The 274042-nt window shown below is 49.8% G+C and overlaps 3 protein-coding genes across 5 annotated transcripts; 2 read left to right on the forward strand and 1 right to left on the reverse strand.

Moving 5' to 3' along the window:
- The first annotated feature begins 16378 nt into the window (after positions 1-16378).
- Positions 16379-26293, forward strand: LOC125623096 (uncharacterized). Its single transcript, XM_075120172.1, has 4 exons — positions 16379-17031; positions 18188-18314; positions 19116-19223; positions 21484-26293. Exons 1-4 carry the CDS (start codon positions 17008-17010, stop codon positions 23556-23558), a joined length of 2334 nt encoding a protein of 777 aa, XP_074976273.1. The 5' UTR covers positions 16379-17007; the 3' UTR covers positions 23559-26293.
- Positions 26294-72584: 46291 nt separating this feature from the next.
- On the forward strand, positions 72585-74071 carry LOC125622757 (apelin receptor B-like). Its single transcript, XM_048821071.2, has one exon. The coding sequence runs from the start codon at positions 72624-72626 to the stop codon at positions 73737-73739; it is 1116 nt and encodes a 371-aa protein (XP_048677028.1). The 5' UTR covers positions 72585-72623; the 3' UTR covers positions 73740-74071.
- Positions 74072-94424: 20353 nt separating this feature from the next.
- On the reverse strand, positions 94425-210548 carry MORC2 (MORC family CW-type zinc finger 2). 3 transcript variants are annotated; one of them, XM_048821068.2, is made up of 26 exons: positions 210322-210548; positions 201395-201448; positions 200285-200319; positions 198771-198839; positions 184983-185073; positions 174908-175016; positions 174346-174505; positions 174130-174241; positions 172534-172659; positions 152731-152810; positions 143453-143535; positions 142319-142404; positions 127889-128029; positions 126752-126906; positions 126473-126601; positions 125531-125636; positions 115898-116030; positions 114959-115033; positions 114453-114836; positions 113742-113885; positions 113590-113644; positions 112421-112562; positions 111903-112091; positions 111707-111800; positions 110509-110697; positions 94425-95525 (listed from the first exon to the last, which is right to left on the reverse strand). In XM_048821068.2, exons 1-26 carry the CDS (start codon positions 210387-210389, stop codon positions 95457-95459), a joined length of 3078 nt encoding a protein of 1025 aa, XP_048677025.2. In that variant the 5' UTR covers positions 210390-210548; the 3' UTR covers positions 94425-95456. The 3 variants fall into 3 exon arrangements, with proteins under 3 accessions (XP_048677025.2, XP_048677024.2, XP_048677026.2); XM_048821067.2 differs by having other exon boundaries at positions 113742-113888; XM_048821069.2 differs by lacking the exons at positions 94425-95525; positions 110509-110697; positions 111707-111800 and having other exon boundaries at positions 111934-112041; positions 113742-113888.
- Positions 210549-274042: the final 63494 nt, after the last annotated feature.

Here is a 274042-nt window from a genome sequence, read left to right on the forward strand (position 1 = left end):
CTAAAATAACCTTGTGTCCCCCACGCAACTCCCTTTTGGGTCAGAATCCCCAATTTGAGAAACACTGGTTTCCCCTGTGAAATCTGTATAGTACAGGGTAAAAGCCCACAGAAGACCAGACTTCATGGTCCATGAAGCGTTTTTCATGGCCATGAATTTGGTAGAGCCCCACCTATAAGTCTCAGCCCTACGCTCAAGTCTCCACAGCTGAGGCCAGTGTAATGCAGCAGCAACTGGCACTGAAGTCCATTGTGTTACACTGACATAAAACAGATGGCCTGATATTAGGGGCAACTATACCCCCCCCCCACAAAAAAAAACGTGTCCTGATTTTTCACACTTGCTGGCTGGTCACCGGCACAAATCAGAGCGGACTTAGGCCCTTTCTCTGGGGTCCCTGAGGGTCCCATCTAACTCTAAGATTCTGACAGCCCCTCTGAGGGAATTGCTTCTGACACTGACGAGTTAACATGTCATAATCCGATTGCACTATCCCACAAACCTAGCTAGTGGTGGCGACTACAGATCAGACGTGTGGGCAGGGGGCACTTTACGCTGACGTACCAGCGTTATTTTATATTTATTCCACCGTAACTATGCAACCCACAGCCAGGGCTTCTCCAATATATTTACTCACTCCGTGCCTTGTGCTAGTACGGCTTCCCAGATAGACAAGCCCTAAACCTGAAAATGTTTCGGTCTCTGCCTCTCGTATTGTCTCATTGGCTCCTGGTGTCCCACATCTGTCATGCTGTGTATCCTGGAAGCTGTGTGGGGCAGGGACTGTCGCTTTGTACGGTGCCTGGCGGAGGGGGGTCCATGACAAGGGCTCTGGGCACGACCACAATACAAATAAATAATAATGTTTTGATTGATCATTAGACACAAGCAGGTGCTTGCCTGGAAATTCCAGCTGCCTCTGAGGTGTTAACAAAACCACCTGATCAAACCCAATAGCCTCCAGGAAAACCCCCAACCCCCAGCATCCCTGCTTAGCTAAAAAGCACCCCACTCTCGGGTCCCAGTTCAGCATTGCCTGCAACTTGCAGAGTTATTTGCAGTGAGAGCTCCAGGAGGAAAAATTCTCACTGACTCATTTATTGCTGTAGAAATACTCTCCTCCATAAAACTCTCTTAGCATTTAGGGTGCTCCAGATTATGACTGACTTGAGACCAGTTTAAGGGAACCAGACAGCCCAGTTTGTGGGGCTGTCCTCTTTCAGCCAATGCTTATATGGAGCCGTGCTCTGGAGCCCATTCTGTAACTGGCTAATCAGCCAACTCCGCCCATCCCCCAGAACGGTCTCTGTGCTGAGCCCCACTGCAAACTGGTGCCAGGGCTGCTCCAGGAACTGGAATTTGGAATCCACTGCATGCTAATGACTGCAACGGGGAGCCCTGTGCTCAGCAAGAACGACCAGATCTTGCACCATTGCAGTGAATGGAGTGTGTTATTGACGTTACCAGGAGCCACATCCATGCCTGAGGTGGGCAGTGGCAGGTTTGTATAATTTTTGGTGGACTGGAAACAGTAAGCATTTAACAGTTTCCCTATATTTTGCACAATGTGGGGGAATGGGAGCTCTGGCTGGGGGTGCAGGCTCTGGGGTGGAGCTGGGGATGAGGGGTTTGGGGTGTTGGAGGGGAAGGGAGGCAGTGGGTTGGGGTGGGGGATAAGGCCTCTGGCTGGGGATGAGGGGTCTGGGGTGTGGGAGGGACTCAGGGCTAGGGCAGAGGGTTGGGAATGAGGGCTGTGGGGTGCGCCAGGGATGATGGGCTCACCGTGCAGGAGGGGGCTCAGGGCTGGGGCAGAGCATTGGGGTGCAGGATCTGGCTGGGGGGCAGGCTCTGGGGTGGGGCAGGGGGTGAGGAGTTTGGGGTGCAGGCATGCTGCCCCGGGGCTGAGGCCAGGGAGGAGGACTCCACAGTCCCCCCAGCCCTCTCTCCCCCGGCAGCAGCGAGCTCCAGCGGAGGGGCCCCCTCTCTCCCCCGGCAGCACACTCACCTGGCACCATCACCCCACATGCTCCTAGGGGCCGGGTCCCTCTCAGGTCCAGGAAGCCCCCTCGCCTCCACTGTGGTGGGTGCCATGGGGGAGGGGGCTGCCATCACATGTGGCCTCCTCCCCTGCTGCAGCCTGCTGCCCCTCACCATAGCCTCACGGCGGATGGGGCTGCCCCTTGCCCAGCGTGGAGCAGGAGTGGTGGCTGTGGGCAGGTGAGGGATGGGGCGCTGATCACACGGTCAGACACTCACCCAAGCCCCAGCAGCTGCTCAGGTGAGGTCCAGACTCCGACTCCCAGAAGCCCCTCGGCGTCGCCTCCTGGTGGGTGCCAGGGGAGGGGAGGGCTGCCAGTCATGTGTGCGCCTCCTCCCCTCTGCAGGTGCAGCAGCCGTCAGAGGCCGGTGGCGGCGAGGGAGCGCAGCGCGGAGTGGCAGGGCAGCTGCCCGCTTGTGGCAGGGACGCTCCAGGGCCAGGGGGAGGTGCACTGGGGCAGCAGGCAGGGGCTGGGGGAGGCATGTGGGGGCGGCTGGCAGGGCCGGGGGAGAGACCTGGCTCCAAACATTGGTAGAGCTGGGCCCCCGGGCCCTGAATATTCCTGGAGCCTGGGCACCATGGGCCCATACAACTCGCCACCCCTGGGCAGTGGCAGGAGTGGGAGGCTGGGAGTGGGAATACAGAGGCCACTGGTGGAATGGGCAGCCACCCTGATGATGTGACCCTGTTGGGACAGCTTTGGGTCTCTGGGTTTGGTTCCCACTGTACAATGACTTGGGGTTTTAAATAATTACCAAAAAAAAAAATGTCTGGCAAGATCTACATGAAATAAAAAAACTGAGCAAGCCACTATGCCCAGAGGTACTCAGTAGCGCACCCGTTATTGGAAGCTCCAAAGCCTGGCATCAGTCCTGGGCTAGCCTGGTCAAAGGGTGCTTGCTGCAAAGCTCCGAGCTGAACTGCACCTTTCTTAGAGTCTGAGTCTGTTCCCATCTGGGGGATTGGTTGAAGAATCTCTCTAGGGCCCCGCTATGGCCAAACACTTTAGCATTTGCTTACTTTTAAGCACAAGAGTAGGGCAATTGACTGCCGTATTGCCAATCCTAAATGTTCAAAAATCACGAGATTGGCTTTAAAATCTTGAGATTATGTAAAATACTAGATTTGGGGTTCTTGTTATTGGTCTTCTGCTTTTTTGGGCCTTTAGGGTGCCCTGGGGTCACATCTGGAAGCTTTCTCCTCAGTCACGATGGGTAGAAACTTAGTTTTTATTGAAGAATGAAGGCTGAAATCATCACATCTCCACCTGACTCCAGGAGCTGGGGCTTTAAGGAATGCTCATGAAAGCTTATGCTCAAATAAATTGGTTAGTCTCTAAGGTGCCACAAGTCCTCCTGTTCTTTTTGCAAATAATTATCCTGAGACTCATGACAAAAATCATGAGAGTTGGCAACACTGTGACTGGACCGAAGCTACTCCCAGCATGCTTCAAATTAATAATATTTCTCTTTTACAGAGCGAGCACTTTTCACTGAGCAGATGCTGAAGTGCTTTGCTGGATGGGGAGGTGTCTCAGTTTTAACTGGCACCGTTTGTTCCGGGAATGAAGGGGTTACAGTCTGTTCTCCCCAGGAGACATTTTGTTGGGTTTTTGCCTCTGAATTGCTGTCAGTTTAACAGAGGTTTCCTGGATTTGTTTTTCCTTTTGTGCTTTCAGATCCAGCTGCTCTCTGGGGCTGGAACCAGACCGTTAAACACATCGAGCTGTGAAGTGGTCTGTGCTCTGCTAAAGAGGGTGCATGGTATAACTGCATCTGCTTTCTTTGAAAGGGATACGCTCCCGCGGATTTGCTTGAACAAAAACATGCTGCATCACAAACAGCTAAAATGCCAAATCTGGCTGGGACCTTGCAACGGGACCTGCACGGGTGAATCCCAGTGGGGCTCTGCAGGAGCACAGGGGTCCAGCTGCATGACTGGGGTCTCTGTGTAGTTAGGTTTTGCTGCTAGCTGAGACGTATGCATGTAAGACAAGGTATATTCTGCCCTCACCTGGGGCGGAATGGAACTTGTCCGTTGATGCTTGTAGAATTCACACAATATTATAGTGAATGAAAAGTACAATGATAAAAAAAATGGATTGGGGGCAGTGACATTTTCAGCTTGTCAATGAAACTTTCATCAAAGCCTGAGCATTTTGGGGGGCATCAACGTGAGCTGGGTTTAAAAGATTAAATGCTGGGTTAGCATGGTTAGGAAATCAGCAGATTTTCCAGAGGCATTGGAAATTTACTGCCAGATACACTAGATACCATAGAGCCTCAGCTGGTGTAAATCGGCATGGGGTCACTGACGTGAATGGAGCTACCCTGACTTACATCAGCTAAGGCGGTGGCCCTGTATGGTGGATTTCTTTACTCCTTTGAAATTTTTTTTCCCTTTGCTTTGTGGAAAGATTGCAGATAAATGTACAAGTCTCTCATTACAACAGTGAGCTGCCAGTCGCTCCTGATGACAGCGTGCAGTGAAAATTAAGTGTTGCTCCCATATAGCATCTCTGTAAATGTTTCTAATATTGACCCAAACCCACCCAACTACCCTGGAGTTATTTTCTCTTGTTGGTGTTTGTACAGATCGGGGTTGGATAATCTCCCCGCTTACGCTGCGCGCCACTTTTTTCTCCCGGACAGCGGGAGTTGCAGTCACTCCCTGGTCCCTTTGTGCCTGTCTCCATCGAAAAGCAGCTCCCTGGAGGAAGGGGAACGTGCAGCCTGGATTCATCCCCACTGCCGAGCTGCAGCTGAGAAACCAAACCTTCCTCTGCCTCACTCGGGAGAAATCCCGCAGGGGAATGGCTAGACCGGGCCCTGCTCAGGTAGGGCTTTGTCACCGCACTTCCTGGACACTGCTATATCTTTGACAGGCTCAGCTTTTCCAGGGGTGCTGACTAAGCATATCAACCAATGCACCACGTCCCTACTGTCTTGTGCTTAGTGGCTAGAGCACTGGCCAGAGACTCAGGCATCCTGGATTCTGTTCCCAGCTAGGCCACTAGCCAGCTGGGTGACCTCGGAAAAATCACTTCCCCACCCTGCGACTCAGTTTCCCCAAGTGTATTATTTTTTATTATTTGTAGTATTATAGCGCCCGAGGCGCCAGTCATGCCCCAGGTCTCCATGGTGATAGGTGTTGTACAAACACAGAACAAAAAGAACCCCAGGGAGGTTACAAACTAGGTGTAATGACACTGACCTTTGTAAAGCGCTTTGAGAGCAGCTGATGAAAAGTGCTAGGTAAGAGCAAGGGATTCTGATTATTATTTTGTTCCCCCTGTAGAGACTCCATCACCTCTCTCCTTCCCCATTCACCCATCAGCCCACTCTCTCGTTCTCGGGGAATAACAAGAGCTGCTAGGTGCTCGTATGAAAATGTGACTCTATTTTGCCCATATTTGAGCTTGGGTTGATTTTGTTGATTTTGTGTTTTAATTCCCTCACTGTCTGGGCCTAGTGCCGTAGCTCAGGTCTCCTGTACAAACTCTCTGAAGACTGGGGGAGGGCACTGGTGTCAGTACTGTGGGAAATCCCTACTGCTCAGAGGCCAGGCTGCTACTCACCACCCCATGGGGGTCACAAGGATGACCCCCATGTCCGTCCAATGGAGCCCTGCAGTCACAGGTGTGAGCTGAGGGGTGGGGGTCGCACCGCCAGTGTGAGTCACCGTTTGTGGGCAGCCCATAGGTGAGAACTGGTTGTCCAAATGATTCCGTTTAAGAATAATGAATAGACTTGCAGGGAATCGCAGAAGGTTGGGGGACGACTTAGCAGAAAAGGCTAAATTGACAACAAATCATGTTCTCAGCAAATAACTCCACCAGGAGTTTACAGGCAGGGAAGAGGGATATCACTTCCCTCTATCACTTCCCTCTATCACTTCCCGCTATCGGGGGGGAGGGATAGCTCAGTGGTTTGAGCATTGGCCTGCTAAACCCAGGGTTATGAGCTCAATCCTTGAGGGGGCCATTTAGGGATCTGGGGCAAAAATTGGGGATTGGTCCTGCTTTGAGCAGGGGGTTGGACTAGATGACCTCCTGAGGTCCCTTCCAACCCTGATTCTATGAAGAGAACCCCATCCTGTGACACATGGGCCAGAGCTCACACTAATAACGACAGGCCACGTTCTCGGCTGGTGTTAACTCCATTGGCTTCAACCGGCGCCCTAGAGCTACAACTGAGCCTCCAAAGGGGATGTCATTTAAGACATGGTGTGAAACTCATTTCAGTGCTTAGAAGTGAAAAGAACCTGTTGTGACTGATATTGCCACACTTGGAGGAGAATCCCTACAATCAGCCTTGCAAACTACACTGCATGGACGAGGAGCCTTTGACAGCTGAGATGGGGATAGGAGGTTTGCACAATAGGAAAAAACCCAGCACTGCAAAGCTCAATTTGCCTTTCATTGGATAAAGGCCTGTCACCGGCTGGTCTGTACAGAGTGTTCCAGGCTGCGATATGCAAAATAACGGTGAGTGCACAGCCTGCAGCCGTATGGATGCCCCAGGCCAGCAAAGCACTTAAGCACGTGCTTAGCTTTAAGCACGAGTCGTTGTGATGGGACTGCGCCAATGTGTAAAAGTTAGGCATGTCCTTAAGTGCTGCACTGGATTGGGGTCTGAGCCGGAGAGTCTGCTAATTAGTAGAGCCCTGCAAATTGTAGTAAGAGGAGGCCCTGATACATAAATTCTTGTATCAGAGGCCCAGTCTGAGGCCTGAAGCCTGAACCAAAGTACTTCCAGACAGTGTTCAGCAAAGCTGGGCTGCGAGCCACAGGCAGGTCCCACCCACAGAAGTTGGCAAGAAAAGGTTGTCAGAAGCACGTGCACACACACATAAGGGCTAATGAGAGGGACTTGCGCCAAGACGGCATCAGAACACTCCACAGACATAACGAGGAACAGGCAGGTGCATCTCAAAGAGAGGGTCAAAAGGACAACATGATGGATGGATTCGTTTGAAGTATGATGAGTAATCTGTCCTGCAACGGTATAAACGTAGGCCCGGGAGCGCACATCTCCGTCCAGCCTAGGGGGCAGTGGAGTGTCCCACCACCGACTGAGCTGTGTCCATTGCCAGGGAGCACAAATTTGTAGTATGCCCTGTAGAGTCTATAGGGAACTATCACTGTGCTTCGTTTGACAATAAACCTGGCTCGGGTTCCTTCATACCTTACTAGAGTCTGTGGTTTTGGGGGGTTCTCTCAGGGTCTGCTGTGTCAGTGATCTGCGCAGAGCCGGGGGAGCACACAGAGGGAACACGCACGCAGCCGACTGTTATCGTCATCGCACAAGAGCAGAGCACCACACCGGTAGCTACCGACAACACAAATCTGCGGATATCTGCCTTACATCCACAGACCATGTTTGCGGATCGGATGGGCTCTACGAATAAGGAGTATTTATTTGGGCAGGCGCTGAGAGATTTCACTACTAAACCAGTGAGTTGGTCCTGAAGAATAAGGACAAAAAAGGAGGGTGGAGGATATGTTTGACTGGAAACATGCCACGACGCCAGCCCCAGAGTATCTGCGATAGCTGCCAGAGAATAAGGGTCAATGGGAGTGCTAATAACAGCAACAGCTGGGTAGATAATGGCAGAAAATTTTCACAGACACCCTCCCATCTACAGAGAGAGACGTTTATCCCGAGAAAAACGTCATTAACATTTGGAATTTTCAACTGTCAGCCAGTTGTAATAATGAGAGTGTATCGCACTTGTGCAGTGCTTTTCTGGTCAAGAGTGCCTTGTGTGTATGAAATAATTCACCTCTTTCCCATGGAAGGTTTTTTGTTCTCTGTTTTTATTTGGGAATTTAGAAATGCAGGTCTCCCCTACCCTGCACTCGAGGATGGCTGGAGAGTGAAGGAAACTACAAGAGGCAAGAGAGCAAAGATGAGCGGTTAAGAGGGGGGAGAGGATTTTTAGTCAGACTGTTTCAAATTGTCAACATCTGTTTAATCCTGACTCCAATGACCATCTGGGAGAAAGGTAGTCTCTGTTCAGTTTTCAACAGCATATCTTAACTGAAGAAGCGGGAGCCACAGTCAACATTTGAGACCTCCAAAAAGGTCTTCTGGCAAAATCAGGAGAAGACAGGTTTGTACAGTGCTTTGTAGAATAGGGTCTTGGTCTGAGACTGGGGCTCCTAGAGGTTACGCCAAATAATAAGCAACATTATAATCAAAAAGAAAAGGAGGACTTGTGGCACCTTAGAGACTAACCAATTTATTTGAGCATAAGCTCAAATGCATCCGATGAAGTGAGCTGTAGCTCACGAAAGCTTATGCTCAAATAAATTGGTTAGTCTCTAAGGTGCCACAAGTACTCCTTTTCTTTTTGTGAATACAGACTAACACGGCTGTTACTCTGAAACCTGTCATTATAATCAAAATTAGGGGAAGCAAAAGTGGATGGGAACCTGGGAGGCAGTGACCATGAGATGGTCAAGTTCAGGATCCTGACACAAGGAAGAAAGGAAAGCAGCAGAATACGGACCCTGGACTTCAGAAAAGCAGACTTTGACTCCCTCAGGGAACTGATGGGCAAGATCCCCTGAGAGAATAACATGAGGGGGAAAGGAGTCCAGGAGAGCTGGCTGTATTTTAAAGAATCATTATTGCGGTTACAGGGACAAACCATCCCAACATGTAGAAAGAATAGTAAATATGGCAGGCGACCAGCTTGGCTTAACAGTGAAATCCTTGCTGATCTTAAACAAAAAAAAGAGGCTTACAAGAAGTGGAAGATTGGACAAATGACCAGGGATGAGTATATAAATATTGCTCGGGCATGTAGGAATGGAATCAGGAAGGCTAAATCACACCTGGAGTTGCAGCTAGCGAGGGATGTTAAGAGTAACAAGAAGGGTTTGTTCAGGTATGTTGGCAATAAGAAGAAAGCCAAGGAAAGTGTGGGCCCCTTACTAAATGAGGGAGGCAACCTAGTGCCAGAGGATATGGAAAAAGCTAAAGTACTCAATGCTTTTTTTGCCTCTGTCTTCACGAACAAGGTCAGCTCCCAGACTGCTGCACTGGGCAGCACAGCATGGGGAGGAGGTGACCACCCTTTGTGGAGAAAGAAGTGGTTTGGGACTATTTAGAAAAGCTGGACGTGCACAAGTCCATGGGGCCGGAGGCGCTGCATCCGAGAGTGCTAAAGGAGTTGGCGGATGTGATTGCAGAGCCATTGGCCGTTATCTTTGAAAACTCATGGCGATCGGGGGAAGTCCCGGAAGATTGGAAAAAGGCTAATGTAGTGCCCATCTTTAAAAAAGGGAAGAAGGAGGATCCTGGGAACTACAGGCCAGTCAGCCTCACCTCAGTCCCTGGAAAAATCATGGAGCATGTCCTCAAGGAATCAATTCTGAAGCACTTAGACGAGAGGAAAGTGATCAGAAACAGTCAGCATGGATTCACCAAGGGAAAGTCATGCCTGACTAATCTAATTGCCTTCTATGATAACTGGTTCTGTGGATGAAGGGAAAGCAGTGGACATGTTATTCCTCGACTTTAGCAAAGCTTTTGACACGGTCTCCCACAGTATTCTTGTCAGCAAGTTAAAGAAGTATGGGCTGGATGGATGCACTACAAGGTGGGTAGAAAGTTGGCTAGATTGTCGGGCTCAACGGGTAGTGATCAATGGCTCCATGTCTAGTTGGCAGCCGGTATCTAGCGGAGTGCCCCTAGGGTCGGTCCTGGGGCCGGTTTTGTTCAATAGCTTCATTAATGATCTGAAGGATGCTGTGGATTGCACCCTCAGCAAGTCTGCGGATGACACTAAACTGGGAGGAGTGGTAGATACGCTGGAGGGTAGGGATAGGATACAGAGGGACCTAGACAAATTGGAGGATTGGGCCAAAAGAAATCTGATGAGGTTCAACAAGGACAAGTGCAGAGTCCTGCACTTAGGACGGAAGAATCCAATGCACCGCTACAGACTAGGGACCGAATGGCTAGGCAGCAGTTCTGCAGAGAAGGACCTAGGGGTGACAGTGGACGAGAAGCTGGATATGAGTCAACAGTGTGCCCTTGTTGCCAAGAAGGCCAATGGCATTTTGGGGTGTATAAGTAGGGGCATTGCCAGAAGATCGAGGGACGTGATTGTTCCCCTCTATTCGACATTGGTGAGGCCTCATCTGGAGTACTGTGTCCAGTTTTGGGCCCCACACTACAAGAAGGATGTGGATAAATTGGAGAGAGTCCAGCGAAGGGCAACAAAAATGATTAGGGGACTGGAACACATGAGTTATGAGGAGAGGCTGAGGGAACTGGGATTGTTTAGTCTGCGGAAGAGAAGAATGAGGGGGGATTTGATAGCTGCTTTTAACTACCTGAAAGGTGGATCCAAAGAGGATGGATCTAGATTATTCTCAGTGATAGCAGATGACAGGACAAGGAGTAATGGTCTCAAGTTGCAGTGGGGGAGGTTTAGATTGGATATTAGGAAAAACTTTTTCACTAGGAGGGTGGTGAAACACTGGAATGCGTTACCTAGGGAGGTGGTGGAATGCCCTTTCTTAGAAGTTTTTAAGGTCAGGCTTGACAAAGCCCTGGCTGGGATGATTTAGTTGGGATTGGTCCTGCTCTGGGCAGGGGGTTGGACTAGATGGCCTCCAGAGGTCCCTTCCAACTCTGTTATTCTATGATTCTATGAAAATTGTCACAGCGTGGCTGGCCCCTTTAAGTGAAGTGGCATCAGCCCCCCTATACCAGCACAAGGTGACCTCATTAAGAGGGGAGGTGACATCTGGGACTAATAAATGAGAGGAAGACTATGGTGATCAGGCAGGAGGTCTCTGGAGGAAGTCCCAGGGAAAAGGGCTAGGAGACCAGCCAAAGGATTAGGTTGCTGACCTTTTCCAGCCAGAGGCTTGGGAACCAGGAAGAAACTTGGGAAGGACTCCAGCCAGGAGGGCTAGGGTGGCTGTTTAATGGAACAAGTGGTCTCCAAAGGAAAGCTGAGGTGTGTCATTTGATTGCATTTCCGAACTTTTATGAACTATATGCCCTGTGTGTGAGATAAATGGTCTGTGTCTTGGGCCTTTTGAGGATTGTTTTCACTGTCAGCATAATAAACCAGCCCTGGGCAGGGGTAATGTCAAACCCAGGAGATGCTGTGGTGAGTCCTTAAGGGGCCTGAGAGGGAAAACTGAGGTGGCAATCCTTGTGTTACTACGCCCACCCACAAGGGGGTGCTTGGGGTTGAGGGGGAATAATGACAATCAGCCTGCCACTTCAAAACAAAAAAGAAGTAAAGAAAAAAACCTCAGGTTATTTGCAGGCCTCTTTCTCCATCAGGAAGAAGCAAAGCCCGGTTTTCACTAATGCAGTCTGGGGCAGGGGGAGTGGAGCTGGCATTCTTTCCCAAATGTTCTGGGAACTGTACATGCAAAACCATCAGAAAACATAAGCACAATCCTAAGTTAAAGCAAATTTAAAATTAAAATGCCTACAGCGCTTAATAAACGAGAAAACAATAGTCATTACCCAGCGAGAGCAAAGCCTCGTGGTTGTTCTTCTTCACGTCCTTGTACAGCTCCTTCTGCCATTCCACTAGCTCCTCCCACTCCTCTGTGGAGAAATAAATGGTGATGTAATTGTACATGACCGGGGCCTGAAATGACAAATAAACCATGATCAGCAACGTCTCTTCAGTCTCACCCTGACAGCGGGCAGCTTTGGATCCCAGCAGGGCAAGCAAGAGTGTTTCCTGCGCATGTAGCCCACACCCAGTCCAGCTGGTGCATCCCCTGTGGAAATCCCATCCTGACAGCTCACCCCTGCCACCACAAAGCAAATGTAATTTGGGATGTCCCTGGAGATTTTCCACCAAGGTGACATCAGTCCCCTCCCCAATGTCTAAGTGGTTTGAATATTGTCCGAAAGGTGTGGAGTCCCAGCCATTGAGCAGGACTTCACTATGCAAGGTGCTGTACAAACACAGAGCAAAGAGATCAGTCCCTGCCCCAAGGGGCTTACAGTCTAGGTCAGTTCCTATATGTACACCCATTCGTGCCCTGATCCAGGCCTTAATACAAGAGTATATGTTTACTACCACCATGACACAGCTCTGAGAGAGACCTGCTTTCTACTGCTGTTCAATCATCATCAGTAGAATTGTTAAGTAAGTCCCAAGTGCATTACCCGGGATCATGTAGGACCCATAAAGAGCCCACCTGATGCTCAGCTCCCAGGCAGCGTCTGCAGGCAGGAACACAACGTCTTTGTTCCATGTAAGCTGGGGGGGGCACGTTATGGGCCAACACAGATGGACACTCCGATGCACCATTGCAGAGAGGAATGGACCTTGAACAGCATTTTTGTGAGAGAGGAAAGCTTTGCTTAAAGGCCCCAGAAAGGACCCATTCCTTCCCCCTCCTGCTCCTCATCAGTAGGACCCGGCCTCTCTCTCTACTCCTGATTCCCCCACCTGCAGCATCATAGGACCCCTCTCATCTCCCAGGACCAGCTCCCTGTCATCCAGGTGGTCTGATGGTCCCTGTCCTCCAGACCTGCCTCCTTCTGGCTGATGTTGCTTGTTTGCTATGCCCAGGCTGGGCTCCCCTGCCCCTGCTGGTTCCCAGTCTGAAGGCAATATGGGTGGGGAAGCAAGACTGGGGAGTGAGGCAGGAGGGGAGCACAGACTAGCAGAGGAGTGGAACATCCCTGTGAGGGAGAAGGGCTGTTGTCATCCCAATTGGTCCCACCTCCAAGGGGCGAGAAACCCTCCCTCTTGCCCATCACAGCGTGCTCTGCCAGTGACCTAGGAGCACATTATTCCCAGGGTGACACTGCTGAGATCAGGGAATTACAACAGGGGTCAGTGTGTCCCTTGGGGATGAGCTGGTGTCTTACAGGTTAATGAAGGCGGGCTCTGGGCTGAGAATATGTTACGCTCCCTGGAGAAGTCTGGCGAAGTTAAACTGTTATTTGTAACTGTGTTGCCAACACCCAGGGGGTCAGAAATCATGAGACAGACCCCCCCAAGATCCTGAGACCAGCTTACAGATCCTGAATTTTTTTAAAAAAATTAATTTTGGTTCCCTTTTATCATAGAATCATAGAATCATAGAATATAAGGGTTGGAAGGGACCCCAGAAGGTCATCTAGTCCAACCCCCTGCTCAAAGCAGGACCAATTCCCAGTTAAATCATCCCAGCCAGGGCTTTGTCAAGCCTGACCTTAAAAACCTCTAAGGAAGGAGATTCTACCACCTCCCTAGGTAACGCATTCCAGTGTTTCACCACCCTCATAGTGAAAAAGTTTTTCCTAATATCCAATCTAAACCTCCCCCACTGTAACTTGAGACCATTACTCCTCGTTCTGTCATCTGATACCATTGAGAACAGTCTAGAGCCATCCTCTTTGGAACCCCCTTTCAGGTAGTTGAAAACAGCTATCAAATCCCCCCTCATACTTCTCTTCTGCAGGCTAAACAATCCCAGCTCCCTCAGCCTCTCCTCATAACTCATATGTTCCAGACCCCTAATCATTTTTGTTGCCCTTCGCTGGACTCTCTCCAATTTATCCACATCCTTCTTGAAGTGTGGGGCCCAAAACTGGACACAGTACTCCAGATGAGGCCTCACCAATGTCGAATAGAGGGGAACGATCACGTCCCTCGATCTGCTCGCTATGCCCCTACTTATACATCCCAAAATGCCATTGGCCTTCTTGGCAACAAGGGCACACTGCTGACTCATATCCAGCTTCTCGTCCACTGTCACCCCTAGGTCCTTTTCCGCAGAACTGCTGCCTAGCCATTCGGTCCCTAGTCTGTAGCTGTGCATTGGGTTCTTCCGTCCTAAGTGCAGGACCCTGCACTTATCCTTATTGAACCTCATCAGATTTCTTTTGGCCCAATCCTCCAATTTGTCTAGGTCCTTCTGTATCCTATCCCTCCCCTCCAGTGTATCTACCACTCCTCCCAGTTTAGTATCATCCGCAAAGTTGCTGAGAGTGCAATCCACACCATCCTCCAGATCATTTATGAAGATATTGAACAAAACCGGCCCCAGGACCGACCCTTGGGGCACTCCACTTGATACCGGCTGCCAACTAGACATGGAGCCATTGATCACTACCCGTTGAGCCCGACAATCTAGCCAGCTTTCTACCCACCTTGTAGTGCATTCATCCAGCCCATACTTCCTTAACTTGCTGACAAGAATACTGTGGGAGACCGTGTCAAAAGCTTTGCTAAAGTCAAGAAACTTTAGTCATTTAATTAATTATCATAGGGTCTAGGAGTCCCAGTTATTAACCCATACCCCATTGTGCCAGGTGCTGTACAATTTTATTCATCTTGTTTCTGAATCTTTAGAGGACACTGGGGTCATGTTTTCAGCCTGTTCTCTGCAACCACAAAGGCTAGAAACTTAAAATGCTAGCTGAGAGTCTCACATGATGACCTGACTCCAAGAGCTGGGGCTTTGTGGAAAACCCAACTATCTTGAGGCTGACGATCAAATCACGAGCATTGGCAACATTGATTTGAGGCAAGGTGGGATTTGTACATGTGAAAGACTATTGCTGTATAGCTCCTGATAAACAGGCCAGGCTATTCAGTCTACCCACAGGCAAAAGCCTAAGAAATTCAGAGGCAAAACCCTATCTGAGCAGAGCCCGCTCCAGCATCGCCTTCTGCGATTCTCCTCTGAATGAGTCAGATGGAGGGCTTGTTCCTCAGCTGTAGCTCAATAGCCATGGAGGAATCCATGCCTCTTGCTGGGACTGTTTTCACACTGGTTTCACACTGGTGTATCCATTTCTCCTCTAACTGATAAAGCACTAACTGTCCTAAATCTCACACACCTACACCCTACCATTTGCACCAAGAGATTTGTCCACAAGGGGGAAGTAAATAACCCCCTCTGGTGCTAATGCCAGCCGAGTGTTCGCAGTGGGGCAGAGTGGGGGTCATCATGGCTCGCCTCGCCAGCCCTATTCTTGCCTCCCAGGTGACTGGACTTGTTTGCAGCAGGTTTAACTAAGAAAGTGGTAAAAATGGAGCCTCAGCTCCACCAAGGCCCCCTCCGGTGCTAATCCTGCTTTAGCTGAACCTACGATAGACCACTTTGTAAATTCCTTAGTGTAGACAGGCCCTAAGTGAATATTTAAACTGGCACACAACATATGTTCAACGTGTGTGTCACAAGAACAGGTCAGATCCCAGCAGGAATATGAACCCAGAAGCTCAAATGACATTTAAAATAATGTTTGCCCAATTTCTATCCCAAGCAGCATGTGCCTGTGCCTCAGTTTCCCCATCTAACAAAAGGGAATAATGGCACTGACCTCCGTTATAAAGCACTTGGGGATCCACTGATGAACAGTGCTATGAAACAAGTGGGTATTATTATTAAGTGACTGACACCCCCAATCCAGTCTCCTTGTACTCCAGGTGGCTTAGACCTGATTTGGATTGGAAGGACCATTTTATGATCCTCCAGTCAAGATGCTACAGACAGTGACAAACTGAGGTATAGGAAGACAGTAGGTATTTATGGTTCAGCTGACAAAATTCCCTATTCAGAGGGGAGAATTCCTGAGCCCAGTGGGACTTTATTCAGCATCTCACAGAAGCTTGCTCTCCCTAGATTGCTGGTTGGAGACTCTTACACTCTCTACAGCTGGATGTCTTGTTTGGATGGTGGCCCAGTGCTGCCCTGCTGCATTAAACTCTGCTCCTCTCCCTCGCCAGCATCACTAGGCCATGGGCTGCCCTTCCAAGTGCCCCTTGTCCCAGAGACCCATGCGAGGCCAGCTGAGCTGCTGGGGTTGGAATGCCCCCTACCGCTCACTAGCCAGAGCACCGTGAGCGAGGAAGGCGGGGGCTCCAGGGGGCTCTGAGCTCAGCATCAACTCCTGGGCATCAGAAGGGCTGGAAGGTCCAGTGCTTAAAGTGGTCTGAAGAAAGCAGGAGATCTCTCATAATCTGTGCAGGGCAGCTCTACTGGGAGGGAACTGACAGTTCTGCCCTCAGTGACCCAGTTCAGAATTTGGGTGTTTGTTTATTTACTTATTGCCAGGTTTCCAACCCCTTGGGCACCACCCTTCCCCCACCAACCTCTTCAAGCACTGAGAAAGCCCCTGAGCAGAGCTATGCTAGGTGGAATGAGCGACCCCCCCCCCTCCCCGCAAGCTCCACTAGACATGTGCCCCCAGCCCTCTTCTCAGCTAGCAGCTCTCCGGTACCCAGACCAAAGCTCCCCAGCCCCCTCTCCACCGCTGCCCAAACCCCTGTGCACCCCGTGAGCAAAGCCCCCTTGCTCCCCGGAGCCACTGGACTGTCCCTGACTTGCCCCCAGGCCAGATTCGATTCCAATACACCCGGCCAGCAGCTGCCCCCGGCCCAGCTTCCCGCTGCGGCTGGGCCCCCCGGAACCGGAGCCAGCTCAGGGGAGGCGCATCCCAGCGTGGGGGGCTCAGGCCGGGCCGCCCTCGAGGGCACGGAGGCGGCGGCAGGTTTGTCTCCTGGCCCCAGGCTGCGATCCGTGCCCCAGAGGCTGCAGCCGGCTGGGGGCCGCTCCCGGGCCGCCGGCGCGCAGGGGCTGGCTGGAGAGGGCCGGGCAGCGGCTCTGCGCAGCGCTGGGAGCGGCGCTAAGACGCTGCGTTTGCGGGCTCGGGCCGCGCTCGGCTGCCGGCGGAGGGGCCCCGGCGCGGCTCGGAGGGGCAGGCTGGGTCCCGGGGAGACGCGCAGCGGCTGAGCTCCCGCCTCGGGAAACGGGTCTCGCTGGCTACGACCCCGAGCCCCGGGGAAACTGCTGCCTTTGTGCGTTTGCAGCGGGCTCGGCTCTTCCCTCCTGCCCGGCGAGTGCGCGGCGGCCGGGTCGGGCTCCGCGGCGTGGGGCCCGGTCAGCGGGGAAGCTGCGATTCCGCCTCCACTGCCGAGCTGCAGCCGAGAGACCGAACCTGCCGCTGCCCAAGGAGAGGAGGCTCTGGCTGCCGGGGATGGCAGGGGCGCGCCCCGCTCAGGTAGGGCTTTGCCGTCGGGCCTCCAGGGGGGCCTGGGCTGTGGGTATCGCACTGGCTCTGGGGGCTGCTGCCGCTAGCCCAGGGGGTAATTTCCTGACCTGCCACAGACTTTCCGGGTGACCTTGGGCCGAGTCAGTGCCTCTGTGGGCCTCAGTTGCCATCTGTACAATGGCCTCATCCCCCGCCCCGCCAGCGGGGTAAGGGGGCGGGGCTGGCTTGTCAGGGTAATAAACTAACGGTTGTGAAGCGCTTGGAGATCTCCTTTCGAAAAGTGCTGTACAGGAGCAAGGTCTTGTTGGTTATTATTACTGTGCCTCTTCTTATGTTCCCTGTGTAGCAAAGGCCCCTGTGCCAATGTTCCTTCAGTAGGTGGCCTCTGATCCCCACCCTAGTCTTCCCCATCCCACCCCAGCTCATTCAAGGCATTATTCGGTGCTGTCTAAAATGCTCCCCCTTCCTCTCCCTCCCCCCCAAATACAGGAGGGTGTTTTGCAAATGACAGAAAATGCACTGAAGACTGAATTATAATGCAGCCCCCATGTATCAGAAATGTCCTACACCCGCATTAATGAATCGCAGCATCTGTCATGTGAACAGCTCCGCCTGGTGGCTGCGAGGAGGTGTTCATGGGTGTTTCCTAGCCAGATCTTATCCCCCGAGTCACAGTGAAATGTTCCAGTTTGGCCCTGACAAATGATGATGGGACAAACCCAGCCGTATGCAGCTTGCATTTGCCATGGGAGTCTCTGGGACAAGACCAGGAGTGATGTAAACCCTGGTGTGAGTTACAGGTTGGATTTGCTAGTCAGCGGGGTCTAATAAACAGCTGACGTCTCAAATGCAAACATGTGGCTACTGCAGCTAGGCAGGGAGGCCCCAGGTGCTGCTTCAGCAGGAAATCGCCACCGAGACAAAGGCCAGGCTTCTGCTCCCCATCCCTGCATCCACTGCACACTGTTTCCAGGAGAGCGCTCCGGTGACAGGTGTGAGCTGCCCCGGGGGATTCCCATCCTGGGTACACCAGCAGCGACGTGTGTGGTCAGCATGTGTTACACACGCAGGAAACGCTCTCCCTGCCCTGCCAGGACCCTGAGCTGCTGCTCTCAGGGTGTGACTGAAGCAGAGGCTGCCGATCACGGTTTATTTGCTGTTTCAGGCCCCAGTCACGTTTGACGATGTCGCTGTCTATTTCTCCGCGGAGGAGTGGGAGGAGCTAGCAGAATGGCAGAAGGAGCTGTACAAGGACGTGATGAGGGACAACTACGAGGCTTTGAACTCCCTGGGTAACAATTAGTGGTCACTCGTTCATTGGAAGCTGCAGCCCCCAAATAGGAGAGCTTCAAGTCATCCTCTGTAGTGTGATTACATGAAACAAAGAGCCCTGCCTTAAGCACCAGCCAGAGAACTTGCTGACTGGGAAGTCCTTCCATTTATTAAATTCCCCCTGTAACACATCCTGGTCCTCTCTGGTGATGGTGAAGGATCAGGAAGCCTATAACCACTGCACACGGTGTACAAGAGAGCGCTCCCTGCATGCTGTGTGGTACCATTTGTGGGAGTAGAATGGAGACATTTCCTGTGTCTAGGGAGAAGTTCGGATGTAAGTGGGCCGGTGGCTGAGGCCATGGGACACACCAAATATCATTCATCCTGTACAGTAAGTGTAGGTACCTGAGTCTCCCGTGAGCTGTTCAGCTCATTTCAATCCATAAGGCTTTTTTGCCTCTGGATCTTCACTCTCTTCCCATGTAATTCATACACTGGGCTGGGATTAAATCAGGAGTGTCATTTGAAAATGGTGACAGAACAGTGAGTAATTGCTGAGCTACACATTAGGTGGGATGGATGGTCCAGTGGTTAGAGTGCTTGTTTAGAACTTGAGAGTCTTGAGTTCAGTTTCCTGCTCCACCACAGACTGTCTGGGCAAGTCACATGGTTCTCTGGGCCTCAGTTCCCCATCTGTAAAATGGGGATAACTGCCTTGCCCTGCTGCACAGGGGCTTGTGAGGATAAACACATTAATGATTGTGAGGGGCCTGCTAAGTACCTAGGATCAATAGATAATTCTCTTCTCTCATCACCAGGACATGCTGCCGCTAAACCCGACATTATCCGGCTGCTTGAATGTGGGGAAGAGCCATGTGTCAAGGGTCACAAGGACTCTGGGAATGGAAAAGCTTTTAACTTTATCTGTGAGTAATGATTGACAAACTGTTCAGAAACAATGAGTGTGCGGAACCCAGCCGCCCCTTCCTGCATGCTGGCAATTACCTCTTTGCTCCCAGTAACAAATGCAGTAACCCTTGTTACTGGCGCATCATTTTGGCAGGTGTCAGCTGTGTATCCCCATCGATATATTTCCACTCCCATTGGAAATAGCAACAGAGCTCTTAATTTTCCCTTGCTAGTGGGTGAATGGCTCTGGAGAGCAAAGTGGAGCAAAGCAGAGGCTGCTAACGTGGAATTTGAAGTGGAGTGGAGAGGGCATGTTCTTGCTTGGAGCAAAAGAAGGTCACAGAGAACAGCCACTCCTTCTTTCCCAAACTGATCTAGAACTGACCGAATTGCCAAATTGGTACAGTTTGAGAGCTCCTCCCCTTCCTAGCAAAGGACAGAGGCTGTCAATCAATGCCTGTCGGTAATGCTGATCCTATTTATTCACTGGAAGCAAATGGAAACCTTTTAACAAACCTCTGTCTGTCTCTCTCCACTTTGTTACACTGTATTAACTGTCTGGTTAGCTATGAGATAACATCAGAGGAATCCAATTAACAGGTCAGAAATGATATCTAGGATGAAATTCTGGCCTCTCTGCAGTCATTAGCAAAGCTCCTATTGACTTCCAAAGGGCCAGGACTTCACCCTTAAAGCTTAGTGAGCGATTTCAGAAACATTTGTGAGACATATTGACCCAAGAAGGGCAAAGGCAGACCTTGTGTAAGCAGCTGGAGCTGCATTAATGTTAATGAAGTTGACCCACGTCCGGTAGATCTGATTTGGGCCCTCTGCATGCAGATCATAGAATCATAGAAGGTTAGGGTTGGAAGGGACCTCAGGAGGTCATCTAGTCTAACCCCTTGCTTGAAGCAGGACCAATCCCCAATTTTTGCCCCAGATCCCTAAATGGCCCCCTCAAGGATTTAACTCACAACCCTGGGTTTAGCCGGCCAATGCTCAAACCACTGAGCTATCCCTCCCCCCTAATTGCCAAGTAGGATGTAGTTCTGGGGTGAGATTCTGACCCCACTGAAGTCAATGGCAAAATTGACTTTAATAGAACCAGGATTTCACTCCTAATTTCTACATAAATCTGGGCGGAGTTTTCCAGCTGGTGCAAGGCTGAAAGTCCAACCTCATGGGAATGCTATAGAAATAAAATGTTAATGTCATTGAAATAAACTAGGGCTGTCAAGTGATTAAAAAAATTAATCAGGATAAATAGCACGATTAAAAAAAATTAATTGTGATTAATCACACTGTAAAACAATAAGAAAATACCATTTATTTAAATATTTTGGATGTTTTCTACATTTTTAATTATATTGATTTCAATTATAACACAGAATACAATGCGTATAGTGCTCGCTTTATATTTATTTTTATTACAAATATTTGTACTGTAAAAACCAAAAGAAATAGTATTTTTCAATTCACCTAATACAGGTACTGTAGTGCAATCTCTTTATCGTGAAAGTTAAACTTACAAATGTAGAATTATGTACAAAAAATTCATTCAAAAATAAAACAATATAAAACTTTACAGCTTACAAGTCCACTCAGTCCTACTTCTTGTTCAGACAATCGCTCAGACAAACAAGTTCATTTACATTTGCAGGAGAGAATGCTGCCCGCTTCTTGTTCACAATGTCACCAGAAAGTGAGAACAGATGTTTGCATGGCACTGTTGTAGCCGGTGTCGCAAGATATTTACGTGCCAGATGCACTAAAGATTCATATGACCCTTCATGATTCAACCACCATTCCAGAGGACTTGTAGGACTTGTAGACTCTAAAGTCTTGCATTGTTTTATTTTTGAGTGCAGTTATGTAACATCTACATTTGTAAGTTGCACTTTCACGATAAAGAGATTGCACTATAGTACCTGTATGAGTTGAATTGAAAAATATAAAGTGAGCAGTGTACACTTTGTATTCTGTGTGGTAATTGAAATGAATATATTTGAAAATGTAGAAAAACATCCAAAATATTTAATACATTTCAATTGGTATTCTATTCTTGAACAGTGTGATTAAAATGGCGATTAATTGTGATTAATTTTTTTGAGTTAATTGTGGGAGTGATTAATTGACAGCCCTAAATAAACCCATGATGTCATTGACTGCTGCTCTATAATTATGTTAACTGAACTATCGGCTGAGCGTATTCACAGGAGCTTTCCATTCTCTCCAGCCTATGCGATAAATAACATCTGGATTCTCTCTCCATTGCAGCAGATGCTGAGATCAGGGGGAAGAAGGAGACTCATCTGCAGAAGACTCTCAGGGGATTGGAAGTGCCCAGGCTGTTAGCAGGGGGACCTGCAGAAGGTGGCCTCCAGAGCTCGGACAGGGAATTAGTCTGTCAGGCTCAGTCCAACTCAGAAGATCATCAGGGAAACTCTCCTGGAAGTGGAGTGGAGCCACCCACTCCTTGGCAAAGCAGGCTCACTGCAGCCACCTGGCAATGCTGCTCCCTGGGATGTAAGCAGGTGGCTCCCTTTGAACTCCCTGTGGGACTCCCGCATGTGCTTGAGGGCAGGGTCTGGCCCTTGGATGTCCTTGCTCCCCAGCCATTCACTCCTGCTGAGACTCTGTGTAAACGCATCCAGTGTGAGAAATGGTTCACTCCGCTGCCAGCTGCTGGTGGTCACGGCGGGACGCCCATGGGAGCAGAGACCTCCATGTGCCCCAAGTGCAAGGGGAGCCGTGGGGAGAGCTCTTATCTTAGTGCATGTCAGAGAATCCCCCCAGGAGAGAACCTCTGTCTGTGCGCTTGCTGTGAGCCAAGCCCAGCCCAGCCTGTGCCCCAGAGACTCCCCCCGGGAGAGAACCCCTGTCTGTGCGCTCGCCGTGAGCCAAGCCCAGCCCAGCCTGTGCCCCAGAGACTCCCCCCGGGAGAGAACCCCTGTCTGTGTGCTCGCCGTGAGCCAAGCCCAGCCCAGCCTGTGCCCCAGAGACTCCCCCCAGGAGAGAACCTCTGTATGTGCGCTTGCTGTGAGCCAAGCCCAGCCCAGCCTGTGCCCCAGAGACTCCCCCCGGGAGAGAACCCCTGTCTGTGCGCTCACCGTGAGCCAAGCCCAGCCCAGCTTGTGACCCACAGACTCCCCCCGGGAGAGAACCCCTCTCTGTGCGCTCGCCGTGAGCCAAGCCCAGCCCAGCCTGTGCCCCAGAGACTCCCCCCGGGAGAGAACCCCTGTCTGTGCGCTCGCTGTGAGCCAAGCCCAGCCCAGCCTGTGCCCCAGAGACTCCCCCCGGGAGAGAACCCCTGTCTGTGCGCTCGCCGTGAGCCAAGCTCAGCCCAGCCTGTGCCCCAGAGACTCCCCCCGGGAGAGAACCCCTGTCTGTGCGCTCGCCGTGAGCCAAGGCCAGCCCAGCTTGTGACCCAGAGGCTCCCCCCGGGAGAGAAACCCTGTCTGTGCGCTCGCCGTGAGCCAAGCCCAGCCCAGCCTGTGCCCCAGAGACTTCCCCCGGGAGAGAACCCCTCTCTGTGCGCTCGCCGTGAGCCAAGCCCAGCCCAGCCTGTGCCCCAGAGACTCCCCCCAGGAGAACGACTGTATAGATGCCCCAAGTGCGAGAAGAGCTTCTGCTACAGGCAGGAATACACGTGGCACCAGAGAGCCCACCTAGGCGACAGGCTCTATAAATGCAACGGGTGTGAGAAAAGTTTCCGCTCCAAGCAGGAGCTGGTCTGGCACCAGCGGGCCCACGCAGCAGAGAGGCCGTACAAGTGCAGAGAGTGCGAGAAGAGCTTCCGCTACAAGCAGGAATTCACATGGCACCAGAGAGCCCACGTGGGCGACAGGCCATATAAATGCCCCACCTGCGATAAGCACTTTCGCTACCAGCAAGAGCTCACGTGGCACCAACGGAGCCACACCGGGGAGAGGAGCTACAGGTGCCTGGGCTGTGAGAAGAGCTTCCGCTACAAACAGGAATTCACGTGGCACCAGAGGGTCCATGTGGGAGAGAACCCCTACCGATGCCCCACGTGTCAGAGGACCTTCCGCTGCAAGCAGCAGTATGCAAGCCACCAGAGGGCCCACAGCGGGGAGAGGCCCCATAGATGCTCTGAGTGTGGTAAGGGCTTCAGCCGGAACTCAGCCCTTCTTAAACACCAGCGACTCCACACCGGGGAGGGACCTTACTGCTGTCCTGCCTGTGAGAAAAGCTTCCACCAGTGCGCACACCTTCTCAAACACCAGAGATCCCACACACGCAAGAGAGACCGGCCGGATGGGCAGAAGCCTTCTGAGCGGAGGCAGCCCCAGCAAGGCCCGAGCAAGGCTGCAGGCAGAGAGACCCTGTAAACCCCCAGAGCCTGCAGAACGTTTCAGGGGGAACGCTCGCTTTCCTGAGCATCCGGGAGGCCGAAGCAGGAGAGGAGCTCGGCTGATGAACCCAGCATGTGAGAGCCTCAAGCACAAGCTGAAGTTGCACAGTGCCACATGGGAAAGAGCCTGGAAAGGGGCTGAACAGGTGGAAAGCTCAGTGGTTTGAGCATTGGCCTGCTAAACCCAGGGTTGTGAGTTCAATCCTTGAGGGGGCCATTTGGGATCTGGGGCAAAAATTGGGGATTGGTCCTGCTTTGAGCAGGGGGTTGGACTAGATGACCTCCTGAGGTCCCTTCCAACTCTGATATTCTATGATTCTATGAAAGGGCTGTAGAGTCAGAGTCCCTCGGGGACCCCGTGGAAGACACACACATGGCAACAAGTTATATATAGGTCAGTAGGACTTCTCTTCCTGGAGGTGCTCAGATACTTCGGTGATGGGCAGCAGGGTAGAACCCTGGAATCCAGGGCCCCGTCTGGCTGCTGACTCTGTGCCTTATTGTTACTAAATGAGTAGCTGCTCCTGTGCCCCTGAGGCTAAGGTGTTCACCTGCTCCAGTCCTGCTCCCCACACACTGCATCGTCAGCCTTAAATATGCCAGGAGATCTCCATTGCTGCGGGGCAAACCAACATGTTAATGCAATATTGTGCATTTGGAGGAGGATGTCAATGCCAAGGAGTCAGGACGGTTGAAGTGCCGGGACTCGCAGCCACTCTTGGCTGAGCCCTCTGGATAGCCATAACTCACAGCTGTAGGCAGGGTACTGGAGCGATGATGCTCTTCGGGCTCTCTTCTGGCTTCCACCCCTGCCCCAGATACTCAGATCAAACCGTTTTGCTGCCACCCTGCATCACACGTCAGCGTAAAGGAGCAGCTATGTGAGTGCCTTGCTCACTGTTACTTTGCTCAAATGTTGCACACGCAAGGTAACCGCGCCACCTCTAGAGGGCGATCTCATACTAACATAATGGGGCATTTCTGGTACTTGCCGTTATTTGAAAATCAAGGTTGCTGGGCCGTGACCCACCTGTACCCTGCTGCAAAGATCCCTCTGTGGGGAGGTCCTGAGCATTGCAGGGGCTGTGAGGGCTCAAAGCACAGCTTCCCATGTTCCTCCAAGTACAATCGCCTTTCTCACCAGCTCTCTTTCTGCAGCTACGGCCCTGCATTACTGTGCAGACTGCGATATGGGAGCTGTAATTCTCTGAGCGCCCCCCCTTTCAGAGGGTGCTGCATGCGCACATCGGGCACCTCTGTAAGCTGACGGGGGCTCGGCTGTGATCCCTCCTTGGCCCAGCCCCCTTTGGGGAGTCGAATGCTGGAGCTAGATTCACACAGTCCATCAGCTCCTTCCTGGAAGGGCAGCTGGTGCTGTGCGGAGGCGTTTTGGCTCCCTCTCACCGCGCAAAGCTGGCCCCATTGGGCGTTTTCTTGACAGCATCTCAAACCCTCTTTTCATGCCATAGTCAGAACTTTTCCTGGGGCTAAATTCTGTTACACTGATGTAATTCCAGAGCAACTCCACTGACTTCAGTGGTGTTTACGCTGCTGTAACTCCGAGCAGAATCTGGCCCTTGCCCTAAGATCTTGTTCCTCCCTGGTGTTGCTCCGGGGCAGTGTGGTCAGTAGGAGCGGTAGCCGCCTCTACTCTTTGTCCTGTCTCCACCATCTTGTGAAGCAGGAGAGGTACCACAGGTGACTGTAGGAAATGGGATCTGCCACATGTGGGGGGTCTGGACTGTCCCTTGTCCTGATATGGGCTGAAATCCACTGGATGCATCCAAATCACTGACCCAGAGGCTGTAGCTGGCCCATTGCGTGTTTCCGCCACACCCAGGCTCTAGAAGAGTGCTCCTCTCTCCGGCTTTATTAATTAGAGGGTAGTGGGAAGGTGAGGAGTAGGCACTGGCTTGAGACCCAGGAGACCTGGACTCAAGACTCTGTGTGCGCCCTTGGCCCAGTCTCTCTGGCTGTTGGTCCCAGCTGCATAGTGGGGATAAGAGCAGGGCCCTGCTGCGTGGGATGGCTGCGCGCTGTTCTGAGGTACTTGGATTCTGCAGGGATGGGAGCAGGTCAGTACCTAGCCAGATATTCTCCACAGCTTGCTAGGCTATTCCACTGTGCTCGCTGACTCCATAGCATTTCACCTCCCCATGCCCGGTAGGGTCTGCTGAATGGGGTCGCTCAGTGCAAATGCCAATCCACTGGGGTTACCGCAGCTATAAATACATGCGACAAGCTTCCCTAATGCCACTTCTCTCATTAAAAGCATTGTTCCATTCTTAATGGCTCCTCCGTGCTGCTCCTCTTGGCGCTGGGCGTGTCTGTCCTCCCCACCTCCCCAAAAAAAGACAGCTGGACTTCAGGAGTGCTTCACCCTGCTCCGTCGCACCCACCAGCTGCCTGCGCCATGCCGTTGCTGGTGCCATGAGTTACTGGGGGCCTCCCGCTTAGGTATCATAGCAACTCGTAATGAACGAGTGCCGCACAGCCTTGTGTGCCTGCCCCAGTGACAGGCAGAGTAGGGTTATGTACAGGCCTTTCCCCAAGCGTCGCGTACTGCGGCCTCTTCTCAGTGGTGGAGCTGCGGCCTCTGCTGTGCATTCGATTGAACGCTCGTGGGAGCAGGGGCCTCACCTTCCTGTTTGCCTGTAAATTGCCTAGCACAGTGTGGAAGCTACAAAAATAAATAGTAATAGATAAAAAATATGCCCATGGTACGAAATGCACTTGGGCACAAAGCTACTTATCTCTGTCTCTGTAGCTAGCTCGCTGTCGCGTCAGGAGGAGTGATCGGTGGGTTTCCCTCGTATGCAGCATTGGTGAGGCCATTGCGGGGTACTGTGTCCAGTGCTGGTACCCGCACTTGCCCAAAGATGTTGGGTTGAGAGATGAGGCACTAGAATGATCCGAAGTCTGGAAATCCTGCCGTATGGCGAGAGACTTAAGGAGCTTGAGCAATGTAGTTTATTACTGAAGAGATTATTATTAAAATTGATTGTGGTCAGTAGGCAGAGTCGTCCCTAAGGGGGACGGGGCGGGGAGAAAGTGACGAATCTGTCACTTCCGGGACCGATCATGCCAGCCAATTGGTCCAGCCTGCAGGACCCCCCAAAGCGGGGGGCCCAGAGCGGTTGCTCCAATTCACCGTGCCCAAGGGATGGCTCTGTCAGTAGCTACCTACGTGGGGAGCAGATATCATATTTTAGGGGGCTCTTTATTCTAGCAAGCAAAGGCAGAACGAGATCCACTGGCTGGAAGTTGTAGTTAGAAAACTTCAAATTGGAACTAAGATGCAACGTTTTGACAGTGAGGGGAATTAACCTTTGGAACTGCTTAACCCGGAAGGTGGTAAAATTCTCTCTCACTTGGAGACTTTAAATCAAGACTGTATGGCTCTAAGAGACATGCTGTGGTTTGACCACGAGTCATTGGGTGCAATCTGGCCACTTTCAGAGTAAGGAAAAATAATTGCCTTCGGTAAGAGTCTCCGGCCTGTGTATACAGAAGGTCAGACTAGATGATCATGGTGCCTTCTGGCCTTAAAATCTATCTAATCTATCTCCCCCCCCCCTCCCCCCCGCCCCCTAGCCAGTGACGGTGGTGCTTAGGTGCTAAGCACAGGAATGTTAACTCCAGTTTAGTTTTGGCAGGGTTGTAGACTGTGCTCTCCTCTATGTGAGGTTGCATTTCATAAGCTGACTTTCTTCATTAGAATGTTTCGGGGAAGATTCAAGGGGGAAGGAGGGCTCTGAAGCCAAAATATCGCTGACTTCATTGAGGCAAAGAGATGCTCTTAAGAAGGCAAGACATGGTTTCCTCCTGATTTCATGTGGTAAGGAGTTCTACAGCCAGAAATACTCACATTGGGAGAAGTAATGGCACTCACTTTATCGACACAATTTCCTTTAATCTCATAAGTACAAGATACTTACAGAACTGTTCTCTTGGAACAAGATAGATCCATCATGAATACATTGTTTCGCTGCTGGAATTCAGACACCTACCATTATCATGTTTTACCTGATCCAGAATTTTTCCCTGGTGGCCAGCTCCAACTTCTCTTTAAGTCAGTTACAAGCTGCTCATCAATTCCAGCACAGATGAGATCAGGCCTTGTATAAATACAGCAGTAAGAGTGTAGAGGAGGGGCGGGCAAACTTTTTGGCCTGAGGGCCACATCGGGTTTCTGAAACTGACCCCACCCTGCTTCTCACCCCTTGATGGGCCCCCCGGGACCCCTGCCCCATCCACCCCTCCCTGTCCCCTGACCGCCCTGGACTCCCGGCCCTGACTGCCCCCTGCCACCCTATCCAATCCCCCTCTCCTTCCTGACTGCCCCCAGGACTCCTGCGCCCATTCAAAACCCCTGTTCCCTGCCCTCTGACTGCCCCAACCCCTATCCACACTACCGCCCCCTGACCACCACCCCGAATTCCCCTGCCCTCTATCCAACCCCCTCACCTGCTCCCTGCCCCCTTGTCGCGCTGCCTGCCTGCTACAGCCACACCGCCCAGAGCACCAGGACAGACAGCCGCGCCCCCCTGGCTGGAGCCGCCCGCCCGCCGCGCCGTCCAGAGACCGGGTCCAGCCGGGCTCTGCAGCTGCGCTGCCCCAGGAGCTCGCAGCCCCCTGCCCAGAGCATCACACCGGTGGCGCAGTGAGCTGAGGCTGCAAGGGAGGGAGACAGCAGGGGAGGGGCTGGGGACAAGCCTCTCTGGCCAGGAGCTCAGGGGCCGGGCAGGAGGGTACTGCCGGCCGGATGTGGCCCACGGGCCTTAGTTTGCCCACCTCTGGTGTAGAGTGAGTGATCGGAAAAGCCAGATCAAAGAGAGACCTTAAAAAGAAAGAGAGAGGGAAATTATTGCCCAAACTGTAACTAGGAAGTTGAAGCAGCAAAGAAAGAACTTGGAAAAGTCCAGCAGGACAACTCTTCACACGCCATTTCCAGCCATTTCCCAGAAAAAAAACGAAGCAAAATCAGTTGGCAAAGTTCCAGGGACTTTGGTCAAGTGGAAGTTTCAAATGCTACAATGGGGTAAAAAGATGCACATCTATGTATGATGCTTGGTATGATACATATTGGAAGGGATTGTCACAAGAACCTCAGGAAGTTAGCTGCCCAAACGCCCATTGAATTGCTCTGACCCTAAACGAGAGCTGAGGGTTGAGATTTATTTGTTCATTTCACTTCATAGCGGTCCATCTGCTCAGTGCTCTGGACACGTTCGTATAAAAAATGCATAAACCAAACTACAGCAACATGCCTGCAGTGTTCAAAAAACAACCCTAGAACGCTCCCAACCCTTCCGGCTTTCCAGGAAAACTCTTCAATGCTGGTTATCTACTGGTCTGTTTAACTCCTTTTATCCCTCCATCCCTATGTGAGGGAGAAATATGGGCCTCGTAGCACATCGCTGTGACCTTGGTGGGTAAGAAGAACAGGAGGACTTGTGGCGCCTTAGAGACTAACAAATTTATTTGGGCATAAGCTTTCGTGGGCTAAAACCCACTTTATCGGATGCATTCAGTAGAAAATACAGTAGGAAGATATATATATACACAGAGAACATGAAACAATGGGTGTTATCATATGCACTGTAATGCATCCGATGAAGTGAGCTGTAGCTCACGAAAGCTCATGCTCAAATAAATTGGTTAGTCTCTAAGGTGCCACAAGTACTCCTTTTCTTTTTGCGAATACAGACTAACACGGCTGTTACTCTGAAAACTGTAATGAGAGTGATCAGGTAAGGTGAGCTATTACCAGCAGGCGAAAAAAACCCCAACCTTTTGTAGTGATAATCAAGATGGGCCATTTCCAGCAGTTGACAAGAACGTGTGAGGAACAGTAGGGGGGAAAAATAAACAAGGGGAAATAGGTTTCAGAGGAACAGCCGTGTTAGTCTGTATTCGCAAAAAGAAAAGGAGTACTTGTGGCACCTTAGAGACTAACCAATTTATTTGAGCATGAGCTTTCGTGAGCTACAGCTCACTTCAGATGAAGTGAGCTGTAGCTCACGAAAGCTCATGCTCAAATAAATTGGTTAGTCTCTAAGGTGCCACAAGTACTCCTTTTCTTTAAGGGGAAATAGTTTTACTTTGTGTAACGACACAGCCACTCCCAGTCTTTATTCAAGCCTAATTTAATGGTGTCCCGTTTGCAAATTAATTCCAATTCAGCAGTCTCTTGTTGGAGTCTGTTTTTGAAGTTTTTTTGTTGTAATATTGAGACTTTTAGGTCTGTAATTGAGTGACCAGGGAGATTGAAGTGTTCTCCGTGACGGAAGGTTTGGCGCTAGATAAGATTTAATTGTTGTTCAGGACTTTTCAAAATTGTATTTCAGTGCCTAAATATGGACTTAGGAGCCTAGCTTTAGGACTCCATTTTTCTTGCATTCTGAGCATATATGTGTGTATCTGCACATCTAGTAGATTAATACAACCAGTTGGGTGAAATCAGCTACACACATTTGCATGCACCAGTATAATTGGAATTTAATTTCCAGCAGCTCTCAGGTCCCACCAGCAGATGGTGGCCAAACACTCTCGGACTGAACCATCGGCTTCCTCCTTCCCATATCTGCTTCTTCACAAATTAACAACAAGGCCTTGGCGTCAACATCCAAAGCAGCAGCAGCAGCTGCTGCCTGGGGGACCGGGAAAGCCTCTCCCCACAGCTTGCAAGGCCCTTTCATCTCCTCCGTTCCCAGAGGAAGAGAGCAGCCAAAAGCTGAAAGAGCACAGCTGTCCTTGGTTTGTGCTCTAAAGGCTCATGGGCTTCTCAGGGCTAGCTGGTGGCTAAACGTGAAGCTAATAAACTACATGGCACCTTCCCCTCGTTTGTGTCACCTTGTGGGGCTCCAGTGGAGGCTGGAGGATATTAGCTGGGAGATGGCGATTGATCTCTTTGCCAGTGGGTGGCCACACTTGGTCTCCCCATCTGGGGGCCTCACTGAGATGAGCTGCGACTACAGACCTGCAGCCACCACAGCGCAAAGCATGGGTTGAACCCAGGCCGTCCAGCACCAAACCACAGCCCTCCACTGCCTGAGCTAAAGGCCCAACTCTCCCTCGTGTGGACAAGCAGCAGGGCTGTTAGTTATTTGGTGGATGCAATCTGGTCAAGCCAAGCCACAGCGTTGTTCGTATCAACAATGCTCAAGACACAAAGACCTCCTGGAAGTTGTCATTTTGCCACAGCCAGCCACTGGGGGGAGCCCTAGCCACATGTACGAAGCCAAGGTCTTCTCTCCACAGCCACCCATTACTCCACTAGGTCCAGGTAGTTCCAAGCAAAGCTCTGTGATTGCCACAGTAACTTGGACCTAACTGCTGTTGTTTGGGCCCTGGCTTCGGCCGCACTCCCTGTGGGGAGTCTGGCCAGTCTGCTTAAAATTCTATCCAAAACGTGAGGTTTGTATTGAATTAAAATGATAATGAATACTCCAAACTGTAGCGTGGTCCCCGGGACTGAGGGGTTCGAAGCACAGTCACTGGATTTGTTTTTTGCTGGATAGTGGAAACAGTTCTCAGTGTTGCCACTGAAATTAGGTTTCAGAGTTGACTACCCATTGAGATGAATGGGCAGGTCCCAGCTCTTAGCTGTTGTCTCCGCTGGCCGCAGACTCATGTAGACACCGCTTTATCCATTAGCAGTCAGTCCCATTTTGAAAGCTCTCTTTGCTACCGTAAGGGCTAGGAACATCAGGTTTTTCCAGGGACTAATTAGCTCCTAGAGCACACTTTACCTGCAAAGGGGTTAACTCCCCAGACCCACAATTGCTGAATACACAGGGTCCCAATCCCAGGCCCCATGGGCAGGGGCAGCTCCCGGTGCATGCAGTGTTGAGTGCCTGGCTGGCACTTAACTAATCATAACACATTTGCGCGGAGGCAGCTGCAGTGGCTATTGGCGGAGGGGGGTTGCCTCATGCTGAAGAAAATGTGTTAATCAAAAAGAAAATACAACAGCTGTTCCCAGGATTGTTTATTTTCCCAATTAACTAGCAACATTATCAGTGCTATTAAAACCCTGGGGCAGGACCCAGAGCATTTCCTTTTTGGTCTTGCATTTTGCTGCTACCGCTGGCCTCCGGGCTCTGCTGACAGCAGCTGACCTGCCAGCATTAAGAATGGTCCTTAGCCAGGCCGGCTCAAGGTAACGCAAGCTAACGACATTGTTACGCAGGCGTTTGGTTCTAATCAGAAAAGAGATGCCTTCATAAACAAGCCCATCTCACTCAAACCCTGTGTATCTTATTGTTACTGCAGTTGCTTCAGCCAGGACCCTATTGTAGTAGCTCTTGTACAGTATTGATTAGGTTCATTACGGTAGTGCCGGGGTGCCCCAGTCATGGTCCACAACCCCCTTGTGGTAGGTGCTGTACAAACAGAACAAAGATAGTCCCTGCCCCAGTGTAAATAAATACAGTGTTGTCAACTTTCTTGTCATGATTGCAAGACTCACAATATTTGGAGTTTCTCTTCAAGCCCCCAGCTCCTGGAGTCATGTGAATAGCTGAGAATCTCAGCTTTTGTTAAGGAAATACATTTCTAGCCCTCATAATTATGGAGAAAAGCCTGAAAATATGACCTTTAATGACTCAGAAACCAGAAGCACATTACATTGATCATGGTTTTAAAATCTCATGATTTTAAAGCCAATCTCATGATTTGGGGCAGGGATGCTGACTCATGGTTTCTGAACACTTGGCTTTAGCCAACTGCAAATCTAGTTGTTTGTGGTATTGACAAACCCAAATTTTTATTCTTTCTGCCCTGGAGCATCAATACAGTGATGGGAAAGGGAGCAGAAATCTGTTCTTCTCGGCCCAGTAGCAATGAAATTGTTCACTGGATCCTGTTTGCAGACTCTGCGCCTGGAGATGGCGTAGTGAGCCCGGCTGGATTTGCAGATCCCAGGTTAGCTTGTGGGGCTGGGATTTCAAAGTCCCTTTTAGTTTCTAACTGAACCAGTCTGACTTGCAGTGGATAACATCACTTGCAGATGGTTTTCATTGTGGAATCTATGAGGCCCTGAGATGTACCATCTCATAGATGCTAAGGCAGGAAGGGACTGGCATGATCAGCCAGTCTGACAAGACACAGGACACAAGCTAAATTTAATGCCAACAAATGCAAAGCAATGCACATTGGAAGGGGAGGGAAAGCTGTCAACTGCTTGTGCACCGTACAGGGTTCTAAATTGTACACAGCTCCAGGCAAACCTCTGCTCAATGCGCAGCTCCTGTTGAAAAGGCTAACAAGCTGCTTGGACGTACAAGGAATGGGATGGAGAATATTGCCATGTCTTAGTAAAAAACACTGCTGTGGCCACTTCTGGATGCTTTGTGCAGTACTAGTCACCCCAGCTCGAGAAGGGTAGCGCAGGTCTGGAGAGAGTTCAGAGAACAGTGATGAAAATTATCAAAGGCCTGGAAAAACTCTCCTCTGAAGAGAGATTGCCAAGATTGGGATTGTTTACTCTGGAGAGGAGACAGATAAGAAGGGATGTGATGAAAAATTTATGAAGTAAGGAATTGAATAGAGATGATAGATTGGGAGCGTCTGTTTTCCCTGTCTCATAACACAAGAACAAGGGGACATTCAATTAAGGTGAACTGCGTAAAATTCAAACTAGATAAAGGAAATACTTTGTCACACAATGGGTAATTAGCCCATGGAACTCATTGCCACAGGAAGTCATTGAGACCAAGAGCAGAACAAGATTCACAGAGGGACTGAACATTTATATAAACAACAAGGAGTCCCATCTGAAGAAGTGGTGTTTTACCCACAAAAGCTTATGCCCAAATAAATCTGTTAGTTTTTAAGGTGCCACCAGACTCCTCGTTGTTTTTGTGGCTACAGACTAACACGGCTACCCCCTGATACCTGAACATTTATATGGCTATCAAGAATAGTCAAAGTTGCCATAATTATAACACATTTCAGAAGGGATATTAACCCTCCTGTTTCAGGGCTTCAGCCAATCTCTGGCTAATCAAGGTCAGGGTGAGAACTAAGATGGGGGCAGATTGTCCCACATCTGTTCCGCAGGGTTCTCACCCCTTCCTTGGAACCATCCGGCACAGGCGCTGGCTTTGGCTCTGCCTGGCAATTCCCATGTTCGTGCCAGAGGCATTCACTCAGCAAACCCTGCACCATGCCTGTGCGTCTGCTTGAGCTGGCTGATGGACTGTCTCATTAGCCCTGTTTTACAGATATGGAAATTGAGACACACGGGGATGAAGCATCTCGCCCAAGGTGGCACAGCAGAGCAATGAGTAAACCAGGGACAGCTCTCAGCTGTCCCCACAACTGGCCACATGCCGTACCCACAGGGCCACACTGCCTTCCTCCAGCTTTCACAAGTGCACTGAGGGCTTGGGCGGGATTTGAACCTGGGTCTGCGCCTTCCTGAAGTGGGATCCATACCTGTAGGCCTACACGAATGCCAGCAGCATCACCGACTCTGTGGCCAGAGGAGCTGTATTTTGCCCATGTGTTTGCTAAGTCCCGGTAACTAACGCAGGTTAAACTCCTCGTGGAGATGTTATTGTTTTAACACATGAACTAGCAGCGGTATAAACCCCAGTGGGGAACCTCAGGTTCACCTTGGTCAGCTCACACTTGCTTAAACTACAGTTAGTGTCGTCCACACTAGGATTTTAACACCTGCTAGTTACCTGTAAACGTCCCGGTTTATTACTTAGAGGCTCTTGCTTTAAATCCCTTTATTATTTTTTATTTTCTTGATTGACGTCCCCCCCCTCCTCCCCCCCCGCCCCCTTCAGTTTCATCGCAAAATGAATTTCCTTCGGCGTGTGACCCTTGAAGGCTGGGCAACCCACAGAACAATGGGGCCATTTATAACACAGACACTTCACTGACCTTAGAAATCATTTGTTACAAAATAAAACACGAAGTCAGGTCAACAGCAAGTTCTGGGCCAGAGAGCGGCTCTGATAAGACGCTTCGCTGACTATTAACAGCTTGAAATGCCAAGATCCACAGAATTATAGGGCCCCATCCTGAGACATACTGAGCACCCCTCCGCTCCCATTGAGGCACTTGGAAGTGAGGGACACTCACAGCAGCAGGCCCATAGGCTTCATATAGGGCTGATCCAAACCCCACTGGAGTCAATGGGATGTCAAATCAGCCCCAGAGGGTGGCAGGCTTATGTCAGAAGGAAGGGCTAGTGTTTGAGGCTGGCAGGAAATCCTTTGCGTTTGGGGTCAGGGAGCAGCAATGATCATGCATTAACATTGGATATGTACATCCTGTGTGCCAAAGGGTTCCAGGCTGGTTAAGGGACATCCCCCAGTGCAAAGCCTATAAAACAAGAAAATACCAAGTGATGGGACTCCCCGCACTGGCGAGGCCCTTCCCTCTGCTGCCAGCTGATAAGGAAACACAAGGTACACAGCAGCTGAATCTCCCACATGGCATAACACAACCCCGCTTCCCCCGCAGCTACCTGGCACCCACCCACCAGGGTCTGTCCGGCCTACTCGCTGGGGCTGAGGTTGTTTTCCATTGTGCTGGGTGGGAGAGCAGCCTGGCCTGGGGACTGTGCAGCTTTCTCGCTAGCAGGGAATCCCCCCTTCCCTTGGGATTATCCCCGGGACCAGGGGGTGGTGCTGACATGCAGGAGGGGCAGGGGCCCCAGCTGGGGAGGGCACCTCTTCACCTGAGCAGCCTCCCATCTGCAGTATAAGCTGCAAGGCAGCAGACAGGAGGTGGGAAGCGAGGGGGGAAAGCGAGAAGAAGCGAGGGGCGCAGAGAAGAACCACAACAGTGTAGGGAGGAACATGAGCCCCTTGGCCTGCTTTGGGGCTAGCCCCTTTGAGTGACATGCAGTAGGCCAGTGCCCAGTGCATAGGGCTCTGGCATTCCATATACCTGTATTCTCCTCCAGCTCAGCTGATGGCCTTCCACTCTCTTCTCTTTGCACTGCAAGCTCCCTGGTGTAGTTCCCAGCTCAGGCAGCCAGACACAGGCTAGCTCTGCCTGGACTAACAGGCTAAAAATAGTGTGACTGTGGCATCACAGGTGGCAGCTCTGGCTAGCTCCCCGGGGGCCAACTTCCCCCCCCCCCCCCCCGGGGGGGGGTTCTCAGACATTAGCCACCTGCTGCCTGCCCCACCATGGCCACACGACTAGTTTTAACACGCTAGCTTGAGCAGAGCTCGTGCATGTCTGTCTGCCTGAGCTGGGAACCACACCTCCCAGCTGCCGTGTAGACAAACTGGAAGGATCACTGTACATCTACGCAGCACCCAGCACAATGGGGCCCTGGTCTGAACCGATGCTGCTAAATGCTACTGTACTCCAGATAATAATTTTCCAGCTGCCATGCTGCTGCCCTGGTACATGTGGTATCCACACATTGAGCGAGTAGGTTAGGCATTTTCCCATGTAATTAAGAACGTTACCACTCCTCTGTGGCCTGCATGTGCTGGGGTCTGTCTGTATTTCCGCTGGAAGCAACGCTGAGAAGATGTGATCACAACTCGGGATTCAGCTGGCGTCACTGGCGATGGGATGGGGGAGGCAAGCTCCGCTGTGCGGGCTCGGGGCACGTCCCTTGGGCATGTTGCTGCCCGGGTAGGTCTGGAGGCACAGACGGTGCTCTTCAGAGGTATTTTTACAAGCCCCGGGGATAGGTCATCTCTGGCAGGCATGAAATAGCAAGCTCCAGAGACAGGGTAGGGATGGTTATCAGGGAATTCCCCTTCCCCTGTCCTCCTCCCTAATTTGGCAGTGCAATGTAGCCATCTCCCCCAGCAGTGGGCTGAAGGACGCTGGGTGACACTGTAACAAGCTCTCTGTGGTTTTGGCTCTTTGTGGTAAGCTGAAGCCGTGGGCTTTGCAGAGGCACAAGTGGGTGTCAGGATCCAGCCAGCCCCAGCAGCCACCCGGCCCAGCGCTCACACCTCTCCAAAGGCATGTTCCCACCCAAATGGGCTCTGCACTGACAAGCCAAGACCCTCCCCTGGGAATCCCAGGAATGTGCGGCTCTGCTCCTTAATCTGCTGGAGTGGGCTCAGCTCGGCCACTTCGGAATGCGGCCCCGGCCCCGGGGAGGGGCTCTTCCCCCTTTGCAATGGGAGGGGTCCCCTGTGGCTTACATGTCTCCCAAGACCCAGGGTCTCCCTGAAGAACAATACTCCTCCCCGATCCCAAAGCGCTTTACAGAGCACCATCCACAGGTTCCAGCTGGGGGAACTGAGGCACAGGGATTTACCCACACAGCAGGAAGGTGCTCCCATTACAGAATCCTCCTTCTCCCCAGGGGCTAACTGGGAGCCTCAGCAGAGAAACCACAGACTGTCTGAGCCATAGGGCCCAGATTTCTCTCTGAGCCCTGAGGGCGTCCCTTCCACCAGGGCTGAGACACGTGGGCAGGGGGTGGGAAGCTTGTACTGCGCTGTACCTGCTCTGTACCTCCATCTCCAGGGCCCCACCCCCCAGCACTAGGTTAACTTGAAAGCCCAGAAAATAGAAACATCGGGGGAGCTGCTTTCCCAGGGACTCTGGCTGGGTGCTGCTGGCCTGTATCGTTCTAGCTCCTGGGCTCATTGCATGTGGCAGCTCCCTGGCCTGGCTGAGCAGAGCCCACAGGCCAGATCCCTCTAAGCCCCCTGCCGGGGGATGGCCTGGGAGGCAGCGATGCCTTAGTTTATCTTCAGTAAATAAACCTTCTCTTCCTGGAATTGTTTTTTGCGAGCCCCCTCATGCTCCCCATCCCAGCGCCAAGGCTCCTCCAGCCCCTGTTTATAAACAGTCAGCTTCCCAGCCCCCACTCTCCCTGAGCTGAGCAGGGGAAAGCTTTCTTTCTGGCTCCCTTAAATAGCTACAGTGGACCTGGGAGCCAGGATTATTCCTCCTCATCGTCTGTTTAACTGAGACTTTCCTCCTTCTGCTCCACCAGGAACGTGCACCCGCCAGGCAGTCATCAAGCTGGCCAACTCCATAGGCCTGGGAGAGTGGGTGGAGCACACGGGGATGGGGGCTGAATAAGGGAGCAGGCATGGGGGGTTTAAGGAGCTGGGGAGTGCTGAGAATGGGGGACCTGGAGAAGGCTGAAGAGGACTGAGGCTGGGGGGTAGTACAGGGATGTTAAACCACAAAGACCCCAGCATGGCTAGTGGTGTTAAATACAGGGGCCCTGGCACCGCAAGCCACATGTCACGGACATTCAACCAAGGAAGGCGTGGCACTGCCAAAAAATTAACCCGGGGCACTGACAGGGGTAGGGCCATGATACTGACAGACACACCAGCACCTTTAGAGATGAAAATCAACAATCAGTTGGGCTGCAATTTCCTTGATTTAGCAAAGCCAGATAAGATAATTGCAGAGCACACACCGACCGCCATCTGCATGTGCTTATCAGAAAAGCATATGGTCCCTCCCCACCCCTGAGCCTTGTCCTCAATTCACAGATATACTAGTAACCTCCCTCCGCTGGGGATGCAACTTTCTTCCCTTTGTGCTGTGTCCTTGCGGCACAGCTCTACACCTAGAGGCGATAAAACACTTGCAGAAGCTGGTTTCAGAGTAACAGCCGTGTTAGTCTGTATTCGCAAAAAGAAAAGGAGGACTTGTGGCACCTTAGAGACTAACCAATTTATTTGAGCATAAGCTTTCGTGAGCTACAGCTCACTTCATCGGACGCATAAGCTCACGAAAGCTCATGCTCAAATAAATTGGTTAGTCTCTAAGGTGCCACAAGTACTCCTTTTCTTTTTGCAGAAGCTGGTTACTCCAGTCACTGAATCAACCTAGGGCCTCACCCTGGGTTGTTCCGTGTGTAACTATCTGGAAACTCTTCTGGTCACTCCATCTCAAAGAGGATGTGGTGGAACTGGAAAAGGTTCTGAGAAGTACAAAGATAATCAAGGGTCTGGAACAGCTTCTATAGGAGGAGAGACTAAAAAGATTTGGATTGATCAGCTTAGAAAAGAGACGACTACAGGGGGATCTGATAGAGGGCTATGAAATCAGGAACGGTGTGGAAAACATGACTAGAGATGTGTTATTTGCCTGTTCCCACAATACAAAAACCAGGGGTCACCCGATGAAAGTAGTAGGCAGCAGGTTTAATGCAAACAAGAGGAAGTACATTTTCATACAACACATAGTCAACCTGTAGAACTTATTGTCATGGGATGTTGTGATGGCCAAAAGTACTATAGGGTTCAAAAAAGAGCCAGATAAGCTAATAGAAGATAGGTCTTTCCCATATCAGGACCAGGCTAGTCCATTTCCATCCAGCCACAGAAGCTTAGGGATCCAGTGGGTTTCTGTAACCTTCTTGTGCATTCTGAGCTGCACTTGGCTTCCCCGTGCAGCCAGGCTGCTGCCCACCACACTAGCAGCTTGTAGGAGCTCGTAGAGGGGACTCTCATTCTCCTTGCCTTAACCTGGCCATGTCTTGTGCCCCCAGATCATCTTTGCTTAATGAAGATCCTTAAGAGTCAGGACAGCTGGCAGTGGAGACTGGAGATGTCAAGGGAGTCTCCTGAACTCTCATTGTCTTCTGCACAAGGTCTCCAGGCAGCCTGAGAGCTTTGTTTCTATATGATCTAACTGCCTGTTATCCATCCATCCATCCCAGATCTATCTATCTAATCACCAAAACATCCAGGGGCAGATACAACAGTGAAGTCTCAGCATTGCCCCAGTAGGACCATCTTCTCCAGTCCCCCTTGGTGGGGGTTCTTATGGGGTCCTTCTGTGAGGGGAGGTGTTTATAGGAGGAAGAAAGCTCCCCAGCTGACATGCTGCTATGCCACCACTGTGGGACAAGGTATATCTTACATTATGTTCTAAAAGACATGAGCTCATCCTGCTCTTCTGAGGCAGGGAGTTCCACAGCTAGGAACCTTCCCCTGGGAATGCTTTGTGCACAAGCCCATGGGTTTTGTCGCTGGGATGATGTTACCCTTGGAGATGTGCAGAGGGAAAGAGGCCACAGAAACTGTCCAGCGGAACTCATCAGGGTAGTGTCCAATCTGATTAGCATGGACTGACTCGCTACATTGGTAGTTCCTTCAAATGAGTGGCTCTGGCCTGGTCTTTCCAGTCTTTTACATGTGAGAATGGACTCCTGGCTGGACTCAATGCCATTTCTCAAAATGATGCCCATAGGCTTCTGGATTCCCTAGTGCCTCCCAGCTGGAGAGAAACAGTGGCATGACATTTGGGCCATTATTGGCAGGCATTAGCAGTGCTTTGCTTTTCGAGGGAAGGTTGCCAACCATTCTCTCACATGCTGAGGTCTGCTCACTCCTGGGTGCCGGAGTGCCTGCCATGAACCCACCCATCAGCTTCTAGGGGAAGGGGTGGCTTTGCAGCTTCAAAGCACATGGGCACTAAGCATAGCCTGGAAGCTCCACTCTGGATTTGGATTTTCTTCTGGGTTGGGGCCTGCGGTGGGACAGCACCAGGTATTCTTAGAGGGCATCCGCTGGCCATGCTCCGCATCTCAGCAGGGCTTGTGGTTTTGACAACCAGTGTGCTGTCTCTGGAAATACCTGCCCGTGGCTCCATGCATGCCTAGAAGACAGGATTTAATTTGAAGTGATGGGCAATTGGGCACCCTCACTGTGGGACAGGAAAGCCAGCAGCCCTGCGGGACAGAGCCTATCAGCCCTATTGGTCAAGGGATGGGTGTGGCATAGCGTATCATCACGGTGCTGATGGGATATAATTGGACAGGTCTGGCCAGCAAACCCTGCTAGCTCACTCTTTTCCCTGGAGGGTGCTTGCATGAGATGGCTGTCGAGAGGCATCTGCACGGTCTCGTCCTAGCACTGGGGACGCAGACGTGGAGTAGGCCTCTCCCCACTCACTGGCAGGGCACATTTAGAAGGAGCGAGCCAGGCTAAGAACCGTAGCGTTGTTTCTGATCCCCTGGATCAAGACAATATTTTCAGCCAGGCAATTTGCGCACCCTGGGCAGAGATACCACAACTCAACAGCAACATGGGCCCTCCCAGCCGTAACCATCCATGGCCATCCCCTACCAGTGGGGCTATCAGCATGCTGCTCCGTTGCTGGCTGCATTCAGAACACTGCATGTTTGTTCCCAGGATGGAGCAGCCGCCGCTATGGTCACATTGTGCATGCCCTGCCTTTAACGTTGTGGATCGATTTTAAGCACGCCCCATGTGTTGGTATTAATTATTAATTATTATTATATGCATGTCATTGTGTTAGACTTTAAGTTGTTGCAGAACACTCTGTGTGTGTGTGGATGTGTGTGTGTATTTTAATTAAAATAAACGCTTATTAATGGTTGCACAAGGCCCTCGAGTGCCCACAGCCACAGCCCCAGGGCAGCACACTGTGCCCTGGTCTACACTAGGACTTTAGGTTGAATTTAGCAGCGTTAAATCGATGTAAACCTGCACCCGTCCACACGATGAAGCCCTTTATTTCAACTTCAAGGGCTCTTAAAATCGATTTCCTTACTCCACCCCTGACAAGTGGATTAGCACTTAAATTGGCTTTGCCGGCTCGAATTTGGGGTACTGTGGACACAATTCGACGGTATTGGCCTCCGGGAGCTATCCCAGAGTGCTCCATTGTGACCGCTCTGGACAGCACTCTCAACTCAGATGCACTGGCCAGGTAGACAGGAAAAGAACCGCGAACTTTTGAATCTCATTTCCTGTTTGGCCAGCGTGGCAAGCTGCAGGTGACCATGCAGAGCTCATCAGCAGAGGTGACCATGATGGAGTCCCAGAATCGCAAAAGAGCTCCAGCATGGACCGAACGGGAGATACGGGATCTGATCGCTGTATGGGGAGAGGAATCCGTGCTATCAGAACTCCGTTCCAGTTTTCGAAATGCCAAAACCTTTGTCAAAATCTCCCAGGGCATGAAGGACAGAGGCCATAACAGGGACCCGAAGCCTAGTGCCGTATGAAACTTAAGGAGCTGAGGCAAGCCTACCAGAAAACCAGAGAGGCGAACGGCCGCTCCGGGTCAGAGCCCCAAACATGCCGTTTCTATGATGAGCTGCATGCCATTTTAGGGGGTTCAGCCACCACTACCCCAGCCGTGTTGTTTGACTCCTTCAATGGAGATGGAGGCAATACGGAGGCAGGTTTTGGGGATGAAGAAGATGATGATGATGATGAGGTTGTAGATAGCTCACAGCAAGCAAGCGGAGAAACCGGTTTTTCCGAAAGCCAGGAACTGTTTCTCACCCTGGACCTGGAGCCAGTACCCCCCGAACCCCCCAAGGCTGCCTACTGGACCCGGCAGGCGGAGAAGGGACCTCCGGTGAGTGTACCTTTTAAAATACTATACATGGTTTAAAAGCAAGCATGTGAAAGGATTACTATGCCCTGGCATTTGCGGCTCTCCTGGATGTACTCCCAAAGCCTTTGCAAAAGGTTTCTGGGGAGGGCAGCCTTATTGCGTCCTTCATGGTAGGACACTTTACCACTCCAGGACAGTAACATGTACTCGGGAATCATTGTACAACAAAGCATTGCAGTGTATGTTTGCTGGCGTTCAAACAACATCCGTTCTTTATCTCTCTGTGTTATCCTCAGGAGAGTGAGATATAATTCATGGTCACCTGGTTGAAACAGAGTGCTTTTCTTCAGGGGACACTCAGAGGAGCCCGTTCCTGCTGGGCTGTTTGCCTGTGGCTAAACAGAAATGTTCCCCGCTGTTAGCCACGGGGAGGGGGAGGCTTGAGGGGGTAGCCACGCGGTGGGGAGAGGCAAAATGCGACCTTGTAACGAAAGCACATGTGCTATGTATGTAATGTTAACAGCAAGGTTTACCCTGAAAGAGTATAGCCACTGTTTTATAAAATGTGTCTTTTTAAATACCGCTGTCCCTTTTTTTTTCTCCATCAGCTGCATGTGTTTCAATGATCACAGGATCTTCTCCTTCCCAGAGGCTAGTGAAGATTAGAAAGAAAAAAAAACGCACTCGAGATGAAATGTTCTCCGAGCTCATGCTGTCCTCCCGCACTGACAGAGCACAGACGAATGTGTGGAGGCAAATAATGTCAGAGTGCAGGAAAGCACAAAATGACCGGGAGGAGAGGTGGCGGGCTGAAGAGAGTAAGTGGCGGGCTGAAGAGAGTAAGTGGCGGGCTGAAGACAGGGCTGAAGCTCAAATGTGGCGGCAGCGTGATGAGAGGAGGCAGGATTCAATGCTGAGGCTGCTGGAGGATCAAACCAGTATGCTCCAGTGTATGGTTGAGCTGCAGCAAAGGCAGCTGGAGCACACACTGCTGCTACAGCCCCTCTGTAACCAACCGCCCTCCTCCCCAAGTTCCATAGCCTCCACACCCAGACACCCAAGAACGCGGTGAGGGGGGCACCGGCCAACCAGCCACTCCGCCACAGAGGATTGCCCAAAAAAAAGAAGGCTGGCATTCAATAAATTTTAAAGTTGTAAACTTTTAAAGTGCTGTGTGGCATTTTCCTACCCTCCTCCACCACCCCTCCTGGGCTACCTTGGTAGTCATCCCCCTATTTGTGTGATGAATGAATAAAGAATGCATGAATGCGAAGCAACAATGACTTTATTGCCCCTGCAAGTGGTGATCGAAGGGAGGAGGGGAGGGTGGTTAGCTTACAGGGAAGTAGAGTGAACCAAGGGGCGGGGGGTTTCATCAAGGAGAAACAAACAGAACTTTCACACCGTAGCCTGGCCAGTCATGAAACTGGTTTTCAAAGCTTCTCTGATGCGTACCGCGCCCTCCTGTGCTCTTCTAACCGCCCTGGTATCTGGCTGCGCGTAACCAGCAGCCAGGCGATTTGCCTCAACCTCCCACCCCGCCATAAGCGTCTCCCCCTTACTCTCACAGATATTGTGGAGCACACAGCAAGCAGTAATAACAGTGGGAATATTGGTTTTGCTGAGGTCTAAGCGAGTCAGTAAACTGCGCCAGCGCGCCTTTAAACATCCAAATGCACATTCTACCACCATTCTGCACTTGCTCAGCCTGTAGTTGAACAGCTCCTGACTACTGTCCAGGCTGCCTGTGTACGGCTTCATGAGCCATGGCATTAAGGGGTAGGCTGGGTCCCCAAGGATACATATGGGCATTTCAACATCCCCAACAGTTATTTTCTGGTCTGGGAATAAAGTCCCTTCCTGCAGCTTTTGAAACAGACCAGAGTTCCTGAAGATGCGAGCATCATGTACCTTTCCCGGCCATCCCACGTTGATGTTGGTGAAATGTCCCTTGTGATCCACCAGAGCTTGCAGCACTATCGAAAAGTACCCCTTGCGGTTTATGTACTCGGCGGCTTGGTGCTCCGGTGCCAAGATAGGGATATGGGTTCCGTCTACGGCCCCACCACAGTTAGGGAATCCCATTGCAGCAAAGCCATCCACTATGACCTGCACATTTCCCAGGGTCACTACCCTTGATATCAGCAGATCTTTGATTGCGTGGGCTACTTGCATCACAGCAGCCCCAACAGTAGATTTGCCCACTCCAAATTGATTCCCAACTGACCGGTAGCTGTCTGGCGTTGCAAGCTTCCACAGGGCTATCGCCACTCGCTTCTCAGCTGTGAGGGCTGCTCTCATCTTGGTATTCATGTGCTTCAGGGCAGGAGAAAGCAAGTCACAAAGTTCCATAAAAGTGCCCTTACGCATGCGAAAGTTTCGCAGCCACTGGGAATCGTCCCAGACCTGCAACACTATGCGGTCCCACCAGTCTGTGCTTGTTTCCCAAGCCCAGAATCGGCGTTCCACAGAATGAACCTGCCCCATTAGCACCATGATGCATGCATTGGCAGGGCCCATGCTTTCAGAGAAATCTGTGTCCATGTCCTGATCACTCACGTGACCGCGCTGACGTCGCCTCCTCGCCCGGTATCGCTTTGCAGGTTCTGGTGCTGCATATACTGCTGGATAATGTGTGTGGTGTTTAATGTGCTCCTAATTGCCAAAGTGAGCTGAGCGGCCTCCATGCTTGCCTTGGTATGGCGTCCGCTCAGAAAAAAGGCGCGGAACGATTGTCTGCCGTTGCCCTGATGGAGGGAGGGGCGACTGACGACATGGCTTACAGGGTTGGCTTCAGGGAGCTAAAATCAACAAAGGGGGTGGCTTTACATCAAGGAGTATTTCAGGCAGGACTTCACGGAGGATTCCAATAAGAAATGGTGCACCTAAGTTATTGTTCTTATTGGACCAAGGAGGTTAGTCTGGCCTCTGATTGATACATGGCTAGATTTACCTTGCTGCACCTTCTCTGTGAGTGACTGCAGTGTGACATAGAGGAATGAGTCCCCTAGACGGGGAAGGAGGCAAATGAGTACAAAACAAATCTGGTCTATTTCTTGTTTTGATCCACTCCATCTATCTTTTACATCTTTGGCTGGCAGCAGACGGTGCAGAAGGACTGCATGCCATCCACATCTCAGGGTTGCTCGTCAGAAGATGGTACAGTACGACTGCTAGCCATCCTCATTTCTTGCCTGCCCGGCAGAAGATGGTACAGTACGACTGCTAGCAATCTGCATCGCCTGCCTGCTCACCATAAGACGGTTCAATAGGACTGACTGCAGGACTAAAGAGAATGACCTGGTCAAGTCACTCCAAATTTAGTCCCTGCGCCCATGTCTGCCCAGGCGCTCCCAGCCGACGTGGCCAGGAGCACCTCGGACACGACGATGACGGCTACCAGTCCTATTGCACCGTCTGCTGCCACAAGGCAACAGGTTGCTGCTTCTGTGTAGCAATGCAGTACCACGTCTGCCAGCACCCAGGAGACATTATGGTGACGGTTACCTGAGCGGGCTCCATGCTTGCCGTGGTATGGCGACTGCACAGGTAACTCAGGAAAAAAGGCGCGAAACGATTGTCTGCCCTTGCTTTCACGGAGGGAGGGAAGGAACGGGGGCCTGACGATATGTACCCAGAACCACCCGCAACAATGTTTTAGCCCCATCAGGCATTGGGATCTCAACCCAGAATTCCAATGGGCAGCGGAGACTGCGGGAACTGTGGGATAGCTACCCACAGTGCAACGCTCCGGAAGTCGACTCTAGCCTCGGTACTGTGGAAGCACTCCGCCGAGTTAATGCACTTAGAGCATTTTCTGTGGGGAGACACACACTCGAATATATAAAACCGATTTCTAAAAAAACGACTTCTATAAATTCGACCTTATTCCATAGTGTAGACATACCCTGTGTCTCTGAGCTCAGGCAGTGTGAAAGCTAGCGAGAGAAGCGGGTAACCCTGGGGCCCAGCTGAGCTGCAGAGCCGCTGATGGGAGAAGAGCATTCTGCAAAGAGCCATATGGGTTATCACATGGTCCCTCCTGATTGGGCCACGGTTAGAGGTGTTGTTCTTCAAAGCCATTTACAATGGGAAAGCATCTGACAAAAAACAGGCCAACACCAGAGCGAGCCTGTGTCAATCAGAAACCAGCTGCATCTCCCACTGAGGGATCGTATGCTGCTCTAAGCAAGGGGTGGATCCTTATCCTTGAAGGTAGCTAACCTTTCCTATCTCATACTATTGTGATCCAGCAGCCTCCACAACACTAGCAGAGAGAGAACTGTCTATTGGCTAAAGCACTGGTTTTAGATGGTGCTTAGTTATCCCAGAAACCACGAGAATAAATTAAATTATGTTTGATTCCAGCATAGAGAACTGGGGGTCCAGAGGTCTGAGTCCTGTCCCATCTCTGACACAGACTTGCTGTGATCATGTCATTGGGAAACTAATGTCACTGTTCCGTGCCTCAGTTTACCCATCTGCCAAAAACAATCACAAAGAGCAGGGATGTGATGCCAGTGTATTGTTGTTTGTCAAGTTAGCATCTGTAGGCTTTATAGGAAGGGAAACTGAGGCACAAAGAGGGGTGGAGCTGCACAAAGCCACACCACAAGGAAGCCAGGTCCCCATGACTCCCTGCTCTGTGCGGCCCTAGGAGGCACTCTGCCCATCCATGAACTAGCCAGAGAGGGTGTGCTGGGCTGGGCTGAGCCTTTCTGAAATGCCCAGTGACACAGGGCATACACGCCTCTCCTGTTTGTCCAGCTCCAGCAGGCCTGCAATGCCAGAACAGTTCCTTTTCTGTGCCTGCCTTGGACTCACTGCCCTGCTGCGACTGGATTTCAGTTCCCAGTGGAGCACTGTCCACACCCTGCCCCATCTCCCAAAGCAACATGGAGACTGACCCTGGGGAACCTGAGAAACAGGCCTGCTGCATGTTGACCAGAGCAGCAGAATGGCTACCCAACAGCTCAATGTCAGGCCAGTTGGGGGATCAGCAAGGTCAGAGGTTGCGAGTCCATCCCTCCCTCCTCCCTGGCTTTCCCCTGAGCATGCAGCATATCCTGCTGATTTGCTGGCTCTTGGATCCTCTGGGCCAGAGATAATACACTGTTGCTTTCCTCGGAAAAGTCAACTTCCCCTTCTCCTCCCTCTAGCATTTTGCTAAGACTCCGGTTCCAAGAACAATGTCAGCAAAATATTGGCAATCCGAGTGGGGCTAGCGATGGAGAGATCCAGGCAAATTACGTTGAACTCTATGGCGCAGTAAAGTTAGGGTGATGCCCCAAACCATCCCCACCACATCTCTAAGGTGATGAAGGATCACACTACTGGGGTGGCCAAAATGAGGGGTTGTTTTCCATTAAGCATTAGCAGAGGGCCGCTCTGCCCCGCCTGGCTGGGGACTCACTGAGGTCCACATTACTGAGCCAAGAATCCCACCAGGCCAGGAGTGGCACCTCCAGCTGCTGAGCTGAACGTGATACTCAGCCTGGCTGACCTAGTAGGAGCTTGACGAAGATGCTCCCTCCCTGCTAGGAGCCTCTTTCTCTCCGTCATGGCTTGGACCTCAAGAAGCCTGCGACCCATGGTGCTGTGTTTTATTCCAGCAGCTGGGCCTCAAGCTCCTGCCCTTCCCAGCATTCCACGTGCTGGAGGCCTCCACAGCCCAGGGGCAACATGGGCAGCTAATGCATCTCTGGATCTGGACAGCCTGGACAGGGCGTCTTTAGGGGCAAGAGAGACGGCTCTGCCTCCAGGGCCCACTCACTCTCCAGCCTCGCTGCTGAGATGGCCCCCAGGGGCATCAGTTGCAATGGTGGGTTTCGGAAGTCATCGCCTTCCTCTCTGAGACCCATGAACTCTGTTCATGGAGGCCACAGTTTCTCTTGTCCCTAGATCTCTACACACAGAGCAAGAAATACTGGCAATGGAGCCGTTAGATGCTGAGCACCATCAAACATGAAAGCTACAGATCTCAGTCCATCCCCATCACACAGATCTCTCACCCTCCTGTCTTTTCAAACATGTAACTGACATCACGGAGAACTCTCAGACCCAGCACTAACCTACCCTGGGACCCTGGGTCCCAAGACACTCCTCATATGGGCCTTACCAGTTAGGGAACTAGTCTCCCTAGGCCTGGACTCTGCATAGGCCCCCTGCCCAGGATCCAACCTTCCCTCTCTAGTGCGCAACACAAGTTGCCTGCTCAACCTTCACCCATGGAGTCTGGCCCAGTGCAAGTCTGGGCTTGCATTCTCTGCTGCCTTATTACCTTGTCCATAATGCTCATTGCCCCATCGAGTGCCATTCACACCAGCGGACTGTCCATTCTCAGCTGCCTGCTAGGCACACAGAGCAATTAGCATGATAGCGATCTCCCAGGGCTGAGGGTTACCAGGTGTGAAACCTCTTCTGCTGCCTTTGAAATGGTCTGTTTACATCTGGGATGGGTCCCTTTGAAGCCTGGGGTCTCTCCAGAATACCTGCATGTTGTTTAGCTCTCCCTGCACTGTCAGCGAAGACAGGGGTTTTAATTAAAACAAGGCCACAGGAAGGCAGTGATTTTGCCATTTCCCCTGCTGGAGCACTGCTGATGGGTCTCTCAGGCCAAGATGAGGATCCATCAGCTTCAGGGGACAGGGAAGTTGTTTCTTGCTGCAAGGGGCACGCAGGTGTCTGCAGGATGACGTGAACTCCAGCCACACAGTTAGACAGTGACCTCAACACAGCAATGGGGCTATAAATCACACGGGAAAAACACTCGGAGCTGATCCACTGCTGTGCTACTCCAGATTCACACTGGTGTGACTCCAGTGGAGCGCCCAGTGCCTGGCACGTTCATGGCAGCTAGCATGAGTAGCCCAGAATTGTGGAGAGGACTCTCTTACACTGACTTGGGGGCCCTCTGCCCCATGTCTGCTAGCCATGGAGATGCCAGGCGCCACCCTATGCCAGAACCCTGCACACCTGTCCGTGTCTCAAAGCCAATAAGGGGATAATCCATGCCAAGTGAGATGCACTTGTTTCAAAGTGGGCTGTTGCTCAGTGGGAATTATACAGAGTGCCCCAATTCCTTGCACAGGGACCATGCATGTCTAACGCTGACAGACGCCAGTCGTCATTGGGCAGGATCGAACCGGGGACCTCTAGAGCTTAGTGCATGAGCCTCTACCACAAGAGCTAAAGGCCAACTGGCTCTTAGCTAAGGCTGGAGAGCAGACTCATTTCACTCTCTCTTGGTGGTCTCGGTGCCACTAGATGGGACAGAAACCACACCCAGGCGGTGTGTGGGTTACACGTGGACACCAGATGGCAGCTACTAGAGCTGGACAGAGGAAAATTGACAGGCATTTAAAACCTGTCCTGATGTTCTGGTACAAACATGAAATTTCACTGGAATTAGAAACATTGTGACCAACTCCACAACATTCACCCGCCCCTGACAGAGATGGGCAGACCCCCATCCACCCAGTGTGGGTAGCAGCGGTCCCAGCTCTGAGTATAACAGGGTCAGCCCACCGTGTACGGCCAGGCACGACATGAAGTGAGATGGGGAGCCAGAGCCCAGCTTCCCACCTGCCTCATGGAGATGGGAAAAGCCACAGTGCTGCCCGCAGGTCACATCATGCAGGCGATATGTTGCCTTGGTCACCGTGGGCCAGATCCTGACCAGACGTAAGGGGTGGAGGGGCAGACCCAGTGAAGCCGACTCCATAGATGCTGCACCCGGAACAGCAAACCCAGGCACTGATGAACGGGCCCTAGGGCTTGCATCTCACACACGAGGCAGTTCTGCTGCAGGCCTGCAGACTCCCAATGGCCCCGAGATCGCAGGGAGTGCCTGCTGGAGGCATCATCAGCCCATATTTCTCACGCTGGAAACAGCCCACAGTCTGGCAGATTAACCCTCTGATGCCTGAGGACTCATCCCAGATCTCCCAGTAATGACCATGTGGCTTTTCCCCGAAAGTGAGGGCCTAGTGTATTGCAGTGTATTAGCTACGCATGGGATCTGAACTCACAACTGAGGAGCTGGGTATTCAAATACTTGGGTTTTAAAAAAAAAAAAAAAAAAGCGGGAGACAGAGCCCACCCATAACTGCTTAACAACAACATCGATCTAAGAGCAACTGTTAGTCCAGACAGGGGGGTCCAGTGCCCAGCGGGACGCACAGGCATTTAGGAGCCCTGACTTCTATGCCTGGCTGTGCTGTGTCCCCTTTGTCTGCCTTATTTGTTTAGACTGAAAGCTCTCCGGGATAGGGACTGTCTCCTTCTGGGTCTGTGCAGGGCCCTGATTTCACTGATCTAATGCAAACAAGAATTGTATGACCAGTAAAGCTAGAATGGAAACATGTTTGAAAAATCTCTTAAGCAAGTTGAGATCTGCTCTGGGAATGAAACTGTCCCATCTTCACAAAGCCCTCATGAAAGGGCCTGGCCTCTTGTTTGGGACCTGCCTGGCAACGTTATGTTAGTAATGATTTTTGGGAATGTATCACCCCTTTTTCCTCCTGATTAACTGAAACTCAGGTTTAAAATTAGGACGGAAACATGATTGAATAAGAAGGATCTAAGTGTTTACCAAAAGGAAGCAGACATTGTCTCCTCTGGAGACAAGACAGAAATAGAGTGTGACAGACAGACGGACAAAGAAAGGGGGACAAACAGAAAGGCCAATTTTTTTAAGAAGGTGGAAACAAGACAGAGCGGTGTCTGCTGGACCCTTTTCCGAGGCTGGCCCAGGCACTGGGCAAAAAGCTGCTGGATTTCAGTTTCGCAGGAGGAGGAAGGGAGATTTGGCCTGATGTTTTCCCTTAAAAGGCATCTCCAGTTGGGCTGTCTTTGAAGTGGGATCCACACACATTCGGGAAGTTTGCTTGACAGGGAAGAGACCTGCAGACAATTTGTTTTTGTTACAGGATCTAATTCCAAACAGAGCCTGCCACGGCCGCCCATCTCTGGCTGGCATCCCTTCCTGCCTCTGGCCTGGGAGCTGTTCCTGGGACACAGCCCAAAGGTGGAGTTGTGGTGGGGTTAGGAGCAGGGGCCTTCCTTGAATGCAGGGGTGGGTTTAGGGAACTGCAGGCCATCGGCTAAAGGAGTCAGGGACAGGAGAGGTGTATTCAGCTGGGGTAAATTGGGATTAGAGCCAGCCATGGAAGGGAAATCCCCAGCTCATGTGGATTTGCCATTATAATGGGATTTGGGTTAGGGAAGCCAGCATGAAAGCAAAGCAGGAATGCTGCACCCCAGGAGAGGGAGGTGCCCTTCTAAAGGACGTGTGAGTTCTCCAAGGGGCTAAAACATAAGCCAGCGGCAGCAGCTGGGCAGTGTCAGTCAGTGGGAGCAGAGTGTCCCAGGGGAGGAGGGCTGCAGATCAAAGGGGGCTCAGATTGATCTGGTGCTGACTGGTGTTACACAGGTGGGAATGGGAGCAGGGGGTCATTAGGCCCAGGCTGCCCTGCAACTGGAGCTGTGTTGAAACAGCCCCTCATTTGGGATCTAATCAGAGGTGCGAGATGAGCCTGGCAGGCCCTTCCCCTCCCCTGCAGGGCTCTGCAGGAGAGCATCCCGCACTGCCGGGACCAGGGCAGCTTTGAGCCAGCCAGCCCACACACGGGAGAACTCTGGGGCTGCAATGGCTAGCGGGCCAGATTCTGATCTCAGTCTGGTGTAAATCCAGTGTGACACCACTGGAGGCAATAGCTTTAGATGGTGTCAATCCAGGGTGAGCGAGATCACAGTCAGACTCAGGGCCTTGCCCACACAGGGGATCTGCCTGTCTACATTATGGATATCATTGATAAGCGATTACTGGAGCACCCAGGAGCCCCAGGCCTGGACCAGACCCCCACTGCGCTAGGTGCTGTACAAACACAGAACAAAGTGACCGTGCCTGCCCCAGAAAGCGCTTGAGGGCTCTAGCCAGGCTGCTACTCTGCTGGGCTGAGGGCAAAGGCACCATTACAACAATGACAGGCAAGACCCTGGGGAATGCAGACTGGGAGGATGGGCCCAGCGCTGCTCTTTAAGCCTCAAAATAAAGCAGCCCCAGGCCCTCCAGAGGCTGAAGGTCACACACATGCTGTGTTTTCCCAGTAGCTGGGGTCAGTTTATAGTCTGCGTTTCCTCCTCCACCTCCACAGAGAGTACAGTAATCTCCGAGTCTTCCTCTGACTGAGCACTCCCCTTTCCTACCCTGATTGCTCCTTTATGAGGGCGTCTTCCTGAAGACAGCCTGCGGAAGGCAAGGTAATGTAGAGCTGGTTCCTGTTTGCTGACTGCAGCCGTGACCTCTGTGCTCCGGGACTCTGGGCAGCCCCTGGGACACCACAACCACCAAAACAGTCCCCTGCGGCGCAAAACAGCCACAGCAAACTGGAGATTCTTTCCCCCGAATAACAGTGTCCTGCCCTGACACCGACTGGGCTTTGTGCCAGGAGAATGAGCTCTTACCAGCTATCTATGGCACCTATCTGGCCCCTGTCTCTGGGGCACCGAGGGTATGTCCACACAGCAACTAGACCCCCATGACTGGCCCAGGCCGGCCGACTCAGGCTGAGCTGTGGGGCTGGTTCACTGCTGTGTAGTTGTCTGGGCTTGGGCTGGGGCCCAGTTTGTAGGACCCTGTGAGGTGTGGGGGGTCCCAGAGCCCAGAAGTCTACACAGCAGTGAAACAGCCCCACAGCCTGAGCCCTGCGAGTCCAAGGCAGCGGGCATGGGCCAGCCAGGGGTTTTTGTTTGCTATGAAGATAGACCCTGAATGCCTCACAATCTTTAGCATATCTAGCCTCAGTCAGAACACCCTTGTGAGGCAGAGCAGTGCTCTTCTACCCGTTGTACAGACAGAGAGCCCTGGCACAGAGAAGCTGTCAGTGAGGGTGGGGAGGTGGGGAGGAGCAAACCCGGGTTTGCCAACCCCAGGCTAGTGCCTTAACCACAGGGTCATCCTTCCATCTCCGCCCCGGCTGGCTTTTTCCATCCATCTGCCGCCATTCACCCAGTGCCGCTGCTCATGGAGTGAAGTGAATATTGTGTAACAATATTATGTAACAAAGCTCCAGGTTGGGTCGTCTGCAGGGATTCAACTTGGGAGCCTCTGGAGCTAGAAACTCCTGGAATCTGGTGCTGCTTGGGCCACAGGACGGTGTCCGCTAGCACACAGGCAACAGCCGCCTCAGAAACCTCCCTGGGCTGGGCTGGGCTGCAAAGTGACCTTTGGTCTAGCTCAGACCCCGGCCACGCGGAAAAAGCCCTCCTCCGGGTGCAGTGGTGATCGTAACACAAGTCAGCTGGGGATGGAGGCCAAGGCCCAAACGAGAGGGACAGCTGCCATCTTGGCCGACACAGTAGGGATTGAACAGGAAACCTCCAGAGCTAAAGCGTGAGCTGCTAAAGCTGTCTAGTTAGCCACAGTAACAAGCTGAATCCGCTGTGGATCAGGTACAGAGGGGAGCGTAACACACTCACCAGTGGGTTCCATGAGCACAACGTGTCAGCTGCCAACATTACCATCCTGCCGTGGGGGTGCAGCCGATGGCCACGTCACAGGCCTCAAGAGCTGTTAGTCCTCCCGTGCCTTCCCTCAGCTCCCCAGAGGCCATCCCACCTTGCCATCTACCCACCAGCTGCTTCTGGAGCAGAAGTCACCTACCAATTCATAGAGGCCAGTTCGGCATTTGAACCCCAGGTTCTGGTGGATCTCTATTGTGAGGCCAGCAGGGATCATAGACTCAGACTTTTAGGCCAGAAGGGACCATCATGATCATCTAGTCTGACCTCGTGCACATGGCAGGCCACAGAACCTCACCCACCCACTCCTGGAATAGACCCCTAAGCGCTGGCTGAGTTACCAAAGTCCTCACATCATGGTTTAAAAACCTGAAGTTACAGAGAATTCATTTACATAGTGTAAACCTGCAAGTGACCCATGCCCCATGCTACAGAGCAGGGCCATTCTTACCCATACGCAAAGCATGCGCCTGCGTAGGGCACCAGGAAGTTTGGGCAAATTTCCTGGTGCCCTGCGCAGCTGCGTGCTGCTCCAGTTCTTCCCCAGCTCCCTCCTCTTCTCCTGGGCCCCCGCCGCCCCAGCACTCACCCGCTCCCCTGAGCTCTGCAGCCGGGCTGGGCCTGCACACACCGGCCTCAGCCGTGCCACTGGTGAGTGCTGAGGGGTGGTTCCCCCCGGCCCCCCAAGCCAGCCCCCTCCCCGCCACGGAGGCCTGGGGCCCGTCCCCCTGCTTCTCCCCCACAGATGCCCCCCTCACAGGGGGGCTACATAGGGCCCCAGAATTGATAGTGACGGCCCTGCTACAGAGGAAGGCAAAAAAACCTCCAGGGTCTCTGCCAATCTGACCCAGCGGAAAATTCCTTCCCAAGCCCTAAAATGGTGATCAGTTAGACCCTGAGCATGTGGGCAAGACCTGCCAGCCAGACACCTGGGAGAGAATTCTCTGTCGTAACTAAGAGCCCGCCCCATCTAGAGTCTCGTCTCTGGTCATTGGAGCTATTTGCTGCGAGCCAATATGACTGATCTGGGGACAAACAGCCCCATGCTGGGAGTCTGGGCCAGCATTACACTGCATAGATGGCGGCTGTTGCGTGATGCGAAAGACGGCACTGGGCCTAGACACCCACAGGGCGTAAGGGGGATGAAGTGATGCCTGGGCCTTGTGAAAGTGCCCCCTATAAACTGGATCTGAATTGTACCCGGAGGGTGAGACCCCAGGGCTAGGGGTCACTGAGAAGGCAGTTTACCCCCCACCCCCCACCCCACCCTCGGTGCCCAAGGGCTCACAGGCTTTTTAACCAGCGGCTTCCCCCTCCTTTGCCATTCAGGGTGTTCCATTCAGCTTTGGTTTCCTGGCTCAGGTGGGCTCCTGACGCCAGGCAATGGCAGGAGACAGAGCTCACTGACACACGAGTGCTGTTGCCAGAGTGAGGGAGTAGCAGAGAGGCCTGTAGATTTTATCCCCCCAAAAAGGACCTTGGGGTGCAATTGCCCCCTGTGCAGAGGGACAGCACAAGGCCTTTGCACCACTGGATTATTATTCCTCTGTAGTGTGGTTGTGGGCCAGGACCCGATGGCACTAGGTGCCAACCCACAACAGAACGATAGGTCCTGCCCCAAAGAGCTGGCGCGCTAAGTGTCACTAAAGCCATTAGGAGGCCATAGGACGTGTGTGATCCCTCGGACCAGGGGTGAAACCCACACACTGTAAGTCTCTTCCCACCCATGTCCTAGCACTGTCAGGCTCACATCTTCTACTCAGCGACACTTTCTTCCTGTACCCTTCACAGATTTTAAGCCCACAAGGGATCATGGGACCATCCAATCTGGACCCTCATGGGGTCCCAGAGCCCAGGCTCTGGCCCGGGGCCGAACGTCTACACTGTGGTATTATAGGCCCACGAGCCCGAATCTGCTGACACTGGCTGGCTGCAAGTGTTTTATTGCAGTTAGACATCCCTGGAGCCCCACTCCCCAGGATCAGTCTCCAAAGGGGTTTTCACCACCAGCCATTTCAGAAACATTTGGCCCTAATTCATGTGTTGAAAACGGACTCAGAACATGGCCTGTTTCAGGTCTGGGCTCTCTCCTCCAAGGGCTCTAAGAAAATCAGGGCTCCCATTGTCTTCAGTCCCAGCCATCAGAGAACCTGGGTGCCAGGGTGATTGTTGCCTAACCTTCCATTTTGTAATGAAATGCTTTATTGCCCTTCATCACGCCCCCTATTGTCTTAGCTGTGCCCTGCCCCGCCTCTGAGATCTCCGCTGTCTACCCCTTCTCACATGGCCCCATGGCAGCCACACAGGCAACTCTTTCCTCCGCTTTATTACCCCGTGCCCCCATTGTTGTAGCAAGTTGGAGGACTTCTTAATCTGATCTGGGAGTCACAATGTGCTACGTGCTCCAGTGAATCACGCTGGGGCTCAGACAAGGGGCACTGGCGTCTGCCTGCCAAATGCTCCTGTTTCAGATAATATGCAGAAATGCAGTTATCAGGGGCACCCATGAAGGCAACCAGCTGCCAAAGAGACACCTTCTTTCAGAGCCCTTCCCCTCTTAAGTTACCTGATCCTAAGGTCAGGTGAGGGGCTTCAGTGAAAACATACCTAAACTGTCCTGATATGATTAAAAAGAACCACGTCAGTTAAAGAACTAACAGAATAAGGGAACAATACAGACACCATAGCCAGACCATCAGAATTAGGGTTAGCTAGCAATTAGTATTTATGGCTAACAGCACTGTCTGCTCAATACCACCCGTCAGCTCAGACACAAGATACCTTAGGCCCCATGCAAGCACCAATAGAGAAAAGAGATAATGAGATCGCTACAGAGCGCCAGAAACGGAGCAATTCGGTTTCCAGTCAGTACTACAGCTGAAGCCAAGTGGAGTGGAAAATAGCTAGAACAGGATTCACTAAAGTGGAATTTATCATCACCTAAAATTACTACTGTTGGTCACTTGTACACTCCATTGCTTGACAACACTTTGGTTCATTATGAAATATAGTCAAGAGACCAACTAACCAGCGTCAGTCGGGTTGATTGATCTAAGCCACTAACGCTGTCGTACAGGACACAGGTTCTATCCAATAGCAGGGGAGCCGGGAAGCCGTCTCATGCAGCGTTGTCACGTTCACCTTACGCAGAAGCTGTGTCCCTAAGCTCCACCCCTGAAGCCATCTTTTTATACCCTACCTGTTTACAAGTACCAGGCACTGTGTACGTCATCTTAACCACTCAGCCTTCTACCGTGTATTTCTGGTATCATGGTGTATCCCTCTTAGCTCTTTGCTCTGAACATGCACATTCCAGGGTCCAAAGGGCATGATGGCACCTCCTAGGTTTGCCCTAGGATAGAACAATCCTATGTCTTGTCATTTTCCTTTGGGACATTCCAGTTCTGGCCTGTGACAGTAGCTCCCTTCTGCTGCTAGCTCTCCTCTGGCCTGATCATGACAGCTTCCCTATTTGCTCAAGCCAAAACTTACATCAGTGAATGCAAGGGGGTATGAGAAACTTAGCACAAGTGAGCAGGGTTATATAAAAATCATAAAAAGAAGAGGAGGACTTGTGGTACCTCAGAGACTAACCAATTTATTTGAGCATGAGCTCTCGTGAGCTACAGCTCGCGTCATCAGATAGGCCTTTTAACTGCTCTACTATTTGTGCCTAGTGTTTGCCACAGGGTGCTGTACTCACCACAGAAGCACCTCCTTGTGGCAGCATCTGGGGATTAGCTCTGCAAGTCTGACACCTTTTCCTGCGTGTCTCCTGACTAGCTCACTCTAGTTTTCCCCTTCCAGGGGTGGGGTCTGTGTGTGTACAAAAGTCTCTCCGTACCAACTCTTCCAGGCAGCCTTCCAATGCGCTGCCCCGCAGTGCTGCCGCCTCCCCAGTGGCTGGTAGGGGAACCCAGGCCTGCCCTCTACTCCGGTTCCAGCCCAGGGACCCTATAACCAGCAGCTAAGGTCTGCACCGTCCCTGCCTTTTCCCTGGGCTGCTTCCTATGTTGCCTCTATCCGGCTCCTTCTCCACCCTCCTCCGGGCATGCCCTTCCCTCTGGGCCAGCTCCGGTCTCTCCGTAGCCTTGGAGAGAGGGACCATGGACCTCCTCACTGCAGCACCCTTCTGCTCTCAGGTTTCAGAGTGGCAGCCATGTTAGTCTGTATCAGCAAAAACAACAAGGAGTCCTTGTGGCACCTTAGAGACGAACAAATGTATTTGGGCATAAGCTTTCGTGGGCTAAAATCCAGTGGGTTAGAAAGCTTATGCCCAAATACATTTGTTCGTCTCTAAGGTGTCACAAGGCCTCCTCATTGTTTCTTCTGCTCTCACCTACTTGACTTTAGACAAGCCTCACCTGTTCCTGTCCAGGTGAACCTCATCCCCTCATTAGTCCTCACTGCTCCTGGCCTCTCCTCCAGGCGCAGCCTAGGCAGTTAATTGGCCAACCTAGCTACCTTAACCCCTGCTTAATGCATGCTAATATCTATCTGGGTGAATCATACATAGTATTAATATGATATGTGCAAATACTAGCCAGCAAATATTAGTCAACAACTACCCAACTTTGTGCAGATTTTTCCTTACCAGTTCTCACAACAAAATGCAAAACTGCCCTTTGCAGCCTCCCAGCAGCTGCTGGCACATCCCTTCCTTCCCCACACACTGCTCCCCACGGTGGATCAGGGACACTCTTCATAGCACAAGAAGCTCGTTATTTTTACAAACCATACCTTTTCTTTGACCTCCAGTAACCGCGTTGTGTGCATTTTCCCTCTGTCCCCCACGCAGTGCTGCTGGACAGAATGGCATTTACCTCTGTGCGTCAGTCATGGAGACATTATTACAAACAACAGGCAAACAAGAGTAACATTTAAAAATGGATTTTTTGAAATATGTTGATTGCTCCCCCCCCCCCCCCCCCGTATCCATGGGTGCCTGCTGCTGCAATGCCCATGCTCAGCATGCCTGTAGGCAGGGAGCCAGCCCAGGGAGTGTTCGAAAAGAAAGCAAAACATCACTTTCGGGGAGCTACCCAGTTATCCATGCTCAGAGAAGGGGCATGACCCTGAGATGCTGGGATCCCCCCATTTCCTGCTGGAGTCACAGCAGGCAAAGAGTTCTCAGCATCTCATGAAGTGGGTGGAGGGCAGCAGCCAGTATGCAGCACACTAGTGTGGGGGAGGAGAAATTCCAGCCAAGGACACTGGAGCAAACCCCACTCTTAAATGCCATGAGCTCTTTAGAGGCACAGAGAGCAAGCGGGAGCCGGCTTTTTAAGAGGTCGTCCTGCCTGGAACACAATTTATTTCCCTTGGGAGGATGGGGGCTCCCTACACCAGCAGTGCTGGGGGCTCTAGGTGTGTCATGCCTGGTGCTTAGATCACTGGATCGCCCTGTGGCTAGAGGGACTGGGCAGAGATGAAGCTGGCCAGAAAAGCCCCTTCGTGCACCACTTGACAACAGTGCCTGGGACATGGGGCCTCCTGGGTGGTGGGGGAGTGCACCATTGATGGATGCTTGTGATGCCTTTTGGGGTGCATTGGGCTGGATGGGGGGATAGAAACCAATGTCCACTCGGTGCCCCACACTCACCCAGCAAGGGCGGCTCCTGACCTGCAGGGCTGAGCCCAGCTCCCGGCCCTGGTATTGCAATGCTGCTCAGATTTAGCCCAGCCACCCCTCTGCCATCTTACTCGCTAGACGTCTAGCTGAGGAGAAGTGCTTTTATCAGGAGACACTGCCCTAATCTGGCCTAAAAGAGAAGTCACCTATTTTGTTCATTAATTTTCAACCCCTTCTACAATCAGGCAGTAGGGAATCGTTAAACTAGGGACTTCTATAGCAAGAATGAATGTTGGGTCACATTATTATAATGTATGAATTGCAGTAGGGCCTAGGAGCCCCCATCATGGCCCTGGACCCTACAGTGCTAGGGGCTGTACAAATTCTGTACATTGAATGGAAATGATCCCAAGCCACGGCACTTGGATCCAGAGCTGGGTGGGAAATGTTCCCAAAATTCAAAGGGTGTTTGGATCAGGGGGTGTTGGGCCATTTATAAAGAATAATCTATTCAGCTGAATCTGCGACGTCATTAGTTGAGTGAGTTTGTTTTGCAGAGGCTATTTTTACTGATAATACTTTGTGCAGCTCTGTTGCCCCTTACCCCCAAGTGCATTGGGCTGGGGAGCAGATGTGAGCAGGAACGCGGGTCTGAGAACAGAGCCGTGCTGGATGACCCACAAAAAGTTCAGTGATTCTGTCTGAATAAGGACCCAGAAGTCTGGCTGTTTATCTGGATCTTAGTCAAGCTCCTTGGGTCGGCAGGAATGTCGTGAGAACAGGTTAAGAGCTGCAGTTCTTGGCTGCCACTAGCTGGGACCGAAGCTCCATGAGAATGTCCTTTCTCATGGTATTTTGGCTTTTCCTCTCCCAGTGGAACAGAACAGGGGGAAAACAAGAGAAAGTGAACTGAACTATTCAGAACTGAAATGTTCAGAACTCAGGTAAGGGTCAGTTTGGGGGTCATAGGAAGGTTTGGGGTTGGGTGATGCTTATTTTATCCAAACCTGTTTTCCCACCGGTAGCAGCTGCTAGCCTTACTGGGAATGATAATGGTACATTTCCAGGCTGAGATTTTCAGGCGGACTAAGGGATTTAAATGCCTAGTTGCCATTAAAATGAATGGGGACCAGGAATCCAAATCCCTAAGCAACTTTGAAAACCTCACCCTTAAAGGCATTATTTCCAAAGAAGACCACCCAAGACACTTCAAAAGCCCCACAGCTCAATGGACAAGCAATATGCAGGGGATGCTTCATTCAGCACTGAAATGCAGCCACCTCTGGAGTGAATCATGGCAGCTGGTCAAAGAGAGCAGTCCCAGATCAGTTTGGGAAAATGAGTGAAGAGCGTGTTAGAGGAATTCACTTTCCACAGATTTATGTCAGAGCCAGCATTTTCCCACTTTTAGCAGGTGATACACAATGGAGCTCTGAATTCCAGCTTTCTCCTAAACAGGCCCTGTGCATTCCCTTTGGTGAGTTAGCACATGTCCATTCACCCCCACCCCAGCAAAGATCTGGTTGAGGTTATGAAGGGGAAGGGAACAAAGTTCCTTATTTTGGAGCATCCTCTCTTAACTGCATTAACTCTGCTATTGAACGGTCACCCAGGATGTTCTCTGACAGGTGCCTTAGAAATCATAAATACTACTGCGTCCAGTTGAAACAGCTGGGAAGGTACAAGGTAATTTCCCAAGTTAACACATGGCCAGGGTTAATACTGCTACACCTGTGAAAAGTGCAACAACCATGGGGGCAAGGCCTTGGATTTACTCACATTCTGAAAGACTCTGGAGGATCTTTCCCCTTTGGTGGAACCATCAGCAAAGAGAGCCAGCTTTCCCCTCTTCACAAGAGACATCCCCAGCCTTCAGCAGGCACCAATGTGCCTCCAGCCAGGTCTGGGTTTGGAGTGATGCAAGCATGTGCAAGATACGTGGTGGTGTGCATGGCCGCATGTGCCTTTGGGCAGGGGTGCGTTTGAGTCCATCCAAACTGACTCAGACTCTGCTCCTGCAATGAGACCTGCTAGCATGGCCCCTCGGCACAAATGCAGAACAGCTCCCTGGGAAGGTGTCAGGTTGGAGGAGACCTTGGGGTGATCTGGGTCAACAAAGCAGGTACAGTGTGAGCTGGGAAAGCGGATGTGGTTTGGGGCCACAGAGGCATCAGATTCCAGGGTAGGGGGTGGAGTATCGCTCTCTATGCAGCTCTGACGAAGCCGAAGCAAAGACAGCGCAGCGCAAGGGGTGCCCGAGTGCAGTCGCTGGAAGCGGGGGAGCATCGAAGAAGAGCAGCATGTGTGAAAGAAGGGTTGATGGGACTGACTGATGAGGAAGTTTAAACAATGGCTGAAGCAGGGCATGAAAACCATTGATGCCTGTCTGCGGCCATCAGTGCCAAGGAGGGAGAGGAGCTGCATAGGGTGGCCTTAGGGACCAGGAACAATGGGCTGAAGCTAGGGATGGGGATCATAGAATATCAGGGTTGGGACCTCAGGAGATCATCTAGTCCAACCCCCTACTCAAAGCAGGACCAATCCCCAACTAAATCATCCCAGCCAGGGCTTTGTCAAGACTGACCTTAAAAACCTCTAAGGAAGGAGATTCTACCACCTCCTTAGGTAACGCATTCCAGTGCTTCACCACCCTCCTAGTAAAAAAGTTTTTCCTAATATCCAACCTAAACCTCCCCCACTGCAACTTGAGACCATTAGTCCTTGTTCTGTCATCTGCTACCACTGAGAACCGTCTAATTCCAACCTCTTTGGAACCCCCTTTCAGGTAGCTGAAAGCAGCTATCAAATCCCCTCTCATTCTTCTCTTCCGCAAACTAAATAATCCCAACTCAGCCTCTCCTCATAAGTCATGTGTTCCAGTCCCCTAATCATTTTTGTTGCCCTCCGCTGGACTCTTTCCAATTTTTCCACATCCTTCTTGCAGTGTGGGGCCCAAAACTGGACACAGTACTCCAGATGAGGCCTCACCAATGTCAAATAGAGGGAAAACAATCACGTCCCTCGATCTGCTGGCAATGCTCCTACTTATACAGCCCAAAATGTCATTAGCCTTCTTGGCAACAAGTTTCAGAGTAACAGCCGTGTTAGTCTGTATTCGCAAAAAGAAAAGGAGTACTTGTGGCACCTTAGAGACTAACCAATTTATTTGAGCATGAGCTTTCGTGAGCTACAGCTCACTTCATCGGATGGCAACAAGGGCACACTTTTGACTCATATTCAGTTCTCATCCATTGTAACCCCTAGGTCTTTTTCTGCAGAACTGCTGCCATGCCACTCGGTCCCTAGTCTGTAGCAGTGCATGGGATTCTTCTGTCCTAAGTGCAGGACTCTGCACTTGTCCTTGTTGATCCTCATCAGATTTCTTTTGGCCCAGTCCTCCAATTTGTCTAGGTCCCTCTGTATCCTATCCCTACCCTCCAGCGTATCTACCACTCCTCCCAGTTTAGTGTCATCTGCAAACTTGCTGAGGGTGCAATCCACGCCATCCTTCAGATCATTAATGGAGGAGGATGACTCTCAGGCAATGCTCTGGCAGCCAGATCTACTAGGCTCCAAGCAGTCTCCAAGAGAAGAACCCTCATGTGGGATATTTGGACAAAGCCCTGGAGACAAGATGTCAGCCCCTGGTGCGTGTTTGTGACAGGTCCTCTCTGGGCTGGATCTGCCCAGAATGTGAGTCTGTTACAGACCCTGCTGCAGGGCTTTAGCTCGAGCCATGCCACTCACACTTCCGGCTCTGGAGCTGCCCAGGTCAGTCACTGGTGTGGAAACAAGATGGTGGCCGTCACATACACACCAGAGAACAGTCCTGCACGGGCCAGCCAGGGGAGCTAACGGGGCTTCTCTTAGGTACTTAGCATGGGGCTGCCACCTGTCTGGGTTTTCCCAGGACCGTCCCTTGTTCGAGGCGGCTGTCCTGGGAACTCTGTAAGGCTGCTCAGTGTACACGTCTGATGTTACGGGCACAGGATCAGCCCAGCTGTCGCAGGGTTTTGTACCTGGGTGGTGGCATCGCTTATGTGGCTCCCGTCACGGCACTATCTGAGCAGCTTTCATTTCTGTCCCCAGACAAGCGCCATTGCTACTGGACAGAGAAGGGGCTGATTCCCCTTGGACCTCCCTTCAGCAGTGTTACTTCCGTGCCGAGACTTGCTCCCATGTCTGCTGTGCACACGGGCTGATTTTTCAAGACCCCTTTAAAGATCCAGGCTTTACCTGTCACCCCGTTTCCACTTTGTAACCTCAAAGCTGACATCACAGGTAGGCAGGTTTTGTCATGCAAACAAACCTTACTGGTCACCATTGCAACCTTACTGGTCACTTAACCCAGTTATTTGTCCGGGAACGTCCTCATCTTTTACAAATGAGCAGCGTTCTACGGTGGGTGCGGACGGTGACTATGCTGTAGACTAGACTGTGTCCTGCCCCTGGGCAGGTGTATAAGGGAACATAATGCAGGTCTCTCTCCCTCCTTTGCTTTCCCTATTCGGAGGTCAGGTACAGCCACAGTCCTTGCACTGGGCTGAGCACCAGGGTTGTGATGTTAGGACTGCGAGTGGCACTCGCCACCTAAAGGAGGCAGGGAGAGATGGAGCCCAAAATGGGACCATGGCTCTGCCCTAACACACACACCTCAATCATGGGCTCGCAAAGTGATTCATCTGCAGCCAAAGGGTGGGGTATGAACCCTGCTTCCCCTGCTGAGCTGTTGGAAGTATTGCACTGGTGTGAGTTACTCTGGCTGTGCACAAGCCCTAGTGTGGAGCAATGCCTAGAGCCCCCCTTGCTTTAACGGAAAAACTAGGGAGGAACCTTTAATGATGGACACCCGCCCCCACCACCAGTACTGCCCCAGAGGCAGGACCCTGTGTTTCTACACACACCTGGGGCAGGTCTCCATGCTCAGCAACAGCCTGGGCCCAGAATGGCTGCTTTGCCCATGTAAAGCCAATCAGCGCTTCTCTTCCCATGAATGCCCTTTCCTCCCACCTGGCCCTTCCTGGTCCAGGCATTAGTAGGAAGGCCTTGTAAGCCCATGGCCAGGGCCGTCCCAGCTAATGGACTTTGAGAACAGAGCCAACAGCCATTGCTGCCCATGGGCGGGGGTGGGAATTATAGTGACATCTAATTGCAAAAACTTCAGTGGAGGGAAAGGGATGTAATTAAAACCCAAAAAAGGGCAAGACACAGATTAGATACAAAAAATAACTTGAGGAAAACATCCCATCTGGAGTTCAGGGCTTCCTGCCATTGTGCTGCGGGAGGGGCGGGAGAGGCAAGCGCTGCACAAACACACGGGCGCGCCCTTCACCCCAGCCAACACCAGCGTCTTTTATAGACTCCAGAAGGGAGGTTTGCTCCCAGGAGCCGGCTTGCAGCTTCCTTGGTGAGTAACCATCCCTCTTCCTCCATTGCCCTACTCTCCAGAGGCAGACGCTGACCTGGCCCCAGCAGTGAGCCCAGTGCAGTTGCACCCCGTTGGGACTGGGCTTTTCTTTCAAGGACAGTCTCAGACCTTCTTGGGGAGCCCCAGAGGCCCCCTGCCTGGGTGCGGCAGTTTGGAGAAGCTGACAGGCCACTGGCCCAGGTGCGCCTGAGTCTAGTCCCATGTCTGCCCCTCGCTCAGCGTGCGGCCTTGGCTACATCATGGTCTTCCGCTGGGAAAGGGGGCGATGCACCTCCAAGGGCTGGAAGGGAAGGCCTACCGTGCCTCACAGAGGTGCTGACTTTTATTTTTCCCTGTGGGTGCTCCCCCCCGCCTCTGTCCTGAGGCCCCGCCCCCTCCCCAGGCCCTGCCCCGACCCCACCTCCTCCCGCCTCTGCTTCGCCCCTCCCCCAAGACCTCCCCCACCTGCCGCTTGCTGTTCTCCACCCTCCCCCATGTGGCTCCCACCAACGGCCAAACAGCTGAGGCTGATGGGTGCTAAACACCCACCTTTTTTTTTTTCTGTGGGTGCTTGAGCCCCGGAGCACCCACGGAGTCAGCGCCTGTGGTGCCTTGTGTTGTTAGGAGTGATCCCTGAGCTCTCCTGCACTGGGCAGGAGGGACTTCCCCAGGCGAGTGCTTCCCGACCCAAACGGGCTGGGACTGTACTGTCAGGGCGAGAGGAGGGAAAGTGCCTTTGGCGGCTGACTCGGGTTGATGTCGTTCTCCTTCTGCAGAGCATCCCCTGGCACAAACATCGTGCCCTCCTTGCTCCTGGGCTGACTGCCCTGTGTGCCGGGTGACTGTGGGTGATCTCCCTGCAGCCTGTATTCTGGATTTAAACATAGCTGTTCTGTTACTCTTTCCCCTTCCCGGAAGCATGGCTGCTTGGCTCCCCGGCCTGTATCTGGGGTCTTTATTTCTTCTTCCTGGACCTTGTATTAAGATAGACTTTCCCCTTTGGCCTGCAGAGCCCTTTGCTCCGCCCGCTTCAGCTCAGCCCCTGGGCAGTTCCTATGCCACCACCAGCTTTGGTGTCCTCATTTGCTCATGGTTGAGTTTACACCAATGAAGCACCCATTAGAGAAAGGGCACGTTACCAGACTTTATCCCTGGTGCAGCAGTCCAGAGTCACGTCAGCACACGAGGGAGCTCTGCCTGGAGACTGACATGTGCACCATTTCTAGGACGGCCAGACAGCGAACCCCCGTTTGTTGCAATGCTCCTTCTTTCTCTTTGGCTAAAAGCTGCGCCACGGCCCATTCCACCCTTGGCCCATTGAGATACACTGTGCTCATTGCCAGCATGTCCAGCCCAGCCCGTGAGCCTGAGCCTGCTTCAGGGAACAACAGAAGAACTTCTGATGCCACAGCACGGGGCCTATTTACCATGGTTGTTACTGAGCAGCTGACATTTCAAGGCAAACCTTCCATTTTACACCATGACTCTTGACGTCACTGCAGTGCAGTTACTCCTGGTGTACACCAGCGTGAGTAGAGAATCAGGCCCTCTGTTTAGATAAATACCAAAACCTCCTTATTTACCGTGTTTCCCACCCGTTCACTCCATGTGCTTCATTGCTAAGTCACATTCACATGTAAAAATAGCGTCACTGGCCATTAAGAGTTTCCGATACTCCTCTGCTTGCTCCCTGCTTGGCATTACGTTGCATTAACATCATCCTGTCCTGGAGATGTCCCAGCAAGTTGCTGTGTAGATGACTACACTACCGCCAGCCAAGGACTCTCACATGAGATGGGGAACAAGCCCTTAGCAGCAGATGACCCCCCCGACAGATACATGGATGGTGAGGGAGGGGGAAAAGGGCTGAAATTGAACAATGAGCTGTAGTGCTCTCTTGACACCCCCATCTCTGAGTCCCTTGCCCAAAAGACGGCCAGGCCCTGCAGCCTGCGTATGGGAACAAATCCTCAGGCAACTGGGGAGACGTGTCCCCTCCCTACAACCTGGGGTGGTCTGCGGAGCCAACACAATGGAATAGACTCTGCAAAGAGCCCACACCTTCCCCTCTGGGCACGAAAGGATAGGAAAGGACCAGGTAGTGTCCTGCAGACAGTGAGGAACGCCGGGCCTGATCCTGCTGCCCAGGAACCTCAAAAAGCAGGATCAGTCTCTCCCTCCTCTTCTCCCCCTCCCTGCCCCGCCCACAGGGTTGGGAGGTCACTGTTCCAGCCAGCCACAGGCTTCCATGGGGAGTTGCCACTGGCCTGCAGCCCAGCATCCCTGATCCATATCATGGTCTCATGGGGAAGCCAGAGGGCATGGCCCCAGGAGTGACAGCTGGATCCAGGGGGGCACAGTTCACTGTGGGTCCTGCTGACTCGGGAGAGCCAGGGCTGTGATTGATTCGGAGACCGGGTTATCTTTCCCCTTCAGACATGGATAAAAAGGGCAGACTCAGCACCGTGCCCCACGGCAGGGCTTCCTCCAAAGGGCAGCACATGGTAAAATAAACAAGGAAGAGGAGCCGCTCCCAGTGATGAGAGCAGGGAACATCTCAGCTAATAGCTAGCATCCTGCCAAGACCCCGGCCCTCTCCCCCAGGCCCAGACTGAGGAGCTGCAGCTGGGGAAGCGCCACCTGGGGACTCCGGAAGGGAAGCATCTTTTGCAGGGCTTTCCTTGAACAAGCCTGTTTTTGTTGGGTGTATGGGAAAACAGCCACTGAGCCCATCATGTGTGCCAAACAAGCCCAAGGGAGGGAGACACTGCTTCCGGAGGCCTCCGAGATCCCGCTGGCTTTGGGGTCCCAGACTATAATGCCAGGGACTTCATGTCCATCAGAATCATTCTGGCTACAAGGATCAGGACTCAGCAGCCATTGCTGGGTGGGGGGCAGGTTTTCTAAAGAGCTCAGCTCCCACGTGGGCATGTCAATAAGTGGCCTGTGCTGCCTATCCAAGAGCTCAGGGCCTCCACTGGATAGAGGAGGACAGATGGGTATTAAGGAAAGAGAGAGAAACTACAAGGAATTAAGCATGTCGGGTGCTGAGCTCTGCTCCCATAGCTAGGATGTGCAGGGCGCTGCACGGACACAGAAAGACCTGCCCCCAGGAACCCCTAATCTGGGACAGACGGCAAACCACCCTGAGATGCCAGTGATGGGCAGGGGCCCAGGAGGGAGGGAAGGGGCTCCCAGCCCTTCAGGGCAAATGCATGAGTTAAGTCAACTTGTTTAGAGAAGGTTAGCAAAGCTCCACTGAGCAGGAATAAAGGGGGCATAATAACCCCATGCTGTTCCTGTCGTTCAAAGGCAGCAGGGGCACATGGCTTTCATTCCGGGCTTGCTGCAGGCCTGGGCTGGAGTCTGGATTTTAATTGCTCCCTACAGCCAGGGTCTGCTTTTACGCAGCAATGCATTTACTGAATTACGGAATACATGTGAACTGGTCCCCCAGGGCCAAGAAATAACCAGAGAGTGAGAGCCGCACCGCGCTGTCCCGCGGAGGAGGGAGCGGGATGCTAACAATGGCTATGCATCACTTTACGGCTTTGGGGGCCTGATTTTCAAAGAGGGGGGCAGTGATAACCCTAAATGACCAGGCACAATGGACTCCAGCCAGTGCCCTGTTCTCAGACAAGGTGGCACATACAGGTCCCGGTCCTGCCACCAGAGACATGGGGCTGGCAGGATCATCCCCGGTGAATCCGATCGCAGGACCGGGGCTGTGCACGCTATTGGCCTGAGTTTCAGAGGGGCTGAGCTCCAGCGGCTTCCCTTGGAGGGCATGAAAGCCAGCGGTGCTGCGCATCAGGCCACAGTTTGCACGAGTGCCTTCGAGGACCTGCTGCAATCCCCACAATTTAAAATTCGTGACTAATCAAATCTTGAGGCAAAAGCAATTAAGTCCAAAGCCAGGTCAAACACCAACACGCCTCCTGCCCCTCCCCCCACCGTACCAAGCCAACCTAGCCATTAAAACTCCAGTAGCCAGGCACTAGGAATAACAGACTCCTCAGATCTGGGGCCACGCCTTGTAGAGCGCCCCCTAGGAGTGCTTAGCATATTAACAAGGAGAAGGCTCCACCCAGCTTTCACTAACCATTTGCTCTAATCCTTAGGATAAAGGCTTCAGAAACAGATTTATCTTCTTACCAGCCACCTTCCCCTTATCACCCGGATCCGGGGGCTGGCAGCCCTTAGCAAAACACTGACCAAGGAAAGAAAAAACCCATGTGCTTCTCCCAGCGTTGAGAAAACACATTAAGGCCTCAGGTCCCCTGGGACGGAAAGGGAACAGCAACCCTTTCCTCCCTGCAACAGCCGGTCGAGGAGGGGCTGGACCAGCATGCACTTGGAAGGCAAGCAGTCCTTCTGCATGTGGGTGTGATGAGTGTATGGGAAAGGGCAGGACACAGGTTGTGTGTGGCTAGTTGTGTGTTGGACGCACTAAGATGCGGGCGTGCTGTATGTGCAGGGTTATGGCCTTGCCCACGCCAACCTTTTCCCTCTCAAACCCCTTAGCACTGCTGCCTCGGTTCAGATGGGAGCAGGCTTGGTCAGAAAAGTGGTTGGAACCACAGCCCTGTCTGCAGTAATTCTCCCCAGCGCTGCTCCTGGCAGAGCTGAAAGAGCAGTGCCGAAGAGGGGAAACTGTAGGGCAAAAGGCTAGTTTAGATACAGTCTCTGTGTGTGTGATCGGGGGAATGTATATGTGGAGCAGAATGGGGGGGGGTGTATCTGGGTGTCCGTGCCGTATGTACATATGTAGTGTGTGTGTGAGACAAGGGGTGTTGGAGCCCATGTGGCGTGGTTTGGGTGGTTGTACACTGTATGTGTGCCTGTGGGGAGCTGGAGAGTGTGTGTGTGGCAGCTACCTGCTGTGTGGGGGGATCAAGAGCGGGAATGAAAACGTGTGTGGGAGGGGGTTGAATGCACCTGTGTGATGCGGGGGGGCGAGTGTATGTGTTGTGGGAGAGGGGAGAATGGGTGCGCCTTGGAGTGGGTGTGCGGGAATGAGTGGGTGTGCTGTGAAGGGTGGATTTGTCTGGTTGTGTTGGGAGATGAATGTGTGTGTTATGATCTGTCTGTGTGTGTGTTATATTGTGCGGAGATATCAGGGTATGTGCTGTGTGTGGGTATGTGGGGGAGGATATGAGGGTATGTGTTGTGTGTGGGTGTGTTATGAGCATTTGTGTCGTGTGTAGTTGTGTGATTTCTCAAGGTTATATATGTAAGACTTCCCCATGGCAGAATGTGTGTGTGTGTATGTGTGTGTGTGTAAGAGAGAGAGAGAGTCAGTCTAAAGGACAGTATGTGTGTGTATGTGTGTCTCCCGTGGCATGTGTGTGACTCCCGTGGCAGTGTGTGAGTGTGTGACTCCCGTGGCATGTGTGTGACTCCCGTGGCAGTGTGTGTGTGTGTGACTCCCGTGGCATGTGTGTGACTCCCGTGGCAGTGTGTGTGTGTGTGACTCCCGTGGCAGTGTGTGTGTGTGTGTGTGTGTGCATTCACACAAGAGGGATCCTCCCCTGCGGCGTGTGTGCATTCCAAAGGCACCATGTTATCATAAGACTCAGAGACAAAGGCTCCCCACCCCCCGCATCCCCACAGCAGGGGTGGCTGGGCCCACAAGGTGGCTCCTACCAATGCCAACAGATCACCCCAAAGCTCCCCTCCTCTGCGGGTGGAATTTTAACTCAGCCCCTCCAGCACCTCACTGGTGTCTAGGGGATCCGGTACGTGGGGTGTCTATGCCCAGGGAGTAAGGTGGGGGGGTGACCTTGTGTTGAGGGTGAGTGCATGTGGCTGTGTGTTGCCTGTGGAGGGAAGGAGTGTGTGTGTTGTTGCTTGTGTGCGTGTGCGCTGTTGACACTGGGGCACGTGTACCTGCGAGCTGTTGTTGCTGGGGGTGTGTAGGTGTACACTATTGTGTGTGCAGCACGCTATTATCGCTGGTGTGGGTATGCGCACTGGTGTCCGTGTGTGTGCACGCTCTGTGGGTGTGTACTCCTGTTGCTGCTGTGTGTGTCTGTGAACCTGGGCTGGTATTCAGTTCCATCAGCACTGAATGGGGCTGGCTGGAGCCACCGCACTCGCCTCTCAACCCAAGCGAACAGGAGCCCACCGTGTTCCCTTCTGTCTCTCCTCAAGCTTCGCTCTGTGATGGGAGGCAGGGGGTGGGGGGGACACGCTGGAAGGGGGGGAGAAGCGATGTGCGGGGGGGGGGCTGGGATTCTGGACGGGGGCAGGGGTGTGCGGGGGGGGCAGGGGCTGGGAGTCTGGACCGGGGTGTGCCTGGGGCGGGGGGGGGGGGGGGGGCTGGGATTCTGGACGGGGGCAGGGGTGTGCGGGGGGTGGGCAGGGGCTGGGAGTCTGGACCGGGGTGTGCCTGGGGCGGGGGGGGGGCTGGGATTCTGGACGGGGGCAGGGGTGTGCGGGGGGGGGGGCAGGGGCTGGGAGTCTGGACCGGGGTGTGCCTGGGGCGGGGGGGGGCTGGGATTCTGGACGGGGGCAGGGGTGTGCGGGGGGGGCAGGGGCTGGGAGTCTGGACCGGGGTGTGCCTGGGGCGGGGGGGGGGGGCTGGGATTCTGGACGGGGGCAGGGGTGTGCGGGGGGGGGCAGGGGCTGGGAGTTTGGACCGGGGTGTGCCTGGGGCGGGGGGGGGCTGGGATTCTGGACGGGGGCAGGGGTGTGCGGGGGGGGGCAGGGGCTGGGAGTCTGGACCGGGGTGTGCCTGGGGCGGGGGGGGCTGGGATTCTGGACGGGGGCAGGGGTGTGCGGGGGGGGGCAGGGGCTGGGAGTCTGGACCGGGGTGTGCCTGGGGCGGGGGGGGGCTGGGATTCTGGACGGGGGCAGGGGTGTGCGGGGGGGGGCAGGGGCTGGGAGTCTGGACCGGGGTGTGCCTGGGGCGGGGGGGGCTGGGATTCTGGACGGGGGCAGGGGTGTGCGGGGGGGGGCAGGGGCTGGGAGTCTGGACCGGGGTGTGCCTGGGGCGGGGGGGGGCTGGGATTCTGGACGGGGGCAGGGGTGTGCGGGGGGGGCAGGGGCTGGGAGTCTGGACCGGGGTGTGCCTGGGGCGGGGGGGGCTGGGATTCTGGACGGGGGCAGGGGTGTGCGGGGGGGGGCAGGGGCTGGGAGTCTGGACCGGGGTGTGCCTGGGGCGGGGGGGGCTGGGATTCTGGACGGGGGCAGGGGTGTGCGGGGGGGGGCAGGGGCTGGGAGTCTGGACCGGGGTGTGCCTGGGGCGGGGGGGGGCTGGGATTCTGGACGGGGGCAGGGGTGTGCGGGGGGGGGCAGGGGCTGGGAGTCTGGACCGGGGTGTGCCTGGGGCGGGGGGGGGGGGCTGGGATTCTGGACGGGGGCAGGGGTGTGCGGGGGGGGGCAGGGGCTGGGAGTTTGGACCGGGGTGTGCCTGGGGCGGGGGGGGGGGGGGCTGGGATTCTGGACGGGGGCAGGGGTGTGCGGGGGGGGGCAGGGGCTGGCAGTCTGGACCGGGGTGTGCCTGGGGCGGGGGGGGGGGGGCTGGGATTCTGGACGGGGGCACGGGTGTGCGGGGGGGGCAGGGGCTGGGAGTCTGGACCGGGGTGTGCCTGGGGCGGGGGGGGGGCTGGGATTCTGGACGGGGGCAGGGGTGTGCGGGGGGGGGCAGGGGCTGGGAGTCTGGACCGGGGTGTGCCTGGGGCGGGGGGGGGGGCTGGGATTCTGGACGGGGGCAGGGGTGTGCGGGGGGGGGCAGGGGCTGGGAGTCTGGACCGGGGTGTGCCTGGGGCGGGGGGGGGGGGCTGGGATTCTGGACGGGGGCAGGGGTGTGCGGGGGGGGGCAGGGGCTGGGAGTCTGGACCGGGGTGTGCCTGGGGCGGGGGGGGCTGGGATTCTGGACGGGGGCAGGGGTGTGCGGGGGGGGGGCAGGGGCTGGGAGTTTGGACCGGGGTGTGCCTGGGGCGGGGGGGGGGGGCTGGGATTCTGGACGGGGGCACGGGTGTGCGGGGGGGGGCAGGGGCTGGGAGTTTGGACCGGGGTGTGCCTGGGGCGGGGGGGGGGCTGGGATTCTGGACGGGGGCAGGGGTGTGCGGGGGGGGGGCAGGGGCTGGCAGTCTGGACCGGGGTGTGCCTGGGGCGCGGGGCAGGGCGCTGGCCCAGGACAGCCCGGCCCCCGGGGGTGGGTCTCCGGCCCCGCCGCAGCGGGAGGGCAGTGGCGGGAGCCCCCTTTATAGGCGGCGGGCGGCGGCGGCGGGGCGCAGTGCGGGGCCATGGAGGAGGCGGCCGCGGACGCGCTGGGCGGCGAGCCCTACTATTACTACGGGGAGGCGAACGAGAGCGGGCCGGGCGCGCAGTGCGAGTGGCCGGCGGACTGGGAGGTCTCCTTCTCGCTGCTGCCCGTGCTCTACATGCTGGTCTTCGTGCTGGGGCTGTCGGGCAACGGGCTGGTGATCTTCACCGTGTGGCGGGGCCCGCGGGCCAAGCGCCGCTCCGCCGACACCTACATCGGCCACCTGGCGCTGGCCGACCTGGCCTTCGTGGTGACCCTGCCGCTGTGGGCCGCCTACACGGCGCTGCGCTTCCACTGGCCCTTCGGCTCGGCGCTGTGCAAGCTCAGCAGCTACCTGGTGCTGCTCAACATGTTCGCCTCCGCCTTCTGCCTGGGCTGCCTGAGCTTCCAGCGCTACCTGGCCGTCGTGCGCCCGCTGCCGCGCCCGCGGCCCCCGCGCCCCCGCGCCGCCGCGCGGCTCCCGCTGGCCGCGCTCTGGCTGCTGGCCGGCCTGCTGGCCCTGCCCGCCCTGCTGCTGCGCGACACGCAGCCCAGCGCGCCCGGCAACCTCACCGTCTGCGACATGGACTTCAGCGGCGTGGCCAGCCCGCAGGCCGAGCGCTACTGGCGGGGCGCGCTGGGCCTGGGCACCACGGCGCTGGGCTTCCTGCTGCCGCTGCTGCTCATGACCCTCTTCTACTGCTGCATCGGCGCCACCGTCAGCCGCCACTTCCAGCATCTCCGCAAGCAGCAGGAGAAGCGGCGGCTGCTGCGCACCATCGCCACGCTGGTGGTGGTGTTCGCCCTCTGCTGGCTGCCCTTCCACCTGCTCAAGGGCCTCTACGTGCTGAGCGAGCTGGAGCTGCTGGACCTGCCCTGCGCCTTCCTCGGCCTCATCGTGCTGCTGCACCCCTACGCCACCTGCCTGGCCTACATCAACAGCTGCCTCAACCCCTTCCTCTACGCCTTCTTCGACCTGCGCTTCCGCGCGCAGTGCCGCCTGCTGCTGGGGCTGCGCCCGGCGCTGCGCGGCCCGGCCGGCTCCGGCTCCGGCTCCTCCACGCTCAGCGCCCAGACGCAGAAATCCGAGCTCCACTCCCTGGCCACCAAGGTGTAGCGCCCGCGGGCGGGCGGCGCACGGGGAGCCCCGCGCCCCAGACTGACGCACTGCCGGGCTCGCAGCCCGCCCACGCTGGGTGAGGCGCCGCCGGGAGCTCGGCGCGGTTCGGCCGCGCTGGGCCGCTCCTGCTCCGAGGCGGCGGGATCCGCAGCAGCAGCCCCGGCTCTGGCCGCTGCACCCGCTTGGTCCCAGCCGCTGCTCGGGGGGTCCGGGTTCCCCGCCCGCCCGGCGCTCCCTGCCGGTTCGATTAGGGCCGGGAGCCCCCGGAGCTGGGCTGGTCCCTGCGGGAGGCTCCGTCCCTGTAAACCAATAAAATAGTTTTTCAGGAACTCTGCAGCGCTGGTCGGATTCTTGGTGGAGGCAGCGCTGGGGGGGTCCGGTTTGGGCTGTACAGGATCCGGTTTGGGAGCGGGGCTGTGCTGGGTCCGCACGCAATAACCGGGCAGCCCCTGGCAGAGAATTCCCCATCCTTGGGGCGCAGCGAGGGGAGGCTCCGGGACTGGGGGAAAGCCCCGGGCTGATCCCTTTCACCTCCCAGGCGAGGGAAGGGTGCGGGGTCCAGTCCCGGGCTGGTCAAGGGTGGGTGCGGGCCGAACTGCCCTTGCCACTTCAGCTGACGATGGAAAGAGCTTCCCTGCCAGGGCACCCCCCCCAGCCCCCCGCAACCTGCCCGCTATTTGCCGGGCAGCCCCTCTCCCTCACCTCTGCGGGGCCGCTCCCCTCTGCCGCAGGATGTGCCTGGGACCGGTCCCGCCATGGGGAGCTTTAGGCGCAGGCAGCCTGGCTGGCCCCTGGGGTGCCCCTCTTTTGGGGTGACTCAATCCCCCCAGGCACCCTCTCTCCCCGGGCCAAGTCTCTGCCCCTCCCCTCCAGCCCCCGGGCAGTTCTGCTGATCCCACTCATACAGATCGTGTAAGAGAAGGGGGAAGCCCAGGGGACACCAGGGTTGATCAGAGAGCAGGTCCACTAGGGGAGAGGGGGTGGCTGGCCTGAGCAGAGGACACAAAGCCAAGGTGGGGTAGGTCTGGCAGGGCTATTCTCCTGATCCAGGGTGGAGGCAGAAATGGAAAGGGAGCCAACAGCAGCACAGCTAACCTGGGGAACTCACTGCCACAAGGTGTAACTGAGGCCAAGGACTTCGCTGGAGTCCTAACAGGAGTGGGCATTTAAATGGTAATAACTGTTATCACCTGCACTTACACCAGAACATACCCCCCACCAGTAGAGGCATGAGCCAACTCCCGCCTGCCTGGAGCTGGAAGAATAAGTTGTGACATGAACCATCCGCAGAAGCAGGAGGTGCCGGGTCTGAAGGGGTCTAGCTGTCCCTGTGTGGTGTGCTGCCTGCCAGAGGTGCCATTAAAACACTGCCAGCTCCAGGCTCCAGCGTGCACCGGCGCTGTGACCTTCGCCATGGTCCCTGTTCCTAGACTGGGAACCACCACAAATCCTGGGCCCAATCTAAGGGCTGCTGGTGACAGATGCCTGGGTTATAACTGCACCCACGCTGTGTGTCACTGTGCCCCCCACTAGAGAGGCTGCTCTGCCGAGCTGTTGCGGGAGGGGGTAGCGCTCTAGTGGTAAATGAGATAAGCTCAAACTCATGGCCAGATGCTACCCTTAGCAGCACTGGTGTAAATCCAGAGTAACTCTGCTGATGGTGGTAACTGCATTTACATGTGTGATTGTGCCCCTGCTAATGTGTACACTCACACACACCATACACACACACAAACCACACATCTGCACGCACACACAACCACACACACACCTAGTATGAAAAATTGGGACAGGGTAGGGGGGTAATAGGAGCCTATATAAGAAAAAGCCCCAAATATTGGGACTGTCCCTATAAAATCGGGACATCTGGTCACCCTACACACACACACACCCCACACAGGCACAAACACATTACACCCCTCCCCCCGAATTCTGGCCCTCTCTGACAGTAGTGCCAGGATTCACCGTAAACCAGATTCCTTTGTATGCCACCATATTCCCATTGGAGGAGGAGTTGGGGATGGAGGGCAGGGGGAGGCAGCAGGCTCCATGCTTACCACAAACCCATTTTGAGGGTGGGAGAGGGGCCCTGCCCTGCATTTGCTCGGAGCCCATCCTCAGGGACAAGGGCAGCAGCACTGGCCACTGGCAGGGCTGAGCATGCCTGTGCTCGCTGGGGGACCAGGGCCGGGCAGAGGGCTGAGCTTGGGGGAAGGGGGCTGGGGGAAGGGTGGGGAGCAGTGATGGGAAAAGGCGGTGAGTTTGGGAAGGGATCAAGGTAAGGCGAGAGAGAAGCCTGGGAGTTGGTGGTTCTGGAAAGGGGGTGGGGAGGTGTGTCGGAGAAAGACGGGGCAGAGCACCTGGGGATGGAGGGAGTTCTAGAGGGCGACCCAAAGGTGGGAACAGTGGGTGTGCTTCTGACATTGATGGATGTAATCGCAGCTCTAGGGTTGAGAAGAGCTGGGTGGGGGATGGAGCACATGCTACCCGCCCCTGCCCCAGGACGTATTACATTACGATTCATTTTTTGCAGCACATCAGGAGCGAGCTCCCCGCTACAAATCAGAGGGCGTCCTTGCCAGCCAACCTGCAGCTGAGAGCACTGAGCTGGTCAGAGCAGTGCAGAGGCTGGGGGGGATTCAACAGGGCTGCCTCTCACTGCCCCTCGCCAGTCAGGTGGGGCTGGGAGGGGCCAGGTTCAGGCCAAAGCACACACCTGGGTGTACAGGGCAGCAATTCTTTCCCATAACCAACACCCCTCCTCCAGCAGGACCCTACAAACTCGCTCGGTGCCGGTGCCCACGCATGGCTGGCACTAGAACCATCTCCGCAGCTTGCAGCGCCCTGGCAGTACCCGTCACCGAGCCCAGCTTTACCCTTCTCTTCTGGGCGGCTCGGCCTGGCACGAGTGGCAACACAAGCGGGGGGCCCGCAGCCCAGCAGCAGGGGTCCCTGTCATGAAGGGACTCACTCCTCGCCTGCATTTCCCCAGCGGAAGGCCAGGCGGCTGCCACACACCAGCAGTGTGACTGCTCTTCCAGAGGGCTGGGGCTGCTATCCCAGTGCGTGACGCCAAGGCCAGTTCCCAGCCTGATCGCTGACTCTGACGGGGCTGAACTGGGCATCAGGACCCAGCCTTTCAGAACCACGGGATTTGTTTTTGAGGCTGGATTGAACCTGTAGGAGCAGTGAGCTCAGGGTGTCTGCAGGGAGGGGGGACAGAGAAGGGGGCTAGTAGGTTATAGGTCAGATCTGCTAGCTCCTCCTCCCCTGCACTGTCTGTAAGCTGTAAACGTAAAGAGCTCATGTTAGCCATCTCCCAGGAAGATCATGAGAGCTCAGGTTTCAGAGTAGCAGCCGTGTTAGTCTCTAAGATGCCACAAGGACTCCTCATTATTTCTGCTGATACAGACTAACACATTTATTTGGGCATCAGCTTTCGTGGGTTAGAACCCACTTCATCAGATGCATGGAGTGAAAATACAGGAGCAGGTATAAATGCATGAAAGGATGGGGGTTGCTTTACCAAGTGTGAGGTCAGTCTAACGAGATAAATCAATTAACAGCAGGATACCAAGGGAGGAAGTGGTAAGCGACTGGCCCATTACAGACAGTTGACAAGCTCCCTTCCTGCCAGAGGGAGCTCACTGCAATCCTCACCTCAGCCACCATAGTAGGATGTCTGTGAGCCAGGACGCCTGGTTTCCACCCTGACCCTAGGAGGGGAGTGGGATGTAAGGGGTTAAAGCAGGGAGAGTTGGGAGTGGGACTCCTGAGGTGTCCGGCAGTGACCCTCTGCAGCTTGGGCCCAGTGCGCTGTGCGATCCCACTGCCTAAAGCTGCTGCCAGAGAGCCCAGCCTGTGCATCCCACATCTTCAGTCCAGCCCATGCTTCCCAGCTGTGCCTTGTGTCTCGTTAAAAAACCTCCCTTCCCCTTGGGGGCTCATCCCTCCCCCGGACCTGCAGACTCCTGCCCCCTACCCCCACTCCCATACGCATCGCTCAGCCAGGCTGCTCATTGCCTCTCTGCTTGCTGCCAGTCTTGCCCTGAGACCCAGCAGACAGTGAGCCAAAGAAAGGCTAGCAAACCGTATTATTATTTGTGGGTGTATTCTCAGCCCAGTCGCTCCCGTGCCCGCTCCCTGCGCTGCCTGGTTACTGGACTATTACCTCGCAGCCCTTCGGCTTTTCACACATGGAAGCGAAAGCACCAGGCACCTCCAAGGCAGAGTGCCCCTCGCACCTCCCTGCTTGCCTCACAGGGGAGGCAGCCTGGGAACGGCTGGAGCAGGCCAACAGGAGCAATTTGTGACCATTTAACAGAGCATTGGAACACCATTAGCAGGGGACTTCAAAGGGGAATTGAAGGAGCCGCTGGGAGCCGGCAGGCATCCCCACAGCTTGGCCTTTCACAGTCTCCTTCCAGCATACTGGGCAAAGCCAATGAAGCCAAGGTGGGGGAACTCTGTGATCAGGGCCGCAGAGCAGAGAAAAATCCTGGGGCTCCATTGCATTGTGGAAAGCCCAAGAGGAAGGAAGGAGGAGGGGCCAGGCTCTCCCATCTAATCCCCTGCCCCTCAGGGGCACTCCAGCCCCAGGGCCTGGCTGAGGCTTTTCAAGGGAGCAGAGATTTTAGGGCCTGGTTTTGAGGAAGAGCTCGGCATCAGCCCCCTGGATCTCAAGCCCCCTTCGAGGCATCTCCAGTTGAGCACCCAACATCACAAGCGTCTGCAGGAAATCCTGGCCCAGAGTGTATGGCCGGCGGTTGGTGCGGCCTGACTCACCAGCCAGCTGTACAGAAGGTTACTCCAAGCCTGGAAGCTTTCACTGTCACTCTTGACAGTCTCTCCCCCTCCCCTGGCCTTGGATCAGCATCTGCCTCCAGCATCTGCCCAGTCAGCAGGGCCTCCCCCTCCATTTGTCATACCTCTGCCCTTCTCGAGGGCCCAAAGGACTTCTGCGTATGTCAGAGGAATTGTGCCCAGGCCTAGCAGAGCACCTTTGATCCCAGCTGCTCCTCACACTCGTCCTTCTCTCGGTCTCCACCCAGTGCTTCGGGACACCAGTGGCAGCTATGCCTTTCTGACCCGCAGGGAATGAGATATAAGATAAACTCACCACCCCCACCCCGCGTGGGAAAAGAGTGCCAGCACTCAGTGCCATTGCCCTGTACCCGCACCCACGGAAAGAGGGGCTGAAATGTTACTGTTTTACTCAGCCGAACAATCCCCTCTTCCCCCATCGACCCCACTGGCCCTTACTCACCATGGCTGCGGCTGGACAGTGGTGCTGTTCAAAGGTGCTCCAAAGCCAAAGTGTCAATAAGCATGTCTGGGAAGGGAGTTCTGAAACGCAGCTTTCGCTTTCCTCTGACACTGTCAATGCAAAGGTCTGTTTTAGCTGGAGCTGCTGCCCTTGGGCCTTGAGGGGTGCGGGTGTCCCCTCCACACCTGCAGATCGCCTGGCCCCGATGAGAAGGAGAAGAAAGCAGATTAGGGAAGAATTGTTCAGTGAGACCCTGCAAGCCAGGGCTGCATCGGACTGAGGGGTGAAAAGAGCAGACAGCCTGGAGAAGGAAGGAGCAGACAGGAGAAAGGCCCTGGAGTCCCAGTAGGAAAAGGGAAAGGGAGATGCACCAGGACATAATGGGGCTTCTCAGGCAGAAAACACAAATGCTGCAGACTCTTGTTGACCAGTCCCAGGCCTGGATTACCCAATAGGCAGACTAAGCACGTGTTTAGGGCAGCAAAGCAGGGGGCACCAAAAAAACATGAGATTTTTTTTTGGAAAAAAATTGATATTTGATATTTCAAAAAAAGCATCGAAGAAGTCATCATGGGAAAAATCAGAACTTTGTTAGACTTCCTTACACTCCACTACACACTCAGAGACTGACCCTTCTTCTATTGGTGAAACAAACACCATTCCAGAACATGGGGATGTGTCAGAGACTGTAACTGATCGTCCTACTCCTGGTGGTAAAACAGACATTGTTCTAGAAGGTGTGGATGTGTCAGAGACTGAAACTGCTCATGCTGTACATAATAGGAAAAAGATCCTGGTAAGTGGGTTGATTTCAGTACCGAGGATGTAGCTTACTGGATAGGTCGTGGACCAAATGACTGTCAACACCACACTGGGCCATTTGAGAAATCACCTCGGACTTTTACCAATGGCAAACAAACAAGATATTGTCCACAAAAAATATTTTTTGGCATGAAAGCGAATGGTGAGAAATACACTCGAGAATGGCTACTGTATTCACCGTCAACAGGGTCTGTGTACTGTTTTGTTTGCAAGCTTTCTGCATATAAACCTTCAACATCCCAGTTTGCTGCAGATGGATTTAGTGACTGGCGGAATACTGTTTTAATTGAACAACATGAAAATAGCACTACTCCCAGAGAGTCAATGTTGACATATTTAAATCGAAGACAGGGCTTTGGATTGACACAAAAATGGGAAGAATAAATTAAAGGGGAGCGTGAATACTGGCAACGTCTTGCAGCGTGTTATAGCTGTTATTCAAACATGAGCTGAATGTGGTCTCCCTTTCCGGGGATCAAATGACACATTTGGATCATTGCAGAATGGAAATTTCTTGGGATTGTTGGAGCTTGTGGCTCAGTTTGACCCATTTTTAGCAGGCCATATCTCAAAATATGGGAATGCTGGCAAAGGTAACCCATCATACTTATCCAAGACAATATGTGACGAACTCATTGGTCTAATGAGTGACAAAGTTCGTTCAGCTATTGTGGATGAAATAAGTACTGCTGGGTACTTCAGTTTATCTGTCGACTCTACACCTGATCTTTCACATATTGATCAATTGCGTATTGTACTAAGAGTGTCTGCCACAGATGGAAATTTATAACATTCCTCAATTTGAAAAGCCACACTGGTGAAGAAATGGCAAATCAAGTACTGCATTATCTGTGCCAACTTTGCAAAATAGAGTTCTCAAAGTGCAGAGATCAATCTTATGACAACGCTGCAAACAATGTCAGGGCGTTATCAAGGAATGCAGAAAAAGCTTTTAGAACAGAACAAATATGCCATATTCACACCATGTGCTGCCCACTCTCTCAATCTTGTTGGCCGCGGCGCTGTCGATTGTTGTCTGGTGGCAGTAAGTTTTTTCTCAACAGTCCAGTTACTTTATACATTGTGACAAAGTTCCTCCTCTACCTTGGTGGGTCTTGGGCTTATTGGTGGATTTGCTCGCCTTGGAGCTTCACAGCAGCCCTCAATTTGGCCATTTTTGTGAACCCACAGTCCAGGTAAACTCCTCCTGGGTCTGACCAGGAGTTGGGAGGATTTGAGCGGAACCTGGGCCCGCCCTCTACTCCGGGTTCCAGCCCAGGGCCCTGTGGAATGCAGCTGTCTAGAGTGCCTCCTGGAACAGCTGTGTGACAGCTACAATTCCCTGGGCTACTTCCCCATGGCCTCCTCCCAACACCTTCTTTATCCTCACCATAGGACCTTCCTCCTGGTGTCTGACAATGCTTGTACTCTTCAGTCCTCCAACAGTCCGCGTTCTCACTCTCAGCTCCTAGCGCCTCTTGCTTCCTGCTCCTTACACGCACACCACAAACTGAAGTGAGCCCCTTTTTAAACCCAGGTGCCCTGATTAGCCTGCCTTAATTGATTCTAACAGCTTCTTGATTGGCTGAAGGTGTTCGAATCAGCCTGTCTGTCATAATTGTCTCCAGAAGGTTCCTGATTGCTCTGGAACCTTCCCTGTTACCTTACCCAGGGAAAAGGGACCTACTTAATCTGGGGCTAATATATATGCCTTCTATTACTCTGCTGTAGCCATCTGGCCTGACCCTGTCACATATCCCCGACCCCCTCTGCTCAGCACTACGGGGTTGGGCAACTTGGGATGTCAGGTAGAGTACTCGTGACAAGCCATCTGCATTGCCATGGTGGCTTCCAGCCTGGTGTTGTATGGTGAATTGGAAAGGTTGTAGGGACAGGAACCATCTGGTCATCCTTGCATTGTTCTCTTTATTTCGCTGCATCCATTGGAGGGATGCATGGTCGGTCACAAGGGTAAATTGTCATCCCAGAAGGTAATAACATAGTGTTTCCATGGCCTATTTCACAGCTAGGCACTCTCTTTCAACCACAGCATACTTCTGCTCTCTCGGGAGGAGTTTCCTGCTGAGGTAGAGGACTGGGTGTTCTTCATCTACGACCATCTGCGACAGGACAGCTCCCAATCCTACTTCAGATGCATCTGTGGTAAAATGAATTCTTTGTTGAAGCACGGGGTTACTGCAGAGGGCTGTCCGTAGATCCATGAATGCTTTCTCTGCGGCATCTGTCCACTTCACCATGTCTGGACCCCAGGCTTTTATCAGGTCAGGGGACTCGCTCCGTTAGCAAAATGAGGAATAAATTGTCGGTAGTACCCCACACACCCAGGAATGCCTGGACTTGCTTTTTCCGATTCGGCCGGGGACAATTTTGGATAGCCTCTAGTTTGTTTAGTTGGGGCTTGACCATGCTCCTTCCTACAATGTAGCCAAGGTATTTAGCCTCGGCTAGCCCTATAGCACATTTGGCTGGGTTGGCTGTGAGGCCAGCCTGTCTTAGCATGTCCAGAACCGCTTCCACCTTTCCTAAGTGGGTTTCCCAATCGGGGGTGTGAATAATCACATCATCCAGGTTTGCCGCTGCATAACTGGTATGGGCCCGTAGGAGTTTGTCCATAAGACGCTGGAAGGTGGCAGGTGCCCCATGCAGTCCAAAAGGAAGAACAGTATACTGAAACAGACCCTCTTGTGTTGAGAATGCCGTCTTTTCTTTCGCATCTTTGGCAAGGGGAATCTGCCAGTATCCCTTTGTTAAATCAAGGGTGGTCAAAAATCGGGCATTGCCCAGGCAGTCAACTAACTCATCGATACGGGGTATGGGGTATGCATCGAATTTGGATATTTCATTCAGCCGGCAAAAGTCATTACAAAACCTAGTGGTGCCATCGGGTTTGGGCACCAACACAATCGGGCTTGACCTCTGACTGTGGGACTCTTCGATGACTCCCAGCTCCAACATCCTTTTTACCTCTGCCTTGATCTCATCCCTTTTTGCTGCTGGGACCTGATAGGGCCTTAAAGTTACCTTTGCCCCAGGGTCTGTGATAATGTGGTGATATGCTTCAGTGGTCTGACCTGGTTTGGTTGAAAACACATCCTGGTATAGGTTGATCATCTCAGTTACATCTTTCTTCTGGTTTGGTGTCAGATCAGTGGATATCCTGATCTGCTCATTTAGGTTATTTCCCTGGAGCGGGGTCTCTTGGGCCACTACACACGTCTCTCGTTGGTGCCAAGGCTTTAAGAGGTTAATGTGATAAATTTATTCTTGTTTCTGGCATCCTGACTGCTGCACCTTGTAGGTAACTTCCCCCACGGGTTCAACCACCTCATAGGGCCCCTGCCACTGGGCCACAAGCTTGCTTTCTGCCGTGGGTACCAACACCAACACCCGATCCCCTGGTTGGAACTGTCAGACTTTTGCCTGGCGATTGTAATGGGTTCGCTGGGCCTCCTGCGCCTTTTCCAAATGTTCCAGTACAATAGGAGTGACCCAGGCTATCTGTTCTCACATCTGCAACACATGGTCAGTTATATTTCTCCCCTCATTGGGTTCCTCTTCCCAGATTTCTATTGCGATATCTAGTATGCCACGGGGGTGGCGTCCGTATAATAATTCAAAGGGGGAAAACCCAGTTGAAGCCTGAGGTACCTCCCGGATTGCAAACATAAGGTAGTGTACCCCCAAATGCCCCCCCAAAAGATGAGAATGGGCCAGACTTAATACGGCATTCTCGTGTTTTTGTGGTACTAGGATCTGCTGTACCTTCTGCCCCTGTACTGGTGCAACACGGTATAAGAGATTCTTCCTCATTATGAAGTAGGGTCCTGGTCCCTGGCTTTTCCCTTCCACGGGGACCCCATCTATTTCAGACACCTCCTTCCTAATGTTGTCGTACCTTGGGTCTTCAGCCTGGTCCCGTCCAAAATTTCCTCTCCCGGGGCTAATCTGCCCAAGATCTAGGGGTCCAGTCTCTGTTGCCTCTACTGGTTCAGAGGCGTTTGGGTGTGGGTCAGACTTGGGTGCTTCTCTCTCTTGGGTGGCCTCCTTTTCAGCTGCTCGGGTCCGCCTACCTACGAGAGCAACCCTCTGGCTTTGGGCTAGTATTCGGGTTCCCAAGGCCTTATCTGCCCTGCTTTCCCTTTTCGTATTTCTACGCTGTCTGGGAGCGGAGAACAAATCTGGGGATATTTCAGAGAAGGTTGGGGGTTGACAGTCTACTGTGGATGCCTCACTACTTTCAGGGCTTCCCCTCCTTTTCCAATTCCCCTACCGGGAGTAAGTCTTTGAACCCTGGGAAGTCCCTCCCTATGAGCACCGGGTATGGGAGCTTAGGGACTACACCTGCTACTACCTCAGTAGTGTTCCCCTGAATCTCGATTTTTACTTGGATGGTGGGGTAATAACCAACTGTCCCATGGACGCATGTTATCCCCGTAAGCTTAGCCCACAGCAGCTGACTACACTTCACGAGCTTCCCCGAGACAAGCGTGATAGCACTCCCCAAATCAACCAGTGCTGTGGTCTACCCCATTTAGCTTCACTGGTCTAGTGTACATATGTGGGGTTAGTGAGACCCCCACAAGGTGGATTAGGAAGCATGGGTCTGCCCAGTTCCCCAGGTTGCACTGCATAGGCTCCTTGGTACTGGGACACTGTGCAGCTGTGTCCCCCCACTCCCCACAGGCGTAACGTCTGTATGGAGCCCTAGGCGTTCCCCCGGTCTCTTGGTTTGGGTAGTCTAACATCACATCCTCTTCCCCGTCAGTGCTCCGACTCTTTGTGACTTCTGGTGGGCCTTCAGCCCCTCTCTTTTTCCACCTGGGTTCTCCTGGTGGCCCAGTCACCCGAGCTCTAAGGCTTGGTGCTGCTGGTTTAACCCGGGGTGCTTCTTCCTTAACTGGTCGGGTCAGCTCCCTCGCCATCCTTCGCCTTTCTACCAGCACGACAACCTCGTCGTAGGTGGAGGGTTCGTTCTGGCTTACCCAGGTGCGAAGGTCTGGCGGTAGTCCTCTCATGTACCGGTCGACGACCAGAACCTCTAGTATCTCCTCCGGACTCCGGGACTCAGTTCATAATCACTTTTGTGCGAGATGGATGAGATCATATAATTGGAACTGTGAGGTTTTGTTTTCCTGGTACCTCATATAATTGGGCCCGCACTGCGGTCGTTACCCCAGATCTGGCCAAGATCTCTGCTTTCAGCTGGGGGTAGTCTGCCGCAGCCTCTTCAGGAAAATCATAGTAGGCCTTCTGGGCCTCCCCACACAGGAATGGAGCGAGGATGCCAGACCACTGTTCTCAGGGCCAAGCCTCCCGCAGGGCTGTCCTCTCAAAGACCAGGAGGTATGCCTCTACATCATCCTCCCGCGTCATTTTCTGCAACCAATTGCTGGCCCGCATGATCTGCGTCCCATCATGGCCGCGGTTCAGCTCTGTAAGGGCCTTTACCTGGTTTACCAGTTCCCGCAACATAGCCCGGTCTTGAGCGGCCTGGTCCATCAGCAGGCGATTAGTCTCTTGCTGCAGCTGCACTGCCTCCTGTTGGGCGGCTGCCTGGAAACGGGTAGCCTCCTGCTGGGCAGCCGTGGCTTGTATCAGTGCCCGCACTATATACTCCCTTGTGGTGAAAAAAAAACAAACCCTCTTCCTTCCCCCCCCAAACACCCTCCTTCTTCTGCCACGCTGTGAACACCAGATCCCACTTCTCACACCAGTTGTGACAAAGTTCCTCCTCTACCTTGGTGGGTCTTACGCTTATTGGTGGATTTGCTCACCTTGGAGCTTCACGGAAGCCCTCAGTTTGGCCGTTTTCGTGAACCCACAGTCCAGGTAAACTCCTCCTGGGTCTGACCAGGAGTTGGGAGGTTTGGGGGGAACCCGGGCCCGCCCTCTACTCCGGGTTCGAGCCCGGGGCCCTGTGGAATGCAGCTGTCTAGAGTGTCTCCTGGAACAGCTGTGTGACAGCTACAATTCCCTGGGCTACTTCCCCATGGCCTCCTCCCAACACCTTCTTTATCCTTACTATCGGATCTTCCTCCTGGTGTTTGATAATGCTTGTACTCCTCAGTCCTCCAACAGTCCACGGTCTCACTCTCAGCTCCTAGTGCCTCTTGCTCCCGGCTCCTTATACACACACCACAAACTGAAGTGAACCCCTTTTTAAACCCAGGTGCCCTGATTAGCCTGCCTTAATTGATTCTAGCAGTTTCTTAATTGGCTGAAGGTGTTCTAATCAGCCTGTCTGTCTTAATTGTCTCCAGAAGGTCCTGATTGTTCTGGAACCTTCCCTGTTACCTTACCCAGGGAAAAGGGACCTACTTAGCCTGTGGCTAATATATCTGCCTTCTATTACTCTCCTGTAGCCATCTGGCCCGACCCTGTCACAACATTTTTCTCTGCCTCAACACACCGATGGGCAGTTCTTAAAACATATTTGGGCAATGATTGTGTGTTGAAATCTCTTTCTAATACTCGCTGGGACGCACATGCAGTGGCAACAAGTGCAATTCTGGAGTCCTACTCAAAGACTGTGGATGCATTAGAAAGTATAGCTGAAGACCAATCACAAAAGGGAGAAACTATATGAGAGGCAGAAAAGATTGCAAACAAGATGCAAGAACTAGAGTTTGTATTCATGTTGACCATGTGGAATGAAATTTTACGACACTTTTACCACACAAGTGAAGCTCTCCAAGAAAAAGAATTGGATTTGAAAACATGTGCAGACCTCTGTCAATCATTAGCAGACAACTTACACACTTTGAGGAATGATTTTGAAAGATTTGAAGACATATCAAAAGATATCTTGCCTGATACTAACTACAAAGAAGCCCAGTCCCGCAAGCGAATCAGGAAAAAACAAGCAAATGATAGCAGTGCAACAGAAACAGCATTGAATCCTAGAGGCAAATTTCACATATCTACTTACTACGCTATAATTGATACACTTGAAGCTCATATGAAGAGGAGAGCTGAAGTGTACAAAGAAGTATCAAGTAGATTTTCTTTTCTAAACGATATGGACTTATCTGACGAACAATATTCACAAGGTTCCCAAAAGCTAGTTGACTCATACCCTGTTGACTTGAACATGAATCTCTGTGGAGAAGTGCGGCAGTTCCACTGTTATATGCGCGCAAAGTTTAATGAAACAGGAAAAATGAAATTAAGTCACATTGATCTTCACGACACAATACTGAAAGACGGAATACAATGCGTATTTCCAAATGTAGAGATCGCACAACGTATTTTTCTAACAGTGATGATTACTAACTGCTCCGCAGAATGCTCTTTTTCTCAGCTTAAAAGAATAAGAAACCCTCAGAGAACAACAATGTGTCAGCACAGACTTGATTCACTTTCCCTAGTGTGTATGGAAGTGGACATGCTTCGTTGAGTCAGCTTCCATGAACTTATCCAGAATTTTGCAATCAGAGAATCTGGAAAGAAGCTATTTTAATTTCAGCATACATGTAAGTTTTGTGTCATTTCGAAAAATAAAATTTTATTTTACGGTATAGTATTGTTTTTATTTTGAATTACATATAGGGGGGCATCATAATCTTTTCAGTGCCTAGGGCCTCTAAAGGTCTTAATCCAGCCCTGACCAGTCCACCAGTCCTGGGCCGGCCTCCCTTTGCAGTCAATGAAGAACTCAATTTCAGCAGCTCCCTACACCCCCCAACATTCCCCGTAGCGTCAGGGGCCACATCCCTGCCCCTGCCGGACTGTGCCAGGGGACAGTAAGAAAAACTACAGCGTCATGTGCACTGACCTGAGAGAGCCGTGGCTGGTGTATGTTTGGCAGAAATGGACAGAAATGGGAACAAATATTTTCTAGTGTGCTCATGTTAAAGTTCTGTTAATTTATAAATTTTCATCATACTGGGTTTTAATTTCACATGAATGTTTTGTGCTGTTTCTGGTATGCAATACAGTTTTACATTTTGGAAATAAATTCCTCTTTATTACTTCATAACATATTCAACAGAATGTCTCATGCCACCAAAAGCACGTATTGCTTGTAATGGAGTAGGACCACAGAACTCTCAGGTTCAGTTACAAACACACTGTGCAGTAATTATAAATGCACAAGAAGCACTGCATAATTCCTAGGTTCATTAAAAGTCAATGTGACATTCATAAACATACACCAAGCACTACACAATTCCTAACAACCCTCAATGCTTCAGGGCCAGGTATGTCCAACACTCTGGCTGACGGTTAAAGTGGCCTTCCAATGCTTCCCTCAGCTGCATAGCTCCATGTTGAGCTCTTCTAATGGCCCCTGCGTCTGGCTGTTCAAAGTCAGCAGACAGCTGCTTTACCACTGCCCTCCAATCCAGCAGCAACTTTGCCTCACAGATTTTGTGCAGGACACAACAGGCAGCTGTAACCATTGGGAAATTTAAATCCAATCTAGTGAGTGAACAACACTAGCGCCCCTTCAGTCTGCCGAAAGCACATTCAGCTGGCATTCAGCATCTGCTGAGCTGGCAGGTGAGTCTTTTCTTGGTGCTGTCAAGGTGGCCAGTGTATGGCTTCATAAGCCAGCGGAGCAAGGGGTGAGATGGGCCCCCCAAGATCATTATTTGCATTTCAGTATCACCAATGGTAATCTGCAAATCAGGAAAGAAAGTCCCTGTTGTCTGCTTCCTGAACAGTCCTGTGTTCTTAAAGATATGCACATCATGCATCTTCCCTGACCAGGAACACCCAACAGGACCATCTGTGACTCTGGGGTAAGGCTGTTACAGTGCTCTGGGAGTTCATACTTGTTAGTGCGCTGGTGAAAGCTAACTATAGAACATACAGCCAGTTTGGGGTGTCTGCCTTGCTTCTTGACAGTCTGCCCCAAGGTTGGCACACACAGTCGTGAACCACCCCAGGCAGCGTGACACAAAGTTCAGCCCTAAACTGCTCATCTGGCTCTAGCTAAGGTCCAATAACCAGCAATGACACCACTTATTATAGGTTTTCTAGGGATTTCTTTGTCAGAGCTTTTCCTTTCCCCACTGGAGTCAAACCATAGTGAGAAGGTACCTCCCGGACCTGATCCTGGCATAAATATTTTGGCCAATGCTTATAGCTGTATTGTTACTACGACATAGAATCAAAGAGTGTATAGGCTTATGGTGGGATTCTGGATGTGACCAGCACTATGGGGCCTTGGGACTACTAAAGGAATGCTTGTGGGGAAATTGAGACATTGTTCACCTTCAGAAACTTCTCAGGAAAAAATATTTCCAGCTTTATGGCTGGAGAACATAGGCCATGTTAACGTGAGTACACCCCCTGCCCTCCAGCTACCCGCTGTGTCAGGTTGGCGCTGTGCCCCACATTTGGCATCTTCAAAGGTCAGTCACAGGTTTATGACGGTTCCTCACACACTGGCCCAGGACCGGTGGGGGGGGGGGCAGTGATGAGGGGCAATGGGGGACAGGAGGAGTGCCTCACACACTGGCCTGGGATCAGGGAGGGCTGTGATGGGAGGGTGATGGGGGGACAGGAGGAGCTCCTCAAACACTGGCCCAGAGCTGAGGGGGGCTGTGATGGGGGGCAGGTGACCCCAGTCGGTCGGGTAGGTGGGCCAGGGAGATACTCTCTGGGCTGGGCAGGTGACTGCCCAGAATGGAGAAGAGCTCTCTGATCTCAGCCCTCAGATAGAGCCTCCGATAGGGGCTCACTCCTCTTCCCCCAGTGCTGGCCCCCCAGGCAGGGGCCCTGCGAGTGGAGAGAGGATGCCAGCAGCTCACAGCATAAGACAAGGGCCCAGTGTGTGTGGCTTGGCTGCGCCCGTCCTGCTGCACCTTGGGATGTGTGCTGGGCCTGGCTCGCTCCCTTCTGGGTGGAGGGGGAGGCACCAGCTGACCCTTTTCATTGCAGGGGAAGCGGGTGCTTCCAGACAGCTGCAGCAGGGAGCTGGCGGCTGGCAGGAAGAGGAAGAGGCTCTGCTTATCTCCCCAAACAAACCCAGTGGAGCCAACAAAGGCAGGGTCAGCACCAGGGTGCCCTGGCAGGGGCTGGGGATGCCTCTCCCTCTGCAGGAGGTTTCCCCGGTGATGGGGCAGCACGTGGGGATTAACATCTCCACCCACATGGCTGACGGTCCCACCACCGGGACAATGGGGTGCTTCATTGGCCTGCTCCCCGGCTGCTCCTTCAGAGGGGGCTTCTCTGCTCTGCTTAGCCCTGATCCTAGCAGCTGAACTGCACCTCGTTCCCCTCCCTTCACAGCGGTAGCAGCAGTCACATACCAGGGCACAGAGGAGGCAGAATGGGGACAGTGATGGTGACAAGGTTAGGACAGTTTCCAAAGCCACTGGCTGGTTCAGGGGGAGGGAGAGGGAGAGATTTTGGGCTGGACTCTCCATCCTCCTGTGCCTTGTCCCATCATTTCCCTAGTACAAAGAGCCCTGATCAGGAAGTAGGGCCTTTAACCTCTAGGGCACCGTGTCAAACATGGTGCAGGTCAGCAATAGCCAGCCATGGTCACCAGCTGCTGGAGGCTCAGTGTCCTGTGTCACTGTGCAATGAGTTTACTTGGTCTCAGCGCAGCTCCCAGCAGGGAGGTGTTTGCTGTACACGAGCCCCAGCTGTCACTATTTACCTCCACTGCAAGAACTGAATGGGCCATCGAGAGTGCACTGCCCCTCAGCCCGATTGCTTGTGATGGTGGGGAGCAGGGCTCAGCAGCCCTGGGGCTCAGTCGCAGTTTATGATTTATGATCCTAAAAGCTCATGCTTCAGATCACCTACAGGGGCCAGGAAGGGATTCCCACCCCAGTGTAGTCTTCGGCTGCATCAGGGATGGCGGGTGGGCCAGGGCGCTGACAGGGTATGAGCATTCTCTCTCTCTCGGCTGCCTGGTTCTTCCTCCCATGCTCAGGGGCTAACTGATCACCATATGTGGGGTCAGGCAGGAATTTTCCCCCAGCTCAGCTTTTTCTCCTTCCTCCTGCAGTGTGTGGGTCACTTGCCAGGATTAACTGGGTATTCCTCACTGAATCGTTTCCTGGCCAGCGTGGGGGCCTCAGGCACTGGTGCACCTCGGACCCCTCTAGTCTCAGCTTGTGGCACCTACCAAGTCTCCTGTGGGCTGTAATACCTTGTCTCGATTCGGCTGCTGGGTTAGTGTGTGGGTGCTGGCTGAGGCTAGTGGCCTCTGCTATACAGGTCAGACTGGATGGTTCGTTTGTCTCCTCTCCTCTTAAACTCTCTGACGCTTGAGGGGAGGGTGGGGAAAACTCGCAGCACTGCTGCTTCCCAGAATGGTTCCTGTGGCTAGGCACCCAGTCTCCAGGGCTGAAATTTCCTCAGCACTATATTCACTTGAAAACTACCACACCCAGCCAGAGGCATTGGATCCTCACCCACCCGCCAGTCCCTCCCTTCTGCTGTGCCTTCTGGACCATGTCTTGCCTATATGCTCAGGGTTTAATTGATGTGAATATTTCGGGTCAGGAAGGTCAGACTGGCAGAGACATTGGGTTTTTTTGCCTTCCTCTGCAGTATGGGGCCCAGGTCACTTGCAGGTTTCGCGTAAATGGCAGATTCTCTGTAACATGAAGTCTTTAAATCAGGATTTGAGGCCTTTAGTACCTCAGCCAGAGCTCAGGGGTCTAGTATAGGAGTGGGTGGGCGAGGTTCTGGGGCCTGCAACGTGCAGGAAGTCAGACTAGATGATGGCAATAGTCCCTTCTGGCCTTAGGAAAATCTGAGTCTGTGTGAAAACGGCTGGTGCAGAAGCGCTCTGGGTAAGAGAGCAGTCCTGCACCCTCAGTAAATTCCTGGCCAAGGGGCTGTGTCATGCTTCTTGCCTTGGGCGCCACCTGCGGGCTGTTTTCTCACAACAGCTGCTTGGTGTTTTGGTACAGTAGAACCTCAGAGTTACAAACCCCACGGGAACGGTGGTTGTTTGTAACTGAACAAAATACGCTTTCAAAAGTTTACAGCTGAAAAATGACTTAATACAGCTTTGAAACTTTAATATACGGAAGAAAAATGCTGCTTTTAATCATCTTAATTTAAATGAAACAAGCACAGACAGTTTCCTCACCTTGTCAAATCCTTTTTATAATGTTCCCTTTATTTTTTAGTAATTTACACTTAACACAGTCCTGTTCTGTATTTGTTTTCTTTGGCTCTGCTGCTGCCTGATTGTGTACTTCTGGTTCCAAATGAGGTGTGTGGTGGACCAGTCAGTTCATAACTCTGATGTTCTACTGTAATGTTAGGTCCTCAGTAAGCCAGGTGGCTCAGTGCGTTGCCAGTACGTCCAGGAGCTGAGAGGACAGTGACCAGAGAGCAGATTGTGTGCGAGTTCCCTTTGCGAGGGAGGGAGCAAACCGGACAGATGTCAGTCACCACTGGAAGGAGCTGGGACACAAGGCTGAAGGCGGTATAAGAACCTGGATAGGAGGGAGGCTGGAGGTTACAGTGCAGGGAGCCGAAATGCCCATGGGAACTCACCCACCCTTGCAGACATAGTGCAGAATGTCCAGGGTGAGTACTTGTCTAGCACATGCCCAGGGTTAGTAGAGACCCCACACTATTGACTGCTCTCGAAGAGCCGCCAGCGTTTTGAAGCCTCCCCTGTCTTTGCCAGGAGCAGCACTAGTTTCCCCTCCCCACAGAACTGCCCGGCTAGCCAGCGTGCAGCACTCACTCAGCTTTGACTTCTGAGCTAGTTTTTAACCTACCTGAAGGGCAGAGGATACAGGCCACCAACTGTGAAAGCAATGGCTATGGACCCAGGAGACCAAAGCAGCACACAGATGCTTCTTCCTTTCACCATTGGTCATCGGTTTACATGAGTTTAACTCTTTACACCTCTTCACAAATGGGCTGGTGAGGATTCAGATTTTAGAGGGGTTTAAATAGCTGACCCTATATAATGAAGATGGATCTCTTGTTCCCTTTCTAGTTTGGCGTCAGTTTGGCAGAACCTCCTCTACGCCAGAGGAAAACATTTTTCCTAGTATTTGCTTGAACATTTCTTACAGCTGTGGGGTCAGAGGGCTCTGCACCTCTCGGACATTTCTTTGTGCATTCCTCAGCAATCCAGGCTGTGTTTGGTTGTGTGTACAAATCCTCCCCCGCAACAAAAGCTTTAATTTTCCCTAATGCAAAGGATCCCTCAGCTTCACAGAGCGACAGTGTTGGCCTCATATTATTTACAGGCCTTGTTAATATCTGCTGGATTTAAGTACTTTCCCTGGAGAGGTTTCTGTTGCTGACATCTTTTAGTGTTGTCCAGCTGTTGGATGAGGGGCCTGTAGGCTTTATTACTGGAATCACAGTGAAGAGTCTGAGCAGGGCAGTATATCCTGCTCCTGTTTGCTACACGGCATGAGGCCATTAGAACAGTAGTTTGCCCAGCAGGAAGTAGCTGTTAGCTAGGAAAATGATGGCCGTCCAATTATTCGTATTGCAGCAGTGCGTACTGAGGCCAAACAAGCTTTTGGAGACTGGGCACTTAATCTAACCCTTTGGAAACCAGCCGCCCTCTGGTTAACTGGGGGAGGCACAAAGTAGCATCCCTCCAATGAGACGGACACCATCCAGGGAATGGCCCAGGGACAGGAGTCTACTGGCGACACTGTGCTAAGGAAGAGGAAGGGTTTCTGGCCAAGGGAGGCAGCAGCAGTTCAGAGGCAGACACGCAAGTCAGCTGGGAGGCTGGGCAGGGCAGCTGAAGCTTTTGGAGTAAGGTGAGGGTGCAGGAGAGGAAGGGAGGCTGAATGTGCTGGGAGTTAACACACTTCTCAGTGCCCTAAGGGTTATAACATAAGCTCCCCTCTTGAGCTTTTGCTTGTGGGAAGAGGTCACCGTGAGCATGCCGCTCTTGCTAGAATGCCAGTGCCTATACCAAGAGCTTTTTCGGTTAACACGATCTGCATTTCCCAGAGCAGTTTTGGCACAGAGAGAAGGGGAGTGATGAGGCTTAGTCAGCCCCCTTGGTGAACATGGATGGCTACTGCATAAACACACCACCAGCCTGCCTGGGGTGCCCCATGTCTGTGACAGACCCTGGCCCCTAGCACAGGGGTTCTCCACCTGTTCCTTTCTGAGGCTCCCGGAACATGCTATAAAAACTCCATGGCCCACCTGTGCCACAACAGCTTTTTCCACATAGAAAAGCCAGGGCCAGCCTTAGGGGCGAGTAAGCAGAGCAACCATCTGGGGCTACGTACCACAGAGGGCCCCATGAAGCTAAGTTGCTCAGGCTTCATCTTCCGCCCCAAGTGGCAGGGCTCCAGCCCTATGAGGTGGGGCTGGGGCTTTCTGTCCCAAGCTTCAACACGTCTAACACTGGCCCTGCTTTGCAGACCCTCTGAAGCCTTCATGTGATCCCCCACGGGGCACTAGACCCCTGGTTGAGAGCCACTGCCCTACCAGTTTTAAATACAGCCTCCAACCCCCACATTAGAGAGGACAGGGCTCATCCTTCCTGCTGAGCTGGGGCTGGGTGCAATCCAATGACTAAAAGGGGGAACAGCTCCATTTCCAGTGCTCTAGTTAAAACAACTGGAAGAGACCAAGTGGAGCAAAGCAAGAAAGAGCAGAGGGAGTGGCACTTAGAACACAGGGTCAGCTTTATTTTGAGCTAGTCAGGGAGTCCATCTGCCCCTCACAATTCACATCTCAAACAATGGCAGCACTGGTGAAGAACGTGCAATATGGGGCTGTAGAAGTAGTAGAAACCTTGCACTCTAACCCTTGCACTTCCCTGCCCTGAGAAATCACAAGGTACCAGGACCCCAGCAGGCTCAGTCCCAGCACTGAGAGCCTCTCCCCCCACCCACCCCCCATTAAAGCATCAGTAGGTCTAAGCTTCCTAGGCCTGCTAACAGAGCCCCATTCCCCCTGTTTGATCCTATGGCTGTGTAATGAGGGCTCTGAAGACCCCACCATCCATGCTCAGTTACAGTGTCCTTAAGGTTCACACCCCATCCCATCAATGAAGAATGTGTGCACTGATCTCCTTGTGTAGTTAGAATCCCTAGCTCTGAGCCTCCTATGACCCAGTTACCATAGCCCTGAGGGTCCAAGCCCCATCCAGCTTCTGCTCAGTCACTCAAGGCCTCAGAGTAGGTGTTTCCATTAAGTTGTTGCTAGATTTTTCCTTTCTTTATCTGAAGAGGCATCAGGTACAAGGTGCTGGAGAGGATGTTCTGGTGCCAAGAACTAGGCACAGATTACCAGCATACCGCCAAAGGAAAAAGGTTCTTGCACTTTTACTGCACTGAAGGGGGAAAAAAAAAAAAAAACCACAAAACACAAACAAAACAAAACACAAACACAGATACCCTCCTGTCATACCAGGCACAGTTCCTGTTTCTTTTAAAAAATAAATATTTATAAACAAAGGGAAGAGATTTGAAGAACTACAATGTTAAAAACTGTCCTGCCAACAGCACCAATGTCTTTTGCATGTAAAATCACAAGAACAGGTTGTACATCGACACACCAATATGATACACAGTCTAATGGCCCTCCCCTTTCATGCGCTGCTTGGGTCCCCTCCACTGCAGGAATCCACATCTCAGAGATCACAGGGACCAACTCCTCCATGCTGCTTGCCAGTGCGGGGTCTAGACTGCTCAGTCTCCCTTGGTGATCAGATCCTCAATATATGCATCCAGCTCATCATCAGTATTAATATCGATGTCCTGAAACCAAAGGCGCAAGAGGAGGTTACTTACGTGGATGGGAGGCCCTTCGAGATGTATGGTCTCTTATCTGTATTCCACTGAGGGTTTAAGCGCGTGCCCAGAGCCAAGAATTTGAAAGTAGTAATGTTTGCTGGTAGGCTCATGGGCCCTTGCTTCACCTCATCGTTTTGTCCAAGGCAATAAAAGGCAGGGTGGACTGACCCTGAAACACCGGAATGCGTTAACTAGGGAGGTGGTAGAATCTCCTTCCTTAGAGGTTTTTAAGGTCAGGCTTGACAAAGCCCTGGCTGGGATGATTTAACTGGGAATTGGTCCTGCTTCGAGCAGGGGGTTGGACTAGATGACCTTCTGGGGTCCCTTCCAACCCTGATATTCTATGATTCTATGACCCTGGCCTCAGTTCCTTCACCACAAACTGAACAGATGCACAGCGGAGGGAAAAGAGGGTAGGAAGTGGAATACAGATAGGGACCACACATCTCCAACAACCTCCAGTTGCATGTAAGTAATCGCCTCCTCTTCTTTGAGTGATGGTCCCTACTGTATTCCACTGAGGGTGATTAACAAGCTGTACCTAATTTGGAGGCGGGTGCAAGGAAGAGAATGGAATGGTGGTCCAGAAGACAGCTGTGCCGAACAAGGCATCCATCCCAGAGTTTTGCACCAAGGTGTAATGAGCAACAAACGTTCATACTGAACTCCACGTGGATGCCCTGCATATGTCTGGAAGCAGTACATTGTGAAGGGAGAGCATAGTAGATGCTTGAGCTCTTGTGGAATGGGCTCTCCCCCCAAGGAGTGGAGGCTGACCCAATAACCAACAGCAGAGTATATGCACCCTGAAATTCACTTAGACATCTTCTGTGTGGAGATTGCCTGCCCCTTAATCCTTTCAACAAACAGTCTAGAGGACTTCCTGAATGGTCTCGTCCTCTGCAGGTAGAAGGCCAAGGCCCTACAGAGATCAAGGGAGTGAAGGCGCCACTCCTCTGCTGAGGCATGAGGCTTCGGCAAGAAAGCAGGTAAGTGCATTGGTTGGGTGAGATGAAAGCAAGAAACAACCTTTGCAGAAACTTGGGGTACTGGCCCAGGGCAACTTTGTCACTATGGAACTTGGTGAAAGGGGGGTCCGCCCTCATTGCCCTCAGTTCACTTATCCTTCTCATGGGAAGTAATAACCCCAGGAAGGCAACCTTCATGGAAAGGAGGGACAGGGACATGAAGCCAGTGGCTCAAAGGGCAATTTCATTAAATGTCAAGAGAACAAAGTAGAGGTCCCACTGGGGATCAATAAGTTGAATGGGCAGGAAGGTTCTGAGGAGACGCTTTCAAAACCTGGTAGCCAATGGATACGTAAATAGGGAGTGCCCTTCCATGGGGGGGAAGTCCACAGGGACAAGGCCCCTCTGTTGGGACAGGAGGCAAAGCGCTTCCATTTGGCCCACTAGCTTGAGCTTTGTGGACTCTTTCCTGCTGCTTGAGAGGATGTTTTAGAATTATAGGACAGGAAGGGACCTCAAGAGATTATGTAGTCCAGTCCCCAGTCACAGCAGGACTAAGTATTATCTAGACCATCTCTGACAGGTGTTTGTCTAATCTGCTCTTAGAAATCTCAAATGATGTACTGCCAACGAACATTCTCATTCTAGCGAAGATGCCCATCCAAAAACCAAGCTCTGAGGTGAAGCATCTGTGGATCAGGATGCCTGATCCTGCTGCCATGTTGGGTGAGCAGCTCCAGGAAAGTTGGCAGAGGAAGCGAGGGAGAAGCTGACAGGAGAAGAAGGTGGGGAAACCAGAACGGGCCTGGCCAGAAAGGGGTGATCAGAATAATCATGACCCTCTCCTATCTAATCTTGTGGGGGACTTGTGGCAGCAGAGGTAGAGGGGGAAAGGAGTAATTGATCTGGTCTGACCAGTGGAGGACAAGGGCATCGCCTCGGGAATGGGTGCAGAGCCCCCCCCCCCGCCCCCGAGCAGTATGTGCTGCACTTGTTGTAGGTGCGGGAGGCAAGAAGGTCCCTGCTTGGAGTCCTCCATAGGCTGAAAATGTCGTTAACTATGGTGTCGTGAAGCTCCCAATCGTGATCGACTATGTATTTGTTGCTGAGAGAGTCTGAAATCATGTTCTGAGTCCCCAGAAGATAGGCTGCTGACAACAGGATCTTGTGGGCAGTGCACCAATCCCACAGATGAACTGCTTCCACACAGAGTGTAGTTGATCTCGTGCCCCCATGTTTGATAATGTAACAAACACTGGTGGTGTTGTCAGAAATGATGAGAACATGATGGGAGCAAATGGATGGAAGAAATGCGAGACGCTCTCCATACTACCTGAAGCTCCAGGATATTGATGTGCATTCTGGATTCCCGAGGGGTCCAAGACCTTTGTGTCATGCGCTCGCCCATGTGGGCGCCCCACCTGGCGAGCCATGTGTTTGTGATGATTGTTGTGTCAAGGAATGATGGGAGAAAAAGCATCCCAGTGCAGACCTAGCTCAGGTCCATCCACCAGAGGAGGGAGGAAAGCACCTCTCGGGGGACTGTTACAAAAAGCCAGTCAGCTGCGAACCAGCTGAGCGGCAAACAGCAGAGAGGCTAACAGAAGGAGTTTGCCTGGGATCTGTTTGAGAGGAGGTACACTAAGGGCTGCATTAGGGAGGCTAAAAGAAAAGGAGTACTTGTGGCACCTTAGAGACTAACCAATTTATTTGAGCATGAGCTTTCGTGAGCTACAGCTCACTTCATCAGATGTTTACCGTGGAAACTGCAGCAGACTTTATATACACACAGAGAATATGAAACAATACCTCCTCCCACCCCACTGTCCTGCTGGTAATAGCTTATCTAAAATGATCAACAGGTGGGCCATTTCCAGCACAAATCCAGGTTTTCTCACCCTCCACCCCCCCACACAGATTCACGCTCCTGCTGGTGCTAGCCCATCCAAAGTGACAACTCTTTACAAAATCAAGTCGGGCTATTTCCTGCATAGATCCAGGTTTTCTCACATCCCCCCCACCCCCATACACACACAAACTCACTCTCCTGCTGGTAATAGCTCATCTAAACTGACCACTCTCCAAGTTTAAATCCAAGTTAAACCAGAACATCTAGGGGGGGGGGGGTTAGGAAAAAACAAGAGGAAACAGGCTACCTTGCATAATGACTTAGCCACTCCCAGTCTCTATTTAAGCCTAAATTAATAGTATCCAATTTGCAAATGAATTCCAATTCAGCAGTTTCTCGCTGGAGTCTGGATTTGAAGTTTTTTTGTTTTAAGATAGCAACCTTCATGTCTGTGATTGCGTGACCAGAGAGATTGAAGTGTTCTCCGACTGGTTTATGAATGTTATAATTCTTGACATCTGATTTGTGTCCATTTATTCTTTTACGTAGAGACTGTCCAGTTTGACCAATGTACATGGCAGAGGGGCATTGCTGGCACATGATGGCATATATCACATTGGTGGATGTGCAGGTGAACGAGCCTCTGATAGTGTGGCTGATGTTATTAGGCCCTGTGATGGTGTCCCCTGAATAGATATGTGGGCACAATTGGCAACGGGCTTTGTTGCAAGGATAAGTTCCTGGGTTAGTGGTTCTGTTGTGTGGTATGTGGTTGTTGGTGAGTATTTGCTTCAGGTTGCGGGGCTGTCTGTAGGCAAGGACTGGCCTGTCTCCCAAGACTTGTGAGAGTGTTGGGTCATCCTTTAGGATAGGTTGTAGATCCTTAATAATGCGTTGGAGGGGTTTTAGTTGGGGGCTGAAGGTGACCGCTAGTGGCGTTCTGTTATTTTCTTTGTTAGGCCTGTCCTGTAGTAGGTAACTTCTGGGAACTCTTCTGGCTCTATCAATCTGTTTCTTTACTTCTGCAGGTGGGTATTGTAGTTGTAAGAAAGCTTGACAGAGATCTTGTAGGTGTTTGTCTCTGTCTGAGGGGTTGGAGCAAATGCGGTTGTATCGCAGAGCTTGGCTGTAGACGATGGATCGTGTGGTGTGGTCAGGGTGAAAGCTGGAGGCATGCAGGTAGGAATAGCGGTCAGTAGGTTTCCGGTATAGGGTGGTGTTTATGTGGCCATTGTTTATTAGCACTGTAGTGTCCAGGAAGTGGATCTCTTGTGTGGACTGGACCACCTCAGCCTGGTCCAGTCCACACAAGAGATCCACTTCCTGGACACTACAGTGCTAATAAACAATGGCCACATAAACACCACCCTATACCGGAAACCTACTGACCGCTATTCCTACCTGCATGCCTCCAGCTTTCACCCTGACCACACCACACGATCCATCGTCTACAGCCAAGCTCTGCGATACAACCGCATTTGCTCCAACCCCTCAGACAGAGACAAACACCTACAAGATCTCTGTCAAGCTTTCTTACAACTACAATACCCACCTGCAGAAGTAAAGAAACAGATTGATAGAGCCAGAAGAGTTCCCAGAAGTTACCTACTACAGGACAGGCCTAACAAAGAAAATAACAGAACGCCACTAGCAGTCACCTTCAGCCCCCAACTAAAACCCCTCCAACGCATTATTAAGGATCTACAACCTATCCTAAAGGATGACCCAACACTCTCACAAGTCTTGGGAGACAGGCCAGTCCTTGCCTACAGACAGCCCCGCAACCTGAAGCAAATACTCACCAACAACCACATACCACACAACAGAACCACTAACCCAGGAACTTATCCTTGCAACAAAGCCCGTTGCCAATTGTGCCCACATATCTATTCAGGGGACACCATCACAGGGCCTAATAACATCAGCCACACTATCAGAGGCTCGTTCACCTGCACATCCACCAATGTGATATATGCCATCATGTGCCAGCAATGCCCCTCTGCCATGTACATTGGTCAAACTGGACAGTCTCTACGTAAAAGAATAAATGGACACAAATCAGATGTCAAGAATTATAACATTCATAAACCAGTCGGAGAACACTTCAATCTCTCTGGTCACGCAATCACAGACATGAAGGTCGCTATCTTAAAACAAAAAAACTTCAAATCCAGACTCCAGCGAGAAACTGCTGAATTGGAATTCATTTGCAAATTGGATACTATTAATTTAGGCTTAAATAGAGACTGGGAGTGGCTAAGTCATTATGCAAGGTAGCCTGTTTCCTCTTGTTTTTTCCTACCCCCCCCCCCCAGATGTTCTGGTTTAACTTGGATTTAAACTTGGAGAGTGGTCAGTTTAGATGAGCTATTACCAGCAGGAGAGTGAGTTTGTGTGTGTATGGGGGTGGGGGGGATGTGAGAAAACCTGGATCTATGCAGGAAATAGCCCGACTTGATTTTGTAAAGAGTTGTCACTTTGGATGGGCTAGCACCAGCAGGAGAGTGAATCTGTGTGGGGGGGTGGAGGGTGAGAAAACCTGGATTTGTGCTGGAAATGGCCCACCTGTTGATCATTTTAGATAAGCTATTACCAGCAGGACAGTGGGGTGGGAGGAGGTATTGTTTCATATTCTCTGTGTGTATATAAAGTCTGCTGCAGTTTCCACGGTAAACATCTGATGAAGTGAGCTGTAGCTCACGAAAGCTCATGCTCAAATAAATTGGTTAGTCTCTAAGGTGCCACAAGTACTCCTTTTCTTTTTGCGAATACAGACTAACACGGCTGTTCCTCTGAAACCTGTCATTAGGGAGGCTGTGTTGGTGAGTATCTTGCGTGTCTGTTGTGGGGACAGTTTGACCGTGTGCTTGATTGGTTGTTTGAAAAGCGTGAATTGGGAGTGCTTTGTTCCAGGTGAGCCTTGAGTAGGCCTGACTGTTATAAAAAGCCAGCCAGCTGTGAATCAGCTGAGCGGCGAACAGCAGACAGGCTAACAGAGGGAGTTTGCCTGGGGAGAGCCCACTGAGGCGTACATCTTGCCAGCTTTTCTGAGTAGTTACTACAACTCCTGTGGAAGCTCGTAGAAGGACGATAATATGGATGGAGAGTGTTCAGCTGTTGTGACCTGCACTGGATGTGCCATGTTTGTCTTTCTTCCACAGGACAGAAGCTACTTTGTCTGTACAAAGTGCAAGCTGGTCTCCATATTGGAAGAGAAGGTTCAAGGTTACTTACTTACTCGGCAGCTCGCAGAAGCTACTAGATCGCACGCCCTGGTTCTCATGGGTGACTTTAATTTTCCTGATATCTGCTGGGAGAGCAATACAGCGGTGCATAGACAATCCAGGAAGTTTTTGGGAAGCGTAGGGGACAATTTCCTGGTGCAAGTGCTAGAGGAGCCAACTAGGGGGGGAGCTTTTCTTGACCTGCTGCTCACAAACCGGGAAGAATTAGTGGGGGAAGCAAAAGTGGATGGGAATCTGGGAGGCAGTGACCATGAGTTGGTTGAGTTCAGGATCCTGACACAGGGAAGAAAGGTAAGCAGCACGATACGGACCCTGGACTTCAGGAAAGCAGACTTCGACTCCCTCATGGAACAGATGGGTAGGATCCCCTGGGGGACTAACATGAAGGGGAAAGGAGTCCAGGAGAGCTGGCTGTATTTCAAGGAATCCCTGTTGAGGTTACAGGGACAAACCATCCCGATGTGTCGAAAGAATAGTAAATATGGCAGGCGACCAGCTTGGCTTAACGGTGAAATCCTAGCGGATCTTAAACATAAAAAAGAAGCTTACAAGAAGTGGAAGGTTGGACAAATGACCAGGGAAGAGTATAAAAATATTGCTCAGGCATGTAGGAATGAAATCAGGAGGGCCAAATCGCACCTGGAGCTGCAGCTAGCGAGAGATGTCAAGAGTAACAAGAAGGGTTTCTTCAGGTATATTGGCAAAAAGAAGAAAGCCAAGGAAAGTGTGGGCCCCTTAATGAATGAGGGAGGCAAGATACTCTTAGTGACAGAGGATGTGGAAAAAGCTAATGTACTCAATGCTTTTTTTGCCTCTGTCTTCACTAACAAGGTCAGCTCCCAGACTGCTGTGCTGGGCATCACAACATGGGGAATAGATGGCCAGCCCTCTGTGGAGAAAGAGGTGGTTAGGGACTATTTAGAAAAGCTGGACGTGCACAAGTCCATGGGGCCGGACGAGTTGCATCCGAGAGTGCTAAAGGAATTGGGGGCTGTGATTGCAGAGCCATTGGCCATTATCTTTGAAAACTCGTGGCGAACGGGGGAAGTCCCGGATGACTGGAAAAAGGCTAATGTAGTGCCAATCTTTAAAAAAGGGAAGAAGGGGGACCCTGGGAACTACAGGCCAGTCAGCCTCACCTCAGTCCCTGGAAAAATCATGGAGCAGCTCCTCAAAGAATCAATCCTGAAGCACTTACATGAGAGGAAAGTGATCAGGAACAGTCAGCATGGATTCACCAAGGGAAGGGAAAGCAGTGGATGTATTGTTTCTTGACTTTAGCAAAGCTTTTGACACGGTCTCCCACAGTATTCTTGTCAGCAAGTTAAAGAAGTATGGGCTGGATGAATGCACTATAAGGTGGGTAGAAAGTTGGCTAGATTGTCGGGCTCAACGGGTAGTGATCAATGGCTCCATGTCTAGTTGGCAGCTGGTGTCAAGTGGAGTGCCCCAGGGGTTGGTCCTGGGGCCGGTTTTATTCAATATCTTCATAAATGATCTGGAGGATGGTGTGGATTGCACTCTCAGCAAATTTGCGGATGATACTAAACTGGGAGGAGTGGTAGATATGCTGGAGGGCAGGGATAGGATAAAGAGGGACCTAGACAAATTGGAGTATTGCACCAAAAGAAATCTCATGAGGTTCAATAAGAATAAGTGCAGGGTCCTGCACTTAGGACGGAAGAACCCAATGCACAGCTACAGACTAGGGACTGAATGGCTAGGCAGCAGTTCTGCGGAAAAGGACCTAGGGGTGACAGTGGACGAGAAGCTGGATATGAGTCAACAGTGTGCCCTGGTTGCCAGGAAGGCCAATGGCATTTTGGGGTGTATAAGTAGGGGCATTGCCAGCAGATCGAGGGACGTGATCGTTCCCCTCTATTCGACACTGGTGAGGCCTCATCTGGAGTACTGTGTCCAGTTTTGGGCCCCACACTACAAGAAGGATGTGGAAAAATTGGAAAGCGTCCAGCGGAGAACAACAAAAATGATTAGGGGACTGGAACACATGACTTATGAGGACAGGCTGAGGGAACTGGGATTATTTAGTCTGCAGAAGAGAAGAATGAGGGGGGATTTGATAGTTGCTTTCAACTACCTGAAAGGGGGTTCCAAAGAGGATGGATCTAGACTGTTCTAGTGGTAGCAGATGACAGAACAAGGAATCTCAAGTTGCAGTGGGGAAGGTTTAGATTGGATGTTAGGAAAAACTTTTTCACTGGGAGGGTAGTGAAGCACTGGAATGCATTACCTAGGGAGGTGGTGGAATCCCCTTTCTTAGAAGTTTTTAAAGGTCAGGCTTGACAAAGCCCTGGCTGCGATGATTTAGTTGGAGATTGGTCCTGCTTTGAGCAGAAGGTTGGACTAAATGACCTCCTGAGGGCCCTTCCAACCCTGATATTCTATTATTCTATGACCGACAGTGGAAAGTACATGGTACGTCGCGTGGGTGAACAGACTCTTTGGAGCCACAGTTAAAGACAGCCAAGTCGGAGGTGAGCGAAGGTGATAACATATGTGCAAGCTGCCATGTGGCCAAGGAGGGATAGGCAATTCCTGTCCGGAACAGAAGGACCGTTTACTCAGACAACGAGTTCCTGCACAGTCTGGAACCTGTCCCTCGGTAAGAAGGGCCATGCTGAGACCATGCTGATGGAGGCCCCTATGAAATCCAGGGACTGTGTTGGAACCAGAGTTTATTTTTCGACATTTACACTCACCCCCAGGGGAGGAAAGGAGTCTGAGTGTCATGGCGGTTGAGGCTCAAGGCTTGACCCTGTATTGCTCTGCTAGCAGCCATTCAGTCATCGGGACGCAAATATCAGGACCCCCTGATGCCAGAGGTGGGTCGCTATGACAGAAAAATCTTTGGTGAAGACCCGTGGAGTAGTGGTGGATCCGAACAGTAGGCCCCTGCATTGGAAGAGCTGAGGGCCCACCGTGAATCTCAAGAACCTTCTGTTGGTTGGTTGGATGTCTGTGTGAAAATAGGCATCTTGCATACCAAGTGCTGTAAGTCACATGCCTCTTTTTAGTGACAGTATGATGGCTGCTAAGGTGACCATACCAAACTTCGGCTTGCATATGAAACAATTGAACCATTGGAGGTCCAGGATTGGTCTCCACCCATCCTTCTTCTTGGATACTAGAAAATACATGGAATAGAATGCGGTGCCCTGATAGTCCGGCAAAATGTGTTTTATTGCCCCCCTTTGCAGTAGGGAGTATACCTCTAGAGCGTGGATGCTGTCATGAGACTGGTCCCTGAGGAGGGATTGGGGCGAGGGATGCGTAGGAGGTAGTGTTGTGAACTTGATTGTATAGCCATGTTGAATGACATCCAGGATTCACTTGTCTGCTGTTATTGCACTGCAAGTTGTTAAAAAGAGCGCTAGACAACCCCCAAAGGGGGTGGGCTGAGTGCATGGCAGGAGGAGGCAAAGCAGTTGGTGGCTCTCTAAGTACACTCAGAGAAATCGCTTCTGGGAGGACTGATCATGTGATGCTGAAGGCTGTGAAGGCAGTCACGTAGGACGGGATTGCTGGGTCTTCTGTCGCTTGTGAGGTGGTTCATAGGGTTGTTGTTGGAAGAACTGGGGAGTCCTGAACTGCTCTGCAGGTGGCAGAATTTTTGCTTGGGTGCAGGTGTGTAGTTACCCAGAGATCGTAACATGGGTCTGGAATCCTTGAAGGAGTGGAGGGAATTGTCGGTCTTCTAGTTAATCAGGCGAGACTAATTGAAAGGTATTCTGTACCTCCCTGGGGAAATCTATGGTATTCTGTACCTCCCTGGGGAAACCAGATGAATGTAGTTGTGATTTCCTCTGCATTAGGATTCCCATAGCCATCACATGCAAAGAGGTATCCACCGTGTCCACAGCGCCATTCTCATGACCAGTTTGCACTCCTCCAGGATAGCCTGGAAACGGGCTTGACCTTGCTGGGGGAGTTTGTCAGTAAAGTCTTCCAATTTACTATAGTTGAGAGTCATATTTGTAGTTTGAGATCTGAAATTGGAGGCTAGCTGATGAGAAGACCTTGCGACCCAGAAGGTCCAGTCGCTTCCCTCGTCTGCCAGGGTGCAGTGTGAGTGCTGCTGCCTGGCCTATTCCATTGCCACTTGGATCACAATGGAATTGGGTGAGGAGTGGGACAATAGAAACTCAGACCCCTTAGCTGTAGGTACAGTAACTCCTCGCTTAACGTTGTAGTTATGTTCCTGAATAATGCTACTTTAGGTGAAACAATGTTAAGGAAATCTAATTTCCCCATAAGAATTAATGTAAGCGGGGGGGGGGGGGGGGGAGATTAGGTTCCAGTGTTACATACACACACAGTATTAGTTTTAAACAATTTAATACTGTACACAGTAATGAGGATTGTGACGCTTGGTTGAGGTGGAGGAGTCAGAGGATGGGATATTTCCCAGGAAATGCCTTGTGGCTAAAATGATGAACTAGCACTCGGCTGAGCTGTCAAGGGTTAACACGTTGTTAATGTAGTCTCACACTCTACAAGGCAGCGTGAATAGAGGGAGGAGACACAAACGCATGACAGTGGCTGCATCCCAATGGAGCGCACCATTCCCTCCACTTTCCACAGTGCCGGAGGGAGGGAGGGAGGGGGGGGGGAGAGAGGAGAGAGAGAGAGAGAGAGAGAGAGAGAGATGCGTATTGCCCCTTTAAGTACTCTGACCCCACTCTAAGTACACTGCCTTTTTAAATAGATCAGCAAGTTGAGACAGCAGCTGCTGCCAGCAAGCTCCCTCTGTCCTGAGCCCTGTTGTGTGTCCCCCATGCTCTGTGGAGATGGGGTACAGGAGCAGGGGGAGAGGGACACCCTCACATCAGCATCCCTCTTCTCCCCATCCCCTGCACAGCAAGCAGGAGGCTCCCGGGAACAGCACATGGCAATGGGAGGGGGGACACCTGAACTGCCCGGCAATTGATAGCCTGCTGAGCGGCTGCCACACAGGGAACTTAGGGGAGCCAATGGGGGGCTGCCAGACCACCCTGGTTCCAAGCCCCCACCAGCTCGCTGCAACAGGCTGCTCTTCCTGCAAGCAGTGGACAGAGCAGGTGGCTGCCAAACAAGGGAGCATTGCACAACTTTAAACGAGCATGTTCTCTAATAGATCAGCAACGTAACAGCGAAACATTAACCGGGACGGCGTTAAGCGAGGAGTTACTGTAGTACTGCTTTTCCGCCCCCTTGGAGGCAGGTGCACAAGTGGCTGGGGTGTGCCAAACAGTTCCAGCCAGCTGAAGAATGGCATTGTTGATTGGTAGAGCCACCCTGGTTGGTGCTGAGGCCTGAAGGATGCCCAGAAACTGGCGCTGTTTGTCCTGTACTTCCTCTAGTGGAATATGAAGGTCCTCACCCCCCCCACCTAGGAGGTCTTAGAACTGGCGAAAGTCACCTGGAGGTGAGGGGGAGCCAAGATCACTGCTGTGTTTGGAGGAGAGGACGGAAATAGTCCCTGCTGTGGAATCAGCACCAGTGGAATCAGACGGAGAGGTTCATCCTGCAAAACCAGTTCTGACCACCTACTCAAGGATGTCTGAAGCGGGGATGGGGCAAACCCTCTCTTGCTGAATGGGAAGATACTGAAGGTGGATAATATTGAGGCCAGGACCCATAGTGTGGCCAACGGGATGGATCCAGCAGATGCTGCAGAGGGTCCCATGGAGTGGGTTACCAGTGGCTTCTCTGCTGGGGGAGAGGAGGGTACTGCCAGGAGGCCCCTTCGTGTAACTCGTAGTGGCAGCAGTGGATGGGTGGCCGTTGTGCTCCATCCATATCCTCTGATGATGAAAACTAGGATTCCGGTTCCAAAGCTGGTATTGTTGGAACCCTATAAACTAGTGGTTCTCAACCAGGGTCTGGGGCTCCTGTGGGGTGGGGGTGGGGGGGACGGGACACGGGGGGACGACGACACACGACCCGCATGCTGGTTTGAGGGGGTCCACTAAGTATGGCTGGCGTTAGACTTGTTAGGGCCCAGGGCAGAAAGCTGAAGCCCCACCATGAAGGACTGCAGCCTGGGGCCCTGAGTTCCAGCACCTGGGGCTGAAGCTGAAGCCTAAGCAACTTAGTTTTGCAATTGCTTGTGGCATGGGCCACCGGGCAATGGCCCTGCTTCCTCCCCCTTAATGCCAGCTGTAGATTTTATATGGAGGAAAACAGCTGTGGCACAAGCGGGCCGTGGAGATTTTGCAGCATGTTGTGGGGGCCTCAGAAAGAAAATGGTTGAGAACCCCTGCTATAAACTACAGGGGAAAGGACAGAAGCACGATCTGACTGAGGTAAGTCCTGGGTTGGAAATTGTACCTCCCTAGGCACAGACTGTAGAGGAAGGCTTAGGATCTTGCTTCCCCTAGAGCAAAGAGTTCATGAGGCCCAGACACCATCTCCAACCTCTCCAGAGTCAGTGGCATGTGCTCTGTAGCTGGAAGGGGAGCTGGAGCGGAGGACAGTTTCAAAGCCGCCAGTTCCCTTGACTTAGGGCGGGCTGACTCAGAAGGCGTGTGCATCTCGGTGCTCGGTACTGGCCAATCTGCTAGCCTGTGTGATTTCTTGTCAAGCTTGTGAGCCTTGGAACGCACTGCTTCTCCGTGGCTGGAACTTGTGGAGGGTGCATCCTCCTCCTTGGGCCTGGAGGAAAACTTACTGCGTGCATATGGCGTATGCTTTCTTGCCTCTTGAGTAGGCCCCAGCACGGGGTCCGTAGTACTGGCAGAACTGGACTATCTCGGTGGTGAGAGACGCGTTCTTGGGTTTCTCAGGCTGATGTACAGCGGGGGTGCCCTGGCCTGGATCTCACTGCAGCCACATGGAGACCTCCATGAGGTGCTTCTTGAGGCAGAGATCCCGGCCTTCCTGGTTACTGCTTGGGAAGGACAAGCAGATGCTACACCTGGATGAAAAGTAGGCTTCTCCCAAGCAGTAGAGGCAGCGTTGTTGCTCGTCGCTGACTGAGAACAAGCGTGGGCAGGAGGTGCAGACCTTAAACCCTGGCGTCTTTGGTATAATCCAGTATAGGTATGGGTGCTGGGTTGGGGTGGAGGGACAGGTAAATGGATTCCCCAGTCTCTTATCTCCTAAAAACTACTACTAGACACTAAACTACAGTAAAAACTAGGCTAAAACCAACTATGTACAGTTCTAATTTTTTCTTTTCTTTTTTTAGTAGGTATGACTCAGACCAAGTGGCAGTGAAAAGGAACTGGAGATGCGGTCAGTCTGCCTCGCCCTTTGTCACCTCAGACAAACCGTAAGGCAAAGCAAGGGCGTATGCATGGGCCAACTGACACTACTTTCAAATTCTCCAGCTCCGGACGCATAGCACATACATAAACCCTCAGTGGAATACAATAGGGACCATCACTTGAAGAAGAAGAGATGTTACAGCAGATACATCAGGAGCAGGGGACGGGAAGCAGGGAGAGAAATGTTGTGATCTCTCTCTTCGGAAATCTCTGCAGCAACCCTTGCCATAACACTCCTGCCAATCCCCCTCAAGCCCGGCCTGCAGGATTCATTGCTATTCCAGGAGCTAAGAACTTCACATGTTTACACTGCAGATGTACATGTGATGTGTACATGTGCAGATGTGATGTACACTGCAGATGTTTACACTGTAGCTGGCAGTGCTACTTACCGGTAGCACTGCCAGCTTTCCTATCTGTGGCCTTATTAATAGCCAGCCATCCCCCAAACCCTATTGGAGCCCTGAGGCTCCGCTCCCACCGTACAACCCTACGCTCAAGTTTCCACAGCAGACACCATCCTGCTTTAGAACTGGGCAGATATTCCCTCCAGAGCACATCACCACTTCTTAACCAGCCCCAAGGATTGCTACTGAGAGACATGAAGTACTCCCTTTCCCCAGGAGTGGTGCACAGAGCTTCTTCTACACACGTGGTCTCTGGTGGCACAGAAAGCCAAAGCCAAGGGATGTTTCTCCTCTGCCTAGCTGTTGGTATAGTCATTGACACCGGAGGACAGTGGGGTGTAAATCAGAACTCCCCAATCACTCACACAAGGGGCAGCATCACGCACCCACACACAAGGTATAAAGCAGTGAAGAATCAGGCTCTGGGAATTTAACCCCACCTGCAACATAGAACACTGAGGGCTTGGCTACACTTGCGAGTTAGAGCGCATTAAAGCAGCCCCAGGTGCCCTAGCTCACTACCCGTCCACACTGGCAAGGCACGTAGAGCGCTCTGACTCCACAACCTGGTACTCCCCCTTGGCGAGAAGGTTAACGCTTGTTGCGCCTTGGCTGAAATACCCGGGGGTCAGCGTGAATGAGGTGTTGCATTACTGCGCTTTGATCAGCCTCTGGAAACGCCCCATAATCTCCTTAAGTCAAGTGGCTACTCTTTTCACGGTTTTGGAATCGCTGCAGGAATGCGGATATTCCCTTTGAAAGCTCTGTTTCTGACAGCCAGCATGCTTATCTGCTCCAGGACAATGCAACCATTACTGTGGAATGCTGTGTGTGAGAGAGAGGGGGGTGGGGTGGGCAAGGTGTGTGTGTGATGCTGTCTGAACTTACAAGACAGTGTGCTGACATGCTCTCAGCCCCTCAAAAAAACTCACTCTCTCCCCTCACATACACTTGTAGCCACGCCAGTACGCTTGTAGCTGTCAGTGTTGGACCAATTGCAGTGCTTTCCCTATTGCACTCTGCGAAGGCTCGTTTAACTCAAAGTGCTCGACATCTGCAAGTGTAGCCATGCCCTGAGTTACTGAGGACCAAAGACAAAGCTGGAAGTCAAGTCATGGGCAAAGTGAAGTCCTAACTTTCCTCAGTGTCTCAGCTGGCCCCAATCCAGCGGCACTCAGTAATTTTAATCTGCACCTGGGATCTCACCCACCTCCTGCACTTTCTGCAGAAGTGCCACAATATTAGTCCTCAGCTTCTGCAGTTTCTCCTCTGTCTCCTTAAGTTTTCTCTCTGAGCTGCGGAGGTTTTCCTCACAGGCTTTGGCGCGGGCGTCAGCACGAGTCTGATAGGAATTACACAAGTTCTGCAGACCCATCTCGTACTGTTTGAAATATTCTTTCTGTGGGCAGACGAAAAAGTGAGTCAATACCCTGTGACAAGGGGCAAGATCAAGAAACACCAAAGGCCCACCCCCAGCAGCATTCCCCCAACAGCTGCAATCTGCCAATAGTAATGAAGGGAACTCCAGATGCCAACCTCTGATACTGACAGGAAAACAACAGAAAGTCACCAATTAGACTGTTCATTTCTGGCTTTTACCACAAAACGTTAGACAGACAGGCTGCCCTGTCCCCCAAGAGCAGAGCCCAAAGCTCAGAGATGGACTCTAACGTGTACCCTCCCTCTGTCTGCGGCCACAGAGTCCCATACACCCTGCTCCCACCACTCCATTATGGTTTCCTCCCTGATTTACTGGTAGAAGTATCTAGGCAGAGCTAAAATGAAGTTGATTTGCCTCTCAAAGGACACCACTCCTTTTATTTTAGCATCTGTTCACCATCCATCCCATTTGTTTGCATTATAAAAACTGTGCCTTCATTTGCCTGATTTAAAAAAAAAAAAAGAAAAAAGATGGGTGGAAAAACCCTGAGCAAATCCAGTAATAAAACCGAAAACTTTGTTTCACAGGCTAGTTAAGGTTGCCTTGTGACAACAACGTCCTAGCATTTCTAAACTTGAGCAGCATGACCCTCAGTGGATCATAAGAGGCACTTGCTGGCTCACACTCCATCCATTGACAGAGGGATGAGGAGAGGAAGAAATCAGCAGAACTCCATGATCGTTCACCATTTGGCATCCCAACAGATCTCTGAAGAGCTATGATTTGATAAAATAAACATTGTGTCCACATTTCCTCAAGAGGATGAACACTCCTGGGGATTGGTTCTGCTTTGAGCAGGGGGTTGGACTAGATGACCTCCTGAGATCCCTTCCAGCCCTGATATTCTACGATTCCAGAAACATCCATTTGATCCCTCTACTCCCAAAGCAGAGAAACCCAGGACCTGAAAATTTTCCATTTGTAGACCCAGCACAAGTTTAGTGTAAAAGAGAAGCACTGAACTCACCAGAGGAAAAGCCATCAATTCTTCTGAACTCATGGAACTCAGCTCTTTCTTGGAGATGGGAAAATTTGGAGGTAAGAAGTACCGCAAACAATTCCTACCCAAGAGAAAACAAGCAGCCACAAATAGAGTTTAAAGTCTTGTTTGGAGACTGAAATACTCAGAAATCATAACTGCTGTGAGCACCAAATAAACCCACCGGAGTGTCTGGACTAGCAAATCCACAGTCTCCTGGTTGCTGCTGGGACCGGTGGTGTCTGGCTCAATTCGGGCGCAGTCTGAGGTAGAAGGCTCAGCTGCAACCTCCTCTTCCTGCTGTGTATCTGGACTCTGATACTCTGGAGAGGGAGGCTTCATCAACCGTACATCCTCACTGCCCTTCTCTACCCTAGGGGGGTAGCAGGGAGTCACATACAGCCTTCTCCAGACTACCCAGACCCTGTTAGTAGCCCCTGCCGCAGATCCCCCGTCACTCTGACAACAGCTCCTAGATTACACTGCTTCTTCCAGAGCCACCCCCTACATACAGATGCCTGTTCCCTTCACAATCACAGAGCAGCCTTCTCCAAACATTCCCGTGTACACAACCTTCCCAACGTAAGAATGGATTATTCCTCTCCTCAGCACCTGTGAAAAGCTAACAGGGTCCCACCTCTCCTCCCTGTTGAAGGGGGAGCATCTCCAGAGCCCCCGCAGCCAAAGATAATGGTTAATTACCAGCGATCTCTTGGTGTGGTGTCTGTAGGTACGTAATCGAATTTCACCTTCCAGCGTATGGCATGCTTGCCCATCTCCACAGCTGTGACACGGCCTGTGAACCATTCCTTGTTCACTCGTACCTCCACATGCAGCCCTTTGTCTGAGACACAGAAGGGCAGGTGTTAGGGGGTTTGGACTGACGCTGAAAGCACATTTCACTCAGCTTTTTCCGGAGGGAAGCTCATGCTTCCTCAGTACTCTGCTGGGAATGAACCTAAATTTACGGAGGCTAAGCTCCCGAGCTTCCCAGGTGTGGGGCAGGAAAGACTTACAGATGGAGCAATAAAGGCATCTCTGATGCTTGTCGCTCACAGAGAATGAGCACGGCCAGGAAACACAGTTCTTAAACCCCAGAATGCAGGGCATAGTCCCAGCGGAAGAAAGGTCCCCAGAGAGAAACTAATGCTAACTAACTTACTAATTAATCTATAATAACTATATACCCTAGCAACAACTACATACACCTACCTACACAAACGGACAAGGTCACACTCTTAGTCAAGCTCAAAGTGCTAAGGAACAGGGATTCCTATTCAGGCCACGCAGCGGTAAGAGGGAATTGGAGAAGCACCAACCTGCACAACTTATTATCCCCTCAGCAGCGAGCACAAGGGGACACATGACGCATGTGCGGGTCAACGGACACTCCTAAGGAAAGCTTCCAGGCTCTGGCACATGGCACGCATGCACACCCACATATGGAATACATACAGTGACCATCACTCAAAGAAGAACCTAGAGTTGTCACCACCCTTCACGTGTCCTGGGAATGGGACATGAGTCACTCCCCTTTGTGGAAGTTTTTCTTGTAACCCACAACAGGGATGGGACTGCCTGGGAACAAGTGAGGGGGCTATACTCCACAGATAGCCCTGCTGACTCTCTGCTGCAGTACACCACAAACAAGGGAGACTCACGGATTCATGCAATGAGGCCCAAAGCCTCCTTCACCGTTAATATAAATGTGCAGCCCAGAGATTACAGGTCCCAGCATGCCATATTTCAGCACTATCAAAGCAACCTTGGCCACGATCAGTTAAACTGTATGTAAATTCCTTGGGGTTGGAAAAAACATGGTCACTTCTGGCACAAACATGGTAACTCGAGTTTAATGGGTTGCTCCTCACCTTTTTGGGCTCTTTTCAGATCTGCCAGCTCCTCCTCCCCTGCACTGTCTGTGAGCTGTAAGCATAAAGAGCTCGTGTTAGCCATCTCCCAGGAAGATCATGAGAGCTCACTAGCTCCCTTCCTGCCAGAGGGAACTCACTGCAATCCTCACCTCAACCACCACCTCGTTTGAGTCCTTCTTCTCCTCTTTCACTACCACTAATTTGCCCCGTTTCGTTCTCTCCTTCTTCTGCTCCGCTTCCTCCTCAGCTCCATCCTCCATGGTGTTAAATGTCCTCTTGCGGATGCTGGAGGCCTGCTGAGAGCAAGTGATTTCTGGCTGAATCTCAAGAATGCCACCAACCATCCATTTCAAGGGGGTAGGCTTTCAGACGAGCTCAGTGCCTCTACAGCCGCCTAAACAAAGGAGCCAGGGTTTCAAAAGAGCTCAGCACCCAACAGCTCCGGTTAAGAACAATGGGAGCAGCTGGATGCAGAGCCATTTTGAAAATCTGACCATAAGACTTTCTACAGAAGGTCCTAGCACATATATATCACACATATATCCATCCCATGCCACAAGGGATAGCCACAAATACCACCAGTATCCATCACCATGAACCTGTTGTCATGTTTCTACCCCATGCAGGGAAATCACTGGGGTCTCACACGAAGCAGCTGGGGCAAGTGATCCCTCTAAGGATAGATCGTTGAGCTCTCACCTAGCACAGTACAGTTCTTCCAACCTATGCAGTTACTATAGTGTGTGGGGGAGGGGTCTCTCACAGCTGAAGGTGAGGAAGATGCTGGGTAAACACTGGGTTTGTCCAGGTTGAGGGGTAGAGCTTTGATGATTTCCCGTCCTACCAAATAATGGACTCACCTGTGGAGGTTTGAGTGCTGCAGGTTTTTTCAGCACCGGTGTCTTTATAATTTTGGGGCTGGGAGTCTCACGCTGGCTCATGGAGTTCTGCAGAAGCATGGGGGGTGGCCTCCCAACATGGATCGGTTTGGCAGGAGTCCTGACAACTGTGCTGTTGGACTTTCCTGCAGTCACGATATGCTGCTGTGTCCTGGAAGTACTAGCTTCCTCCCTGGACAGCACACTTGCCAGTTTGGGGGCGCTGATGGCTGGCCGAGCCAGGGGGGCCTTTCGCAGTTGGCTGATGGACTTGGGGGGAGGCGGCGGCCTGCTGGGAGCATTTTTAATTACATCGGGTAAAGGAGGAGATCGCGGGCGTTGAGGTCTGCTCAGTGATTGGGAGTCCTGGGAGAAGAGAGAGAGCACAGGAGAGAGGAAGAATAAAGAGTCAGGAATTGCTCACAGAATAGTTCAGTATGGCACTGGAGCATACAGGTCTGCAGCAGTACAGGAGCTGTGGTACTTACCTCCACGACAGGCCGCGTGGTCACTTCCAGAGGTAATTTCTTCAGGTCAGCTTGGGACCGGATTGGAGTAGTTTTCTGAGGTAAAAACAGGAACACGGTCATTTTAAAAGCTGTCAGTGTTTCCCTAAAACCCAACATTAGCAGGTGGTGATCATGCTGGGGAATGTTAAACGGGTTCTGCTGGCTCACTAAGGCAGGTGGCTCACTCCCGCATCGAACCATAAAAAAAAAAGGGGGGGAGCAGCCCAATAAAGAGAGGACATAGGCTGTGGGCTGAGCAGTCCAAAGGGAGGAGTCCAAAAAGAAGTGAAGCCTGAAGTCTGAGCTAAACTTTGTTTTACTGCTGCTCATTTTTTTAACTAAAATAAACCCCAGGAGGTGTGAGGAACAGGATTTGGACTCTAGGCAGCATATGTTCTCCAGTTCGTCCATGATGCCTCCATCGTCCAATTATTAAATTTTCAAATAAGCACCTTCATGCTTTCTCCTGTGCTGACCCTCACACGTGGGAGGAACTCCCCATAAACATCCACAAAACAAATGCACTAACCTCCTTCAAAACACTCCTTAACATTCTCTTTTTCCATTATGCCTACAAAAAAATTTACAGTGGCTAGTCTGCTGGTATGCTGAGGCTACTGCCTATCATGCTGACGACTACTGTCGTTTCCTTGTACTCTCTAGTCTATCTGCATCTATCTGTTGTCTTGTCTTATACCTAGATGGGAATTTCCTTGGGGGAAGTGAATGTCTTTTTGTTTTGTTTGTACACAGCCTAGCACAAGGGGGCGAGACTATGACTAGGGCTCCTAAGCACTACAGTAATACAAATAAAATGAGAGAGGGTTGAGAAAGACATTTAACTCAGCAAAATTCATTTGCCCAAGGAGGCATCTCAGATTCTCTCCACCATGCTCAGCTCTAGGTCTCTAGATTCACCTGCAGAGCCTCCAGTTTCTCCTGCTGCTGGCGAATTTTCTCCGTCAGCTGCTTCTGCTTCTCCTCTTGTGATCTGATGTCTTTTTTCAGTGTTCCCAGGGGTACCTTCTGCTTCTGCTCTGAAGCTTCACACCTACAGTAGAGAAAATGATAATAGCCAAGCTCAGCAAGAGACCAAAACGTGAGTTACAACAAACTTTTACAGTTAGGGAGAGCAATATCGGCCTCAAGGAAACCTAGCTGTTTCACTATTACTGCAATACCCTAATCTCAAGGACAATCAGAAAGATTCACAGATTGTAGCCAGGCAGAAATGCATACACAGAAGCTTACTGGCTTTACAATTGAAGGGTTAAAAAAAGTCTTTAAAATAAACCTATTTACGCTGGGAGCCCACTGGCATGAGCCGCCCATTCAGAAAGCAGGAGCCACACAGGGAAATGCCACAGGCAACTATTCCAGCCAATGATGCCTCCAACTGTCAGTTCCTTCATTACTGCTCACAACTGAGGAGATCCCTCTGGCTACCATTACAGAGCCCCTTTTAACTGGTTTTCCATCTATTCCTGAATTTTAAAGCTGACTGGCACCAATTTTCTTGCCCATCAGTTCTACTGCAGAGGGTGATACTTTATGGGTTAATGATCTGGTATTTCTCTATTTTCCGTACAGAAACTTTGCCCTGGCTACCACAAACCCCATGAAAGGTCTCTGTGGTGCTTCTGCTTGGTAGCGTCTTGAGGCAGGTAGCCTTGCTCGCCTCAGACTGTCCTCAAACGTACTCTACACTGATAGTTTTAGACTCCACACTTGGCCTGTTGTGCATATGCCAGACTCCAGTGGCTTAATTCGTACTGCAACCTGACTGGTGTTGATGTGTGTGTCGTGGTTTGCGCTGGAGTTTACAAGCTGTGGAGACTGAGCTTCACCGAGAACACCTTAGAACAGCTGCCATGGGAGGACGGTGAGGACTCCTCTTCCCTATGCCAGTGCACTGAAGAAACAGCATTAAGGAAACACCTGTGCTGAGGCAGTCTCCCTTGAGGAGAGGGTAGCAGAAAGTGGTCAATGTGGTGGACAGATCAGTGTCCTCCCTCATGCTAACGAGCAAAGGGGAAGGGTGATGAGTAGCTTGAACCATACTATGGATGTTGTCCCATGGCCATAAATGCATTGGGAATACCCAACACATGCATTAGAAAAATCTCTTTGACCCTAGAGATCCTTGTGGAAGCAAGCAACACTGGGACGTCTGCAGGCGACTTCTAGGCCTCTCTGATAAACAGGCCAGTGTAAAGCTATTATAGCTTACTGGATCCTTCTCTTTCCTGAACTTCTGCTAGGGCCCTTCCTAGTTTAGGTACTGTATTTAAATCATATGGAAGTTGTCTTCCCCAGCAGATGCAAAAGGTGTTCCATCAGGCAGTCCAGGGAAAATATCCAATTAGGAATGGGTTTACAAACACTGCCCATCCAGATTACAGTGATCAGATGTGTTCACCTGTGCTGCAGAGCCCACACAGACATACGCTATACCCAGGGATCCTGGCAGCTTTGTTAATGAGAACACCCCAAATTTTGGAGAGGAGGGCAGTCCCCGGTGCTCTAAGGACTTTCAGACACTGGGTAATCCAGAGAACGATCCCCTCACTAACATGGACAATCAGCCCACTGCATTGTGTATAAGGGAAACATGGCTGCAGACAGTTGGAGTCCATTAATGATATAATCTCATGAATACTTTCTTAATCGGAAAGTATTGGATTAAATCTTTCTCCAGTGGGAATACAAGAGATGGATCTCCTAGGCTGCCTGTGCAGATTTCTATTCTTGGTTTTAGGAAGAGACTGTTTTAGCATGGAACACTTCTCTCCATTGGGGAAGGAGACTCCTCGCTGCTTTTCCATCCGTGATTAGGTTGCAATGGTCCTGGAAAGAATTCAGGAGGAACTGAAGGATCCGATAACCCAACAGCCTTCCGTGGGCCAAGGAGGTCTGGTTCCTAATTCTGTGGCAGATACCCAAAGACGAATTTATCAGGCAAAGAGTCTAGCCTCAGATCCTCAATCAAAGCCAGTGCACCTCGCTGCCCCCAGCTTAGCAGCTCCGTCCCTGAGAAAAGACAGTTACCTTTTCCATAACTGGTGTTCTTCAAGATGTGTTGCTCATGTCTATTCCACAATAGCTGTGCACGCTCGCCATGTGCACCGGTGCTGGAAGTTTTCCCCCAAACAGTACCAGAAGGGGAGCCACCATAGAGACCCCTGGAGGGGCGCCTCCATGGCATGGTATAAGGGGTGCTATGCGCGCCCCCCACCTTCAGTTCCTTCTTGCAGGACAACTCCGACAGAGGGGAAGGACAGTGGGATGTAGAATAGACATGAGCAACACATCTCGAACACCAGTTATGGAAAAGGTAACTGTCTTTTCTTCAAGTGATTGCTCATATGTATTCCACAATAGGGGATTCCAAGCTATATCTGTTGGAGGTGGGTAGGAGTTCATAAACTCTCGGGACGGAGCACGGCCGAACCCGGCATCCTCCCTGGTCTGGGAGACGATCGCATGATGTGAGGTGAACATGTGAACTGAAGACCATGTGGCAGCCCTACAAATGTCCTGAATGGGGACATGGGCCAAAAAGGCAGACGAGGCCTGAACCCTAATCGAGCGTAGCCTCACAATTGGTGGCGGAGGGATTCTCGCCAGGTCGTAACTGGTAAAAAGCCAGAGCCCTTCTCACATCCAGCATGTGGAGGCGGTAATCCTCACTGGACACATGGGGCTTGGGAAAGAGGACTGGCAGAAAGATGTCCTGACTCATCTGATAGGTGGAGACCACCTTCAGGAGGAACGAAGGGTGTGGCAGGAACTGGACCGTATCTTTATGAAACGCTGTGTACGGGTGCTCGGAGGTCAGTGCCCTGAGTTCCAAGACCCGCTTAGCCAACATGATTGCTACCAGGAAGACTACCCTCCATGAGAGGTGCGACCAGGAGCACATAGCTAGTGACTCAAATGGGGGGCCCGTAAGGCAGGTCAACACCAGGTTTAGGTCCCACTGTGGGACTGGGGGCCTAACATATGGGAAGAGACGATCCAATCCCTTAAGGAATCGGCCAGTCATAGCATGGGAGAATACTGTGTGGCCCTGCACCGGTGGGTGGAAGGCTGATATGGCCGCCAGGTGCGCCTTGACTCTAAGTGAAGGAGATAGTCCAGAATCAGCTGGATTGGGGTAGCCACCAGAGAAACACCCTGCTCATCCGCCCATCTGGAAAACTGAGTCCACTTTGCCAAGTAGGCTCGGCGCGTGGAGGGTCGCCTGCTTTCCAAGAGGACGTGCTGAACCCCTTCTGAGCACATCCTTATCTCCTGGCCTAACCATTGAGCAACCACACCATGAGGTGGAGTGCCGCTAGGTTGGGGTGGAGGAGGCAGCAATGGGAGAGTAGGTCTGGGCGGGACAGCAATGGCCACAGCAAGGTGACTGCCAGCCCCATGAGGATCCCGTACCAATCCTGCCTGGGCTGTGCCAGGGCAATCAGAAGGACCCGGGCCTTTTCTGTCTTTATCTTTTCCAGGACCTTGCCGATCAGCGGGATGGGGGAAAGGCATAGAGAAACTGGCCTGACCAGGACAGGAGGAAGGAATCTGAGATAGCGCCCCGTCCCAGCCCCCCTGGAGCAGAACCGGGGATAGCGACAGTTCTGCTGAGTCACGAACAGGTCCACCTGGGGAATTCCCCACACTTGGAAAAGTCCATGCACCACCTCTGGGTGAAGAGACCACTCATGTTGAGAGGAGAAGTCCCTGCTCAAGCGATCTGTCCGTGAGTTCCGGGCGCCTGGTAGGTGGTAGGCCAGTAAGCAGATGCTGTGGGCTATACAAAAGTCCCACAGCCTGAGGGCTTTGTGGCAGACGATCGGGCCCCGCCTTGCCTACTGATGTAAAACAGAGGCCGTGTTGTCTGTGAGAACCCTGACCACACGGCCCTCCAGGTGTGAGTGGAAGGCCATGCACACCAGCTGTACCACCCTGAGCTCCTTGACATTTATGTGGAGGGTCAGATCCTGAGCCGACCACAGACCCTGGGTCTGAACTTTCCTCATATGGGCCCCCATCCCAAGTTCGACGTGTCGGACACCAGTTTCAGCGACAGGGCCCTACTCCTGGGAAGGACCACCAACATAGGGGGGCAATCACTGGCTTGGGCACCATGGGGACCTTTTCCATCCTGTCCCTGGCCTGGGAGAACTCTGAGGCCAACCAGAGCTGGAGGGGCCTCATCCTCAGTCTGGCGTGACAGGCCACACATGTGCACGCCGACATGTGACCCAAGAGCTGGAGGCACGGTCTGAATGTGGTCTCCAGAAACCTTGTGACCGTGTTGGTAAGTCCCCTCAGGGTCTCGAACCTGTCTGGTGGGAGGAAGGCTCTGGCTGTCAAGGCATCCAGGACCGCCCCGATAAACTCTATGCATTGAACCGGGACTAATGTGGACTTGGTGTTGTTTACCAACAGGCCCAAAGTGGTGCACATGGACAGAAGGAGCGCCACATGATCCCGCACCTGCGACCAGGAGCTGCCCTTGACCAACCAGTTGTCCAGATACGGGAAGATCTGGACCCCCCGGCGCCTGAGGTAGGCCGCTACCACCAACATACATTTCGTGAATACCCTGGGGGCAGTGGACAGGCCAAATGGGAGGAGGACCGTAAATTGGTAGTGTTCCTGCCCCACCGTGAAATGGAGGAAGCATCTGTGCCCCTCGAATATATGAATGTGGAAGTACGCGTCCTGCAGATCGAGGGCGGCGTACCAGTCCCTGGGATCCAGGGAGCGGATGATGGAGGCCAGGGAGACCATGCGGAACTTGAGCTTCACCATGTACTGGTTCAGACCTTGCAGGTCCAAGATGGGCCTGAGCCCCCCTTTGGCGTAAGGAAAAAGCGGGAGTAGTACCCCTTGCATTTGAACTCCCCCAGCACCGCTTCCACCGCTCCTAGGCCCAGAAGCCACCCCACCTCCTACTCAAACAGAGCCTCGTGAGAGGGGTCCTCCAGGAGGGACGGGGGCAGAGGGTGGTTGGGAGGGGTGGAAGTAAACTGGAGGGTGTAGCCCCGGGAGATGGAGTTGAGGACCCATCAGTCTGAGGTCAGCTACGACCACTCTGGGAGGAAAACACACAACCGATTGGAGAAGGAAACTTTACTGAGGGTGGATCCCTGATGAGAACTTGCAGGGAGCCCCTGGGCGTCCCATCAAAACTGCCTTTTCTCCGCCTACTTGCCCTTGGAGGACCCAGGCTGGGGGGCAGGTCGAGACTGCCTCTGTAGGCGCTTCTTGTTGTCCTGTGACTTTTTTGCGGTCTTGTATTTTGAGCGGGTGGCCTGGGCAGGAGTCTGCTGCGGCTTGAACTTAGGTTTAGCCGGAGCCGGAATACAGAGACCCAGAGTCTGGAGCGGCGTGCGGGAGTCTTTCAGGCCACGCAGCTTTGTATCCGTTTCTTCCGCAAACAGAGCTTTGCCGTCAAAAGGAAGGTCCTGCAGGGAGGTCTGCGCCTTGCTGGACAGCCCATAAAGCAGGAGCCATGGTGCCCTTCTCATGGACACCACAGAGGCCATGTCCATTGCATCCGAAGCTGCCTGCAAGACTGCCCTGGCAGCCGCTGTACCCTCCTCCACCAGCGCTTTGAACTCCTTCCTGTCGCACTCCTGGAGAGAATCCTCGAACTTGGACAGGGAGCCCCATAGATTGAACTCATACTGGCCCAGGAGAGCCTGGTGGTTCGCCACCCGTAACTGGAAGCTCGAGGATGAATAAATTTTTCTTCCAAATGAATCCAGCCTCCTTGAATCTTTTTTTTTTGGGGTAGGGGCCGGTTGGCCCTGCCGTTCCCTGTGGTTGACCGACTCGACCACCACGGAGTTAGGAGCAGGGTGGGTGTACAAGTATTCATGACCCTTGGCGGGCACAAAATACTTGCGTTCCACTCTCTTAGAGATGGGGGCCAATCAGACTGGGGTTTGCCACAGGGCATTTGAAATTTTTGCCACCCCTTCATGGAAAAGTAAGACCACCCTGCCCAGTGCCGAGGTGGACAGTACATTAAACAGGGAGTCCAAGGGTTCCTCCACCTCCTCTGCCTGGAGGTTGAGGCTTGATGCCATTCTCTTAAAGAGTTCTTGGTGGGCCCAAAAGTCCTCCTACAGGACGGAGGGAGGAGGAGCCGTAATTGCCTCATCAGGAGAGGGCGAGGAGGCTGATGGGGTACTTTGTGTGTCCACCGGCACCGGAGGATCCACCACCTGCTCAGTCTCCGGGCATGGGGCCGAGGATGTATGTCCCACAGACTCCTTCCTCATAGGTCTGGAGAGGGAGGCCGATGGTCCTTCTGAGGCTCCGATCACCGAGTGAGTCCCCACCGGGGGCTGCATCGGGGGCCACGGTGCCCACTGGTACCACTGGGCCGGCCACGGGGCCCGGTGCCACTACACCTACTGTGGCAGCGGCGGAGCTGTCTGTTCGGCTTGGCCCATCAATAGAAAACTTTGAATGGAGGCCGGGCTGACATACGACCTGTCACTGTCCCTGGACGGGGAGGAGAGGCGGTGCCGGGAGCGATGTTGACCATGGGACCGCGATCCCAACGTGAAGGACCAGTACCGTTGGTAATAGCTGCTCTGCGATCGGCTCCGGCGGGCGGGCCGGCAATTGACGCCTGGGGCTGCGGGGGCAGTGCCATGGCGGGGTCCTGGAGCGGGATGACAAACGGGAACGGTGTCGACATTCGTGTCATGACTGGCTGCAATAGCCCCTCCAAGACGAGGACCTTTGGCGTCATCTGCCTCAGTCCCATCGGTGTTCGTTCCTCGAGGCGGAGCGGTGCTGGGAGTCTCTGACAAATGGAACCCAGCCAGACAACCTGGTTGGAGTTGAGGACAACCCATGTGGACTTTGCACAGAACGGTTGCTGGGCGGCAAACAGCGTCAGGAACATTCCCTTGACCGAGACCAGTACCGAGTCAGGGCAACTGCGGAGATCCCAGCGGTGGCTTGCCTCTGGAGTGTGGGGCCGACATCAGCGGTGCTCCTGGTACCGGCATGGACATGACATCCTAGGCCACTTGCAAGGCCTCCGGTGTGGAGGGCATCCGGACATCTGGGGAGGCCCGCTCCAAATGAGCCGGGCTACTTCGCTCGACTTGAGTCGGAGGCCTAGAGGCTGGTGGGGGATCGAGGACTGTCCAACATGGGTCTAGCCTCTGTCCCAGGTTTACTCCGGTGCTGCGGCGAAGGCGGCCTCTTCCTAGCCTTCTTGGCATGTCCCGCGGACAGGGAGCGGTGCCAACTAATTGATGGCTCCAAAGGGTCGCTGCACACCTACACCACGGAGCACAGTGCTGACTCGGAGCGGTCCTCCAGAACTGGGGTCAGCACCAACTCTATCAGAGTAGCCTGGAGCCTACTGTCCCTTTCTCTCTTGGTCCGAGGCTTAAACTACTTGCAAATCTTGCAGCTATCACTGAGATGGGTTTCCCCCAAACAGTACAAATAGTCTGCGTGCGGAGCACTTTACTGGCATACGTTGCCTACAAGTGTCGCACGACTTAAAACTCTTAAAACCCGGGCACTCTAGCCAAACTAAACTAATCAATTAACCAACTACAGGTACCACACACACTGAATGAACAAGCCGTTCTGGGGACGAGCTACAGCAAAGCTGGAGCAGAGCAGTTCCGGAGCACCTACACTGGGGGCAAGAAGGAACTGAGGGTGGGGGGAGCGCACAGCACCCCTTATACCGCGCCATGGAGGTGCCACTCCAGGGGTCGCTAGGGGCACTCCCCTATGGGTACTGCTAGGGGAAAAACTTCCAGCACCGGTGCATGTGGCGAGCACACACACCTCTGGTGGAATACACATGAGCAAACACTCGAAGAACTTGGCTCATGAAAAGGCAAAGACCTCCAAATAAGTGAGGCCAACCTGCAAGTCCCTCCACTGTGCATGTAAAGGTTTACAGCAGGGTACAAACAGATCTTATTCCTAGTAGCAGTGTCTTCAGCTCTAAGAGCTGCTAAGTTTCAGGTACTAATAACCAGCCTTAGAGGAGATTTTACAAGGATAAGTCTGATTCATCACAATGTCTAAGTTTTATCCACATGGTGGTGTTAGTGTTCTAACCTTAATAAACCTATCATACTGTCAACAAACTGTTCATGCCACAGGACTATCCCAGCGAGGCCCTCCTCCACACTGTCAGAAGCAGTTAAGTCTGAAGAGTTCTACTTGAAACAGATTAGAAGCACCACAGTTCACGCAACTCTTAGTTTACTAGATACCAGTTCTTAGTGTATGAAGACTTCTATCGCATTCCTCACTATTATGGCCTAACTCATGTTTCCCTCATATCATAAACATTTTTTCCTGCCAATCTCAGGGATGCTGCAGTGTACAGAGGTTTGCACTCTAGCGATGATTCACCCTACATAAAAGGAATGGGTCTCCATTTAAGTTTCCACAAAATAGGGGAGCACAAGTTCTCTCACCTCCTAAAGTTTTTATTTAATTCAGGAACTTTCTTATTCTGAGCTAGCTAAGGTGGCTATTTTGTTCAACTCATCCTCAAGTATTTCTGTATTTAGACTTCATGCTTGTCTGGAGGTTTCTCTCCTTCCCCCAAACAAATCACCAATAAAGCTAAATTCTGGCTTACTTAATATGGCCTTTTATCACTGCCTGTGTGGTTCTTTGTTTCCATTTGAAACACCCCTTGACCTACTTATTTTCCAAGACTGGGAATCCTATGATAATAGCATATTTAAGGAAACAGAATTACAGGTAAGTAATTTATCCTTCTTTAAAAGACATCTCAGAATTCTCTTATCCACCACCCCTCTAATAGGGATTCTGAATTTTCTTCCTCCCTGGAAAGTGAATCTACCATTGAGACTGTGTGTGTGTTAGTGTTTTTATGGAGGTGCTGACCAACTCCATAGCTAAGGCTAAGTTCCATTTTGCACTTAAAGCAGAGATTCAGACTTTGTTTTTATGAAAAAATACAACCCCCCCCCCCAAATTTGTGTGCTTACTTTGAGTACAGAATGAATTAATTGAAAACTAGTCCTTTAAGAAATTTAGCACCTACGTCAGGCTTTTATTTTCCTGGATGTTAACAGAATTACACAGACACTTCAAACTTTCCATGTAGTTAAAATTAATTGAATTTATCCAGCATTTTGCAACCCTTAACTTGTAGCCTCAGCTTTGTTCTGTGGATGTCCCCAGTCATTAGCCCAACACCACTCTTAGCTTCAGACATCCCAACTGAAATCAACAAAGTGTGTGTGTGGGGGGGGAAGCAGGAAGGTCCCCCCAGAGGAAGAAAGCGTCAAAGAAGATAATCCCTCATTTGCGTTGACTCAAACGAACAACAGCGTTGCCATTAGGGACATCAACTGGCTCACTGAGGCTCATTTTCAGTAGAAACATCCGGATTCACTGGGATTGTGAGCAGAATCTTCTGATGTAGGCAGAATGCCATTAGCTACCCAGTCAAGTGCCCAGAACAGCATGGCAAAGGCACATTAATGTCAATTCCCTACCATGGCCCGCATTCATACTCACCTATCCTGCTCAGGGTCAGGGTTCATGGAGCACACCCAAGTATCCGGGTATTCCTTCTCCACGGAGCTCAGCTGGAATGGGAGGGTCCGCCATTTCAAACACATATCTGTTACACAGAACACACTACACAGTCAGCACACAGATTCTAAGCCATCCACATAGCCTGTCCTCCGGGTCCACAGCAAGCACATTTGGCTGTTGAGGACCTCACGACTTCCCAGGGCATTAGTCTGGTGACAACAACCCTTTCCAGCTGCTGGAGCACTTGGCATCAGGGACCACCTTCCATCTCCCTCCAAGACACTCCACTGTGTTGCAAAGTTTTGTTTTCTTTTAAAAAACAAAACCATAAAAATAATTGAAATGGTGATCAAGAAGGCTGAGACCAGTTAATGCCCAGGGTCTCCTTTAGTGACAAGAAAGACAATTGTGTGGGATGTTCCCATTTGATACTCAGGCTATTCCCACTTATAGGGAGGGAACACTCCCAAAGGTCCTAGAAAATGTAGCACGGGGGGTGGGGGGGGAGGAGGAAGGCGAGAACTGAAGTGCAGTTCTGTCCTAGTGAGGGATTGTAAAAATGGCCCTGTGCAGCTTTATGTTCAGCCCCTCTGTGATGACTACTCCGTATTCCCAGCTTAAAGATAAGACTATTTAAAAAAAAAAAAAAATTTAAACTGCCAGCCTCAAAATCTCTCTGGGCTCTGAATGTCTAGCTTGTGCATCGTCACCAGGAAGATATCTGGTTATGAAGCATGAGTCAGAAAAGCATCCAGCTCCCAGAGCTGTATTGGCTTTGTTGGGTAGCAGAAAAACTAACTAGCTATCTCCTGCCCATGAGCTGCTTTGCCTTCTGAACAGTAGTTTCTATTCCCTAGCCCACATGGCAGAACAATCTCCTAATCCCAGCCACCCTGCTCCCTCTGCCTGGTAGAGACGCACCGCACTGAATTGTGGTGGGGATCTCCATGGCTCGTCGGCGTTTGTAGCGCAGATCACTTGAGGGAGGTTGGTTCCAGTTTGCTGATAAATAGCCAAATTCATCCCAAAACTTGATTATACCTCTCTGGGCTGAAGAAAAACAGAACAAGAACATTCATCATGCTGCCACTATCAGCAGCATGAATATGAAGTCCTCCTTCTCTGGTAAGCTCTACCCCCTGTCCCACCAGCCACCCAGAGTCCCCTCCCCATCCCTGTCAAGTTGTGAAGCCTCATTACCAATAGCAACATCCTTCCAGTACTGAGCCAAGTGGTCCCCCATCGCCCTCAGCAAGTGTCGATACTCTTTAGCATCTGCAAAGTCCTGTTTATTGTGGGTGGGCTCCAGAACCAAGTAGGGTATGTCCACAACTCCTACCACTCCACCACATGCCCTGGGGGTGAGAAACAACTGTAACACTGTACACTGTTAACACCCACCAAGATACTTGTCCAAGGCAGCAGCATTGAACCACCACCAGTACCAATCACCGACTGCAACCAGTTGGCTCACGGAGTACCTCCTGCAGCAATATGCGTTTCAGACAGTGAAACCCCGGTGCTGCTTTTTCCAATATTAATATAGTATCAACCCCTTAACACCACAGATTTAGGGCTGTATTCTGAAGAAAGTTTTCTAGTGTGAAATGTCCACACCTGGGGGAATTCTGTGCCAAAAAATTAAAAATTCTACACAATATTTTAAACTTCTGTATATTTTATTTGTCAAAAATAACACAATATAATCATCAGGAGTCCCAGTCACCGTGGGGCTAACAGCAGGAATATGGCTGGGCTGTCATTACTGTTCCCTGCACGCGTGGGTTGCCATTATTTTTTCCCCCACACAGAAATCAAATTCTGCAGGAAAAAATAAAATTCTGTGGGGAACATTAATTCTGCACAAATTCTGCATTGCGCAGAATTCCAGCAGGAGTAAATGTCTTTGTTTTCCTCACTGTGCACAAAAAGGGATCTTTGCTTTCAAGTACTGAATGTTCAACTAGCCCCAATAATCCTGCCTTGCCCTAAGGGTTAGTCTTCTTAGTGACAGAGAAGTGGTTAGTAAGTAGTGAGGAATTGTCAACTTTCATTTGGCACCTCTGGGAAGGGCTCAGTACCAAATGCTGGCAGAGCAGAAAAACCTTATGTCACTGCAGGGCAAACTCCTGTCTCTGCATGCAGAACTTCATTTTTACTGGGAAATCTGGGGCTTTAAATTACAAAATAAAACAAAACAGACTATGACTGTGGCTGATACTGAGTGACTGTACTGTATACGGAGGGAATGGTTCATGCTGCCTCCCTAGCTCTGTTGTATAAGCTAATTTCAGTCCTAAGCCAAGGGAACTCTGACGATTTCTGAAAGGAACTCACATGCCACCCTCCAGCTGTGGGCCAACCTTCTCATACATCTTAATCAGCCGACTGCAGTTATAGATGAACATGCCATCCAAATCCCGCTGTTCGATATTCACCCCGAAGATGAAGTTCAACTCTTTAGGCTCTTTCAGTGCCCTGGAACAAGAGGCAGCAAGAATCAGAAATCTCCATGGTATACAGAGAAGAAACCTCCCCCTACCCCCAGCCCAAGTGACCTAGACCAGCTCTTTGAAACATCCAGGGATGCTAAACCAACAGCCATAAAATGCCCACTACTTCTGTCCTTATGTATTTCCTGATGTCACTGTTTACATTTTTTAAAAATTATTTACTGAATTCAAATTACAGGTTACATTTTGCAACACTGACACGTACATTTGTTGAGCTAACTATAGAACTGGCACATCATACTTTTTGACGTTTTTTGAAGGGGTCATGGTTCTAGCTTCTGGTCCAAGTATTTTTCTTTTAAGGTATCAAGGCAAAGGAGTTAGATTTGATCAGAGTCTGTAACTTGTCTATATGTTTTGTAGCAGATTATGCCCTTTAATGGTAACACATTCATTGTTTCATGATTTGTGGCTTGCAGAACATGCTAACTGTGCTTTGAAGGCAAAACTGGACTCAAATGTTTCAGTACATACATAGCATTATACCCGACAATTTTAGTACATAGCCCTTGGATTTCCTGGGGATGAGGGCTTACATTATTATGGATACTTATTTTGGAATACCGTTCCAACAGATTTTAAGCTGCAGACATACCCACACAGCACACAGAGCAGAGCTCCTTTCTAGGCATTATGGGCCAAATTTTCAGGAGAATTCCACTTCCATATAGGTACTTAAATAAAATGCATAGATTTTCAGCAAGCAGCTTCAGTGAAAATCTGTCTCCAGTTGTAACTGCTGAGCACTTTTGAAAACGTGACCCCACATCTTTGACTACTGGGGATTATACCGATTGGCATGTAGAAAAAAACGGTTACTCACCTTCTCGTAACTGCTGTTCTTCGAGATGTGTTGTTCACGTCCATTCCAATCAGGTGTGTGCACACTAGCCGGAAGATTTTTCCTTTAGCAGCATCCGTAGGGTCAGCCGGTGCCTCCCGGAGTCACGCCTTCATGGCGCCTAATATGAGGCCCTACCGACCCACCTTAGTTCCTTCTTACCGGCTACTCCGACAGAGGGGTAGGAGGGTGGGTATTGGAATGAACATGAACACCACATCTTGAAGAACAACAGTTACAAGAGGGTGAGTAACTGTTTTTTCTTCTTCGAGTGCTTGTTCCCATCCATTCCAATCAGGTGACTCAAAAGCCCAAGTTTAGGAGGTGGGGTCGGAGTCATCCACTGATTGTAGCACCGCTCTCCCAAAGGCCGCATCGTCTCTGGCTTGCTGGGTGATTGCGTGGTGAAAGTGTGTATGGAGGACCACGTTGCTGCTCTGCAGATTTCCTGGGTGGGAACCTGCGTCAAGAATGCTGAAGAGGAGGCCAGAGCCCTGCAGGAGTGCGCGGTGATTGAAAGAACGGGCACCTTTGCCAAGCGGTAACACTCCCGTATCCATGACATGATCCATGAAGAGCTATGTTGAGCGGAGACAGGAAGACCTTTCATTCTGTCCGCCACTGCCACGAATAACTGCTCCAATTTTCTGAACAGCTTCATTCTCTCCATGTAGAATGCTAGCACTCTGCGGACATCCCTGGAGTGCAGCTTAGGGTAGAATACAGGGAGGAAGATGTCCTGGTTGATGTGAAATTGTGAGACAACCTTTGGGAGAAAAGCCGGGTGAGGCCTGAGCTGAACCTTGTCCTTATGGAATACAGCGTAAGGGGGCTCTGATCTTAGGGCCCTGAACTCAGACACCCTCCTAGCTGAGGTTATCGCTACCAGAAACGCCACCCTGTCTGAGAGATAGAATGGGGAGCATGTCACCAAGCGCTCAAATGGCGATGCCATAGTCTGGAAAGGACCAGATTGAGGTCCCAAGCTAGGACAGGCTGTCGGACCCGCTGATATAGCCTGTCGAGACCTTTAAGGAAACGGTTGACCATTGGGTTAGCAAAGACCGAGAAGCCCTCTGCGCCTGGGTGGAAAGTGGAGATGGCCACCAAATGAACCCTTATGGACGACATGGACAGCCCCTGCTGCTTGAGAGGGAGAATATAGTCCAGTATAAATTGCACCGAGGCGAGCGTCGGGGACGGAAGGTGCTGCACCAACCAGATTGAAAATCTCTTCCACTTGGCAAGGTAGATAGCTCTTGTGGAGGGTTTCCTGCTGCCAAGGAGAACTGGTCTGACCTGATCAGACCAAGAGAGCACCACTGTGTTCAGCCATGCAGCTTCCATGCTGTGAGGTGGAGCAACTCTAAGTTCAGATGTTGGAGGCAGGTGTGTTCCTGCATTATTAAGTCCGGGAACAGCGGCAGGGTGACCGGGGTTTCCATGGACATTTCCAGGAGTGATGTGTACCAGTGCTGGTGGGGCCAGCTTGGAGCTATCAATATCACCAAAGCTTGGTCCCTGCGAATCTTGAGGAGCACCTTGTGAACAAGAGGGACAGTTGGGAACGCATATAGGAGATGACCTCCCCATGGGAGGAGGAATGCGTCCGTGATTTAGCCCGGGCTGTGACTGAGGAAGGAGCAGAATCGCTGACACTTCCTATTGTGTCACTTATTAAACAGGTCTATTTGGGAAAAGCCCCATCGATGGAAGATTGAGTTTACTACGTCCAGGTGAAGGGACTACTCGTGGCCATGAAACGACCTGCTGAGACAGTCCGCCAGCTCGTTCTGTATTCCAGGGAGGTACAATGCTTGGAGGTGTATTGAGTGCTCTACACAGAAGTCCCACAGCACAAGTCTTCCTGACACACGGGAGAGGAGCGTGTACCCCGTTTGTTGGTGTAAAACATTGCCGTGGTGTTGTGTATCAGTCCTGACAGACACACATCTCCCTGCTAGGTGGGTTCTGAAAGTCTGGCATGCCAGGCACGCTGCTCTCAGTTCCCTGACATTCATGCGTAGAGCGAGTTCCGCCTGAGACCAGAGGCCTTGTGTTCTGAGGTCTCCCAAATGTGTCCCCCAGCCCAAGTCTGACACGTCTGTCACTAGCAAGAATGATGGGTCAGGGCTAGTGAAGGGGACTCTTGCACCTACCACCTGTGGGTTGAGCCAGCACAGGAGGGAGTCAAGTGCTGGGCGAGGCAGGGTTATAATCCTGTCCGGACTGGCCAATACACTGACACTAGCCACAACTGAAGTGGTAGAAATCTGAGTCTAGCACACTGTACTACAGAGATCAGAAACGTTTGGCATGCGGCCCGCCAGGGAAAGCCACTGGCGGGCAGGGCCGGTTTGTTTATCTGCAGCATCAGCAGGTTTGGCCGATCACAGCTGCCACTGGCCGCGGTTCACTGTCCCAGGCCAATGGTCAGCTCCCAGACTACTGCACTGGGCAGCACAGCATGGGGAAGAGGTGACCAGCCCTCTGTGGAAAAAGAAGTGGTTCAGGACTATTTAGAAAAGCTGGACGAGCACAAGTCCATGGGGCTGGATGCGCTGCATCCGAGAGTGCTAAAGGAGTTGGCGGATGTGATTGCAGAGCCATTGGCCATTATCTTTGAAAACTCATGGCGATCAGGGGAAGTCCCGGACGACTGGAAAAAGGATAATGTAGTGCCCATCTTTAAAAAAGGGAAGGAGGATGATCCTGGGAACTACAAGCCAGTCAGACTCACCTCAGTCTCTTGAAAAATCATGGAGCAGGTCCTCAAGGAATCAATTCTGAAGCACTTAGAGGAAAGGAAAGTGATCAGGAACAGTCAGCATGGATTCACCAAGGGCAAGTCATGCCTGACTAATTTAATTGCCTTCTATGACGAGATAACTGGCTCTGTGGATGAGGGGAAAGTGGGGGACATGTTGTTCCTTGACTTTAGAAAAGCTTTTGACACGGTCTCCCACAGTATTCTTGCCAGCAAGTTAAAGAAGTATGGGCTGGACGAATGGACTATCAGGTGGATAGAAAGTTGGCTAGATTTTCGGGCTCAACGGGTAGTGATCAATGGCTCCATGTCTAGCTGGCAGCCGGTATCAAGTGGAGTGCCCCAAGGATTGGTCCTGGGGCCGGTTTTGTTCAATATCTTCATAAATGATCTGGAGGATGGTGTGGATTGCACCCTCAGCAAATTTGCAGATGACACTAAACTGGGAGGAGAGGTAGATACGCTGGAGGGTAGGGATAGGATACAGAGGGACCTAGACAAATTAGAGGATTGGGCCAAAAGAAATCTGATGAGGTTCAACAAGGACAAATGCAGAGTCCTGCACTTAGGACGGAAGAATCCCATGCACCGCTACAGACTAGGGATCGAATGGCTTGGCAGCAGTTCGGCAGAAAAGGACCTAGGGGTTACAGTGGATGAGAAGCTGGATATGAGTCAACAGTGTGCCCTTGTTGCCAAGAAGGCCAATGGCATTTTGGGATGCATATGTAGGGGCATTGCCAGCAGATTGAGGGATGTGATCGTTCCCCTCTATTCAACATTGGTGAGACCTCCTCTGGAATACTGTGTCCAGTTTTGGGCGCCACACTACAAGAAGGATGTGGAAAAATTGGAAAACGTCCAGCGGAGGGCAACAAAAATGATTAGGGGTCTGGGGCAAATAAGTTATGAGGAGAGGCTGAGGGAACTGGGATTGTTTAGTCTGAGGAAGAGAAGAATGAGGGGGGATTTGATAGCTGCTATCAACTACCTGAAAGGGGGTTCCAAAGAGGATGGCTCTAGACGGTTCTCAGTGGTAGCAGATGACAGAACAAGGAGTAATGGTCTCAAGTTGCAGTGAGGGAGGTTTAGGTTGGATATTAGGAAAAACTTTTTCACTAGGAGGGTGGTGAAACACTGGAATGCGTTACCTAGGGAGGTGGTGGAATCTCCTTCCTTCGATATTTTTAAGGTCAGGCTTGACAAAGCCCTGGCTGGGATGATTTAGTTGGTGACTGGTCCTGCTTTGAGCAGGGGGTTGGACTAGACGACTTCCTGAGGTCCCTTCCAACCCTGATATTCTATGATTCTATGAATGAGAGCTGCGGAAAGGGCGGCCAACACATCCCTCGGCTCATGCTGGTTCCCGCAGCCCCCCATTGGCCTGGGATGGCGAACCGCATCCAGTGGGAGCTGTGATCAGCCGAACCTGCGGACTCTGCAGGTAAACAAACTGGCCCGGCCCACCAGCGGCTTTCCCTGGCGGGCCGCATGCCAAAGGTAGCTGCTGATCCCTGCTGTACTATGTAGGTAGAAGCCGCCACGTATCCCAGGAGCTTCAGGCAATTCCTTGGTGTAGTGGTGGGGAACTGCCTGAGACCTTGTATGTTGTCGCCCAGGGACCAAACCCTCGCTTCTGGGAGGTATGCCCTGGCTTGTGTCGAGTCCAGCACTGCCCCTATAAACTCTATCCTCTGAACGGGGGACAGCGCTAATTTCCCTTAGTTTTTAAGGTGCCACAAGTACTCCTTTTCAGTTTGCCAAACGTCATTCTTATGAAGCCGACCTGTGCCTCCACTTGAGACCTGGAGCAGCCCTTGAGCAGCCAGTCGTCGAGGTATGGGAACACCTGTACCTGCCATTTGTGCAGGAACGCTGCCACAACTGCCATGCAGGTGGTGAACACTCGAGGAGCTGCTGACAGGCAAAAAGGGAGGACTGCGAACTGATAGCGGTTGCTGTTCACCACAAACCTGAGGTATTTTCTGTGGGGTGGAATTATTGCTTTGTGGAAGTATACATCCTTCAAGTTGAGGGCAGCATACCAGCCCCCTGGATCCAATGAGGGGATAATGGAGGCCGAAGAGACCACACAGAACTTGAGCTTCTTCAAACTTGTTGAGTTCTCGCAGGTCTAAGATGGGCCTGAGCCCAGCCTTGGCTTTCGGTATTAGGAAATACTGAGAGTAGAAACCCTTGCCCCTTTGCTCCTGAGGAACCTCTTCCACTGCCCCTAGCGAGAGGAGCGAGTGAATCTCCTGTATAAAGATTTGCTTGTGAGAGGGGTTCCTGAAGAGGGATGGGGAAAGGGGCTGGAAGGGCAGGATGGAGAGTACCCACTGGTCCAAAGTGATACGGGACCATGCATGGTAGAAAGGGGATAGTCAGGATGAAAAGGTAAGGCTGGGTAGATCCAGTTCTTGCACTGGTGCGTCGCCCTCGACATCACCCTCAAAAGGCCGGTCTGGGGCCAGGACGTGGTTTGGACTGGCCAGAGCCCTGGCCTGAGGATGGGTGCTGTCTTTTCATGCCGCTCCTATTCCAACTCCGAGGAGAATCCTGACGGTTCTGCAGTTGGTAGAACCACGAGGGAGGCTGCGGCCAGAAGTGCCTGCACAGAGTGGCGGGCGTGTGGAGGCCCAAGGACTTGAGGGTGGCTCTTGAGTCCCTTAGACTGTGGAGTCTTTTGTCCGTTTTATCAGAAAAGAGGGTTGAATCCTCGAAGAGGAGGTCCTGGATGGTTTGTTGGACCTCACAGGGGAGACCCGAGACCTGCAACCAGGAACTCCTCCTCATTGCAACCCCTGTGATCATTGTGCGGGAAGCCATATCTGCCGGGTCCAATGCCACTTAGTTGAGGGTTGCCACTTCAGTGGCCACAGCGCCGGATAGGGCTGGTGGTCACGGTGGGACCTGGACCGTCTGTTCCTGGTCCTATCAGAGCAGTAGGATTCCACCTCCGACTCCAAGGTCTCCGAGAAGGAGGACCAGAGAGGAGCAATGTTCCGCTGTGCTGACGAACAGTGCCGAGAAACTGTTCCAAGTGTGGCCCCCCCATGTGGGTGGACCGTGCCGGGGAGAGGTGTGCTGGAGATGGGAATCAATGCACCATCATTGCCAGCTTGCCCCTTGATGGGAACGGGGGCCGGGGAGTCAGCGGCAACTTGTTTTTCCTCTGCAGGGAGGACAGTGCCATGAGATGCATAAAGTCCTGAGCTGCACTGAATGCCTCTGACATTGAGGGGTGCTGTAGCTGCCTGCCCTGTCAGTCCGGAAAGCGATGAGGCTTCAGACTCAACTGGACCCAGAGGAGGGCAGGAGTCGATGAGACCCTAGGAGGTAGAGGAGCTGAGGTGATGTTGCCCGAATCAGGTCTCCCTGCTGCAGGCTCCTTGGGCTTGGATGGGGGAGGCTCTCCAGGCTTTTCTTTTTCTGGGGCACTGAGGATTGAGACCGTTGCCTCACAGAAGACTGTCTATGGGCAGAGCTGTGACTCCTTGGGGTCCTTCCTCGGTACTGGATTGTACACCGACGAGGAGGTGCTGGGCGTGGATTCTGCCGACCCCGGATCGCGGCCAGAGTGCCGGTTCCATTAGAAGGATCGTAAGTCTTTGATCTTGGTCCTTTAAGGTCCTAGGATGGTATCCTTTGCAAATTCTGCATTTCTCCTTCTGGTGGCTCTCCCCGAGACACCACAGACAGGAAGAGTGCGGGTCACTCTTAGGCACAGTCCTCACAGAGCTTGAACCCTGGGGACTGGAGCATACCCCGGTACTGGGGAAGAGTTGTTGGGGGTGAGGGGGAGGCCAAAAGGAAACTTCAGAATTACTAATACTATTAACTAACTAACAAACACTAGAAACTACTACAAACTATGAACACGAAGAGTGGACACTGCCCAAACGCACTTGCAAAGCAAAAACAACAGTTTGTTCCAGCTAGACGTCACCGGTGGTAAGAAGGAACTCAGGGGGTGGTGGGTCAGCAGGGCCCTATATTGGGCACCATGAAGGTGCGACTCCAGGGCGGCGCCCAGGCCGACCCTACAGGTGCTGCTAAGGGAAAAATCTTCCAACTGGCGTGCACGCAGCACGCACACACAGCTGATTGGAATGGATTCTAAGAACCACCATGGTTGCACTGATGTACATTTGGTGCAAAATATTTAAAAGTACTTGTCTACATTTTACATAAACTATGGTTCTCTAAATTAAATTGTAAATTACTGCCCAATGATGCAGAGTGATGAGCCATCTGTGCAATCCATACTTAGCACCTTGTAGAATTTAGACTGGTAGATCCAGGATCAGACTGAGTGTTCCTTTGGGTCTTGTACAGCACTGATTGCTATATCAGCACTTGCATCAGTAATAGTTATAGAGCATAATGTATCCAATTTTTGTTTCCCAGTTTACATCAAGATTTGTAGCTCTCATGTGCTTCACCCAGATTAATCATTTCATGCCTAATCTGGTGAAAAGCTGGAAGCCTTTTTTGGAGCTATTCAACTATCTGTTCATAATCTTAATTCACGTTCTCTTGTTTTCTTTAAGGGCTTGTCTACATTACTTGCTGGATCGACGGGCAGTGATCGATCCAGAGAGAGTCAATCGTGTACACACCATAAATCGACTGCCGAGTGCTCTCATATCGACTCTGGTACTCCACCAGAGCAAGAGGTGCAGGCAGAGTGGACCGGGAAGCATCAGCAGTCGACTCACCGCAGTGAAGACGCCGCGGTGAGTAGATCTATGTACGTCGACTTCAGCGGTGCTATTCACATAGTTGAAGTTGCGTAACTTAGATCAATCCCCCCCCAACTAGTGTAGACCAGACCTAAGAGTATGAAATGTGCCATGTATGTGTCAGTTCTGATGATTTGCAGTTGTTAGATGGAAGGTTATCCTATGCTGCTGAAATATTTTAGAATAAATGCCTGACAAGTTGATCTAGTCAATGTCCATTCTCTTATTATTTGTATTAATGTGATTCTATGCTCCTAGGTGTAGCCAGACTAGGAGATACAGAGATATTTTTAACTGCAGGGCTCTGCTTCATGGCCCGATAGATCAAAGGCACAAAATATCTCCTAACAAAACCGATCCATTAAATCCTTTTTAAGTTCACTTTCTGGAGGTTTTGGGTTGTCCTAGAATCAAGATATCACAGTTGGGAGGCTAAGGACACATCTACACAACAACAAAACCTGCGGCAGTAAGTCTCAGAGCTTGGATCTACTGACTTGGACTCATGAGGCTTGTGCTACAGTGCTAAAAATAGCCATGAAGACGCTCTGGTTCAGGCTGGAGCTAGGGCTCTGAAACACCGCCTCCCTGGGCTTCAGAACCCAAGCTCCAGGCTAAGATGCAGCAACTACACACCTACGTTTAGCACTGTAGCACAAGCCCGGCGAACCTAAATCTGTAGACCTGGACTCTGAGATTTGCTGCAGAGGGTTTGGGGTTTTTTTGCTGTGTAGATGTACCCTAAGTAATAAAGGCAGAAGCTAGGGACAGCAATCTCTTCCTTCCTGTGTTGTAGTCATTACTTGGGACTCTGCTGGCCCAGAGCAAAGCTGGTATGGCAGCCTTTTAAAGAAATTCTTTGTTAATGAGACAGCAACATTTTCAAAGAGAAGTGCACATTACTAAGATGAACATTTTTATGAACGTTAACTTTGGAGATAAGGAATATCGGAAGAAGTGCCCACTTGGCTAGCAGTTGACAGACTTTATCTAGTGTTAAGTGATCATTCATTTTGTAAATTGGATCGATCTCATTGTCACATTCATGCCCAGATATTTAAGAGACAGAACATTCTTTAGTGGGGTAAGTTTTGATTGAACCAATTGTTGGGAGACTACCTGGAATATCTGTGTCCCAATTGTTTTTAAATCCTGAACATTTATTGAAGGGAGCCAACATTTTGAATACTGCAGGCAGAGATGTCAGGGTTAGGACAACACAGAAACAGGTAATTCACACAAAGAGTTTTGGTGTTAAAACTTTGCCAGTTGGACTCCTGTGACTTGAGAATTTATGCAGATGTGAGCTTCTGTGACAAAAGGAAGGGGGACAGCGCACCTCCATTGCCTGGTTCCCCTCTGGAGCTCAAAGGCAGGAGAGTTATTTCCAGTTTCTAAAAGGCTTCTGGACGGGGTATGCAGTAGTTGTCTCACTGTACCAATTTAAGAGAAAGTTTCATTTTTCACTGGGTAGTAAGCAGGTTAATGGAAGCCTCTTTCAATGTGAGCTCCCAACAGAACTCCTCCTCCTTCCCTGTTACAAGGGGCCAGAGTAGGTTGACTTACCTTGCCAGACAGACAGTGGACTTCATCATACAAAGCCTGTTATTGTTGGTAATATCAATTCTGTCCCATTTGCTATATTTTTGTTGACATTTCATAAGACTATCAGGGCTTGTGCTAGAGAAGGTGCATCGGGTTTAGTATATTAACGAAATCAGAACCAAAGCAAGTTAACAGTAGGAAGATTATCTAGCAGGAGTTCAGAAGTCACCTATAATTCCATTTTTTTAAGGGAAGAGTTTGTTGGGAGTCTGGGAAAGGTGTTGTTTTGTACAATAGGGCTCCCTTTACATCCTGGGACCTTGCTCAGGATCTCGCTTTCTAGACTTGTATAGTTCTTCAGTTAGGGAGAGTCCTGCCCTGTCTAAAAAGTCTTTGCTTACCTGGGGACTTGGGGGAAGGAGAGAGAGAAACAGCACATAGGGTTTTATGCTCTATTATTTGCAGACCTGAAGTTACTTGACAATTCACTAATTCTAGCTCAGAAATAAATTTGGCCAAATCGTTGTGTCTGGTTAATCAGGCTGGGAGTTTTCATTTTGTCTCACATATTCATTTCCCCACCCTCTGAAACTTTTCAGACATGTTTAGCCAGGGTTAGGCTATCTACTAGAGCTAAGTTTGTTTTTGCAGTTGAGAGCTTTAATGTCTGCTTAGATTTTACAGCCAAGGTATTTATTTTTGATTTCTGAAGTTGATTTCAATATTTCTTTAAAACTTTTTTATGTAGGGAAGTATAATCATGTATGTTAGCTTTAAAGGTTTCCCAGCTACACTCGGGGGTAAGTGCAATGTTGCTGTTCCTAAAGATTTCTTGAATTTTAGTTCTTATAGTTTCACATTTGCTGTTTAATAGTGGGATGATGCATTTCCAAGAGGAGGAGTTTGCTGGAATTCACTAGGTGTTTTATGTCTATTAATAAGGGAGAGTAGAACATCCCCTTGGGCCCCATTCATAGGATTCTATTTTATGCAGCACTTCCATCAGAATGAAGAAATAATTAATAAGGAAAAGACGTTATGTACATGGGAATAGGAGGAAAACTGTCTCCCACATGGATTTCTGCATCCCTGAAGTCAACTCTTCTAAGATCAATTTTAAATTCAAACTATTTTCTCTCCTCCTGCTGTCTATGGGAGAGTCTATCTAGGTCCAAATCTAGCAAAGATTTTCGGTCAGTGCTTCCCAAAGTGCAGTACCCTGGGGGCGTACAAGAGAATTTGTGTGGGAGGAGGGGCAGGCAGACAGACCTCTCAATTGTTCTCAGTCTCAGCTTTCATTCTAAATTGCTGAGTCTCTAGCTATTATGGTTATGAAAAAAACCTTCAAAATGTGAAGTGAGTATAACCAATTCATAGACATCTGCCTGAGTTTGCAGAAAGCCTGAATCAACAGATCCTAGCACAGCCTATTCCGGTCATTTTATATGGATGCTTACTCAATGACAATGATGTCCATTAACAACGATATTTAAAAGTATTTCACTGCTTATGAAAGCGTGTAAGAAAGGTATATTAAGATCTATACCTGCATTTCCCAAAGTGGAAGGGAATTTATCAGGATGTGTGAGCACAGAAGGTATGCACATTAAGCAAGTCGGTTAAGTCTAACACCACCTTGTGGAGTCGCAGGGGGAATCCATTTTCTTGAAGGAATCTCAGCTTTTGATCTCGTCATATGAATTTGCAGTGGCAAAAAGGTCAACAAAGCTCCCACCGGCATACTACTGTTTTCTTCTCTGGGCTCATCTACAGTAGTGAAACTACCAAGATTAATCAGGTTATAAGACTAAAAGGAGTACTAGTGGCACCTTAGAGACTAACCAATTTATTTGAGCATAAGCTTTCGCGAGCTACAGCTCACTTCATCGGATGCATTCAGTGGAAAATACAGTGAGGAGATTTATATACACACAGAACATGAAAAAATGGGTGTTACACACACTGTAAGGAGAGTGATCACTTAAGATGAGCTATTACCAGCAGGAGAGCGGGGGGGGGGGGGGGAGGGAGGGAGAAAACCTTTTGTAGTGATAATCAAGGTGGGCCATTTCCAGCAGTTAACAGGAATGTCCAAGGAGCAGAGGGGGAAATAAACAAGGGGAAATAGTTTTACTTTATGTAATGACACATCCATTCCCAGTCTCTATTCAAGCCCAAGTTAATTGTATCCAGTTCGCAAATTAATTCCAATTCAGCAGTCTCTCGTTGGAGTCTGTTTTTGAAGTCTTTTTGTTTTAATATTGCGACCTTTAGGTCTGAGATCGAGTGACCAGAGAGATTTAAGTGTGCTCCGACTGGTTTATGAACGTTATAATTTTTGACGTCTGATTTGCGTCCATTTATTCTTTACGTAGAGACTGTCCAGTTTGACCAATGTACATGGCAGAGGGGCACTGCTCGCACATGATGGCATATGTGCAGGTGAACAAGCCTCTGACAGTGTGGCTGATGTGATTAGGCCCTATGATGGTGTCCTCTGAATAGATATGTGGACACAGTTGGCAATGGGCTTTGTTGCAAAGATAGGTTCCTGGGTTAGTGGTTCTGTTGTGTGGTTGCTGGTGAGAATTTGCTTCAGGTTGGGGGGCTGTCTGTAGGCAAGGACTGGCCTGTCTCCCAAGATTTGTGAGAGTGATTAGTCGTCCTTCAGGATAGGTTGTAGATCCTTGATGATGCGTTGGAGAGGTTTTAGTTGGGGGCTGAAGGTGACGGCTAGTGGCGTTCTGTTATTATCTTTGTTGGGCCTGTCCTGTAGTAGGTGAATTCTGGGTACCCTTCTGGCTCTGTCAATTTGTTTCTTCACTTCAGCGGGTGGGTATTGTAGTTGTAAGAATGCTTGATAGAGATCTTGTAGGTGTTTGTCTCTGTCTGAGGGGTTGGAGCAAATGCGGTTATATCGTAGAGCTTGGCTGTAGACGATGGATCGTGTGGTGTGGTCTGGATGAAAGCTGGAGGCAAGTAGGTAAGTATAGCGGTCAGTAGGTTTCCGGTATAGGGTGGTGTTTATGTGACCGTAGCTTATTAGCACCGTAGTGTCCAGGAGGTGGATCTGTTGTATGGACTGGTCCAGGCTGAGGTTGATGTTGGGATGGAAATTGTTGAAATCATGGTGGAATTCCTCAAAGGCTTCTTTTCCATGGGTCCAGATGATGAAGATGTTATCAATGTAGCGCAAGTAGAGTAGGGGCATTAGGGGATGAGAGCTGAGGAAGCGTTGTTCTAAGTCAGCCATAAGTCAGGTTATAGGACAACAGTCACCCAATCCTGCTGTGACATGTTATTGAGGCCATGTCTACACCTGTGAATTAAGACTGACATAGCTATATCGCTCATGGCTGTGAAAAATTTCATGTCCCGTACACCGTAGTTAGGTCGATTAACTCCCACTGTAGATTCTATTAGTTCAACAAAAGAATTCTTCAGTCAACCGCCCACAGAAATGGATAAACTACATTGATGGAAAAATGCCTTTGGTCAAAGCAGGAACCTTCTACACAATGGAGCTACGACGGCATAGCTGCAGTGCCATAGCTGTGCCTGAGTCCTATTACAGACCTAGTGCCACCACTGGGTAGCCTGGTCATAGTATGATTTGGTCCCATCCACTCAGGCAAAGCCAAGTCATGCTGGAGTAGCTATTGCATTACACCGCAACCCCCTGATCATGCTAGTGCAGCCCTAACCTCATCTTCTGGTAGTAAAGGAAGCCTTCAGGACATAATAGAAGTATCACCAAGAGAGCAGGGAACCCCCCATTCACCTCAACGGGAGGTGAACTTAATTATGAACACTTAGGATGACCTCTGCGGTATCATCATACTGAAAACGCCCAGCTTACATGCTTATCCAGAATGGCTTCATGGACTCCGCAGGTCCTGACTTTGCATTCATTTGAAAGGATGCCAGTGTTGTCTAAACAAATAGTCCACTATTCCTTTCACTGCTGGACAATTAAGTTGCTTGGTATCAACATCAAAATCGCCCATCCCAATTGATTACTATATGGATTACAAAACAGTGTGGGTTTCTAGAAAACCAGGCTCGCAAGCCACAACAAATACATTTTAGCAAGTTCAGTAAGGAAGAGGGGCCTGGAGAGCCCCAAGCTATCAGAACAGCAAACTCCTCTCAAGGTCACCTTGCAAGGTCAAAGGTGCAAAGCTCTGAATAGCCTCACCTACATGGGCTTCAGAGTAGAACTGGCTATGTTCCTCCAACAAGGTCAACTGGGTGGTCCCTGGGGGTGAGCCAAGATAACAGACACCTGCTCAAGCCTGAGAGGGCTACAGAGCAACAGCTCGGGACAACTGAAGCCCCAAGCGGCCTTGTACTCACCGCTGCTTTGCCTCCTTGATCCGCCGCTTGACATCAGCCTCTCTACGCATGGTTATGGCTGTGTTCTGGACTTGCCGTAGAGTCACCTGCAGACACAAAGCACCTCACAGTAAAACCAAAATTAAACATTTCTGTAGCACCTCTCCTTCCAAAGGATCCCAAAGCATTTTACAGACTTAGACACAGAAATCTTCTCACTAGCCACAGTAAATCAATGAAAACAGCTACCTCTGGGGTGAAGCACAACAATTGTTTAACCACCCTCAGCAACATTACACGACAGATTAGAAGAGGAAACAAAGAATCCTGTATCCAACTGAAACAGTAGGGGAATTTAGGAAGACAAAATGGAATTTGGGTAAGACACTGGGACTAATACGCCAACTCATACAAATAGTGCTGTGGGTTAAGGAATGTGGTTTTACAGTACTTCTCATGAAAAAATCAAAGCAACATCTAGCAGTAGGTTGATGCATTTTTAATACTGAGTGCCACCTTACTTATCACCTGGTATTTCCCTGAAGGTCTCCCATCCAAGTACTGACTGGCCTAGCCTTGCTTAGCTTAGCTTTCAGAGCTGGCATGAAAGCTGCACAAGGTGTGGCTTCGGAGGAATACCGCTTGTGAGAAAAGAAAAAAAAATTCTAGCTACGAAGAGGGCAAATTTAGGACCAAACCGTAAGCCCAACAGGAGTGGTAGCCACAAAAACATCTGGAAATTTACTACTATCCAGGCTCTCTTCTTTAGAGCAATGGCATTGAACAAAGGACCTTTACAATCAAGCTCACCAGGACCCTATACTGACACTTTGCCAGAGTCTCGCCTGCCCACTGCACATACATCCTGGGGTACTTCACCCCAGGCAGAAGCAATGCTCACATGGCTCCCTCAACTGAGTAGAAACAAGCCGCTGTCAAACCTTGCAAAATGTAAGCACATCAGTTGAAGAAAACAGACATTAAGGATGCCTGGGAAGACTGAACACAGAATCAGCACAATAGCATCTCCAGCAGGAATGGCCACCTGTCCACACTGAAACACTGGTTAGTACTTGGTATTGCCAACTCCACTTAGCTTAGGGAGGGGTGGCTCTGAACCCTCAGCAAACAGACAGAGAAATGCAGAAATCTCACCCTGGAGTCTCGTGTGAGATCCCCGCCCAGGCGAAGTTCTAGTGCACGGGCTTTACTCTCTGCCTCTCGAGCCTTCTCCTCCGCTGGAAGACATACAAAGAAGTAATATTAATACTGAATACTCAAGAACGCACCACAAGCATGCATGGCACTTCCCAGAAATATAGACCCCAGAGAGCTTACAGTCTACATCTCACTAATACAGGCAAGGGAGAGATGACAAGCTGACATAAGAAGGTACAAAATAAAATCTTGGACATGAGAGGTCAGACTACCAAATGTGAGCCTAAGGCTGGGCAAATGAGGAGAAGCTAGTGCTAGAACCAAGGAGAGTGGAGGAAAGCCAGCCACCAGTGAGTCAGAAGGAGGGATCTCTAATCAGACAAGGGTGTTTGGGGCACTGGGAGTGAGGGCAAGAAGTAGAAAGAATAAGAGGCACAACAGCACAAGTAGGAGACAAAGGGAACATCAAAGTGTGAAGGATGGCAGAGAGCAGGGAAAGAGAAGGACTGAGAGGCAGAACTGTGCAATGTTGTGAAAGCGAAGAGTTTAAACTTGACGTGGAAAGAGGCAAGAAGTTAGCGAAGAGACCTGAGTTGTGTGTGTGTGGAGGGGGGACATGGTGGGGTGGGAAAATGTTACTGTAACAGTAATTTCTTAGAAAGACTGAAGAGGGGAGAATCTTAGAGGAATTAAGGGGATTTTGCCTGGAAAGGCTCAAATTTGTGTTATGTACAAAGCACAAGGAACCCAAAAGCATGAAGTTTAATCTAAAATAGCAATCAGAGCGTTTTGGTCCTTCATTGTCCATGAAGAAGCTGACACTCACATCTACTCAAAGCCCATTTTGTAGCCTTAGAGACTGAATTGTGAGAGACAGGACAGTTCCAGACTCTAGCTCGTGGTATCAAAATTCAGACCATCTATTGGTCTATCTACTTGACACTCCAATCAAAGCCACAGCTGTCTCTATGCATACCTCAGTTAGAAAAATAAGTACAATAAGAGGAGATCTTCAAGATGTGCGGTCCATATGCATATTCCACTAATGGGTACACGTGCACTTCGTGTGCTGCAGTTTGTAGTTTTTTGGCCAGCAGTGTCTGTAAAATGCAAATGTGCCAAGAGTCCTCACGCTCCAGGTCAAAGGCATACGAGGGCAGTGCAAGCCAACTGCCACTTAATTTCCTCTCAACTTCAGAATCCAAGGTGTAAGGACTCTGAGGTAGAGTGAAAGGAGGACAGGCAGTGGAACATGCATACAGTCAAAACATCTTGAAGAACTCAAATTACTACAAGGTAGGTAACTTGTCATTCTCAGGTTCTTGTCCTTATACACAGGCCACTAATGGGGACTCCCAAGCAGGGACCCTGTGCAATGGAGCTTGGAGTCTTCAATAAAACAAGGACTGCAGCACCACTTCACCAAAGGCAACATCGGACCTGGAAGGCTTCAGGCCAGATAGAACATTTTGTGAATGTGTGAACCAACATCCAGGTTGCCCATGCAGATGTCAGAGGTAAGCACATTCCTTAGTGATGCTTCTTGAGCCCTAGTTGAGAGAGCCTTGAGTGTAGTAAGCTAGTTTACTTTGGCCACCTTGTAGCAGGCATTGACACAGAGATCCAGTTTGACAATCTTTGCATTGATATAATTGAGACATTCATTCTCTGCCATGCAGATGAACAGTCTAGGTGAGGATCTGAATAGTTTTGTCCTCTGGAAGTAGAAGGTCAAAGCCTTTCTTATTTCCAAGGTGTCAAGTGTCACCTCCACCCTTTTTGTGCGAGGATTAGGAAAGAACACCAGTAGTTGATTTGCTGGTTTAAGCAGAATTTCATGGCCACCTTAGGTAGAAATCTGGGATGTGTTCTCAGAGATACCTTGTCCAGATAATGGAGAGGGAGAACGTGTGAGGTTGGGGTTGAGCCATCAGTGCCTAGATCTCACACCGACCCTTCTCACCAAAATAATGGCAATCAGAAATGTCGTCCTCATAGACAAGCGTAATAGAGAGCAGGTTGCCACTGGTTTGAAGGATGTACCCATGAGAGCTCAAAGTTCTGGATTAATATCCCATGAGGAAACAGGTTCCGGTGGAAATACCTTAATCAGAAACTTTAAAAACTTATTTAGTCGGATAGGAAGAGACGCTGGTTTTCTGTCAGAGTGATTGGTTGAAACCGCTAAGAAATGTACCCTCACTGAGTTCAAGGACAGGCTGTTCTGTTTCAGCTCCAGAAGATAATCCAGGATTTGAGTGTGATAAGACTGCCCGTCCTAAGGTGCCCTCTAGCAGCAGGTTGAGGCAGAACAGGCACGTCTGCCTCAGTTTCCCTCCTTCAGAGTCCCCAGTGACTCCACTCAAGCTTTCTTGACTTGGTAATACCCTCCTTAGGGGATAGTTTATTACAAAAACAGTTCAAATGACCCATAACAAAAATCCCAAACAATCAATTTCTCTCACACAGAGCATACAGTCCTTAAAACCCCACTCTTTCAGGAAGAAGCTCCTACTGGGAGTGCTTCCTTGCCATTCTCCAGCATCTTCCACTATACACCAGCTCTTTTATTGCTCTTCTCCTTTACCAGGATAGCCACCCCAGCCCTTCCAGTTGGAGTGTCACACCATTCTTCCCAGCAGAAACTACCCCCTCGGCTAGGAGAGCTTCAGTATTCTCTGGTCCTCTGGCTCCAGCCCCTCCACTGCTCTCCTGCCTTCAGCCCTCTTTTGCCCTTGGCTCTCACTCTCCAGTTTAAAAGCCAGCAGCAAGCAACTCCCTCTGCTACTCTCCTGACTTCAGCCCTCACTCTCTGGCTTCAGGATCAGTCGTCAAACCACTCTTTGCTACTTTCCTGCTTTCAGATACCCTCTGCTTCTTTCAGGGACCTTCTGCAATCTCCTGGTCTCAGGCAGCAATCACCTGCCAAAACTCTCACTCCCATACAGCGCTCACCTGGGCTTTTCCTGATTGACTCCACTGGCGTGCTAAGGTCTCTTCCCCCTCTGGGGCCCAGTTACCTCTTTTACACCCCAACTGGAGTGAGCAGATGAATCAGAGGTGCACTGGACTTGTTTCCTCTCAAAATGAACAGTCACCCTGTAACACAGGCACAGAAGAGTGATGAGAAATGATGTTTTCTCACTGATGCCAGTGAAAATCTATCATCCTTTTCGCCAGGTAAGTTTGTCTCAGTCTTTTCTGCTATTCATGAGAACATTTCTGACTGGAGAAGAGCAGGCTTACTCTATAGCCAACATCCATTGAGGCCCCCAAGTTGCGAGATGGAAGGATCTCAGTTCTGGATGCAGGCTCTCTCCCATAGTTTGCAACACCAGAACCCAGAAGCAGAGGTAAAGTCTTGGGCTGAACAGCTGATAGCCTCCGGAGGCCTAGGAACCAGAATCATCTTGGCCATGTCGGGGCTGTCAAGTGCAACCTGGTTGAGTCCTATCTGACCTTTGGAGCAGGGGCCAGAGGATAGGCATGTATCAAGGCTCCCAGCCACTGGATTAGGAATGTATCTGCTAGGGAATCTGGTTTTATTTTCCCCTGGAGCAGAACATCAAACACTTTTTGCCATCTTGTGTTGTGAATAGGTCTCTTAGGAGGTGATCCCAACGTGAGAAGACGTTCTGAACAATGGAATTCTTCAGCTCCCATTGTGATTGGGAGAGAAGTGTCTGCTCAGGTTGTCTGCCAAGGTGTTCTGCAGATCTGGTCAGCTGTACACTTACAGGAAAACTGATGCCTGATACACCAGTTCCAAAGTCTGACAGCTTCTTGGCAGAACAGGGAAGACCTCACACTGACCTGTTCAGTGTAGAACATGGTGGTCATGTTGTCTGTCATTATTTGGACCATCTGCCCTTTGATATGATGGAGAAAGGACTCAAAAGCCTTGTGCATGGCTCGGCGTTCCAGGAGGCTGATGTGTATCCTTGCTTCTCTTGTAGTGCAGCCTTGTACCCAAAAGTCTTTCATGTGTGTTCCCCATACCACAAGTGATGCTTCTGTCAGCATAATATGGGATGGAAAAGCAGCTAGAAGGGGGCAGGCATTTGCTAGATCCTTTCACTTTCTCTGAGATGACAGTACTAGAGGGAGTACACAAACACATGTTGAGGTGTCTGGCGGGCATACAGACCAGCCTGAACCAACCCTGCATACAGTGAAAGTGAAGTCTGGTATGCAGCGTCACAAAGGAACAGGAGGCCATGTGACACAGATGGGCAAGACATATCCTTACAGTGGTAAGTCTGATTCCAAATCAACAGATTCCAAGGTTGACAGATTCTCAGATGTGTTTGGGGAAGGCAGGCCATGGATTTGGTGGAGTCAAGGATCACGCCGACGAATATGATTCTCTGGATTGGACTCAAGTTTGATTCCTGTATGTTGACTTTCAGGCCTAGTATGTGGAACAGACTGAATGTGAAGCAGATGATTCCGAGGTCTGATAAGATTGTTCTCAAATCAACCAATTGCCTGGGTAGGGTTATACCACGATACCTTTTTTTCTTAAGTATGCCTCTACTGTTGCTAGTGCTTTGGTGAATACTCGAGAGACAGAGTCCGAAGGATAGCACACAGTGCTTGTGGCCAACCGTGAACATCATGTACTTCCCATGCTGTGGAATGATTAATAGGTGATGGTATGCATCTTGTAGATAGACAGATGGAAATCAGGCTCCTGACTCCAGCGCAGGAATTATCTATGCTATGGTGACCATCCTGAACTTCAAAATTGAGTGTGAACACATCAAGGTCTCTTAAATCCAGAATATATTTCACACCTCCCTTTTTTTTTTTTTTTTTTTTGGAAGAAGGACATCTCTTCGGTAGACCTCCATTCCTTTGATAACAAGGACGTACCATCTTGATCCCTCCAAAAGAAAGTAGCAAGAGAACCTCTTGTAAAAGAGCCCTGGGAGAAAGGTCCCTGAAAAGGGACAGAGAAGGTGATTTGGGGGTAGGCGTTGTTTGGAAGTGGACAAGATACCTTGACGTCACAGTATCCAAAACCCATAGGTCTGTGGTGATTAACCACCAGGAATAGGGATAAATGATTTCCAAAGTGTGGGAATGGAGTCTTTGGAGCTATGGGAGTGAATTCAGACCTCTCAAAGGTCCCGTCAAAAGTTAAGTTTCTGGAACACAGCAGGTTGAGAGGTCTGTGATGTGGCCAGTCTGTCACTGGAATAATTGACCGGGGTGGGGGTGAGGGTTGGGGTGTTCAGCAGGGAGTTGACTAATAAATGTAGGCAGGGGTGACCTTCGGAGGCACATATGGCTGTTTCATGTGCTTGCTTTTTGGGGTCAGTGTGTAGACCCTGAGGGACAATTGGGTAGCCTGCAAATCCTTCAAGCTATTAAGACTTTTACTGGTCTTTGAACTGAAGAGCTCTGATCCTCCAAATAGAAGACCCTCTACTATTGTCTGTGCCTTGCAAGGGAAGCCCAAGCCCTGCAACTACGATGATCTCCTCATGATTACGGCTATAGCCATGGATCTTGTAGCAGAGTCCACTGCATCTAGGGCCGCCAGAAGACTGGTTCTCATCACCATCTGACACTAGAGGCATGAATTCCTCTTTCATTTATGGCAGGACCTTGTCTCTAAAGCACATTCATTTCTCAGGGATCCTGAGGTCACACCTGGCCAGAAGGGCCTGGTAGTATGACACCCTAAATTGCAACCTCACCAAGTAGTAAGCTTTTCTCCCAAGTAAATCTAATTTCTTTGGTCACAGTCTTTGGTGTTGCTCTAATCTGGCATGGTTTCTCATTGTCCATTCTCATCAGCAGGGAAGAGGGCATTGGGTAGATATAAAAGAATTTGACCCCTCTAGAGATCGGACTTGACACTATCTACCTTTCATGAGGAGGAAGTCACAAATGCTGGTGCTTTCCACACCAGTTTTGCAAGCACCTACAGTGAAACATGCAAATGGACAAGCATTCAAAAGAGAACTGTTTATTACAGTACCTATGGTAATCAATGTAGATCCCACTGTAGGTGTGTATGTGCCTCACGCATGTGAGGCTGGAGGGTCTTTTGAACAGCAGTGTCTGTAGGAGCTGCACATACTCCCACACAAAGGCATGAAGGACAGGGTGGCCGACCTGCCCTCAGTTCCCTTGCAATTCAAAGCCCGTGTTTCTGAGAACTCCAGAAACTGTGGATGGAGGGCAGGTCATGGGATCCACACTGACATCATCTCGAAGAGCTGCAATTAATGTAGGGTAAGAAACCATTCCTTCTTCAAATGTGCATCAGTGTGGATCCCACCGCAAGCGACTGGAAAAGAGCATCCTCCCTGGATGGCGAGAGTAAGGAATTTCAGCTCTATCAGTCAAACAGTTATTCCAGTATTGCTCTTCTGACCTTGGCATCTGACCTGGTTGCCATGTCAAGGTAAAAAACAAGAAAAGTCAGTGAATTGCTCCATGTTGCAGCGTTGCAGTTCTCAGAGACTGGCACATTCCCAAAGCAGGCAGAAAATGCTGCCTGTGCTCTGGTGGAGTGTCCCCCGGTGTTCAGACAGAGGCTCGCCAGCTGTCTGAACATGATGGCACACAAAAATGCTCCACAGATGGGTTGTCCTTTTGATAGGCTAGATATGGCCACAAAGAGGCAGGAAGATAGCCTGAAAAGTTTGGTCCTGTTATGGTAAAAGAGCAAACTCTGGCCATACTCTTTCTCCCAGCATCAAGTGTGGTTTCAGGAAGACTTGCAAAGTAATTGGTTCAGGCTGAAATTTGAAACCATCTTAGGATGAAACTTAGAACATGGTCTCAACACCACCATGTTCCTATGGAAGGATGTGTAAGACAGTTCAGCCTTGAGGGCTTGGAGCTCACTGACTCAATCAGAAAGACTTTCTTGATGGTCACTGGTGTACTGAGCGATCTGACAGCGGTGGAGGCTCTGTGAATTTTAGGAAGACAACATTGAATTCCCACATGGGAGTTGGCTCTCTAACTGAAGGGAGATATGACGGAGGCCCTTAAGGTATTTTGTTACTGTCGCATGGGAAAATAGTATGACTCCACTGGAGTGTGACACACCATTATTACTGCAAGGTAAACCATGAGAGAGTTCAATGCTAGCCCACCATATTTCATGTGCAGTTTGTAGTCGAGCATTTTCAATATCAGAACCTCAACTGGGTCCAGATTGTGTTGGGCTGCCTATGTGGATATTTCCTCCCCATCCACTCATTTTGAAGAGTAGGTCTCTCTAGCAAAAGGTTTTATGCTTAGTCTGAGAATTTACTGAACCTGCAGAGAGCAGTCTGTCACTAGTGCTCAACCAGTCAACATTCAAGGCATCAGGTGCAATGACTGCAGATCTGACCTTGCTTATAGAAATATTATGTCTGGGCAGAATGGGAGGTGTATGTGAAGCCGCCTGGACATCTGCAACAGTCTGTCAGCCAGCCAAAACTGTCTCAGCCAGTAAGAGGTTATGGGGTAACAGAAGTTCATAGCCTTATCCAGCCTGATCTGAGATATTATCCTGGGGATAAAGGGATGCATTAGAGAAGGAAATGAGTCCTTGAGCCCACCCAAGGAAAAAGGTATCTAGCAAAGACCCAGGGCTCACACCCGCTCTGGAGCAGAAGTATGAGCATTTGGTGTTGTCCTCTGTGGCAAACAGATCTATTACTGGAGTCCCCACTGATGGAATACTGGCTCTAGGCCCGACTTCTGCGGCAGCCACTGGATGGTAGGTTACTGCAAGTCTGCTAGGTCACTGCTGATCCCTGGAATATGTACAGCCAATGTGGTTACTTTGTGTTGACGATAGCACATCCAAAGCCTGATGGCTTTTGACACGGTCTCCCACAGTATTCTTGCCAGCAAGTTAAAGAAGTATGGGCTGGATGAACAGACTAACAGGTGGATAGAAAGTTGGCTAGATTGTCGGGCTCAATGGGTAGTGATCAATGGCTCCATGTCTAGTTGGCAGTCGGTATCAAGTGGAGTGCCCCAGGGGTCGGTCCTGGGGCCGGTTTTGTTCAATATCTTCATAAATGATCTGGAGGATGGTGTGGATTGCACTCTCAGCAAGTTTGCAGATGACACTAAACTGGGAGGAGTGGTAGATACGCTGGAGGATAGGGATAGGATACAGAGGGACTTACACAAATTGGAGGATTGGATCAAAAGAAATCTGATGAGGTTCAACAAGGACAAGTGCAGAGTCCTGTACTTAGGACGGAAGAATCCAATGCACTGCTACAGACTAGGGACCAAATGGCTCAGCAGCAGTTCTACAGAAAAGGACCTAGGGGTTGCAGTGGACGAGAAGCTGGATATGAGTCAACAGTGTGCCCTTGTTGCCAAGGCGGCCAATGGCATTTTAGGATGTATAAGTAGGGGCATTGCCAGCAGATTGAGGGATGTGATCGTTCCCCTCTATTTGACATTGGTGAGGCCTCATCTGGAGTACTGTGTCCAGTTTTGGGCCCCTCACTACAAGAAGGATGTGGAAAAATTGGAGAGAGTCCAGCGGAGGGCAACAAAAATGATTAGGGGACTGGAACACATGACTTATGAGGAGAGGCTGAGGGAACTGGGGATGTTTAGTCTTCGGAAAAGAAGAATGAGGTGGGATTTGATAGCTGCTTTCAACTACCTGAAAGGGGGTTCCAAAGAGGATGGATCTAGACTGTTCTAGTGGTAGCACATGACAGGACAAGGAGTAATGGTCTCAAGTTGCAGTGGGGGAGGTTTAGGTTGGATATTAGGAAAAACTTTTTCACTAGGAGGGTGGTGAAACACTGGAATGCGTTACCTAGGGAGGTGGTGGAATCTCCTTCCCTAGAAGTTTTTGAAGTCAGGCTTGACAAAGCCCTGGCTGGGATGATTTAGTTGGTGACTGGTCCTGCTTTGAGCAGGGGGTTGGACTAGATGACCTCCTGAGGTCCCTTCCAACCCTGATATTCTATGATTCTAATACATGCACAGGTTAGACAATTAGTGTCAGAAAGAGGAGAATGTTTCTGTGCTTAAGGAAAGTGTTATTTTCTGGATCTCTGAGCTCTATATAGAATGTTCACAGAAGGAATCAACTGGAAAGCTAGTTCTGTGCAACAGAGGGAAAAGGCTAGGCTTATCCATATGACTATCATAAACATACAGGCAGGGCACCCGAGCAATCATGGTGTTCACCACAGCAGTTGCCATTATAGGGCAAGTCAGGGGGGCAATCCTGGCTTCACCATTCCTGCACTAATCCAGGACCCATGCACACACCCGGGACTCACCTATCCGAGCCATGTGCTCTGCTTTCTTCACTTCCTGCTCCGCACGGGTCTTGAAGCGGTTTGAAGTGTATTTATACATCCTGTGATGAACAGAATTTATTCATTAGCGATCCCATCAGCCAGCTCAGGCACAACTATACAAAGGCTACATGTAGCAGGAATGGCAAAACAGTCCACAGGTTATGCAATGTGCCAGAGGCCACCATCAGCCTTAATAACTATCTTGTCCGGAGACTAAAGGTCTCCGCATTCCCTTTTGGTGTGGAGAATGGAGATCCTTCATCCAGCCATTTCCCCACCCAACCCAGAGCCCCCCTGACCAAGTTATGCTGACTTCTCAAGCAGTCCTCCCCCCGAAAGTTTGCATTTCATATGCTATTATATCATATTTAAAGTAGAGCTGGGCAAACACTGCGAACATGGAGGTTTGGGAACTTCAAACAAACTTCTGACCTGGCAAAACCAGAATTTGTGAACTTCATTTCTTGTCATTTAAATCCATCCCATTTGGCAACATGGTCCAGTGGCCAGGGCACAGGACTGGGAATCAAGAAAAAGGGTTCTATTCTTAGCTCTCCCACTGACTCACTTTCTGACCTGCAAAAATCTCTAAGGAGTCCATTTTCAAAATTAGTCACGGATTTTTGGCTTTTACCTAAGTTGATACCCCTTGGGTCTGGTTTTTAAGAGGTGCAGAGAACCCACAACTCCAAAGCCAATGGGAACTAGGGTTTCTCAGATGGCACCAAGACCACTGGCTACTTCTGAAAGTCTGGGTCTTAGCCTCTGTGCATCCTCCTCCCCACCTGCAGAATGGGGATAATACTACTGGCCTCCCTTGCACAGCACTTCTCATGCAAAACGAGAAATCAAAGCTAAGTATTTTATTATTATCGCATTGCGATTCCATTTATAGAACAAAGCATTTTTACTAGCTAGAGGGCAGCCTGTGCTTTGTATTAGTGACAGAATCCCCCCTTCCCCCCACACACATGGACCGGTGTGTGCGCCCTACATATGGCACAGATTCTCTTTTCATTAACACTCCTCCTACCTGATACTCTCTAAACTGAACACAAATGTAACAATTACAAAAACCTAGGGCTGGATGGGACCTTGAGAGCCCATCTAGTCCAACCCCCTTAGCTGAGGCAGGATTAAGTATACCTAAACCCATCCCTGACAGGTACTTATCCACCTTATTTTTAGAAGCCTCCAACAACAGGGATTCCAGAACCTCACTTGGAAGCCTATTCCAGTGCTTAACTATCCTTATAGTTACAAAGTTTTCCATTGTATCTAACCTAAATCTCCCTTGCTGCAGATTAAGTTGACTATTTCTTGTCCATTCTTCAGTGGACAGAGGATTGATCATTGTCCTCTTTATAACAGCTCTTAACGTACCTGAAGACTTAACAGGTCCTCCCTCAGTCTTCTTTTTGCAAGACTAAACATGCCCAGTTATTTTTAACCTTTCCTCATAGGTCAAGTTTTTTAAGCCTTTTATCATTTTTGTTGGAGAGTCCAGAGGACAGCAATTTGTCCACGTCTTTCCTAAGTGTGGCATCCAGAACTGGACACAATACTCTAGCTGAGACATCACCAGAGTTGAGTAGAGGAGAACAACTGCCTCCTGTCTTACCTATGATACTGCTGATAATACACTGCAGAATGACACAAGCCTTTTTTGCAATTGCATCACATTGTTGGCTCATATTCAATCTGTCATCCACTACAGCCCCCAGATCCTTGTTCCCCATGTTGTATTGGAGCATCTGATTTTTTCTTCCCAATTGCAGTAATCTGTACTTCATCGAATTTCATCTTATGGTATTCATTGTCAATGTCATTTTGAATTCTAATCACGTCCTTCCAACCGCAAGCTATCCCTCCCAGCTTGGTGTCATTTGTAAATTTTATAAACACACTCTCCACTCCATTATCTAAACCATTAACAAAAATATTGAATAGTACTGAACTCAGAACAGACTCCTGTGAAACCCCACTAAAAAGATCCCCCCATTTTGACAGTGAACCGTTGATAACTACGAAGTACAATCTTTCAACAGTTTTATACCCACCATATAGTAATTTCATCTAGACATTATTTCCCTACTTATCAGAATGTCACTTAGAAGTGTATGAAAAGCCCTTGTAACAGGGTCAGGCCAGATGGCTATAGGAGAGTAATAGAAGGCAGATATGTTAGCCACAGGCTAAGTAGGTCCCTTTTCCCTGGGTAAGGTAACAGGGAAGGTTCCAGAACAATCAGGAACCTTCTGGAGACAATTAAGACAGGCTGATTAGAACACCTGCAGCCAATCAAGAAGCTGCTAGAATCAATTAAGGCAGGCTAATCAGGGCACCTGGGTTTTAAGAAGGAGCTCACTTCAGTTTGTGGTATGCGTGTGAGGAGCAGGGAGCAAGAGGCACTAGGAGCCGAGAGTGGGAACGCGGACTGTTGGAGGACTGAGGTGTACAAGCATTATCAGACACCAGGAGGAAGGTCCTTTGGCGAGGATAAAGAAGGTGTTGGGAGGAGGCCATGGGGAAGTAGCCCAGGAAGTTGTAGCTGTCACACAGCTGTTCCAGGAGGCACTGTAGACAGCTGCATTCCACAGGGCCCTGGGCTGGAACCCGGAGTAGAGGGCGGGCCCGGGTTCCCCCCAGTTCCTCCCAACTCCTGGTCAGACACAGGAGAAGTCGACCTGGACTGTGAATTCAGAAAAACAGCAAAGCTGAGGACTGCTGTGAAGCTCCAAGGCGAGCAAATCGGCCAATAAGCACAAGACCCACCAAGGTAGAGCAGGAACTTTGTCACAACTGGTGTTGGAAGTGGGATCTGGTGTCCACAGCATGGCAGAAGGAGGAGGATGTTTGGAAGGGGAAAAAAAAAAAAAAAAAAAAGGAAGAGGGTCTATTTTTATTTTTTCTCACCACAATGGAGGAGGTAGTGCGGGCACTGATACAAGCCACGGCTGCCCAGCAGGAGGCTACCCGTTTCCAGGCAGCCGCCCAACAGGAGGCAGTGCGGCTGCAGCAAGAGACTAATTGCCTGCTGATGGACCAGGCCGCTCAAGACCGGGCTATGTTGCGGGAACTGGTAAACCAGGTAAAGGCCCTTACAGAGCTGAACCGCGGCCATGATGGGACGCAGATCATGCGGGCCAGTAACTGGCTGCAGAAAATGACACGGGAGGATGATGTAGAGGCATACCTCCTGGCCTTTGAGAGGACAGCCCTGCAGGAGGCTTGGCCCTGAGAACAGTGGTCTGGCATCCTCGCTCCATTCCTGTGTGGGGAGGCCCAGAAGGCCTACTATGATTTGCCTGAAGAGGCTGCGGCAGACTACCCCCAGCTGAAAGCAGAGATCTTGGCCAGATCTGGGGTAACGACCGCAGTGTGGGCCCAATTATATGAGGTACCAGGAAAACAAAACCTCGCGGTCCCAATTATATGATCTCATCCATCTCGCATGAAAGTGGTTACGAACTGAGTCCCGGAGTCTGGAGAAGATACTAGAGGTTCTGGTCATCAACCGGTACATGAGAGGACTACCGCCAGACCTTCGCACCTGGGTAAGCCAGAACGAACCCTCCACCTACGACGAGGTTGTCGCGCTGGTAGAAAGGCGAAGGACGGCGTGGGAGCTGACCCGACCAATTAAGCAGCATCCCGGGTTAAACTAGCAGCACCTAGCCCTAGAGCTCAGGTGACTGGGCCACCAGGAGAGCCCAGGTGGAAAAAGAGAGGGGCTGAAGGCCCACCAGAAGCCACAAAGAGTCGGAGCACTAAGGGGGAAGAGGACTGTGATGTTAGACTACCCAAACCAAGAGACCGGGGGAACGCCTAGGACTCCATACAGACGTTACGCCTGTGGGGAGTGGGGGAACACAGCTGCACAGTGTCCCAGTACCGAGGAGCCTATGCAGTGTAACCTGGGGAACTGGGCAGACCCATGCTTCCTAATCCACCTTGTGGGAGTCTCACTAACCCCACATATGTACACTAGACCAGTGAAGCTAAATGGGGTAGAGACCACAGCACTGGTTGATTCGGGGAGTGCTATCACGCTTGTCTCGGGGAAGCTCGTGAAGCGTAGTCAGCCGTTGTGGGCTAAGCTTACGGGGATAACATGCGTCCATGGGACAGTTGGTTATTACCCCACCATTCCAGTAAAAATAGAGATTCAGGGGAACACTACTGAGGTAGCAGCAGGTATAGTCCCTAAATTCCCATACCTGGTGCTCACAGGGAGAGACTTCCCAGGGTTTGGAGACTTACTCCCGGTAGGGGAATTGGAGAAAAGGGGAAGCCCTGAAAGTAGTGAGGCATCCACAGTAGACTGTCAACCCCCAACCTTCTCTGAAATACCCCAGATTTGTTCTCCACTCCCAGACAGAAAGATGAAAAGGGAAAGCAGGGCAGCTAAGGCCTTGGGAACCTGAATACTGGCCCAAAGCCAGAGGGTCGGTCTCGTATGTAGGCGGACCCGAGAAGCTGAAAAGGAGGCCACCCAGGAGGGAGAAGCACCCGAGTCTGACCCACACCCTAACGCCTCTAAACCAGTAGATGCAACAGAGACTGGCCCCCTAGCTCTCTGGCAGATTAGCCCCAGGAGAGGAAATTTTGGACGGGACCAGGCTGAAGCCCCAAGGTACGACATTAGGAAGGAGGTGACCGAAATAGATGGGGTCCCCGTGGAAGGGAAAACCCAGGGACCAGGACCCTACTTCATAATGAAAAAGAATCTCTTATACCGGGTTGCACCAGTACAGGGGCAGAAGGTACAGCAGATCCTAGTACCTCAAACACCAGAATGCCATATTAAGTCTGGCCCATCCTCATCTTTTGGGGGGGCATTTGGGGGTAGAGAAGACCCTGACACGGTCCTGCGACGATTCTTCTGGCCCGGAGCACATGAAGAAGTGCGGAGGTACTGTGTGTCCTGCCCGGAGTGTCAGCTGCACAGTCCTCGTCCCTACTTGAGGGCACCTTTAGTACCCCTTCCCATTAAAGAGGTCCCCTTCGAGCGAATAGCCATGGATCTTGTGGGACCCCTGGAGAAGACAGCCTGGGGCCACCAATATATACTTGTCGTTCTGGATTATGTTACTCACTATGCAGAAGCCGTCCCCCTGCGGAACACGACCTCTAAAACGATAGCTAAAGAGTTGGTGGGGATCTTTGCCTGAGTGGGGCTACCAAAGGAGATATTAACAGACCAAGGTACCCCATTTTTGTTGAAGCTAATGAAGAACCTCTGTACGCTACTCCATATACATACCCTGAGAACTTCAGTCTATCATCTGCAGACCGATGGACTGTTAGAGAAGTTTAGCCGAACCCTCAAGGCAATGATAAGGAAAGTGGTAAGTTGAGATGGGAAGGATTGGGACACCCTACTACCCTACATTATTTTTGCAATCCGGGAGGTACCTCAGGCCTCAACTGGGTTTTCCCCCTTTGAATTATTAAACAGACGCCACCACTGTGGCATACTAGATATCGCAAAAGAAATCTGGGAGGAGGAACCCAATGAGGGAAGAAATATAACTGACCATGAGTTGCAGATGTGAGAACGGATAGCCTGGGTCACCCCTATTGTACGGGAATATTTGGAAAAGGCGCAGGAGGCCCAGCGAACCTATTACAATCGCCAGGCAAAAGTCTGACAGTTCCAACCAGGGGATCGGGTGATGGTGTTGGTACCTATGGCAAAAAGCAAGCTTCTGGCCCAATGACAGGGGCCCTATGATGTGGTTGAACCTGTGGGAGAAGTAACCTACAAGATGCAGCAGCCAGGACGCCAGAAACAAATTTATCACATTAACCTCTTAAAGCCTTGGCACCAACGAGAGACGTTTGTAGTGGCCCAAGAGACCTCGCTCCAGGGAAATAACCTAAATGAGCAGATCAGGATATCCACTGATCTGACACCAAACCAGAAGAAGGAGGTAACTGAGATGATCAACCGATACCAGGACGTGTTTTCAACCAAACCAGGTTGGACCACTGAAGCATATCACCACATTATCACAAACCCTGGCACAAAGGTAACTTTAAGGCACGATCTGGTCCCAGCGGCAAAAAGGGAGGAGATCAAGGCAGAGGTAAAAAGGATGTTGGAGCTGGGAGTCATCAAAGAGTCCCACAGTCAGTGGTAAAGCCCGATTGTGTTGGTGCCCAAACCCGATGGCACCACTAGGTTTTGTAATGACTTTCACTGGGCTGAATGAGATATCCAAATTCGATGCATATCCCATATCCCGTATCGATGAGTTAGCCGACTGCCTGGGCAATGCCCGATTTTTGACCACCCTTGATTTAACAAAGGGATACTAGCAGATTCCCCTTGCCAAAGATGCGAAAGAAAAGATGGCAGTCTCAACACAAGAGGGTCTGTTTCAATATACTGTTCTTCCTTTTGGACTGCATGGAGCACCTGACACCTTCCAGCGTCTTATGGACAAGCTCCTACGGGCCCATACCAGTTATGCAGCAGCAAATCTGGATGATGTGATTATTCACACCCCCGACTGGGAAACCCACTTAGGAAAGGTGGAAGTGGTTCTGGACACGCTAAGACAGGCTGGCCTCACAGCCAACCCAGCCAAGTGTGCTATAGGGCTAGCCGAGGCTAAATACCTTGGCTACATTGTAGGAAGGGGCATGATCAAGCCTCAACTAAACAAACTAGAGGCTATCCAGAATTGGCCCCGGCCGAATTGGAAAAAGCAAGTCCGGGCATTCCTGGGTGTGTGGGGTACTACCGATGATTTATTCCCCATTTTGCTACCCGAGCAAGTCCCCTGACAGACCTGATAAAAGCCTGGGGTCCAGACATGGTGAAGTGGACAGATGCCACAGAGAAAGCATTCATGGATCTAAAGACAGCCCTCTGCAGTAACCCCGTGCTTATAGCCCCAGACTTCAACAAAAAATTCGTTTTACAAACATCTGAAGTAGGATTCAGAGGAACAGCCGTGTTAGTCTGTATTCGCAAAAAGAAAAGGAGTACTTGTGGCACCTTAGAGACTAACCAATTTATTTGAGCATGAGCTTTCGTGAGCTACAGCTCACTTCATCAGATGCATACCGTGGAAACTGCAGCAGACTTTATATATACACAGAGAATATGAAACAATACCTCCTCCCACCTATCGCAGATGGTCAGAGATGAAGAACACCCAATCTTCTACCTCAGCAGGAAACTCCTCCCAAGACAGCAGAAGTATGCCGTGGTTGAAAGAGAGTGCCTAGCTGCGAAACGGGCCATGGAAACACTATGTTATTATCTTCTGGGACAACGGTTTACCCTTGTGACCGACCATGCACCCCTCCAGTGGATGCAGTGAATTAAAGAGAAGAACGCAAGGGTGACCAGATGGTTCCTGTCCCTACAACCTTTCCAATTCACCATACAACACTAGGCTGGAAGCCACCATGGCAATGCAGATGGCTTGTCATGAGTCCACTGCCTGACGTTCCAAGTTCCCCCCACCCCCCCAGCACTACGGGGTGAGGTGATATGTGACAAGGTCAGGCCAGATGGCTATAGGAGAATAATAGAAGGCAGATATATTAGCCCCAGGCTAAGTAGGTCCCTTTTCCCTGGGTAAGGTAACAGGGAAGGTTCCAGAACAATCAGGAACCTTCTGGAGACAATTAAGACAGACAGGCTGATTAGAACACCTGCAGCCAATCAAGAAGCTGCTAGAATCAATTAAGGCAGGCTAATCAGGGCACCTGGGTTTTAAAATCAGGCAGGCTAATCAGGGCCCTGGGCTGGAACCTGGAGTAGAGGGCAGGCCCAGGTTCCCCTCAAATCCTCCCAACTCCTGGTCAGACCCAGGAGGAGTCTACCTGGACTGTGAATTCAGAAAAACGGCCAAGCTGAGGGCTGCCGTGAAGCACCAAGACGAGCAAATCCGCCAAGAAGCACAAGACCCACCAAGGTAGAGCAGGAACTTTGTCACACCTTACTAAAATCAAGATATATCACGTCAACAGCGTTCGCCCCAGTAACTAGGCCAGTAACTATCTAAGAAGGAAGTTAAACTGGTTTGGTATGATTTGTTCTTTGACAAATCCGAACCAGCTATTTCTTTATAACCCTATTTTCATCTAGGTGCTTACAAAATTATTGACTTATAATTTGTTCCAGTATCTTTCCAGGTATCAAAGTTAGGATGTCTGGTCTATAATTCCCCAGGTGCTTTTTATTCCCCTTTTTAAAGATAGGGTCTACAATGTATCCTACATGTATCCAGCCGTCTGAGACCTCACCCATCCTCCATGAGTTCTCAAAGATAACTGCTGACAGTTTTGAGATTGCTTCAGCTGGTTCCTTAAGTGTCCCTGATGTGTATTCCAATTTGGTGTGTGTGCGCCCAGCGTGCTGGAACCTTTTGTCTAGCTATACCCACAAAGGGATGGCACTCTCGCCTCGTGGCTGTGGCTCTTCACTTGGCTATATCAGGCAGTGCCACCCCAACCTCCCTCAGTTCCTTTGCACTGAAAGTCTCATGCAGAGGGGGTGGGTTGTGGAATACATGCCTGCATCACACCTCAAAGAACCACAGTTACAGTAAGTAACCATTTCTTCTTCTTTGAGTAGATGCAGACATGTATTCCACTTAGATGACTCAAGTAGTACCCCAATCTGGAGGCAGGGCTTGGAGTCTTCTGGAATAGGGATCACAGAACTGCACTTCTGAGGCCTGCGTCTGCTCTGGACAATGCAGTAACAACATAATGGTCCGTAAACATATATGCAGCCAGCCTCCAAATGTCCAGTATGGAAATGTCATTGAGGAATGCTATGAACGTCGCTTGCACCCTCATGGAGTGAGCCCATATCCTCTGAGGAGGCATAGCCAAAGCTATTTCATACGCAGTCTTGATACAAGATATTATCCATCTAGAGATGGTCTGAGCAGAGACTGCTTGCCCCTTCATGCAGTCCGTATAGGGGACAAACAGGCAAGGTAAAGCATGAAACAATTTAAGTCCTGTCTAGACAAAATGTCAGACAGACATCGCCAGACATCCCAGTTATGGAGACGCTGTTCCTCAGGGGAAGAGGACCCGTGTTTTTCCCTAAGTCGCAAATTCATCTGAATCAGGAGGTGTAACTGAGATGCCACCTTAGACAAAAACTTTGGGTGCAGTTGAAGTGTCACTTTGTCCTTGGAGAACTGCGTGTAGGCTGGCTTGGCCATGAGCGCTTGCAATTCACACACCCTTCTTGCAGATGTGATAGCTATCAGGGACACAGTTTTCTGAGACAGGAGAGGCAGTGGACAGGACTTAAGAGGCTTGAATGACAGGCCCATGAGAACAGCCACAACCATATTTAGGTCCCAAAGGGGCACTGGTTTTCAGACTGGAGAATGAAAGCGGAGAAACCCTTTCCAAAATCCCGTCAACCATGGCACTGGAAAAAATGGACTTCTCTTGAACAGGGGGATGAAACGTTGATATTGCTGCCAAACACACTTAGTGAACTGACCACAAATTGACAAGACAGCCAGCAGCCAATGTAAGTAATGCAGTGTCTACACTGCGTTGCCCTAACTGCACCAACATACGCCCTATGCCTCTGGTGGAGGTGGAGTTATGATGTCAGTGTAGGAGGGCACTTACATCAGTGGGAACAAGGCTAGAGTGTAGACATTGACATAATAATTAGTGTAGTGTAGTGACTAACTGTGTAGTGTAGACCAGCCCTTTGTTTTGTTTTCTCGCAAACAGGTTGCGCCCCCATGTTGCAAAGATGACCTGGAGGACACGCTCCTTCAGAAGTCACTTTTGGTTTAGGGAGAAGACCCTGCTGAGATGGCCGGTGAGATGATTTTGCACCCGTGGCCAGTGGACTGCTACCAGAGAGATGTCTTCTTCAACGCAAAATTGCTACAGATTGGTCACCTCCAGGCAGAGTAACCTGGAATGTGCTCCCCCTTGTTTATTCACATGGTACATCATAGTGGTAACATGCGAACCATTGAGTGTCTTATGCGGTCCCTGAAGGCACAACATACATTGTGGATGGCCCAAAGTTCCAACACGTTGATATGGAGTGAGGCTTCCTGTTCCAACAAGAGGCTCTGCAACCTCAACAAGTCCAGATGCGCCCCCCGCAACCCAGAAGGGAAGTGTCAGTTGGAGATGGTCAAGCAAAGGGGACTCCTTGGCACACGTTGTGTGGGGACTCTCACTAAGGCAAAGAATCTAGGACTGGTGGATGCAGGTGAACCAAACTGTGCAGAGAATGCAGGGCAGGGTGGTAGACTGTCCTGAACCACATCTGAAGAGGGAGAAGGCATAGCCTGCAAAACTGGACCACTGGTGGACATGCGACCCAATAGGCTCAGACACATGGGGACTGTCGTGGAGGGCTGAGATTGCAGACTGAGGAAGAGCTGTTGCATTGCCTGGAAGCAGTCGGTTGGCAGGAACGCCCTCTACCTCATGGAATCTAACAGGGCTCCAATGAACTCGATTTTTTGAGTGGGAGCTGAACAGGAGAACTGTATGCTGAAAGTGGCATTCTCCTACCACAAAACAAAAACTTCCTGTGACTCGGAAGAATTGCCACATGAGAGTAGATCCAGAGCAGCAAACCAGTCATTCTGAAACTGCACAGGGAAGATAGCTAATAGAGTGATCATGCGGAACTCACATACTTGATGGATTTGCTGAGGCTGCGAAGGTCAAGAATAGGTCTCCACCCTGGCCTGGGATTTCAGTATCAGGAAGTACCAGAAGTAAAAGCTGTGGTCAGAGTGTTCTGGCGGAACTTCCTCCACCGCTTCCAACGTCAGAGAGCTAACCTGCTCGATGAGAGTGTTTTGTGAGAGGGGTCCCTGAAGAGGGATGGGGAGGGGTGTGAAAAGGGTCTGTGGAGAGGAACTGGATTATGTAGCCCGATATGACAGTGTCTAGAACCCAGCTATCAGAAGTAATCAAGTCCCAAGCATTGTAAAAAAGTGGGCCAGCCTGTCCTCAAAGGGATGGAGGAACAGAGAGGGTGGGGTAATGACTGGACTAGTGCTCTGGATAAAAAGAGTCAAAATGGGTACTCAGACAGCACCAGGGGGAGAGAGTGTTGAGTGCCCGAAGCCTGAGCCTGACTGCATCCTCTCTTGGGGTCTATCCCTTCTTCTAGGGTATTCCCACTGTTTCGGGGGAAAAGACTGCGCAAAGGAATGCTGCAGGCAATACTATTGCTGCACCCCATAGTGGTGTCTTTGTGCAGATAGCACGTACATGCCCAAGGATCTCACAGGAACCCAGGAACCCTTAAAGCAGCAGCATGACCCATCTGTCATGTCTGGGAATAAGACTCAGCTGTCAAAGGGCAAGTCCTCAATGGTTTGCTGGATATCCAAAGCAATCCCAGGGTTTTGCAACCAAGAAGCCATCCTCATAGGTTCCGCTGAGGCCATCACCCTGGCCAAGGAGTCCACAAGGTTGAGGGTGGACTGCAGGGATGTTCTGGCTACCAAGCAGTCTTCCACAATGAATGCCCAAAACTCCTCACGTGAGGCCTTGAGCAAATGGTTGTTGAATTTAGACATGGCTGACAAACTGAGGAAATCATACTTGTACAGCAAAGCTTGTTGATTTATGATCCTCATCTGCAGGGATGATGAGGTATAGATCTTCCTGCCCAGAAGAACCAATCGCTTGGAGTCTCGGTCCTTGGGCATAGACTGGAACCTACTCTGCTGGAACCTCTTACCACCATGAAATTCAGGGCCCAAAGGGAATAGAACCCCCCAAATCCTTGCATGCGAACAAAATAGCACTTTTTCATGCACTTAGTCAGGCCGGTGGTGTACTCCACAGGGCTTTCGCCAGCTCAAGGAGCACATCGCTGACTGGGAGGGCCACTCTCCCAGGGATGGCGGGCTGTAAAATGTCCACCGGTTTGGTGTGTTCTCTTGGAGAAACTCCTCCTGGATGCCCAGGGATGCAGCTACATAGCGTAAAAGGTCCTGATACACCTTGAAGTCTTCCGGAATAGAAGGGGAGGATGAATAAGGAAATATGGCATCATCTGGAGACAAGGACGAGAGTCTTGGCTGAGCCAGAACAGTCTCTCGTGCCCAGGAAGACGGACCCGGGAGGACTCCGGCAGCTCAGCAGAGGGGAAGACCATTGATACCTGGGTTTACAGCTAATCCACATGACTTCAGCTTTGAACAGGACCAAGAGCAGGATCTCTGAGAGCAAGGAGCATCCCACCAAGTCCAAGGAGGCCACTGATACGGTGGCCAGTAGGAACCAAGACATGGACCTCTGTCTCAGCCACGGGGCACGTGCCAACTCTAGGAGTCATACTGGTCCATTGGCAGTCCCCAGAGTTCATCATGTAATGCAGAGTGGGAGGATGACGCCTCCAACTTGGAATCAGAGACCCAGGATCTTGGCGGCCAGGGAGGAGCGATGCCTAAGGGCGTCAACAGGCATTCTGATTCATCCATTGTCCAGAATGAGGTGGGAATTGGTGCCCCCAGTGATGGCAGTACTATTGGCACCAACCATGCTGGTACCAAAGGCAGCGTCAGTCCCAGCGCAAACACCGGTACTGGAGTACCCGAGTGCATCTATGTTGAGAGTGGTGTGAGCTGCCATGGGAGTATCTTTGGTGTTGACTGCAGCAGGTCCAAAGATAGTCCCCGTGCCGAGGTCCCCTGCACTGATTCCAGTACTAGCTTCATGCCCATCACAGGAAGAGAAGCATCTAGGTACGGTGCCAAGAGGAACAAAGGTTCAGTGGCACGCTATACTGGAGGGGCTGCCAATGGCACAAGCCTTGGAAAACCCTGGACCAGCGGAGAGGATGGAAGGGAAAGGCAGAGCATGTCCGCCACAGCCTGATACATTGACACAGTGCATAGTCAATACCAGCATTGCAGACGTCGATACCGGACTCAACAGACGCCCGGAGGCCAGAACCATAGTCAACAATATGGGATTTCTGCCCTTGCCACTTGGTTCTTGGGAAGAGTCAGAGGAACCTGCACCATCCTGCATGCCGGAACTGGTCCTGTGCTGGTCTGTGCTTTTTCTGGGGAGGCAGAGGAGTCTGCCCGCAACCTGGAGTGGTCCCCACTAGTCTTATGACATCTATTCCTCGGCGCCAACAATGGAGAACAGCTCCTCAACATCTTGGGAGAGTCGCCTGCCCCGGACCAAGAGGCAGCAGCACTCTCTGAACCCAAGGGTGATCTTCGACCCAAGTAGGGCCTCAGTAAAAGGACTGCGGAAAAGGACCTAGGGGTGACAGTGGACGAGAAGCTGGATATGAGTCAGCAGTGTGCCCTTGTTGCCAAGAAGGCCAATGGCATTTTGGGATGTATAAGTAGGGGCATTGCCAGCAGATCGAGGGACGTGATCGTTCCCCTCTATTCGACATTGGTGAGGCCTCATCTGGAGTACTGTGTACAGTTTTGGGCCCCACACTTCAAGAAGGATGTGGATAAATTGGAGAGAGTCCAGCGAAGGGCAACAAAAATGATTAGGGGTCTGGAACACATGACTTATGAGGAGAGGCTGAGGGAGCTGGGATTGTTTAGCCTGCAGAAGAGAAGAATGAGGGGGGATTTGATAGCTGCTTTCAACTACCTGAAAGGGGGTTCCAAAGAGGATGGCTCTAGACTGTTCTCAATGGTAGCAGATGACAGAACGAGGAGTAATGGTCTCAAGCTGCAGTGGGGGAGGTTTAGATTGGATATTAGGAAAAACTTTTTCACTAAGAGGGTGGTGAAACACTGGAATGCGTTACCTAGGGAGGTGGTAGAATCTCCTTCCTTAGAGGTTTTTAAGGTCAGGCTTGACAAAGCCCTGGCTGGGATGATTTAACTGGGAATTGGTCCTGCTTCGAGCAGGGGGTTGGACTAGATGACCTTCTGGGGTCCCTTCCAACCCTTATATTCTATGATATTCTATGATTCAGTACCGGATCAGGCTGAATGGCCTGTTCAATCAGGTGCTGCTTGAGATGAAGGTCCCACGCCAACTGAGTCCACTTCTTGAACAACCTACAGAACGGCCAATGCTTTTTAAGGTGGGTCTCACCAAGCCAAAGCAGGCACAGTGTGCGGGGGTTGTTGTTGGGGATTGTCCCTCCACATGAGGGACCACGGTGAGGGCATCAATGGGGAACACTATCGACGAACTACTAAAGATACAATAAACTAAGCTAAGACTAAATGCAAAGTTGTGCAACTACAACCATACAAAGCTCCGATTCCAGCTACAGGTGGTGAGAAAACATAGGGGTCAGGGCAGTGCCACCTCATATAGCCAGGGGAGGAGTCACAGTCATGAGCATCACCCCTCTACAGTTACTGCTACACAAAAGCCTCCAGCTCCAGCATGGTGGGCATGCACACACCTGAGTGGAATACATGCATCTACGCGAAGAACTACCAGCTCTACAGAACTCCTTTATCCCTTAGAACTAATAGGTAAGGTCCATGGAAAGAAAATCTGAGTTTGCGAGAGTCTGCTTTTTTGAAATCCTTATTCTGCTTCTCTCACTCTTTCCCCTTTCCTTAGAATTATGAAATCTATAATTTCATGATCACTTTCACTCAAAAGGACTTCAACATCCATATTTACAACCAATTCCTCTTAGTCAGAATCAAGTCTAAAATGGCTGCCCTCCTGGCTACTTCCTCCATCTTCCAAAGGGTTTTTCCCCCCCCTGCATTTGGTGAAAGAGGCTCATGGACATTAGAGACCAAGTACAGGATCTTGAGACCAGAGCGGCTGAACTGGAAGAACTAAGGGCGACAGAAAGATACACAGACAAGATGTTCTGGAACACAGCAGAACAATCCCACCCACAGTCTGATAGCTTCTGTGCTGTTCAAGAGGATGAAAGTCTCAGGGAAGGAGGAGTATCATGCAGCAGCAGAGGGAACTGATCCCATAATTGGAACCATCCTTCCAGATGATGTCATGGTATCCTCTTGCGCTGAGGATTTCTCTCCAGGGGAGGGACCACCTCTTATTAGGAAGAGAGAAATAATAGTAATCAGAGAATCATAGGACTAGAAGTTACCTCAAGAGGTCATCCAGTCCAGTCCCCTGCACTCAAGGCAAGACTAAGTATTATCTAAACCACCCCTGAAAGGTGTGTGTCTAACCTGCTCTTAAAAATCTCCAATGATGGAGATTCCACAACCTCCCTCAGCAATTTATTCCAGTGTTTAACTACCCTGACAGTTAGGAAGTTTTTCCTAATGTCCAACCTAAACTGCCTTCCTGCAATTTAAGCCCATTGCTTCTTGTCCTATCCTGAGGTTAAGGAGAACAACTTTTGTCCCTCCTCCTTGTACCAACCTTTTATGTACTTGAAAACTTATGTCCCCTCTCAGTCTTCTCTTCTCCAGACTAAACAAACCCAATTTTTTTCAATCTTCCTGCACTGGTCATGTTTTCTAGACCTTTAATCATTTTTGTTGCTCTTCTCTGGACTTTCTCCAATTTGTCCACATTTTTCCTGAAATTTGGTGCCCACAACTGGACACAATGCCCCAGTTGAGTCCTAATCAGTGCAGAGTAGAGCAGAAGAATTACTTCTTGTGTCTTGCTTACAAAACTCCTGCTAATACTTTCTAGAATGTTTTTTTTTTTTTTGCAACACAGTGTTACACTGTTGACTCATATTTATCTTGTGAGCCACTATGACCCCCCAGATCCTTTTCTGTAGTACTCCTTCCTAGGCAGTCATTTCCCATTTTGTATGTGTGAAACTGATTGTTCCTCCCTAAGTGGAGCGCTTTGCATTTGTCCATTTCTCCAGTTTGTCCAAATTTTAATTCTCCAAAGCACCTGCAATTCCTCCCAGTTTGGTATCATCTGGGAATTTTACAAGTGTACTCTCTTCTATGCCATTATCTAAATCACTGATGAAGATATTGAACAGAACCGGACCCAGAACTGATCCCTGCAGGACTGCACTTGATAAGCCCTTACAGCTTGACTGTGAACCACAGGTAACTACTCTCTGGGAACAGTTTCCCCACCAGTCATGCACCGACCTTATAGTAGCTCCATCTAGACTGTATTTCCCTAGTATTTTTATGAGACAGTCATGCGGGACGGTATCAAAAGCCTTACTAAAGTCAGATAGACCACATCTACCACTTCCTGCATCTCCACAAGGCTCATTACCCTGTCAAAGAAAGCTATTAGCTTGGTTTGACACTAATTGTTCTTGACAAATCCATGCTGACTGTTACTTATCACCTTACTATCTTCTAGGTGTTTGCAAATTGATTGCTTAATGATTTGCTCCATCATCATTCTGGGTACAGAAGTTAAGCTAACTGGTTAATTCTCCGGATTTTCCTTATTTCCCTTTTTATAGATGGGCAAATATAGTGCCATTTTCCAGTTTTCTGGAATCTCTCCTGTCTCCCATGACTTTTCAAAGAGAGTCAATGGTTCAGATATCATCTCAGTCAGCTCTTTGAGTATTCTAGGATGCATTTCATCAGGCCCTGGTGATCTGAAGACATTTAACTTTAAGTAATTTTTAACTTGCTCTTTTCCTATTTCAGCCTCTGATCCTACCTCATTTTCACTGGCATTCACTATGTTCAATGTCTAACCGCTTCTAACCTTTTTGGTGAAAATTGAAACAAAAAGTAATTAACCATTTCTGCCATTTTCAGTTATTGTTCTCCCCTCCCCCCCATTAAGTAATGCGCCTCCCCTGTCCTTGGTCTCTCTCTTTCTTCTAATGTATTCATAGAATGTTTTCTTGTTACCCTTTATGTCTCTAGCTATTTTAATTTCATTCTGCGCTTTGGCCTTCCTAATTTTATCCCTACATACTTGTGTTATTTGTCTATATTCATCTTTTGTAATTTGACCTAGTTTCCACTTTTCATAGGACTTTTTTTTTTTTTTTTTTTTTGGAGTTTGATGATTGATGATCTCCTGGTTAAGCCAGGATGCTCTGTCGCCATACTTCCTATTTTCCCTACGCAGTGGGATAGTTTGCTCTTGTACCCTTAATAATGTCTCTTTGAAAAACTGGCAACTGTCTTCAATCATTTTCCCCCTTAGACTTGCTTCCCATGAGATCTTACCTACCAACTCCCTGAGTTTGCTAAAGCCTGCCTCCTTGAAATCCATTATCTTTATTGTGCTGGTTTCCCTCCTACCATTCCTTAGGATCATAAACTCTACCATTTCGTGATCACTTTCATCTGAGCTGCCTTCCACTTTCAAATTCTCAACCTGTTCCTCCCTATTTGTCAAAATGAAATCTACAACAGTCTCTCCCCTGGTAGCTTTCTCCACCTTCTGAAATACAAAGTTGTCTCCAATACATTCCAAGAACTTGTTGGATAATCTGTGCCCTGCGGTGTTATTTTCTCAACAGGTTTCTAGGTAGCTGAAGTTCCCCATCACAACCAAGTCCTGGGCTTCGGATGATTTTGTTACTTGTTTAAAAAAAGTCTCCTCCACCTCTTCTTCCTGGCTAGGGGGTCTGTAGTACCATGACCTCACCCTTGTTTTTTACTCTTGATCTTTACCCAGAGACTTTCAATAAGTCTGTCTCCTATTTCCATCTCAACCCCAGTCCAAGTGTATACATTTTTAATATAGAAGGGAACACCTCCTCCCTTTTTCCCCTGCCTGTCCTTCCTGAGCAAACTGTACCCTTCTATACCAATATTCCAGTTATGTGTATTATTCCACCAAGTCTCTATGATGCCAACTATGTCACAGTTGTGTTTATTAACTAGTATTTCAAGTTTCGCCTGCTTATCCCCCATACTTCTCGCATCAGTATACAGACATCTAAGATACTGATTTGATTCCCCCCCCCCCCCACGTTCTCTCGTCTCTCCCTTAACCCTGCTATAATGGCCCATGCTCCCCCCAGATTCCGAACCTTCTCCCAGGTCTCCATGTTTTTGACTTGGATTGGGGGATTAGATTATTAGAAATAAAGATAGTTGGGTTTGTGATAACCAGGAGAACTGCATGGTAAACTCCCTGCCAGGTGAAAAGGTTGCAAACCTCTCAAGCCATCTGGACAGATGTACATGCAGTGCTGGGGAGGCTCATGGTATAGGTAGGTACCAATGACATATGGAAAATGTAGGAGGCCAAATTTAGGCTGCTAGACAAGAGATTAAAGTCCAGGACTGCCAGGATAGCATTTTCCAAAATTCTTCCAGTTCCAGCTGGATAAGGCCAGACAGACAGGCAGAACTGCAGGCTCTCAATGCATGGATGAGATGATGATGCTCAGAGGAGAGACTTGGTTTATTGGGAACTGGGGAACATTTTGGGAAAGGAGGCACCTATACAGGAAGAATGGGCTCCACTGAAACCATAACGCTGGCATGTAAAATCAAAAAGGTCAGAGGAGTTTTTAAACTAAGAGCTGGGGGAAAGCCAAAAAGTGTGGAGGAGCACATGGTTCAGACAGACACATCCCTTAGTGGAGGATTCATTAAAGAGAATACTCTATGTCCTAGTGAGGAAGAGAGGATAGAAGTGGATAAAATACACATAGGAACTGAAGAGAAATGGTCAAATGAAAAAGAGTGCTATTCAATTATATCACAGTGAAGATATCTGAACCATTGACTATGGCACAGAATTGACTGTGCCATAGTCAATGGTTCAGGTGGTTCAGATGGTTCAGGACACAATGTGTCCTGAACCATCTGGTTCAGGACACATGGTTGATGGTTCAGATGGTTCAGGACACAATGTGCCATTGACTATGGCAAAGAATTCACTGAATATTGACAAATTTTATAAACGTTTGTATACAAATGCAAGTAGTATAAATACTAAGAAGGATGAATCTGAGCGCCTGGTATTAAATTAGGCTCTAGGTGCCCCTAAACCTCCGACTGCTAGAAGCCGGGACTGGACAACAGGGGATGGATCACTCGATAAATTGCCCTGTTCTGTTAGTTCCTTCTGGTGCGTGTAGCACCAGCCAAGGTCGGAAGGCAATATGGCCATTCTTATGTTCTTAAACAAAAAACTGCCCCCAATACACTCCAAGAACTTATTGGATATTTTGTGTTTTGACGTGTTACCTTTTCAATAGATGTCAGGATAAATAAAGTTCCCCACTATTACCATGTCTTGAGTTTTGGATATTTGTTATTTGTTTTAGAAATGCCTCATCCATGTCCTCCTCCTGATTTGGTGGTCTATAGTAGACCCCTACCATGACATCACCTTTTCCCCCCCATAGTCTGATTCCATGGATTTGGAAGTTGATGTCTGAGTGAGTTTAAAATGAGGAAAAACCAATTTTGCCCAGACATCATACAAAAGTTAAAACTGCTGTATCTTAAAAACATCACCACCACACACTTAGTGTTTCTAGACATTCGGCCTACTTTCATTTCCACGTGATATAATTTTCATAATACCCCAGGTGGGAATTTCCCAGCCATACCAAACTGGTTATTGCTGTCTGAAACAAAGTTGTGACATGGCCAAGAACATGACCTTCACTCCTTTGTATTCCCTGAAATGGAACTGAACCCCATGGGTTCCAGGTAGGATTTTCAGAAGCCTTGGCCTTTTCCTTGACTTTAATGGGAACAGAAGTAGGCAAACACTGATCACTATTCAAAATCTTGCTCCAGGACTTCACATTAGCCACCGTCTCTTGATTTTTATGGCTTCTACAGGGTCTTATACATGGCAAACACACCCAGCAAGCTACCAGGGATATAATGGGACCACAGGGGCCTTGCGGGTCAACATGGTCCCCTAAGTCATGGCTCCTACCTGGGCTTGTAGAGGCAGCAGGAAAGTCGCTTGGTTTGCACTTTGTGTCCATGGATGAAGATCCTCATTCTGGGATCAATATAAAGGACAGCAGCATAGGCACGGAAGGAGCGACGCTCCGGCTTCCTGCAAGAGGAGGGAGCTTACAGAAACGAGATAGTCTAGTCAAACCCAAGCAGTGCCCTCTACTCCACTTACCAGAGAAGACAGCCCATCCTACCCAGCCCTGAGCAGCACCCCAACACTCTCCCCATACCAAGTTTATGACTTGGTATGGGGAGAGTGTTGGGGTGCTGCTCAGGGTTTGGATAAGATCTATTTCGTTGGTTTAGGACCAATTTGTTTATTTTCTTGCTATAAACCAGCTTGAAGGGTGGACAAAACAGCCTACCTGGCTCGTGTCTGCATTCCACCATGATGAGCCACCCTGAGCACTGTCCCAGGTTCCCCTTCACTGAGAAGCCTTTGCCCATCCATATCAGTCTCCCCTTTACTGAGCAAAGAGCTCTAACTGTGCGTGTCCGACCAGTGAACCAGACTCCCTTACACTGAACAGACGGTTCACATCCCAAAAAGGCCCCACCCGCAGTCCTTTGAACAGAGAACCCAACATTCAAATCCAGTCCTACTGCCCCCTCATCTTGGTTAGGCAGCTAGCCTCACCTGAACTCCATGTCTGGTCACAATGTAGGTGTAGCCACCCAACTCAGTCACACTCAAACAGTTCGGGGGGGGGGGGGGGGAGGGGAGGAGGGCTAGAGATTTGCCTTCCGTCCCAGTAATCCCTTCTTTCAAATGATTATAAAACTCACTCTGTACCCCAGGTCCCTCCCTCCCCACATCTGAATTAACCAAGTATCAGTGTCACATTTGCTAATGTGCTATTGTCCTCTTTGGGCATCCAAAGCACAAGAATAACTTACATGAGCTGTTAAGTGCATCTAAGATGCATGGCTGCATAGCAGCCTATTAAGCACCACACAGGCAGGCGCTCAGGGCTGTGGCAGAGAGAGATGCCTTTCCACCAGCCCCGGACCTGCTGCAGCTGGAGCAGAGGCGTCCCTCCCCACGCCCGGCCCCAGCCTGGGGAAAGGCGCCCCTGCCCCAACCTGCCGCAGCTAGGGGAGAGGCGCTCCTCCCCCGGCCCCAACCCAACCCAGCTGCGGCTGAGGCACCTCTCCCCCCACAGCCCAGGTGCTGCCGTGGGGAGAGAGAGCTGGGGGGAGTCCTCTCTCCCTACCACAGCCCCAGGACAGCCTGCACCCCAAACCCCTCAACCCCGGCCCCACCCCAGAGCCCACACTCCCAGCTGGAGCCCTCTCCCACCCCCATACCCCAACCCTCTACTCCAGCCTTGAGCCCCCTCCCACACGCCGAATCCCTCCACTCCACCCCCACCCAATGAATTTCATTCTGCACGTTCTTGGACAAAATTAGAGGGAACACTGAGCAGGAGAGCCAAGGAAAGTCTGAAATCCCAACCTGATGCACTCCAAAATGCAGAATTCTCATCAACTCACCGCATAAACAGGACACATCAACCTACAACCACCATAAGCCATTCATACAGACAACCCCAGCATCTGTTGCACTTACGTTCCTTCAGGGGGTGTTTCTGCCATCTGGATATCTCGGGGGTCGGAGGTCACATCCAGCTCTGGCTCCCCATTATCCATCAGTTTGAGATTAAAGACAATCACCAAGGTCCCTGAGTAGGTGACAAACTTGAGGTTAGCTCCATCTAATGCCATCCAAATTTCTTCTCCTGTTTCATCTCCAATTGCCACATGCCCAGCACCAGTTTACACTTACCCTTCTCCCCAGGGATTTTCTTAAACTGCTCCATCACCTCTTGTTCCGACTTGAAGGGGGAATACTTGTAAATGAGCTCAGTCTCAATAGAAAATTTCTCCATGTTGTCGGTCATGGGCTCCTGGGTACGTGTGTTCCAGGTGGGCAGCGGGACAATCACCTGTGGAAAGGATTGGATGGGGATTAAGATAAAGCTCCAACCCTTTCTCTTGAGAAAGACACACTTCACTGGCTCCCATGCTTGGGTTAAGTTATTTCTTCTGATGGCCTCTACCTACAGCATTGATCCCCTTCCTACTCAGCTGTTATTGGAGGGGGTATTAACTCAGTGTCCAACACCCAAAAACCGTGGTTTCCCATCCCCTCAGAGTTACCTTTTTATACAGTTCATCTTCTCAGACCAAGATATTTTACCCCAAGTACAATGGAAACCACAAGAAAAATCAACCTCAGAACAGGTTCTTTTCCTCTTAGAAGCTCAGATGAGGTACAGAGAACAACAGAAGGTTGATCTTAGCAAATACCCAGCATTCTATTTTAGACTGACAAAGGGCATGCAAACCTCATCGATGCCTTCTTCCTCGTGAAATGTGCGCGACAGGAAGAGGCAGGTCATGGTGGTGTCTTTCTTAGTGAAGAGGATAAAATCCTTCCCAATCCGCATGGAACCCCTGGAGGCAGATTTTAGAGCGTGTGGAAAGTCAGTCTGAAAAACTCAACACTTCCTACTACAAGTCCCGGGCTACCAGGGTCCCTTCCCCTCAACTATATTCATTTTGAAATGCAACAAACATGAGATAATATCTGAATATCTCAAAATGGTTTAAGACAAACATCTTGTCATGCTATACAAACAAAAATCATTCAGGCCCGAAATAACTTGATTCACCCCACAAAAATGACAATCCAGAAAAGGACATATTTTCGTAGGATTAGATGGAGGCCTGTGGGCTTGTTCCCCAAAACATCCAGCACCAGCTATAGCCAAAGGTAGGATCTTCTAGCTCCACAGAAAACCTGCTCCAGACTCATGTGGATGCATATACAGCATAAGGCCAAGTGGGCATCACTTTCTCCAGCCATGTGGGCAGCAGCAGTGGCAACCAGAAGAGCTTACAGGGTGCAAACTATGGAATCACTACAACCTTCAGAGCTCCTTGCCCACAGTGGCCAGCACTAGCTCCAGGGCACTGGACCCAGTGGCCTCCCGAACAGCCCTGCCCAACCTTACTCTCCTTTCCCATTTCTACCTCTCTCTGCCAGTTTCCTTCTCCCCCACTCTTTCACCATTTGCTTCCCCTGAAGCACTCCCCCAGTAAAGGAAAATGGAAGTTACTTATGTGTAACTGGAGGTTCTTTGAGATGTGTGGTCCCTTTGTGATTCCACACATAGGTGCATTGTGTACGTGTATACCCGAGTCTGGAGATTTTTAGTAACCGTGTCCCTTGGTCCGCACATGCACAATTGCTCTCCTCGTGCCCTGAACCAAGGATAGAAGGGAAGTGTGGAATGATGATGCTCCAGTTCCTCCTCTTACCATGAATCCAGTCATGATACGCAATGCGGGGATGGACGACAGATAGTGGAATACAGACCACACATCTTGAAGAACCTCCAGTTACAAGTAACCAACCTCCATTTCTTCGAGATGGACTGGAGATTAGCAAACAGGAGTCAAACAGGAGGTGGGTGCAAGGATGCAGATGGTATGGATATGTGCAGTACTGCCATTCCCACAGCTTTATCTGCAGCAGAGGTTTGGCCTAATGCATAATGTTTTGTGACAGTATGGACAGAGCTCCAGATAGCCACCCTACACACATCTAATAGAGGTATGTCTCAAGAGGTTGCTTGTACTCTAATGGAGTGGATTCTCATGCCCTCCCAGGGTTAGAGGAAGGATATCTGCTAGTTGGTAAAGAAGGATGATGCCGCTTGAGCTCCATTCAGAGAGCGTCTCTGGGTAGATGATAATGCTTGACCCTTGATCACTTTGCTGAGGCAATAAATAAATAGTCTACATGTTTTCCTAACTGCTTTTGTTCTCTGCAGATAGAATGCCAGTGCCCCGCTGGACATCTAGAAAAAGAGTGAAGTCTTCTCTCCTCATCAGAGGTATGAGGCTTTGGAAAAAAAAAAGTACCAATAAGTGGATGGTTTGATTTATGTGAAATTCAGGAATTACTCTAGGAATGAATTTTGGTGGAAGTGAAGAAAGACCTTTTTATGAAAAATGGTATATAATGGATCTTCCATGAGTGCTCCCAGCCCGCTCACCATTCTGGCTGATGCAATGGCAACTAGGGAGGCAACTTTCATCAACAGGTGGGACATGGAACAAGTGGCTATTTGTTCAAAAGGAGGAGATGTGGTAAATACTGAAAGTATTAGATTAAGATCCCATTGTAATGTTGGTTTAACCACTGGTGGGAAAATTCTAATTAGTCCAATCAGAAATCTAATTGTCTTTGGAGGAGTGAAGATCGTATGATCTTCAAACACAGGATGAAAGGCGCTCACTGCTGCGAGGTGGACTTTATTCCAGTAGGTTGGTGATATGCATGTTGGCTTCTCAAGGGGTCCAGGTGCCTTGTGCAATGTGATTGTCAATGTGGGCTCCCCAACATAAGAGGGAAGCATCCATGACAACAGTCACCTCGGGTAAGGGTGTGAGAAAAAGAACCCTCACAAACTTTTTCTGGGTTTGCCCACCAGGCAGGAGAAGCCATCATCTTGGCCGGGATTGTTATTCTGGCACTGTCATAGAAACATAGAATATAAGGGTTGGAAGGGACCTCAGGAGGTCATCTAGTCCAATCTCCTGCTCAAAGCCCCAGCCCTGTCGTCTGGTAAGTAGACAGACTGAAGTCAGGTTTGTAGACAGTGGAGGTGGAGCCTGGAAAATGGTGTTACGTGAGTGCATGAGGCCACATGGCCTAGAAGGGAAGGGCAGACACTGACTGGAGTCTGAGGTTTGATACAGACCTATTTTATCATATTGCTCTTGGTGCAGAATCTCTCCATCAGGAGAGGTAGACTCTTGCTGTAGTCAAGTCCAGAATAGTTTCTATGAAATCTGTGGTCCTTGTGGGAATCAAAGTTGACTTTTCTTCGCTGATACAGATTCCCAGGAGAGATAACAGACTAGAAATGGGGTTGCTGACTGGATCTCCATGCTGGATCTGCCCATCAGTAGCCAGTCGCTGAAATCTGGAAAGACAATAAAGCTGTTTCTTCTCATCCAGGTCGCCACCACTGAAAAAGACTTTTGCAAGACGGTAGGTGCCATAGCTAGTCTGAACAGGAGGAGTCTGAATTGGTAATGGTCTCGTGGGGGAGATGCTCACATGCAGAGAAGGTGGGGAAACCAGAACTGGCAAGGTCAGAATGGGGTTATGAGAGTAACTCTGGCTCTCTCCCTCCTGATCTTGCAGAAGAAATGCGAAAGCAGGGGTTGAGGGGGGGGAAAGGTGTAATTGATCTGGTCTGACCAGCGGATGACAAGGGCTTCGCCTTGGGAATGCGTGCCAAGATCCCCTCTGGAGCAGTATGTGATGATTTGCTATTGCCATAGAAGGCAAAGAGATCCCTAGTCAGATCTGGTCTGGTTGAAAATGTCGCTGACCTACGGTGTCATGCCATTCATGGTCAGTCACCAATTTCCTGCTGAGAGCCAACAATCATGTTCTGAGTCCCTGGAAGATAGGCCGCCAACAACAAGATCTTGTTGGCAATGCACCAATTGCACAACCAGAGCACTTCTGCACAAAGCGCCAGTGACCACATGCCCATTTGTTGGCATAATAAACTGTAGTGTTATTTTCAGAGTAGCAGCCGCGTTAGTCTGTATCCGCAAAAAGAAAAGTAGGACTTGTGGCACCCTAGAGACTAATGAATTGAAGTGAGCTGTAGCTCATGAAAGCTTGCTCAAATAATCGGATGCATTCCGATGAATAGTATTATTGTCCAACATAATGAGAATATGATGGGAGCAAACCGATGGGAGAAATACATGACACCCTCTGTACCGCTCAAAGCTCCAGACTGTTGATATGCACTCTGGATCCCCAAGTGGTCCAAGTCCCCTGCATCATGTGCTCGCTCATATGGGCACCCCATCTGGCAAGTGATGCATCTACGATGATCTTCATGGCCGGGAAGGATGGAAGGAAGGGCATCTCTTGCAGACCTGACGAGAGAGTCTGTCCACCATTGGAAGGAGGATAGTACATCCGGGGGAAGCTGTCAGCAGAAGGTCCATGGTACGTCACGTGGGAGACTAGACCTTCTGGAGCCACAGGTGAAGGTACAGATGGGCGAAGGCAGTGATATATGTGAGGCCACCATATGGCCATGGAAAGAAAGGCAAGTCCTGACTGGAACAAAAGGACTGATGACCACTTGGCAATCAGCTCCTGCAGCATCTGAAATCTGTCCCTCAGTAGGCAGGCTTGTGCCAAAACTACATCAATAGATGCCCCAATGAATTCTAGGAACTGTTGGGGTCCAAAATTGATTTTTCAATGTTTACATTCACCCCCAGGGAAGAGAGAGAAGTATAAGCAACATGGAGGTCGAGGTTCGAGCCTCCCTCGTGGATCATTCTGCTAAGAGCCAGTTACCAAGATACAGGAATATAAGGACCCCCTTATGCCAGAGGTGTGCTGATAGTACAGACAAAACTTTGGTAAAGACTCATGGAGCCATGGTGAGTCCAAATGGTAGGACCCTGTATTGGAAGTGCCAAAGGCCAACTGTGAACTTTAAGAACCTCTTGTGGGTTGGATGGATGTCTATGTAAAAATAGGTGTCCTGCATATCAAGAGCTGTAAACCACATTCCTTTTTCTAGCGAAGGGATGATGACTGCTAAGGTGACCATGCAAAACTTCTTGTTTTGCATATGACCCGACTGAGATGGAGGTCCAAGACTGGTCTCCACCTACCCTTCTGCTTGGGTACAAAGAAATAAATGGAGTAAAATCCTGCGCCGATAGGTCGGAGGAACTGCTTCTATCACTCCCCTTTTCAGTAGGGAGTCCACCTCTAGGGTGAGGATACTGTCATGGGAGTGGTCCCTGAGGCAGGATCAGGGCAGGTGATGAGGAAGCGTTGTGAACTTGATTGCATAGCCATGTCAAATGACATCCAGGATGCACTTGTCCATTGTTATACTCCAATCTGGTAAAAAGAGTACTAGACACCCCCCTAAAGGGTGTGGGTCAGGTGTAAGGCAGGAGACAAGGTGGTTGGCGGCTCTCTAGGTGCACTCAGAAATATTTCTTCAGCAAAGGCTGAGCATGTAATGTTGAATACTGTGATGACAGACCTGAAGGACGAGCTCTTTGAGTCTTCTGCTGCTTGTGAGGAGGTTCACAGGGCCATTGATGGAAGAAATGAGGAGCTCTGAACCAACATGCAGGTGCCTGAGGGAAGAACTTATACTTTGGGTGTAGATACCTTGGGGACCATAAAGTGGCTCTGGAATCCATGAGGGAGTGACAGGAATCATTGGTCTCCTGACTGAAAGGAAGGTCCTCTATAGTATTCTGCACTTCCCTGGGCACATAACGGGTGGATCTGGCAGTTTGTTAAACTTATCGTGCTTGTGACCTGTTTCTCTGTGGCTAGAACTCATGGAAGATGCATTATCCTTCTTGAGCCTGGAGGGAGACTTACGGCCATGCTTCCTTGCCCCCCTACCGGGCCCCAGCATAGGGTCCGTAATACTGGTACCAGCAGAACCAGACTTAATCTCCATGGCAGGAGGCACGCTCCTGGGCTTCTCAGGCTGATGTATGGGGCGGGGCGCGAAGAGACTGACGCTTCCAGCCTGGATCTGACGGCAGCCTCATGATAACCTCTATGAGGTGCTTCTTGAGGTGGAGAGCCTAGTCTTCCCAGGTACAGTTTGGGAAGGACAAGCAGATACTGCACCTAGATCAAATGTGGGCTTCTCCCAAGCAGTACAGGCAACATTGCTCATCACTGACCAAGAACAAATGTGGACAGGAGGAGCAGATCTTGAACCCCGATGTTGTCAGCATAATCCAGGCATGGATGCTGAGGGGTGGGGAACCAGAGAAATGGAGTCCCCAAGTGTCTTAATCCTGAAAACTAACACAAAGACTAAAACTACTGAAAAAAAAAAGCAACCAAAACTGTGTATAATTCTAAAAACTGGTGGTTTTTTGTTTTTTTTTAAGTGCATCAGAGAAAGGTGAGAGGACAGCAGCAGCTTTGACTCGGATCATGTGGTGGTGAGAAAGAACTGAGGGCGCAGTCAGCCTGCCCAATCCTTTGTTGCCTCGGATGAAGCCATGAGGTGGAGCAAGGGCACATGTGCGGACCAACAGAACTACTACTTTTAAATTCTCAGGTTCCAGACACATAACCTTGAGTGGAATCCAATAGGGACCATCATTCAAAACGTCACTCCTTGGTGGAATGAAGTAGCACTTCTCAACCCTTTTTGGGGAGGGAATGCACAAGGCAGGAGTTCATCACACTACTGTGGCCTCACTGACTGGGAGGGTCACTCGACTGGGACTCAAGGGTTGTAAAATGTTCAATAGTCTATTCTGAAGCTCTTGGAACCTCCTTGAGCTGGATCTGGAGCTCAGATGCCACTCTTTGTAAGAGTTCATGATATTGCCTGTGATCATCAGGCAGAGCTGGTGAAGATGGGGTGACTACTTCATTTGGCAAGGACAATGAAATGGCCACTGAAACTCCTGAATCTGGCGCAACTTCCTCCTCTTCACACTCTGATGAAGCCAGTTGGTGTCAGCTAAGAGAGGGTAGATAAGGTTCATGCATAGATCTGAGGTGCCTAGAGAGTAAGGGTCCCAGGGAGGGAGGGATAGCTCGGTGGTTTGAGCATTGGCCTGCTAAACCCAGGGTTGTGAATTCAATCCTTGAGGGGGCCATTTAGGGATCTGGGGCAAAAATTGGGGACTGGTCCTGCTTTGAGCAGGGGGTTGGACTAGATGACCTCCTGAGGTTCCTTCCAACCCTGATATTCTATGACTTCAGTAATGCCAGCATGAGCAGTCAACCAGTTGGAGCCAACCTCATGGCACTGGGAAGTCATATCTTGGCAGAGACAGGACCCTGATCTACTGGAGCTTCTGATCAGACTCATCTCCCTATGAAGGGTAGAGGTTCATCTGGAGCCTCTGACTCATCAGATCAGAAGGTAGGTTCCCAACTGACAAGCAGAACCATCAGTACCAACAGATGGATACTCAGATTTGTGGATAGTAGAGATCACCCCAGTGTCTTCGAGGTGGTTTGTTCCAGGTGTGATGCTATATCTAAATAAAGTTGGACTTAAGAGGATAGGGGATTGAGGACAGGAAGAGCAAAAATGTACTCCAGGGAAACATAGGTCTCAGACCACCTCAAGGTGCTAGGTGTATGGGTGGTTGGGCCGCTAGACCCGAGACTTCTCTGGATATAGTGGACATTGAATCCTTTTGGGGCTCTGTTGGTATCGGTACAGAGTCTGATCTGGATGGGTCCTTTGGCTTATACATCAGCATCAAGATTGGTACCAATGGATCCATACTCCTACGGGCCACATTCTCCTGCAGTGGCTGTTTACCTGGGCCTAAGTCCTTATCATCCATGTGCACGGACTCGCCTGACTTGGACAGAATCAGGGATGGATCTTTTCAGAGCATATTTTACAGAGGATCTGTACCGATGCTTGTGACAGTGCCCCTTACTCTAATAAGAGGCCTTTCATTCGCTAGGCTTGGAAGTTGTAGTCTCAGCTCCTGAGCTCATGTTCAGAGGGGCACTGCCAATTTATTGAGACCAGTGTACAGAGGGGGCTCCTTGGCCCAGATCAACTGGGGTCTCAGGGCTTTTTCAGTCTGAGCTCTCAACCCCAAGTCTGAGGAGGGAAGCAATGGCAGATGCAGAGACGTGAACCTCACTGAGACAGTAAAGGCAGTGCTGGTGTTAGTCACACACTGAAAAGAAGCAGGGGTAGGAAACACGGAAACAGTTCTTAAACCCCAGGACACAAGGCATAGTCCTTGCCTTCAGGAGAGAATTTTCCCAAGGCAGGGAACAAATAGTGAAAATACTAAAATACTACTATTTACAATATATAAGTACAGATTAAAGAAAATGACAGAAGCAGCTGCAGACCCAGAAGATTCTGACTCAGGTCATGTGACAGTAAAAAGAAATTGGAAGAGGGTTGGTCCATACCACCCATTGTACTCTTGGTTCAGAACACAAGGAGAGTAACTGCATGTGTGAACCAGTGGACACTTTTTACTAAAAATCTCTGGACTCAGACATACAGTGCACTTGTGTACCCATATATGGAATACAAATAAGGACCATCACTTGAAGAAAACTAGAATTTCTGTAACTTGCCTTTGCATTAGAAAACTGTTCAATTGAGAGGCAGCATGCTCCGGCAGATGTTGCACTGGACCGGACTCAAGATACCTGGATTCTATACCGAGTTCTACCAATGACCTGCTGCATAACCCTGGGTGAGTCACTTCTCTTTGTGCACTATCCACCCTTTGTCCATCTCGTTTATTTAGACTGTGAGCTCTTCAGGGCAGGGACTGTCTATTACTATTGCTTTTGTTTGTACAGTGCCTAGCACAATGGGATTCTGATCCTGGTTCATGCCTCTAGGAACTACTGGAATACAGAAACCCATTAATCTAAATTCTGGGTCAGACATTTCCCCCTGTCCAATTGCCCAAATTCACCAGACTTTAAAAGAGGAAAAAAGTGGAAAAATTAGTGGTCCAGGCCACACTTTTCAGAGGCGACTAGTGATGTTAGATATCCAGCTGACACCTAAAATTGAGACACCCAACAGTCACTTTTAAAGTCTTGGTGTCCCCAAAATAAGCTTTCATTTTGGTATGTTACTCCAGGGGGAATTCTGCACATCTGTGGATACACAGAATTCATCTGTCCCGCATAAATTTTGTCATGTTGTCCCCCCCCCGCATAAAATACATTCTGCCCAAGAAGTATTGCATTTCCACCTTTTGCCCACCAGAGGCTGCTCTAGCCCAGAATAGCCAGCCACATGGACACAGCCAGCTGTTCTCGTGCCCCAACAGCCCCTGGTGTGCAAAAGGCAGAACTGCAGCACTTCTGGGGCAAAATGTATTTTCTATGGGGAAAAAAAATTTCTGTGAGTGCCCAGTATTGCAGAATTCCCCCAGGAGAAGAAGTTCATCACAGCACCCTGCCTGCAGAGTCAGGTCAGGACAGAGTGTGGCACACAGGACTGTTGGGGGTGCGTGTGTCACAGACTGGGATTCAGAAAGGCTAGTGGGGGTGGGAGGGGAGACAGACTGGGCATGGGCTCAGGAGCTTGTGGGGTGACAGTGTTGAGCCACAGGAGGTTGGTTGCAGGAACACTTGGGGATGGGGGAGGAGGCTGCAGAGACCCATGGGGATGGAGGGATCCAGGGACAGGGCAGATGCGTCTGACTGAAGGGGAAAGGCTTGTGGTCAGCTAGGGTCTGCATGGGGGAGGCTTCCCAACTCCCTAACAATCCCTCCCACCCCACCAAAAAAACCTTCTCACAACCACACCCAAAACCCTCCAGGTTCACTCCCAGGCTTCTTCCCTCTCCCTCAGCTCCTCAGTTACCCGACACCCCCAAGTCTTTGCACTGCTTCTGACAAGTGCAGGAAATACAGTTCTGTATTGTAATTTAAATGAATTACTCAAAGTGATCACTCTCGTTACAGCGTGTATGGTAACACCCATTGTTTCATGTTCTCTGTGTATATAAATCTCCCCACTGTATTTTCCACTGCATGCATCCGATAAAGTGAGCTGTAGCTCATGAAAGCTTATGCTCAAATAAATTGGTTAGTCTCTAAGGTGCCACAAGTCCTCCTGTTCTTTTTGCGGGTACAGACTAACACGGCTGCTCCTCTGAGACCTGTCAAAGTTCTGTATTAATATTATTTGTCAAAAAAATTTTACGTGAATCTTTTTTTTTTTTGGTCTGTATTGTTAGACATACTTGTTAACAGATATTTTGAAATAAATTACCAAAATAATTGAAACTGGCATTATTGTGTTATTTTGACAACTAAAACATGCAGAATTTTTAATTTTCTGGCACTGAATTTTTAGGTTTTTTGCAGAATTTTTATTGGCACAGAATTCTCCCAGTAGTATGTGCCCCAAACCAAAAGAGCAAATTCTGAGAAAATCAGAACTTCATTCCTAATAAAGATTCACAATCATCCCAGAAAAGTCTTTGGGAATCCAGCACTGGTAGCCACGTTGTATCTACAGGATTCATCTTTAGAGGTCACCACCATAGTCTCCTATTAGCAAATGGTCAATTCAAACCTCATTATGATATTGCCATGTAGTGTAAGTTATTGTGATGTCATAGCCCTAGGACCAACTTCATTGCCTGAGAAAGAGTTACAAGGAAAGTGACAGACATACAGAGAGTGTATCCAAAGCTAACAAATAAAGCCACCCATAACTCCCTTATGGTAGCTTTTTAAATGGGACTTTAAGTGTTTCCTTTTTACAGAAGAACATGAAGCTCAACATTTGCTGGCCCTCTATAAGCCAAACTTCAAGATCTCAGAAGGCTGGCTTCTGTTATACCTACGATTTCAAGCCGTTCCCATACTGCCCAATTTGAGTAGACTCTGGTGATCGTTTGGACGATTTACCAAACTGAATCACACTTGCAGCATCACCTGGAATGACAGAGAAAAAGTATGTAAAAAATATTTTATACATATATTCTCTCTCACACACACAGTTTTTTTACAAGACTATCATGATTATATTACACAGTGACAGATTACATTACACAGTCCAAACACTGGAGGCCAGAAAAAAGGTTGGTTATGGCTGTGATTTTTTAAAAGATATTTTTATACCAGCAAAAGGAATAATGCAGATTCAATCATAATGGCAAAAGAACCTTTGCGAGTAACGCTTACTTCATTCGGTGAAACAGTATAAACTATTTTGCTAGTTGAAGCTGCATTTACTTTAAAATGGTTTGCTCATATAGTTATACAAGCAAACCTTTTCTAGTGTAGACTAGACCCAGGACCCTTCAGAATTCCACAGAGATACTGTTCTTCTCTCACAAAATAGGGAAATCTTCTTCTGCTCTTAGGTCCAAAACAATTCCAAATACCACCTTCAGGTTAAAAGAACCCAGCAGGACACCTACAGCAAAGATTCTGCTGCAAACATTATTCAATATCATCAACATTTTGTAAAATACAAAAGCATAAAACTCCCCATAAGTCTTTGCACCCATTTCCAAGTCTTTCCTCTATGAAACAATGATCATTTTAACAAAATAGCACTACTAACCAGAGATATGCTGATAAAACAATTGTAAATTCACTGGCAGGTTTCTAGAGCATTGGCTCAAGAATGCTTAAATGGTATTAAAGTAGTATCATTCCAATATGTAAACAAAGAGTATTAAATATTACAGTTGTATTAGCATTAGATACATGGTGCAATCACAATGGAAAGGATGTGACGTGATAAGAGAATATGATTATTCTGAGGTTGTAGGTTTTGGGGACTATTTTTTTATTTGCTTTCCACCACATTAATTCAGGTCTTCCATTATATGTGAGATGGGAAGCCAGCATTTGAAACTACACGCAAAGTGTTAAGCTTCTGTAAGTCCAAGGGATAATGGCTCAGCAAATGATTCCTTTGTGAGGTAACTGAATCCTCAATAAATTCTTTACTGAGATAAGAGGTTACTTACCTGTAACAGGGGATTCTTTGAGATGCATGGTCCTTATTTGTATTCCAAAACGTGAGTGTGCATGTGCGCCATGCACCAGAGACAGAAGATTGTTGTATCAGTATCCATTGGCCTGCACATGCCGCAGGCGAGGTTATATGAAGCTGTGAGGGATGACACCCCACCACAGTCACCCTCTCACCATCGAGCAACATGGACCACAACAGAGGGGACGGAGGGTGAGTACTGGAATACAAATAGGGACTATACATCTTGAAGAACCTTCAGTTACAGATAAGTAACCTCCTCCTCTTCTTCAAGTGATGGTCTCTATATGTATTCCAAATGCAGTTGAGTACCAAGCAGTGATCAATGTGGAGAAGGTTGCGTTGCAAGGATGCAAGAGGTACTGCAGTCTGAAGGAAGGCACAACCCACGGCTGCATCGGCTACTGCCCCCTGGGCTATGGCATAGCAGGCCATGAAGGTAAGGACAGGATGCCATGTCACCGCCTGGCAGATGTTATGCCAGGATACATCTGCCAAGGAGGTGGAAGTGGCCGCCTATGTCCATGTCAAGTGTGCCATAATCCAGCTGGGCGGCATGGCATTAGAGAGCATGCACGTATGCAGGCCAAGACCCACTTCGAGACACACTGGAAGGAGAGGGCCTGACCTCGGGATCTGTCTGCAAAGGCGTGGAGAAGCACGGAAGTCACGGGTCCTGTCGAGGTAGAAGGTGAGGTTGCAACAGACATCAAGTGAGTGCAAGTTCTATCTCCCAGACTGGCATGTGGCTTAGGATGTAAGACTGGTAGGTAAACTGACTGCCTGATGTGGAAATCTGAAACCACCTTCACCAAATTTCTCCTGAAGGTATAAGGAGACCTCGTCCTTATGGAAGACTGCCAGGTGGACCAGGACAGAGCTAAGGGAAAGGCCCGAGGCCTAAGGTTCAAGGAGGTGATGGAGAAAGCATCCAGGGAAAGGTTATGGCGCCAAGCTCAGAAGATGGAACAGGCCTATTTCACTATATAACACACTCTGGTGGAGGCCCGCCTGCTGTGGGTAAGGATGAGGCACACTGGTGCCAACCAGGTGTTAACCACACACAAGCCCCATCCAAAAACCAGGCCATGAGAGTAAGGGGGCCAGGATTGAGGTGGTGGACAGTACCCTGGTCTGGGGTGAGGTCCAGGATCAGGCAGAAAGCCAGAGGAGGTTGGGAAACCACAACTGACCGGGCCAAAATGGAGCGATCAGCAGTATTGTGGCTTGTGTCCTGGCAGATCTTCTGTAGCACCTTGGGAAGGAGGGAAATGGGGCGAGAGGCATAGTGGAGTTTGCCACCCCAAGGCAGGAGAGCACCACTTTGGAAGCTGGGCTCCGTGGCCCCCCAGGAACAGTAAAGGAGGAATTTGTGGGTCTCACACATGGCAAAAAGATCCCAGCAAGGGGTATCCCAGGCATAGCAGAGTGAATGGAGAGTGGGGTCATGGAGTTCCCACTCGTGATTGAGGTATCTGTGCTGGCTGAGCACATGGGCCATGGAGTTCTGCGTGCCTGAGAGATATGCTGCGTTCAGCGTGACATGATGGCGGATGCACCAGTTCCAGAGGTGGATGGATTCTGTACAAAGAGACAGAGACTTGGTGCCACCATGCCTGTTTATGTAAGCCACCACCGTGATCTTGTCAGAGGATTTGACCTGACACAGATGAGCAGCAGGAACATGCGGCAAGCCAAGCGGACTGCTCGAAGCTGGAGGACATTGATGCACTCGTGTGCCTCATGCTGAATCCAAAACCCCTGGGCAATGTGCTCACTCAGAGAATGCCCCAACCGGTGAGGGAGACATCTGTGGTCAAGGTGACAGCTGGGACAGGTGTGGTGAAGGGGGTGCTGAAGAACACCTTGGAGAGTCGATCCACCAGACCAGGGAGGCCCAAACCGAGCAGGGAACAAGCAGTGTGTCATCCAAGTGGGTTGCATGAGGTCAGGCAACTGACAGGAGCTACAGCTGTAGATAGCACATGTGTAATTGGGTATACATCGTTATGTAGGTGAACTGTGGTGCGGGGGTTGCGGTGAAGGTCCACAGCTACAGCCATCAAGGCGGCGAGGCGGCCTGCCAGGAGAAAGGCCCCAGCTGCCATGGACTCGAGAGGAGCATCAAGGAAGTGGATCGTCTGCGTCAGGATGAGCACCGATTTCTCCTCATTAATGCAGACACAGCGTGGCGAGGAGAGAGCGCAGAGCGTGATGGCGGATGTAGCCTGGTGCAGGAAGGCGTGACGAGAAGCCAGCTGTCCAAATACAGGAACATGGAGCATCCCAGACTCCGGAGCTGTGCTGCCACTACTGCAAACTCTTCTGTGAAGACCGTGGGGGGCTGTCGCAATGCCGAAGGGAGGGCCCTGAACTGGTAGTGGTTAGTGCCCTCACGGAAGCAAAAAAATTTGTGGTCAGCCAGGTGGATGTTGATATGAAAGTACGCATCTTTCATGCTGAGAGCTGTGAACCAGACTCCTCAGAGAAGGGAGGGAATAATCAATGTGAAATGAACGTATAGAACTTTGTCTTGCAGATGAAGGTGTTGAGAATCTGGAATCATAGAATATCAGGGTTGGAAGGGACCCCAGAAGGTCATCTAGTCCAACCCCCTGCTCGAAGCAGGACCAATTCCCAGTTAAATCATCCCAGCCAGGGCTTTGTCAAGCCTGACCTTAAAAACCTCTAAGGAAGGAGATTCTACCACCTCCCTAGGTAACGCATTCCAGTGTTTCACCACCCTCTTAGTGAAAAAGTTTTTCCTAATATCCAATCTAAACCTCCCCCACTGCAACTTGAGACCATTACTCCTCGTTCTGTCATCTGCTACCATTGAGAACAGTCTAGAGCCATCCTCTTTGGAACCCCCTTTCAGGTAGTTGAAAGCAGCTATCAAATCCCCCCTCATTCTTCTCTTCTGCAGGCTAAACAATCCCAGCTCCCTCAGCCTCTCCTCATAACTCATGTGTTCCAGACCCCTAATCATTTTTGTTGCCCTTCGCTGGACTCTCTCCAATTTATCCACATCCTTCTTGTAGTGTGGGGCCCAAAACTGGACACAGTACTCCAGATGAGGCCTCACCAATGTCGAATAGAGAGGAACGATCACGTCCCTCGATCTGCTCGCTATGCCCCTACTTGTACATCCCAAAATGCCATTGGCCTTCTTGGCAACAAGGGCACACTGCTGACTCATATCCAGCTTCTCGTCCACTGTCACCCCAGGTCCTTTTCCGCAGAACTGCTGCCTAGCCATTCGGTCCCTAGTCTGTAGCTGTGCATTGGGTTCTTCCGTCCTAAGTGCAGGACCCTGCACTTATCCTTATTGAACCTCATCAGATTTCTTTTGGCCCAATCCTCCAATTTGTCTAGGTCCTTCTGTATCCTATCCCTCCCCTCCAGTGTGTCTACCACTCCTCCCAGTTTAGTATCATCTGCAAATTTGCTGAGAGTGCAATCCACACCATCCTCCAGATCATTTATGAAGATATTGAACAAAACCGGCCCCAGGACCGACCCTTGGGGCACTCCACTTGATACCGGCTGCCAACTAGACATGGAGCCATTGATAACTACCCATTGAGCCCGACAATCTAGCCAGCTTTCTACCCACCTTATAGTGCATTCATCCAGCCCATACTTCCTTAACTTGCTGACAAGAATACTGTGGGAGACCGTGTCAAAAGCTTTGCTAAAGTCAAGAAACAATACATCCACTGCTTTCCCTTCATCCACAGAACCAGTAATCTCATCATAAAAGGCAATTAGATTAGTCAGGCATGACCTTCCCTTGGTGAATCCATGCTGGCTGTTCCTGATCACTTTCCTCTCATGCAAGTGCTTCAGGATTGATTCTTTGAGGACCTGCTCCATGATTTTTCCAGGGACTGAGGTGAGGCTGACTGGCCTGTAGTTCCCAGGATCCTCCTTCTTCCCTTTTTTAAAGATTGGCACTACATTGAGTATAGGGCGGAGCCCTCCACCCTTCTTCGGGATGAGAAATATGGAGAGTAGAAATCCTAGCCAATGAAGGGGTGGAGCACCGGTTCTATCACGCCCTTGGTGATGAGGGCATTTGCCTCGTTTTGTGGCAGGGATTCCCTCGTGGGAGCCCAGTGAAGTCGGGAGGTGAGAAACCTGATAGAGTAACCGTGCCGTACAACCCCCAGCACCCAACAGTCCGTGGTGATCTTGCTCCTGTTGTGGGGAAAAGGGGAAAGACAGCCCCAAAGGTAACGGGGGAGATGGGAGGACGAGGGTGGTGATGCAGGGGACTCTCAGCGTCAAACTTGTGCGTAAAAAAAATGTGGTTGATGAGGCAAGAAGAGGTGGCTGTGGCAGGAGCAGAGGTCTGGGGCCACTGGGATCAGTGTCTTCAAGGTGGAGCATCCTCACAGTGGAGATAGCGGTCTGGTATGGTGCACAGGACTGGGGCTGGGAGGGTTGTTATTGCTGGTCTTCACCAGGGTGGTGGGATGTAAATGCCTAGAGGCCAAAGCGTCACCCTTGAGTCCTTCAGGGAGCGAAGGGACTTGGCAAAGACTGATGAGACCAGCTTGTCTTCATTCAGGACCTCCCCTTTGATGGTGGTCTTGACCTCCTGTTGGAAGCCAGAGGATGGCAGCCACGACTCCCTGTGCATGACTACGCCAGTCGCAAGGGAGCAGGAGGATGCATCTGCGACATCGACCACCTCTTGGCGGCTCATCTGGTCAGTCAGGTGATCTTCTTACACAAGGGCCTGGAAGCCTTGCCATTTGTCCAATGGCAAGTCATCCAGGAACTCTCTGCTAGCTTGGCATAATTGTTAAATACTTTGCTAGCAAAGCCTGGTAATTAGCAATGCAAAACCGCAACACCATGGAAATGTAGACCTTCTGGCCCAGAAGGGCCAGGCGTTTGGCCACCCTGTGTGCTGGCCATGCATATGATGCCTCAAGCATTTGGTCGCCGTATGAACCACCAAGGAAAGGGGTGGGCGCGAAGAAGAGAAAGTCTGTTTCCTAAGACAGAACAAAGAACCGGCTATCTGCCCATTTGGGCATGGGAGGCGGCATGTGCCAGACCATCCACACTGGCCGCAGGACAGCATCGTTGATGGGCAACACAGTGCAAGCCAGTCCCTGGGACTGGAAGATATCCAGCAACTGGTGGTGGTGGTAGTGGTCCTGGAGCTCCTCCAGGGGTATGCCCAAGTTACTAGCAACCCTCTGCAGCAGCTCCTGATACTATTTATGACTGTCAGGAGGCGAGAGGGTGGGGGGAAATCAGGGTATCATCCAGCAACGAGCAGGTGATGGTAGGGACTGTTGGAACCCATCAATACCGGCTCCACTTCTGAGTCTGAGCTGTCTGGGTCTGGTGCAGGGGCCCAGACCGAAGGTTAGGTGCCCTGAGAAGGTAAATAAGGCCAGTGGTGCATTCGACGTTACTGACACCTCACGCTTCTTTTTAGCTTTGCTCTCAGATTGGGGAAGCTCACCATGTGTCTGCACAGGATATCTCACCTGACCGGGCGCTGCTCGGAGAGGGAATACTGAGCTTGGCAGCAGTCTGTGACAGGGGCTGCTACAATGCCCATGAGAGTGTTTGCGACTCACACTGGGACTTCTCTGGCACCGGCGGCACCTTTGGATCCGAGGCGCGAGAAGTGCTAGGTGGGGGGCTCACCACTGGTGAAGGGTGTTGCACCATCAGAACTGACAGTTCCTGGTCAGACTGGGCACGCAGCCAGGGAGTCTATTCCATGAGCAACATATGGAGGCGGAACAGGTGAGCCCCACAGCAGGAAGGGGTGGCAGATTTAGCAATGGGCAGCTAGATGGGCTTCCCCAAGGCAATAAAGGGAGTGGTGGTACTCATGACTCATGGAGTATGAGCAAGGGCACGACGAACAGTTCTTGAACTGCCGAACGTGGGGCATAGTCCCAGGGAGAAGCAGGGGCATAGCCTGGCCCCAGATGCGGTGAGGATTAAAACTAACTATAGAAAAAAGAAAGAAATACTAACACTGTACAACGAACAAGCATGTTTGCAGGCAAGCTACGAGTATGGAGGAACAAGGATTCCAACTCCAACCATGCAGCGGTAAGAGGGAACTGAGGGGGCATTGTCCCGCACAGTCTCATATAACCTTGCCTGCACCATGAGGCTATGTACAATGCACATGCGGGCCAACTGACACTGCTGAAAAAAACTTCCAGCTCCAGCGCATATGTGCACCTGTGTTTGGAATACATATAGGAACCATCACTCAAAGAAGAACAGAGTTATCACAAAGAATCTATTGGGAAGAAAAATCTACAAATGCAAAGACTGTGAAATTCCTTAGTTCAGACAAGACGACTGGAATGCCAAGGGGATCAATATGACTGGCTCTAAAGGTCTAATTATTCATGGAAATTCCATCTTGTGTCAAGTCAAACTAAATAGGGTAGGACACTTCAGAGCAGCTTTAAAGAGCTGCAGTGATCTCTCTCCTCTGGGAGAGGGGGCTAAAGAGTGCCTTCATCTCCCTGCCCCTAACAACCTGCCAGGAACCCTGAAATCTCTAAATGTGTGACCAAAGAAAACAGACTGATGCTTTATTGTGGTCGTAGCAGTAGAGACCCCATCTGTGTGTATGGTTCTTTGCCTGTCCTTTTAAATTAAATTTCCAGCATGCATGACAAATATCTTTAGTTAAGCTTTATGTTCATGTTCCTTTTCATGCAAGTTTTTGGTGAATAAATGGTATAGCTGCATTGCTTTCTGACTGCACTGTATTCTAAAGGAAGTTGCTCAGGGATCTACCTCTAGGGACCAGCTACCAGTCCACTAATTGGTCCTCATTAGCCAAAGCAAACAGGCAGAGTGTTTGAATCACGTCTGAAAAACCTAACAAGGCTCCTTGTTTTGTCTACTAATCCTCAATAGGCTTTTGGATTCCATGAAGCATTGAGGGAAGAGACAGACCTACACATCACAGGGTGAGTGCTATAACTTTGGCACTGAAGCACAAACTAGTTGGAGTGAGCAGTAACGATAGAACTTGTTTATACTATAACTTTAGCCATATTATTTGTAGCTTAGTTGTTGTTTTGTTGTCCACAGGGCACAGAGCAAAGAACCACTGAACAAATATCCCAGAACAAATATCAACCACATAGCAAGTGGTTGAGTTAGTGGACTTGAATTATTGAAGAAAGGAAAATTTTCAGATAGACGCCTTTTCCCATTCATCATATTCAGGTCCACTGATCCCGATAACGGGATTTTAATCAGAAATGCAGTTGTACAGGGAAGGTATTAGTTTGGAGCCAGAATTTACCCATTGATCCATGGTATTTCTAAGGCTCATTGGTATCTATGCACAGAAAAAAGAACTAGGCACAACAGAGGCTTGAGTTCATTGTGATGCTATGGCATCCAGCACTTTCCTGCCAAGACCAAACTGGAACACACTTGGATGTCTAATTTCAAGTGTAGCAAAGGTACAACTCCGGACCATGTAGTCACCTTGCCGATTTCTTCATAAAAGAGATACAACCTCATGAATCATAAGATGAAGGATAAACAAGTTAGCCTTCAGAGGGAACCCTTAGCTTTACATGCTTCCAACACACAACACCATAGCCATGTGGTCATGAAGGATTTAGATGTCTAAACCCTTCCTTTAAATTGATGTTTGAATTAAAAAAATCAGATCCATTCCAAAATTAAAGTATCGCTTCTTTGGTGTGGCAAGTGCATTTCTATCAGCATTCTATGAATAAGGCCTCAGCATGGAAGACATGAACATAACCTTAGATGACAGGAGGGACCAATGGAATGGCTTAACTAGGCATCTGGTAAAGTTAACAGTTTGATAACAGTTTATTATGGAGGTCTGTGACCATCTTAAGTATGAAGGATTCTAAACCTTCTGGATGACTGTATGGGAGTAAATCTTGCCTGGTCTACAAATTCTCAGGACATATGCCTATTGAGGAATTTTCAGGCCCGTTGAGAGGCATGCATTAGTCTAAGGTTTGCTTATTTCTGCCTCAGTGTTTAAATGTCAAGACATGCAGAGAATATTGTCTATTGGTAGAATGGTTCCTTGAGAAGAACAGAAATTATACAGAAATTATTCAGAATATTCTTTTCTGTAACCATTTCCTCTGAAATCTGAGCCCTCTGAGGTCTGGATAAGCCAGAGGAGCTTTTCTGTATGTTAAGCACACTAGATGTTCCATGGCCTAGTCTGTTATGTCATAGAACTACAGCTTTCTCAGCCATAATGAGATGAGAATGATTAGACCCAATCTCCCCTGAGCTTACGGAGAACCCTAGTTCATGAGCAGGAAGAGACGACAGACTTAAAGGTGATATTTTGCATATGACCACCCATGTCTGCTGCTTCTAAAACCTTATAGATGAGCAAAAAATATGGGTCTCTTGGGAACAAAGTTGTTTCTTTTTTTTTTGGTGGGGGGGGGGTGAAACAGCTACCTGTCCCTCTCCTTGGCTCTCCATATTTTCTTGTTGAGAAGAGAAATAGGTGAAGGCTTCACTCTACAGGATCTACTTGCTATCAGCTTAGCCAGGAAATTGAGATTACCCTTCAAATAGAGCAGTGGTTCTCAAACTTTTGTATTGATGATCCCTTTCACACAGCAAGCCTCTGAGTGCGACCCCCCTCCTCTGATAAATATTTAAAAAAAAAAGTGTTTTTAACTTAACACTATTATAAGTGCTGGAGGCGAAGCAGAATTTGGGGGTAGCGGCTGACAGCTCACAACCCCCCACCTTATAACCTCAAACCCCCCTGAGGGGTCATGACCCCCAGTTCGAGAACCTCTGACAGAGGCTACACAAGGACAGGCAACTTTCCCACCCAAACTACGAGGGAATGAGCTTCTTTGTGTAGAAGAGCGCTGTCTGTTAATGTGTGGATCAGCTGTTGTGTTTTGTAATCAGTGTTATGGCTTTCTAAATACTGGTACAGGTCTTGTTAGAAGTTAGCTCCCAGCCATGTAGGCTGCCATCTGTGGTCTCCACTGTCAATACTAGATTGGAGCTCGCCTGCCCTTGCAAGAACCTGTTCTTGGCTGACCAACTCTCAACTAAGATACCACGATGCACCAAGTGATGAACAGTTACAAGGGTGTCCTGAAGGCTCTCTCTTTTAAAGGAGCACAGATCAATAGTTATCTGAGAAAGGACAGACATGTATATACCATTTTTATGTCCAGGCAGGTATCAATACACTGGAAAATTTCTGAACAGACTTAAAGGGAGGTAGCAATATGAGTGGGTTGAGCCCTGCAAATCTCAAGCATTTTCTGTCGGAGGCCCTGATTGGAATATGTAAATATGCCTTCTTCAGAGATTGCAAGGAGAGTGGGTTCTGGGTTTACATATGGAATGTCTACTTAAAACACTACAGTGGCATAGCAGCAGCACCGCAACTGCACCACTGTAGCACTTCACTGTAGACACGACAGCAATGAGAGGGGTTCTCCCGTCACTGTAGTGACTCCACCTCCTTGAGAGGCAGTAATTAGACAGATGGAAGAATTCTTCCATTGGACTAGCATTGTCCACACCAAGGATTAAATCAGCATAGCTATGTCTCAGGGGTGTAGATTTTTCACATCCTTGAGAGACACAGTAATGTCGATAAAAGTTTTCAGTGTAGACTAGCCCTTTGTCTCTGCAGGTATTGCTTCATGTCTTTGAGGTCCACCACCATCCAGATGCCACTAAACATCCAGTGATTAAGAATAAAATTGAGTAGAGCCTCTTTTTGGAAACTCCTTCTATAGCTCAATTTTAAAAAGATAGGTAACAAACCTGTGCATATCTTGACTCTCTTGGATGTTCCTAGCCATAAGGAAAGACTAAACACGGCTCTAAGATAGAGAGTGCCAGTTCTAGAGAGTAATTGGTTCATTCTCTGAGGTTGCTCTGTCAAAGACATTTGCACCCACCGATCCACAAAGAGAAGTCTCTCCTCAAACTGGCTTTGGGCCTCAGACACTGAGCGTCAAAACTAGGTGTTTGACATCTTCTGGAGGAGGGAGCTGGTTTGAAGTCTCCCCTAACCTCTACCTCACCTATCAGGTTTATTTAATCTTTCTTGAGAACTGCCACACTGTCTATGGTACCTGGAAAAGAACAGGCTCTAGAGGAACAGACTGTTCTTTTGGAATGTCCTGTATTCTCTTGTCTGTTTAAAGGGAGGCAAGATTTCTTGGCCCTTTTTTTGATGCATCTGCCACTGCCTTAGCCAAGTGTTCACCAAACATCTGCCAGGTATTACGATGTTGCAAGCTCACTGGATTCAAGAACGGTTTTCCAAGACCAATGCCTTCCCACAATGGCACTTGAAGCCAGAGCTCAAGCTGAGAACAAGAGTACCATAGGGTTCTGTTCTGTTCAATGTGTACATGAAGCTACTAGAAGATACTATGAGTATATCTGGGCTGCAATGCCATAAGTATGGAGAGTTATGAAGGTATTTCTAACATGCTCATCTCTTTTGTAGCAAAGAGCCACATGAACAGCCAGGGAAAGCAAACATTTGTTCCAACACATCATATGTTTCATCCTTCCTTTGTTGAGTTCCATGTTTAAGTGAGATTGTTCTGGTCTGCCTACAGGGCAAACATTGCCAAGCCATTCTAAGACCATATTTTTGGAGGGGAGGCTTGTACAGAGAAGTATTTTACACTGAACACAAGGCTCAGCCTGATTTCTGGTGGTAGGAAAGTCTGGTAGATGACCTTCTACAGGCCCTTGCAAGTTTCATCCTGAAGTCAGTTGGCTGCAACATCTGCCCTGAGTGGGTATCAGAGAGAGATCATCTCTGAGATTGCTAGATCCTAAACCATCACATATAAGAGCCGAGACCTTCAGGAAGATCTGGAATTGGATGGGGATCCAGTGCCGCATGCACAGCAACATGCTCTTTTCAGCAGTTCTGTTCAAGTTTGGTGCTGCATAATGAACGAGGTAGAGCTTCCACATGGCTCCTATGTGGCCTTCATTACTGGCAGAACCCATTGTGGTCATCCAGCCTGGAGGCAATGAAGACACAGATCACTGTGATTAGGTCTGCATCACAAAGAATCACTCTTCTGGCCTGCTGAGGAGTCAGTAAGAGCTGCATATCAACTTAAATGGCAGATGATCTGAAAGAGCAAAGACCTGGTTCCATCCAATTCTTCAAAGCACCTCCCCTCCCCCTTCCTACAAGCATCGCATTTATCCTTCCCAGACCAAGGATGAACCAACACTTTCACTCAAGCACCAAGTCAATTGGCAAAGGACATAATTCATTTCTGATGCACAGCGTTGTCATGAACTGTTACTACTGAAGCCCATATCATCCTCTAATATCTTCTAGTAATTCAATATACATGCTGAAAGATAGACACAGGTCTGAATACTGCAAGATTCCACAGATGAGAGCGCTCAGGGAAGACTAGAAACCAACCACCATAACCCTGTCGGATAGGTCCACAAGAAATGACACTTAGCCAATTCAGTGTGACTCCACCCATCCTGCCAGGTCACCCCGACAAGGCTGTAATACAGAGAGGCAGTGTCAAAAGTTGCTGGTAAGTCTTAAAATATTAAGATGGATGTCTGCCTTCTGTCCAAGACCAAAAGACGAACATGTGTTAACCTTCAGGACACACTGTAAGACCCAAATTGTCTCCCTGGCCCACAGGAAGTTGAGGGAAAGGCTGAGGCTGGCACTTCAGAGGTAGTTATGCTGATAGGTTGCTGCTGTAACTGTGTTCTCACTAAATCAACTGCTGAGTCTGCTATTAACTGTATAGTTTGCCAAGAGTACCCAGAACCTGGGATAGATGCCCTTATGTAGTTAGTACAAACCTCAATTAATCAAATAAATGACTGAGAAACTTTTAAGTTATTGATATATCAGATGCTCCTGGAATCTTTTTTGCCCCACTTTCTTAATAACCTTACTCAAAGAAGGGAAGACAGACAGGGCTTTGATTGGTAAGATCTTCTGCAACCCATGTTAAACTATTGCAAATTTTATGGCAGCCAATACCATTCTGGGATAAGGTATTCATATGCTTCGGATCAGCAGATGATCTAGGTGGGTGTCACTAATCATGAGAGTAAAGGATTCATTTATCTGGTGGCATGGACTTCCCATAGTTCTTAGAGGTGCAGTAGTGATGTGCCTGAGTCAAACTTGTGAAAGAGGGTCTTCAGAATCCATCTGCTTGGTCCTGGAAAAGCTTCCTGAGTTTAGCCAGACTTTTCTGCAAAGCAGGCAGAGAACTCCTCAGCAGGACATATTTGGGTCCAAGACAGACTGAAGGAAGTCTGGTTTAATTATTCTCATCACCGTTTCGCTGATTCCATGGCAGAGGCAAAGGTGGCTCTTAGTCTCCCTTGCAGATGTGACATGGATTTGTATAGACTCCGTGTGACAATCAGTTTCAATTTCTGTCTTGTGCCACTGCTGATTTAATTGTCTGACCTAAGTTTTTATACCACATGCATCACTCATTGCGCCCACCAAAACCATAGGGATGTGACACTGGCAGAATACTTGTAATACTTAAAGTTATTTTTCCTCAGCCTGACACTGCAAATACAACTTCCTGTCACTTACTTGAATCCATTCCTGCTCCATCATCCAAAAAACATAGCATGAAGCCACCTCTCAGGTCCTCTCGTCTTTCTACAACAAGAGAAGAATTAACAGAACCATTACACTCAAATAGGAAGGGGAATTAAAAATTATTTGAAAGCGTCCAAACAGTTTTCATGACTGTAGTACAGCAAGCAGGACTCAAACTTCAAGCTGACTTTTGTGTGGTACAACTACAAAATGGTTAGTCACCATCAATAACATCTCTTAGTAGAGAAAAACAGGAGCAGATGACATTGTGGGTGTTTTTATTACAGAAAAATTATTACTCTCTTTCATCAGGAAAGAAAGGTAGTCTAAGCTCACATGCTAAATCAAGGCAAGTAGAGGAAGCTTACATCTTAAATTTCTGAGAAGTAAATAATCAAGCTGTGTATAATTGTGGTCACCTATGTTCCAAAATGAGAAACTGAAACAGGTGCAAAGAAGAGCTACTAGGATGATCAGGGGAATGAAGGGCCCAGAGCTTGGATTGTTTAGTAAAGCTAACAGAAGGCTGCAGGGGGTTTTCTGCTCTCTGTAAATACATTAGGGGGATAAATACCAGGAAGGGTGAATAGCTACTTAAGCTAAATGACAACGTAGGCAGAAGAACAAATGGATATAAACTGGCCATGAACAAATCCAGGCTGGAAATTAGAAGTAGGTATCTAACCATCAGAGGGATGAGGTTCTGGAACAGTCTCCAAACAGAAATTGTGGGGGCAAACAACATTAAGAGATGAGACCTTGAAATGAGCTGGAAATGAGACCTTGGGAGAGGCCCTGGGCTCAAAGGTGACACTGCGCATTCTCTCAGGTGCTTGACTGGCTGGTTCTTGCCCACATGCTCAGGGTCTAACTGATCACCATATGTGGGGTCAGGAGGGAATTCTACCCTACGTCAGAGCTGGCAGTGAGCTTGGAGGTTATTCACTTTCCTCTGCAGCATGTGGGTGCAGGTCACTTGCCAGGATTATCTGGGTTTATCTCAAGGAATCATTTCCCTGCCAGTGCAGAGGGCTCTGGCACTGGTACATCTTGGTCCCTCCTATTCTCTGCCTATATCACATAATACTCTGGTCTCCTGTGGGTTGTAATACTTTGGTCTCATTTCAGTTGTTGGGTTAGTGGGCGGGTGCTGGGTGGTCTTGGTACCCAGTGCTACATGAGGTCAGACTGGATGATCTATTGGTCCCTTCTGGCCTTAAATTCTATAAGATTCCCTTACTCTGGTACAGGATTCTAGTAGATGCATTGTCTTTAGATGGGTCTTGAATTGAAAGGCTCCCCTCACCACCCTCCTACAGCTCTCCTTCTGAATGATTTTTTTATATTAGAAATGTAATAGATTTGAGGGCATTACTAATGGGACACTTGACCTTAGGGAGTGCATCCAGTACCATTTTATCTACTTGTAAATCCGTAATTTGATGGGTGTATTTTGCAGTCCTCCTGACATTGCTGGCATCGAAGGAAAGACAAGTCTGACTTACCTATATAAATATCTATTCTCGTGGCATCAGCATCTCTACAAAGTAACAAAAACACAATCAGCGTCCAAAGAGCGAATGAAGGTGAAACACTCTAGGAGCCCGAGAGGATTCTGCATGTATGAGTGGGAATTTCAACAGGAGCGATCATTATGGATCAAAAACTGTGTAATTCTCTAAGTATGCAGTGTTGTTGTAGCCGCATCAGTCCCAAGACATTAGAGAGAAAAAGCAAGTTAGGTAGTATCTTTTATTGGACCAAATTCTGTTGGTGAGAGACGAGCTTACACAAAGCTTTTCTTCAAGAGCTGTGTGTAAGCTCGAAAGCTTGTCTCTCAACAAAAATTGATCCAATAAAAGATATTACCTCACACACCATGTCTCTCTAAGGCTAAGCATCAGCACCCCTAAAAGAAATCGAAGAGACTTTGGTGTACCATTGCATTTTTGGCCTTCCCTTGTTCAGATCCAAACTCCACCACAAGACACTGATGCTGCATACTAATTAAACCTGGTTACAATGCAAATACCTATTCTGTAACAGACACTCATTTCATGAGAGAAACAAGTACATGAAGAAAAAAAATATCTTTGTATATCATAATGGAATAAGCCTGCAACTTCAAGATTCTTTCAGCTTTTGAAAGACATCACTTACCTTCTACTCAAGCAAGAGTTCTTCAGAGTCTGTGCTCCCCTTCATGTCTGGAACCCCCCTCCCTATCCCAATGCACCAGATGCCCTTCCTATTCTTCAAACTGCCATAAAATTCACTTTTACAAAGCACAAGAATGCAAAACCACATCAAAAGGCTAAGGAAAAAAAGGATGTAAAATTGATCCTTCTTGGTCTCCCAACACACTTCGTGTTTTCTAGCTGTTTACACTATCAGTTTTTCAAGATGGGACCCTGTCCTCCTCTTGGGCAGGGCCTGTATCTTATGTAGGACACAGGTGCACCATCACCATTCAGCTATAAGCTTCTGCATTACATCTTTCTTCTTAAGATCTACTGGTAGTGAAGGTCACTCAGCTGCTTACCCTAAATATGTAGGCTAGATAAACCACAGCAACTTAATTAGCTCCCAATACAAACACAATCTCAAATACATACCTGGCATTATCTACAAGCTCAGCAAGGGCACCAAACAAGAACTCATGAGTGGTTCTGAAATGTCAAACACTGAGAGTCAGGAAGGTTACTGCAATATTGAAGGAGACTATATCTCTCAATTTAATATGTATGTCAAACTAATTTTTATCAAGTTTCTAACTAATTTGTAACATACTTCCTCGCCAATCAATGTAGCACAACTAGAAATTAGTGGTGCACTATTCATAGAATCATAGAAGATTAGGGTTGGAAGAGACCTCAGGAGGTCATCTAGTACTGTCAAAAACAGGGGACAAATAAAACAGCTACTGATTAAATAATATCAAGTTTAGATTTTCTTGATTCAAACTGTGATCTTTGTGTAGTGGCATTAAGAGTATTAGCTAAGGGGAAAATTATATTCCAGTTCCCCTTATTACGAGGTGTCAAAACAGTGAATCACTGACTGGCACTCTTCTAGCAAGAAGTAATCAATACATGTGAATCCTTGATTACTTACTATACTGACTGGTTCTTTTAAATTAACTAATTAAATCATTTTAACTAATAAAAGATGCCCTGGCAATGACTACACTGCACAGGATTGGAGGTTTCTTTTCCTTAAAAGCATCTCTTCAAATTCCAAGATTTAAATTTCTGATAAATATGAACTTGGTATGCATTCATATGCTTACTACTGTTGCACAAATCAGGTGATATTTGCCAGAGAAATCAGTAGCTGCAGCTGTTGCTAATCCAGAAAAAGATGCTCATGAGCCAGCATGGTATGTTTAATCGTATGATCTTAGGAATTCAATGTCAAAATTTCTCTGACTGAATCCCAGTTCACTATAATCCTGAAGAATATTTGAGTCCAAAGTTCTTAATTGTCATAATTCATAATAGGTGACCAATCCAAAATTGTAACATTCCACGTGGTTGCTCTGCGGTACTCTTTTCCAGCAAAACCTTTTACTGGCTCTTGTTCCGTTTTCTTTAAAACCTTCGTTTCTTTTTTTGTCAAAGACCAATAGATGTAAAATTTCTGCTGTACATCCAACATGGTGTTGCATCTTCAAAAGCTAATCGGTTTTCAAATGCAGACTAGCTATGACCCTGTGATAACTTCAGCTAAACTATGGGAAATGCAGAAACTGGATGAATGGTGTTCCTTCCCAGGTTAAATTAAATGACCAGTATAGATTGGGCCACATCTAGAGCTAAAAATGCATGTTTATTGACTCTGAACTTTACAAGAACATTAAGTAGGGCTGTCAAGTGATTAAATTATATTCGATTATTGTTTAACAGTGTGATTAATTGTGATTAATTTTTTTAAATATTTTGGATGCTTTCTACATTTTCAAATATCTTGATTTCAGTTATAACAGAATACAAAGTGTACAGTGCTCACTTTATATTTATTTTTTATTACAAATATTTGCACTGTAAAAAAGAAATAGTATTTTTAAATTCACCTCATACAAGTACTGTAGTGCAATCTCTATCATGAAAGTCGAATTTACAAATGTAGAATTATGTACAAAAATAACTGCACTCAAAACAATGTAAAACTTCAGAGCCTACAAGTCCACTCAGTCCTATTTCCTTGTTCAGCCAAACGCTCAGAAAAGTTTGTTTACATTTGCAAGAGATAATGCTGCCCGCTTCTTGTTCACGTCACCTGAAAGTGAGAACAGATGTTCACATGGCACTCTTAGTAGCCAGCTTCGCAAGATATTTACATGACAAGTGCTCTAAAGATTCATATATCCCTTCATGCTTCAACCACCATTCCAGAGGACATGCGTCCATGCGGACAACAGGTTCTCCTCGATAACAATCCAAAGCAGTGTGGAGCAACACAAGTTCATTTTCATCATCTGAGTCAGATGCCACCAACAGAAGGTTGATTTTCTTTTTTGGTGGTTCGGGTTCTGTAGTTTCTGCATATCGGAGTGTTGCTCTTTTAAACTTCTGAAAGCATGCTCCACACTTCATCCCTCTCAGAGTTTGGAAGGCACCTCAGATTCTTAAACCTTGGATCAAGAGCGGTAGCTATCTTTAGAAATCTCACATTGGTACCTTCTTTGCATTTTGTCAAATCTGGAGCGAAAGCAGTCTTAAATTGAACATGTGCTGACTCATCATCCGAGACTACTAAAATATGAAACATATGGCAGAATGTGGGTAAAATAGAGCCAGAGACATACAATTCTCCACCAACAAGTTCAGTCACAAGTTTAATTAACATTTTTTTTCAAGGAGTGTCATCAGCATGGAAGCATGTCCTCTGGAATAGTGGCCAAAGCATGAAGGGGCATATGAATGTTTAGCATATCTGGGATACAGATACCTTGCACTGCCAGCTACAAAAGTCCCATGCAAATGCCTGTTCTCACTTTCTGGTGACACTGTAAATAATAAGTGGGCAGCATTGTGTGTCTTAGTGATTGACTGAACAAGAAGTAGAACTGAGTGGACTTACAGGCTCTAGAGTTTTGCGTTGTTGTTTTGTTTTTGAGTGCAGCTATGTAACAAAAAAAGTGACATTTGTAAGTTGCACTTTTACGATAAACATATTGCACTACAGTACTTGTATGAGGTGAATTAAAAAATACTATTTGTTTATTTTTACAGTGCAAATATTTGTAATAAAAAAAATACAAAGTGAGTACGTGTTGTAATTGAAATCAACATATTTGAAAAAGTAGAAAAACATCCCAAAATATTTAATACATTTCAATTGGTATTCTATTGTTCAACAGTGCACTTAATCGCAATTAATTTTTTAATCACGATTTTTTTCAGTTAATCACATGAGTCAACTGCGATTAAAACGACAGCCCTAATACTAACACCTAATTATAAAGGTACTTTGTCCAAATGAGCCTGTCAGATATATAACTATGATTAAACTTTCATATCCACTACAAAAATCATTAGAACGGACCTATCATCTGAACTCTGATTAAAATAAAAGTAGTAGTATTCAGGCTGCACCCATAGGTTCAGAAGGATGGGATGTTTCTGGTAAAGTGATCAGCAATGAAGAAGTTGACATTAGCTTTCAGGAATCACTACATTTATACGAATGCAGCCCTTCACATCTTTCAGACACTGTTTCAGTTCACCTGCAGGCTAAGGATGAGAGAGCCCTGTATCAGTTTACATTTCGAAGGTTCTCTTCATAACCAGAAGAGCTAGAAACTTTATTTTCTTTTAGAATGAAAGCTTAAAATTTGCACAGAACACAGGAATACCAGTACCACAATCGCTAAATCCACAGAAAGTGTGGAAATTCCCTCATGCACAGATTTCTAGTACTCCAATCAGTTTAAAGACAATTACAAAAACCCACAAACACAGTCCCACTGAAAATATATCTGGAGAATGTTCCACAGAGTGGATAGTCGCAAGCAAAATGGATGAGTCAGAATTAATACACGTTATACTTCTGTACCTTTGACACTACATCCCAAAACACTTCAAACTAAAACTTAGTGAATCAAATATTTAAGAATATGCTTTGCTGTGTTATTAAAAAAGATAAATATGGATTTAGAAACAAAACGATCACAGGAATGAAAGGGCTGAAAAAACAGATCCATCACACCATAATCTAAGGAGCGACAAAATGATTAACCCTTTTCTAAATAACTTTTTCCCACTGCACTCATCACAGTGGTATCTGAATGCCTATCAACAATATAGTCCCCTCATATCAACTGAGGCAAAGAGACGAAACCTCGCTAAAACTGAGGTGAAATGAAATCCAAAAATATTTATCCCTAGGTAGGGCATATTAACATGTATGTTTCTTTGGAGTATGTATAAAAAAGTTTACTCTCAGAAATGGCATCTTCTCAAAATGATCTTAAAGATCAGAGTCGAATGTTAACTCAAAAACCAAGCCAAGAAGCTGATCTGCATTGTTAATAAGTATCTTCATTCATAGCAACAACACACCTACTTCCTCCATGTCAAAACTACCTGACAAATAAGTACTTAACTTCCATCTATCCTATGCAAGGCCTGACAGTGTAATGGTTCTCTCACAAGATGCTTTCTTGTTGTACAGAAAAAAGCCCATGAGCTGTTTCGGTTGTAAACATGTCAAAAAACATGAATCAAATCTAACTAATGCAGTAATATCTGCCCAAGTTTGCAATAAGAGTCTGAAACAATAGCTCTGAAAGGTGTAAACTCTCCCTTTCATTTCAGTGTATATATTTACTCAGATGTCTCTACTTTAAGTGTCTTCATTATTTGCTATTTCACTGCTCAGTCAAATCACGTAAGAAGAGGAAATATATTGTGAAGATCTACAAAATCTACTCTGAGGCATAGTTCATTTTGACAGCACGAATAGGTGGGCTTGGGAAAGTACTATTACTACAACCTCCCACTCAAAAATGAGCACCACCAAGAGGGAGCCAAGCCCTAAGGAACACAACAATGCCATGGGTGTGATGTATTCAGACCACACTGAACGGAAGCCAAATTCAAGCAACCCGGAAAGCAGGTGTGATTATATTCTAAACATCTGCACAGTCTATTGAGAGCAACATCTGAAGTGAACAGGACTTATTTTGTGAGTGGAGCTTGGAAGGGTAGCCTATCCTACCCAACAACCAATCTGATTCCTGATCCTACAGGTATGTAAAAGCAATGGGCACCTAATTAATACCACAGAATCATGATAAGTCATCTTCTCTGTAGCAAAGGAGGTCCCAGCAATGCACCAAATTCTACTTTGGAAGTTTGGCATCCTGTTAGCAAACAGAGCTGTCTTCTCTTGTTATTACTGTAACAAAACCTTCATCCATTGGCTTATTGTATCCTTCACTTCTAGGCAGAAAATATTTTTAACACGTAAAGAAGCTGCTTTTTTTTTTTTAATTTCTCAAATCTACTGAGCAGCTATCGGAGAAAAAAAATAAAACTTCTGTTCCACTTAAATATACATCTGTCATTCTAACTGTGTCTAACAGGTCAGTTCTAGTTAAAGGGCCAGCTTTCGTTTTAACTTGGCCACAAATATTAACTCTTGACCGCATGCTGTCATTAGAAGATTTATTTCCAAAGATAAATTTAGTGGTACAAATTTTAACAAATTGTAATGCATAGTTGGTTGAAGCAAACACATTCAAGCATACAGAGAGACAAGTTAGCCAGATCCATGTGCATTTTTGTGTTCATCTCTTTTTAAAAAGTTTTCAAGCATTTTAAAATATAATTTTGTACCAGGTTACTCAATAGCTTTTAATAGTTTAACTTTTTCTCAAAAAGGAAAAAAGACCAGCTAATTTTAAAGCATCTGTTGTATTAGGGATCCATAATTAAGTGTTAATAATAACCATACTTTAACCTTACATTGAGCTTTTCATGAAAGGATCACAAAGGTCTTTTACATGCCTTAATACAACTCTTAGGTTGTCTATACTAGGAAAATGAGTTATATTTAAATGCTTTAATTAGCAAGCTGTCAAACACACCAGATAATGTCTAAAAACAAGTTCGTTCGTTAGCCATGACCCCTAAGGTTGATCTTTAGTGTCATGACTAATGGCGACCAGCTAACCCTTTTAAAAAACATGAATCTACCTGAACTGGTAAATAGTGTTTAGCAACGTGCTAACTAAAACATACTAGTTCATGCCGGGTTGAGGTTTTTTTTAAAACCACAACTCACTTTCCCAGTAGACAAAACCTAAGAAGTAAACAGCTATAATCAGGAACTATGTATTTTTCAGTTCCGCAGCCAGAGATTGTGCTTCAAAACGTAATCTGTCATTTAAAAAGTTTCTAGCTCTCATGACTGTGAAAACAGCCATGAAAACATGACAGTGTCTTCCTTAATCTGCAATTGCCTGAGACTATGGTTCTGAAAGATGAATACTTCACTCATCTCAGAGTTAATTCTGAAACAGATTAAAATTTAAAATGTCACTTCTTAATTTTACTATTGATCATTTGAAGAGAAACAACCAACTAAGGTACTTATTCCACAATCTCAAAATGCTTCTCATCACTTGTTGGATGTCAAAAGCCCTAGTTGTGCCTCACCTATTTTCCAAAACCTCCATCTTCCCTCCAAACAACTTCTATCGTGCAATTATGCGATGCAAAATCCATGAAGAACTGAAACTGTGATGACAACATAAAATTACTTTAATATAAAAATAAACATGCATCACTATAATGACTGTACTAGTTAATCTCATTTATTAGAAATCTACATTTTGTAGCTGAAATGCAGATGCTGCAGACTTTCCAATCTGCCATACTGGAGCACTGCAGAATCTTGGGACCTCAAAGCACAATTTAGATCCAGTTTGCCATGGAGTAGGATATTTAAGACTTGAGCCATAGAGGTAGAGCGACTTGACATCATGGTCACTTGGTCAGTCAATGACAGCACCAGGAACTGAACTCAGGAGTCTCAACTCCCGGTCTTCATACACCAACCAGAAGACCTAACACAACATTTAAAGTAACTGTACCAGTTATAGGGCAAAGCAATGACTGGAACCACAGCACCATTGTCCCTCAAATGACATAGTGGCACTATCTTCTCCTGTGCCCAAGAGGTATAACTGCTATTTTTTTCAATCCATGGGTTGGAAATAATTACCGTTTGCCAAGAGCAATCATTATAGAGACTCAAAACTTTGCCAAGTAATCCATCTCTCTTCTATATCTAGTACTATTAATAAAAAACTTCACAATTTAATTTAGAACTAAACTTAAGGTAAAAGTCAGTCAAGGTTCTGTGCTCTGGCTCTATCCGTAGACGTCTAAAGGAGCCAGATGATGCCATAGCATACCATTGAGGCTCCCTCACCTTTTTTCAAATACTGAGGCAAAATGGGAGTAACAGATGAGACAAACCATCAAAACCTACGTTTGCACTATATTTCTCCTATTAACACAAGCAGACATAGCCAATTCTTCTACTTGTTCCCCCTTCTACAAAGCAGCCATAAAGACAAAGAGGTATGGTTCCTCCAATGGCCAACTGACCAAAATGCAGAGAATCCATCACTAGTTTGTATTGTTATGCCCAAACATATTACTGTAAGGATAACAAAACCTCGTGCTTTATGGAATTCCCTCCCTCCTAGACAGCATTACACAGCTGATTACTTGCAATCTGCAGATTTCTGACAGGTGTCAATATACCAAATCTGATTTTCCTAAAATACCAATGTCACTTTGACTCCAGGAGCAACACTGCGTATGTTCTAGACAAGTGGTTCTCAAAGCCGGTCCACTGCTTGTTCAGGGAAAGCCCCTGGTGGGCCGGACTGGTTTGTTTACCTGCCACATTAGTAGGTTCGGCTGATCGCAGCTCCCACTTGCTGCTGTTTGCTGCTCCAGGCCAATGGGGGCTGCAGGAACGGCGGCCAGCACGTCCCTTGGCCCCCATCCCGTGGCCCGTGCCAGTGGGAGCCGCGATTAGCCGAACCTGCAGATGCGGCAAGTAAACAAACCGGTCCAGCCCGCCAACAGCTTTCCCTGAACAAGTGGCAGACCGGCTTTGAGAACCAGTTCTAGACCAGTGGTTCTCAACATGCAGCCCGCGGGCCACTTGTGGCCCAATCAGCACAGAGCTGCGACCCATGTGACATCCTCAGGGCCACTGAGGTAGTATTTGGTTGCAGCACACAATGGTAAACAGGTTGAGAACCACTGTTCTGACACTTAGATGAAAATAGCCAAACTCAAAATAGCTGAATCAGCTCTATCAGAACATTTTCCTTTTTGTGGACTTCCAATACACTGTACCAAAACACAACAATCTCTGAAAGCCAATTGGGGGCAGAAAGGAAACTTAGCATATTCAAAAATACAACTGAATAAAACATGCAAGTGTTAACCAAACAAAACGTTCTAAAGGAAAAACTGCCATTATCAAGAAAGAGGCAACAAGAGAATGACTTCTCATACTCAAATTACTCTACACAAAAGCACATTCTATAAACTCTAGGAAGTCCACTTTTTTCCAATCTCTCTCCACGTATTACACTTTCCAACAGCTATCCTACAATATCAGATATTTAGGTAAAGTGCTTATATTTTTCTAAAACAATGCACACATGAGCAGATACACAAAAAGAGTCCCTTTGTTAATAAATGCTCCAGTGAGAGTATGCATATTGTATTTAAAGCAGGGGCCTAGGTGTTAAGGCTCTTGGATTCTATTCCCAGTTTTGCTACTGACGTATGATCTCAGACATGTCATGTCATCTCTCGGTCTGCTCATCTTTACAATGGGTATAATACCTACCTACCTCTTAGAGGTGTTGTAATACTTAATATTGGTAAGTGCTTTGTGATCCTTGAGTGAAAGGCACAATGCATGTGCAAAAATTATTGCACGTCTTCCTTACCCTGTGATCTACAGATCCTTCAGGGAAAAGACAAATATCAGTTTCCTCAGCAGACAAGTTATTTTTGGGAGAAAACCAAACACAAAGAACATCCTTCTTGCAAACTGCCTTCAACTGTTTGGTTTCCTTTCCTGAAGACACCTTTAAAGGATTCTGCCTTTCTGTTGCTGTTAAGATTCTTTGATCAAGAAGAGTAACCGGCAGCAGCATAAATATTTCATTCCTTAAGATCCATCGTCGAGTTCCATCTGGTTTTGATATAAATGGCTCCAGCTGACTTGAATTATACTGAAGATACAAATCATGCTTATGTAGCTGAAGCCTGTGTTCAAACACTGTAGAGTAGCCTGGAGACAGGAAGACTCTGGGGACCCTTTCTGGATTAGCAAGGCAATTTGGCATCGGTTCTTTGTAAAATGAGTGTCCAAAGTTCAAGACTGGCCGCGAGTGGCTGTGGGTGGGCCGCCACAGGGCAACCGAGAGGCGAAAAGAAACCTCCAGGCCCAAGCTGGTCAATGGTAGGAAGGGCTCTGCACTCGCCAGGATACTCACGAGTTGGTATGCAGGTACTCGAAGGTCAGCTGGGCCCGGTTCAGGCTGCTATAATTGGTAAAAGCCATGGCTGGCCCGGGCTGCCCGACAGCCCCTGCCCCAGATCCCCACCTCAGGCGGGCGCAGCGCCCAGCGGGCTCTTCCGGGCCCCCAACCCGCTGGCACGGCCTCCCAGCCAGGGCCGAGCTGCGGGGCTTCCCTGCGCCGGCCGCCGCGGCGAGGCCCCACTCCCCGATCAACGCACCTCGGCGGGAACCTCGAGGCCTCCGCGCCCGCCCCTCCCCCGCCGCCCGTCACGGCCCGTCGCAGGGGGCGCCACCTGCCCCGGGCGGAGCCGCCATGCGGGGAGGGTCCGCCCACGCCAACGCCGCTGCGGACCCCGAGCCCGCGCCTCGCCGCCGCTTGGGGCCAACGCCCCGGCAGGCCCCCCCTGCGCCCCGCCGCCGCGTAGGAGCCCCGCTCCCGCTCCCGCTCGCCGCCCCCGGCAGCACGTGCCGGAGTCCCCCGCTGCCCCTCCCCGCGGCCTCCGCCTGCTCCTCGCCGAGCGGGCCAGGCCCTGCTGCCACCGCCGCCGGTCCCGCTTTGTCTGCTCTGGGCTCGCTCGCGCGCGCCGCGCTCGCAGGCTGCGCCCGCACTGGCCCCGCCTCCCCCTTGGGAGGGGCCTCGCCGCTCGGCAATGATTGGCCGGGCCCGGAAGCACGTGACAGGTGAGGCATGGCGCCAGCCGCAACGGCTTCGCTCACGTCACGTGACGAACCCGTCCTTTCGAGACAGCGCGGCGGCTGGCCTGGCCGCCTGGCGCGCGCACGGGGCTGTGGGGCGTAGCAGCGGCAGCGGAGCCTCTGCTTGGGGGGACACCTGCTCCCGCACTCTGATTGGCTGGGATCAAGCGCCAGCCACCGCAGGTGCCCCCCCCCGCCCGTATACCGTCCGCCCCAGCGCGTGCCCCTGCAACCCTCGTGTGTCTGGCTGCGCGCTGCTGCCCCTCCCCCTCCCTGTGTGTCTGGCTGCCCCCACCACCTCCCCCCCCGCCGCGTGTCTGGCTGCCCCCCCGCCCCCGCCCCCCCGCGTGTCTGGCTGCCCCCGCCATCTCCCCCCGCCGCCGCGTGTCTGGCTGCCCCCCCGCCCCCCCGCGTGTCTGGCTGCCCCCGCCATCTCCCCCCGCCGCCGCGTGTCTGGCTGCCCCCCCACCCCCGCCCCCCCGCGTGTCTGGCTGCCCCCACCACCTCCCCCCCCCGCCGCGTGTCTGGCTGCCCCCGCCATCTCCCCCCGCCGCCGCGTGTCTGGCTGCCCCCCCCCCACCCCGCCGCGTGTCTGGCTGCCCCCACCCTGCCACGTGTCTGGCTGCCCCCCCACCCCCGCCCCCCCGCGTGTCTGGCTGCCCCCCCCACCCCGCCGCGTGTCTGGCTGCCCCCCCCCACACCCCGCGTGTCTGGCTGCCCCCGCCATCTCCCCCCGCCGCCGCGTGTCTGGCTGCCCCCACCCCGCCACGTGTCTGGCTGCCCCCCCGCGTGTCTGGCTGCCAGCTGCTGCCCCTGCAACACCCTCTCTGCATCTGCCTCCAAAGTCTGTTGCCCCTACAACCTCCCATGACGTGGCTGGCTGTATGCTGGTATCCTGCAACACCCCCCCCCATACACACACACATGCGTGGCTACTCGCTGCTGCCCTTGCAACTTCCCTCCCCCCCCCCCCCACGCTTGGCAATATGCTGGTGCCCCTACACACACACACACACCCCCATGTGCCTTGCTGTGTGTTGCTGCCTCTGCAAATGCCTCCCACCCCTGGTGCTATGCTGCCACCCTCACTGTAGTAATTTCTGCAGGCTACAATGTGCAAACTTGATCCTAAAAACAGTAAAAAGAACAGGAGGACTTGTAAAAAGAAAAGGAGTACTTGTGGCACCTTAGAGACTAACCAATTTATTTGAGCATGAGCTTTCGTGAGCTACAGCTTACTTCATCAGATGTTTACCGTGGAAACTTGTGGCACCTTAGAGACTAACCAATTTATTCGGGCATAAGCTTTCGTGACCTACAGCTCACTTCATCGGCTGCAGTGTCTCTTCTCTATATGGCTCTTACCCACTGTTGAAGTCCAGGACAAAGCTACCATGGATCTAATGGCAAAAGTTTTGGGCCTTATCGCTTAATGAATCTACTGCCTTAAAAACAGATTTTAACAGCCATTCAAATAGGAGAGAGATGCCAAAGGACAGAAAAGAGCTTGGTCCAGACTAGTCAAGGAACCAAGTTTTCATTTATTTGTCATCTTTGATGGAAGAGATCAACTTTTGCTACAAAACATTTTCACTTGCATCACCCCCTACCCCATGGCTCCTGTCATTCAGTCTGCAACAAGAAATGAAGAGTTTGGATAATTTAGGAAGTGAAAGATCCCTTTTATTAAAAAAAACTACTGAGAAAGAGATGGTAAGGACATAATTGAAGAAATTAAGCATACATGGACCAGCCCCATGACAGGAATCTGAAGATATTAACACTACTGCCCTACTAATAATTTTTTGAAAAGTGGTAGGAAACTGGAAAGGGACAAGAAGATAAGAGAAAGTCAAACATAATGACCTTTGGCAGGGTTATTCTGGCCGTTATCTTCCTGTAACTGCTTACTTCTAGTAAAATCATAAAAACAATCACTAAACCTTTGGAGAGTAAAGGAACTCTGGCCAGCATAGATGTATGAAGAACAAATTTTGCCAGACAAAGGTGACTCCTTATTGGTACCTGCTCTATAGTTAGGTCTGGAAGGATTCCATTTTTCTGTCAGTAAATGTCAAATTTGCTGTACGTACCAAACTGATGAAAAAATATTTCCACCAATAAATCATATTTTAGGCAAAGTAAGAAGAATGCTGCTTGAGAACTTATTAGCGTTTTATGTAAGGAGGTTTACTTTGTATATTTTGATGTGATGTTTAGTTGACAATTTGTGTTTTAATGGTTATAAAGCTTTACCTTTTTGAATCTCAGTGTCTGCTGTTAAATAATTGTCTGATCGCCCATCATTTCTCACAACTGAAGATTTAAAAATTAAAAATGCTTAAAGCCCATAATTTTGTGCAACTGTGAAAATTTAAATTGATAAAAATTTGAAAAAAGCTTAAAAATAAACATCCATCAAAATTGTAAAAAAAAAAAAAATTGAATTCTGCCAAGCCTAACTATAGTTAATATTGTCACAGAGTTCAGTTTTCAAAGTTTTGTAAATATCTCACCAAAAGGGCAAAAAGCAAATTATACCATATGTTGAGCACTATTTGAGTTTTTCATGGTGGTTTGATAAAAAAAATAAACGGATCCCAAGACAAATAATAAGTTTTTGAAAGGAGAGGCTACTAACCTGGTGCAGTAACTGGAGTTCTTTGAGTTATGTGGCTCTCTGGGTGCCCCACTTCAATTGCGCATGCACCCCATGTACCTTTGTTCGGAGATTTTCAGTAGCAATGCCTTTTTGGCCCACGTCTGTACTCCAGATATCCTTGTGCCCAGTACAGAATATATATATATATATATACCGGTGCACCAGCAAACCACCATCATTTCCTTCTCTACTTCAAAGTCCCATAGGCCGAAACTCCAAAGCTCAGGGGAATGAGGACTGGTAGTGGAGCACCCATAGGGACCCATAATGTTTCAAAGAACTCCAGTTACCACACAAGATTATTAATTTCTCCTCCTTCAAGAAGTGTTTCTGTGGGTGCTCCACTTTGGGTGACTCCTGAGCAGTATCCCCAGGAGGAGGAGGGAGCTTCAGAGTTGTATCTAACACAGAAGAGAGAACTGAATTGCCAGCCATAGGATCTGATCTGAAAGTATGAATCAAGATATCAAGTTTAGAGAAAGTATGTATTGAGGTCCAAGTTGCAGCTCTGCAAATTTCAACAACTGGAACATCTTTCAATAGTGTCATTGAAGTAGACTGTGACCTTGTAGAATGGGCTAGTACTCTAGAAGGAGGTTGAACATTGGCAGCCTCATAATAAGAGATTTTCAACTAGAGATCGACCTTGAGAGTCTTTGGGTGGAAAAGATCTGGGAAACTTTCTAAAGCATTTGGTTCTATCCACACAAAAGTCTAATGTCCTTCTGACATCCAGTATGGCAAGCAGCTTCCTCCCAGGTGTGGGTGTGGCTTGGGGGATGATGAATAACCTGGTTAATATGAAATTCAGAAGATACTTCAGGTAGACATTTAGGATGTGGCTTCAATTAAATTTTTTCCATGAAGAATACTGTAAAGGGAGGATCTGCCATTAAAGCCCGCTTTTCTCCGACTCTCCAGACAGAAATGGTGGCCATCCAGAAAGTCACAGATAGGTGGAAGCAGGGAATACATAGCCAATAGCTCAAAAGGAGGCAATTAAGAACCAAGTTGAAGTTCTGTACTGGGGTGGGCTCTTTAATTTGAAGAAAGAAGGTTGTCATTCCCTTGACGAATCTTTCTTGTCGTGGAGTGGGCAAACACTGAGGATCTTTCTACTTGTGAATGAAGAGTGTTGATAGTGGCCAGATGAACCTTGACGGCACTCATGGAAAGACCTGACTTTTTTAATTCCAACATGCAATCAAGAGCAGCAAAGAGAGAGAAATCCCAACAGGCAAAAACTGTTGCCTGACACACTGGTGGTGGAATTGCTTCCATTTTTTAGGGTGTTTTGCATAGATATATTCCTGATGTTTAACTGTACCTGTTACACGTCTGCTGAATACGAAGTCTGTGTCCGTGAGAATCATTGAGGAGCCAACCTCTGAGCTGAAGAATTCTCAGGTTGGGGTGAAGAATCCGACCAGGGTCCTAAGACAGGAGATAGGAAATGGGTGGAAGTCTTAATGGTGGACGAGAAGTAGATGAATCAGGTAAGGATATCATACGTGTCTTGACCAAGTTGATACAACGAGAATGACCCTGGCTTTATCTTGTTTGATCTTGTTCAACACTCTGAGGACCAATGATGTCAGTGGATATGCATAAAGAAGACTGTTTAAGGAATGAGGAAGGCATGGACTGGCAATCCAGCCCTCTTCTCAGGTAGAATTTCCTTCATTTCCTATTGATGGTGGTGGCAAAGAGATTAATTTCTGGAAGCTCCCAGGTCAGGAAAATAGGTTTGAGAATTCAAGGGTCCAGCTTCCACATATAATCCTGGGAGAAGCATCTGCTTACATCATTAGCTATGGTGATTTGTACGCCTGGAAGGTAAGAAACTGAGATGAGGATGTAACTGGCTGTACACCAGTTCCATAGTTGTATTCCTTCAGTACAAATGTAGGAGGATCTTGCCTGCCCCCTCGCCCCCAAATGATTTATGTAGAACATGCAGGCTATATTTTCTGTCATGACTTTGACAAATTTTCCTCTGATTAATGGAAGAAAGATATATATATATAGGTTTCAGAGGAACAGCCGTGTTAGTCTGTATTCGCAAAAAGAAAAGGAGTACTTGTGGCACCTTAGAGACTAACCAATTTATTTGAGCATGAGCTTTCGTGAGCTACAGCTTATGTGTTCCTGACTGCTCTTAGTTTCAGGGGGTTGGTACGCAGAACAGGCTTTTGGGCAGTTAGTTTGCCCTGAACATTGTGCATGGCTAGGTGTGCTCCCCATCCCACATTATAGCTATGGTAGGAAGAGGTTGGGTGAAAGGAACGGGGGCAGGGTGTGAAAAACACAGACTTTAGACAAGTCTGTCCACTACTTGAGTGAGTCCAGTACTCAGCCTGAATCAGACACCAGCTTGTCCAGTCTGTTTGTTTGTGATAGACTGTTCTGAGCCCTCCCTGGAAGCAGCAAGGATGAAACCTGGTATGTTGTGTTATGAAAGTACAAGCTGCTATATGTTCTAGGAGTTGAAGACAATTTGTCAACATCTGGGTGCTTATTTGAACCTTGGAAATGAAGTTTGTTAGAAGTTTGTCCACAGGTAGGTAAGCCTTGGTTGCAGAGAAGCCCCCTATGAAATCTATCCGTTATACTAAATTGAAGACTTAACCTGTAGAATAGGGACATGGATGTCTGTACTGCGGAAGGAACTTCATCTTACGACCGGCTGTTGAGCAGCCAGTTGTTGAGGTAAGGGAAGATGATTATAGCTTGTGTAGGTGAGCAGATACCACTGCCATGACCTTTGAGAACACACTTAGGGGGCAGAGGAGATGCCAAAAGGCATCGATACTGAAAGTGATCCTGTTAACAGTAAAATTAAGAAACCTCCTATAAGACCAGTAAATTGCAACATGAAAATACACATCCCAAAGGGCGAGGGTCATGAACCAATTTCCAGAATATAATGTAGGAATTACAGCTGCAAGAGTTACCATCCTAAATTTCTGTGATCTCACAAAGGTGTTTAGGCATCTGAGCTCTAATAGCGGTCTCTATTCCCTGTTCTTTTGGAGGACCAGAAAATACTGGGAATAGAATCACTTCCCCTGGTGCTGTACTGGAACTGGTTCTATGACCCCCTTGCATAGAAGGGCGATGACTTCCTACGTCTGCCCTTCTATGCAAGATGGGTCCTGGAGGAAGGATAGAGGTAAAATGGACAGAGTAACCTGATGTTATAACTTCCAGAAACCATTTATCAGACATAATCTGTTCCCATGGGAAAATTGATCTCCAAAGGGTGGAAGGTGGGTAGACTGCAGCTGAAGATTCCTAAAGCAGATATGTTCTAGGCCCTTGACTAAACCATCAAAATTGATAGTTGGTCACAAATGATGGTTGGGTGGTGGTAGCACGCATGGATAGGAAGTTTTTTCCTTTGAAACCTCAGCTTTTCTTTACATGGTTCAATAGATCTATGATAGTTAGAGAACCAAACCAGTCAGGATCTCTGTCCAGTTTGAGATCTACTACATTTACTCTTATTTGCAGGTATGTAGATACTGAGCAATCTGAGTGTGTCCCTTGAGTCCTTAAAGCTTTACAAAGAGATTTGTCTGTACACTGAAAAAAAATTCAAGTCCATTGAAGGGGAATTCTTCCATGGTATTTTGGAGCTCCCTAGGAAAACCAGACAGCTGCAGCCATGACACTTAATGTACTCAATGGGATAACATGATTTTGGCAATTAATTGATCTTTAAATATTCATGGTAAATAGGCCCAATGGCCTGTGATGGGATGTTAGATGCGGTGGGATCTGAGTTACTAAAGAGAGTTCTTTGCTGGGTATCTGGCTGGTGAATCTTGCCCATATGCTCAGGGTTCATCTGATCGCCATATTTGGAGTCGGGAAGGAATTTTCCTCCAGGGCAGATTGGAAGAGGCCCTGGAGGTTTTTCGCCTTCCTCTGTAGCATGGGGCGCAGGTCACTTGCTGGACAATTCTCTGCTCCTTGAAGTCTTTAAACCACGATTTGAGGACTTCAGTAGCTCAGACATAGGTGAGAGGGTTTTCGTAGGAGTGGGTGGGTGTGGCCTGCGTTGTGCAGGAGGTCAGACTAGATGATCATAATGGTCTCTTCTGACTTTAATATCTATGAATCTATGATGTTGACAGTGGAAATTGATTGAGCCGCACGGTCAACTTTATATAGGAAAGCTTGCAATGATATCCTCGCTAAGAGCTGACTCTCAGCTATGATATACTTGAACTGCTCTTGAAGTTCCTGGGAAGTTGTTCAATAAAATTATTGAATTTACTATAATTAGTGTGGTTTTACTTCACCATCAGAGCTTGATAATTTGCAATCCTGAATTACAGCATTGCTGAGGAGTAGATCTTACACCCAAAGAGATCAATTCATTTCTGGCCCTTATAGTAAGGCACAGATTTTGCATGGTGTGGCCTGCCACATTCGTTAACCATTTGCACAACTAAAGAATTTGGTGGCAGGTGGGATGAGAAAAATTCTGAATTTTTTGCTAAGATCTGATACTTCTTGCCTTTCAGTTTACACACAGGCAGTGCCAAGGCAGGAGTCTGTCAATGGTCTTAGCAGGTTCTAGTGGAGTCTCATTCACTGATACTAACACTTGTCCAAAGGTTGTGTAATTTAAGAATCTCTTAATACCAGTTGACAAGGGGGTTACAGGAATATGCTGATGCTGGCATGTACATTCCGGTTCACCACAGAATGTCATGTGAGGTCGCAAATGAAAGCCAGGCTCATGCTGATTATGAATATAATTGTGAAATGTACGTTCAGGTACCAAGTAAGGAGAGAGAGAGAGAGAGAGAAAGAGACTAAAATATGTGCTTAGAGTCTGTATCATGGTACTAGTTACGAACGGAGGTGAAAAACAGGTATTCTGTCAGACAAAAATGTTTACTGATCTCTGTCGATATGTAAATTACGCATGGTAAGCTTACACAATAGAGATCCATTTACATACAAAGTCAAATGTTAGTGTAGAGATGTGAATCAACAGGAAAGGAACACAGGAAAAAAAACAATCCATGGGAGGTTATCCTGTCTGTAAGTAGACAATGAACTTTGGAGATATTTCTAGAAGGCAGACATCCTGGCACCCAGCATCTAGGAAGTAAACAATGTGTTTGCATTCATGAAAGTGGGGCCTCAGCCAACCTTGTTTGAACATACTGAAGAGAACTTTGGGTGAGATACATTTCCTTAGACAGGAGGTTAACCTGTTAGTTAAGGTTACTCTCTACAAAGTGTGTTGATGATTTTGTTTTATATGTAACCTTTTGTTTCCAATATCCTTATTCACTATCACTTGACTCTCTGTTCTTTGATAATAAACTTACTCTTGTTTTCACTATAAATACACCTCAGTGCTGTGGTGTTAAGTGCTGGCCTGAGTTGAATCTTACAAACTGGTGTGTACTGTTCATTTGGGAATGGCAAACCTGGTAATTCTGTGAGTATTCAGTGGATAAGGGGCTGGATGCTGCATTAAATGCTCGCTATATAGAGCCTGTGGAGGCCTGGAAGGCAGTGCTTGTGTTAAGTTGTGCTGAATGGAACGTATATTCCTGTTTTTGTGTCTTTTTATAACTTAAAGTTTTGCCTAGAGGGATTCTCTATGTTTTGAATCTGATTACCCTGTTAGGTATTTACCATCCTGATTTTACAGAGGTTTTTCTTTTACTTTTTCTTTAATTAAAATTATCTTTTAAGAACCTGATTGTTTTTTTTTCATTGTTCTTAAGATCCAAGGGTTTGGGTCTGTGTTCACCTATGCAAATTGGTGAGGATTTTTATCAAGCCTTCCCCAGGAAAGGGGCTGTAGTGCTTGGGGGGATATTTTTTGGGGGGAGATGTTTCCAAGTGGGCATGTCCCCTGTTCTTTGTGTAACACTTCGGTGGTGGCAGCTTTTAACCTAAGCTGGTAAGAATAAGCTTAGGGGATCTTTCATGCAGGTCCCCACATCTGTACCCTGGAGTTCAGAGTGGGGAAGGAACCTTGACAGTACGTCACAAGAGTAAATCGCCGGCCTAAGAGATAATAATGCAGTGTTTCCATGGCCCATTTGACGGCAAGGCATTCTCTCTCAACTACTGCATACTTCTGTTCTCTTGGGAGCAGCTTTCTGCTTAGGTAGAGGATCAGGTGTTCCTCTTCTCCCACCATTTGTGATAGAACCACCCCCAACTTCCCCTTGGAAGCGTCTGTTTGTAAAATAAATTCCTTGTTAAAGTCTGGGGCTATGAGTACAGGGTCATTACAGAGGGCCGTCCGAAGGTCTGTGAACACTCCCTCTGCTGCGTCGGTCCACTTCACCATGTCTGGCCGTCGGGCCTTCACCAGGTCCATTAGGGGACTTGCCCTAGTGGCAAAATGGGGACTAAAACGTTGGTAATAGCCTACCACGCCTAGGAATGCGCAAACCTGCTTCTTTCGGGTCGGCTAGGGCCAGTTTTGAATCGCCTCTAGCTTATTGGTTTGGGGTTTCACTATGCCCGTTCCTACAATATATCCCAGGTACCTAGCCTCTGCTAGCCCTATGGCACATTTAGCAGGATTAGCGGTGAGATCACGCTGCCTTAAGGTGTGCAGTACTGCTTCAACTTTCTCCAAGTGGGTTCCCCAGTCTGGCATATGGATGATGACATCATCTAGGTACGCGGCTGCATAACTAGAATGGGGGTACAGCAGCTTATCCATGAGGCACTGGAATGTGGCTGGGGCCTCATGTAGTCCAAAAGGGAGGACGGAGTACTGGAATAGTGAGTCCGGGGTGGAGAATGCTGTCTTTTCTTTAGGTTCTTTGGTCAGGGGAATCTGCCAATACCCTTTTGTCAGATCCAGTGTAGTCAAGAATCGGGCTTTACCCAGTCGGTCAACCAGTTCGTTGATGCGTGGTATGGGGTATGCAACGAATTGGGATACTTCATTCAATCACTGAAAGTCATTACAAAATCTCATGGTACCGTCAGGTTTAGTCACTAGAACGATTGGACTGGACCACTGACTGTAAGATTCTTCAATAACCCCTAATTCTAACATTTTCTTTACTTTGGCCTTGATTTCTTCTCTTTTGGCTGCTGGGATTCGGTAGGGTCTCAGTGTTACCTTGGCTCCGGGGATCATGCAGATATGGTGATAGGTCTCAGTTGTCCGCCCCGGTTTTGTGGAGAACATATCTTGGTTGCAACTAATCATGTCGGCTGCCTCGATCTTTTGGATCGGCATCAAGTCGGGTGATATCCTCATTTGCTCGTGTAAATTATTCTCCTGGGGAAGGGTCTCCTAGGTGACTAAGCTTGCCTCTCAACGTGCCAAGGTTTTAGAAGACTGATGTGGTAAATTTGCTCCGGTTTCCTGCGGCGTGACTGCCGCAGCTTATAATTCACCTGTCTTACGGCTTTGATCACTTCATAGGGACCCTGCCACTGGGCCAACAGTTTACTTTCTGCTGTGAGAACCAGTACCATCACTCTATCCCCTGGTTGGAATCATCAGAGCTTTGCTTAGTGCTTATTATGGGTTCGTTGAGTGTCCTGTGCTCTCTCCAAGTGTTCCCATACAATGGGCGTAACTCGGGCTATCCGATCCCTCCTCTGCAGTACATGCTCGACTATGTTCCTTTCGGGATTTGGCTCCTCCTCCCAGGCTTCTCTGGCTATATCCAATATGCCCCGAGGGTGGTACCTGTATAGTAGTTCAAATGGAGAGAAACCCATGGAGGCTTGCGGAACCTCCCGGAGGGCGAACATGAGGGAAGGCAATAGGGTATTCCAATCTTTCCCATCCCGGCTCACCACTTTTCTGATCATGGCCTATTTAATCTTTCCACAAGGCCATCTGTTTGTGCGTGATATACAGAGGTCCGTAGGGCTTGTACGTGGAGTAGTGAACACAGATCTTTCATCAACTTGGACACGAAAGGTGTCCCTTGATCAGTCAATATCTCCTTGGGTAGCCCTGCCCAGGCAAAGATCTGTGCTAGCTCCTGAGCTATTGTCTTGGAAGCTGTGTTGCGTAGGGGAACAGCTTCCGGGTATCGGGTTGTATAATCTAGTACAACAAGCACATGGTGGTGGCCCCGAGCTTTCTTCTCTATGGGCCCTACCAGATCCATGGCTATGCGTTCAAATGATAGCTCTATTATTGGAACAGCTATCAAAGGGGCCTGCAAGTGCAGGCAACAGCTATGTAGCTGACACTCCGGACAAGAAGTGCAGTATCGCCCGACATCTTCATGTACTCCTGGCCGGAAGAACCTCCGCAGGATCCGTGCCTCGGTTTTCTCTACCCCGAGGTGTCCTCCAAATAGGTGACTGTGGGCGAGGCTCAATATGGCTTTTTGATGTTTTCGTAGCACCAGGAGTTGATGTATCTCTTGCTCCTGCATTTGCACCATGCGGTACAGATCTTTCTTCACTATAAGGTCCGGGACCCCGGACCTTCCCATCCACGGGTATCCCATCTATCTCAGCCACCTCTTTCCTGGAGTTATCATATCTGGGGTCCTCCGCCTGGTCCCGCCTGAAAATCTCTCTTCTGGGACTAACCTGCCTGAGCTCCCAGGGGTCAGCTTCTCCTTCTTCCAACGGCTCGCCACTGTCACAGCTGGGGCCAGTCTCTGATTCACCTTCTGTTGTGGTAGTTTCTCTGATGGCTGCTTGTATCCATCTGCCTACTAGGGCAGCCTTCTGGCCCTGGGCCAGGATCTGGGTTCCCAAGGCTTTTGTGGCCTTCGTCTCTTTTTTGTCTTTCGGGGGGCTGAGAACAGTTCCTGAGAAATCTCAGCGAACATCAGGGGTTGACATTCCCCCGGCGATGAGTTGCTCCCCTCAGGGTCCTCACCTCCCTCCAGCCTTTCCGGGGGGAGTAAACTATCAAATCCTGGATAGTCCCTCCCAATGACTACAGGATATGGGAGTTTAGGAACTACATTTTCCACGGTCACCTCAATGGAGTTCCCCTGAACCTCTGTCTCCATCGGGATGGTGGGGTAATGGCTCATGGCCCCATGCATGCACGTCACTGCTACGTGTTTGGCTTGTAGAAGCTGGCTACTTTTTCCCAGCTTACCCAATATGAGGGTGATAGCACTCCCAGGGTCCACAAGCGCTGTAGTCTCTGCTCCCTTTATTCTCACTGGCCTGGTGTAGTTATGCGGGGCTAATGCGAGCCCCGCAAGGTAGATAAGGGAGCATGGGACCCCCCAATCCCCCAAGTTACATTGCATAGGCTCCTCGTTGCTGGGACACTGTGCTGCTATGTGTACCCACTCCCCAGGTGCATAACATCTATAACTGCTTCTAATTACTCCCCTATCACGGGGGTTAGGGGGTTTAGTCCCAGGGTTCCCCCCACTCAGGCCAATCCCTTCCTTCTGGGGTCCCCGCTGGTTTCCCTCTCCTCTCCCTTCTTCCACCTAGGACTCCTCGGGCGTTTGGCTGCCTTCTAGGACCTTCTAGGACTGGGGTCGGGTGCTTACTTCGAAAGGGGCCTTCCTTGGGTAGTCGGGTCAGTTCCCTGGCTGTCATGCATCTTTGTACCAGCGTGATCATCTCGTCATAGGTGGACGATTCGTTCTGGCCTACCCATTTTCGGAGATCTGGTGGCAGTTCCCGCATGTAATGGACCATGACCAGGGTCTCCAAAATCTCCTCCAGGCTGCATACCTCAGGCTGTAACCACTTTCACACAAGGTGCATGAGGTCGAATAGATGGGAGCTTGGGGGTTTGTTCTCCTGGTATTTCCACTCATTGAACCTCTGGGCCCATACTGCTGCTCTCACCCCTGATCATGCTAGGATCTCTGCCTTCAGTAGGGATAGGATACAGAGGGACCTAGACAAATTAGAGGATTGGGCCAAAAGAAATCTGATGAGGTTCAACAAGGCCAAGTGCAGAGTCCTGCACTTAGGATGGAAGAACCCCATGCACCGCTACAGACTAGGGACCAAATGGCTCAGCAGCAGTTCTGCAGAAAAGGACCTGGGGGTTACAGTGGATGAGAAGCTGGATATGAGTCAACAATGTGCCGTTGCCAAGAAGGCCAATGGCATTTTGGGATGTATATGTAGGGGCATTGCCAGCAGATCGAGGGACATGATCGTTCCCCTGTATTCAACATTGGTGAGGCCTCATCTGGAGTACTGTGTCCAGTTTTGGGCCACACACTACAAGAAGAATGTGGAAAAATTGGACAGAGTCCAGCGGAGGGCAAAAAAAATGATTAGGGGACTGGAACACATGAGTTATGAGGAGAGGCTGAGGGAACTGGGATTGTTTAGTCTGCAGAAGAGAAGAATGAGGGGGGATTTGATAGCTGCTTTCAACTACCCGAAAGGGGGTTCCAAAGAGGATGGATCTAGACTGTTCTCAGTGGTAGCTGATGACAGAACAAGGAGTAATGGTCTCAAGTTGCAGTGGGGGAGGTTTAGGTTGGATATTAGGAAAAACTTGTTCACGAGGAGGGTGGTGAAACACTGGAATGCGTTACCTAGGGAGGTGGTGGAATCTCCTTCCTTTGATATTTTTAAGGTCAGGCTTGACAAAGCCCTGGCTGGGATGATTTAATTGGGGATTGGTCCTGCTTTGAGCAGGGGGTTGGACTAGATGACCTCCTGAGGTCCCTTCCAACCCTGATATTCTGTGATTCTATAGTCAGTGGCATCTGTGGCAGGCAAGTCAAAGTAGGCCTTCTGGGCCTCTCTGCACCAAAAAGGGGCGAGAATGCTGGCCCACTGCTCCTGGGACCATGCCTCACACTGAACAGTCCTTTCGAATGAGAGGAGGTATGCTTCTACGTCATCTTCCAATGTCATCTTTGGCAGATAGCCAGTGGCCCTCAGGGTGCACATCTCGCCGGACCCCCGGGCCTGACTGGTGAGGATCTTCAGCTGGTCCATCACCTCTTCAAAGGGGGCATGATCTTGGGTCTCCTGGCCCATTAATAATTGATTGGTTTCCTGCTGTAGCCTCATAGACTCCTGTTGTGCCATTACCTGAACCCGGGTGGCCTCCTGCTGGGCTGCCATGGCTGGTACTGCTCAGTTTCTCCCACAGCGCGGCTTCCTCCTACAGCTCCTGACATGCGCATCCACCTAACTGGGAGGCTTTTAAATAGTTTCAGCCAGCCCATGATTGGCTTCAGGTGTCCCAATCAGCTGTCTTTCCTGCCTTCTGGAAAGATCATAATTGGCCCCAGGTGTCTTAATTGACCTGGAAAGCTGCCATTTGCTTATCCTGGTAACAGGGATTTGTTTAGACTCTGGCTAATATAGCTGTCTCCCACTACTTTACTATAGCCATCTGGCCTTGCCCCGTCACAATATAAAATGACAGGGTCAAAATTAGCTGTTACTACTGAAGAAACAGATCTTGGAGTCATTGTGAATAGTTTTCTGAAAACATTCACTCAATGTGCAGCGGCAGTCAAAAAAGCAAAAAGAATGTTAGGAATCATTAAGAAAGGGATAGATAAGACAGGAAATATCATATTGTCAACCTCTGGAACTCCTTACCAGAGGGTGTTGTGAAGGCCAATACTATAACAGGGTTCAAAAGGGAGCTAGATAGATTCATGGATGATACATCCATCAATGGCTATTAGCCAGGATGGGCAGGGATGCTGTCCCTAGCCTCTGATGCCAGAAGCTGGGAATGGGTGACAGGGCATGGATCACTTGATGATAACCTGTCTGTTTATTCCCTTTGGGGCACCTGTCATTGGCCACTGTCAGAGGACAGGATACTGGGCTTGGTGGACCTTTGGTCTGACCCGTTCTTACGTTCATATTGCCGCTACATAAATCCATGGTATGCCCACTTCTTGAATACTGTGTGCAGCTAGGGTTCCCCCATCTCAAAAAAGATATGTTGGAATTGGAAAAGGTTCAGAAAAGGGCAACAAAAATTATTAGGGGTATGGAATGGCTGCCATATGAGGAGAGATTAATAAGAGTGGGACTTTTTAGCTTGAAAAAGAGATGACTAAGGGGTCTATGATTGAGGTCTATAGAATCATGACTAGTGTGGAGAAAGTAAATAAGAAAGTGTTAATTATTTCTCATAACACAAGAACTAGGGGTCACTAAATGAAATTAATAGGCAGCAGGTTTAAAACAAACAAAAGGAAGTATTTTTTCACACAACGTCCAGTCAACCTGTGGAACTCCTTGCCAGAGGATTTTGTGAAGGCCAAGACTATAGCAGGGTTAAAAAAAGAACTGTATAAATTCATATAAAATCAATGGCTATTAGCCAGGATGGGCAGGTATGGTGTCCCTAGCCTCTGTTTGCCAGAAGCTGGAAATGGGCAACAAGGAGTGGATCACTTGATGATTACCTGTTCTGTTCTTTTCCTCTGGGGCAGCTGGCATTGGCCACTGTCGAAAGACAGGATACAGGATTAGATGGACCTTTGGTCTGACCCAGTATGGCTGCTCTTATGTTTGTTCTTATGTACTGACTTTGCACTCGAGCACTCTGCAGGGTTTGTACTTCCATCTCCAACAGATACCCAATAGCAATATTTACCCTAGCTTCATCCAACTTGCACTCTTAACGCAAATCCTTAGCAGTGCCCTCAGCAGCATTAAGGCAGAATAACTTCCCAGATGTCTGGAATGTGGGACAGTCAGACGTGTGGCTCTGTTGAGATAACTGATATAATAGATAGCAGGTCCCTGTTTCTGCAAATTGGTGTTTTGAGTTATTTGTGGCTGGTTGTCTTGGGTGGCTTGTCTGACCCATACGTGTCTTGTCCACTCTTAAGTGTTTTGTCTGGTCACCACTGTCATTAACGGTACAGACAGAGATGGCCACTTGTCCCTAGGTCCCACTGTCTGCCCTTTACCCTCTACTTCCCCAGTGTATGCACTTGGGGGAGTTCTCTGGAGCAGTTGCATCCTGGCAGAGGACTGGTTCTTCCTTCCTTCTTGCAGGAGAGGAGAGTCTGGCTGGAACAGGGGTCAGCCTCTCAGACAGCCCCTGGATAGGGCTTCACAGGCTCAGCCTCTGAAAGTCAATGCCCCTTTGTGGGGTTTACCCTTCCCTTTATATTTATGACAGCTATCTCCTGTTCGACTGGCCTACCTCTGTTATTAGCAGTCTCTGTGTGGAGCAGCCTTCTTCCTGGTCACCACCCTTTCTATGGTAAGCTTTCCTTTTTATACCCCTCCAGGCTGAACAAGCTGTGAAGGTGCACCTCGTTAGTGCAGCACAGGCCCAGAGGAGCTCATTAGCCTCCTTCCTGGCCAGTGGGAGGCCATGCTCCTTCACAGTAGCAGGTAAGTGCCCCTTTTGGTTGGTATTTTTCTCTTCCAAGATTTTTCCTTTCCACCCTTGACCCTGCTGGCTCTCTCATTCAGTCTCTTAGCTGGCTTGGGATCTTTTGAGAGGAAACGGAAACAGTGTCATCAAAGTTTCTGACATTTGGCTCTCCCTGAACCCACATGGGTAGGACCTCACTTTCAAACTCTAGATGCTCCCAGTCCTTCAGAGGTGATCTCCCTTGTTGTCGGTAGCTACCGGTGTGGTGCTCTGCTCTTGTTCAATGATGATAACAGTTGGCTGCATGCGTGTTCCTTTTGTGTGCTCCCCCGGCTCTTCGCAGATCACTGACACAGCAGACTCTGAGAGAACCCCCAATGACCACAGACTCTAGTAAGATATGAAGGCACCCGGCTAGGTTTATTGTCAAATGAAGCACAGTGATAGTTCCATATAGACTCTACAGGGCATACTACGAATTTGTGCTCCCTGGCAATGGACACAGCTCAGTCAGTGGTGGGACACTTCACTGCCCCCTAGGCTGGACAAGGATGTGCACTCCTGGACCTACGTTTATACCGTTGCAGGACAGATTACTCATCATACTTCAAACGAATCTATCCATCATGTTGTCCTTTTGACCCTGTCTTTAAGATGCACCTGCCTGTTCCTTGTTATGTCTGTGGAGTGTTCTGATGCCGTCTAGGTGCAAGTTCCTCTCATTAGCCCTTATGTGTGTGTGCACGTGCTTCTAACAACCTTTTCTTGCCAACATCTGTGGGTGGGACCTGCCTCTGGCTCACAGCCCAGCTTTGCTTATCACTGCCTGGAAGTACTCTGGTTCAGGCTTCAGGCGTCAGACTGGGCCTCTGATACAAGAGTTTATGTTTCAGGGCCTCCTCTTACTACATCCCTTTTCACTTTAGAGCATTCCTGAGTCCCTGTGTGGACTCAGGCTCCTTAAACCTGATATTTGGCTCTCCCTGAACCCACGTGGGCAGGACCTCACTTTCAAACTCTAGATGCTCCCAGTCCTTCAGAGGTGATCTCCCTTGTTGTCAGTAGCTACCGGTGTGGTGCTCTGCTCTTGTTCAATGATGATAACAGTCGGCTGCATGCGTGTTCCCTCTGAATCCCGTGTCGATGAGCTCCAGGTTGGTCCTTGTTGTTCACCAGGCTCAGCTCCCTTCATTTGTCACTAACTTGTTTTGGCATCTTGCCTTTGATTTCTTTTGAAATCAAGATACTAATGTTACTCTGGCACTGCAGCCTTTTGTTGAGATCAGGAAACTTCCTCAGCTGACCACTTTGTGCATTCCACATTGCGAATTTCGTTTAGGATGACTGGCTTCGATGTGCTCTGCCTCTGGATGGGCCATCTCTTATGTTGGGAAAGACTAGATTTGGTGCCAAATTGTTTGCACATACCTCTCAGATCCAGTTGCTGGCTGGCACCTGTGGTGTCACCCCATGGTATTTTAGGATGTTACAGAGGCTGATGTGAACATTTCTATTAGTCATCTCAATCAGGGAGCATTGAAATTCCACACCCTCCTTACCATGTTTACTTTGAGGTGGCTGTTCAGAGCAGCTGTCTTTCCATGTGTTCTCCACAGAAGGGGCACACTCAGTTATGATCAGGCAAATGCACCAGAACTTTTGGCTGTGCCCTTTTCTCATGTTCCTCTCCTGTCACCATGAGGATGGAACAGGGACTGCTAAAATTTGTGGGGATACTGCCATCAATTCTGTCTGCCACAGTTACAGGACAGCCCATAGCTCCCTACTTCTCCATGGCAGGAGTTGTTTGGACACAAGATTTAGGATATATGCTGAGCCTCGCAGACTCACCAAACCCCTAGCTGTAAATCGCCATGAAAGAGACTGGGATGAACTACACAGCCTTAGTCTGTGTTATAGTAGCACTACTGCCTGGCCCTGCAGTGTTCATTGTCTGCCGGGTCCCCGTGGTGGGACACCCCTCGCCTTTGGTAACGTCAGGGCACTCCATCTGAGTGCCACTGATATGAGTGGCTTTGCCTCAGCAGTCAAGGGGGTTGGTTGCGTGATGGAGGCCCTATCCCAAGGCCTAGTATTGGAGTAGGCAAGGTTGGCTTCATTGCCACTTGACAAAGGCAATTTCAGGTAACGGAGATACCACCAGCACTTTAGTTTTTCACCTTATGTTACTACTTGTAGGCTGGTGAGCCAAACCAATGAGGGGGTTGAACCTGTCACAGCTGAGCCTCTGTTAGGTATCTCCCAGAGGAGCTATTTCAAGTGGGAATCCCATGGAGGTAGAAGTCTCAGCCTGCAAGTGAGTAACCAGACCCTCTTAAGAGACTCTTATTTAATCCTGAGAAAAGTGTGTCCAACCCTGGTACAGTGTTTCCTGAGTTGCTTGCAGATGCTGTTGTGCTGTGTATGTGCACAGACGAACACACTCAGAAACCTGCAGCATGGTTAGGAAAGTAAAAATGTCTTGGAACACCTCCCTGGCAAGTGACCCACAACTTCTCCGGAAAGAGAACACAGTGTGGTCACAACTCCAGGTATCTAGTGTCCCAGGCTTGGGTAGCTGCTGCCACCACTAAGCTTCATATTTTGAAATTTTATATCATGTCCCCACTCACTCTATGCACTTCTTCCAAGGAACTGGTCCCCAGAAGTGTGTGTTCACTGGTACATATGATAGGTGCTCTTCCACTGCAGGAAAAGCAAAACTTGGTTAACAAACTCTTTACTTTGTTACTTACAGATAAACCCATGAATGACATCAGTTATTGTTCATCTTGAGGTGCCTTCTTTACCCTCTCAAGCACAGGAATGTTTTATTGCAGATCCTAATTCAGACTTCCTTCGCAGAAGCTGCTGAGTCCTGCTTCCTCTGGACTCATTTCAAAGCCACTTTCCCAGTAGCCTGGACTCATACAGTCCCCAATGCCACTGGATGATCTCTGGTGTCTTGAGACCCCATTCCTGGCACCTTCACTGAGATGCTGGAACAACCCACCTCCAGCCAGCTGGCTTCAACTCTCCCCTCCAACAATCCTCACTCAGCTTTTGGCATTTGAACAGACATTCCATGGTGGCTCCTAGCAACCAAATGGGCCTTTACAGAATCCCCCGATGTTAAATCACCATCTCATAGCCAACCACAGGTTTTACATCCCGCACCCCCTATGTAAAATAACATTAGGTAAACGCATTACTTAACATTCTCCACAAGTGTGATTATTGAGCAATACTCTGCCTCTGGCTTTGGGCGTAAGAGCCCCTGGAAGAACCTGGGTAGGTGTTGCAAGAGTTACGGTCCCATACTGTTTTTGTGCTGACCTCATTTACAAGGTCCTTCCCATGAGAAATTATAGCACAGCCACAGGCAACTCAGTAGTAGGGCTCTCAGTTTTTCCATTGCCCTGATTTTTTACAAGGAACTTCAAAGGGTCTCCCATAAGGAGCATAATTAAAGACTGAGAGCCTTGTGTTGGTTCACAGTGCTCTGGCTGTACTTGTTCCAGTGATGTCATGCCACACTCCAGGCTCTTCACTGAAAGATTCCCTCCGGGTGCTTTCCTCTTGGAATCTGACTCTTCTCTAGAGTGGAACATGCAACTCAGCTCTCTGTACTCCACAAAGCACCCCAGATTGCCTTGTATTATTTAAATGGGCAGTGCTCATCCCTCCTGCCCATAAATGAACCACAGCATTCAGTGAAAACACTCTGTAGTTTACATGACATATGTGGGATCTCTGAGGATTTGTTTGATTTGCTGCATGTGAGCCCAGAAATTTTGAAGAGTCAAGTATTTTCCCCCTAATTGTTGCTAATGGGGTGTTTTGCCCCAGCTGGGTGAATGTGGACCCATTCCTTTTATCTGTAGGCATGTCTGCCCAGCCACTCCCTAAAGAACATTGCTCATTGCTGCCCTCACCTGCCTCAGGCAGCAGTTTATATTTGCAGGTTAGTTCAAAGGGGAAATACCATGAACCCCCTTTTTATGGAACTGTCTTCTTTTCTCTTACTCAGGGAGCTTCTTTCCTGTGCTTTACTACTCTCTAGAACAGCCTGATTTAACAAAGAGGTAAGAGAACCTCTCTCCATGAGACACTGAGCACAAAATGTACAAACTTGATGGCTAAATCCATACCTGAGCAGCTAAATAAAAGCCTGAGGGCCTTTTCCACAGTGTTGAGTGTGGACTTAGTTAGGAGCTAGAGGTGCTCAGTTCCTCTGAAAGTCAGGTCACTGATTTTGGTCCCTAAAGAGGTATGTAAGTGCCTGACTTTATTCAGCCAGGTTGGAAAGTGTTGGTCTAGGAATGGAAAATTGAGATACTGGCTGCCAAAAGTGAGTGTTAGGAAATACAGAGTATTCTGAAGTTTGTATGGAAGTCAACAGGGGAATGCAGATAAGAGCTGTAGGTGTGGAGTAGAATCTGGACACTTAGGGCTTGTCTTCACAGGGAAGTTAGTGCAGAGCAGGCTAGGGTGTGAATTTACAGCACACTAGTTTCTCCACGTGAACTCCTGTGATGGGGTGAACCAGGCCCTCTGAAGCCGTCTGCTGAAAGCTTTCTGGTCTTGCCACACCTTGTCTCAGAAAGGAGCAGTGGAGGTAAGTCCTCCAAGCTGCATAGAGAGGTTGCAGGAGAAACAGCCAATCAGAGAGAGGCTGTGAGGAGCAGCCAGTCAGGGCCCAGCAGGCTCACATAAAAGGAGCTGCAGGGCAAGAGATAATCAGTTGTTGCCTAGAGCCAGAGGAGCAAGGATGGTGTTCCTGGCTGGCTGTCTGAAGAAGTGGCAGGACTATGAATAGAGCAGTTGCTGGCAGGGACCAGGGGAGCAAGAAGGAGCTCCTGCCTGGCTGCTGGGACTGAGTACAAGACATCAGCCCTACGGTAAAGGTGAAGTGTTTGTGAAGGTGCTGGGGCCGTGGGGAAGGGGCCCTGAACTATTTATTGTCCTACCTGGAGAGCTGGGGCCAGAAAGGCCCAGAAAGGGTGAAGAGTCTCCAGGGAGGAAGCCCTGTGGGCATGGCCCATACCAAAGTCAAGGGACTATTGGAAGGTTAGCCCAGAAGGGGCTGCAGGACTGAATAAGGACTGAGCCGAGGGAGGGCTTCAGGAAGACTCCAATGGAAGAGGGGTACTGGGACAGGCCCTTGTTGGACTGTTTAAGAACCTGAGCCCAGAGAGGGTTGCTGGCCAACACCAATTGAGGGGTACTAGGATAGGCCCCATTGGACTGTTTATCCCAGAAGTGGTGTTTTGGTTTGTGCTTCACGTACACACTGCGAGAGGTGAGTCCCACCCTGTTACAAGTCCCTGTGTGGACATTCACTGCATAGTAAAAGTGCCTTTAGGCAGGTTAACTTAGTACACTTTGTAGACCCCAATAAAGCAAAGCAACATCATGTAGTAAGAGACAAGAAGTGTGTCGCTGGCTGGCCCTTTAAGGGGAGTGAGGCTCAGCTTTGCCAGTGACCACTGATCTCGAGCTAATCTGAACTAGCTGAGAGAGTGAGAGGGTTGCACAAAAGGCTGAGAGAGCTTGTGACATTGACATAATCTGGGACCATATAGATCATTGTTGCAATCAAGGTCCTGTAATGGCACCAAATCTTGTATAAAGGGGGTCAAATAAGGTGTCTCAGACAAGGTTATGGTTTGCTGCTTATGATTATGCTGTCTATATGTGTGCATCGTTTTTGTAGTTAAAGTTATGAATATTGGCTCTATGCTGTCTGTATTTCAAATGTATGCTATGATTCTGGGTGACACCCAGGGGTGAAAGTAAAATTGAGCTCTTACTGATATGGGGCCGGCTCTGTGCCCCCCGCCCTCCCTGGAAGGCGCGGGGCCTCAGGTGGAAGGGGCGGGGTTGGGGTCAGCGTCCCCCAGCCAGCCCATCTGGCCCACGCCACCTAGGGCTCCAGTGGTGATTTAAAGGGCCCAGAGCCCCGCACCCTTTTAAATTGTGGGCCTGGGGCAGCTACTTCTTTTGAAAGGGGCAACGACATTAAAGTGACAGCAGCGCTTTCAGCGGGGTCCTTTGCCATGGCAGCGCTTTAACGTCGCTGCGCCTTTTGCGCCCCATGTCGGTGGCCCTGCCAGTAGGAACCCAGTTAAAGCGCTGCCACAGTCCTTAAAGCGCTGCTGTGACAGTGCTTTAAAGTCACCCCTAGATTCTTTGGCGCTGTGCTCTGCTGCAGTCAGTGCCCTGGACTACCTGCCACATAGCCCTGCTTAGAGGGCCCAGGGCCTAAGAGACTGCTAATCCCCCCCTCTAATCTTTGCCTAGAGAGGGGTCTGAGCATGAGGGGGCATGGCCACCCTCTGAGATTGATGAGGAGGAACAACCATGCACTCCTACCATGTGTCTGTTTCCTTGAAATGTAGGTTGTTCCTGCCACCCCCTCCTTTGGGTGAGGAAAGAGGGTGCTCAGGAGCCACCAGCTTACCTTGGCAGTGGGATTGCTTAGTCTTTCTCCCACATTCTGCCTGTTGTTAGTTGCTGCCTCTGCCTGTAATGGGGTATGTAAGCCCCACACTGGGGAACCAAGGGTTAATAAGCAGGCAGTGCTCAGAAGGCCCCACCTCAGGTGCACTCACAATGGAGGCAGAGCTCAGAAAGGAGCAGCCTGGCTCAGTCAGGGCAGGCAGAGAAGGGAGCAGTCCTAAGCTAGTAGCTCCTGCAGAGAGGCTATGGGAGCTCCATACTGCCTGGACTGGACCCCGCTGCTGAGCCAGCAGAGGCCCCATGGAGACTGGGAATAGAGAGCCACAATTGGAGGAGAAGAACCTCTAGATGATGGCCAGGAGGACACCCGCCCCCGCACCCGTGAGTCCATAAACTGGCCCCTGCTGTGACTTTGGAGGGGCAGAGGCTGTGGGAGGAAGCACGAGCAGGAGTGTGTGAGAGGGAAGGGCTCCTGCCTCATACTGAGAATGAGGGGCGATCATCAGGTTATCTCAAGTGCCTATATACAAATGCACAAAGCCTGGGAAACAAGCAGGGAGAACTGGAGGTCCTGGCAAAGTCAGGGAATTATGATGTGATTGGAATAACAGAGGCTTGGTGGGATAACTTGCATGACTGGAGTACTGTCATGGATGGGTATAAACTGTTCAGGAAGGACAGGGAGGCGAGAAAAGGTGTGGGAGTTCCACTGTATGTAAGGGAGCAGTATGACTGCTTAGAGCTCAAGTATGAAACTGCAGAAAAACTTGAGTGTCTCTGGATTAAGTTTGGAAGCGTGAGCAACAAGGGTGATGTCATGGTGGGAGTCTGCTATAGACCACCGGACCAGGGGGATGGGGTGGACGAGGCTTTCTTCCGGCAACTCGCAGAAGCTACTAGATCGCACGCCCTGGTTCTCATGGGCGACTTCAATCATCCTGATATCTGCTGGGAGAGCAATACAGCGGTCCACAGACAATCCAGGAAGTTTTTGGAAAGTGTAGGGGACAATTTCCTGGTGTAAGTGCTGGAGGAACCAACTAGGGGCAGAGCTCTTCTTAACCTGCTGCTCACAAGCGGGGAAGAATTAGTAGGGGAAGCTAAAGTGGATGGGAACCTGGGAGGCAGTGACCGATGGTCGAGTTCAGGATCCTGACACAAGGAAGAAAGGAAAGCAGCAACATACAGACCCTGGACTTCAGAAAAGCAGACTTTGACTCCCTCCGGGAACTGATGGGCAGGATCCCCTGGGAGAATAACGTGAGGGGGAAAGAAGTCCAGGAGAGCTGGCTGTATTTTAAAGAATCCTTATTGTGGTTACAGGGACAAACCATCCCGATGTGTCAAAAGAATAGTAAATATGGCAGGCGACCAGCTTGGCTTAACAGTGAAATCCTTGCTGATCTTAAACACAAAAAAGAGGCTTACAAGAAGTGGAAGATTGGACAAATGACCAGGGATGAGTATAAAAATATTGCTCGGGCATGTAGGAATGAAATCAGGAAGGCTAAATCACACCTGGAGTTGCAGCTAGCGAGAGATGTCAAGAGTAACAAAAAGGGTTTCTTCAGGTATGTTGGCAACAAGAAGAAAGCCAAGGAAAGTGTGGGCCCCTTACTGAATGAGAGAGGCAACCTAGTGACAAAGGATGTGGAAAAAGCTAATGTACTCAATGCTTTTTTTGCCTCTGTCTTCACGAACAAGGTCAGCTCCCATACTACTGCACTGGGCAGCACAGCATGGGGAGGAGGTGGCCAGCCCTCTGTGAAGAAAAAAGTGGTTCGGGACTATTTAGAAAAGCTGGACGTGCACAAGTCCATGGGGCCGGATGCGTTGCATCCCAGAGTGCTGAAGGAATTGGCAGATGTGATTGCAGAGCCATTGGCCATTATGTTTGAAAACTCATGGCAATCAGGGGAAGTCCCAGAAGACTGAAAAAAGGCTAATGTAGTGCCAATCTTTAAAAAAGGGAAGAAGGAGGATCCTGGGAACTACAGGCCAGTCAGCCTCACCTCAGTCCCCGGAAAAATCATGGAGCATGACCTCAAGGAATCAATTCTGAAGCACTTAGACGAGAGGAAAGTGATCAGGAACAGTCAGCATGGATTCACCAAGGGAAAGTCATGCCTGACTAATCTAATTGCCTTCTATGATGAGATAACTAGTTCTGTGGATGAAGGGAAAGCAGTGGACGTGTTATTCCTTGACTTTAGCAAAGCTTTTGACACGGTCTTCCACAGTATTCTTGTCAGCAAGTTAAAGAAGTATGGGCTGGATGGATGCACTATAAGGTGGGTAGAAAGTTGGCTAGATTGTCGGGCTCAACGGGTAGTGATCAATGGCTCCATGTCTAGTTGGCAGCCGGTATCTAGCGGAGTGCCCCAAGGATCGGTCCTGGGGACGGTTTTGTTCAATATTTTCATTAACGATCTGGAGGATGGTGTGGATTGCACCCTCAGCAAGTTTGCGGATGACACTAAACTGGGAGGAGTGGTAGATACGCTGGAGGGTAGGGTTAGGATACAGAGGGACCTAGACAAATTAGAGGATTGGGCCAAAAGAAATCTGATGAGGTTCAACAAGGACAAGTGCAGAGTCCTGCACTTAGGACAGAAGAATCCAATGCATCACTACAGACTAGGGACCAAATGGCTAGGCAGCAGTTCTGCAGAGAAGCACCTAGGGGTGACAGTGGATGAGAAGCTGGATATGAGTCAACAGTGTGTCCTTGTTGCCAAGAAGGCCAATGGCATTTTGGGGTGTATAAGTAGGGATATTGCCAGCAGATCGAGGGATGTGATCGTTCCCCTCTATTCGACATTGGTGAGGCCTCATCTGGAGTACTGTACCAGGTACCCCAATAACTGGCTAACAGTTTTGGGCCCCACATTACAAGAAGGATGTGGAGAAATTGGAGAGAGTCCAGTGAAGGGCAACACAAGTGATTAGGGGTCTGGAACACATGACTTATGAGGAGAGGCTGAGGGAACTGGGGATGTTTAGTCTATGGAAGAGAAGAATGAGGGGGGATTTGATAGCTGTTTTTAACTACCTAAAAGGTGGATCCAAAGAGGATGGATCTAGACTGTTCTCAGTGGTAGCTGATGACAGAACGAGGAGTAATGGTCTCAAGTTGCAGTGGGGGAGATTTAGGTTGGATATTAGGAAAAACTTTTTCACAAGGAGGGTGGTGAAACACTGGAATGCGTTTGTCACGGAGTCCCTGGGCGATGCTCTGGAACTGCTCCCCATGAAGCCAGTCAGGACTCTGGGGCAGTCGCCTTTCTGTGAGCAGCCTGTCTTCAGGACACGCAGCTCACACTGCTTCCACCTTCCTGGGTCTGACCTCGGAGCATTCAGCATCCTCTGCCCCTCCGTGCGCTTCCCACAGCGAGTCCGCTCAGGCGGGGCTCCTGGGGAAGCCAGAGGGTCCTGCACCCCAACTTCGCAGTCAGACGTGACTCTCAGCCAGCCAGTAAAACAGAAGGTTTATTAGACGACAGGAACATGGTCTAAAACAGAGCTTGCAGGTGCAGAGAACGGGACCCCTCAGCTGGGTCCATTTTGGGGGGCAGTGAGCCAGACAACCACGTCTGCACTTCACTCCATGTCCCAGCCAGCCCCAAACTGAAAACCCCCTCCAGCCCCTCCTCCTCTGGGCTTTGTTCCTTTCCCGGGCCAGGTGGTCACCTGATTCCTTTGTTCTCCAACCCTTCAGCTCTCACCTTGCAGGGGGGAAGGGCCCAGGCCATCAGTTGCCAGGAAACAGGGTGTCGGCCATTCTCTGTGTCCAGACTCCTGCACACACATGCCGTCTAGGGCTCTGCAATGATCATACACCCTTACTCCACCCCCTAGATACTTAAGAACTGCCTAGGGGAAACTGAGGCACCCCCACACTATTCAGAGGAAACATTAAGAACAGTCCCACTTCGTCACAGCGTTACCTATGGAGGTGGTGGAATCCCCTTCCTTAGAAGTTTTTAAGGTCAGGCTTGACAAAGCCCTGGCTGGGATGATTTAGTTGGGGATTGGTCCTGCTCTGGGCAGGGGGTTGGACTAGATGACTTCCAGAGGTCCCTTCCAACTCTGATATTCTATGATTCTAAGTGCCCAGGGAGCAGGCATGATGGCTTCCACCCCAGGCTGCATATACAACCTGCTACTCATAGGCCCTGGGTCTGAGCCCCGTGGACCAGGGAGGGCCTGAGTTCCCCTACTACCTACCCCACAGGCTCTTGTTTCTGGGCAGCGCAGACATAGACCCTCGCCACTGGGCAACACTCAGTTCACAACAGCAGTCAAAAAGGCTAAAAGTTAAGAACTATTAGGAAAGGGATAGAAAATAGATGAAAAATATCTTAATGCCGCTATATGAACCCATGGTGGACCCACACTTTGGATATGTAGTTTTAGGATTTTATGTCTTATGTATTTTGTATAATTTAGAATGAAGGATAAAGAATAATAATGTAGCATGTATTAAATATATTGATGTATGATATGATTTGACCATATTCTACCAGCCACCCTTTCTGAAAGCAGAAAGGAATGGCCTACTGTGCCATTGGTAAAGATTCATCAGCCAGAATCTTGAATCTGAAGCTGATTTCAGGGCAGTAACAGACCTTTAGGGTCACCACTTTGGTGTAGGTTTAGCATTTTGAAATAAGTAAAAGAATGCAATTATTATTTTCTCCTGCGTTGCAGTTTGATGTTCCTGTTCAAATGCTTTGTGTAAATCAATCCTGTTTTGTGTGTGAATGATAAATGTGTGTGTTAGAAGATAAGTGTGAAGGCCATCACCAGACCAGATGTTCTAGGGAGGAATAGAGGACGGACGTAAAGGCAACACGCCCCTACTGAGATGTCAGAGGAGGGCAGATTGATGACTCTAAACGATGTGGCAGGCACCCATTAATAGGGACAAGATAGCTATGATCAAAACCAGCATAGGGTAACTCCAGGAGAGACTAATGAAAGAACAAGATAAAGGATGAGAAGAACAATTTAAGAAAACAAGCACTTGTCAAACAACAATTGATTACGCAAAACTCATTGGTCCTGTAGAACTGATCAATGAAATTGTTTTTAATTGTTCACTTTATTAATATAACTTCATAAGTAAAGTTTTATGAATGAAACTACATTGATTCATAAAACCAGGTACCCCAATAACTGGCTAATTGAGTTTCACTTTCAATCCAATTGCTGCTTAAATCGCTGAAACTTACACTGTTTCAACATTGTAACTTCTGCTCACTGTTTGTCATTCCTTACACTTGTCCATATTGTAACTCAAACTCCCTTTTAAAATGCTCACTCCATTTTGTAAAAGCTTGCTGGAACCTTCATTTTTGCAAAACCCTGCTGTAATCTTATTAGTTAATTTAGATGTGTGAATGAGGTATGTATGGATGATGGAATCAGCCTCCAGCCCCAGCCTGTCCTGATGAAATAAAGTGTAAACACCAATGGCTGAAGATGCAGACAACAGCCCAAAGCAAGAAGAGTCCACCCTAAAAAGAAAAGAACAAAAGTACAATTGAAGAAACATCAAAGCCAGGTCCCAGGCTGAAAGTCATGTCTGCAATTGACGGGTGATCAATCACACTGAACCCAGAGGCAGCGAGACACAGCAAGACTTATAGACTCTGGATTCAAACTAAAGCCTACAAAAAGGATCGATGAGATGGAAGACTTTGGAGGGTAACATTCTGCTGCCAACATGGAAGGGCATTGGTGCATGCCCAACAAAGACCCAGCCCTTCTTTGTACCTGGCTTTCCTGGCCAGTTAGCTGCCACAAGCTATGAACCCAAGCCACAAACTCAAGCTACATTCAGGACTGGTAACTATACAGCAGCTGCAGAACATTTGATGTGTGTGTGTGTGTGTGTGTGTATATACATACATACATACATAGGTATTAGATATTAGTTATTGGTCATAAATCAAATTGTCTAATAATAAACGTGACATCTTGTCTCATCCCCTAAAACGATCCTGTGTAGTTTTGTCTACATAACAGTCCCAATGAAGGAAAATCACTATAGAAACAGGGTGCCTTGCCATGAAACTTTGGGTTTGTCCTGCCAAGACTTCCCTGAAGCATCATGTTGCGACCAGCAGAACCTGGCTCCTCTCTACCTGTGATCAACCTAGCTGGCCACTAGATTGATCCGGATGCTGGACTGGTAACTATAACATCGACTGGCGGGACTCTGTGTGTGTGTGTGTGTGTGAGATATTGAATGCATATGCTAATTGTTGCATCTCCAATAAACGCGGCATATTGCCGTTTCCCCTGAAAAAGATCCCGTGTACTTCTTATAAGCATAACAGAGACAGCGTCTGGTTCTGGTTGCCCCATCCCCCAAAAAAAAAAGATATAGTGGAACTGGAAAAGGTTCAGAGAAGGGCAACAAAGATGATCAAGGGTCTGGAATGACTTCCATAGAAAGAGTCTAAAAAGGTTAGGGCTGCTCAGCTTAGAAGAGTGAGGACTAAGAGGCGACCCGATAGAGGTCTATGAACTCAGGAATGGTGTGGAAAACGTGACTAGAGAAGTGTTATTTACCCCTTCACACAATACAAAAATCCGGGGTCACCTGGTGAAATTAAGAGGCAGCAGGTTTAATACAAACAAGAGAAAGTATTTTTTTCACACAACGCACAACTAACCTGTGGAACACACTGGCACAGGATGTTTAAAGGGTTTTTAAAAGTACAAAGGGTTTAAAAAAAGACTGGATAAGTTCATGGAGGATAGGTCCATCAAGGGCTACTAGCTAGGATGGCAGAATTGCAACCCCATGCTCAGAGCGACTCTAAACCTCTGACTGCCAGAAACTGGGACTGGAAGCCAGGGAGGGCTCACTCCATAAGTGAGCCGTCCCTGGGGTTCTGCACACTCCCCCTGAAGCTCTGGTACCAGCCATTATCGGAGACGGGATACTGGACTGGGGGACCATGGTCTGACCCAGTATCGCACACAGCTCTTCTGTTCTTATGTCTCATTGCCTGTTAAAAGGCCACTCCCAACCTTCCTGTTGCTGTTCGAGCAGGATTTTATGTGCATCTGCACCTGTAGGGAATGTGCTCCTTTCGGGCCCCTCAACACTGTGTTAAAGCACTGCTGAGGCTTTGTGATGGGGCGTTCACCCCCCACCAACCCTGAAAGGGTTAAGGAAGCTCAGGTCAATGTGATAGGTGCCACATGTGGGGATTAGACTGGAGGAAGGACCCCAATTGGAGGATGAAACTCCGCTGAGCAGGTGTGGGCTGGGCTACTATAAAGCCAGGAAGCTGGCAACAGAAAGGGCTGCAGTGAGGGAGTAGGAGCCTGGCCATGAGGGAAGGATGGACCCTGAAGAGCAGGGTGGAGAAGAAAGCCTGTTGGAGGTGAGTAGCAAACAGCCCAGAGAGTGACCAGCCCGGCTGGGGACTAAACAGACTTTGGTTGTGTGTTGCAGGGTCCCTGGGCTGGAACCCAGAGCAATGGGTGGGCCCCAGGTCCTCTTCCAGCCACTGAAGGAGTGGCATTGCCTGGTCAGTGGGTCCTATGTGACTCTCTATCCTGGAAGGGGAACCCCAGAGGGAGCTGGCAAGAGGGTTGAGTGACAAAGAGGAAGCTGCAGCTCCTGGAGGCAGGGCTGAGGCACCCTGCAGAGTGAGAGAGAGGAGACAACGGGGGGAGAGACCACAAGGGGAAGCATCGGACCTGGAAGAGAGCTAATTCCCAGAACAGCCAGGAGGAGTGAGAACCCTGAGACAGGCTAGCATGGCACAGGGCTCCTCAGGTGGGCTGGCTCAGCAAAACAAAGCAAACGTGCCCCAGCCCTTTCCCTGGTTGCCCTGTGCTAATCTGGCTGGTCTCCAGAAGTGCTCTAACCCAGGTGGTGCCATATGGTGGAGGGGGGCCCTTTGATTCTTATGGAGAAGACTACAGGGTGCAATGACTTGTCCACAGCGAGTCCCTGAGGTTGGCTTCACCACTGCTGCAAATTTTGCCGGGGGGTGGTGCATAAACCTGTGGCATAAGCCTAAGTATTCGAGAAATATACACACTAACATTGAAAGGTGGCTCAACCCCACCTGCAGGCCTCCCCTGCTGCATTCGGCCCATCCACCTGCAGATTTGTTTGTTTTTTCTCTCTCTAGCAATGCAGAGCGGGTTTCATTCTGGAGTTCTGGTTCCCAAGGTACACAATACGTTCAGATCTTACAGCAGACATGGCCTTATTGCTGATTAACCTCATTACCATTAGACATATGGAGAAAAACTCCATTCTAATGACCCCATATTTCCCCAATAAGTCCAGTTCAAATCACTGTCTCGGGCTATCCCAATCTATAAATTCACCCTCTGGAGGATGACAAATCCATCCTGCCTTTGCCCAGATCAGCCTTTGACCCTTTGATGAGGAATTGCCTGGGGGCCTCACTCCTGAACGTCAGCAGAAATATTCCCACTGGAGCTAGCTGCCCCTTTAGGCCCTTCAGCTGAGAGCTGCTACTGGAAGTGCCTCCTAGGGCTCTAGCTAGCTTTAAATATACAGCCTCAACAGGGCATGGAGGCCACCGCTCCACTCCTGGAACTGAGATGCCTTCCTGCTTGTGTTCAGTCCCACTGGTTTCACTCAAACTGCTTTCAGAAGAGAAATGCCCAGCTGAAATCCGTTTCCTGGAGAGAAAGCCTGTGTCTCAAGGGTTTGTCTGCTTTTCACAATGCCTCTCTTCTTTCCCCTCTCAGCTGCAAGGGAAGTGTCCCGACAGTAGGATCCACCCTGTAGTAGCTGAGTGGGCTGTCTCTCTGCTGATGGCAGTCACCACCTCTCTCCTTTGCTATCTTCTCCCACCCTCTTTCTCTTGAATTCTCAGCAACCCTCCTGTCCCATCACCAGCTGTTACCTCCAGCTGGGACCTTCCCCCTGGCTCCATTTACACGAGGAGTGGGCTGGTACTTGTTTCCCCCTTGGCTGAATGCCTCTAAATTCTGGCTCTTTAGCCTGAAAGCTTCTTAGAGCAGAGAACAGATAGTCTGTGATGTGTGCAGAGCTGAGCTCCCGGTCAGTGCTAAGAACCCTGCTCAGGATGCTGGCTGGGTAACTGCGGATCACTGGGCAGTGCTGTCACTGCTTAGCTCTGCAGTCTGTATTGCTTCCACAGATCTGGCAGAGAACAGGAAATTGGCCACATGCTGTAAAAGCCACCAAAGCTCCATGGAAACCCATGAAATCCCCGTGTTTCGCTTGCTGCCTGTGCACAGAGCTAGGCCGAGGGAATGTGCAGGCGTGGCAGTACCTGCCTTGCAGAGGAAGGGCTGGAGTCAGGTGGGACTGGTGCTCTCAGGCTGAGCTTACAGACAAGGCTACTGAAAGCAGGAGAAGAAGAAAGATCTCAAGGGAAAAGGCAGCCACAGCCCTTCCCCACAAGTGCTAGTGGAAACTGCACTATCGTTATTTATTGATGGGTCCCTGTCTCCTGGCCACCACAGGAGGACACTGGGCAAGGACACAGGGAGAGGGAAGAATCTGTGGTAACAGCTTAGACAGACTTCACTTATTTTTATTTCCTCCATCTCCAGTGGCAAAGTGTGTGCTGCACTGAAGGACTCCACAGGATCAGGCTGGCCACCTCTTCATCATTCTGGTGCTTCTCTGGCTGCTCTGTGAATCTGTGCAGGGCTCTTTGTGCAACAGAACGTCTCCCAGGCTTACAATGTTACAAAGCACTTGGACTTCTTCCTATGGATTTCCACGGCAGCCCTGCTATGGCTGCCCAAAGGAGGAGATGCTCCCTGCTGCGTTCAGCCACAGCATTGCCATGCAGCTTGGATGCACGTAACTCAAGCAACATGTGATCTGTTAATGTACGTTGGATCCAGCATCATTACCAAGTAGCTCATTAACAGCGGATCCCTTTTCCAAACCCTAAATGGGGAAGCTGCTTGCCTGGGGGGTGGGGATGGAAAATGGGCAAAAGATTTAGAGCTGCAAGTGACTCAGTGCTTTGGTATATTGTATTCTCAAATATTTATTTTTATGTGCTTACAATATTTTTCTTCATAGAAAAGATTTACAATTGACCAGTACTCCATTGAGTCTAAATATTTGGCTCATTGCTTCTGGCCACTGCTTTCCAAGATTTGATGCTTTGCTGATTGCACAGTTCTCTCCCTGGGCTCCACAAGGTTTCCCCACCCATGCTGCACTCTCCAGTGTTTACTGATGACTCCGGCTTTAAAACGAACAACGTCCAAACAAGCAAGCAGCAAGAGAATGAGGAGACAATTTGTCCCTGGCTAATCCTCAGAAATAGTTCTGCATCTGGCAATCCCTTCTAATGAGAGTGAGGGAGATTTGTGGGGGGGAAAGCTTGCGCATGGGAAAAGGGTGGGACAATGAGGTTGTGTGATGGTTATGGAGAATTACACCATAAAGCTATACCAGACAGATACCCGCTCCCCAGAACCCAACCAATACCAGATGGCTTCTGGGAAGGAGTGGATGTGATCAAGGTAAAGCTTATCCCCAAGGGTTCATGAGTGAAGCTGCCCAGAGGCTGACTGCATTTGTAACACCATGGGGACTCTGAGTGCACTTGCATTCCCTTTGGGTTGGCAGATACACCAGCAGCTTTCTAGTGTTGCTGGGATTCGTGCCTGAGGGTTCTCTGGAATGAAATGTGATTTTCATTTTTAAATGGCATCCTGGTACATAACAAGGGATTGGACCAATGTGTGGAAGATGTAAGAAAAGCATCTGAGAGATTGCAAGGCTGGGGGGTCAAGTTAAATCTTGGTACGTGTGACCTCTTCCATACAGCCCCTGACTCCTGGGGAGATTTATATAGAGTGGAGGAATTGGAGCTGACCCTTGAGATGTGATGGCCATTCAAAGCGTGCAGCAAAAGAGACCAGGAAGAGCCTGAGAGATAAAAACACTAGTACATGTTCTGGGCTACTCCCATGAGGCCAGGACATCCATTTATTGCATTGCTAAACCCTTTTATGAGCTTTTGAAAGGACCTAATGAATAGAAGAAGAGTCAGAAGATAGGAAAAGGTGATATTTACCACTTACCTTTGGTCCAGAAAGTCCATGGGACAGAAACCCAGTAGGAGACCTTGGGGCAGCTGGTGGACAGTTTACAGACACAGGCACACACAGTTTCCCGTCACTGCCTATCACCACTTCAACCAGCCATTTATTTTGCATATCAGTGCTGCCTCCAAGGGGCTAGTGCAATGCTGTGTCAGTGGCCAGGGGATAGCTTGTAACAGTCTACAGGTTATGAACATTTACCCATGCAAGAAAGAGCTACAGCTTTCGGTCAGGGCACTTCGAAGCCTGGCTTTGAAACGGGCTGTTTCTGGACAATTTAGGGTGTGTTTCTACTATTGCTCTATGCTCTTCCATTTACAGAGACAACAGCCCCATCACATATGTCACCCTATGGCAAAGCTAAATGGCACAGACTATTGATGGGTGCCAGGGCTAGCAAATTTAGGTTTTCAGAAAGAGGCCTGGGAAAGCCAACATAAATGCAGACTTTCTTCCCCAGACATCCCTGAATATGGAGGGACAGATACTGCAGAGCACCCAGGAGTGTTCAGGGGATGCTCATGATTGATATATACAAGCCGAGCAAGAGGGGAAAGTTCACTGGGTCCCTGAAAAGGAAGAAGGAAGGGCTGATGCCCCTCATGCTACCCCCACCCCCTGTTAGCCAATTGGTAGAATACAGGGGGAGAAGCCCTACCCTGAGGGGGGAGTTTAGCTGAGGAGCGCAGCAGGACATTGAGATTTCGGGAGAACCCAGCTATAAGACACCTGATACAAGACTAGGGCAGAGTTAGGATTAGGAAGGGAGAACTCCTATACAGACTGGTAGGACTCAAACCCCAGTGTGCGCTACATGAATCACATAGGCCATTGGGCTGACACTGTTTACATGAGAACAGGGCTCACTTCAGGAGTGACGTGGTTTTCATTCAACAAGAGAGAGGGTCTCTTGGCTCTGGGGTGGGGGAGGAAGAAGGAGATCATTGTATCAGCAGTGTGTATGTGCATTAAATGGAAAACACCTTCTAGTCAGGAAAAGCTGCCATGCACAGCATCCCCTTGCCACTCCTCCACACTGAGTATATACATGTCGACAGGATGAGGGTGGGGAGTGAATCCACTGCAGTGATAACAGCCCAACTCAGCTAACAAAGGGCTGCCCAACAACCAATAAATCATACTGAGGCTTTCTCCTTCAGATCCAGGGGAAGGCATTTGAGGATCAGCTGTTCAAGAGGCTGTGTGCATACGGTGAGATACACAGCTCCCTGCCACCCACTGTCTACAAGGCAATCCAGTTGAAAGTTACAGTAGGGCACTATTAGCAAAGCAACTGTCTGGGGACTGAGGAGCAGCAGTCACCTTGGAAGGACTATATAAACCAAGCCGTGCAAATTATTCTCCACGTCTTTTGCTGCATGGCTGGTCTCCATCGATAACTCTTTTTTGCTTTGTGCAGAACAAGGAGGGTAACAGGCATGCTAGCTACACAGTCTGATGGCCAGAACACCTGGCAAGAGCCTAGGAAATGACTATGGAAAAATAGTAGAAAATCAGCATCAAGAAGAAAAGTTTCTTAGGAGTGGGAAGCTCCTAGTGCTGTTTTGCACCCGGCAGGCAGAGGCCTGCTAAGAAACCTGCCTGACCATGGTGACCCAGGGAAATTCAGATCGTGTTGGGAGGGCATGATTTATGTTGTGGAAGAGAGAAGGGGAGAGGATCCTGTCTATAAGGTGAAGCCTGAAAGATGAATGGGTGCAAGCTAAAGTGAAGTCCTTCACCAGATTCTTCTAATTCCTTATGAGTGCTCCCAGCTGGGAACCAAGCCAGAACCAGCCCACAAGGGCAAAGCAGCACAGAGGCAAAGGAGATATCAGGCTTGAGGAATCCAACAAGATGAATCAGCTGGAGGTACCGGTAGCTGGATACAGACTCGGGTATTAGCTGAAAATCACTTATAGTTGCCACCAGAGAGCAGCACAACCACTGCACTAGTCCCATGCCTGAAAGACTGAATGACACTTCTAGGGCACTAAGCATCATCATGAGAAGAAATGGGATCCAGAGACAAATGCCAACCCCGGTGCCAATTCAACACTCCTGGGGAGCAGCTGCCCAGGGGAAATTCTCATGCCTACTGCCAACACCCACACCACCAGTCATGGCTCCCCAAACAGGGACAGTAGCGACAGGACAGATACCGCTGAAGCCAGCGCTTTCTCCATCAGCACGTGTGAGTTTTGCCTGTGACTGGAAACCCTCCTCATGGCAATCACACAAGTGCTGGAGATTCCAAGACCAGAATCAAATTTCGAGATTTTCCATAAAATCACAGGTTTAAAAGGTATCTGAGGGCACTGTCATGGGAAGTGCTGAGGGCGCTGTTTGCACTAGGAAGCTACAAGCGAGTAATGTAGGGCCATGGAGGCGTGAGGACAGACACTCAATGCTGGTATTTATTCATGCAAAGCCTGGCAATCTTCATATCCCAGAGGCAGTGCAAAAGCAGTGTGACATCTTTGTTAGAATGGGAGGTGTCGTTCCAACCTGGGCCCATGTGGGGAGCTGCTCATTGTGGCAAGAGCCCCCCAGTGCTTGACAGTGAGGCGTGGAGGAGTCAACTGAATCTTTCTCTGGAAGCTGTTGGCAAGTCAGAGAAGCCCAGTGCAAGGTGGGATGTATGTGTGTGTCTTTGTTCTACCTTCATATTGCACTCAGCACCGCAATGTCTGACCACCGTCCAGCCATGCATTAAGCAAGTGACTTAACATCTGTCATGGGTTTGTTCTCTCTGCCTCTCCCTGGGGAGAGACGTGTGTGCAGGGGAGTGCTGGGGTTTGGATTGTTTTAATACACACACACACACTGCTATATATATATATATTAGAGAAGACAAAGTCAAAGGAATGCCTCTGGCACTTGGAGCAGGAGGTGGGGAGGTGTAGGGTGGTCCTTAGTCCCTGTGGGAGTTTTCTCCACAGTCTGGGACTGGCCCCAGAGGAAGTTCTGTTTCTCACACAGATGAGCTTGTTAAGTGAGATACTGTTGTTACTAATGTGACGGGTGCATCTGTTTTTTGGAACAGAGCAATTCCACCCTGGGTTGGATGCTTGAGACAGCCATCTGAAGATCCCCTGGTACCTGAAGACAAGACCATTGTTTTTTATGTAAACCAGCATTTCTGAAACTGGGGGTCCCAACCCAAAAGGGGGTCACAAATGTATTTATGGGGGGTCATGGTATTGCCACCCTTACTTCTGCGCTGCCTTCAGATCTGGGCAGCTGGAGAGCAGAAGCTGCTGGCTGGGCACCCAGCTCTGCAGGCAGTGCCACCACCAGCCCAGCGCAGAAGTAAGGGTGGCAACGCCACACCAACACCTTTTCTTCTACCTCGCTGCTGGTGGTGATGCTGCCTTTAGAGTTGGGTGGTGGGAGAGCAGCAGCTGCTGGCCAGGCATTCAGCTCTGCAGCAGCAGTGCAGAAGTAAGGGTGGCCTGGAATGTATCACTGTATGAACACATCCGCAAAATTTGCTCTTTATGTCGTGGCCAACCGTGAAAAATGTGTGATTTCTCAATTTAAGTAGACCCTACTGATTTGTCTGGAGCAATCAGCTTTGCTGGTTATTCATTGCTGTGGGTAAAATGTGCACAGTATGTGTTTTTATTCCTTAAGCTTCTCACGCCCCCCCGAATACATTCTGCATCCCTCCCCAATGGAGCACCCCCCCCCCCCCCCCCCAGTTTGAGAACCTCTGCTCTAATACTAGAGCGGAGGGGAGCTGCCCACTGTGCTGCAGACGGAGATGGCGTCTCCCATCAGTGCAGGGGTGAGTCTCCCAGTCTCTTACCACTGGACAATTCTCCTGCCCCAGCACAGGAGCCGTTAGTTCAAGCCCTGCTAAAGCCTGTGGCCCTGCAGCATGGCTCCTCCATCCTCCCCTTGTCATGCTGGGTTGTTGCGTCTTGATGCAATATCATCACTGTCCCAGGCTGAAATAGACCTTGGTTTCCATCTTTCCCCTGCAGACACTTAGCCTGTGAACCTCAGCCCTGGCAAGCCATGGAGGTGGCAGCAGAAAGGAACATGCCCACCTTGGCAGGCCCAGATACTGCAGCATTGCTGAGCGACAGCTCCCAGGAGTGCTTGGGCCAATCCAAGGCCCGTGGAAGTCCAGGTGCATCAGTGGTGGAACACTGCTTTGGTTTTTCTATGGCAGATTATTTCCCCTTTCTTTCTAAGCCCTGGTCTACACTAGGACTTTAGGTCGAATTTAGCACCATTAAATTGATGTAAACCTGCACCCGTCCACACGATGAAGCCCTTTATTTCGACTTAAAGGGCTCTTAAAATCGATTTCCTTACTCCACCCCTGACAAGTGGATTAGCGCTTAAATCGGCCTTGCCAGCTCGAATTTGGGGTACTGTGGACACAATTCGACGGTATTGGCCTCCGGGAGCTATCCCAGAGTGCTCCATTGTGACCGCTCTGGACAGCACTCTCAACTCAGATGCACTGGCCAGGTAGACAGGAAAACAACCGCGAACTTTTGAATCTCATTTCCTGTTTGGCCAGCGTGGCAAGCTGCAAGTGACCATGCAGAGCTCATCAGCAGAAGTGACCATGATGGAGTCCCAGAATTGCAAAACAGCTCCAGCATGGACCGAACGGGAGGTACGGGATCTGATCACTGTTTGGGGAGAGGAATCTGTGCTATCAGAACTCCGTTCCAGTTTTCGAAATGCCAAAACCTTTGTCAAAATCTCCCAGGGCATGAAGGGCAGAGGCCATAACAGGGACCCGAAGCAGTGCTGTGTGAAACTTGGGGGGGCTGAGGCAAGCCTACCAGAAAACCAGAGAGGCGAATGGCCACTCTGGGTCAGAGCCCCAAACATGCCGCTTCTATGATGAGCTGCATGCCATTTTAGGGGGTTCAGCCACCACTACCCCAGCCGTGTTGTTTGACTCCTTCAATGGAGATGGAGGCAATACGGAGGCAGGTTTTGGGGACGAAGAAGATGATAATGATGATGAGGTTGTAGATAGCTCACAGCAAGCAAGCTGAGAAACCGGTTTTCCCGACAGCCAGGAACTGTTTCTCACCCTGGACCTGGAGCCAGTACCCCCCGAACCCACCCAAGGCTGCCTCCTGGACCCAGCAGGCAGAGAAGGGACCGCTGGTGAGTGTACCTTTTAAAATACTATACATGGTTTAAAAGCAAGCATGTGAAAGGATTACTTTGCCCTGGCGTTCGCGGTTCTCCTGGATGTACTCCCAAAGCCTTTGCAAAAGGTTTCTGGGGAGGGCAGCCTTATTGCGTCCTTCATGGTAGGACATTTTACCACTCCAGGCCAGTAACACGTACTCGGGAATCATTGTACAACAAAGCATTGCAGTGTATGTTTGCTGGTGTTCAAACAACATCCGTTCTTTATCTCTCTGTGTTATCCACAGGAGAGTGAGATATAATTCATGGTCACCTGGTTGAAATAGAGTGTTTTTCTTCAGGGGAATCATAGAATCATAGAATATCAGGGTTGGAAGGGACCCCAGAAGGTCATCTAGTCCAACCCCCCACTCGAAGCAGGACCAATTCCCAGTTAAATCATCCCAGCCAGGGCTTTGTCAAGCCTGACCTTAAAAACCTCTAAGGAAGGAGATTCTACCACCTCCCTAGGTAACGCATTCCAGTGTTTCACCACCCTCTTAGTGAAAAAGTTTTTCCTAATATCCAACCTAAACCTCCCCCACTGCAACTTGAGACCATTACTCCTCGTTCTGTCATCTGCTACCATTGAGAACAGTCTAGAGCCACTAGGGACACTCAGAGGAGCCCATTCCTGCTGGGCTGTTGGCCTGTAGCTAAACAGAAATGTTCCCCGCTGTTAGCCACAGGGAGGGGGGAAGGTTGAAGGGGTAGCCACGCGGTGGGGGGAGGCAAAATGCGACCTTGTAATGAAAGCACATGTGCTATGTATGTAATGTTAACAGCAAGGTTTACCCTGAAAGAGTGTAGCCACTGTTTTATAAAATGTGTCTTTTTAAATACCGCTGTCCCTTTTTTTTTCTCCACCAGCTGCATGTGTTTCAATGATCACAGGATCTTCTCCTTCCCAGAGGCTAGTGAAGCTTAAAAGAAAAAAAAATGCACTCACGATGAAATGTTCTCCGAGCTCATGCTGTCCTCCCACACTGACAGAGCAAAGACGAACGCGTGGAGGCAAATAATGTCAGAGTGCAGGAAAGCACAAAATGACCGGGAGGAGAGGTGGCAGGCTGAAGAGAGTAAGTGGCGGGCTGAAGAGAGTAAGTGGCGGGCTGAAGAGAATAAGAGGTGGGCTGAAGACAGGGCTGAAGCTCAAATGTGGCGGCAGCGTGATGAGAGGAGGCAGGATTCAATGCTGAGGCTGCTGGAGGACCAAACCAGTATACTCCAGTGTATGGTTGAGCTGCAGCAAAGGCAGCTGGAGCACAGACTGCCACTACAGCCCCTGTGTAACCAACCGCCCTCCTCCCCAAGTTCCATAGCCTCCACACCCAGACGCCCAAGAACACGGTGGGGGGGCCTCCAGCCAACCAGCCACTCCACCACAGAGGATTGCCCAAAAAAAAGAAGTCTGTCATTCAATAAATTTTAAAGTTGTAAACTTTTAAAGTGCTGTGTGGCATTTTCCTTCCCTCCTCCACCACCCCTCCTGGGCTACCTTGGTAGTCATCCCCCTATTTGTGTGATGAATGAATAAAGAATGCATGAATGTGAAGCAGCAATGACTTTATTGCCTCTGCAACCGGTGATTGAAGGGAGGAGGGGCGGGTGGTTAGCTTACAGGGAAGTAGAGTGAACCAAGGGGCGGGGGGTTTCATCAAGGAGAAACAATCAGAACTTTCACACCGTAGCCTGGCCAGTCATGAAACTGGTTTTCAAAGCTTCTCTGATGCGTACCGCGCCCTCCTGTGCTCTTCTAACCACCCTGGTCTCTGGCTGCACGTAACCAGCAGCCAGGCGATTTGCCTCAACCTCCCACCCCGCCATAAACGTCTCCCCCTTACTCTCACAGATATTGTGGAGCGCACAGCAAGCAGTAATAACAGTGGGAATATTGGTTTCGCTGAGGTCTAAGTGAGTCAGTAAACTGCGCCAGCGCGCCTTTAAACGTCCAAATGCACATTCTACCACCATTCTGCACTTGCTCAGCCTGTAGTTGACTACTGTCCAGGCTGCCTGTGTACGGCCTCATGAGCCATGGCATTAAGGGGTAGGCTGGGTATCCAAGGATAACTATAGACATTTCAACATCCCCAACAGTTATTTTCTGGTCTGGGAATAAAGTCCCTTCCTGCAGCTTTTGAAACAGACCAGAGTTCCTGAAGATGCGAGCATCATGTACCTTTCCCGGCCATCCCATGCTGATGTTGGTGAAACGTCCCTTGTGATCCACCAGAGCTTGCAGCACTATTGAAAAGTACCCCTTGCGGTTTATGTACTCGCCAGCTTGGTGCTCCGGTGCCAAGATAGGGATATGGGTTCCATCTATGGCCCCACCACAGTTAGGGAATCCCATTGCAGCAAAGCCATCCACTATGACCTGCACATTTCCCAGGGTCACTACCCTTGATATCAGCAGATCTTTGATTGCGTGGGCTACTTGCATCACAGCAGCCCCCACAGTAGATTTGCCCACTCCAAATTGATTCCCAACTGACCGGTAGCTGTCTGGCTTTGCAAGCTTCCACAGGGCTATTGCCACTCGCTTCTCAGCTGTGAGAGCTGCTCTCATCTTGGTATTCATGCACCTCAGGGCAGGGGAAAGCAAGTCACAAAGTTCCATGAAAGTGCCCTACGCATGCAAAAGTTTCGCAGCCACTGGGAATCGTCCCACACCTGCAGCACTATGCGGTCCCACCAGTCTCTGCTTGTTTCCCGAGCCCAGAATCGGCGTTCCACAGCATGAACCTGCCCCATTAGCACCATGATGCATGCATTGGCAGGGCCCATGCTTTCAGAGAAATCTGTGTCCATGTCCTGATCACTCACGTGACCGCGCTGACGTTGCCTCCTCGCCCGGTATCGCTTTGCAGGTTCTGGTGCTGCATATACTGCTGGATAATGCGTGTGGTGTTTAATGTGCTCCTAATTGCCAAAGTGAGCTGAGCGGCCTCCATGCTTGCCTTGGTATGGCGTCCGCTCAGAAAAAAGGCGCGGAATGATTGTCTGCCGTTGCTCTGACGGAGGGAGGGGTGACTGACGACATGGCTTACAGGGTTGGCTTCAGGGAGCTAAAATCAACAAAGGGGGTGTCTTTACATCAAGGAGTATTTCAGGCAGGACTTCATGGAGGGTTCCAATAAGAAATGGTGCACCTAAGTAATTGTTCTTATTGGAACAAGGAGGTTAGCCTGGCCTCTGTTTGATACATGGCTAGATTTACCTCGCTGCACCTTCTCTGTGAGTGACTGCAGTGTGACCTAGAGGAATGAGTCCCCTAGACAGGGGAGGAGGCAAATGAGTACAAAACAAATCTGGTCTATTTCTTGTTTTGATCCACTCCATCTATCTTTTACATCTTTGGCTGGCAGCAGACGGTGCAGAAGGACTGCATGCCATCCACATCTCATGGCTGCTCGGCAGAAGATGGTACAGTACGACTGCTAGCCATCCTCATCTCTTGCCTGCCTGGCAGAAGATGGTACAATACGACTGCTAGCAATCCTCACCTTTTGCCTGCCCAGCAGAAGATGGTACAGTACAACTGCTAGCAATCCGTATCGCCTGCCTGCTCACCATAAGATGGTTCAATAGGACTGACTGCAGTACTAAAGAGAATGACCTGGTCAAGTCACTCCAAATTTAGTCCCTGCGTCCATGTCTGCCCAGGTGCTCCCAGCCGACGTGGCCAGGAGCACCTCGGACACAACGAGGACGGCTACCAGTCATACTGCACCATCTGCTGCCAGAAGGCAATGGGTTGCTGCTACTGTGTAGCAATGCCGTACCGTGTCTGCCAGCACCCAGGAGACATACAGTGACGGTTACCTGAGCAGGTCCATGCTTGCCGTGGTATGGCGTCTGCACAGGTAACTCAGGAAAAAAGGCGCGAAACGATTGTCTGCCCTTGCTTTCACGGAGGGAGGGAGGGAACGGTATGTACCCAGAACCACCCGCAACAATGTTTCAGCCCCATCAGGCATTGGGATCTCAACCCAGAATTCCAATGGGCAGCGGAGACTGCGGGAACCGTGGGATAGCTATCCACAGTGCAATGCTTTGGAAGTCAACTCTAGCCTCAGTACTGTGGAAGCACTCCGCCGAGTTAATGCACTTAATGCACTTAGAGCATTTTCTGTGGGGGGACACACACTCGAATATATAAAACCGATTTCTAAAAACCCGACTTCTATAAATTCGACCTTATTCCGTAGTGTAGACATACCCTAACCTGCCCTCCGTGTGACTCTGGCAATTTCCCCTCCTCAAACCCCTCCCTTTGCGAAAAGCAGCTTTTCCCGTCCTCTGAATTCAGCCAGATTTATTACAAAACGCCAAGCTCTGTCTAACAAGCCTATTGCTTGGCAGCATCCTGAGAGCAGAAAATACAATCTGGAGCCTCTGGGAGGCTTGGCGGGGGAGTGCAGAATGACCTGCGTCATTAACAGAGGGCTGCTTCCTATGGAAAGGTCACCCGCACAGGACAGACTAATGAGGAGAAGCCTGGGAACATGTGGGATCCTTCTAGATTAGGAGTCAGGCACTGTCGCCTCCCTTAACCCTTTCCTCCCGCCCCCCGCCTCTCCCACCCCCCCGAGTACTTCCCTTCCAGTCCTTCCTTCCTTGGGCATAGCAGAGTTCTGGGATTGATTTCTCTGAGATCCAGGAGATAAGTGGAGAGCCAAAAGGTAACCTGAAAAGGAGAAATAACTGTGTGCACACTCAGGGTGATGGACAGGTGGAGGGAGTCTCCTATCAGGAATGTCAGGTCTATGAAAAATAACTTGGCAGCTAAAGTGAAATGCATTTAAAGCTAAAGCCTCGTTAGTACTTGGGGGAACAAGAGGAGTTTCCTGCCAGAGGCTGCAGCCCAGCTGGAACTAAAGTGAGAGCCTGAAGCTGGTTCTGGGCTGGGAGGGCGACATGCTCCAGTTGAGTTCGTACACCAAGAGCCACCCCTGGGTGGGCCATTCCAATGGGCTGAGAGCTAGGGCTCAGATTGGGAGTGGGGAGGGCAAGGGGGAAAGTGGCATATTCTACTCAAACGCCGTCCACAATCCCAGAGCCACTGGGTGTTTCGGCGAAACTGATCAGAAGTGATACAGTTAACACGTTGACATAGTGTCATCGCTAGGCTCCAGAGTTAACATGCCACTGCTCTGAATGGGGCAGCTCCCGCCTTTCAGAGCTATCGTTCCCTTCCAATCTGTCTGCAGACTCAGGCCTGCATTGGGTCCCATGCAGAAGGTTTTCTTGCAATTGTGAGTGCTAATCTGTAGACACTCATGCGTCTCCCATAGAAATGGTGGGACCACCTCGCCCCAGCTCCATCCACCCTTTGTGGGAAGCATGGGCTCTTTGGAGCGCAAAGTGAGAAAGACACCCCTTTGATTATGTATACTAAGGCACAATTCAGATCCAAGGAGCTTGGGTCTGCACCTCCCCCTCTCCTTGAGGTCAATAGGGGATCTGGATTCTGAGCAACGCAGGCAGCCCAGTCACCCCTATGGAGTGACTTTACATGCCCCCAGTGCCTGCCCCTCTTCTGGGAGATGGGGGCTAGGCTGACTCTATGGAAAGGTGTGAAAGGCAGAGGGGGAGATGGACCTTTCTGGGAGCAAGCCAGAGCCATGCAGGTCAGATGCAAGGCAGGAGCACTGTAGGGTCCAGAACTCATTGGAGGACGTGTCTTGGACAGAATACATGGGAAACTCAACAGTACAACTCTCTCTGAGAGTGGGCCAGCTCAGTGCATCCAAGCTGACCATACTGTGACCTGTATTTACTGTGTTGTAGCCGTGTTGGTCCCAGGGTATGAGCAAGACAAGGTGGGGGAGGTAAGATCTTTTCTCGGACCACCTTCTGTTGGTGAGAGAGACACACTTTTGAGCTTGCACAAAGCTCTTCTTTGGGTCTTCAGAACACTCAGGGTATGTCTACACTACGAAATTAGGTCAAATTTATAGAAGTCAGTTTTTTAGAAATCGGTTTTATATATTCGAGTGTGTGTGTCCCCACAGAAAATGCTCTAAGTGCATTAAGTGCATTAGCTCGGCGGAGTGCTTCCACAGTACTGAGGCTAGAGTTGACTTCCAAAGCATTGCACTGTGGATAGCTATCCCACAGTTCCCGCAGTCTCCGCTGCCCATTGGAATTCTGGGTTGAGATCCCAATGCCTGATGGGGCTAAAACATTGTTGCGGGTGGTTCTGGGTACATATCGTCAGGCCTCCGTTCCCTCCCTCCCTCCGTGAAACCAGCAGCAGACAATCGTTTCGCGCCTTTTTTCCTGAGTTACCTGTGCAGACGCCATACCACGGCAAGCATGGAGCCCGCTCAGGTAACCGTCACTGTATGTCTCCTGGGTGCTGGCAGACACGGTACTGCATTGCTACACAGCAGCAGGAACCCATTGCCTTGTGACAGCAGACGGTACAGTAGGACTGGTAGCCGTCATCGTCATGTCCAAGGTGATCCTGGTCACCTCTGTGAGGTCGATCAGGAGCGCCTGGGCAGACATGGGCGCAGGGACTAAATTTGGAGTGACTTGACCAGGTCATTCTCTTTAGTCCTAAAGTCAGTCCTATTGAACCATCTTATGGTGAGCAGGCAGGTGATACGGATTGCTAGCAGTCCTATTGTATCATCTTCTGCCGGGCAGGCAAGAGATGAGAATGGTTAGCAGTCCTTCTGCACCGTCTGCTGCCAGCCAAAAATGTAAAAAATAGATGGAGTGGATCAAAACAAGAAATAGACCAGATTTGTTTTGTACTCATTTGCTTCTCCCCCACCCCCGCCCTGCAGGGGACTCATTCCTCTAGGTCACACTGCAGTCACTCACAGAGAAGGTGCAGCGAGATAAATCTAGCCATATATCAATCAGAGGCCAGACGAACCTGCTTGTTCCAATAAGAACAATTACTTAGGTGCACCATTTCTTATTGGAACCCTCCATGAAGTCCTGCCTGAAATACTCCTTGATGTAAAGACACCCCCTTTGTTGATTTTAATTCTCTGTAAGCCAACCCTGTAAGCCATGTCGTCAGTTGCTCCTCCCTCCGTCAGAGCAATGGCAGACAATCATTCCGCGCCTTTTTTCTGAGCGGACGCCATACCAAGGCAAGCATGGAGGCCGCTCAGCTCACTTTGACAATTAGGAGCACATTAAACACCACACGCATTATCCAGCAGTATATGCAGCACCAGAACCTGCAAAGCGATACCGGGCGAGGAGGCAACGTCAGCGTGGTCACTTGAGTGATCAGGACATGGACACAGATTTCTCTGAAAGCATGGGCCCTGCTAATGCATGCATCATGGTGCTAATGGAGCAGGTTCATGCTGTGGAACGCCGATTCTGGGCTTGGGAAACAAGCACAGACTGGTGGGACTGCATAGTGTTGCAGGTCTGGGAAGATTCCCAGTGGCTGCGAAATTTTTGCATGCGTAAGGGCACTTTCATGGAACTTTGTGACTTGCTTTCCCCTGCCCTGAAGCGCATGAATACCAAGATGAGAGGAGCCCTCACAGTTGAGAAGCGAGTGGCCATAGCCCTGTGGAAGCTTGCAATGCCAGACAGCTACCGGTCAGTTGGGAATCAATTTGGAGTGGGCAAATCTACTGTGGGGGCTGCTGTGATGCAAGTAGCCCACGCAATCAAAAATCTGCTGATATCAAGGGTAGCGACCCTGGGAAATGTGCAGGTCGTAGTGGATGGCTTTGCTGCAATGGGATTCCCTAACTGTGGTGGGGCCATAGATGGAACCCATATCCCTATCTTGGCACCGGAGCACCAAACTGGCGAGTACATAAACCGCAAGGGGTACTTTTCGATAGTGCTGCAAGCTCTGGTGGATCACAAGGGACGTTTCACCAACATCAGCATGGGATGGCCGGGAAAGGTACATGATGCTCGCATCTTCAGGAACTCTGGTCTGTTTCAAAAGCTGCAGGAAGGAACTTTATTCCCAGACCAGAAAATAACTGCTGGGGATGTTGAAATGCCTATATGTATCCTTGGGGACCCAGCCTACCCCTTAATGCCATAGCTCATGAGGCCGTACACAGGCAACCTGGACAGTAGTCAGGAGCTGTTCAACTACAGGCTGAGCAAGTGCAGAATGGTGGTAGAATATTCATTTGGATGTTTAAAGGCGCGCTGGCGCAGTTTACTGACTCGCTTAGACCTCAGCGAAACCAATATTCCCACTGTTACTACTGTTTGCTTTGCACTCCACAATATCTGTGAGAGTAAGGGGGAGACGATTATGGTGGGGTGGGAGGTTGAGGCAAATCGCCTGGCTGCTGGTTACGCGCAGCCAGACACCAGGGTGGTTAGAAGAGCACAGGAGGGCACGGTACGCATCAGAGAAGCTTTGAAAACCAGTTTCATGACGGGACAGGCTACGGTGTGAAAGTTCTGTTTGTTTCTCCTTGATGAAACCCCCCACCTCTTGGTTCACTCCACTTCCCTGTAAGCTAACCACCCGCCCCTCCTCCCTTCGATCACCGCTTGCAGAGGCAATAAAGTCATTGTTACTTCACATTCATGCATTCTTTATTCATTCATCACACAAATAGGAGGATGACTACCAAGGAGGCCCAGGAGGGGTGGTGGAGGAGGGAAGGAAAATGCCACACAGCACTTTAAAAGTTTACAACTTTAAAATTTATTGAATGCCAGCCTTCTGTTTTTTGGGCAATACTCTGTGGTGGAGTGGCTGGTTGGCCGGAGGCCCCACCACCGCGTTCTTGGGCGTCTGGGTGAGGAGGCTATGGAACTTCGGGAGGAGGGCGGTTGGTTACATAGGGGCTGTAGCAGCAGTCTGTGCTCCAGCAGCCTTTGCTGCAGCTCAACCATACACTGGAGCATATTGGTTTGATCCTCCAGCAGCCTCAGCATTGAATCCTGCCTCCTCTCATCACGCTGCAGGCACATTTGAGCTCAGCCCTGTCTTCAGCCCACCTCTTACTCTCTTCAGCCCGCCACCTCTTCTGGTCATTTTGTGCTTTCCTGCACTCTGACATTATTTGCCTCCATGCATTCGTCTGTGCTCTGTCAGTGTGGGAGGACAGCATGAGCTCAGAGAACATTTCATCACGAGTGCGTTTTTTCTTTCTTTCTAAGCTTCACTAGCCTCTGGGAAGGAGAAGATCCTGTGATCATTGAAACACATGCAGCTGGTGGAGAAAAAAAAGGGACAGTGGTATTTAAAAAGATACATTTTATAAAACAGTGGCTACACTCTTTCAGGGTAAACCTTGCTGTTAACATTACATACATAGCACATGTGCTTTCGTTACAAGGTCGCATTTTGCCTCCCCCCACCGCGTGGCTACCCCCTCAACCCTCCCCCCTCCCCATGGCTAACAGTGGGGAACATTTCTGTTCAGCCGCAGGCAAACAGCCCAGCAGGAACGGGCACCTCTGAGTGTCCCCTGAAGAAAAGCACTCTATTTCAACCAGGTGACCATGAATGATATCTGACTCTCCTGAGGATAACACAGAGAGATAAAGAATAGATGTTGTTTGAACACCAGCAAACATACACTGCAATGTTTTGTTGTACAATGATTCCCGAGTATGTGTTACTGGCCTGGAGTGGTAAAGTGTCCTACCATGGAGGACGCAATTAAGGCTGCCCTCCCCAGAAACCTTTTGCAAAGGCTTTGGGAGTACAGCCAGGAGAGCCGCGAATCCCAGGGCAAAGTAATCCTTTCACATGCTTGCTTTTAAACCACGTATAGTATTTTAAAAGGTACACTCAACGGAGGTCCCTTCTCTGCCTGCCGGGTCCAGGAGGCAGCGTTGGGTGGGTTCGGGGGGTACTGGCTCCAGGTCCAGGGTGAGAAACAGTTCCTGGCTGTCGGGAAAACCGGTTTCTCCGCTTGCTTGCTGTGAGCTATCTACAACCTCCTCCTCATCATCATCTTCTTGTCCCCAAGGCCTGCTTCCGTATTGCCTCCATCTCCATTGAAGGACCCAAACAACACAGCTGGGGTAGTGGTGGCTGAACCCCCTAAAAATGGCATGCAGCTCATCATAGAAGCGGCATGTTTGGGGCTCTGACCCGGAGCGGCCGTTCACCTCTCTGGTTTTCTGGTAGGCTTGCCTTAGCTCCTTAAGTTTCATGCGGCACTGCTTCGGGTCCCTGTTATGGCCTCTGTCCTTCATGCCCTGGGAGATTTTGACAAAGGTTTTGGCATTTCGAAAACTGGAATGGAGTTCTGATTGCACAGATTCCTCTCCCCATACAGTGATCAGATCCCATTCCTCCCGTTCAGTCCATGCTGGAGCTCTTTTGCGATTCTGGGACTCCATCATGGTCACCTCTGCTGATGAGCTCTGCATGGTCACCTGCAGCTTGCCACGCTGGCCAAACAGGAAATGAGATTCAAAAGTTCGTGGTTGTTTTCCTGTCTACCTGGCCAGTGCATCTGAGTTGAGACTGCTGCCCAGAGCGGTCACAATGGAGTACTCTGGGATAACTCTCGGAGGCCAATACTGTCGAATTGTGTCCACAGTACCCCAAATTCGAGCTGGCAAGGCCGATTTAAGCGCTAATCCACTTGTCAGGGGTGGAGTAAGGAAATCGATTTTAAGAGCCCTTTAAGTTGAAAAAAAGGGCTTCATCGTGTGGACGGGTGCAGGTTTACATCGATTTAACGCTGCTAAATTCGACCTAAAGTCCTAGTGCAGACCAGGGCTCAGCATACCTGACCCAGCCCTGCAGAGCTCTGTGTAAGCATGAAAGCTTGTCTCTTGTGCAATAAAAGGTATTACCTCCCCACACCCTGTCATAATATGACCTGCAGTTGCACAGCCCTGGGTGTTTGGTCCACAAGTATGTGTCAGTATTTGGATGCCAGAGTGCCAAGGGACAGCTAGTACTGTTGGAAGGGGTGTTAGTTAGCCAGTAGGTGGCGCTCTGACCTCTGAGTCGGCACAGACCCAATGGCGATAGGCGTCACTGTGCTGTTACAGATGCTGTGAGGCTGTTTCGGGATTACCAGAGCTGTCTAGGGTGAGTCAGTACTGCCTGCTCACAGTGGGAGGGACCCCTGTCTGTGCCCCACCTGAGGAAACTCATTCCAGCCACTGGCTGCTGGTAACAGGGGTGACTGGAAGTATCTACATGGGGAACTGATATTGGATAACAGGCGCTTCAGCCCAGCAGTGAAAGGTCTACCATGATCCAATGGCTGGAAATTGAAGCTAGACAAATTCACACTGGAAATGAGGAGGAGAGTCATTAGCCACTGGAACAATTTCCTAAGGGTCGTGGTGGATTCTCCATCACTGGCAATGTTTAAGAACAAGATAGGATGTTTTTCTAAAAGCTCTGCACTAGGCATTATGTTGGATACTGGAGGTCTGACAGATGATCACAATGGTCTCTTCTGGCCTTGGGATCTATGAACACAAGCGCTCCGCTCTGAGCTTCCCGAGCCCCACCCTTTCCCTCTGCAGGCAAGCAACTTATACATCCCACTTCGTTACACTCGAGTGCCCAGTGCCTCACCATGTACATCGATCTGCTGCCTCCATTGGAAACGGGGCATCCCAGTTCACGGGGTTCACCTCTGTGCAACACACTCTGTAGCACAAGGTGCTTAGACAGGTTTATAGTAAAACCAATTTGAAGTTCATTTAACAGAGTGTGGGATAGAGATTCAAATACCAGGAATGAGAAGGGTTTGGAAACACGAGGTTACAGGTAAAGGTAAAACCTAAGCTGCAATCTACTGTCTGTACCTATTAATAAGCTTCTCCCCCACTGGTGAGTTCTTGCAGTGCTTATCACTGGACATCGGCCATGCAGCACAAGTGGGGGTGTAACTTGCATTGGAAAAGAGTGGGGCGAATGCCTGCTAGTAGCCAGTGGCTGGGGAGTTTCAGAGGAACAGCCGTGTTAGTCTGTATTCGCAAAAAGAAAAGGAGTACTTGTGGCACCTTAGAGACTAACCAATTTATTTGAGCATGAGCTTTCGTGAGCTACAGCTCACTTCATCAGATGTATACCGTGGAAACTGCATCTGATGAAGTGAGCTGTAGCTCACGAAAGCTCATGCTCAAATAAATTGGTTAGTCTCTAAGGTGCCACAAGTACTCCTTTTCTTTTTGGCTGGGGAGTGTTTCCCCTGGTGGGCACAGACAGAGCTCCCTCCCGCTGTGAGCAGGTGGTAGTGAGTCATCTCAGACACCTCAGGTAACCCCAAAAGTGTCAGAGATGCCATCTCCCAAATGAGCAGTAAAACCAAAGGTCCTGCCCATTCATGGTCATTAGAGATCCCCTTGTGCATTCTGTAGGGGAACAGGAACAAACCCTGGTGTTTTGCCCTGGTGTCCTGAGCAAAGTCCAGCTCCATTCCAGTCGCCTCCCTAAATTCCCCACCATTTCCAATGGATAGTGTGTTCTTCTCCGCTTCCTGCCCACTAACCATTGCCTAGCACTGCTAACAGCTGTTACATTCCATCCCAGAGGTGGCTGCACTCCAGAGCTGCAGGAAGTGAACAGCGTTTGTCTCTTTTCTGCTCGCAGGCATGTTGGGAAGATGACTTAATGGCTGTGAGGCACTCTGAGTGCATCCGCTGGCGTGCTCTGGGAGTCTGACTATTACGGTGACGGGCTGCTTGGAGGGAGGGTCCAAGACACACCGGCAGCGATAGATGCAGCGCTGTCTGGGGGAAATACACGTAGCCAGCTCAGTGTGTCACTGTTCCCCTGGGCAGCATGTGAAAAATGAGAGGCTCTGGATATTTCCCAGAGTCACAGCGTCACTGGCTGCACAAGAGGTGTGATCGGAGAGAGACCTGGCCAACAGCTTGGGCTCCTCTCGGCTTACCTGGGGCAGGGGAAGGCTGGAGGCTTGAGGAGCCCAGCACATGGAACAGTGGCCTGTCCTAATCCCTCCCTGCCAGTGGTGAGTAAGGGGCAGGTCAGCACAAGTGACAGCAGCACGTGGGGATGGAGCTGACACAGCAAAGCTGCCAGCCTCCTGGCTGGGAGCCAGCCCAGGTGAAAGGCTCACGGACCATATTGTGAGTGCTTCACAGAGCAACGTCATTAGAGCAACCCAGGACAGGCCCTGACTAATGCAGCCTGACTCATTCACTCTGTATACGAGTGGGCTGCGCACCCCTGAGAAACCTCGCGCTAGAGCCAGGGAGACCAGGGAGAAACTCAGCACAGGTAACAGCAAAACACCCCGTGTGTCCCTGGAGCGCTGGGACACAGCCCATCTAACGCTCTGTCCCAGGGTGGCTCCATGGGTCTCCCAGTGTCACCTCTCAGCACAGGCTCCTCCACAGGAGAGGAGTCCAGCATGAGCACAAATGCCAGACGCTCACAGAACAGTGCTTAGATGGAGCCACTTGCCCGCTGTGTCCCAGCTGGGACATGGGCCAGGTGCAACGGGACTGGGAAACGCAGGACAGGTGCCACGGGCTCAGAATTAAATCACCGTGTGGAGAACAGGGAACTGTAGAGCATTCCACAGGTTCGGCTCAGTCGGCACATTTAACATGTACAGCTTCTGTGCTGGGCACTCAGTGCAGCTCCCTGTGTGCAGGATGGGAGCCAAACAGAGCACTGGGACACTCGCTGCATGTAATGGCATTGCAGCCGCACCTCCTGTGTGTCACATGGGTGCCAGAGACTTGGGTAATGAAAACCTCCCTCTCTCTAGTGTTGCTCCCTTGCTCACCACCTGGTGCAGCATCACAAGCCCCAGCATGACCCTGCACAGCACCATGCCAAGTCAGAGACATGAGAAATGAGTCTCACGTAATAGTGCCCCGAGCTCTCTCCAAGCAGGACGTGAATCAGGCCTAAGAAATGAGAAGCTCCCCCATGGAACAGCATCTTGACCCCATTTCCTTTGTCCGGGGTGTGAGCTGGATATGAGACCTGAGAAGTTCAGCACATGTAATGGTGTCAAAAGCTAACTCTGGGCAGGCATGAGTTAGAGCCTTGTGGCCAGTGCACATAACAGCTTCCCTGTGTGGAGACGGAGCCGTGGTGTGAGAGGAACTCAGCACGGATATCTGTATCACAGCTCAGCGCATGGCCTGGCAGCCAGAGTCAGTGAGATGGGAGACGCCACTCATGCATGTCACTGTGTAATGGGGGAGAAAGGCTCACATTGATTTCCAGCCAGGAGAGAGTTAGCTCCTTCTGAAGCTCTCACACAGATGCTCAGAGTAACTTTAATGGGGTAGGATGCCCACCTATGGGAACTAGCTCCCAGCATCCTCTGAGATTGTTCCCAAACTTTGGGGGAGGGTAAAGTTATTTAATTGACCCAGTGATCACAGTTAATTAACGCCCCCTCATCCCAGCAGAAGAAGAGGGTGCAGTGGATCAAGCAGACCGGCCAACGTGGCACTTTAAGCAGATGACCCAACGGCTCTGAGTCTCTCCCCCCATCTTCGCACTGCTGTGCCATTCTCACGGGGGTCCCTGGCTGCTCCTGAACCTGCACTCAGGAATTTCCTCCTGAGTCCTCCAGTGAGGGAGGCGTGCAAGTCGTCCGCACCAAGTGGAAACATATTGTGATGGGCCAGACGGCTATCGAAAAGGTGTGGGAGACAGATATGTTAGCTCCAGGCTAAACAAATCCCTGGTACCAGGATAAGTTAATGGCAGCTGCTCCAGTTCAGTTAAGACACCTGGGGCCAATTAAGAACTTTCCAGAAGGCAGGGAGAACGCTAGGTTGATTGGGACACCTGAAGCCAATCAGGGATTGTCTGAAACTAGTTCAAAGCCTCCCAGTTGGTCAGGTGGGTGCGGATGTCAGGCGCTGTAGGAGGAAGCTGCACTGTTGGAGAGACTGAGCAGTACACACCATATCGGGCACAAGGAAGGAGGCCCTGAGATAAGGGTGAAGTGGAGCTTGAGGAAGTGGGGGCTGCTGTGGGCGAAGTAGCCCAGGGAATTGTACATATCATATTTCTAAAAGGTCAGCTACCATAGCTGATACTATTAGGGTCCCTGGGCTAGAGCCCAGAGTAGAGGGCAGGCCCGGGCTCCCCACCCCCTTTTACCCCGCTTAATCACTGAGACTGGGAGACAACAGACACTGTGCAAGGGAGGATAGCTTCTCCTCACCTCCCTCGCTGGCCTCAGAGGCTCATTGTGACCCTCCACGTAACCCTTCTCTCTCTAGAGACAAGGGTCACAGTCTACAGTCTACATCATTTTCATCATAAGCCAGCATAGACTCCAGTTGCGCCATTACCTGAACCCGGGTGGCCTCCTGCTGGGCTGCCATGGCTGGTACTGCTCAGTTTCTCCCACAGCGTGGCTTCCTCCTACAGCTCCTGACACGTGCACCCACCTAACTGGGAGGCTTTTAAATAGTTTCAGCCAGCCCATGATTGGCTTCCGGTGTCCCAATCAACCTAGCTGTCTTTCCTGCCTTCTGGAAAGATCATAATTGGCCCCAGGTGTCTTAATTGACCTGGAGAGCTGCCATTTGCTTATTCTGGTAACAGGGATTTGTTTAGACTGTGGCTAATATATCTGTCTCCAACTACTTTACTATAGCCATCTGGCCTTGCCCCGTCACAATATAAAATGATGGGGTCTAAATTAGCTGTTACTACTGAAGAAACAGATCTTGGAATCATTGTGGATAGTTCTCTGAAAACATTCACTCAATGTGCAGCAGCAGTCAAAAAAGCGAACAGAATGTTCGGAATCATTAAGAAAGGGATAGATAATAAGACAGGAAATATCGTATTGTCAGCCTCTGGAACTCCTTACCAAAGGGTGTTGTGAAGGCCAATACTATAACAGAGTTCAAAAGGGAGCTAGATAGATTCATGGATGATACATCCATCAATGGCTATTAGCCAGGATGGGCAGGGATGCTGTCCCTAGCCTCTGATGCCAGAAGCTGGGAATGGGTGACAGGGCATGGATCACTTGATGATAACCTGTCTGTTCATTCCCTTTGGGGCACCTGCCATTGGCCACTGTCAGAGGACAGGATACTGGGCTTGGTGGACCTTTGGTCTGACCCAGTGTGGCCGTTCTTACATTCATATTGCCGCTACATAAATCCATGGTATGCCCACTTCTTGAATACTGTGTGCAGATAGGGTTCCCCCATCTCAAAAAGGATATATTGGAATTGGAAGAGGTTCAGAAAAGGGCAACAAAAATTATTAGGGGTATGGAATGGCTGCCATATGAGGAGAGATTAATAAGAGTGGGACTTTTTAGCTTGAAAAAGAGATGACTAAGGGGTCTATGATTGAGGTCTATAGAATCATGACTAGTGTGGAGAAAGTAAATAAGGAAGTGTTAATTACTTCTCATAACACAAGAACTAGGGGTCACTAAATGAAATTAATAGGCAGCAGGTTTAAAACAAACAAAAGGAAGTATTTTTTCACACAACGTCCAGTCAACCTGTGGAATTCCTTGCCAGAGGATGTTGTGAAGGCCAAGACTATAGCAGGGTTAAAAAAAGAACTGTATAAATTCATATAAAATCAATGGCTATTAGCCAGGATGGGCAGGAATGGTGTCCCTAGCCTCTGTTTGCCAGAAGCTGGAAATGGGCAACAAGGAGTGGATCACTTGATGATTACTCGTTCTGTTCATTCCCTCTGGGGCACCTGGCATTGGCCACTGTCAGAAGACAGGATACAGGATTAGATGGACCTTTGGTCTGACCCAGTGTGGCCGCTCTTATGTTTGTTCTTATGTACTGACTTTGCACTTGAGCACTCTGCAGGGTTTGCCCTTCCACCTCCAACAGATACCCAACAGCAATATGTACCCCAGCTTCATCCAACTTGCACTCTTAACACAAAACCTTAGCAGTGCCCTCAGCAGCGTTAAGGCAGAATAACTTCCCAAATGTGTGGAATGTGGGACAGTCAGACGTGTGGCTCTGTTGAGATAACTGATATAATAGATAGCAGGTCCCTGTTTCTGCAAATTGGTGTTTTGAGTTATTTGTGGCTGGTTGTCTTGGGTGACTTGTCTGACCCATATGTGTCTTGACCACTCTTAAGTGTTTTGTCTGGTGACCACTGTCTGGTGACCCCAGACCTTCCCATCCACGGGTATCCCATCGATCTCGGACACCTCTTTCCTGGCGTTAGCATATCTGGGGTCCACCGCCTGGTCCCACCCAAAAGTCTTTCTCTCGAGACTAACCTGCCCAAGCTCCTAGGGGCCGGCTTCTGCTTCTTCCAATGGCTCGCTGCCGTCATGACTGGGGGCAGCCTCTGGCTCACCTTCTGTGGTGGAAGTTTCTCTGTCGGCTGCTTGCATCCATCTCTCTACTAGGGAGGTCTTCTGGCGCTGGGTCAGGATCCAGATTCCCAAGGCCTTCATGGCCTTCGTCTCTTTTTTTGTCTTCTGGGTCTTTCAGGGGGCTGAGAACAGATCCTGAGAAATCTCAGCAAACATTGGGGGTTGACATTCCCCCGGTGATGAGTCACTGTCCTCAGGGTCCCCACCTCCCTCCAGCCTCTCTGGGGGGAGTAAATTATCAAACCCTGGATAGTCCCTCCCAATGACTACAGGATATGGGAGTTTAGGAACTACGCCCATGGTCACCTTAATGGGGTTCCCCTGAACCTCTATCTCCACCCGGATGGTGGGGTAATGGCTCATGGCCCTATGCAAGCACGTCACTGCTACCTGTTTGGCTTGTAGCAGCTGACTACTTTTTACCAGTTTACCCGATATGAAGGTGATAGCACTCCCAGAGTCCACAAGCGCTGTAGTCTCTGCTCCATTTATCCTCACTGGCCTGGTGTAATTATGCGGGGCTAATGCAACCCCCGTGAGGTGGATAAGGGAGCACGGGACCTCCCAATCCCCCAAGTTACATTGCATAGGCTCCTCGGTGCTGGGACACTGTGCTGCTATGTGTCCCCACTCCCCACATGCATAACATCTATAATTGCTTTTAATCACTCCCCTATACCGGGGGTTAGGGGGTTTAGTCCCAGGGTTCCCCCCACTCAGGCCAATCCCTTCCTTCTGGGGTCCCTGCTGGTTTTCGGCCCCCCCCCTTCTTCCACCTAGGACTCCTCGGGGGTTTGGCTGCCCTACCTTCCAGGGTTAGGGTTGGGTGCTTGCTTTGAAAGGGGCTTCCTTGGGTAGTCGGGTCAGTTCCCTGGCTGTCATCTGTCTTTCTACCAGCATGATCATTTCGTCATACGTGGACAGAACGTTCTGGCCTACCCATTTGCGGAGATCTGGCGGCAGTCCCTGCATGTAATGGTCCATGACCAGGCTCTCCAAAATCTCCTCCGGCCTGCACACCTCGGGCTGTAACCAGTTCCATGTGAGGTGTATGAGGTCGAATAGCTGGGACCTCAGGGGTTTGTTCTCCTGGTATTTCCACTCATGGAACCTCTGGGCCCTTACCAGGGCCATCACCCCTGATTGTGCTAGGATCTCTGCCTTCAGATGGGTATAGTCAGTGGCATCCGTGGCAGGCAAGTCAAAGTAGGCCTTCTGGGCCTCTCCACACAAAAAAGGGGCGAGAATGCTGGCCCACTGCTCCTGGGGCCATGCCTCATGCTGAGCAGTTCTTTCGAATGAGAGGAGATATGCCTCTACGTCATCTCCTGATGTCATCTTTGGCAGACAACCAGTGGCCCTCAGGGTTCGCGTCCCGTCGGACCCCCAGGCCTGGGTGGTGAGGATCTTCAGCTGGTCCACCACCTCTCTCAAGAGGACATGATCTTGGGTCGCCTGGCTCATCAATAATTGATTGGTTTCCTGCTGTAGCCGCATAGACTCCTGTTGCACCATTGCCTTAACCTGGGTGGCCTCTTGCTGGGCTGCTGTGGCTTGTACCAGAGCTCTGACCACCTCCTCCATTGTGGTACAAAGCAAACAAACAAACCAAAACAAACAAACAAAAATCCAAAACCCCAGTGCACTTTTTTTTAAACCTCTTTCTTCTGCCACGCTGTGAACAAAATCCCACCCTTGACACCAGTTGTGATAAAGCTCTGTCCTTGTCTCCGTGGGTCCCGTATATCCTGGCAGATTTCACTGGCCTCAGAGGCTCACTGTGACCCTCCACATAACCCTTCTCTCTCTAGAGACAAGGGTCACAGTCTACTGAGCCATTTTCATCATAAGCCAGCGAGGGAGGTGAGGAGAAGCTATCCTCCCTTGCACAGTGTCTGTTGTCTCCCAGTCTCAGTGATTAAGCGGGGGGGGGGGGGGAATAAAGGGGTGGGGAGCCCAGGCCTGCCCTCTACTCTGGGCTCCAGCCCAGGGACCCTAATAGTATCAGCTATGGTAGCTGACCTTTTAGAAATATGATATGTACAATTCCCTGGGCTACTTCGCCCACAGCAGCCCCCATTTCCTCAAGCTCCACTTCACCCTTACCTCAGGGCCTCCTTCCTTGTGCCCGATATGGTGTGTACTGCTCAGTCTCTCCAACAGCACAGCTTCCTCCCACAGCTCCTGACATCCGCACCCACCTGACCAACTGGGAGGCTTTTAACTAGTTTCAGCCAGTCCCTGATTGGCTTCAGGTGTCCAAATCAACCTAGCATTCTCCCTGCCTTCTGGAAAGTTCTTAATTGGCCCCAGGTGTCTTAACTGAGCTGGAGCAGCTGCCATTTAACTTATCTTGATACCAGGGATTTGTTTAGCCTGGAGCTAATATATCTATCTCCCACTACTTTTCTATAGCCATCTGGCCTTGCCCTGTCACAATATCTATGCCAAGGTCAGGTACTTGAGCTGGGCCCTGAGCTGGTGAGAGGACAGACTGAGCCAGGCCTCTAGTCCTAGGCTCCAGGCTCAGCGTTGTCTGCAGCATTTAAACCTTTGTTTTTAAACATGCATTTTGTAATGTAGTGTGCCGCGGCAGCTGCCTGTGCGCAGCCAGGCCAGAACAGAGCCCCGAGAGCTGGGAACAGCCTCAGCTAGCTCCAGGGGTGTTGGCCCTGAAGCCTAATGAGAGCTGTAATGGAAAGATCATTACCTGTTGCACTGAATATTTTGGCAGGAACATCCAGGCGTGGTGCCCACATCAGATGCCATTTCTGTTCGTGTCCTTCCTCCAGGTCAGACAGGCCCTGGCTTGAGACTGGCCCGAACCATTTGCACCATTGTATCAGCTCAGAGCAGTGTAGCCACCTCCGGGCTGGGCAGGCGCAGAGCAGCTGTTGGCCCTGCCCCAGAGGGACTCAGAGCTGTCCCTGACTCCTGCAATAGCAACACCAGCCCCTGCGGAGTCAGCCCCAGAAAGTGGGGACATGAGCAGTGATGGCAGCAGGGGGCAGCGTCTGGGGGGCAGAGACCTGCATCTGTTCCCAGCCTGGAGGCAGCCCACAGGAAGATGCTGAGGGCATGTGGAAGGAGCCCAAGGGCCATGCTCAGAGGTAGGGTCAGTGGGGGCATCTCTGTTGGCCCAGGGCAGGGTTTGGTCCCAGAAGGATGTAAGGCCAGAGGGCTGGGAGGAGGCCAAAGCGGGCAGCAGGAAAGGAGCAGAGACACAGGCAGGGGGCAGAGCCTCGTATCCTGAAGATCCTCAAATATTTTGGGGGGTGCAAAGAACCTGACCTCTTTGCAGGAGGGGGGGGAGCCAGTGACGGGGGGAGCAGGTGCAGAAACTCTCAGCAGCAATGCAGATGGGCTGAGTGGGCTCTGCTAGAAGACATGGTGGGGCAGGTGTAGTGGTTACAGCTGGGACAAGGAGGCTGGACTCCTGAGTTCTGTTCCCGTGTGAACCTGGGGAAATGGCGGCTCAGAGAGGAGTGGCAGCTTGCTTCTCCCTGCGCGCTGATGCTCCCTGCCTGGCCAGCAGAGGGCCCCAGAGGAGGGCTCAGAGTGGTCGCGTTTGCAAAGCCCCGAGCAGCCACGCTGGAAGGGGCCGGAGCAGCCTGAGCGCCTAGCACCAGGACAGCCGTGCGCAGACGGGTGAAGCAGGGGCACAGGGCACAGCTCATCTGTCCCTCTCCAGGCCCTGACTCTCCTCTCCCCTGCTTCCCCAGGGCTGCTCTCAAAGCCAATGGGGCAGCACAGTGGGGAAGCGAGAGGAGACCCAGCCCTGGGCCCTTGATGCAGAGCTGCATCCCACACCGCCGTGCGCAGTAGGAATTCCCCCAGTTGCTCCAGGACCCTGAGTGAGTCACCTCCAGAACAGGCCACAGCCCCCGGCTGCACACCAGGGACACGGTCTCTGCTCCTAGCTGCGCTTCCAGAGCTTGCTGCAGCAGGTCAGACAGGGCACTGGAGAACCAGCATGCTGGGGAGCCACAGGACACACTCAGAACCCGCCACCCAAACCCCACCAGGGAGCGGCTCTGACCTCCAGCCCTGCCCCCACCCCCCTTCCCTGGAGTACAAACACCTGGGCCCAGCCGGAACAGGATCCATGGGCTGCAGCTGGGGCATGGGCAGCCCACTGAGTGTTAACCCTCTCCCTGCCAGACATCGGACGGGATCTGCATATCCGTCACAAGCCCCATCTCGCCCAACTTCTCCTGCTTATCCTGCTGGGAAGGCTGATTCTTACAGCCGCCGTGAAGGAGAACAGACACCTCACAGGGGCCAGCTGGACAGCCCTCCATGCCCAGGTGATGTGCCAGCCAGCGTCTCTTCTACACAGCCCGCTAGAGAGCCCCATGGACTGCCCCCGGGAGAGTTCAAGTCTCGGCACGCTCAGTCCTCCACTGAGCTGGTGGCTGGACCTCCCACAGGGAACGCCATGGGGCTGGGGCTCTATGCTGCTCTGGGAGGTAGACAGGAGGCCTGAAATGTGGAGGCAGGGGACTTCCTGGTCTCAGTTGCCCCCCATCGGCCATTCAGGTCTTGTCTATCCTGCTTTGACGGGCACTTTCTGTGGTCGATGAGACTCAAGCAAGCGAACCCGAGTGCTCACACAGGACTGTGATGCCGGCCGTTGGCAGCTTTGAGTTCCATTTGCTTTGCTCACACCCTTCATCCTCAGCACCCACCGGGGCAGGGGAGAGCCCTGGGTGAAGGTGCAGCATCCTCACGGCCCTTTCTGCTCAGGTGAGGGTGGAGAAAGCACCATGCTCCTCCCAGGAGACCTCTGGCAAAGCTGGAGCTGATCATGCTGCTCCGCAGGGGAAAGCCCCCTCTAATGCCTTTGTGAGGACCCCCCACTTTCCACATCAGAGCAAAGCATGGAGAGCCCAGCAGTGCGGGATGCTCTCTGGCCTATGTGGGGCTGGAGGTCAGCCCAGACCATCCCAGTGGCCCCTTCTGGCCTCAGAAGCTCTGACTGCAGCCCTGTGTATAGCACTGAGGCTGGCTGCCCCTGACAGGCCAGTGGGTTCGTTTGGGTGTGAGCGGGTTGAACGAGCCCCAGGGTGCAGCACAGGGCTATGAAGAAGCCAGGGAGCAGGCTTATTGTGTGCCACCTGCCCCCGAGGGTGGGGAGGGATTCTCCTTCCCAGGCCCTGGCTCTCTGTGCCTACATCCAGGCTATGTTCAGACTGTAAACTCTGGACCCTGGTACGATTCTCCCAGGCCTGGGGCCCCAGGAAGCAAGAGGGAGGGGCTGTGCCACTTGGCATGACATCTCAGGAGGGCCTGAGGGATGCAGTCTTTGGGGGCATTTCACTGGACGGCTCAGGAGCGGGCTGGCTTCCCCCCTCAGCGTCATGGGTTCAAATCTTACCTAGGACATTCACGGCTCTGTATGAACACAGGTTCAGTCTAAGCCCCAGTGGCCAGGTGGCCACAAGCTACATCCCATGTGACGCTAGGGACCTGTCTACGCTACAGAGGGAGCCATGTTCAGCGTCACCAGGCTTTGCCCTGCCTATTGACACTGGGCTGTCACCAGTAGAAAGGCCAAGGAATGAGGAGAGGGACTGAACTCCCCGCTCAGCCCGTGAGCTGACTGGGAAGAGTGAGGACGCCTAGCCTGCTGCTGCTCCCATGTGCCAGGGCTCCCCATGGGCCTTGGACATTCCAAGCTAGCACCCAGGCCAGGAATAAAATTGCACTGTGTATTATTCTGGAGCATTTGCAGCGTTGAGGAGTCACCCTGGCGATTCCCTCTCCACACACAGTTGCAGGATCCTTATTCCCATCTCACTCTTCTGTGTGCAGGGGCACATCTAGCCCTCTTCCCCCACCACTGCCCCACCCAGTAGCACCTCTCAAACCTGACGTGTTCCTGAGAGGCAGGTGTGTCCCATCTGCTGGAGCAACCTGGGTATATGCTGACAGCCCTGTTATTTCTTTTTATGGAGTGAGGTCATCCGCCAACGTTCCCCAGCTCAGATGTTCCATCACCAACCCCCCAGCCCTTCTCTGGGCTCTCCTGAGCCAAGAATGCACCGTGCGCCTCCATGCCCGACTGAGGGGCCTGTAAATATCTCCCAGCTGAGTTTGTGCCAGAATAAGGAGAGCGGCACAATGAGCTAGCAGGACAATCGACGCCTTCTTCAGAAAGTCTAAACTGAACTCAGTGTCGCTGACACACACTCAGTAACCACTGACACCCGCTGCCAGGGGGAGAGCCAACCCCCACCCCTCCCAGCGAGGGGAGTCGCTGAGCATCACAAGGGGATCAGAACTGTGAGCCGTCAGCTGCATTAGCCACTTATCCAGGGATTTACAAAGGAGGATGCTTGCCAGACAAACAGGATTACTTTTTTTGGTAGAATCACAGCCCTAGAGGAGGGGAAGGCGGTGGGTGGGGTGCATCGGAGCGTAGTGAAGCATTTGATACTGTGTCTCATGAAATCTTAATTGAAAAACTAATTCCAATTGTGGTGGGTCAGAAGAGAGCCACCTGGGCCGAATGCTAGCTGACAGGCCATCAGCCGCCGAGGAACCGCATCGTGTCTGCAGGGCACTAAGGGATCCGCATTATGTGTGGCCTTATTCAACAGCAGTCCTGCTCCAGAAGAGAGAGCAAATAACGCCCAGTGAAGTGTGTGGATGGTCCTTGCCCTGCTGGGAGTTATTGTGATAGAGAAACAATCCCCATGTGAGCAAACCACACGCCAAGTGGCCCAGAACACCCTGAGCAAAGACCAGTTTAATTATTAGGGTGGTTATGCTGGAAGGTGATAATGGCCATCTGGGGAGTTTTGGATCCAAACACCTCGTTAAAGCCAATGGATGTGGCCAAGCCCCCTCCTTCAGTCTCAACAGAAGGAGCACTCAGGCCCCTTGATGTAATAAAGAGAGATGCAGACAAGGGAGGTCACTGCCCAAGGCTATGGGCCGCATGCCCAGTCAGAGCCACCCCAGGTAGATTGACAGGGGTTTCCCTGGCTGCAAACACAGAGGCTAGGATTTAGGTTGCAGGCTGTGTGTGTTAGAGACAGAGAGC

The sequence above is a fragment of the Caretta caretta genome, chromosome 15, assembly GCF_965140235.1.
Source record: "Caretta caretta isolate rCarCar2 chromosome 15, rCarCar1.hap1, whole genome shotgun sequence".
Classification (NCBI taxonomy): domain Eukaryota; kingdom Metazoa; phylum Chordata; order Testudines; family Cheloniidae; genus Caretta; species Caretta caretta.

Bases quoted from the DNA above. Each gene is read 5' to 3' on its own strand.
- LOC125622757 (XM_048821071.2), top strand. From the start codon at position 72,624: ATGGAGGAGGCGGCCGCGGACGCGCTGGGCGGCGAGCCCTACTATTAC.
- MORC2 (XM_048821067.2), bottom strand. From the start codon at position 210,389: ATGGCTTTTACCAATTATAGCAGCCTGAACCGGGCCCAGCTGACCTTC. The intron at 185,074-198,770 runs GTAAGTGACAGG...CTGTCATTCCAG, and splicing joins TGGAGCAGGAATGGATTCAA to GTGATGCTGCAAGTGTGATT. The intron at 126,907-127,888 runs GTGAGTTCCTTT...TCTCACCCCCAG, and splicing joins CCACAGCTGGAGGGTGGCAT to GGCATGTGGTGGAGTGGTAG.
- LOC125623096 (XM_075120172.1), top strand. From the start codon at position 17,008: ATGGCAGGGGCGCGCCCCGCTCAG. The intron at 18,315-19,115 runs GTAACAATTAGT...TCTCATCACCAG, and splicing joins CGAGGCTTTGAACTCCCTGG to GACATGCTGCCGCTAAACCC. The intron at 19,224-21,483 runs GTGAGTAATGAT...TCTCCATTGCAG, and splicing joins AAAAGCTTTTAACTTTATCT to CAGATGCTGAGATCAGGGGG.